Source organism: Staurois parvus, unplaced genomic scaffold (assembly GCF_062004578.1).
Source record: "Staurois parvus isolate SC_StPar_1 unplaced genomic scaffold, SC_StPar_1.0 ptg000207l, whole genome shotgun sequence".
NCBI lineage: Eukaryota > Metazoa > Chordata > Amphibia > Anura > Ranidae > Staurois > Staurois parvus.
Window position 1 is genome coordinate 6608085 of NW_028318003.1, and position 288358 is coordinate 6896442.

The 288358-nt window shown below is 42.6% G+C and overlaps 4 protein-coding genes and 3 pseudogenes across 5 annotated transcripts; 2 read left to right on the top strand and 5 right to left on the bottom strand.

The window, feature by feature from the left end:
- Positions 1-7383: 7383 nt before the first annotated feature.
- ABCG4 (ATP binding cassette subfamily G member 4) lies at positions 7384-120233 on the bottom strand. The gene is made up of 15 exons (XM_089678581.1): positions 119981-120233; positions 100668-100937; positions 99432-99549; positions 93051-93183; positions 85439-85489; positions 85207-85352; positions 73830-73953; positions 73606-73720; positions 72986-73116; positions 55399-55503; positions 51839-52007; positions 51479-51579; positions 49186-49344; positions 48881-48999; positions 7384-24368 (listed from the first exon to the last, which is right to left on the bottom strand). The coding sequence occupies exons 2-15, from the start codon at positions 100891-100893 to the stop codon at positions 24143-24145; spliced, it is 1923 nt and encodes a 640-aa protein (XP_089534707.1). The 5' UTR covers positions 100894-100937; positions 119981-120233; the 3' UTR covers positions 7384-24142.
- Positions 78744-78859, bottom strand: LOC149461249 (U2 spliceosomal RNA; annotated as a pseudogene).
- Positions 120234-140308: 20075 nt separating the features above from the next.
- Positions 140309-170694, top strand: HINFP (histone H4 transcription factor). The gene is made up of 9 exons (XM_089678585.1): positions 140309-140631; positions 148385-148611; positions 149250-149361; positions 149998-150150; positions 152500-152577; positions 153067-153187; positions 159475-159613; positions 165722-165846; positions 169943-170694. Exons 1-9 carry the CDS (start codon positions 140466-140468, stop codon positions 170160-170162), a joined length of 1341 nt encoding a protein of 446 aa, XP_089534711.1. The 5' UTR covers positions 140309-140465; the 3' UTR covers positions 170163-170694.
- An 83-nt stretch (positions 170695-170777) lies between these two features.
- Positions 170778-242223, bottom strand: C2CD2L (C2CD2 like). 2 transcript variants are annotated; one of them, XM_089678582.1, is made up of 14 exons: positions 241652-242223; positions 229622-229717; positions 207461-207580; positions 202887-202994; positions 196420-196530; positions 196243-196345; positions 193879-193999; positions 193652-193716; positions 193389-193516; positions 190029-190185; positions 185077-185175; positions 183869-184023; positions 183402-183666; positions 170778-172087 (listed from the first exon to the last, which is right to left on the bottom strand). In XM_089678582.1, the coding sequence occupies exons 1-14, from the start codon at positions 241910-241912 to the stop codon at positions 171876-171878; spliced, it is 2001 nt and encodes a 666-aa protein (XP_089534708.1). In that variant the 5' UTR covers positions 241913-242223; the 3' UTR covers positions 170778-171875. The 2 variants fall into 2 exon arrangements, with proteins under 2 accessions (XP_089534708.1, XP_089534709.1); XM_089678583.1 differs by lacking the exon at positions 241652-242223 and adding an exon at positions 239757-239852.
- Positions 189359-189473, bottom strand: LOC149461252 (U2 spliceosomal RNA; annotated as a pseudogene).
- On the bottom strand, positions 227196-227285 carry LOC149461253 (U2 spliceosomal RNA; annotated as a pseudogene).
- Positions 242224-251495: 9272 nt separating the features above from the next.
- On the top strand, positions 251496-273695 carry DPAGT1 (dolichyl-phosphate N-acetylglucosaminephosphotransferase 1). Its single transcript, XM_089678586.1, has 9 exons — positions 251496-251804; positions 254952-255072; positions 256964-257177; positions 260171-260317; positions 261113-261197; positions 263496-263684; positions 263838-263925; positions 269803-269955; positions 272994-273695. The coding sequence occupies exons 1-9, from the start codon at positions 251659-251661 to the stop codon at positions 273057-273059; spliced, it is 1209 nt and encodes a 402-aa protein (XP_089534712.1). The 5' UTR covers positions 251496-251658; the 3' UTR covers positions 273060-273695.
- Positions 273696-288358: the final 14663 nt, after the last annotated feature.

Sequence of the window (288358 nt, forward strand, 5' to 3'; positions counted from 1 at the left end):
TCCTTCCATTTACAGACCTGCATTTACTTGCAGTGCCCCAGTAACTAAACCCAAGAAGAAGCGAAAATTCTTTCCAACCAGTTCCATCCTACCAGTATCCAAACCGGTCAGCCTGCTGTCTGAGAACCCGCCTTCCGTTGTTCAGCCTGATGACCCGATCCAGCCTGATGACCCGATCCAGCCTGATGACCTGATCCAGCCAGATGACTCGGTGCCAGCTGTCGTGCCAGATGACTCGGTGCCGGCTGTCGTGCCAGATGACTCGGTGCCGGCTGTCGTGCCAGATGACTCGGTGCCGGCTGTCATGCCAGATGACCCGGCGCCCGCTGTCGTGCCAGATGACCCGGCGCCCACTGCTCCGCCTGATGGCCCGGTGCCCGCTGCTCCGCCTGATGGCCGGTGCCCGCTGCCTCGCCTGATGGCCCGGTGCCCGCTGCCCAGCCTGATGTGCCTCTGCCTGCTGCCCAGCCTGATGTGCCTCTGCCTGCTGCCCAGCCTTATGTGCCCCTGCCTGCTGCCCAGCCTTATGTGCCTCTGCCCAGCCTTATGTGCCTCTGCCCAGCCTGATGTGCCGCTGCCCAGCCTGATGTGCCTCTGTCCGCTGCCCAGCCTGATGTGCCTCTGTCCGCTGCCCAGCCTGATGTGCCTCCACCCACTGCCCAGCCTGATGTGCCAGCCCCTGATATCCAGCCAGTTACCTGACCCGGGCGGTGGAACATTTTGCCCACTAAGGACTGTTTGGAGCTTCCTGAGGCCACCCCTTGAGGGGGGGTACTGTCAGGAATGGACTCACCACTGGTGGTGGGACTCACCTGCCATGTGGGCTGCAGTACCAGGGCTGGCCAGCGGGTGCTCTCAGCAGCCAGAAGCTCACTCCTGCAATCAAGTCATCACCTGAGGCTGATTGCAGGAGGTGTATTTAAGGAGTGGCCAGGCCTGCAGTCAGTGCCTTGGTGTATGTTTCCCATGAGCCCCTGTACCTGCATCCTGTCTGCTTCCTGCCTGATCCTGTTTGTGCTTTGATCCTGACTCTGAACGAACTCCGCCTGTCCTGACCTCGGCTATTCTTGACCACTCTTCTGCCTACTCCTTTGTGTCTTGTCTGCCCGATGGTTCCTGACCCGGCCTGCCTGACCACTCCACCTCACCAGCCCTGACTGCTCTTGTCTGTGTTCATCCTGTTATCAGTTGGAGGTTTGGTTTTGTTATATTGTGCATTTTATATTTGTGTATAACCTTTTAATAAATTATATTGTTACACTATACTTGAGCCTGCATTTCCCTGTGTCAGTTCACACATCTCTGGTCTTACCGGGAGCCCTGACATTACACCAAGGCCATTCCTAACCAGAAGTGGCTGCACAGGGAAGCCATCTTGGCTTGTTGTTGTGAAGGATGCATCTGGAGGAGGTTATATACTTGTATTTGCTAGTCTTAGATGACAGAGAATATGCCTATCAGACTCTGCGGGAGTATACCAGGGATCAGCTGCTAGAGTGCATACGGGTCGCTCATTCCCTAGTAGATCAGGGCACGGAGTTCTGAGGTGCAACCATTGATTCAGGCTTGTGTTGAGTTGGCTTCATCTAATACCCCTGAAAGCAGGAATGACTTTCTTCCACCATTCAGTACAGATCAAATAGAATCACTGGTTTGGTTTTTGGAGGATGATCCGGATTGCTTCTGGGAGCATTATTCATCATGTTCACCACATGTGCTAGTGGAGTGTATAAACGCAGTGCAGTCTTTGGTCACACAGGCTATGTGTAAACTGAATTTTGTTCAACCTATACTACAGTCCTGGTCAGACTTGTTACACCCAGCCTCAGGCAGCTTGCAGCAAACCAGTCCTGCTTTTCCCTGTGTCAGTTCACACATCTCTGGTCTTACCGGGAGCCCTGACAGCTGCACCCAAATTAAATTTACGCCCTTTTTTCCCATGAATAGGGCTCTCTTTCGGTGGTATTTAATACCTCTGCGGTTTTTATTGTTTGTGCTATAAAAAAAAAGACTGACAATTTTGAGAAAAAAAAAAATATTTTTGACTTTATGCTAATAAACATGTCCAGTTAGAAAATTAAAAAAATCTAATTTTGTCATAAATTTAGGCCAAAAATGTACTGTGCTACATGTCTTTGCTAAATCGAAATCCATGTAAATGAATTGGTTTACGTGAAAGTTATAGCGATTACAATTGGCGGTATATATACTGGAATTTTTGTTTTTTTACTAGTAATGGCAGCGATCAGCAACTTATTGTGGGACTGCAGTGTGCATTCTGACACTGGGGGGAACTGACCTGGTGTCACTGACATCTCCAGTGACACCAATACAGTGATCAATGCTAATAAAAATCACTGACACTGTACTAATGGCACTGGGCAGGAAGGGGTTAACATGTGGGGTGATCAAAGGATTAACTGTGTGCTGTTTCACAGTAAGCTGTGTCTGTGCTTTCAACTGTAAGCGCACTGCTTTGTATGGCTCTGCTATGCACAGGCTTAGCTTTGATTGGGTACAACCGATCAGGTCCAGGCCAAACATCATTTCCCTGAATCTGGTGAGCGATCGGTACTGTTCTAATTCACAGCAATGCCAGGCTGGTGGGTGTGCGCACGTGCCCCCTGCCCGTAAACACAGCAGAATATGTGATTTAGCACAGGAAGTCCGCCCTGTAACAGTAAAACTGCTATAGGGCAGAGTTGAACTGGTTAAACGTTGACAAAAATCCTGGAAGCTGATTGGTTTCTATGCAGAGCTGCACCAGCTTTTCCACTCTCCAGTTATAGTTAATCAACCCATCGATGTCAGTCAGTGCCATTGTCTCCGATCACTGCCACAGTAGTACAATGCCACCAGACAAGTACAGCTAGTCACAGTGTCCCCACTCTCCACCACACCAGTCCCAGTTTCACATTTGAAAGGCAATGAGAAATATGGTGTATCACCTCTTTAACGCCTGCTTTAACCCCTTGGACTCCAGTGCAGTGCAGCCAGCAACAGTTTTCTGAATCACTGTCACACCAGTCTCAGTGTCAACAGACCAGTATATGCCAGCAACAGTGTTTCTTATCACTGTCAAACCAGTCCTAGTGTCAACCAGACCAGTCTAAGCCAGCAGCAGTGTCCATGATCACAGCCACACCAGTCCCAGTGTCACCAGACCGGTCTAAGCCAGCAGCAGTGTCCATGATCACAGCCACACCAGTCCCAGTGTCAACCAGACCAGTCTAAGCCAGCAGCAGTGTTCATGATCACAGCCACACCAGTCCCAGTGTCACCAGATCGGTCTACGCCAGCAGCAGTGTCCATGATCACAGCCACTCCAGTCCCAGTGTCACCAGACCGGTCTAAGCCAGCAGCAGTGTCCATGATCACAGCCACACCAGTCCCAGTGTCACCAGACAGGTCTACGCCAGCAGCAGTGTCCATGATCACAGCCACACCAGTCCCAGTGTCACCAGACCAGTCTACGCCAGCAACAGTGTCCATGATCACAGCCGCACCAGTCCCAGTGTCACCAGATCAGTCTACGCCAGCAGCAGTGTCCATGATCACAGCCACACCAGTCCCAGTGTCACCAGATCAGTCTACGCCAGCAGCAGTGTCCATGATCACAGCCACACCAGTCCCAGTGTCACCAGACCAGTCTACGCCAGCAGCAGTGTCCATGATCACAGCCACACCAGTCCCAGTGTCACCAGATCAGTCTACGCCAGCAGCAGTGTCCATGATCACAGCCACACCAGTCCCAGTGTCACCAGACCAGTCTAAGCCAGCAACAGTGTCCATGATCACAGCCACACCAGTCCCATTGTCACCAGATCAGTCTACGCCAGCAGCAGTGTCCATGATCACAGCCACACCAGTCCCAGTGTCACCAGACCAGTCTACGCCAGCAGCAGTGTCCATGATCACAGCCACACCAGTTTTGTTCCAGATGCTTTCCTTGCACTGATAACTTCATGTATTCATTTTTTGTTGTAGGTCTGCTCTATTTTTGGGATTCATTTAATTTCTTCAGGATTTGTTTTGTATATTCATTATATCGTGTGGATCTTCTGACAGCAGAATGTAAACAAAAAAGTGCCTGTTAAAAAAAACAAAAAAGGAAAGTGTGGGGGATTTTGTTTGGATTTTGAAGGGAGCTCCACACCAACATTTTGTAAAAAAAGGCGTGGAGTCCCTCCCCCCCCCAAAATCCACACCCTTACATGAGTATGTAGCCCAGCAAGCCAGAAAGGGGGGGGGGGGCAGCGAGCGCCCCTCTCCTGAACTATGCCAAGCCACCCCCCATGTCTATGTGTCATTTGGCGAGTGACATGGCTCGTGGAGAGGCACTCACCCACTGACAGGCATGGGAGCGGGGTCAGCCAGTGACGTCACCAGGTGACCCCACCCCATGTTTACCTAGGCAGGACACATTGTGTTCGTGCGCTGGGTTTTTGTTTTTTTTTATTTTTTGTGGGGGTTAGCATTCATCATGATTGATGTTGGATCTATTTCAGGGGACATTTTTTGTTAACTCTGTGTTTTTTATATTACTTTACACATTTTTTAGGTGAATGAGTAGTACCCTATACTCATTCACATTGAGGGTAATGGGATCTGGGGTCCCCCTTGTGAAAGAGGGCTTCCAGATTCTGATAAGCCCCCCCCATCAACAGACCCCCACAACCATCACCCAGGGCTGTGGGGAAAAGGCCCTTGTCCCCATCAACATGGAAACAAGGTGCCTTGGAGGGATGCCCCCTCCCCCGACACCCCACCCCCCCCCCATGTTGAGGGCTTATGACCTGGTATTGTTTAGGGAGGAAGTGCTCATATCCCCTCCCTTTTCTGGCCTGCCTGGCTGCATGCTCAGATAAGGATCTGACATGGATTTTGGGATGACCCCACACCACTTTGTTTTTTTTGGCATGAGGTTCCCCTCAAAATCTGAAGGGGGACAGACCCAAAGGGGGACCCCTATGCTGGTTTTTAACATTTTTAAACGGCAATTGTTTTGTTTACATTCTGCTTCAAAAATTATGTTATCCAAATGAAACTATTGAACAAAGGCATTTGTTATTTTTTCATTATAACTTTTTTTTCGAATTCGTTGCCATTCGTTTCTAAGTCCATTCAGAAATTCGGATGTATCCAAATCTATGAAAATTAAATTTTCTTCCAAAAAACAAATGGCAATGAACAGAATCGCACATGTCTAGTTCCTGAATGCTGCCCAACTAGTCTGCAGTGTCACTAGACCGCTGTAAACCTGCAACAGTTATCCTCAGCACTGCTACACAAGTCCCAGTGTAAGCCAGCAACAGTTCCTGATTGCTGTCACACCAGTTCTAGTGTTGCCAGACCAGTGTAAGGCATTTCCTATATTAACCCCTTCCTGCCGCTGCCTCCCAGCCCTCTAAGTGGATTGACGTGCCAGGAAGGTAGAGGTGGGCATTCCAGTCTGCTGTGATTGGCTCTCACAGTGGTCACATGATCGAAAGCTCTTGATCGCAAGCATGCGACAGGAACTTTCTGTGACAGTTTAATTACTGTGCTGGGAGTGTGCAGGTAGCCGGTTCTCAGCAAAGTAAACTGTTTACACATATACGGCCGCTCGGCATTAAAGCCCACCTGCCAAGAGGCCTCACATATCCATGCAGCCGGCAGGAAGAGGTTAAGATATATTCCCTTATCCCTCATACAGATTAGACCATTACAGTACACTGTATTTGATTGGTTGATTTGTGTGGTACACAAGATACAATGTCTGGTACATAATCAGTTCAAACATTGAAAAAGTCTCCCTCACCATACTCAGAGGAGCAGCAGAATGTGTTTTATTGTGTAATTCTAAGTATGCATGTGTTGTGTGTGAAAATATCTAATTAACCACTTCAAGTCCGGACACTTTCACCCCCTTCCAGTCCAAGCCAATTTTCAGCTTTCAGCGCTATCACACTTTGAATGACAATTGCGCGGTCATGCAACACTGTACCCATATGCATTTTTTAGCATTAATTCAGCAGGTACAATCTTGTGGTTCTCTGCCAGGATGGCGAGCAGAAATGACGCGGCAGTGCACCGAATCTGAATAGGAGGAGCCGGGCAGGGAGACAGGAATAGACACGGAGGACGAGATCACTGTATGGGCGTTGTACTGAATGACTGGGACGGATACAGAGAGCTGGGAACATTATCCTTTCATTATCTGACATTTGTTTACATTCATGTTACTGGTTTATTTAACACATTTGTTTATTTTTATTCTTGGGGATATTTTTATATGTTTACTTTTATCCTTAGTTTGTTTTTACCTTTTATTATTTGTTTTGTTTTTTAACCGCTTCAAGTCCAGACACTTTCACCCCCTTCCAGTCCAAGCCAATTTTCAGCTTTCAGCGCTATCACACTTTGAATGACAATTGCGCAGTCATGCAACACTGGACCCATATGATTTTTTTTTAGCATTTGTTGAGACAGATAAAACTTTATTTTGGTGGTATTTATTCACCACTGGGATTTTTATTTTTTTGCTATATAAATGAAAAAGTCCGAACATTTTGAAAAAAAAGTGTTTTTTGCAAATAAATAATCTTTCTTCATAAATCTTGGCGTAAATGCTATTTTTTAGTAAAAAAACAAAAACAAATTAGTTTATAACCAAAAATTATAATTTTTCAAAAATGTTTTTTACATTTGTATTTTATTTTTTTATATTATTATTTATGGGTTTTTTTTTTACATACTGTCATCCTAGCAGTACAGTGTCACCATGGTGACACTGTACTACTTGTGGGGGGTGATGAAGATTTTTTTTTTTTACACTGATTGCTTTTACACCCATAAATGCTGTAAAAGCAATCATTTCTCCTTCTCTCTGGCTGCATTCTTGCAGCCATTGAGAAATACTGTGAAAGCTGTGATTGGTCACAGCTTGTCACATGGTACAAGGCTGTTGTGAATGGCCTTGTACCATGTGACCTCTGATCATTCACAGATTTCACTAGTAGTAAGCAATGATGTCAGAAGTGGCATCTTGCTTATTACTATTCAAGTGATCACTGATTGGCCAATCAGTAATCGCATGATCGGGACCTCACACAGAGGTCCCGTACAGCGATATTAATAGGGCAGCCCTCTAAAAAAATAATTAAAAAACCAAAGTGAGCTAAATACATAGAAGGCTACAGAGACTGTAGGTTTATAATAAATGGATAAATGATATTGGAAACATACAGAGTGCTTAGTATCAGACAAAATGTCGGCTACTGGTGTAGACCTTAAGTGGTATCTGTAATCTGGAGGATTCTGTAGGTTCTAGGAGAGATATGCATTCCAGTGTGCTTGTGTACAAAGACGTCAGTGAGTATAAATGATACAAAAACACATAAGTATACTGTTACAGTTTAATACATGAAAAGATATTTTATAACCTTCTCAAGCAGCAACATTCGCATATGTCCTTTTAAAAAGATTATTTCTATCATAATGCATGTGCTTCAGTGCATGACACTGACCATAAAACCCGGAGATTGCAGGATGCCTTGCAACAAATGGCATATTTACAATCTAATTCCATTGATCAGTCTACTACAATTGTCATTTTGCACATCCTTCAATAGAACCCATATATCATGTCAAAATATTAACTACTTCAAGACCCAATTACAATAATATTACAAAAATCTAGTATTCTGTACAATTATAACACATTCATCTACATTTTCACTGATATTCTTAGAATGGAGTTGTGGAAACATACAGTAAACATGCCTGCCAAAAAACTTAAAGTGCATTTACGATCTGGGTAAAATGGATATATTCACAAGTAAAAAAACATTTGTTAATGCTTAATACTTGATGTTTTACCATCACCAACATTCTAATACATATGACTATGATTCAGTATTGGGGCAGTATTGCTTAGTGGAGCAGACACATTCTAAAGCAACACAAGAATGTCAGTGCATATACCAGCAGCAGTTTATATTGCAAAACTATAGAATAAAGCAGCATTTCATAGATTTGATTAAAAGGCATACAAATCTGAAAATATACACTATCTGAAAGAACACAAAACAAAACCTGAGATCATAAAAGAAACCTGTATTGAGGGAAATATCTAGGCTGCGATTGGTGACCTCCTGAAAATGCTAATTGGTTGGCTATCACTGCCTTCAATACTTTCTGAATTAATGATCCATAAAAAAAATGCAACTAGTGAAGTCAGAACACCTGGCCTGCATAGTTGCCCTAGGACTAAGAAACTATTGAAGCCACTAGCTCTGCATTACAGGCAGGTAGTTTATATTTTCAAAAAGCAAAATCAGCATTGCCAGCCCTTGTTCTTCTCTTAGCACAAGTTTCCTTTGAGGTCCTATGTCTAGGTGGGAAAAAGTGAGGTTGATTACTAAGGAAGGGGCGCACATAGAAGAGCTGTAGCCTGTGAGCTATGCCATCACTCCTTGCCCTAGTACACAGAGGTTTTTACATTAGGATTGAAATTCTGAGAAAAATGCAGCCTACCCATGATGATGTGGACATGACACAGCAATGGTGAATTAGCAGCCTTTTACTCCTATATCATTAGTTAGGAGAGACCCAACCTAGACTAGAATGGCTAAAACTAAAGCATCCTATTCTAACAGAACCTATTGAGGCTTGAGAAAGGCAATGAATCCAAGGACTATATATTTAAATATATGTGGACCAACATTTACCATGTCTGGCCCAGGTATCATTTATAAGAATAAGCCAGACCTGCTGTGAAGGTTGCACAGCTGCTGGCTGGGTGCCACAGAAGCCAAAATCACCTGCTAAAAAGAACATAAATAGAACAAAAATACTCTCACCATAGGGTCATGTATAGCTCATATACTGTAAATACATTTAAAAGGTATTACATTTAAACTTGAATGTTGGAAATAATTAAGATAATTTGATTGCATTTTGCAAAAGCATTTGATGCTGTTCTTTATATTATTCTAGTATAGATGTTGATGGTTCAAGAAATATGGGAGAATGAGTGAAAATTGTAAAGAATAGGTTAAAGGACATATGAAAATAAGGAGATTGTAAAAGCACTACATTTCAAATGGGCCAAGGTATAATAGGGATGTTCCACAGGGTCTGGAATAAGGCCCAATTTATTTATTGCTGACCTGGTAAAATAAGAAAATTCAGTAGGATAATAGCATGTGTACAGATGGATCATTTTAAAAATGGCAACACAGACAATTTAGACTCCCTTCTACCTTTACACTGCAGGAACATGAGTGTTAGCGTGTGTGTTACTGCAACACATTAAAATATGCTTATTGCCGGTTGTGATGCTGTGGTGCCATCAATTCTTAATGGCACCCCAATGTACTGTACCTTGCCAACACACAGGAATATTAGTGCACCACAATGCATGGTAATGAAATACTGTGCCTTCAGATGAGCTGTCTTTCAAGTACATGCACCTTTTATGGTGCATTTTAGCGTGCTAAGGAACCCCATTCATGTGAAAGGGCTGCCTAACACAACACACATTATTACAAATCAACAAGCTTTGTGTTAATACATTGCACAGGTGTGAACTTTAGCTTACAGCTGAACTCCAGAAATTAGACAAAATATACCTTTGCAGTCAGCCTTCCTGCACTGCAAGGGTTAAATGCTAGTTTAATCTATGGGTGCAGGGAAAAGGTTTTTTACTTACCCTATGCCTCAGTCCAGTAGGCTCCAGATCTGTTATCTTCTGCCTAAAGCTCCAAGCTCTGGGTAGCCCTTCAGGGTCATCACCTAAAGTCACTGGGTCCATTACAAGCTGATAAGTCAGTTGGCCTTAGAACAGAAGAGAACATTTAACTCCAGTAGAGCTGGGCCCTACAGAACAAATAAGCCATAAAGGACAAGTTCTCAAATGCATCTCAGTAAAGTTGAACTATACAAAGAAACAGGAGGGTGAGGTCCCAGTGTGGGCTTGACTAGGAGCTCACGGCAATAGCACAAGCACAATAACCCCTGTAGAGGAGCCAATGCTTCGAATAGTAGCCAGGATAGGCATGAGGCAAATGAGATGCAGTAGAAGCACCTATGCATTATCAGTCCCATGCATTTGCAAGATAAGGGTCCAGCGGTATTTAATTAATTGGACCTATATGTGACTGATGAGGTCAGGGGGCCTATTAACTAAAAGGACAAATCGATTGCCCTTAGAAAGGAGAAGAGAAGTTAGCTACAGTAGAGCTGGGCCCCACAGAATTAATAGGTCAAAGGGTGCATGCCTCTAAATGTGTCTTAGTAAAACTGGAACCATATAAAATAAATAAAATAGGAGTGTGGGTTCCCCGGGCAGTAATGGCATTGACTAGGAGCTCACAGCTTTTACACAAGTGCAATATCCCCTGTAGGGGAGTGAGTAATGACCAGGATGGCTGTGAAGCCACAGAGGTGTAGTAAAGGCAACTGTTGTCAGCCATGCATATGCAAGATGTCAGAACTCCATATGTGCAGCAAATTAAATGTTGATTTTTAGTGTTAATGAAAATGACAGATGCTAATATAAAAAAATGAACTTTTCAGTAAGGGCTCATTCACACCTGCGGGTAGTAAAAAATATGTGATTGAGCCATACCTTTACTCTCCCCAGTGAGGCCTGAACACATGATTAGGATGTGATGCTTTGCATGCTGCTGTGACGACGTGGTGTGGAATTTTCAGTGTTGATACAGGTGGTAAAGAGGTACTATTTTGCTTCCAACCACCGGTCAACGCCCTCTTAAAAGTGTTTTATTGTGGGATGAGGGGCAACAAGGCTGCCAGTAGAGTCAACGTGACTTAAAGTGTTACTAAACCCAGAATGGATCCTGCATTCACTATATCTGATCTCCCACAGTACACAGAACATGAAAATGCAATTATTTTAGTAAATATAAACTACTAACTACCTTTTCTCATCAGCAGTTAGAGCAGTCTTGTGATCTCTATCAGTGTCCAGTAGAGCACTGGTTAAAACATGTAGGAGGAGTTTTCATTCTCCCCTGATTGTCCTCTGAGGCTGCATAACCCTCTCTGGACAGTGCTAATTGGCCCTGTGCTGATCACATGCAACCCCCAAAGAAAAAAAAAAAACTCTCTAGCCATACATACTAAATTGAGCATGTGCAGGGCGACTCCTAGAGCTCTGTACTATCAGCAGATGGATTGGGGACAGCAGAAGACGGGGAAGATCAGAGAGGACAGGATCAAACAGCCTTTTTACACAATGCCGAGGATTAACCCCTTAGGTCCCACAGTGAGTATACCAAGCATGCTTTACTACATATACAGGCTGATTTTATTGTTGTGGGTTTAGTAACACTTTAAGGCTTTATTTTTAATAATTTTGCACATTGCAATGAACAGTCTCCATGCCCTAAACTTCTGTATATTGGACATGAGTAGTTACTGCAACAGAAAACATTTGCATATTTTATCTTCACAAAGCATTCTGAGAAACGAGCTAAATCATCTCAGTCAAAAAAAAAAACAAAAACGCCCTCCATCAAGCAGGAAAGAGACTAGAAAATAAAGATCAGTGTAGTTCTTGGAGTTAGGCTTTGTTAATAAACGTAAGGCCATGATAATAGCATTCATTTTTATATATTACATGAAATACAGTTGAAGAAAGTGGAGCGGGTGTACTCAATACCAAGCTGTAGCTACAAAAGAAAATACAATCTCGGATTGCATATAAAAGGAGATATAACATATAATTTATAACATGAATATATCATTATCCCTGTATAAATGACTTATAAGGCCACAATTTGAATATGGAGTACAGTTTTAGGCACCATGTTGTGAACATGATAGACCTGGAGAACATACAGAGGCTGCTATATTAATAAAAACATTGGGAGAGATCTTTTTACAATGTAATGCATGCAGAGGAGCATCTAACAGTCATTTTCTTTTTTCAGTAATCCAGCTGCTGTTTGATTACTCTCTGAGCTGGCAAACAGTGAAAGCAATAGATAGAACGAGAGTTTATAATAAAAACGGTCGAACAGCTGGGCTTGCTTAAGCCAGAAAGAAAGACATTTTGAAAGTGACCTATTTAGTATAGATGAATGCAGTCAAAAGTCAATGCAAAGTATATCAGTTTCACTTTTTACCGATAAGTCTTTACATGAAACGAGGAAGGATTTTACCATCGATAAAGCAAGAGGTTACATAGTTACATAGGCTTAAAATTGACACAAGTCTATCTAGTTCAACCAATAGAAAAAATAAATAGCGAACCTCCATGTACAGAACCCTATATCCACACTTGATCCAGAGGAAGGCAAAAAACCATTACACAATTTGTTCCAGCGGGGGAAATAAAATTCCTTCCTGATCCCCTGAAGACAATCGGATATTCCCTACATCAACAATTTTTGGTGTGATTACCTACAAATGTTAATATCCAGTTATATTTTGTTCATTTAGGAATGCATTCAGCTCTTTTTTTAAAACAAACTACTGTGTTGGTCAGAGCTAGTTCATGAAGGAGTCTATTCCACATTTTCACAGGTCCTTTTGTGAAGAAACTTTTTTTGAATTTGGAGATTGAATCTCTTTTCCTTCAGACATAAAGAGTACCTCGTCCTTTTGTAAAAAAAGTGAAAAACTCAACACCAAGTTCACTATATGGACCACCAAAGTATTTACAGTATGCATGGCAGTCATATCCCCCCTTAATTTCCTCTTCTCAAGAGAATAAATTCAGTTCCTCTAATCTTTCCTCATAGCTAAGCTCCTCCATGCCTCGTATCAGTTTGGTTGCCCTTCTCTGCAATTTCTCTAGTTTGTTGATATCCTTTTTGTGAAGTGGTACCCAATACTGAACTGCTTATTCTAGATGACATCATTAGAAATTGCTTTGTATAGGGGCAAAGGTCCTTTGCGTACAATGTATTCTCTAAGTGATTCAGTAGCGCAAAATATCATAAGCATAAACAACACATTTCAAAGTGAAAACTCATACAAGTGAAAAGAGTCCAAAGAAAAGTCCTTTTTTATCACAAGATGATTCAGATTCTTTAAATACAATCAACACGTGAGTAAAATATATAGTGTCCCCAGGTGTGCACTCACCACATGGATGTGTTTCCCATTTTCATGGTTGGCTTAATCGCTTAAGAGTTGTTATCCACAAGACGATCAACTTATATACTGGATGACAAACACCTCCTCCAATTCACCACAATCTCTCTTATTCCAGTATATTCAAATGACATAACATAGATATGGATAAATGGTTGGTATACCAGTGCTGATGAATGGTAAACAGACACCTTCCCTCCTCCTATGTGATCGTCTCTCAAAGGGTCATGTAAAAGACAAAAAGCAAAGGAACCCCAATGGTGCAGTATAAAACAGCTTCTTTATTGCCTCAAATAGACAGCCACTCACAAGCTAGAAATGGTAATCAAGCCCAATGATGTTGCAGGTAAGGAAACCAGCTAAGTGAAATATGCTCTCACCAATACTGAGTTCCACAAAATGGCACCAATTTCGTCACTTCTGGTTCCGATCGCGTCACTTCCGGTTGCTGCACAGTCACGCCCTGACGAGTTTCGTGATATCCGACTTACTCATAGGGGACATGATGAGAATGATATTTTGTGCTACTGAATCACTTAGAGGTTACGTTGTTTACTAAGTATTTTAGAGGTGGCAGCAATAGATTATTATATTTCATTAATTTAAATATTCCATCATGCATTTTAGCGCAGTTTTTTTGGTTATTGCTTATAAGGTTTTTTTGTGGTCAGAGTGATTATGCATGTAATGTTCTAACACAGGAGACAAAATCAATACCAGAATTTGTATGATTTTCATACATAATAATAGTATTCAAAATTATGATTACATAGGAAAGTATTGTACTATATTGATTCAGAGAGTTGTCTTGTAGTGTTAGCCAAAGTATAACTAAAGGCAGTTGTTATTGCTGTCTGTGGCCCCGTTGAGATTCAACTTCTCTATTTATCCTTTTTACCATTATCATTGAAAGTAAAAGTAAAAGAAAATCCCACATTTTGGGTTGTCCACAGAAAAGTAATAGAGGGGAAATTTTCTGATGTGAACACTATTTCTGGTGACCTGGGGGTCCCCAAGGAATTCTTTTAATTTGTGTGGATTTCTTCTCACTTCCTGTTTGGTTATAGTACAGGAAGTGAAGGGAAATCTCTGCAATGGGACACAGATGGCAAACAAAAAAAAATCTGACAGGGGTTAAACCCTCCATTGCTGTATTCAAAATGAAAAAAAAAGTTTTGCCTATAGTTCTACTCTAGGAAATGTATTTGTGACTTCAGAGATAAAACCATATTTTCACAGCCAATTTTGTTATGACTACATCTGAATCAAAACTGCTTGAGTTTGACACAGAATGAATTTGGTGGAAATTTGTTTAAAATGTTCCATTATTAATTGTAATTATTAAGCAAAAGTAATCTGAATATGCTTTTCCTTGTCAACTCTTTATACTACACATAGTCCTTGTAAATGTAAAGAAATGGTGTTGGTAACATACTTTGGTTACCAAACAGCAATGTCAATTGCATGTGCCCTTTAAGACATTTTTGGAAAACTGAGAAAAAAAGAAAGGTCTACAATATAATATTCAGTATAACCTGTTGAGATGGAGCAGGTCATACAAATTTGGTCTTGTTAACTATAGCAGTGCAAAGAGGCACTGTTTTATAAACCCACATCATTAAAAACTATCAATAAATGCTGTATTATATGCTGTTCATAGTCACTCAGTCACTATGGGACTTATTTTCTGTATTCTGCAAAAATCCTTTTTGATCCTGTTGTTTTCTGTCTCCTCCTCCTGACCATGTTCCTACTGCAGTTGGGGATTTTGTAGAGCAGCGTTGGCAGCTAGCGCACATGCTCAGTTGATTGCTATTCTAAGACGCAGCCTGTGACTTGCAGAAATGCGCCCACACATGTTATTGCTGCAGAGTAATAAAGATTTGATTTCAAATATATATTTTTATAACAATTTAAAACAGTTTATTTATATTAATTATTTATTTTTACTTTGTATCCGAAAAGTTTTTTTTTTTGTCATTTTGAACATGTGACCAGAGGCAGAGGACTAGAAGCTCCTCATGCCACTGTTTCCCTACAGACAGGCTGGGACAGAGTTGGGTCATGTGACCACTATATATCGATTAGGAAAAAAGATCCTTTTTTTTTTTTTAATAAAATAATTCCAGTGCCATCATCCACATACAGAAAGAGAAGTGAGAATGTAAATTAGGCAGTGTGTGTTTAGTACCACTTCAAGTGTTAAATGGCTTCCAAAACTAATATTTCAGATATGGATAAATGTCAAATAAGTTGACTATCAGCATTTTCAGTTATATTGAGGAATTTATCTATAGGTTTAGTCCAGGTTTTAAAGTGCTTTTGTTATTAAATGCACATGATGCTTACACAAGCAAGTAATGTCAACAGAAGTTACTTTTCCATTTTAATCTGCAACCAACTATGATTTTCTAAAACTTAAAATTTCTCCACCCTAAAGTTACAGCAACGGCGAGGCAACAAGGGAGAAGGGAGGTGCCTGAGCATGGAGAGGTGAGGTGGTGAGGAGAGAGAGCTCTGCACCTACTCTGACCATACCCGACACCCCCTGACCACGGAGCGTTGAGAGAGCTGGTGCCGCTCCAGGAGTCGGCTGGACTGTGGAGGGCTGGGCAGTCCTTCTGGAGAGGGTGGGGGATGCAGCCCAGCATGTGAAGCTCTGGGAGGCTGTGTGAGTGGAGGCGTATGAGGCCTTGGCTGAGAGCTGCAGCTGGGAGGCAGCCTGCGGAGTGCAGTGTGCAGGAGATGGCATTGGAGAGTGACAGCTGTGGATTGAGAAGGATGAGACCGTTGTCCTTGAAGATCTGAAGAGAGTAAGGAGGAGGAATACTGTGGATGAGAGACATAGAAGAGATTCCAGAAGAAAAAGTTGAAAGAAAAGAAGAGGGAACAGAGACCCTGAGGTACCCCTAATTGAGGGATTGTGGACAGGGAGAAGTCTTGCCTAGGCCACCCCATGAAGGGACACTATCTTTAGGAACGTGATAGGAGACTGCAAAAAGGATAGGTGAACACGCAGTAACGGAGCCAGCATATCGGGTTTGGATGGTGGCTGTGAGTTACCGTGAGTAACGGCATGAAGTTTTCTTTTGCTTCTGTTAATATGTTGTGGTCCCTGCCATAGGTGAAATGCATACATGGGGAATGGGTATGGGCGGGCAGAAGACTAAAGTATGAGGAATTCTCAGAGGTTAAATTGAAGGCGTCTATTCTGTATATCCTCTTAAAAAGTTGTTCGTGACTGTATCTGTACCTCTTAAGAGATAAATAATAGCGGTGTTGAACTATAAAACATACATCTAATAGATTTCCCATAGATAAGCGCAATCAATATGAGGAGTAGATCTTCTAAGGGAGGTGGGGTTAAAACACCGCAATCAAACCCAAATAAGAGTACAATCAAGAAATATATGCCAATACAGGAATAAAGCCCTGAAAAACAACAGGATGGAAGTAGGAGAATTGAGGGCGAGCAAACTAGGTTGTCACTCGGAGTGTGAGAAGGAAATTCAATGAACGAATCTATAATTATGGATAATGTAACAGAGCAAATTCTGATGGATCAACAGGGAGCAATGTCACAAATCCCGACAAAAATCAACATGGCGGAAATGTCCGTAAAATTGGAACTTTCCATGAAAAATTAACTGGCGTGATTCACAGCAATTTGGGTTGAATGTTAACAAGAGTGGAGGAAGTTGAAGGGAAGATGGAAACCCAGGCCCAGCAGATTACTAAATTAGAAATGCAGGTGGAAGAGTTGAGAAGGGAACAGAGGACTCTATCATATAAACTAGAGGATCAGGAGAATAGAGAAAGAAGAGACAACCTTAGGATAAGAGGACTGCCAGAAGTTCATGGTGAAGAAGATCTGTGGGGGAAAGTATGGAATGTATTTAAACCTTTGATTGGAAGATCAGACTCTGAAACCCTTAAATTAGAGAGAGTACACAGAATTGGACACATACGAAGAACTGTGTCAGAACTCCCAAGAGATGTAATCGTTTGCTTTCATTATCATGAAGACAGAGAAAATATGGAAAAGGATGCGAGAGGTCCCCGAAATTAAATACGGGGAGGTGCAGTTGCACGTTTTTGCGGATGTAGTCGCCGAGACTAGAAGAAGAACGTTGAGACCATTATTAGATCAGATGAGAGAGAAGAAACTGGGGGTTTCCGACTTGTCAGATTGGGTGTAAAGATGGGAAATCGGCCAGGCTAAGATTTCCAGAAGAATTAAGCGACTTCTGTGATAAATTAGATCTGCAGGTGGTGGACATGGCGAGGTGGTCGGTGGGGAATAGGGAGAGACTGGAATTAAGAAATGAGAGTTGGCAGCAAGTGAATAAAAGAGGGAAATAGTGGGGGGGGGGGGGTTCTGGGGGGCAGAGAGGGGGAGGGGTGAGATGGGGAGGAAGAAATGTGAAGTTTATAGGAAGGATATATAGGTCGGGAAATTAAGGCCTGGTGATTGTCTTGTAATATGGATTCCTATCGGTGGGTGGTTATGGTGGGGGGTTTTTTCCCTCTTTCTTCCTTCTTTCTCTCTCTCTCTAAGGTCCCTCTGCCCACGTCACTCCTAGCCCTCTCGGATGTTTTCCTACGCGGTCCCAGTTGGGATTCTAAAGTAGGGGAGCAAAGATGACCAGCTTCTGGAGGCCAATGGTGGGATCCCTCAAGATGGGAGAGAGGGAGCAGGTTAGGTGTTCATGCTCAGAGTCTTACCCTAAAATAGGAATCGCTAGTGGGGATAACCCACGTCAGATTCTTGGGCAGTATATAGGCCAGGGAGTTTTTAAGGGTGGGAGAGGGAGGAGTTTAGGGAAGGGGGGAGGGGAGTGGGTGAATGTCCACGGAAAAAAACATCTTGGGCCTGTCTATATGTAAGCAGAGGAGTGGAAGAGAAGAGAAAGGATAAAAAAAGTTTGGGTTTGATTAAGATTATGACATACAATGTGAAAAGTTTAAATTCTCTATTTAAAAGACATAAGGTTCTGAGGGAGGTATATCATTATTCTAAAGACATGGTCTTTTTACAAGAGACACATCTTTCTTATGTTACAAGCATTAGGTTATTGTTAAGCAATTATCCACACTGGAATTATGTGTATTCACCAACAAAGGTGGCTAAGAGAGTCGCAACTGGATTTTCAAAAAATATGGGTTTTAAGGTCGAGGAAAGACTGATAGATCCAGAGGGTACTTAGGCCTTATAGGAGAAATATAGGGACAAAAATATACGCTGGTTAATATTTATTACCCAAATAAGAACCCAGAGGTATTTCTTCACGTGGTGTTTGGGAAAATAATGAAATTTAAGAAAGGTAGTTTGATCATGGCAGAAGATTTTAATCTGTGTTTGGATCCTTGGTTGGATTCCTCTTCAGGTGCACTGAGAGAGGGAGGTAGAAAATTGAGGATATTAAAAAAGAAGTTATTTCAAAATGAATTAATAGATGCATGGAGGGTAAAACACCCTAGAGAAAGAGACTATACCTTCTTCTCGTCAGTGCACAGATTGTATTCATGATTGAACTATATTTTAATAGAGCACAGACAATTGGAATCTCTGATAAAATCTGAGATTGAGGTGATATCCACCTCAGACCATGCTCCTGTTACGGCGATTCTACGGGTAGGTGGTGAGCAGAACAGGAGGGCTATGTGGAGATTAAATGAGGCACTCTTACAAGACCCTGAAATAGAGAATAAGCTTATGGGGGAAATTGAGCAATTTTTTGCCACAAATGAAACGAAGGAAATATCTGTGGCTACTATCTGGGAGAACAATAAAGCGTATATAAGGGGAATCCTGATAGCTTTAGGCACACAAAAAAAAAGGAACGAGAGAAGAAAATAAAGGGATTAATGGAAGAGTTACATAAATTAGAGCAGGCACATAAAAAAAGACAGGATTTAGAGGTGCATCAGAGGTTCACTCTTAAAAGAGAAGAGCTGAGGGAATTACTGGAGCATGAGAACAGGAAAGTTTTTAATAGTGTCTTAAAGGAAAGATGCCGGTGGGGGAGTAGACCAGGAAAATATTTGATGAATAGAGTGAAGGAGAAGAAATCTAGAAATTATATAGAAAAAGTTAAAAACGAGAATGGTGAACTGGTGTTTTCCACCACCGATATCGCTAATGTGTTCCAGAGGTTTTACAGTAGACTTTATGAGGTAAATCCTGAAAGTCAGAAAGGAAACGAGGGAGAGAAAAATAGGAAGTGTCAAGGATTCCTGAAGGAGGCATAACTACCAAGAATAATTAGAGATAAATTAAAAGCGTTGGAATGGATGATTTCTCAAGATGAAATTAATGTGGCTTTGAAGAGTACAGCTGGAGGGAAAAGCCCAGGCCCAGATGGCTTTACAGTGGGATATTATAAAAAATTCAAAGAAATGATGGAGCCTAGGAGAGGGAACGGAGATGAGAGAAGGATCACTACATGCGCATATAGCAATCATCCTTAAAGAAGGGAAGGATAGTGCACAATGTGCTGGCTACAGACCCCTTTCATTATTAAATATTGATACAAAGCTATTTGCGAAAGTCCTGGCCACTAGGATGAAGAAGCTGATGCCAGAGTGGATACATTTGGATGAAGTGGGATTTGTTCCAGGGAGGGAAGGAAGAGATAATGGTTTAAGATCATTGCTACTTTTACAAAAAGCAAACAGAGAAAAGCAGTCGAAGATCATACTGTCAATGCAGAAAAAGCCTTTGACAGGGTAAATTGGGGATTTATGTTCAATACGCTTGAAGTATTGGGAATGGGGAGTAAGATGATAAGATGGATAAAGGGGCTATATAATAACCCCTCTGCATCAATTAATGTTAATGGATCCAGACTCTTTAAAATGTATATTGGTACTAGCAGGGGTGTCCATTATCACCATTGTTATTCGTTTTATCCTTGGAACCACTGCTAGCCTTGGCAAGGAAAAATGTAGATATCAGAGGAATTAAGGTGGGAGAAGTCGAGCATAAAGTAACAGGATATGCAGATGACATGCTATTTTATATTGTTAACCCTAGACTGACGCTGCCTAAATTAATGGGTTTATTAAAAAGGTATTGGGAGTTCTCAAACTTGAAAATTAATCTTTCTAAATCTGAGATCTTAAATATCAATACTCCAAAGGTAGAATCGCAAACCCTGCAAAAAGACTTCCACTTTATATGGAGGGAGAGGGAATTAAGCTACTTGGGAATAAAGTTAACCCCTTTAATAAATAACCTATATCAAGCTGACTATATACCTTTAATAAATTAAATTAAAGATGAGCTAAGATGTCTCTCAACAGGGTGGGTCTCATGGATGGGACATATTAATTTATTTAAGATGGTGATAGTTCCAGTAATTCTATATAAATTTCAGATGTTGCCAATATATTTACCAGGTTGAGACTGTGGGATGGGTTGCACAAGTCTATGGGGTGGGAATATAATTCACTGTTAATACCCTTGGTTGAGACACATTTTTTCCTGAAAGATAATATTTCTGGGAAATGGTTTAAAAATAGAAATGCACGGTTGAGGGATATAATAGGTAAGAGTAAGTTATGTAATTTTCACGAATTGAAGAGTAAAAAAGATTTATTTTTCACTATAGATGAATTTAGGTACTATCAATTGGGACATTTGTATCAGCACTCCCACAGCCTCTGAGGATGCCGGAGGACATGTTGCCATTTGAAAAAATTATGAGTTAAGAGACAGGTTTTAAACATGTAATATCTAAAATAAATAAAGTTCTTATTGAATTGATGGGGACTGGGCTTCCGCCGTTCTCAGTAAAGTGGGAGAGAGATTTGGGAACAAAAATGAACGGGCAGCAGAAAAATAAGATGTTTAAGTTGATACATGGGGTGGTGAATATGAACATAGTAGAAATGAATTACAAAGTTTAACTAGATGGTACTGTACACCGAGTGTTGCACACAAACAAAGAGAAGGAAAGTCGCCACTGTGTTGGAGAGATTGTGGTGGGAGAGGGACGATGTCTCACATATGGTGGGCATGCCCAGGAATTCAGGGGTTTTGGCAGGAAGTGATCCAACTAATACAGGAGACTCTAGGGACAACTATTCAAAAAGATCCGTGGGTGTGCCTATTCTATAGGACAGATGAACAATTAAAAAAATATAAAAATAGCCTATTATTCTATTTAATTAGCACAGCAAAAGGGCTTATACCTAAATTTTGTCAGTTAAGGGACCCCCCAAAGCTCAGAGATTTGATAAGGAGGATTGAATATGTATATACAATGGAAGAGTTGTATCATATTGATGAGGATAGAATGGAGAAACTTAAAGAATGGAGTAGCTGATATGTGTTTAAAACATCAGGAAAATATCATGAAATAATGGGTGCCCGGGTTTACAGAGTTGGACAATGAAATTGAGTAAATGGAAGTGTATGGGAGTAATAGACTGGTTAAGATAGAAGTGGTCCAAATGAGTTGGACGGGGTAATTAATGGGTGGGTGGGGAGGGGGGGAGGATAGGAGGGTTTAAGATATTTAGTGGGATTAAAGATGTTTTGAAAAATTGTATAATGTTGATTTTTGTATTAAAATAAAAATTCAATAAAAGATGATAATAATAATTAAAAAAAAATAATAAAGTTACAGCAATGGTACTAGGTAGAAGAATTGGCTCAGTGCTGTCCTTTCTAGAAGTCAGTACAAAGAATGAGCTTTTTTCTAAGCATGCTACAAGTCTACAGGGTGACTAGGTGCTCAGTAATTCTATTAAAAATGTGTTTACATTTAGAGAGCAGGTGATGGGATTTCATATAGATGTGATTCTTCTACAGTCCACCAAAGGAACAGCACCCCCAGTTCCCCAAATCTGTACTCTTTTAGCTTCGGTAGAGGGCAGGGGAGACATCAGGGATTCTAACAGACCCCTGCTCTTACATTAAAGAGAACCTTTTGGCTCTCTATGTGATAGCAATAAAGGTAAGTGTAAAAAAAAAAATAAGTCAAAAACATAAAGCAATATAAAAATGGACAAAAAAAGTCCCCCGTCCCTACTTAGTAATGGGTGCACTACGCATGAAAACAAGGGATGTCTATGGACAATTCTGGGTACCAAAATTTATCGTTTCACAGGCATGCACAATTTTAAGGCTTGACATGTTTGGTATCTATTCACTCTTCACAACCTCATCTTTTATGCCTTACAAAAAAATTGGGTGATATATTGTGTTTGTGTGCACTGAAATTAACCATAGTGTATTTATTACTGAAAATTTGCATTTGATAAACATGTGCGCTAATATCATGTGACATTAGAAATTGCAACTACCATTATTTTATTCTCCAAAGTCTTTGCTTTCAGAAAGTATATACTGTTTTGTGTTTTGTTTTTTTTTTGGGGGGGAGGGGGGTTTAACTAATTTTCATGCCTAAAATGTGCATTTTAACATATGCAAAAATGGGAACAAAATGGCTTTGGTAGAGAAGTTAATATCCACAGGACAAAGTCAGGTAAGGGACTGCAATAACATTTGATAAAAATTTTGTATTCTATATAGTATAGTTTAAAAGGTTTTTTTAAAGGAAGCAACATAATATAAAAAAATAAAATCATCAAGAGTAGAGAATACACAAAAAGCAAAAAATATTAATGGAAAGGTTTTTGGCAAAAGCAACAGCTAGAAATCTGTTGTTCTTTTATCTTCTGTGGGCATAACACTATGCCTGCCTACTACTTCAGGTTTCTATACTGACGTTCACATAACCAAAAGCCTAAGCGTTTAACCATGTGAGCTCTTTTGAAGGACAGTATTAGGGCGCAGACGGGATAATCATCCCTTCACTAAAGAATAAGTCATCAAAGACCTGGGGTTTTGCTTAAATAACCAATACTGGAGGAATCATGTAGCAGCATTTTCTCTTGGAATGGTATTCAGTCCTTCTGTTAGTATTTATCTTCCCATCCCAACAAAACTATTAACATTGCATTAGCACCATGGGCAAAACAGTTTAACTTTAATGCCCTCCTCCCCAGCTGCATGTATATACCTAACCTTCACATTGCTGTTCGCTACTGGACACAATAAAAAACAGTCCTGTTTAGGTTCCAAATGTACCCATTTCACACAGAGTTGAGGAATCCTCCAGCCCCAGGTGATACTGGGCCAATCAGCAAGCACCGACACAAGGAGTCACACAAGCTTCATACCTGGAAGTATCGGGTACTTTCTTCATTCCCTGCAACCGAATAGAGTGGTGGAGGAACAAAGTATTTTCTATTGAAAGACTCATTATTAAATCAAACCTATTGCTTTGCTTTACATGGGCAAAACACAAGCTTGTTTTAAGTCAAAAAGAAGTGTAAGTCCTCTTTATCATCTGGTAGAATTCATGAATGACACCCTATAAAGTAAAATTCTAGATAAATAATGCTACATGCAGTGGGATATAATCATGAAGATCTGGTACTATACTCTTGAAATATTTAGAAAGATAGGCAACCATATGAATTCCTCCATCAGCTGACAAGGTACTACTTCTTGCATGGAAGTCCTCCATTAGGTAACAAGATACTACTCCTTGCTTGAAAGTTCTTCATTAGGTGACAAAGTACGTCTTCTTGCTTGAAAGACCTCCATTAGCTGACAAGGTACTTCTCCTTGCATGGAAGTCCTCCAGTAGCTGACAAGATAGTACTCCTTGCTTGAAAGTCTTCCATAAGGCAAGGTAGTCCTTCTTTATGTCCTGCAGTCGTTTGCTATCTTGGTCCCTAAGTTGATTTTCATTTTGAAAGAGATTCAGTAAACATGCTTCATTACCCAAAAATTTGAACAGGAGACTTTTGTGCCACTCTCTGAAGAAACTGTGCATATTTCCATCACTTAGTTCAACTTATCATGACGGATGTTCAGAAAACAAAAATTGAGACGTGAACAGGACATTTGGATGGGGGGATCTCCTAAGATGACTTTTTTTGTGACAAGTCCGTGTCCTGCATTTCCTACTTAGAATAGAATTCTGTGTATGGAAATAAAATCCATGAACATTGCCTTCTACCGTTCAGACTTAACACGGTAACGTAACACGAGGTAAGCCAGGAGGCGGAGCCCAATAAAAAACACTCCCAGCACTAGAAAGTCCACATATAGCTTTGCATCTTCAACATCTAATTGCTGCAGGACTTGTTGGGGATTCTGGAATGTGCAAGGAGGCTCATTGCATTGAAAGTCAGCGCGATCCATTCCATAAATGGCCAGGATTACACCTTCAAATCCATATCTATAGGGAAAAGGGAAACATGATAAAAGCAGTACAGATAATCTAAATCTTCATTTGCTGCCTTGTAATCACATGCAAATCCACTGCAGTCTCTATGCACGTTTTTTGGAACTAATATGCTATTTATACAAAATAAATTATATGCAGAAAGAAGTTAGGCTTAATTGTTTAAAAGAGACAAAGCTGTTCTTTACGCTGACATATACACATAGGGGTAAGGGGGTGATTTACAAAATACAAAAATATTGTTCTTTGTAAGGGAAATTGCACTTTGCAAGGGATTTTCCCACAAAGCTTAGTAAATAAGGTGAAGCTCTGCTCAGTTACATCATCCAATCATGTGCAAGCAAATATACTGTTTTTTTATACTCTTTACACATAATTTGGTATTCTTTGCAAAGTTAAATCTCACCACATTCTCTAAGCTCTGGAGAAACTTTCCATGCAAAGTGCAACTTCCCTTGCAAAGTGAACAACCTAGTTGCCTTTAGAAAATCAACCCCATGCTGTCCAACATGTGATCCTGTATGTTTATCACTAGAGATGAGCGAATCGAAGTAGGCGAAGTGGAATTCGAGTCGAATATTGGAAAATTTTCCTAAAATGGCGGCGGACATGTGCGGCGAGGGAGCGGGGATGTCTGGGAAGGCGTGCAGACAAGGCGCGCTGATCCATAATGCATTCCTTAATGACATGTGATCGCATTAGCCAATCAGCAGCCAGGCAGCCAGCACTGTGTAATGGTCGAGCTATAAATAGCGGCCATTTTAGAATTCTTCATTTGCCTCCAGTCATTCAAGAGAGGCAGACCGCTCTGTATTAGGGACAGAGTTAGGGCCACAGAAACGTTACTTGGGGACAGAGAAACGTTACTAAGGGACAGAGAAGCATTACTCAGGGACACAGAATTGTTAATGAGGGCCACAGAATCGTTACTTAGGGCCAAAGAAACGCTAGTTAGGGCCACAGAATTGTTACTCAGGGACAGACAGAATTGTTACTGAGTGCCAGAGAATTGTTACTTAGGGCCACAGAAACGTTAGTTAGGGCCACAGAATTGTTACTCAGGGACAGACACAGAATTGTTACTGAGGGCCACAGAACTGTTACTTAGGGCCACAGAAACGTTATTAGGGCCACAGAATTGTTACTCAGGGACAGACAGAATTGTTACTGAGTGCCAGAGAATTGTTACTTAGGGCCACAGAAACGTTAGTTAGGGCCACAGAATTGTTACTCAGGGACAGACACAGAATTGTTACTGAGGGCCACAGAACTGTTACTTAGGGCCACAGAAACGTTAGTTAGGGCCACAGAATTGTTACTCAGGGACAGACAGAATTGTTACTGAGTGCCAGAGAATTGTTACTTAGGGCCACAGAAACGTTAGTTAGGGCCACAGAATTGTTACTCAGGGACAGACACAGAATTGTTACTGAGGGCCACAGAATTGTTACTTAGGGCCACAGAAACGTCACTCAGGGACACAGAATTGTTACTGAGGGCCACAGAACTGTTACTTAGGGCCACAGAAACGTTAGTTAGGGCCACAGAATTGTTACTCGGACAGACACAGAATTGTTACTGAGGGCCACAGAATTGTTACTGAGGGCCACAGAACCGTTACTTAGGGCCACAGAATTGTTACTCAGGGACACAGAATTGTTACTGAGGGCCACAGAACCGTTACTTGGGGCCACAGAATTGTTACTCAGGGACAGACACAGAATTGTTACTCAGGGACACAGAATTGTTACTGAGGGCCACAGAACCGTTACTTAGGGCCACAGAATTGTTACTCAGGGACAGACACAGAATTGTTACTCAGGGACACAGAATTGTTACTGAGGGCCACAGAACCGTTACTTAGGGCCACAGAATTGTTACTCAGGGACACAGAATTGTTACTGAGGGCCACAGAACCGTTACTTAGGGCCACAGAATTGTTACTCAGGGACACAGAATTGTTACTTAGGGCCACAGAAACGTTACTCAGGGACACAGAATTGTTACTGAGGGCCACAGAACTGTTACTTAGGGCCACAGAAACGTTACTCAGGGACACAGAATTGTTACTGAGGGCCACAGAACCGTTACTTAGGGCCTCAGAATTGTTACTCAGGGACACAGAATTGTTACTCAGGGACACAGAATTGTTACTGAGGGCCACAGAACCGTTACTTAGGGCCACAGAAACGTTACTCAGGGACACAGAATTGTTACTGAGGGCCACAGAACCGTTACTTAGGGCCACAGAATTGTTACTCAGGGACAGACACAGAATTGTTACTGAGGGACACAGAATTGTTACTGAGGGCCACAGAACCGTTACTTAGGGCTACAGAAACGTTAATCAGGGACACAGAATTGTTACTGAGGGCCACAGAACCGTTACTTAGGTCCACATAAACGTTATTCAGGGACACAGAATTGTTACTGAGGGCCACAGAACTGTTACTTAGGGCCACAGAAACGTTAGTTAGGGCCACAGAATTGTTACTCAGGGACAGACACAGAATTGTTACTGAGGGACACAGAATTGTTACTGAGGGACACAGAACTGTTACTTAGGGCCACATAATTGTTACTCAGGGACACAGAATTGTTACTGAGGGACAGACACAGAATTGTTACTGAGGGCCACAGAATTGTTACTTAGGGCCACAGAAACGTTACTCAGGGACACAGAATTGTTACTGAGGGCCACAGAACTGTTACTTAGGTCCACAGAATTGTTACTCAGGGACAGACACAGAATTGTTACTGAGGGACACAGAATTGTTACTGAGGGCCACAGAACCGTTACTTAGGGCCACAGAATTGTTACTCAGGGACAGACACAGAATTGTTACTCAGGGACACAGAATTGTTACTGAGGGCCACAGAACCGTTACTTAGGGCCACAGAAACGTTACTCAGGGACACAGAATTGTTACTGAGGGCCACAGAACCGTTACTTAGGGCCACAGAATTGTTACTCAGGGACAGACACAGAATTGTTACTGAGGGACACAGAATTGTTACTGAGGGCCACAGAACCGTTACTTAGGGCCACAGAAACGTTACTCAGGGACACAGAATTGTTACTGAGGGCCACAGAACCGTTACTTAGGGCCACAGAATTGTTACTCAGGGACAGACACAGAATTGTTACTCAGGGACACAGAATTGTTACTGAGGGCCACAGAACCGTTACTTAGGGCCACAGAATTGTTACTCAGGGACAGACACATAATTGTTACTCAGGGACACAGAATTGTTACTGAGGGCCACAGAACCGTTACTTAGGGCCACAGAATTGTTACTCAGGGACACAGAACTGTTACTGAGGGACACAGAACCGTTACTTAGGGCCACAGAATTGTTACTCAGGGACAGACACAGAATTGTTACTCAGGGACACAGAATTGTTACTGAGGGCCACAGAACCGTTACTTAGGGACACAGAAACTTTACTCAGGGACAGACACAGAATTCTTACTCAGGGACAGACACAGAATTGTTACTCAGGGACACAGAATTGTTACTGAGGGACACAGAATTGTTACTGAGGGCCACAGAATTGTTACTCAGGGACACAGAATTGTTACTGAGGGACACAGAATTGTTACTGAGGGACACAGAATTGTTACTCAGGGACAGACACAGAATTGTTACTGAGGGCCACAGAACTGTTACATAGGGCCACAGAACTGTTACTCAGGGACACAGAATTGTTACTCAGGGACACAGAATTGTTACTCAGGGACACAGAATTGTTACTGAGGGACACAGAATTGTTACTGAGGGACACAGAATTGTTACTCAGGGACAGACACAGAATTGTTACTGAGGGCCACAGAACTGTTACTTAGGGCCACAGAACTGTTACTTAGGGCCACAGAAACGTTACTCAGGGACACAGAATTGTTACTCAGGGACACAGAATCGTTTAATTAAAGAGTATGTCAGACAACATGCAGAGGAGTGGCAGAGGAGGCAATGTTTTAGGAGCGAGCAGACGTGGCAGCAGAGGAAGGGGTCGAGGCAGCACTATTCGCAGCCAGAGGCTAGTGCTCCCGGTGTCATCCAGTACAGTGAGGAAGAGCTAACAGAGGGCGGTCAGGAACGGGGGGAGACATCCGCCTCTTCAGCAGCCAGGCGAAGAAGTAGTGGCGAGGAGAGTGGCTCGGTAGCCGGTGTAGAGACAGGTCTGTCTCCTGACCCACACGCAGCCGAGGGGGCTAGTAGTGAGGCGGAGACCCTAATTGATGATGATGAGGCTGATCGCACTTGGCAGCCTCGTCGTCATCAGGCTATTGCTTCCGCATCATCAGGAGAAGAGGGTGGCAGCTTGGCAGCGAGCAAAACAGTCGGTGGGTTGTCTCCATCGCCACACTCTGCCATGTGCCACTTTCAGATCTCCTCACACACTGCTGGTGTGTTGAATTTTTTGACATAGGGTGCTGGCAGATTACGGGCCTCCTATAGCTGCTGCCAGGCCCCTAATCTGCCATGGGCCCCTATATACCGCCTCCTCATGCTGCTGCCAAGTCCAGAGTCTGTCATGGGTCCCTGTACGGCCTCCCATTGCTGCTGTCTCCATCGCCACACTCTGCCATGTGCCACTTTCAGGTCTCCTCACACACTGCTGGTGTGTTGAATTTTTTGACATAGGGTGCTGGCAGATTACGGGCCTCCTATAGCTGCTGCCAGGCCCCTAATCTGCCATAGGCCCCTATATACCGCCTCCTCATGCTGCTGCCAGGTCCAGAGTCTCTCACGGGTCCCTGTACGGCCTCCCATTGCTGCTGTCTCCATCGCCACACTCTGCCATGTGCCACTTTCAGGTCTCCTCACACACTGCTGGTGTGTTGAATTTTTTCACATAGGGTGCTGGCAGATTACGGGCCTCCCATAGCTGCTGCCAGGCCCCTAATCTGCCATGGGCCCCTATACCGCCTCCTCATGCTGCTGCCAGGTCCAGGCGAACGTAGTCACACAGGGGAGGAACTTCTCAGTGTAATGAACAGAGAAATCGACAGATGGCTGTCTCTGCGCAAACTGAAAATCGGAACCATGTTGACCGACAACGGAAAGAACGTGGTGTCTGCTCTGCGTCAAGTAAGGTTGTGCCATGCGCCATGCATGGCTCACGTGTTCAATCTGGTTGTCAAGCGGTTCCTAAAATCCACCATCCCACTGCAAGACATCCTTAAAATGTCACGTAAACTTTGCATGCATTTCAGCCATTCCTACACCGCAAAGCACACCCTCCTTGAGCTGCAGCGGCAGAACGGAATTGCACAGCATCGCCTGATCTGCGACGTTGCAACAAGGTGGAATTCAACCCTACACATGTTAGACCGCCTTTACGAACAGCGAAAGGCCATCACCGATTTCCTGATGTTACAAGCGGATAAAGGTACTCCCCTGTGTAACTTCGATGTCAGCCATTGGCAGCTCATGCGTGACACCTACCGCTTGCTCAGGCCCTTTGAGGAGGCCACGCTATTCGTGAGTCGGCAGGACTATGGGATGAACGACGTCATTCCTCTGTTGCACGTCCTGGAACAAATGCTGTTAACAATGGCTGGTCAGGGTGCGGTAGACGTGGCGCACAGATCTCAACGCCACATGACCCCTGTGGGGGCAGGACAGGAAGAAGAGGAGGAGGTAGAGGAGGACATTGGTGCTCAGGAATTATTGAGTGAAATGGGTGGTTTTTCCACTCAGCGGACAGGAGTGGAGGAGCAGGAGCATCTGGTAGAGGAGGAGGAGGAGGAGACAGAGGACCCAGACGCACCGTGGCAGTATGCTGTGGAGATGGAGGCAGGGAGTCCCTCGCATTCCTTGGCACAAATGGCCCATAGCATGCTCGGTTGCTTGCGTAGCGACAGCCGAATAATAACCATCAGACAGAGGGATGACTTTTGGCTGTCCACCTTGTTGGACCCTCGCTGCCGTTCAAAAATGGTGGCCTTTTTCACACCTGCTGAGAGGGAGGCCAAAATAACGTACTATAAAAACCACCTATGTAGTCAGTTGGTCTCTGCCTTTCTGCGCCAATGTCCATCCTCAGACACTGTGGGCCCTGTGCGCTCGCGTTCCGCTGCCATGGCAGCAGGGGAGGGGTGGGGTGGTAGGAGCAGTGGCAGCTCCACCAGCAGCGGCTGCCTCAGTCTGCAGTCGATGATGAGTAGCTTTCTTCACCAGCGCAGTGAGGAAACTAATAACCAGCCGCAGCAGCAGCAGCATCAGGTGGACCTGGAGCAGGAGCTCAAACAACAGGCTTGGGCCTACTTGGACAGCACCCTGCCAACCGAGGTAGACAATCCCCTTGACTACTGGCAACGAAACTTGACCTTTGGCCCCAACTAGCTGAATTTGCCCTTGAAAGGCTGTCATGCCCGGCCAGTAGCGTGGCATCGGAGCACGTGTTTAGTGCGGCAGGAGGTATTGTAACTCCGCGGAGGACACGACTGTCCACCCAAAGTGTGGAGAGACTCACGTTTGTGAAAATGAATCAGGCGTGGATTAGTCTGGATTTCAAACCACCAGTTCCTGACACAACTGACTAAATCCGCCATGAATCATGCCCCAAACATGTGCCACTTTCCGGTCTCCTCACACTGCTGGTGTGTTGAATTTTTTGACATAGGGTGCTGGCAGATTACGGGCCTCCTATAGCTGCTGCCAGGCCCCTAATCTGCCATAGGCCCCTATATACCGCCTCCTCATGCTGCTGCCAGGTCCAGAGTCTCTCATGGGTCCCTGTACGGCCTCCCATTGCTGCTGTCTCCATCGCCACACTCTGCCATGTGCCACTTTCAGGTCTTCTCACACACTGCTGGTGTGTTGAATTTTTTGACATAGGGTGCTGGCAGATTACGGGCCTCCCATAGCTGCTGCCAGGCCCCTAATCTGCCATGGGCTCCTATATACCGCCTCCTCATGCTGCTGCCAAGTCCAGAGTCTGTCATGGGTCCCTGTACGGCCTCCCATTGCTGCTGTCTCCATCGCCACACTCTGCCATGTGCCACTTTCAGGTCTCCTCACACTGCTGGTGTGTTGAATTTTTTGACATAGGGTGCTGGCAGATTACGGGCCTCCTATAGCCGCTGCCAGGCCCCTAATCTGCCATAGGTCCCTATATACCGCCTCCTCATGCTGCTGCCAGGTCCAGAGTCTCTCATGGGTCCCTGTACGGCCTCCCATTGCTGCTGTCTCCATCGCCACACTCTGCCATGTGCCACTTTCAGGTCTCCTCACACACTGCTGGTGTGTTGAATTTTTTGACATAGGGTGCTGGCAGATTACGGGCCTCCCATTGCTGCTGCCAGGCCCCTAATCTGCCATGGGCCCCCGTACCGCCTCCTCATGCTGCTGCCAGGTCCAGAGTCTCTCATGGGTCCCTGTACGGCCTCCCATTGCTGCTGTCTCCATCGCCACACTCTGCTATGTGCCACTTTCAGGTCTCCTCACACTGCTGGTGTGTTCCATTTTTTGTCATAGGGTGCTGGCAGATTACGGGCCTCCCATTGCTGCTGCCAGGCCCGTAATCTGCCATGGGCCCCTGTACCGCCTCTTCATGCTGCTGCCAGGTCCAGAGTGTGTCATGGGTCCCTGTACGGCCTCCCATTGCTGCTGCCAGGAGGCAGCAGGGTCGCAGCAGTGTCAGTGGAGGCAAACGGCCACGGAGTAGAGCACCAGCTCCACTGCAGCCTACCACCACGGCCAGTAGTGGTGCCGGTGTGCACGGAGGAAGTAGCAGTCAGCCAGTGAGGAGTAGCGAGGGCAAAGTTTCCTACTCGGCGGTGTGGCAATTTTTCGTCAAGCCGCCCGAGGAAGTAAACGTAGCCGTATGTCGACTATGTGGCCAGAAAGTCAAGCGTGGCCAGGGGGCCCATGTTGGGACTACAGCGTTGCGTCAGCATATGCAGCGTCGCCATTCGGTGGCCTGGGAAAACCGTGATAAAGATACGGCGGTTCTGCCTGCCCCAGCCCAGGGTTCCATTTTGTCATAGGGTGCTGGCAGATTACGGGCATCCCATTGCTGCTGCCAGGCCTTAATCTGCCATGGGCCCCTGTACCACCTCCTCATGCTGCTGCCAGGTCCAGAGTCTGTCATGGGTCCCTGTACGGCCTCCCATTGCTGCTGTCTCCATCGCCACACTCTGCCATGTGCCACTTTCAGGTCTCCTCACACACTGCTGGTGTGTTGAATTTTTTGACATAGGGTGCTGGCAGATTACGGGCCTCCCATAGCTGCTGCCAGGCCCCTAATCTGCCATGGGCCCCTATACCGCCTCCTCATGCTGCTGCCAGGTCCACAGTCTCTCATGCCATGTGCCACTTTCAGGTCTCCTCACACTGCTGGTGTGTTGAATTTTTTGACATAGGGTGCTGGCAGATTACGGGCCTCCCATAGCTGCTGCCAGGCCCCTAATCTGCCATGGGCCCCTATACCGCCTCCTCATGCTGCTGCCAAGTCCAGAGTCTGTCATGGGTCCCTGTACGGCCTCCCATTGCTGCTGTCTCCATCGCCACACTCTGCCATGTGCCACATTCAGGTCTCTTCACACTGCTGGTGTGTTGAATTTTTTGACATAGGGTGCTGGCAGATTACGGGCCTCCCATAGCTGCTGCCAGGCCCCTAATCTGCCATGGGCCCCTATATACCGCCTCCTCATGCTGCTGCCAAGTCCAGAGTCTCTCATGGGTCCCTGTACGGCCTCCCATTGCTGCTGTCTCCATCGCCACACTCTGCCATGTGCCACTTTCAGGTCTCCTCACACTGCTGGTGTGTTGAATTTTTTGACATAGGGTGCTGGCAGATTACGGGCCTCCTATAGCTGCTGCCAGGCCCCTAATCTGCCATAGGCCCCTATATACCGCCTCCTCATGCTGCTGCCAGGTCCAGAGTCTCTCATGGGTCCCTGTACGGCCTCCCATTGCTGCTGTCTCCATCGCCACACTCTGCCATGTGCCACTTTCAGGTCTCCTCACACACTGCTGGTGTGTTGAATTTTTTGACATAGGGTGCTGGCAGATTACGGGCCTCTCATAGCTGCTGCCAGGCCCCTAATCTGCCATGGGCCCCTATATACCGCCTCCTCATGCTGCTGCCAAGTCCAGAGTCTGTCATGGGTCCCTGTACGGCCTCCCATTGCTGCTGTCTCCATCGCCACACTCTGCCATGTGCCACTTTCAGGTCTCCTCACACTGCTGGTGTGTTGAATTTTTTGACATAGGGTGCTGGCAGATTACGGGCCTCCTATAGCTGCTGCCAGGCCCCTAATCTGCCATAGGCCCCTATATACCGCCTCCTCATGCTGCTGCCAGGTCCAGAGTCTCTCATGGGTCCCTGTACGGCCTCCCATTGCTGCTGTCTCCATCGCCACACTCTGCCATGTGCCACTTTCAGGTCTCCTCACACACGGCTGGTGTGTTGAATTTTTTGACATAGGGTGCTGGCAGATTACGGGCCTCCCATAGCTGCTGCCAGGCCCCTAATCTGCCATGGGCCCCTATACCGCCTCCCCATGCTGCTGCCAAGTCCAGAGTCTGTCATGGGTCCCTGTACGGCCTCCCATTGCTGCTGTCTCCATCGCCACACTCTGCCATGTGCCACATTCAGGTCTCTTCACACTGCTGGTGTGTTGAATTTTTTGACATAGGGTGCTGGCAGATTACGGGCCTCCCATAGCTGCTGCCAGGCCCCTAATCTGCCATGGGCCCCTATACCGCCTCCTCATGCTGCTGCCAGGTCCACAGTCTCTCATGCCATGTGCCACTTTCAGGTCTCCTCACACTGCTGGTGTGTTGAATTTTTTGACATAGGGTGCTGGCAGATTACGGGCCTCCCATAGCTGCTGCCAGGCCCCTAATCTGCCATGGGCCCCTATACCGCCTCCTCATGCTGCTGCCAAGTCCAGAGTCTGTCATGGGTCCCTGTACGGCCTCCCATTGCTGCTGTCTCCATCGCCACACTCTGCCATGTGCCACATTCAGGTCTCTTCACACTGCTGGTGTGTTGAATTTTTTGACATAGGGTGCTGGCAGATTACGGGCCTCCCATAGCTGCTGCCAGGCCCCTAATCTGCCATGGGCCCCTATATACCGCCTCCTCATGCTGCTGCCAAGTCCAGAGTCTCTCATGGGTCCCTGTACGGCCTCCCATTGCTGCTGTCTCCATCGCCACACTCTGCCATGTGCCACTTTCAGGTCTCCTCACACTGCTGGTGTGTTGAATTTTTTGACATAGGGTGCTGGCAGATTACGGGCCTCCTATAGCTGCTGCCAGGCCCCTAATCTGCCATAGGCCCCTATATACCGCCTCCTCATGCTGCTGCCAGGTCCAGAGTCTCTCATGGGTCCCTGTACGGCCTCCCATTGCTGCTGTCTCCATCGCCACACTCTGCCATGTGCCACTTTCAGGTCTCCTCACACACTGCTGGTGTGTTGAATTTTTTGACATAGGGTGCTGGCAGATTACGGGCCTCTCATAGCTGCTGCCAGGCCCCTAATCTGCCATGGGCCCCTATATACCGCCTCCTCATGCTGCTGCCAAGTCCAGAGTCTGTCATGGGTCCCTGTACGGCCTCCCATTGCTGCTGTCTCCATCGCCACACTCTGCCATGTGCCACTTTCAGGTCTCCTCACACTGCTGGTGTGTTGAATTTTTTGACATAGGGTGCTGGCAGATTACGGGCCTCCTATAGCTGCTGCCAGGCCCCTAATCTGCCATAGGCCCCTATATACCGCCTCCTCATGCTGCTGCCAGGTCCAGAGTCTCTCATGGGTCCCTGTACGGCCTCCCATTGCTGCTGTCTCCATCGCCACACTCTGCCATGTGCCACTTTCAGGTCTCCTCACACACGGCTGGTGTGTTGAATTTTTTGACATAGGGTGCTGGCAGATTACGGGCCTCCCATAGCTGCTGCCAGGCCCCTAATCTGCCATGGGCCCCTATACCGCCTCCCCATGCTGCTGCCAAGTCCAGAGTCTGTCATGGGTCCCTGTACGGCCTCCCATTGCTGCTGTCTCCATCGCCACACTCTGCCATGTGCCACATTCAGGTCTCTTCACACTGCTGGTGTGTTGAATTTTTTGACATAGGGTGCTGGCAGATTACGGGCCTCCCATAGCTGCTGCCAGGCCCCTAATCTGCCATGGGCCCCTGTACCGCCTCCTCATGCTGCTGCCAGGTCCACAGTGTCTCATGCCATGTGCCACATTCAGGTCTCTTCACACTGCTGGTGTGTTGAATTTTTTGACATAGGGTGCTGGCAGATTACGGGCCTCCCATAGCTGCTGCCAGGCCCCTAATCTGCCATGGGCCCCTATACCGCCTCCTCATGCTGCTGCCAAGTCCAGAGTCTGTCATGGGTTCCTGTACGGCCTCCCATTGCTGCTGTCTCCATCGCCACACTCTGCCATGTGCCACATTCAGGTCTCTTCACACTGCTGGTGTGTTGAATTTTTTGACATAGGGTGCTGGCAGATTACGGGCCTCCCATAGCTGCTGCCAGGCCCCTAATCTGCCATGGGCCCCTGTACCGCCTCCTCATGCTGCTGCCAGGTCCACAGTGTCTCATGCCATGTGCCACTTTCAGGTCTCCTCACACTGCTGGTGTGTTGAATTTTTTGACATAGGGTGCTGGCAGATTACGGGCCTCCTATAGCTGCTGCCAGGCCCCTAATCTGCCATAGGCCCCTATATACCGCCTCCTCATGCTGCTGCCAGGTCCAGAGTCTCTCATGGGTCCCTGTACGGCCTCCCATTGCTGCTGTCTCCATCGCCACACTCTGCCATGTGCCACTTTCAGGTCTCCTCACACACTGCTGGTGTGTTGAATTTTTTGACATAGGGTGCTGGCAGATTACGGGCCTCTCATAGCTGCTGCCAGGCCCCTAATCTGCCATGGGCCCCTATATACCGCCTCCTCATGCTGCTGCCAAGTCCAGAGTCTGTCATGGGTCCCTGTACGGCCTCCCATTGCTGCTGTCTCCATCGCCACACTCTGCCATGTGCCACTTTCAGGTCTCCTCACACTGCTGGTGTGTTGAATTTTTTGACATAGGGTGCTGGCAGATTACGGGCCTCCTATAGCTGCTGCCAGGCCCCTAATCTGCCATAGGCCCCTATATACCGCCTCCTCATGCTGCTGCCAGGTCCAGAGTCTCTCATGGGTCCCTGTACGGCCTCCCATTGCTGCTGTCTCCATCGCCACACTCTGCCATGTGCCACTTTCAGGTCTCCTCACACACGGCTGGTGTGTTGAATTTTTTGACATAGGGTGCTGGCAGATTACGGGCCTCCCATAGCTGCTGCCAGGCCCCTAATCTGCCATGGGCCCCTATACCGCCTCCCCATGCTGCTGCCAAGTCCAGAGTCTGTCATGGGTCCCTGTACGGCCTCCCATTGCTGCTGTCTCCATCGCCACACTCTGCCATGTGCCACATTCAGGTCTCTTCACACTGCTGGTGTGTTGAATTTTTTGACATAGGGTGCTGGCAGATTACGGGCCTCCCATAGCTGCTGCCAGGCCCCTAATCTGCCATGGGCCCCTGTACCGCCTCCTCATGCTGCTGCCAGGTCCACAGTGTCTCATGCCATGTGCCACATTCAGGTCTCTTCACACTGCTGGTGTGTTGAATTTTTTGACATAGGGTGCTGGCAGATTACGGGCCTCCCATAGCTGCTGCCAGGCCCCTAATCTGCCATGGGCCCCTATACCGCCTCCTCATGCTGCTGCCAAGTCCAGAGTCTGTCATGGGTTCCTGTACGGCCTCCCATTGCTGCTGTCTCCATCGCCACACTCTGCCATGTGCCACATTCAGGTCTCTTCACACTGCTGGTGTGTTGAATTTTTTGACATAGGGTGCTGGCAGATTACGGGCCTCCCATAGCTGCTGCCAGGCCCCTAATCTGCCATGGGCCCCTGTACCGCCTCCTCATGCTGCTGCCAGGTCCACAGTGTCTCATGCCATGTGCCACTTTCAGGTCTCCTCACACTGCTGGTGTGTTGAATTTTTTGACATAGGGTGCTGGCAGATTACGGGCCTCCTATAGCTGCTGCCAGGCCCCTAATCTGCCATGGGCCCCTATACCGCCTCCTCATGCTGCTGCCAGGTCCAGAGTCTCTCATGGGTCCCTGTACGGCCTCCCATTGCTGCTGTCTCCATCGCCACACTCTGCCATGTGCCACTTTCAGGTCTCCTCACACACTGCTGGTGTGTTGAATTTTTTGACATAGGGTGCTGGCAGATTACGGGCCTCCCATAGCTGCTGCCAGGCCCCTAATCTGCCATGGGCCCCTATACCGCCTCCTCATGCTGCTGCCAAGTCCAGAGTCTGTCATGGGTCCCTGTACGGCCTCCCATTGCTGCTGTCTCCATCGCCACACTCTGCCATGTGCCACATTCAGGTCTCTTCACACTGTTGGTGTGTTGAATTTTTTGACATAGGGTGCTGGCAGATTACGGGCCTCCCATAGCTGCTGCCAGGCCCCTAATCTGCCATGGGCCCCTATACCGCCTCCTCATGCTGCTGCCAAGTCCAGAGTCTGTCATGGGTCCCTGTACGGCCTCCCATTGCTGCTGTCTCCATCGCCACACTCTGCCATGTGCCACATTCAGGTCTCTTCACACTGCTGGTGTGTTGAATTTTTTGACATAGGGTGCTGGCAGATTACGGGCCTCCCATAGCTGCTGCCAGGCCCCTAATCTGCCATGGGCCCCTGTACCGCCTCCTCATGCTGCTGCCAGGTCCACAGTGTCTCATGCCATGTGCCACATTCAGGTCTCTTCACACTGCTGGTGTGTTGAATTTTTTGACATAGGGTGCTGGCAGATTACGGGCCTCCCATAGCTGCTGCCAGGCCCCTAATCTGCCATGGGCCCCTATACCGCCTCCTCATGCTGCTGCCAAGTCCAGAGTCTGTCATGGGTCCCTGTACGGCCTCCCATTGCTGCTGTCTCCATCGCCACACTCTGCCATGTGCCACATTCAGGTCTCTTCACACTGCTGGTGTGTTGAATTTTTTGACATAGGGTGCTGGCAGATTACGGGCCTCCCATAGCTGCTGCCAGGCCCCTAATCTGCCATGGGCCCCTGTACCGCCTCCTCATGCTGCTGCCAGGTCCACAGTGTCTCATGCCATGTGCCACTTTCAGGTCTCCTCACACTGCTGGTGTGTTGAATTTTTTGACATAGGGTGCTGGCAGATTACGGGCCTCCTATAGCTGCTGCCAGGCCCCTAATCTGCCATGGGCCCCTATACCGCCTCCTCATGCTGCTGCCAGGTCCAGAGTCTCTCATGGGTCCCTGTACGGCCTCCCATTGCTGCTGTCTCCATCGCCACACTCTGCCATGTGCCACTTTCAGGTCTCCTCACACACTGCTGGTGTGTTGAATTTTTTGACATAGGGTGCTGGCAGATTAAGGGCCTCCCATTGCTGCTGCCAGGCCCGTAATCTGCCATGGGCCCCCGTACCGACTCCTCATGCTGTGACGTTGCAACAAGGTGGAATTCAACCCTACATATGTTAGACCGCCTTTACGAACAGCAAAAGGCCATCACAGATTTCCTGATGTTAAAAGCGGATAAAGGTACTCCCTGTGTAACTTAGATGTCAGCCATTGGCAGCTCATGCGTGATACCTGCGCTTGCTCAGGCCCTTTGAGGAGGCCACGCTATTCGTGAGTCGGCAGGACTATGGGATGAACGACGTCATTCCTCTGTTGCACGTCCTGGAACAAATGCTGTTAATAATGGCTGGTCAGGGTGCGGTAGACGTGGCGCACAGATCTCAACGCCACATGACCCATGTGGGGGCAGGACAGGAAGAAGAGGAGGAGGTAGAGGAGGACATTGGTGCTCAGGAATTATTGAGTGAAATGGGTGGTTTTTCCACTCAGCGGACAGGAGTGGAGGAGCAGGAGCATCTGGTAGAGGAGGAGGAAGAGGAGACAGAGGACCCAGACGCACCGTGGCAGTATGCTGTGGAGATGGAGGCAGGGAGTCCCTCGCATTCCTTGGCACAAATGGCCCATAGCATGCTCGGTTGCTTGCGTAGCGACAGCCGAATAATAACCATCAGACAGAGGGATGACTTTTGGCTGTCCACCTTGTTGGACCCTCGCTACCGTTCCAAAATGGTGGCCTTTTTCACACCTGCTGAGAGGGAGGCCAAAATAACGTACTATAAAAACCACCTATGTAGTCAGCTGGTCTCTGCCTGTCTGCGCCAACGTCCATCCTCAGACACTGTGGGCCCTGTGCGCTCGCGTTACGCTGCCATGGCAGCAGGGGAGGGGTGGGGTGGTAGGAGCAGTGGCAGCTCCACCAGCAGCAGCTGCCTCAGTCTGCAGTCGATGATGAGTAGCTTTCTTCACCAGCGCAGTGAGGAAACTAATAACCAGCCGCAGCAGCAGCAGCAGCAGCATCAGGTGGACCTGGAGCAGGACCTCAAACAACAGGCTTAGGCCTACTTGGACAGCACCCTGCCAACCGAGGTAGACAATCCCCTTGACTACTGGGCAACGAAACTTGACCTTTGGCCCCAACTAGATGAATTTGCCCTTGAAAGGCTGTCATGCCCGGCCAGTAGCTTGGCATCGGAGCGCGTGTTTAGTGCGGCAGGAGGTATTGCAACTCCGCGGAGGACACGACTGTCCACCCAAAGTGTGGAGAGACTCACGTTTGTGAAAATGAATCAGGCGTGGATTAGTCTGGATTTCAAACCACCAGTTCCTGACACAACTGACTAAATCCGCCATGAATCATGCCCCAAACATGTGCCACTTTCAGGTCTCCTCACACTGCTGGTGTGTTCCATTTTTGGTCATAGGGTGCTGGCAGATTACGGGCCTCCCATAGCTGCTGCCAGGCCCCTAATCTGCCATGGGCCCCTATACCGCCTCCTCATGCTGCTGCCAAGTCCAGAGTCTGTCATGGGTCCCTGTACGGCCTCCCATTGCTGCTGTCTCCATCGCCACACTCTGCCATGTGCCACTTTCAGGTCTCCTCACACTGCTGGTGTGTTGAATTTTTTGACATAGGGTGCTGGCAGATTACGGGCCTCCCATAGCTGCTGCCAGGCCCCTAATCTGCCATGGGCCCCTATACCGCCTCCTCATGCTGCTGCCAAGTCCAAAGTCTGTCATGGGTCCCTGTACGGCCTCCCATTGCTGCTGTCTCCATCGCCACACTCTGCCATGTGCCACTTTCAGGTCTCCTCACACTGCTGGTGTGTTGAATTTTTTGACATAGGGTGCTGGCAGATTACGGGCCTCCTATAGCTGCTGCCAGGCCCCTAATCTGCCATGGGCTCCTATACCGCCTCCTCATGCTGCTGCCAGGTCCAGAGTCTCTCATGGGTCCCTGTACGGCCTCCCATTGCTGCTGTCTCCATCGCCACACTCTGCCATGTGCCACTTTCAGGTCTCCTCACACACTGCTGGTGTGTTCCATTTTTTGTCATAGGGTGCTGACAGATTACGGGCCTCCCATTGCTGCTGCCAGGACTGTAATCTGCCATGGGCCTCCGTACCGCCTGGTCACGCTGCTGCTGAGTCCACAGTGTGACATGGGTCCCTGTACCGCCTCCCATTGCTCCCACTCTGCCATGTGCCACTTTGAGGTCTCCTCACACTCCTGCTGTTTTCCATTTTGTCATAGGTTGCTGGCAGATTACAGACCTCCCATAGGTGCTGCCAGGCCCCAAATCTGCCATGGGCCCCCGTACCGCCTCGTCACGCTGCTGCTGGGTCCACAGTGTGACATGGGTCCCTGTACCACCTCCCATTGCTCCCACTCTGCCATGTGCCACTTTGAGGTCTCCTCACACTCCTGCTGGTTTCCATTTTGTCATAGGTTGCTGTATGGCCTCCCATTGCTGCTGCCTCCACCGCCACACTGTGGCTCCAAACACTGGTTTTGGCCCCGTGACTGGCCAAATGAGTGAAGTGTGCGGTGATTCTAAGATCGACGGCACTCATCTGCATGTCATACTGACTGACAGTATTATTTCTCTTCCCCAGCAGACTCCAAGGGCATTTAAATTAAAGGTACAGTGTTCTGCACTAATATTAAGTCTCTCTGAAGCCTAGAAACACCCTTTTTTAAGTTAAATTCACAGCGAATATATTCGACTCGAATCGAATATTGTCCACGAATTCGCCGAATCAGTCAAATCGAATTTTTGAATACTTCGCTCATCTCTATTTATCACCCATGATTGCTACTTACAGCCTTACTGAAGCCAAACTGAAAATAGGGCAGAAGCACTGGCAACTTTGGGTTTGGGTTACGTATTGTATGATGCATGTTTGTTGCACTCTCTGTGAGAATAGCTGGGTCCATACAGCAGTTCGATATGTCAGAACTACAGTGTACCAATTAGCATAACTGCACAGAGATCAGCAGTACCTGCATGCAGCATGTATCCTGGATTATGCACAGTGTTCATAAAAACAACAGTAATTAAGGCAGTGAGTAATAATACAGGGCGACTGAAGCCTGTAGAAGCTTGTGCTCCATTTTCAAGATTCAAAGCAGTATGTTTACTCTAATACAATATAGCGCAAAGTTGACTTAGTTGCTATAATACTTATATATAGCATAATGGAGAAAAAGTCATGAGTGTATGGCTAATCCATGTCCCAGATACAAAATGGAGTTATATAAAGAAATATTTTTTTATAAAAACAAAACAAAAAAGCATATATATATATAAATGGTAAGTATAAAACAAATAACAATTTGAACACAATACAGTAAGACACATACACTAAAGCGACAGATTTTACAGTGGTTATTAAGGCTGAAGGTTTTTTTTATCTTAACACATACTTACCATTAAGGCAAAAAAACCTTTCTGTATGCAGCTCTGTCCCCAGCCCCCCTTATCCAAACTTGACTTAGTGCTATGCAGAAGAGCAGCGACTTTCTTGGCTCTCTCCTTCCTCAAAGGCTCAATCACTCAGTGTGTCAATGGACACACAGAACTGGCCCGGCAGCAAGCCCGCATGAGTGCCCCCATAGCAAGTGGCTTGCTATGGTGGGCACTCATCGAGGGGGAGGGGCAAGAAATGCAGATGGGGGACCTCAAAAGGAGGAGGATTGGGGACACTCTTTCCAAAACCATTGCACAGAGCAGGTAAATAAAAGACGTTTTTTTGTTTTTGTTTTTCATAAAAAGAGCCTTTAAAATAACTTTAAGCGTGTTAAGATTAAGACACTGAAACTGCAGACTTCCGGGGGGCGGAGCCCGAACATGGCGGCACAGGAGAGCGGAGCATAGGAACTCTCCGATAGCCTCCCCCACCTATCCTCCCTAATTTGTCCCGAGAGACTGACTAGCTGAGTCGGAGGGCGGCTGGAGACTGACCTGAGGAGAGGGGAGATCCCGGCGGTGATGCGGCTGTTGACCGGGGAGTGGAGAGGGAGCGTGTCCTTCCCCTGTGAACTCTGCAAGCGGTGATCCTGGGGAGAGAGTGTGAGGTTGCCAGGAGACAAGGAGGAGTGGCGATACCACGTGGGCTGCCGAGGTGTACAGCTGGGAGAGAAAGAGACCGGCCGGCGTCTTAGGAGGCAGGGGAAGAGCCGACATACACAGCAGAGCTGTCTCCAGGGATATCTCGGGGTATATGCAGAGGAGGATAAAGAGACCCAAGGGAATTCCCTGGAAGAGGAGGACAAGGCAGCAGGAGAAAGGGCATCCCAGGACTGCAACTCGGAAGCTACTCCAGAAGGGTGAGTGAGAGCTGTGGGTCTCCCCCAAGTGTTAGTGTTAGTTTTTCAAGCTGTGCTACTGACCAACTGACATCCAACATAAAGAATAAGAAGGGAATTCCCAGAGAGGGTCTGAAGAAAGCAGTGACAGTTTTAAGTATATACCCCAGAATCTTGAAAAAGCTCTAATAATCTTATATGCGACATGAAAGGGAAAAATAGTAAAGGAAATATGCCTAAGAACTCCCAAACTGGAACAATAAAAAAATACACGTCGCAGGGAAAACTAACTCCAGTAAAAATCCAGGAAATAAGTGATAGAAGTGAACTGGAAATAAGCTTAGACAATAGCTTAAGATCTTCCCTGGGACCAGCTAACAATAGCCAACAAACACTGGAAAGTATGGAGTTGGGAGAAACTGAAAGAGAACTGCAAGTGCCAAATAAAAAGGAAATGGCGGAGATGTTTGGAAATTTAGAAAAATCTATAAAGCAAGAGATGGGGATAATTCGGAAAGAAATGGGACAGTTGCTATCTAGAGTGGAAGAAACGGAGGAAACAGTTAAATCCCATACCCAAATTATCCCAAAATTAGAAAAACTGATATTAGATACTCGGAAGGAACAAAAAAGACTGCTTTATATGATGGAGGATCAAGAAAATAGGGACAGGAGAAATAACATTAGAATAAGAGGAGTCCCAGAGCTGCAACAGGGGGAAGACCTAAAGGAGATCACAGGAAAAATTTTGAATGCCATAATGGACAGACCTGGTGCGGAAATGTATAAATTAGACGGTGTATACAGGATAGGAAAGCTTCAACAAGAAAAAGGCCCAGAAAAATCAAGAGATATAATCGTTCGGTTCCATAATTATAGAGATAAGGACGAGATATGGAGGAAGATTAAAGGAAGAACGAATATCAATTATGGAGGGAAAAATATTCAAATTTTTGCAGACATAGCAGCCGAGACATTGAGAAGAAAGAGATCGTTGAAACCATTATTGGAACTGTTGAAGAATCAGAATGTGCAATATAGATGGGGTCGATCAGCATGCTTAATTGGATGGAAAGATGGAGTCACAGCTTTTTTGCGATCCTCTGAAGATATGAAGGACTTCTGTAATAAATTTGAACTGCAGAGAATAGAGATACCGGGATGGGAAGAGGAGGAGAGAGAGCTATTTATGTTGGGAAAAGAAGAATGGCAGCTAGTTAGAAGAGAAAACAGAGAACAAATAGATAGAGGGACAACGGGGAGGAGGGGGGGAAGGTGAGCGGCACATGGACGGAGCTGAGCCCCCAGATAGGGATCAAAAGTGGGACTCTTTCCACAGATGATCTATAGGCAAATAAAAAACCTATTAGGGGGGAGGGGGAGGGGGGGAGGGGTTCGTGGTGTTGGTGGGAGGGGGGGGAGAGGGAGGTGGGGGGGATGGAGGGGGGGGGAGAAGGGGAGGGAGAGAAGAGGGAGGGGATTGGGGATAGGGAGTTTCAAAACTGACATCTGGTACGAGAGAAGAGGTATAGGGAAGGGAAAGAGGAAAGGAAATGGTAAAATAGGAAGAAGGAAAATAAAATATGGAGGAAATACGCTTCGTGACCCATAATGTAAATGGATTAAACTGCCCAGGTAAAAGATTTCGACTATATAGAGAACTACAACATAGAGAGGCCTCAGTTGTTTTTTTGCAGGAAACACATCTAGAGTTAAAAAAAAATATTAAGTTATACTCTAGACAACACCCGACATGGTATTATGCAGATTCCCCAGATAAGAGAACTAAGGGAGTAGCTATAGGATTTGCAAAAAACATCAGGTTTGAACTGGAAGAGAGAAAGACAGACCCGGAGGGGAGGTATTTGTTTTTGAAGGGTAAATTATATGACATAGAATGTACGCTTGTTAACATATATTGCCCTAATAAGAAGCCAGAGATGTTTTTGAAAGGGGTTATGAGAAGATTGATGGATTTTGGAAAGGGATATCTAATAGTGGCAGGTGACTTTAATATATGTATGGATCCACAAATAGATACAACATCTGGAGTACAGAGAGGGGGAAATAGGTCCATGGGACCATTGAAAAGGGTGATGAAAGAGTGCCAACTGGTGGATAGCTGGAGAATTGTCCACATGAGAGAGAGAGATTACACTTTCTTCTCTAGTGTACATAGGACATACTCTAGATTGGACTATATTTTGCTGGACCATCGACTTGTTGAGGATTTGGTTAAAGCAGAAATAGAAGCAAAAACTATCTCGGACCATGCACCTGTAGTAATGGAATTAAAATGGGGAGGGAAAAGGTCAGGTGGTTTATCATGGAGGTTGAATGAGACACTCCTCACAGATCCAGATACTGACCAGAAGATCAGGGAGGAGATAGAGAGGTTCTTTGAGGAAAATGAAACAGAGGATGTATCACTAGCTACAGTGTGGGAGGCACATAAAGCATATGTAAGAGGAATCCTTATTGCGATTGGGGCAAAGAAAAAAAGGGAAAGACGCGAGAAGATCAGTGGGCTTTTGAAGGAAATAGCTGAGATGGAACTCCTACATAAAAATAACATAAGGGGAGAGATAGAGCAAAGAGTGATAAAAAAGAGAGAAGAACTAGAGAAAGTAATGGAAGAAGAAAAAATGAGAACTTTTAATAAGATCATTGGTGAAAGATATAGATGGGGAGACAGACCAGGAAAATATCTGATGAGAGCCTTGAGGAGAAAGAAGAATAGGAATTATATAGATAAAATAAAAAACTCCAAGGGAGAGTTAGTCCATTCAACTAAAGATATTGCAAAGGTATTTAAAAATTACTACAGTAAATTATATAATATTGCCCCTAAGGATGTTATAAATAAAGATAAAATGACAAATATTGATAAAAGAAGGGATTATTTAAGAAATGCAGGATTACCAAAATTGAGTGAAGAACTATTAAACTCCTTAGAATCCGAAATCACGCAGGAAGAACTAAAAATAGCATTAAAAAGCTTTAAGACGGGAAAAAGCCCAGGCCCAGATGGATATACTGTGAGGTATTATAAAAAATACAGTGATTTACTGCTACCTAAATTAAAGAGATATATGGAGGCGTTGGGGGGAGAGATGGAAATAAGAGAGGAATCCCTTCTGGCACAGGTGGTCCTAATACATAAGGAAGGTAAAGATATCACCCATTGTGCAAGTTATAGACCGATATCGCTATTGAACGTAGATACGAAGCTGTATGCAAAAGTATTGGCGAATAGGTTAAGGGATCTGATGCCAGATTGGATTCATGGAGACCAGGTAGGCTTTGTTAGAGGAAGAGAGGGTCGAGATAATGGGTTGAGGTCCCTGATGCTTATACAGAAGAGTAAAATGGAAAAAAATCCAGTAGTGCTGCTCTCGATAGATGCGGAGAAGGCGTTCGATAGGGTTAACTGGAGTTTTATGATGGATACACTGGAGGTCCTGGGACTGGGTAGTAGGATGAGAAAGTGGATTGGAAGATTGTATGAAGGACCGTCTGCGATGGTAATGGTAAACGGAGAGAGATCAGAGACCTTTCCAATGTCAAATGGAACCAGACAGGGATGCCCACTGTCCCCACTGTTGTTTGTTTTATCACTGGAACCCCTGTTATCAACAATTAGGAAAAATATAGATATAAAGGGAATAAATGTTGGAAAGATAGAACATAAGATAGCCGCATTTGCGGACGATTTATTATTCTATGTTGGAAACCCAAGGATAACACTTCCTAACTTAATGAAAACACTGAAGGAATATGGGGAAATGTCAAATTTAAAAATTAACCCGAGTAAAACAGAGATATTAAATATAAATCTTCCAAAAAGTGAAAAAGAAAATATACAGAGAGAATCTCCCTTTATATGGAAAAATAGAGAAATAAAATACCTGGGAGTAAAACTCACTCCCTCACAGAAGAATCTTTATAAAGCTAATTATATCCCAATGTTAAATGAAATCAGAGAGGAATTGAGGAAAATGGGTGGAGGAAATCCCTCCTGGCTGGGCCGTATTAATCTGATAAAAATGGTAATTCTCCCTAAGATACTGTATAAATTCCAGATGATTCCCATTAATCTTCCAGGGGTGTATTTTAGGACAATCAAGCGAATGGTTACTAAATATATATGGAAAAATAAAAAACCTAGGATATCATATGAAGTGCTAAGCAGAAATAAAGGAAAAGGAGGGTTGGGAGTCCCGGATTTCAAAAGATACCACAGGGCAGCCATCCTAGCGAGAATTTTTGACTGGACACACAACTTAAAGAGTAAACATTGGGTCACAATAGAAAATACACTTAGTAGAAAGGATTTGGGTAGGAGCGTATGGGTGCCACCACAATTTAGAGAATTAGAGGAGAGCACGAGTGTATACACGAGGATTGTAATAAGAGAATGGGATAAAATGCACAAACAGAGGAAATGGGATTTTAATTCATTATTAATGTCACTAAGAAATTCAGACTTTTTTCCCCCAGGTAAAGAGGAAATCTCAGGTAGATGGATTATGAAGGAAGACGCTCAGTTGAGAGATGTAATGGAGGGGGTAAACTTAAGAACACTGGAGGATTTGAAAAAAGAAGAGGGAAGGATTTTCACTGGGATAGATAAATGGAGATATAATCAATTAAAACAATTTGTGGAGAAATTAACGAAGCCCCTTAGAACTAGGAAAGAATGGAATGAACTCGAGAAATATTTAGAAGATAGAGGTGATGGGAAACACAGCACTGCCAAAGCATATAAAGCTCTCACGGATTTAGATAGTAAGTTTAAATTAAAGTATATAGAAAAATGGGAAAAGGATTTAGGAGTGGAGTGGGAAGAACACACACAGAGGAAAATATATAGAATGGTACATGAAAATATTAGTATGCGTGAAGTGGAAATGAATTTTAAATGTTTGACAAGGTGGTATGTCACACCGGTGATAGAGCACAAGATGAGTGAGGAGAAGCAACCCTGGTGTTGGCGAGGATGTGGAGGGTTGGGCACGATGTATCACATTTGGTGGGAATGTCCAAAAATACACACATACTGGGAAAAAGTTACAAACCAAATCAAAATTCTCACTGGAGTGGAGATAGGATTGGATCCTGAAACCTGTCTTTTCCATAACTCAATGATATCTGGAAATAAATATAAAGAACTGGGCATACTGGGCTACCTAAACGCAGCAAAAAGTCTGATTCCTAGGTTTTGGCGTAAGGTTGAGGCACCGAGTGAAGAAGATTGGATGAATAGAGTAGATCAGATTGCTAGATTGGAGAAACTCTATTATCTACAGGAAGATAGGATGGTGATGTATTATGCGAAATGGGAGAAATGGGAGGAGTTCAAAGTAAAGGTAAAGAAAGGTACTGAGTAAGTAAGCATAAAGAAAAGGGAAAGAGAGGATAAGAAGAAACGAGGAGAAAAGAGGTGGGGAAAGGATTAGGAAAAGGGAGAGAATATAGTAATTAGCATCTCTTTCTTTCTTAGTCTTTCTCTTCGGTTCTCAAACCTAGGTTTCCAGAGAATAGGAGATACAAGCCAATCAGTCAGATGTCAGGGGTATATAGTAGCGGGGTGGGAGGTGGGCGGGTAATGGGTTAAGGGAGCTATGGGGAGAAAATGAAAATGATACGAAACCAATGATTTATGAGAAATTGTAATATTATATTTTCAATATATGGAAATATGTATTGTTTTTTAAATGAAAAATGAATAAATATTTAAATTATAAAAAAAAAGACACTGAAACTGTGTTTAATTTGATCTCTTCAGACCTGACATATGAGATGTAGGAGCTCCACTGCAGATATGTCGGGATGGTTTTAAAGCTGACAAAGAAGCCTGAGAATAATAGGACAGGTATTGCAGTTACTGGACCAACAAAGGTTGCTACCTAAAAAAAAAAAAGTTGGTAAAATTAGTATGAAATATAAATTACAAATGATTCTCATAATAAAAATAATTCTAGAAAAAGAATTTAGGTTATGAGCCAAATACTTTTAACACATGTATATGAACTATACACCTAATTTGACCCCTAGGTTTGAAGGCTATAGAGTTTGTATAGACTGGAGCTCACCTGTAAGGAGTTGGATGCTGCACCAATGAGAAGCCCCAGAGACTGGGCCACAAGGGCAGTGGATGTGGCAAGAGCAGTAAAAAGGAGAAAACGTGTAGCCTCCAGGGGCTGACCAGTCATCCAATATACAATACTACAATATGCCACAGGACACACAATCTGAAATTTAAAATAAAACATATAAAATTTGAACTATGAATCTTGAAGCTAGGAGGATGATTGGATGTCATTGCTTTTATACGATCAATAACTAAAACCTACTAAAGCCAACTGAAGTGGCATAGGAAATGCACACACTGCTTATAGGCAGTCGAAGTTTAAATCTAACTGATTCCTCATTCCATGCTAACAGCGCAAATGGACGAATCTATCCTGGCGAGCTATTGTATCCTGACTGAAGGCAGGCACTATTAACCAGACAATTTTCTGATATACTTCTTTGACAAAAGTCATTTGAAAGATCAACTTTCTCAAGAGGAGCAGTGCCAGCAGGGACATGCACTGCTCACATTTCGGACAAGCCAACAGAAATCAGAAGAAAATTGGGCAATATATGGCTATCCTAAGAAAAACAAAGCATATGATGAAAACATGTCTATGCTGAGGCTATTGTTAGTGAAAACCACATAAAAATCAGCAGACAATCCAGATATAAAGGCAGCTATGGAATGCAAATTATAACTTTCCATTATAAGCCAAGTTTGCTCCTACACGTCTTCTCATTAGTCAGTGAGGCTGTCCACCATGCAAAGGACCAGAATGAGGCCCTGGGAAATGGAGGGGAATAGCGACTAACTGAAGATTTACAGGTAATGCCAAAATTAGGTTTTAATTCCAGCTGCCAATATCTCTAGATCCACTGAACTGCTCTATGGCTTTCACTAAAGGCAATCTCTGCATATGTACTTTTCATGATGTGTTCAGTTTGAATTGTCCTGCTTTGTGACAGAAATACTGTTACATCCGGACTATACAAAAAAGCATATATACATCTATAACGGTAACAAAAAGTATCTTTACATCTATATCTGTAACAAGACAATCTCTCTTTGTTTTTTGTGTATTTTGAACACAGAAACGCAGACACCATGGGGTTCATTTACTAAAATTGGAGAGTGCAAAATCTGGTGCAGCTGTGCATGGTAGCCAATCAGCTTCTAACTTCAGCTTGTTCAGTTAAGCTTTGACACAAAAAAAAACTGGAAGCTGATTGGTTTCTATGCACCAGATTTTGCACGCTACAGTTTTAGTAAGTCAACCCCTGTGCATCCAGTATGGTCAAATATGCTTTTTGATTACAAAACTCTTCAGTAGAAATGTATTTTTAATCATCATTTGTTCACAATAGAAAAATAGATTTAGAATATCATGTCAGATGAGCTTTTGTCCAAAACTTTTAATTTGTAGAAGGGTATGTTTAATCACTGCTTCTTCACTAGACAGGGAAAGTAAAGGAATGTTTGTATGAGCCTGCCCACGATCTTTGCATGTTTCCGGCCTCTATAATGACCTTAGCAATGTTTTAGAGTAAGGACAAAGGCCATCTACAAAATACTTGCAAATGTATAGCTGAATTCTGGGTATGGAATGTTTTACATTGGTCTAGCTTGGAAGCTGGAAACCACTGTAATAAGTACTGGTACTCCAGTGATCTCCACTAGTTCCCATTGGGGTCCCATGCCAAGTAGCTGCCCTACTACTTACTGAACACAGGAGGTTGCCTGCTTGGCACAAGTAACATTTAGGAAACACTCTACATTTTCGCAATTACTGCAAAGGGTTCTCTGATTGGATGTGGCACCATCCTGCCTTTCCACCTCTTCCAATCAGAGAACTCTTTGCTATCACAGACTGAAAGGCAAGGTGTTCTTTGAAAAGTACAGAGAAGACTGCAGCCATCACTGCAGTAGCTGGGGCTACCACAGTGATTTACAGCTTCCACAGAATGCAAAGTTTTCCCTGAATGGTGCCCATGTCAAGCTAGGGACCTTCTATGTCCACAATGCAGCAGGGCAGCTTCTTGGCATGGGATTTAGAAGCGAGAGTAGTAGAAGTGCTAGGTACAGTGATTTCCGCTTCCACAGGAATCCCACAGGAATGGTTCATACATACTTACATTGATCCAAGCTGGACCAATGTAACTATGTTAATAAATCCAAATCTAAACTTCAGCTTTAATCTCTTCAATCAGTTCTTGGAATCATTCACATCAACTATGGTTTTTTTATGCAGTATTTCTCTATTAAAATAAGTTAATATTTATTCTAGGAAACCCATGAACAAAGCACATTACCTGAAAGGGGACATCTGCCATGGTCTTAGCCAGATAATAAGCTTTCAAGCTGTACCAATAGTTTAGGTGTTCTCTAAGAAACACAGACATCTCCAGAGGAACTGTGGGTACATAATCAATACTGTGATAACGAAGGACAGGGAAGACTTACTGAAAACATTGGATGAAAGAAATGAATGAGATAACATAAAGCAATTTGAAAAGCAGAAAGTGGAATACACTAATTAAATATAAAAAGAACAGAAAAATAAAATGTGAACCAGGGTGAGAATAGGGGAGGTCAAATAAAATACATAATGAAACATAAATTAGTTACAGGAAGAAGACAAATATAGAGGATTATTTCACAGTTGTTCTTACAGGTAAGTACAGTGGGCATGAGAGCTGCAAACATAAGAAAGAGCATGGAGAAGAACAGGAAGCCTGTGTTATTGAACACTTTGCTGGCATCATCCCCAATGTGCAGGTACAGTAGCCCAATCAGAACCCCGATACATAGGTGAGACATGAAACGCAGGTGAGTCAGGACCTGGGAGGGTGGGAAAGTACAACATTACACATAATGCTCTGCTACAGAGAAAATTAACTACTTGGAGCCGGAACAAACCAAGTAGCATCATTTTATACATATAAAACCATTGAGGAGGAAAGTCATAGGAATTGAATCATACATAAAAATAAGGAACGAGGTAAAAATAAAGTATATAGATTATATCCTGCATTTATTTTTCTACTAGAGTAAACAGACAAGACAGTAAAACATTCTGTTCTAGTCACATGGACTGCTCAAGGTCTTTCATTTCCATTCATGTAGGCAAATAATCTAAGATAGTTCCAGGCCCTTTGCATTTTAACAATATATATATACTTTATTTATTATGTATTATATAATATTTTATATGACTATTGAATCATCTTAATAGCCAGATTGTTTGGAGTGACCACCATTTTACAGATATTGACGTTTTATGGATACTTATGGATTCCTCTATAGATTTTATTGACTTTTATCACTGCATGAGATAATTGTAAAACAGTATGTTCTACTTTTTATTGTTTTCTATACAGTAGCTGTGAAGAAGAGGGAGGCTTTTTTCCCCTGAAATGCATTGGCTGTATTTGATGCTCTTAACCATTAAATGTTTCAAAAAGTCCTTTAATTTAAAGTGATACTCAGCAGCTTGTTTATGCACACTGTGTGCTGCTGTGCCGTGTTTTCCCAAAGGCCTGGTTCACACCGATTCGTTTTTAGTGCTTTTTGCAGAAACACACTACAGTACAGTACATTTAACATGGTTTCCTATGGGATATGTTCACATCTATGCTTTCTTGAGCTGCTGCGTTTTTGGAAGGGGTCAGGGACTCTTTTAAATGCAAAAAGCAGAGTTTTTCCTATAATAGAGTTCAATGGAGAAGCTGCTAAAATGCATGTAGTGCGTTTTTGCTGTGTTTTGCAATTTTTTGGTGCCCAGCAACAAAAAATTTCCACTTTAACAAAAAAAAAAGCCAAAAAAGCGGGAAACGTGATAAAAATGCAGCAAAAACACTGCAAAAATGCGCAAAAACGAATCAAAAGCAAACTGCATAGGTTTGAACCAAGCCTAAAGTCTTGTTTTTTGGGTTTTTTTTAATACAATCATGTTGAACTTACCTGCTCTGTGCAGTGGATCTGCACAGAGCAGCCTGGATCCTTCTCTCACAGAACCATGGCTTGGCCAGTTTGGTGTGTATTGCTAGAGAGTTTTTTGTGATCAGCACAGGGCCAATCAGCACTGTCCAGACAGAGGTCAGGGGTCCTGTATCCTCCTACAGGAGAATGAAAACTCCTCCTACAAGCTTTAACCAGTGCTCTGCTGGACACTGATGGAAGTCACAAGACTGCTGATGAGAAAAGGTATTTAGCAGTTTATATTTACTAAAAATAATTGCTTTTCCATGTTCTGTGTACTGTGGGAGACCAGATAGAGTGTAGGGTCCTGGGTTTAGAAATTCTTTAAGTTGAATTTGTATGTAAGTTTGAACAGGTACATTTTTTAAGTGTATCTCCAGCCAAAAAATTATTTTTATGTTTTGGATAGCATAAGGAAGGGTTAACTGGCCTTACAATGATGAGGGATCGCTGACAAGTAGACCAGAGAGAAGGTGGCAGTATGCAGTGAGCAGCAAGTTTTCACAGAGAAAATAAAGGCTGCATGCCAGGAGAATTTCTTAATTAAGATTCAGCTCTACCTCCTTTATAGAAAGTATAATACTCCCACACCCATTGTTGAAGATTTTGTACCCAAAAATGGTGTGTGGGCTGTGTATACCATAATGCAGCATATTCTGTGATATTACCCAGGAAGATACATGGTTCATTATTAGAGATGAACAAACTAATTTTAACTAGAATTTTATTTTGATAACTCAACTCTCTCAAAGTACTAAAAATACTGAAAACTTCAAACTTTTTGCAATTTGTTTCAAAAAACCTTTCACCATATTGGTTCTCCATGACCTGAGCAGTCTCCCCCATGTGGTCTTTCATGACCTGCCATTCTCCCTTGGGGCTGCTCATTTTCACAACACAGATCGAGAGGGGTTGGGTTACCCGACACAACCCCCTTATGAAAGCATTGCCAGAGCATGACATTCGCCATTTAGTAATTTCGCTAGTAACTGTACAGTTATTATGTGTCACAGTTACAATGTATCAGGCATTGCTATGCTCTCATTCAGTGCCATATCACAGTCGTAGATGAAGAATGTCTTAATTACTTGTGGTTATATCTTATAGCCAACAGTTATAATCACTTCTCACTCAATAGCATGCAATTCATTACAACCACAAAGAATGCTTTTAATACTTTTTACTCTGCGCTTGGTGCAGACATTGAATAATGTGAATACACTCTGTGATACCTGATCAGCTTCTGTGGAAGCTGTAAATTGCTATGGTAGCCCAAACTACCGCAATCTTCCAGATGCCATTCAGACAACACCTTGCAATCTTCTCAATGAATGGAAACCAGAGGTGGATAGGAGGGGTGGTGATGTACCAGTTTCCACCTCATCCATTCAGAGAATGCTTTGGATTCATGGAGAAAAATGCAATGCCTTTTCTAAATTGCAGCTGTACAAGACCCACTGTGGTTACTATGCAAATGGTCAGCCACTCTGCTTGGCATTTGGAAGATAGAGGCCATCACTGTAGCAGGTAGGGCTACTACAGTGATTTCCAGCTTCAACCGAGGCCAATCAGGTATTCCAAATTTTAACGTTGCTGATAGCTGACCTGATGCTTGAAAATTTTAGAAAGTGTTCCCTGAATCGCCAACAGTTGTATCATCAGCCTGCCCAGCAATTGCCCATGGTGTAGGCTAGTGTAGTCCTGGATGGTGGGCCACACAGCCCAGGGACCCTTACGGCTTACTCCTTCTCCTGGATGGTCAGCTCAGCTAGGAGAGAGGAGAGGAGGAACCTGATTGGCTGCATGGACAACTGGACTTTTAGCCCTGCCTACCTATATGTTTGATAGAGTTGCTTAGCACAGTTTTTTGTGGGTGCACAAACTGTGCCATGTTACTGAGTAGGCTCAAGTTTTAAGTCCCTCTCACTGTTAGCACAATATTTTCACACCCATAATGCTGCGGGGAGCTGAACCCAAGGCTGAACTCCCCCCCCACCCCGAAAAAAAAGAGTACCCATTACCCTGAAAGTCTGTAATGGGAAAATACAAATTGCGGCACATATTTACACCAAAATAGGAACACAGGTGGAAATTGTCAACTTCTTCCAGAGATGCAATTTGTCCAAACATTGCTGCATTATGTTGACAGTTTTTACCATTTACCCAAGGAAAGTAGGCAAGTATTTTTACTGTTCTCAGTACTTTCTATTATTGTTTAAATGTTATATTTCCCCTTGGTCCTTTAACATACCGTATCTCTCAGGATAGAAATGAATGTACGTCTGAAGAGGATGGAGAACTGGTTCATAGAGCTTGTGGCAAAGGTGTGGCTTTCGATATGGCCAGACATATCCTGCTGGGATAGAAGTCATATTCATTTATTATAACACTGAGGTATAATAATATGTCTGACTACCTAATGCTTTCACTGCATGCTCATCCTAATGCTTCTACTACATGACCATCCTAATGTTTCCATTACATGATCATCCTAATGCTTCCACTGCATGATCATCCTAATGCTTCTACTACAAGACCATCCTAATACTTCGACTACATGATCATCCTAATGCTTCCACTGCATGACCATCCTAATGCTTCTACTACATGATGATCCTAAAGCTTCCACTGCATGATCATCCTAATGCTTCCACTGCATAATCATCCTAATGCTTCTACTACATTACCATTCTAATGTTTCCACTACATGACCATCCTAATACTTCCACTATATGACCATCCTAAAGCTTCCACTGCATGATCATCCTAATGCTTCCAGTGCTTGATGATCTACCTTCAAAATACAGTAATACTGTACTTTAACATACAGTTGTGCTCAAATGTTTGCATACCCTTGGAGAATTGGTAATATACAGTTTGCACTATTTTAAAAGAAAACATGAGTGACCAGGCAAAATGCATTTATTTTATTCCTTATGGGATTCATATTCAACTGCAGGTCGTAACAGAATGGCACAATCATAAAACAAAACATGGCAACAAGTAAAAAATAAAGTGACCCCTGTTCAAATGTCTGCATACCCTTAGTTCTCAATACTGTATATTGCTCCCTTTAACATCAATGACAGTATGCAGCACTTTGTAATAGTTGTCTATGAGGCCCCGAATTCTTGCAGGTGGTATAGGGTCTTGGCAAAATGCCTCCAGGTCATGCAAAGTCTTTGGTCATCTTGCATGAACCCCATGTTTGAGATCTCCTCAGAGTGGCTCAATGATATTAAGGTCAGAAGATTGTGGTGGCCACTTGAGATCCTTAACCTTTTTCTGCTCTAACCACTGGAGTCAACTTGACCTTAGAGTACTTGTGCTTAGAGTCATTGTAATGCTGGAAAATCCAAGAACGTCCTATGTGCAGCTTCGGTGCAGAAGAATGCAAACTGTCTGCCAGTATTTTTTAATAACATGCTCCTTTAATTTTTCCATCAATTTTCACAAGATTCCCTATGCCTTTAGAGCTCACAAACCCAAAACATCAGTGAGCCACCACCATGCTGTTGACCCCTCTCCAAACATAGCACTTATGTCTGTGACCATAAAGCTCTATTATGGTCTCATTACTCCAGATTACAGTGTGCCAGAAGCTAGGAGGCATGTCAAGGTGTTTTTTGAGCATATTGTAACTAGTCTTTTTGTGGCATTGCACAAGGCTTCTTTCTGGCAACTCAACCATGCAGCTTATCTCCAGAGCAGCCTGTATATCTCCTGAGGTTACCTTTGGGATTTTCTTTGTATCCTGAACAATTCCTCTGGCAGTTGTCGCTGAAATCTTTCTTGGTCTACCTGATCCCCACTGGTGCTCCTGGTCCCTCCTCCCCTGCTGAGTGCCCCCAAAGCAAGCTGCTTGCTCTGGGGACACATGTATCTGCTAGCTCCCGAGCTGCCTCTGTGTGTCGCATGGATCAGCTCCCCCCCTGCTACCTCCTCACTGGCTGTGATTGACAGTCAATGGCTCCCGCTGCTATGTCTCAGCCAATGAGGAGACTTAGACCCGGGAGAGCTTCTGCCCCGTACACATCGCTGGATCAGGCCAAAGGGGGCCATCGCTGGATCAAGGGGGGGCTGAGGGGGAAGCTGAACACTGAAGATTTTTTTATCTTCATGAATAGAATGCATGTAGGTAAAAAAACTTCAACTTTTAGCCATTTTAAAAAGAAGACAGTTTTTTGGCATGATCAGTCATATGTTCTATGTCAATGGTAATGTCAATTCTGCCAGGGTATGCAAACTTTTGAGCACAACTGTACATAGATGCTTACTGGGTGCTATCAGTCTGCTAAACCAGCCAATCATGGTAAGATATAATCATTTCTGAATCATCTCTTATTCACCAGACATACCCATTCATTCTTACAGTCCCTATAATTTATCATAGTAACATTTATCATATAATTTATCTTGGTAACACTGTTTTATGATCCCACCAAAACAATTGGCATTTTGCAGTGATAACCAACTTAACAGGTCTGAGTGCATGACTTGCAATATTAATTATTAGGCTGTTATCTGTTTTGTACAGTGCAAAGGCTTATCCAAATGTATTAGACATATGCAGAAGGAAAAAATTAGTTTCATTTCAGATCGATTTGTTAATTTAATAATTTTGTTTAGTTGCTTCTTTTTTTGTAATTAATTTCATTTATTCGTTTTCAAATGGATTAAAATTTTTGGAAGTATTTGAATTAGAATCAAATTGAAAATATTGAATAATTCTGAATTCATTGAGACAAATAGCTGGTTGTTATTGAGCCTCCTTAACAATCATGACTCATCTGCTGACAGGGGGAATCAGCAGAATGAAATCAAACAAGGCCGACTTAAAAAAAAAAAAAAAAAAAAAATGGCGTGCCCTACCCAAAATCCATATCAGACCCTTAGGTTTGATATTTAAAAGATGGCGTGGCTCCCCCCCCAAATCCATATCAGGCGCTTATGCATCCAGGCAGGCCAGGAAAGGGCAGGATGAGCAAACGCTCTGCCCCTCATCCTGAATTATGCCAGGCCACATGCCCTAAACATGGAGGGATGCTTTGGGGCAGTGGAGGCTCCTCCCCAAAGCACTTTGTCCCCATGTTGATGGCGACAAAGGCCTCTCCCCACTACCCTGGCCTGGTGGATGTGGGGGCCTGTGAGCGAGGAGCTTATCGGAATCTGGAAGACCTCAGATTCCACCCCCCAAGTGAATAAGTATGGTGTACATAATATTATTACTCATTTATTGAAAAAAAGTGTCAAAAAGTAAATAAAAAAAACAGTTTTTGACAAGTCTTTTATTAACCGCTTGCCTACCAGCCGCAGTGTATATACTGCGGAAAGGCGGCACCGCTGTGCTAAACCACGTTTTTAAACGTCATTTAGCAAAACAGGTGCCGCCGATCATGGCCGTGGGTGTCAATCACCGGGTCCTGGCCAGTCATTACCCGCCGGGTTCCGGCGATTACCGGCAATCACTGACAGGGAGCACGGCTGTAGTGTTTACACTGTAGCTCTGCTCTCTGTCAGTTCCTAACACTCTGATCCTGAGAGAAGAGTTTATCTCTCCAGATCAGCGTGTTACCGTGAAGTACACACCCCCCACTAGTAAAACACTCCCCTCACATAGTTAACCCTTTCATTGAATAAAAAAGTTAACCCCTTCCTCCCCAGTGATTTCACTGATCACTGTATTGGTGTCACTGGGGATGTCAGTGACCCCAAGTCAGTTCCCCCCCAGTGTCAAAATGTCAGCCGCAGTCCCGCAGTCCCTCCATAAGTCGCTGATCACTGTCATAAATCGCTGATCGCAGCCATAAGTCGTTGATTGCCGCCATTATTAGTCCAAAAGTCCAAAATATAGTTTTTTTTCTCAAAATAGTCAGCCTTTTTTTTAATAGCGCGAAAAATAAAAAACGCACAGGCGATCAAATACCACTGAAAGAAAGCTCAATTCGTGAGAAAAAAAGTATGTAAATTTAATTTGGGTGCAGTATTGCATGACCGTGCAATTGTCAGTTAAAATAACGCAGTGCCGTAACACAAACCGCTTCTGTAACCGGTTTCTGACCGCCCTATAGCAGAAATACTGCTACATGGCAACACAGGTGTGCAAAATCACATATATATATATATATATATATATATATACACGATTTGCACTCCAGTGGTTTTCACACCCCTCCCAGATGGCGTCAGATTGCCCATCACTACACCAGTCATCACATTTAACCCCTTGATTGCCAGGAATATGCTCATACACAATAAACCTCCATTGCTAGTATAGTCTCTGAACGGATCAATATCTTTGATCAGGTCAGCACTATACCAGCATTCATATTAGTATAGCATCCCCAAAAATGCAGCGTTAGCGGGATCAGCCCCAGCACCTGCCAGCACCTGCGTTTAGCCCCTATGCTTACCCCCCCCCCCTTCTCCCCCAGCAAATGCAGTGTCAGTAGGTCACTGTCACTTGATACATTGCACACAAAACCGCAGTGTTGGCAGAATCAGGCCTGATCTCTGTTAGCACTTGTCGGTAAATTTTGATGACTCTCATATGCAGCAGAGTGCCAGTACTAGTGCCACGCTACCTTTTGGTGAACTGGCGAGCACCAGCGGTCTAGTACATCTTGGTCTTTCACATATCTCTTAGATTGTAAGCTCCCAGGATCTTGTATTGAACTGTATTGTTGCTGTATTGTCTCCCGTTATATTGTAGCGCTGAGCAAACTGTTGGCACCATATAAATCCTGTATAATAATAATAATACCAGCACTGCAGTAGGACTTGGTGACGTGGCGAGTCCCATAAGTCCAGTACAAGCCAGTGAGGTGACGAGCACAAGTATTGTCCTGCAACCACCAAGAATTCGCACACAGACCTAGTATCCTTCCGGATGTGCTTGCAAATCCTGAATGACAGCCCACAAATTCTGCAGCACCTGTACTTCCCCCATTCACTACCCAACCCGGAATTCAGGTGGAAATAGAAAATTTAACTACTCCCCTTGATTTTTGGAGCTGTTTTTCACAGAGTATCTGTATGCGTTGATTGTGGATCAAAGCAATTTATATGCACAACAATTTATTGCCACCAACCCAAAATTAAACCTTGCCAGACCAGTCGCATGGAAACTCATTACGGGTTTCACATTTACATTTTTTTGGGGCCTAACCCTCATCATAGGCATTACTAAATAAAATGAATTGCGGTTGCATTGGTCCATAGACCCCATTCATCATAACCAGTGTTCTCTGCTGCCATGGCCAGGCATAGATATGAGAGTATAATGTGTTTTATGCATTTCAACGACAATACATTGTGTTGTCCTTGAGGTGACCCTGAATTTGTTGGCTCTACAAAATTCAGCTCCTCGCAAATCACATTAACCAAAAATTTGCAGATGTCTATACTCCCCAGCAAAACATCTGCGTTGATGAGTCCCTGATTAATTTTTCTGGCCACCTTGCATTCAAACAATTTCTCCCCAGCAAGCGTGCCAGATATGGGGTCAAAATGTATAAGACCTGTGAGAGGACAACAGGCTATACTTATAAGTTTCGGATTTACGAGAGAAAAGATAGTCACGTGGAGCCCTCCAGATGCCCAGACTACATGGGGAGCAGTGAGAAGATAGTTTGGGACTTTGTGTCCTCCTTTTTCCATATGGAGTACCACTTATATGTGGACAATTTTTATTCAAGCGTGCCACTATTTAGACATTTGTACAATCTTGGAACTGGCACATGTGGCAAAGTATGAACTTATGTCTGCCCACCATTAGAAGTGGGTGGATGCAGGGTGGTATATTCTAATGGTGGGCATACCACACACTTTTTCTGGCAGAGATTTCTTCTCATTTTTTCATTTAGTCCACAAGCTGCATACAAAAAAAAAAGAACATAGCATATACACCCAACAAGGACCAACGTACTGGTACATTACTGGACTTTGAATGGTTATACCAGGATGATGCTTACAGCTGCAGGCATCATCATTAGAGATGAGCGAATCGAAGTAGCCGAAGTGGAATTCGAGTCGAATATCAGAAAAATTTCGATTCGCGCCGAATCCGAAAAATAGCCTAATTCGGACGCGCGAATCGAAATTTTTCCGAAAATGGCGGCTGACATGTGCGGCGACGGAGCGGGGATGTCTGGGAAGGCGCGCAGACAAGGCGCGCTGACCCATAATGCATTCCTCAACGACATGTGATCGCATCAGCCAATCAGCAGCCAGCCAGCTAGCACTGTGTAATGGTCGAGCTATAAATAGCGGCCATTTTGGAATTCTTCATTTGCCTGCAGTCATTGAACAGAGGCAGACTGCTCTGTACTAGGGACAGGGACAGAGTTAGGGCCACAGAAACGATACTTGGGGACAGAGAAACGATACTTAGGGACAGAGAACTATTACTCAGGGACACAGAATTGTTAATTAGGGCCACAGAATCGTTACTTAGGGACAAAGAAACGCTAGTTAGGGCCACAGAATTCATACTCAGGGACAGACAGAATTGTTACTGAGTGCCAGAGAATTGTTACTTAGGGCCACAGAAACGTTATTAGGGCCACAGAATTGTTACTCAGGGACAGACAGAATTGTTACTGAGTGCCAGAGAATTGTTACTTAGGGCCACAGAAACGTTATTAGGGCCACAGAATTGTTACTCAGGGACAGACAGAATTGTTACTGAGTGCCAGATAATTGTTACTTAGGGCCACAGAAACGTTATTAGGGCCACAGAATTGTTACTCAGGGACAGACAGAATTGTTACTGAGTGCCAGAGAATTGTTACTTAGGGCCACAGAAACTTTAGTTAGGGCCACAGAATTGTTACTCAGGGACAGACACAGAATTGTTACTGAGGGCCACAGAAATGTTACTTAGGGCCACAGAATTGTTACTCGCACAGACACAGAATTGTTACTCGCACAGACACAGAATTGTTACTGAGGGCCACAGAACTGTTACTTAGGGCCACAGAATTGTTACTCGCACAGACACAGAATTGTTACACAGGGACACAGAACAGTTACTGAGGGCCACAGAACCGTTACTTAGGGCCACAGAATTGTTACTCGCACAGACACAGAATTGTTACTCGCACAGACACAGAATTGTTACTCGCACAGACACAGAATTGTTACTGAGGGCCACAGAACTGTTAGTTAGGGCCACAGAATTGTTACTCGCACAGACACAGAATTGTTACTCGCACAGACACAGAATTGTTACTGAGGGCCACAGAACTGTTACTTGGGGCCACAGAAACGTTAATCAGGAACACAGAATTGTTACTGAGGGCCACAGAACTGTTACTTAGGGCCACAGAATTGTTACTCGCACAGACACAGAATTGTTACACAGGGACACAGAACTGTTACTGAGGGCCACAGAACCGTTACTTAGGGCCACAGAACTGTTACTCGCACAGACACAGAATTGTTACTCGCACAGACACAGAATTGTTACTCGCACAGACACAGAATTGTTACTCGCACAGACACAGAATTGTTACTCAGGGACACAGAACTGTTACTGAGGGCCACAGAACTGTTACTTAGGGCCACAGAATTGTTGCTCGCACAGACACAGAATTCTTACTCGCACAGACACAGAATTGTTACTCAGGGACACAGAACTGTTACTTAGGGCCACAGAACTGTTAGTTAGGGCCACAGAATTGTTACTCGCACAGACACAGAATTGTTACTCGCACAGACACAGAATTGTTACTGAGGGCCACAGAACTGTTACTTGGCGCCACAGAAACGTTAATCAGGGACACAGAATTGTTACTGAGGGCCACAGAACTGTTAGGGCCACAGAATTGTTACTCGCACAGACACAGAATTGTTACTCGCACAGACACAGAATTGTTACTGAGGGCCACAGAACTGTTACTTGGGGCCACAGAAACGTTAATCAGGGACACAGAATTGTTACTGAGGGCCACAGAACTGTTACTTAGGGCCACAGAATTGTTACTCGCACAGACACAGAATTGTTACTCGCACAGACACAGAATTGTTACTGAGGGCCACAGAACTGTTACTTAGGGCCACAGAATTGTTACTCGCACAGACACAGAATTGTTACACAGGGACACAGAACTGTTACTGAGGGCCACAGAACCGTTACTTAGGGCCACAGAATTGTTACTGAGGGCCACAGAACTGTTACTTAGGGCCACAGAATTGTTACTCGCACAGACACAGAATTGTTACTGAGGGCCACAGAACTGTTACTTGGGGCCACAGAAACGTTAATCAGGGACACAGAATTGTTACTGAGGGCCACAGAACTGTTACTTAGGGCCACAGAATTGTTACTCGCACAGACACAGAATTGTTACACAGGGACACAGAACTGTTACTGAGGGCCACAGAACCGTTACTTAGGGCCACAGAATTGTTACTCGCACAGACACAGAATTGTTACTGAGGGCCACAGAACTGTTACTTGGGGCCACAGAAACGTTAATCAGGGACACAGAATTGTTACTGAGGGCCACAGAACTGTTAGGGCCACAGAATTGTTACTCGCACAGACACAGAATTGTTACTCGCACAGACACAGAATTGTTACTGAGGGCCACAGAACTGTTACTTGGGGCCACAGAATTGTTACTCGCACAGACACAGAATTGTTACTCAGGGACACAGAACTGTTACTGAGGGCCACAGAACCGTTACTTAGGGCCACAGAATTGTTACTCAGGGACACAGAATCGTTTAATTAAAGAGTATGTCAGACAACATGCAGAGGAGTGGCAGAGGAGGCAATGTTTTAGGAGCGAGCAGACGTGGCAGCAGAGGAAGGGGTCGAGGCAGCACTATTCGCAGCCAGAGGCTAGTGCTCCCGGTGTCATCCAGTACAGTGAGGAAGAGCTAACAGAGGGCGGTCAGGAACGGGGGGAGACATCCGCCTCTTCAGCAGCCAGGCGAAGAAGTAGTGGCGAGGAGAGTGGCTCGGTAGCCGGTGTAGAGACAGGTCTGTCTCCTGACCCACACGCAGCCGAGGGGGCTAGTAGTGAGGCGGAGACCCTAATTGATGATGATGAGGCTGATCGCACTTGGCAGCCTCGTCGTCATCAGGCTATTGCTTCCGCATCATCAGGAGAAGAGGGTGGCAGCTTGGCAGCGAGCAAAACAGTCGGTGGGTTGTCTCCATCGCCACACTCTGCCATGTGCCACTTTCAGGTCTCCTCACACACTGCTGGTGTGTTGAATTTTTTGACATAGGGTGCTGGCAGATTACGGGCCTCCCATAGCTGCTGCCAGGCCCCTAATCTGCCATGGGCCCCTATACCGCCTCCTCATGCTGCTGCCAGGTCCACAGTCTCTCATGCCATGTGCCACTTTCAGGTCTCCTCACACTGCTGGTGTGTTGAATTTTTTGACATAGGGTGCTGGCAGATTACGGGCCTCCCATAGCTGCTGCCAGGCCCCTAATCTGCCATGGGCCCCTATATACCGCCTCCTCATGCTGCTGCCAAGTCCAAAGTCTCTCATGGGTCCCTGTACGGCCTCCCATTGCTGCTGTCTCCATCGCCACACTCTGCCATGTGCCACTTTCAGGTCTCCTCACACACTGCTGGTGTGTTGAATTTTTTGACATAGGGTGCTGGCAGATTATGGGCCTCCCATAGCTGCTGCCAGGCCCCTAATCTGCCATGGGCCCCTATACCGCCTCCTCATGCTGCTGCCAGGTCCACAGTCTCTCATGCCATGTGCCACTTTCAGGTCTCCTCACACTGCTGGTGTGTTGAATTTTTTGACATAGGGTGCTGGCAGATTACGGGCCTCCCATAGCTGCTGCCAGGCCCCTAATCTGCCATGGGCCCCTATATACCGCCTCCTCATGCTGCTGCCAGGTCCAGAGTCTGTCATGGGTCCCTGTTCGGCCTCCCATTGCTGCTGTCTCCATCGCCACACTCTGCCATGTGCCACTTTCAGGTCTCCTCACACACTGCTGGTGTGTTGAATTTTTTGACATAGGGTGCTGGCAGATTACGGGCCTCCCATAGCTGCTGCCAGGCCCCTAATCTGCCATGGGCCCCTATACCGCCTCCTCATGCTGCTGCCAGGTCCACAGTCTCTCATGCCATGTGCCACTTTCAGGTCTCCTCACACTGCTGGTGTGTTGAATTTTTTGACATAGGGTGCTGGCAGATTACGGGCCTCCCATAGCTGCTGCCAGGCCCCTAATCTGCCATGGGCCCCTATATACCGCCTCCTCATGCTGCTGCCAGGTCCAGAGTCTCTCATGGGTCCCTGTACGGCCTCCCATTGCTGCTGTCTCCATCGCCACACTCTGCCATGTGCTACTTTCAGGTCTCCTCACACACTGCTGGTGTGTTGAATTTTTTGACATAGGGTGCTGGCAGATTACGGGCCTCCCATAGCTGCTGCCAGGCCCCTAATCTGCCATGGGCCCCTATACCGCCTCCTCATGCTGCTGCCAGGTCCACAGTCTCTCATGCCATGTGCCACTTTCAGGTCTCCTCACACTGCTGGTGTGTTGAATTTTTTGACATAGGGTGCTGGCAGATTACGGGCCTCCTATAGCTGCTGCCAGGCCCCTAATCTGCCATGGGCCCCTATACCGCCTCCTCATGCTGCTGCCAGGTCCAGGCGAACGTAGTCATACAGGGGAGGAACTTCTGAGTGTAATGAACAGAGAAATCGACAAATGGCTGTCTCCGCGCAAACTGAAAATCGGAACCATGTTGACCGACAACGGAAAGAACATGGTGTCTGCTCTGCGTCAAGGAAGGTTGTGCCATGCGCCATGCATGGCTCACGTGTTCAATCTGGTTGTCAAGCGGTTCCTAAAATCCACCATCCCACTGCAAGACATCCTTAAAATGTCACGTAAACTTTGCATGCATTTCAGCCATTCCTACACCGCAAAGCACACCCTCCTTGAGCTGCAGCGGCAGAACGGAATTCCACATCATCGCCTGATCTGCGACGTTGCAACAAGGTGGAATTCAACCCTACACATGTTAGACCGCCTTTACGAGCAGCGAAAGGCCATCACCGATTTCCTGATGTTACAAGCGGATAAAGGTACTCCCCTGTGTAACTTCGATGTCAGCCATTGGCAGCTCATGCGTGACACCTGCCACTTGCTCAGGCCCTTTGAGGAGGCCACGCTATTCGTGAGTCGGCAGGACTATGGGATGAACGACGTCATTCCTCTGTTGCACGTCCTTGAACAAATGCTGTTAACAATGGCTGGTCAGGGTGCGGTAGACGTGGCGCACAGATCTCAACGCCACATGACCCCTGTGGGGGCAGGACAGGAAGAAGAGGAGGAGGTAGAGGAGGACATTTGTGCTCAGGAATTATTGAGTGAAATGGGTGGTTTTTCCACTCAGCGGACAGGAGTGGAGGAGCAGGAGCATCTGGTAGAGGAGGAGGAGGAGGAGACAGAGGACCCAGACGCACCGTGGCAGTATGCTGTGGAGATGGAGGCAGGGAGTCCCTCGCATTCCTTGGCACAAATGGCCCATAGCATGCTCGGTTGCTTGCGTAGCGACAGCCGAATAATAACCATCAGACAGAGGGATGACTTTTGGCTGTCCACCTTGTTGGACCCTCGCTACCGTTCAAAAATGGTGGCCTTTTTCACACCTGCTGAGAGGGAGGCCAAAATAACGTACTATAAAAACCACCTATGTAGTCAGTTGGTCTCTGCCTTTGTGCGCCAACGTCCATCCTCAGACACTGTGGGCCCTGTGCGCTCGCGTTCCGCTGCCATGGCAGCAGGGGAGGGGTGGGGTGGTAGGAGCAGTGGCAGCTCCACCAGCAGCGGCTGCCTCAGTCTGCAGTCGATGATGAGTAGCTTTCTTCACCAGCGCAGTGAGGAAACTACTAACCAGCCGCAGCAGCAGCAGCAGCAGCATCAGGTGGACCTGGAGCAGGACCTCAAACAACAGGCTTGGGCCTACTTGGACAGCACCCTGCCAACCGAGGTAGACAATCCCCTTGACTACTGGTCAACGAAACTTGACCTTTGGCCCCAACTAGCTGAATTTGCCCTTGAAAGGCTGTCATGCCCGGCCAGTAGCGTGGCATCGGAGCGCGTGTTTAGTGCGGCAGGAGGTATTGTAACTCCGCGGAGGACACGACTGTCCACCCAGAGTGTGGAGAGACTCACGTTTGTGAAAATGAATCAGGCGTGGATTAGTCTGGATTTCAAACCACCAGTTCCTGACACAACTGACTAAATCCGCCATGAATCATGCCTCAAACATGTGCCACTTTGAGGTCTCCTCACACACTGCTGGTGTGTTGAATTTTTTGACATAGGGTGCTGGCAGATTACGGGCCTCCTATAGCTGCTGCCAGGCCCCTAATCTGCCATGGGCCCCTATATACCGCCTCCTCATGCTGCTGCCAGGTCCACAGTGTCTCATGCCATGTGCCACTTTCAGGTCTCCTCACACTGCTGGTGTGTTGAATTTTTTGACATAGGGTGCTGGCAGATTATGGGCCTCTTATAGCTGCTGCCAGGCCCCTAATCTGCCATGGGCCCCTATACCGCCTCCTCATGCTGCTGCCAAGTCCAGGGTCTCTCATGGGTCCCTGTACGGCCTCCCATTGCTGCTGTCTCCATCGCCACACTCTGCCATGTGCCACTTTCAGGTCTCCTCACACACTGCTGGTGTGTAGAATTTTTTGACATAGGGTGCTGGCAGATTACGGGCCTCCCATAGCTGCTGCCAGGCCCCTAATCTGCCATAGGCCCCTATATACCGCCTCCTCATGCTGCTGCCAGGTCCAGAGTCTCTCATGGGTCCCTGTACGGCCTCCCATTGCTGCTGTCTCCATCGCCACACTCTGCCATGTGCCACTTTCAGGTCTCCTCACACTGCTGGTGTGTAGAATTTTTTGACATAGGGTGCTGGCAGATTACGGGCCTCCCATTGCTGCTGCCAGGCACGTAATCTGCCATGGGCCCCCGTACCGACTCCTCATGCTGTGACGTTGCAACAAGGTGGAATTCAACCCTACATATGTTAGACCGCCTTTACGAACAGCGAAAGGCCATCACAGATTTCCTGATGTTAAAAGCGGATAAAGGTACTCCCCTGTGTAACTTAGATGTCAGCCATTGGCAGCTCATGCGTGACACCTGCCGCTTGCTCAGGCCCTTTGAGGAGGCCACGCTATTCGTGAGTCGGCAGGACTATGGGATGAACGACGTCATTCCTCTGTTGCACGTCCTGGAACAAATGCTGTTAACAATGGCTGGTCAGGGTGCGGTAGACGTGGCGCACAGATCTCAACGCCACATGACCCCTGTGGGGGCAGGACAGGAAGAAGAGGAGGAGGTAGAGGAGGACATTGGTGCTCAGGAATTATTGAGTGAAATGGGTGGTTTTTCCACTCAGCGGACAGGAGTGGAGGAGCAGGAGCATCTGGTAGAGGAGGAGGAGGAGGAGGAGACAGAGGACCCAGACGCACCGTGGCAGTATGCTGTGGAGATGGAGGCAGGGAGTCCCTCGCATTCCTTGGCACAAATGGCCCATAGCATGCTCGGTTGCTTGCGTAGCGACAGCCGAATAATAACCATCAGACAGAGGGATGACTTTTGGCTGTCCACCTTGTTGGACCCTCGCTACCGTTCAAAAATGGTGGCCTTTTTCACACCTGCTGAGAGGGAGGCCAAAATAACGTACTATAAAAACCACCTATGTAGTCAGCTGGTCTCTGCCTGTCTGCGCCAACGTCCATCCTCAGACACTGTGGGCCCTGTGCGCTCGCGTTCCGCTGCCATGGCAGCAGGGGAGGGGTGGGGTGGTAGGAGCAGTGGCAGCTCCACCAGCAGCGGCTGCCTCAGTCTGCAGTCGATGATGAGTAGCTTTCTTCACCAGCGCAGTGAGGAAACTACTAACCAGCCGCAGCAGCAGCAGCAGCAGCAGCATCAGGTGGACCTGGAGCAGGACCTCAAACAACAGGCTTAGGCCTACTTGGACAGCACCCTGCCAACCGAGGTAGACAATCCCCTTGACTACTGGGCAACGAAACTTGACCTTTGGCCCCAACTAGCTGAATTTGCCCTTGAAAGGCTGTCATGCCCGGCCAGTAGCGTGGCATCGGAGCGCGTGTTTAGTGCGGCAGGAGGTATTGCAACTCCGCGGAGGACACGACTGTCCACCCAAAGTGTGGAGAGACTGACGTTTGTGAAAATGAATCAGGCGTGGATTAGTCTGGATTTCAAACCACCAGTTCCTGACACAACTGACTAAATCCGCCATGAATCATGCCCCAAACATGTGCCACTTTCAGGTCTCCTCACACTGCTGGTGTGTTACATTTTTTGTCATAGGGTGCTGGCAGATTACGGGCCTCCCATAGCTGCTGCCAGGCCCCTAATCTGCCATGGGCCCCTATACCGCCTCCTCATGCTGCTGCCAAGTCCAGAGTCTCTCATGGGTCCCTGTACGGCCTCCCATTGCTGCTGTCTCCATCGCCACACTCTGCCATGTGCCACTTTCAGGTCTCCTCACACTGCTGGTGTATTCCATTTTTTGTCATAGGGTGCTGGCAGATTACGGGCCTCCCATAGCTGCTGCCAGGCCCCTAATCTGCCATGGGCCCCTATACCGCCTCCTCATGCTGCTGCCAGGTCCAGAGTCTCTCATGGGTCCCTGTACGGCCTCCCATTGCTGCTGTCTCCATCGCCACACTCTGCCATGTGCCACTTTCAGGTCTCCTCACACTGCTGGTGGGTTCCATTTTTTGTCATAGGGTGCTGGCAGATTACGGGCCTCCCATAGCTGCTGCCAGGCCCCTAATCTGCCATGGGCCCCCGTACCGACTCCTCATGCTGCTGCCAGGCCCGTAATCTGTCATGGGCCCCTGTTGTCGCTTGTTGGCATATTCCGCTCGTTCAGATGCTCCTTCTCCTGCTACTCCTCTTCACGGATTCCGTCAGCAGTCTTTCTTGGAATCCGTTTCCAAGAGACAACAGTTTGCGAGCACGCACCCGACGGTGCAGAAGCTGAACGTCCTCCTGTCCAAGTTGCTGCTGCCAGGCTCGTAATCTGTCATGCGCCCCTGTACCGCCTCCTCATGCTGCTGCCAGGTCCAGAGTGTGTCATGGGCCCCCGTACCGACTCCTCATGCTGCTGCCAGGCCCGTAATCTGTCATGGGCCCCTGTACCGCCTCCCCATGCTGCTGCCAGGTCCAGAGTGTGTCATGGGTCCCTGTACGGCCTCCCATTGCTGCTGCCAGGCCCGTAATCTGCCATGGGCCCCCGTACCGACTCCTCATGCTGCTGCCAGGCCCGTAATCTGCCATGGGCCCCTGTACCGCCTCCTCATGCTGCTGCCAGGTCCAGAGTGTGTCATGGGTCCCTGTACGGCCTCCCATTGCTGCTGTCTCTATCGCCACACTCTGCCATGTGCCACTTTCAGGTCTCCTCACACTGCTGGTGGTTTCCATTTTTGTCATAGGGTGCTGTATGGCCTCCCATTGCTGCTGCCTCCACCGCCACACTGTGGCTCCACACTCTGGTTTTGGCCCCGTGACTGCCCAAATGAGTGAAGTGTGCGGTGATTCTAAGATCGACGGCACTCATCTGCATGTCATACTGACTGACAGTATTATTTCTCTTCCCCAGCAGACTCCAAGGGCATTTAAATTAAACGTACAGTGTTCAGCACTAATATTAAGTCTCTCTGAAGCCTAGAAACACCCTTTTTTAAGTTAAATTCACAGCGAATATATTCGACTCGAATCGAAATTTTTCCACGAATTCGCCGAATCAGTCGAATCGAATTTTTGAATACTTCGCTCATCTCTAATCATCATGGTATCATTTTTTTCATCCAGCAATCGGCTTTCATGTAAAAGCAATACTAGTGGCTAATTAGCTGCAGGATTGCTTTTACAAGCAGCGGGAGATGATGCCCCCCTCCCCCACTGCCTTCCACGGCCATCTCGGGCAGTCCCACACCATCGGGGATACCTAAGAATGAATGGTACAGTGTAAAAATAATAAATAAAAATAATAAATAATAAATAAAAAAAAACTCGCCCCTCCCACGTGCGCACACCTGTGTGCACAAGCATTGATCCTGTGCCGGTATGTAAACAGCGGTTGCGCCATACATGTAAGGTATCACCGTGAACGTCAGATAAAGGGCAGTAATTCTAACACTAGACCTCCTCTGTAAATCTAAAATGGTAACTTTTAAAGGCTTTTAAAGTGTTGCCTATGGATATTAAAAATGTATGCAGTTTGTTGCCATTGCACGGGGCATGCGCAGTTTTAAAGCATGTCATGTTTGGTATCTATTTACTCGGCATACCATCATCTTTTATATTTTCCCAAATAATTGGCCAATATATTGTGTTTTTGTGCATTAAAAGTAATGCACAAAAACACAATATAGTACTTTGTGTCACAAAAAATTGTAGTACCCACCATTTTATTCACTAGGGTGTCTGCTTTAAAAAAATATAGAATGTTCGGGGGTTTAAATTAATTTCCTAGCAAAAAATACTGATTTTTTTCATTTGAACAAAAAGTGTCAGAAAAGGCTTGGTCTTCAGGTGGTTAGAAGAGTGAATGATGTGTGGCATAAACTTCTAATGCTGGGCATAAAATGCCCCCACCCCCCAAAACGACCCCTTTTTGTCCTGGTATTTTAGCACCTCAAGAAATGTGATATATATATATACTTATTGGGATTTTTTTAACCAAAAACATGTAGCAGAATACATTTTGGCCTAAATTTATTGCGAAATTTGAGTTTTTTGGATATTTTTTATGACAGAAATGAGAAAATATTGTTTTTTAAATTTTCTGTCTTTCTTTGTTTACAGCGCCAAAAATAAAAAAGCACACAGGTGATCAAATACCACCAAAAGAAAGCTCTGTTTGTGTGAAAAAAGGACATAAATTTCATTTATGTACCATATTGCATGACCGTGCAATTGTCAGTTAAACTAGTGCAGCGCTGTATAGCAAAAAATGGTGTAAATTCCATTATCTATACCATAGTTTTTAGACGCTATAACTTTCACACAAAGCAATCAATATACACTGTAGAAGAATACATTTTGGCCTAAATTTATGACTAACTTTGAGTTTACTATATATTTTTTATAGCCGAAAGTAAAAAATACAGTTTTTCTTCAAAATTTTCTGTCTTTTTTTGCTTTTATCACAAAAAATAAAAAACCCATTGGTGATCAAGTACCACCAAAAGAAAGTTCTATTTGTGGGAAAAAAAGGACATAAATTTCATTTGGGTACAGCATTGCATAACCGCGCAATTACCAGTTGAAATAGCGCAGTGCTGAATAGCAAAAAAGGGCCTGTTCATTAAGGGGGTAAATCTTCCGGAGGGCAAGTGCTTAATATGTTAAAGTGATATTAAACAATATTCCTAGTCTCCAAAAATAATCACTACACATCCACTACTTAATGGCCCTATAATCTGTTTTTCATGAAATTGGATTTTATTATGGTGATCAATACACACCGATGCATTAAATGGTTGCAGTGGGGGGGATTTACTAAAACCGGAGCTCTCAGAATCTGGTGCAGCAGTGCATGGTAGTCAATTAGCTTCTAGCTCCAGCTTGTTCAATTAAGCTTTGACAATAAAACCTGGAAGCTGATTGATTTCTATGCAGACCTGCACCAGATTTTGCACTCTCTAATTTTAGTAAATAACCCCCAACATGTTCACTATAGATGTGGGGGAGTTCTATCCTTTTCAACCTTCTTGCAGCTTGCAAGGCTTTATCTTTTTTACAGCATCATGCGGCACTTGTATTGAGTAGTGTTTTGTGTGTGAGTATATATACTTACTGTGGGACCTATGTCTAGTTCTATAATAGATGGTTTACTCTTTTCCCTGTGGATCGGGCACAGTCCATCTTCCACTGCTCGGAATAACACCGGATTTAGGTCTCCATACTCCCCTGAGGCTATTTCAATAACTAGATGGTAAAAATGAACAGGCTTAGCCAGATACTAAGAGCGCACAACAATAATTATATATATAAAACTGTAAAACTTTGCATTAAGGCAGTTTAGGGTGAATGAAGTTCAGAAACCCATAGCAACCAGATTTAGGGCTCATTCACACCAGGTGTGTTGAGTTGTGTTGATCATCACAGACGTAACATAAGAACAACTGTTTTCTCTGTGCTTTGTTCACACCATACAAGTGGGTTGGTGTTGCAAAAAAATGCAATAGAGATAAATGTATTTTTTCTGGTAATGATAAATAAAAAAGCACAAAAAAAGTAAAATACTTTGCAGCACTGGTGCGCAATTCACACCAGCACGACTTTTATGCACACTATAATGTGCGCTGACTGGTGTAAATAAACCCTTAGACAATTGACCCTGTATGGGTGTTATGGGCTACTGCACTTTGCCTATTACTCTTGGCCCTATTATAGAAAAGCCTGAGTATAACTTACTGAAGTCCGCAGGGTTGTGGTAGGTTGGGCAGTGTAATCCTAATCCCTTCAGATATGGAATAAGGTGAGTTACAGACCCTCGATATATGCACTGACCCTGACTGAGAATATACAACTGAAAACACAGAAATCACAAAGATTACAAATGGAAATGAAAATCACTAACCTGACTGCAGCAGCAGCTAACACATATATAAGAAGTATGAAAGAATACAGCTACGCACCTTGTCAAACATTTCAAACAGTTTGGCACTTGGTTGATGTATGGTGCAAATGATAGTACGACCGCCTTGTGCTAAAGAGCTCAGCAGTGACACCACCTGGAAACAGGATGCACTATCCAAACCACTGCAAAAAAATGCAATAAAAGAGAAAGTGTGACTGCTAAGAATTTTAGAAATTTATGTTAGATCATTGGAAAACACTAACAGCAAAACTTGGTCTTTAGAGCTGAACTCCCAGAAAATAGAGAAAACACAATGTAATACATCTCTGGATTCATTAATCCATCAATAAAGTTTATATAAAACCTTCATTTTTCAGTTTGCTTGGCTTAATGCCTTACTCTATATTTTGTTCTTAATCAATTCATGTTTTGAAAATCTGTTGTGAAGTTTCTCACCTGGAGCTCCTGACGGTAACCACACTTCTTGTTGCAAGCTGACAAAACTAAGCAACTGCTTTGCAACGAGCAGTGTTGTCAGTTTAAGGCTGGCCACAAATTATACAAATTTGTTGAGAATTTTGCTTTAGGTTTACCAAAAACCATATAATATGAGCTCAAACCTAAACAACACTTTCAATTGAATCCAATTAGGCAGGCCCTTGTGTAGCAATCGTGCCCACAGAGATGGACTCAGTCCTCCATTTTGTTAAGAACCCTTCCATGTTGTCTCATCTCTCTCCCTCCCAAAGCAGGCTTTCTCCTCCACTCATCCCCCCTCCCTCGCTGTTGAGTGGCATGTGGCTGTGATAACAGAGGTCACAGGCAAACCAGGCACAGAAGGAGAGCTCCGAGCTATGAAACCCCCAACGGAGCTGGGGCCTAGCTGTCTCATAGCTGTGCAATCTGGGATATCGTAAAAGCGTAAAACCAAGTCCTTCACGGGAGTTCAAATACATTCCAGAAAAGGCATAAAACAAGACACCACATTCAACATCTATTTTGCCCTATGATTTCATATCTTGGAATATGAGAGACTTACATAAAAACCATGCATATCGTCAGATTGGTTAAGTTAATACAAATTGTTTGGTATATTACATTCCCTAACTGGAATATATAGGATGCTGCTGAGTATTAATATACTAGTGCCCAGGCTGCCAAATGCCCTGAGAATGAGTTATGAATCATAATAGCAGCTTTGAGAGTTTCTAGTCATAACTTAGGGCTCCACCTACACTTCCCTCCCCAAAAGGAGACGATTGGTTTACTGCTCCAGGGAGGCACCCGGTGGAGATACTAGAAAAGCTAAGCTGAGTTAAGGGAGAAAAAAGAAGGTCTCCTGTTTTTAACATCGAAACTGACAGTGAGAGACAAGAAAAATCCTTTTGGCTTATGAAACTTGAAGCTGCTTAAACCAAGGCTGACTGGCAAGTACTTTAACCCTCTAAATTCCTTTCTGTTATCTCTTTGCTGTGCTATTGTTCTCTGTATATTTATATATATATTAGCTACATCTTTTTCTGTAAATATTTTTATTGCACCCTTTTGACCTTTTAGTAATAAATCTTACTTTCTGAAAGTGTTGAACTGTTTCGTAGCTCTTTAATGCAAATTATGTATTCCTGCCGCTGAAGAGCGCTACTGTGTGTATTTAACCCTCTGTATAACCTGTCTGCAGTGACAGTGATATACAGACGATTATTTCAACCATCATAGTGTTATTGCTGATATTGCCAAGTTTCCTCTTTCTCTGTACAAAAAGGAGGTGGTGGCAGTGTGAAGGGTTAATTGCGTACTTAACCTGACCCAGTAACAATCGCGCTCAGGCTGCAGGTACATCGATTGTGGTCCATTAGCTGAAAAATCGTTGTGCAGGGTGCGGCTGGGCGTGGCATTGTTACGCACGTGACAGCGCAGTTTTAGATTGGCTAGTCCTTCGGTCACGAGTTTGGTGAGAAGGCCTGGAGTCTGACGCCACGATCGTCACACCTTGCACTACATAGGTGAAGGTAAATCTAAAGAAAATTGGGCAGAAATTGGACAGAAAATTGTATAGTGTATGGCCAGCCTAAGATACATGTTGCTTTTTTGAAACTGGGCTGCCTATCTAATAGACCTGATATGCAGCCCCATGGCCAAGTTAAAAAGTGCACACAGGAGGTTGACTAGCAAACTACAAACTGCTAGGCAGTTTTAGCATTGTCAGCCTGATGCAGGAAATGCTGTTTACTGGCATGATCCCCAGGTAAGAACATTGCAGCAGATTCACAAACAATTATTTGTTGTTGAAAAGTTTTGAGACTAGTTTTGTAACACACCAACGGATGGCAGCACAAGGCTGCATGCATAGTCACAGGGAGCACTGATCTTCATAAGTCAGTTTGCCAAAAGACATTGTTCGGTATACATTGGGAGCTGTGTAACTGGTGCTATTCTGACCATGTGCGTTACCATGCCTGCTATTTCATCAAGGACAGTAAGTTAGAACAAAAAGTAAATTTGACAGTCTGTGTGAAACCCATACACCCAAGTTTTCTCTCCGGTGATGATCCTCGATATGAAGGAGAGGTCATCCACAGCTCACTGACAGAGTTCTTGGCAGACGTCGACTTGGTGTCCCTTCTGCTCCTGGGTCAGCAGCCTGGGAACAAACTTGGCAGTAACAGGGTGCATGTTCAAATCACATGTGCTTGGACTGTTCCGTATGAAACACCGACAATGGCAGTAATGTTATGTACTGTTCTCCGATTATCATCATGCACAAGTTGTCGAATGGTCATAACATTTTCGGTGGTTGAGACCATTGAAGGTCTTCCTGATGTCTTGTCGTCTTCCAGTGGTGTTCTTGAAGTGCACACGCCACTCAAAACGTTTTGAATGACTCATTGCAGCAAAGCCTTAAACCTGCTGAATCATGTCCCATGTCTCTGTGGCAGATTTGTCCAGTTTCAAGCAGAAATCCAAGTTTGTTCTAACTTGTTGTCCATGATGATATAGCAGACATAGTAACGCACTTGGTCAGAATAGCACCAGTTGCACAGCTCCCAATGTACACAGGATGATGTCTTTTGGCACACTGACTTATGAAGGCCAGTGCTCCCTGTGACTGTGTGTGCAGCCTTGTGCTGCCATCTGTTGGCGTGTTACAAAACTAGTCTTTTTCATACCACCGTATAGTGAGACATGATGTCAAACACACTGAAAAACAGATTTAGGGTTTACATACACTTTAAATGTTTTTAAAGCAAGCAGTGTAAATACCGGACTATGGTATCAGCCTTTTGCAGTCTCCTGCACAGCAAGAGTCAGACTGGGATAGGGATAAGCAGTACAACATGTAAACCTATTGTGCTGCAGTGTCCCTGTGCTAAGGAACATGCTTATAGCAGGAGAGAGCAGAGTGACCGACAGCCTATCAGTCTGCTGCTTCTTCTTTCACTGTCCAGTCACAGGTTGGGGGAGGGACAAGACCTGTAAGTGTTATTTAACTGGAACAGAGAAAAGTCAGGTCTTCTGCCCCACCACATTGGGTTGTGCTATGTGGCAAAATTGTGTAGTCTCAGGACTGGAAGGATAGAAATACAAATCCTGTGTATTTAACTGTATGTTAGAGTTCAGCTTTAAATGTGAAAACAGTGCACAGTCCTTGTAACACATGTGGCTTTTCATAGTTTATGTTTTTTTTCTGTATTTAGCAAAGGAAAGTGACAAAAAATGATCTTAACGAAATGGGTCCGTATATATTAGTCAATTCAATACATAGATATAACACACAGGGGTAGATTTATTAAAACTGGAGCACTCAGAATCTGGTGCAGCTGTGCATGGTAGTCAATCCTTTGACAATAAAACCTGGAAGCTGATTGGTTTCTATGCACCAGATTTTGCACTCTTCTGTAAAATTTTTTAAAAATATCCCCAGCAAAAAAATTGACCTATCATATCAAATAAAAATGAATACAAAATATAACAATGAGCAACATAACTCTAAATGGCAATTACCCTAACCAGGCAATTACCCTTCCACCTCTTGATCACAATATAGCCGAAAGACCTTGCAGTCGCTACATCTGCATCCACCTCTAAAGGCTGCCTGCACATAGCTTGGGACAGGTACAGGTTTTTTTTTTTTTTTAAGTCCGCAAACGTGCAAACTACAACGAAAAAACCCGTAAGTGAATCACAAAAAAAGTGCAAGTGCAAAACACCACACGACAAAGTGCACTTAGGGGTGTGCTTGTGTCCTACCCCTAAAGGGGCTTGGACCGCTTACCCTGATCCCCCGGGGCACGAAGCTCCTGACGGGGACAAGGTTTCCCAATTGGTCCTCCTGGCCAAAAGGCCTGGTGGACCACCTTTCCTTGTGTCCAGCCGAAGCCAGACACTCAGTACTTGGTCAGGGGACTCCCCCGAAGAAGAGTCCCCTAGGGATCAGGGGAGGAAGGAACCAAAAGGCCACACATCCTCCCCCTAGACTTCAGGGTAGGCCCGAGGACCCACACCTTACCATCCAGTGAAAACACACGCATAAGCAAAGAAAAAGTGACAAATGTGGGAGGTGTTAAATTAAATAAATATAAAAAAAAAAGTGGTACCGTGCCAAATTGTGCACAGACCAGGCCCTGAGGCCCGTAGCAAAAATTGCCCTGGACTTAGCCAAAAGGCCTGGTCCTTAGGGCGCTGTGCAAAAAGAATGTAAAAACAGTGACCATGTGCCATGTTCACACAGTGGGGTCCCACACCCAGGTGTTACTAGTGGCACCCCTGAGAGCGTCTACTCAGGGGGCACCGTGTTTGCAGACTTTCTGCCTCCTCAGCCCCTGGCCAGACCGAGGTAGATCCGTTCAAATCAGGAGGTACTGGATCTTTCCAGTTTTCCCGGAGGAATTACTCCCAGGGCCCCAGCTTAACGTGTGGCGCTCCCCGGTTTCTGTCCCTCCGGTACTAGCCTTCCGGACCCCCATCATACCAGTGAGGGTACTATGCAACAGCCATCCCCGCAAAGCTAGAATGGCCGGGAGCACCCCCACTGGACACTGATAAGAACAGATACTACACTTGATCTTAGCCAAAAGGCCGAGAAGCGGTACAGGTACAGGTGCAATAAGAAATGCACAGAACGGGTATCAACACTGGACTGAATAAATCCTTATAGAACCGTCACCAACTAAAAAAAATGTAGGTAAAAGCACCACCCATCCCCCTGAGGACATCTACAAGGATGAAAAGCTTAAGGGCAGGGCTTTGGTGCTGACGCCATAGTGCAAATGTGCTCATCTGGGCAGCATGCAGAGTTGAGATTTTATGTTGTTTATTTACACCTCCCTGTAAGTAGATGTGAGCATAACAAAGAGCTGATATTTGAAGATAATGCACTATTGGTTCCTCAGTTCCTCTCTTTTTTTATGGTATACCGAGGCTTGCGCTGGGTCACTGCGTGGTTTGACAGACCCAACCGGGATAGGGTCTTTTGGAGGGCATTATGGGCTAGCCTTCTCCTTTGATTTTTGGCCATGGAGGAGATCAGGGATTTTGTCTGCTTCTCCCAGTCAGAGCATGGAGGAGAGACAGGTCCTGAAACCCTTTGACTGGTCGTGAGTATTTACCTGGATTATGGGGCCAGGAAGTCCTCAGAACAGTGATGCTTCTGCAGGACCATTGCGTCAGACAGATTGTGCAGACACACCTTCACCAGTTGGAGATATGGAACTCTTCTTGGGCATATTTCCTATTGTAGCACCCTCTAGTGCTAGATAAATTTATGTTTTATTAGAAGCTGGGTAGCAGCCTGGGATGAGTCAACCTGAAAGTGAGGTAGAGAGTTCACCTCAGGACAAGCTGGGAGGCTCTACAGGTCATGGCTTATGGAGCTCTCCCACAATTCCAGAAACTGCAAGAATGTAATGGAAGAGGAGGGGAGGAGGCCCAGATTTGCATGTTTAGGGGAACTTGGCCACCATGCCCGGTCTCCTGCCTGGGGATTGGCCAAGGACAACTTTTAAATGTGGCAGAGCCTGTGCAGCAGGGTCAGTTGCTGGAGTCAGGTGGAATATGGACTGAGAGAAGGTGCTGGAGTGAGCAGCCTGGGATGGGGCCCCCGGGAGGGGAGCCTACCTACAGGCTGGATGACCTCCACTGCCCAAAGTCTCCTAGGGAGGACAACCAACCCAGCGTAAAACCTGAAAGCAGATGCAACCCATCAAGCTAACGGGACAGAACAGTTTGAGTACTTCTACATCCCCTGTGCCAGATAAAGGAAGAGGGCAGCAAGGTGCAGGACCCAGCTAGTTCTCATCCGGGACTACTTAATTGTCAGATTTTGGAATCCCTTGCCCAGGGATACCCTTAGTGCAGCTGAGTGAAGAGAAAGGATTCATCTGGGGTCTGAGGAGGTACAGCAAGGGGACTTCAGCACTGCTTAGAGGGGCAGTGCTACATTTTTTTGCTGATCCACATTTTTTGTACAGTGTACGGGTTGCTAAGAAATGTGTACACAAGTTGCAGTTCCTAGGGCATCCCATATATCCCTAGACCAATCCAAATTGTTAACCCCTCCATAAAAACAACTAAAAAACAGCTCAAGGACTGTTTTACTGACTGTGTGTAAAGATTTGGAAAATGTGTGTTGCCTGGCCATGCAGAGCTTAGGGGGATCCAATCAAATTCAGCAGCCCCTGCAGGGGGTTGAATTACATTATCTTGCATTATCTGAGCTGGATCTGGGGTGGGACATTTAGAAAAGAGTGGTGTAATGTACTTTATGTATCTGGGGCTATGGAACTGTTTCTGGGCATCCTGGTGGACATGCCCTGGCTAATCAAGACTGATTGTGGACATGCATAGACAAGGGAGGCAGGGTGGGGAATTCCTGTGACTACTAGCCATACTGATAAGAGTTGTCTAAGTGCCTAGCTGTTAATTGGATTAATGTTTAAAGGTTGCATTGTCATGTTTCTACTGGTTACACGTCTTATCTAGGCTAATATTCTCAAGAGGGGAATGTCCTCCTGGGGGTATAAAGTATGTGTCTGGGCTTTAATAAAGATGTATTCCTTATGGTTCACTCGCTACAAGGTTGTGTGATGATTTTGGACTTTTGCACTATTTGGATTTAAGCACAGATATCACTGTATGCTGTTAACACTGTGTTATATTTTTTAAGAGTTCTAAGCAAACCGGTCACATTTGGTGCTATATGATTTAAAGGGATAGTGCAACTATTCACTGTTTATAAAAGCACAGGATGGTTGAATATTTTAAATGCTTACTTGCAGTATTTTTCCTTTGTATAAATGATTTTTTTATTCGCTTGTAGTGTACCTTGGAAATGCTAGAAAATTTGACTCTTCCAGGAGAGACGCTTTCCTAGCATAGTCTCCCCTCTTTTTGCAGTCTCAAGGCTTTAGGGTATCTACATGAGAGGGACTTTTACATTTAAATAACATGCATTATATATGGTCAGGGCAAAGGGTCTTTTTAAAGCCTAACTCCAAGAACTTTTTTTAAAACTTACATTGGTTCAGCTTGGGCATCTAATCCTTCATTGTTCACATCCAGGGGCCTCGGGGGACAGAGAAGTTCACTGCATTAGCCTGTGATACATACAGTACATTTAGCACTGGTGTCTTTCAGGTGCTGCTCCAGTGGTTTGTCTATGGAGAATGAACACAACCATTCAAAGAACTCCCTGTATTTCTTTTCAGTTAATACAATGCACTCTCTGAATGAATGAGCCAGAAATTGTGAGGACATCCACCTCTCCTCTCTGCCTTGTCCAATGAGAGAACACCTTGTGTTCATTGAAAAAAATTCAAGATGTTCTTTGAATGGCAGAGATTCTGAGAGAGTATTATTATTATTATACAGAATTTATACAGCGCCAACAGTTTGCTCAGTGCATCACAATATAACGGGAGACAATACAGCAACAATACAGTTCAATACAAGAGGGTTAGGATGGCCATGCTCCTTGGAGCTTACAATCTATTCAGTATATAGAAGGAAAGTTGCTTGAGCAGCACCCAGAAAAGGCCAGCACTAGCTGTATGTAGAACAGGCTACTGCAAAGAATTTCTGCATCCCCAGTAGCCCTCTTGATGTGAGCTATGAAGTTTAGATGGAACCACACAGGACCAATATACATTTTAAGAAAAGATCAATCCTGGAGTGCAGTTTTATATTTGATATACTGCACCACGACAGCAGAGAACGGTCATAAATAGCATGAAAAAGCAAACCTGTGCCTGTAAAAGTAAATGCAAAAAAAAGCAATCATAGGGGCCTTTATAATCCAAACGGGGGCAGACTGACCATTTGGAAACTAGGGCACTTCCCGAGGGCCCGGGGTCAGTAGGGGGCCCCATGAGATGCCCCTGGTACCTTTTTCATAGGCTTTTTTGAGTTTGGGCAAAGACACAGGGGCCCCATGATCCCCTATTGCCCAGGGGCCCCATGAGTTGTCAGTCCACCCCTGAATCCAAAGAAAATCCATTGTGGTAGAAAAGTAATTCAGTAGCAAGCACAGCCCAAACACTTCTGGCCAACCCTAAATTGAAATGTGTTATCTGAGCTGTATGGTCCACTAAGAAAAGCACTCTACTTAGCAAGATAATCCATGACACATTGCTAGACAAGTGTGACTATACACCGCAACCCAGATCTAAAGCCTGATACCATCAAAACATCCTCCAACTATGTGGTCTCAACTAGCAGGTCCTAGAAAAAAATGAACCATTATGGGGCTGATTTACTAAAAGAGTAGATCACAGTCACTTTGCTAAGTCAGTGTGCACTTAGCTTAGAGAATGAGGTAACTCACCTTCCAGAGCATACTGAAGGAAAAATAAACAGTAATTTTGCTGGCACATGATTAAATGATATATCGGTAAAGCCTCACCTCAGTCACTAAGCTAAAAAATTGTCGCTTTGAAAAGTAAACATGCTCTACTCCTTTAGTAAACCACCTCAGTGCTGTTAGATTATTCATGGCAATGATTTGTGAATTAGTCATTAAAGCTATTAATACCAATACAGGTCTGTAGATGGAAACACTCTAATTGTGTTCACTGTGAATTACATAACTAAGACAAACCATTGTGGAGTGGATTTGAAAACGTTTATTTTCAATTGGGATACTTAAAAATATAACTAAAAGCAAAACTTTTTTGTTTTAGACAGAGTGGAGAGGAATTATAACATCTACCAGGTCTGTATTGCTGACCGGGCCCCAGTTAGGAAGACTAACCCTTTCTATTTTCTTGTATACCATTATCACCATGAGTGTAAATAAAATGCCACATTTTGGGTTGTCCCTAGAACAGTAACAGAGGGGACACTAGCTCTGGTGATCCTGGTAACAACCAGGGATTCCCTACCTTTGGAGGAGTTTCCTCCTACTTCATGCTTGGATTATGGGATAGGACGTGGAGGGAACTCAACCCAATGGGACACAGATGACAAAACAACTGACATAAACTGTAACTTTATTCAAAATGTAATAAAAGATTTTGCCTTTTGTTCTTCTTTGATAAGAAAAAGAAACTATCAGACGGAAAGCATTAAAGGCCTCATTCACACAGCACTGCATTTTCTATGCAGGATCTTGCTGGCAGAAGCTGCCAACAAAGTCCAGCATTAGTGTTCTGTATACATAACCATCAGGCAACAAACTAACAATACATCCAATCAGCAGGCTCTTTTCTGTGCATAAGTGCCAGTTCGCATATATACGGATTGCATGCAGTTTGAACCACGTCCAATCCACATCACGTGAAAAAACATTGCTTCCTATGGTGCCTGTTCACATATTTCCGGTGCACTGGTGGTGCGGTTTCAGTGCGGTTTTAAAAAGAGTCATGTCCAATTTCTGAGCAGTGCAGTCCGGTTCAGGTGTGGATTACAGGCTATTGACTTCTATGGGAAGCGTATCTAAACTGCATATGTGTGAACAGGATAAGATCCTAAGAGCTAATCCTGACCTGAACCTGATGTAAACCTGACGTGAATTGCTGAACAACTACTGTATCAATTAGCTGTGAAACCTGAGCTTCAATCCGCACTGCACATGTGTGAATCAGCTCTAATAGTCAATCTTATTCAACTTTGAGGGACCATTTACATTGTTGCGTTTTAACACATGAGTTGCAACAAGCTAAAATGCACGTGTTCAACCTCCTCATACTAAAAATATTATCTGTTCCCATCTCAGAGCTACAGTGAAGTATGGTTTGGAAAATATGATGTCTTTTTTTTCTTTTTTCTTTTTGTTTCAGTGCATTGGGATGCTCATAGAAGTCAACCACAGCACATCAAAACACATATAACATGTAATAATAAGCCTTGGTCAATGGCTGTTAATCCTTTCCACTCCAAATTCTAAATTGAAAAAAATGCATTGAAAATGCTCATCAACACATGTCAAGATGCACTTCAACGCGCAAAGGAAAAATATATTGATGCAAGATAACACATTGTTACAACGCTACAAAACAATGCACCTCTTCATACATACACATAGATCTAAATTGGCCCTATAAGTGTAGGTCTAGCCAAAACATTTTTTTCCAAATAGAGTTTTACTTAGTAGAACCCTTGTCAAATATCCATTTCTACCTTCCTGGAGGGAAGATTCACCCTCTCTTGTCACAAAGACAGAAAGTGAGGAGTAAACCAAACTTTTAGAGAAATCTAAACCCTTGTTCTGGCAACAGCTCTGTGGGAGGTAATTTTGCTTACTTTGTACAGATTTCCTCTTACCTTTTCTTGCATGTTTGGGATCAGTAGTGAAGGAAACAAGGGACACAGACTGTACAAATAAATTGACAGGGATTTAACCCCTCCCTATTCTATCCAAAACTAAAGTAAACAATATTGGCAATACCTGCACTTTAAATGGTCTTCTGGTTTCCTGGGAAGCTGCTACACCTCGTGGAGACAATGAGGCTGATTTACTGAAGTTGAGAATTTGCTATCAATAAATTGTAGCTGTGTATAGATGATAAAATAAATAAACAAGAATTCTCTAATCACATGATTGGATAACCAAACTGAATCTTCTTTCATTTTATTGAGTGAAAATTCTCAACTCCTTTTGGTTAATCAGCCTCACTACATAAAGGCTTCAACTTCTATTTCACCTTGGAGCTAAGCACTACACACCAGATTCTAGGTCTTTTCCTTCTATTCAATGCAATATTTTTTAAAGCCATTTACATAAAAGAAAGGGTAAATGAAGCCACAATTTAAGCCACACATTGGGACTTTACAGCTATGTCAATGGGTACATGTTTAGAAGTTCTTACCTCTAATAAATTGTATTGTTGTTTTATTGATTGATCTTGGTTCCATTTATATAAATATGATTGCCAAAACATTTACATTGAATATCAACAGACAACTTCACATTAATACAGTACACCAGTATGTAAACATTTTACCTAGTTGGTTCATCAAAGAACATGACTGGAGGATTGTTGACTAGTTCCAGAGCTATAGCCAAACGTTTGCGCTGACCTCCTGAGATGTTTAATGTACGAGTTCCACAGCACTCAAGAAGACCCAGGGCTGTCAAAATCTCATTTACCTGCCAAAGAAGACCATTTATATATTGTATGTGTCAGTTACATGTATCTATACCTTAACCCTTACACCAAACTACCCTACACTCACCAACTTTCTTTTGACATCCATCTTCTCACTGAGTTTCAAGTTGGCAGAGACCTATTTAGGAACAGAAGACAAAAAGTACTGTAATTATATTATGTTTATGCTCAGTATTTCATTTCCCAGCCACCTTAGCATAACTATTGACCTACATCTGTCAGCTTTGTATTCTCACCCATTAGGTCATCTAGAACACTGAACCAAGCTACTAGAATGAAGATAGTTGTGCATCCACTCTGCAATTTACGTGGTATCACAATATCTGTTGGATCACCTTTTTTTTTTTAATTTCTTCTTCCTTCTACAACTATAGCAAGTACTATAATGACTAAAATGCTGTTTTCTATATTGCTTTAGGTATCTAGACCAATTTAAATGTATGTAAACCATAACAATAAAGCTATCTTATTTGGTCCCTTTTGGTCAGTTACATATACTATTGAAAGCATTTTGTTATATCTATTTAAGTGCAAAAATTACCTTTTGACCTTGCCAAAAAATGTGTAAACTGATAACTTCCTGTTCTCTCTGCCTGGACTGGACTCCTATCAGTTGCATTGTTCTGTGGACTATAGAACTCCACCCTCTATGTTATGAGGGTGGAAGAAGAGGAGAGGAGGAAATTTCTTTATTCTTGCCATGCTTCTGTTGTCCTGGTACAGTAAGCGAATGAGCGTAGAAGGCAGAAGATTGAGAACAGAAAAGAGACCAAGCTGTCCATAGCATCTGTCCCATTTTTTATTTATATACAGTATGTATAAATATATATATATATTTATATATATATACAGTCATGGCCGAAATTGTTGGCACCCTTGATATTTCTCCAGGAAATCATGTATTTCTCACGAAACGTATTGCATTAACACATGTTTTGCTATACACATGTTTATTCCCTTTGTGTGTATTGGGACAAAACAAAAAAAGGGAGGAAAGAAAGCAAATTCGACATAATGTCACACAAACCTCCAAAAATGGGCTGGACAAAAGTATTGGCACCCTTTCACAACTGCGGATAAATAAGAATGTTACAAGCATGTGATGCTCCTGTAAACTCACCTGGGGCAAGTAACAGGTGTGGGCAATATAGAAATCACACCTGAAAGCAGATAAAAAGGAGAGACGTTCACTTAACCTTTGCATTGTGTGTCTGTCTGTGCCACACTAAGCATGGACAACAGAAAGAGGAGACGAGAACTGTCTGAGGACCTGAGAACCAAAATTGTGGCAAAATATCAACAATCTCAAGGTTACAAGTCCATCTCCAGAGAACTAGATTTGCCTTTGTCCACAGTGCGCAACATTATCAAGAAGTTTGCAACCCATGGCACTGTAGCTAATCTCCCTGGTCGTGGACGGATGAGGAAAATTGATGAAAGATTGCAACGCAGAATAGTCCGGATGGTGGATAAGCAGCCCCAAACATGTTCCAAAGACATTCAAGCTGTCCTGCAGGCTCAGGGAGCATCAGTGTCAGCGCGAACTATCCGTCGACATTTAAATGAAATGAAACGCTATGGCAGGAGACCCAGGAGGACCCCACTGCTGACACAGAGACATAAAAAAGCAAGACTACAGTTTGCCAAAATGTACTTGAGTAAGCCAAAAGCCTTCTGGGAAAACGTCTTGTGGACAGATGAGACCAAGATAGAGCTTTTCGGTAAAGCACATCATTCTACTGTTTACCGAAAACGGAATGAGGCCTACAAAGAACAAAACACAGTACCTACGGTAAAATATGGTGGAGGTTCAATGATGTTTTGGGGTTGTTTTGCTGCCTCTGGCACTGGGTGCCTTGACTGTGTGCAAGGCATCATGAAATCTGAGGATTACCAAAGGATTTTGGGTCGCACTGTAGGGCCCAGTGTCAGAAAGCTGGGTTTGCGTCCAAGATCCTGGGTCTTCCAGCAGGACAATGACCCCAAACATACGTCAAAAAGCACTCAGAAATGGATGGCAAAGAAGCGCTGGAGAGTTCTGAAGTGGCCAGCAATGAGCCCAGATCTAAATCCCATTGAACACCTGTGGAGAGATCTTAAAATTGCTGTTGGGAAAAGGTGTCCTTCCAATAAGAGAGACCTGGAGCTGTTTGCAAAGGAAGAGTGGTCCAAAATTCCGGGTGAGAGGTGTCAGAAGCTTATTGATGGTTATAGGAAGCGACTGATTTCAGTTATGTTTTCCAAAGGGTGTGCAACCAAATATTAAGTTAAGGGTGCCAATACTTTTGTCCAGCCCATTTTTGGGGTTTTGTGTGACATTATGTCATATTTGCTTTTCTGCCTCTGTTTTATATTTGTTCCAATACATACAAAGGGAATAAACATGTGTATAGCAAAACATGTGTTAATGCAATACCTTTTTTGTGTGAAATACTTGATTTTCAGGAAAAATATCAAGGGTGCCAACAATTTCGGCCATGACTGTATATATATATATATACACACACACACACACACAAACAGGTCCATATATATTTGGACACAGAAAAAGTTTTCAAGTATCTACCAAAACATATTCAAGCTATAGTTATATAATGGATCTGGGCTGAAAGTGAACACACTCAGGTTTAATTTGAGGGTATGTACATCCAAATTGGAGGAAGGGTTTAGAAATTACAGCTCTTAAGAGTAGCCATCCCCCCTTTTTCAAGGGACCAAACCTAATTGTAAAATTGAATATAATCATAAATACAATGTTTATTTTTAATATTTTGTTGAGAATCCTTTACTGGCAATGACTGCCTGAAGTCTGGAACCCATGGACATTACTAAAGACTGGGTTTCCTCCTTTCTGATGCTTTGCCGGGCTCTAACTGCAGCTGTCTTCAGTTGTTCTTTGTTTGTGGCTTTCTGCCTTTAGTTTTGCCTTCAGCAAGTGGAATGCATGCTCAATTGGGTTAAGATCAGGAGACTGACTCGGCCATTGCAGAATATTCCACATCTTTTCCTTCAAAAGATCCTGGGTTGCTTTTGCAGTGTGTTTTGGATCATTGTCCATCCATACTGTGAAGCGCGTGCAATCAACTTTGCTGCTTTTGGCTGAATCTGGGCTGACAGTATATCTCTAAACACTGCTGAATTCATCTGGCTGCTTCTGTCACATCATCAATAAACACCAATTACCCAGTGCCACTGGAAGCCATGCATGCCCATGCCATCACACTGCCTGCACCATGTTTTACAGATGACATGTGCTTTGGGTCATGAGGTGTTCCAAGCCTTCTCCACACTTTTTTCTTCCCGTCATTCTGGTACAGATTAATCTTAGTTTCATCCGTTCAAAGAATGCTTTTCCGGAACTGGTCTGGCTTTTTTAGATGTTTTTTGGCAAAGTCTAATCTGGGTTTTCTATTCTTCAGGCTTATGAATGGTTTGCACCTTGTGGTGAACCCTCTGTATTTGCTCTTGTGAAGTCTTCTCTTGATTGTAGACTTTGACAATGATACACCCACCTGCTGGAGAGTGTCCATCACTTGTCTGGATGTTGTGAATGGGTTTTTATTTACCGTAGAGAGGATCCTCCGATCATCCACCACTGTTGTCTTCCGTGGATGTCCTTGCCTTTTTATGTTGCTGAGCTCACCAGTGTGTTCTTCTTTCCCCAAAATGCACCAGACTGGTGATTTGGCCAATCCTAATGTTGCTGCTATTTTTCTGATGGATTTGTGTCATTTGTGAATCCCTACAATGGCCTGTTTAACTTGCATGGACTGCTCCTTTGAATGTATGATGTAGGTTCACAGCAATAGATTCCAAATGCAAATACCACACTTAGAATCAACTCCACGCCTTTTACCTGCTTAATTGTGGAAGAAATAATGAAGGAGCAGCCCACACCTGGCCATGAAACAGCTTTTGATTCAACTGTCCAATTACTTTTGGTCCCTTGAAAAAGGGGGGATGGCTATTCTTAAGAGCTGCAATTCCTAAACCATTCCTTCAATGTGGATGTACATACCCTCAAATTAAACCTGAGTGTGTGCACTTTCAGCCCATATCCATTATATAACTATAGCTTGAATATTTTTTGGTAAATACCTGAAAAAATCTAAAATTGTGCCTGTGTCCAAATATCCAAATATATATGGACCTAACTGTATATATATTGCCAAAAGCATTGGGACACCCCTCCAAATTATTGGATTTAGATGTTCCAATCACCTTTATGGCAACAGCTGTATAAAATCAAGCACCTAGGCATGCAGACTGCTTCTACAAACATTTCTGAAAGATTGGGTCGCTCTCAGATAAGTCCATCTGTGACATTTCCTTGCTACTAAATATTCCACGGTCAACTGTTAGTGGTATTATAACAAAGTGGAAGCAACTGGGAACAACAGCAACTCAGCCACCAAGTGGTAGGCCACGTAAAATGACAGAGCAGGGTCAGCACATGCTGAAGCACACAACTGTCTGCAGGGTCAATAGCTAAAGACCTCCAAACTTCATGTGGCCTTCAGATTAGCAGAACAACAATGAGTAGAGATCTTCATTGAATGGGTTTCCATGGCCGAGCAGCTGCATCCAATCCTTACATGAACAAGAGCAATGCAAAGCGTCTGATGCAGTGGTGTAAAGCACGCCACCATGTGGAGAGCAGTGAAGACATGTTCTCTGGAGTGATGAATCACACTTCTCTGTCTGGCAATCCAATGGACGTGTCTGGGTTTGGTGGTTGCCAGGAGAACGGTTCGTGCCTGACTGCATTGTGCCAAGTGTAAAGGTTGGTGGAGAGGGGATTATGATGTGGGGTTGTTTTTCACGGGCTGGGCTTGGCCCCTTAGTTCCAATGAAGGTAACTCTTAAGACATCAGCATAGCAAGACATTTTGGACAATTTCATGCTTCCAACATTGTGGGAACAGTTTGGGGATGGCCCCTTCCTGTTCCAACATGAGTGCGCACCAATGCCCGATAGAACACCTTTGGGATGAATTAGAGCTGAAACTGTGAGCCAGGCCTTCTCATCTGACATCGGTGCCTAACCTCACAAATGCACTTCTAGAAGAATGGTCAAACATTCCCATAGACACCCTCCTAAAACTTGTGGACAGCCTTCCTAGAAGAGTTGAAGCTGTTATAGCTGCAAAGAGTGGGCCAACTCAATATTCCATTAAAGTTTATGTGTATGTAAAAGCAGCCATCCAAATACTTTTGGCAATATAGTGTATATATATAGTATATTTTTTTATCCACTTATGATTGGCTAACTCACTACCACTTCTGGAAGTCTATTGAAAGCATCAACTATTCTTTTGGGAAAATTATACTTTCTTAGAGATAGTTATGAACTTTTCTCCTGCTAGTTTGAGGTCATGTCCCCATGTTCTTGATCTTTATTACTGTTACTGGCACAAACAAATAACTTCAAATAGAAAACTATTGCAGCCACCTCATTTACAGACTGGTAACCTGCAATGTATTACATTTGGTGTTGCTATTGGGATACCAAGTGCTGGTATACAGCAGCAGCAGGTGTGACCAGACCAATGTAACTGCATTTAATAAAACTGAAACCTGACTGTGTATGATTAAAGTATGATTTATTAATAATGAAGCAACAACTCATCCATCACCAGCAAATAGAATACAAGGCAAAAGCAAAAATATATGTGAACAGTAAACCAAGTGACAGAATACATACCTAGCAACCTAACTATAAAAATATACTGTATATAAAACAAAAAGAAGAAGACAGGTAAACAGGATAAGACAGGAGATGCAAGGAATAACCAAGGAGACGGATCAGGAAGGGGGCCAGAACTGGGATCAGGATCAAGGGGAGCAGATAAGAGGTAGCAGGGTATAGGATGCAGGTCCTAGAACAGGAACAGAAACACAGTAAGAATCAGGATTAGGAATCAAGTTTAGGAGCAGAGCCTCAATAACCATGTAAGTGGCACACATGCATAAAAATGAGGTACTGAGGGAAGCTAGAGGAGGGATTATATACCTTCTTAGCAGCCAGCATTAGGACTCATTTCTGGGATCTGCTGACTACTGAGAAACACCTGCTGGTGGACACCGGAACTTCACCATTCAGCTCTGGGAACCACAGTGCCACCAGCAGGTGACCCTGGTCCTGATAAAAACACTGTAAGGCCTCATTCACACTGATCTTTTTAACCCAGTGCCCTCCACAGTCTAGCAGAAGTACTGCTACAGGGCAGCACGGCTGTGCAAAATCACGTATATATCCATGATTTGCATTTCTGGTTGGGGGTGCGCGTGCACCACCCTACACGCGCCACTATTGGCTGCTGGGGATGTCAGTCACCGGGTCTCAGCTGGTGATTCCCGGCTGGGACTCGGTGATCATCGGCAGGACTGAGAGGGCAGAGATCTGTGTGTAAACAACACAGATCTCTCTCCTGTCAGCATGGACATGCTGCTTTGTATCTCTCTGCACAGCAGAGAGATACAAAGCAGCATGTCTCCAAAGTAAAACAACACACAGCACACTGTTAACCCTTTGATCGTCCCAGATGTTAACCTTTTCCTGTCTAGTGTCATTAGTACAGTGTCAGTGCTTTTTATTAGCAGTGGCCAGGGGCGAACTGACAACTCATGGGGCCCCCAGGCAATAGGGGATCATGGGGCCCCTGTATCCTTGCCCAAACTCAAAAAAGCCTATGAAAAAGGTACCAGGGGCATCTCACGGGGTCCCCTACTGACCCCGGGCACTCAGGCAGTGCCCGAGTTTCTAAATGGTCAGTCCGCCCCTGGCAGTTGCTGTTAGTCAGTTCCCACCCAGTGTCAAAATGCCTGCCGTAGTTCCTCTATAAGTCGCTAATCGCCGCCATTACTAGTATAATAAAAATAAAAATTGCAGTATACATACTGCCATTTGTAGATGCTATAACTTTCACGCAAACCAATTAATATACACTTATTGGGATTTTTTTAGCAAAGACGTGTAGCAGAATACATTTTGGCCTATATTTATTAAGAAATTTGATTTTTTTTCCATTTTTTTTATTGGATATGTTTTATAGCAAAAATTCAAAAATATAGTTTGTTTTTTGTTTTTTTAAAAACGCATAGGTGCTCAAATACCACTGAAAGAAAGCTCTATTTGTGGTAAAAAATTGCATAAATTTAATTTATGTACAGCATTGCATGACCGTCCAATTGTCAGTTAAAGTGACACAGCGCCGTGTCGCAAAAAATGTCCTGGTCAGGAAGAGGGGTACATCCTCTGGAGGGGCACTTCTCTTTTAAAGGCATCTTGCATTTTTTTTCTGCCTCTAAACTCCCCTCTATGTTAGCCTATGTGTCCAGGCACACAGAAGCATTTACGAGTGTTTAGATGCAGGGGCATTTAGATGCCAGAAATACCTCACTGCCAGCATGTTCAGTAGCAGCAGCAATTTGGCAAAAAATACATCTGATGAGCCGAAAGGTATGTAGATGCAGCCAAATGCACTTAAACATGCCTAAATTTGTTTGCATTTTTTTTAACACTACTTTTCTCCTGCCAGGAGAAAGGCGTTTAGAAGAGCTGGGAAAATGCCCAGTACGCATGAGGTCTTAAGTGAAGATGCAGAAAACAATATGCTCTTAAACAAGGTAAATCTTCCATTTCTGATTGCTGCAGGACATTCCTGTTGATTAACTCACCATCATCGCTTCCTTGACTGTTAAATGTGGTAATAACATGTCATCTTGCATTATATAACAGGACATCTTCCTGAATGTTCGTAGCTCCCTCAGCTTTCCATTTACCAATATTTCACCAGTCATTCCACTGTCCCTGTTAAAAACATTTAAATACAGACTTTGGGTTACTCTGGTCCCTATTTATTAAACTATTTTATTAAAGTCCACAATGCTATTACTGTAGGCGCCCTACTCTACCCCCGTACCAATTCAGTTGGCTAGGATGTTGGTGTCTCAGCAGGGCTCCTGCCAGTCCAGCAAAACAGACTGGGATTATAATCAATAAAGAATCGGCTGTTCTCCAGACTTTGATGCTTCTTGTTTTATGAAAATGTCTGGATCACACACCACAAATATTCCACATTTCAAGAGACTGAAGACTCAATGAAGATAATATGAACCCAATATAAAAGGGAAAAACTAACTCACAGGTTTGAGCCCCATTAAAGTGTATGTAAACCCTAACATTGAAATCCTCCTTAACTGCTTTAATTTGATGTTTAACAACGTGAAAGTGAGAACGTTAGGTGAAAATGTTGGCACTGCTCATCAGTAGTACTTCTATAAAATTCTAGGTCTAACAAATCAATAAGTTCACAAATACTTTGCTGAGGTTTTAGATTGGAAGGTTAAAGGCAACAAGGTCAGTTTCCTAAGATTTATAAATGATTTTAGCTGCTTTAGATACTTTATCTCAGCACAAATGTATCAAAATAATTGACCCACATTAATTTTTTTGTCTGAAACAGCAAGCAACATTTTAATAAAATTATCACCAAAAGAAAAAAAGTATGAACCAATCAAGGTGAATTTGCCTGTCTGTCATAAAAATGTTGGAGACTGAATTTCTTGACTGTGGGACGATGCCAAGAATAGCTACTGCAGAATATAAGTGAATAAATTAGAATTTGTGACAAAAACTGATTTATTTGCTGACAGAAACTAAAGGACAAGGTGAAGCCTACTTTTTATACATTATTTTTTGTGGACAGGTAGATCTTTAATTAGTTTATGAAAACCTACAAAAAACCTACAAAATCTTAATGCAGCAAATTACTGGTCACAACAAATCTATTTTCTTGTTATTATGAACCATAATGCTGATTGATACTTTGTGTGAAGTGTATAGGTAGGCACAGGCCCTCAAGGGTTTAGGTGTCACTAACTTGACTAATACTATATTTTAGCAATTTATTTTATTGTTAGGAGTATAATAATCTTTTTTGAATGGTCACTTCAGCTTTGTATGTACTAGTATTTATTTTTCAAATCAGAATAATTCTTATCCATCTTTAGGTCTTTTGAGCATGTTTTGTGTTGGTAGATATGATCTTGCAGTACTTCGCTGGAACACTATATGGATCTTATCAGAGCTTACTGTAGATCAGTAGCTGTATTACAATTAAGCAACATATACAGTGCATTCATAAAGTATTCAGACCCCCTTCATTTTTTTCATTTTTTATGTTGCAGCCTGATACTACAGTTGTTTAAATTAATTTGTTTCTCATTCTCAGTACCTCATAATGACAAAGTGGAAACAGGATTTAGAAATGTCTGCAAATGTATGACTAAGGAAAAAATTAATATCATATTGGCATAAGTATTCAGACCTTTTGAAACAACAAAAGACATTTAGCTCAGGTACCTCCCATTTCTCTTGATTGTTGCTGAGATGTTTATACACCTTGATTGGAGTCCACCTGTGGTAAATTAATTGATTGGATATGGTTTGGAAAGGCACACACCTCTCTATAAAAGGCCTCACAGCAAACAATGCATACTGTATCAGAGCAAAAGCCATGAGGTCAAAGGAACTACCTGCAGAGTTCAGAGACAGGATTATTGCAAGGCACAGATCTGGGGAAGGCAACAAAAACATTTCTTCTGCATTGAAGGTTCCCAAGAGCACAGCGGCCTTCATAATTCTCGAATGGAAGAACTCTGGCACAACCGAGACTCTTCCAAGAGCTGGTTGCCCGGAGAAATTGAGAAATTGAGGGCGAAGGGCTTTAGTAAGAGAGGTAGCTTGAACTCGATGGACACTCTGACTGAGCCCCAAAGAGCCATCACTGCAGCCCTCCACTGATCTGTGCTTTTTGGCAAAGTGGGTAGATGTAAGCCTCTGTTCAGTGCAAAACACACAAAAGCCTGCTTGTAGTTTGCAAAAAAGCACCTGAAGGACTCTCAGACAGCGAGGAACAAGTTTCTTTGGTCTGATGAAACCGAAATTGAACTGTTTGGCCTCCATTCTAAACGTTAAGGAATCCAGGCACTGCTCATCACCTTCCCAATACTATCCCAACAGTGAAACATGGTGGTGGCAGCATCAGGTTCTGGGGGTGTTTTTCAGCTGCAAGGACTGGGAGACTGGTTAGGGTTGAGGGAAAGCTAAATCGAACAACGTATAGAGCTATCCTCAATGAAAACCTGTTCCACAGCGCTCAGGATCTCAGAATGTATCAAAGGTTCACCTTCCAACATGACAACGATCCTAAGCACTCAGCCAAAACAACACAGGAGTGGTTTAGGGACAAGTCTGTGAATGTCCTGGAGTGGCCCAGCCAGAGCCCTGACTTGAACCCTATTGAACATCTTTGAAGAGACCTGAAAATGGCTGTCCATCCACAGTCCCCATCCAACCTGACTGAGCTTGAGAGGATTTGCAAAGAAGAATAGCAGAAAATCCCCCAATCTGTATGTGAAAAGTTTGTTGCATCATACCCAAAAAGACTTCAGGCTGTAATTGCTGCCAAAGGTGCTTCAACAAACTGCTGAGAAAAGAGTCTGAATACTTAAGTACATGTGATAGTTCATTTTTTTTATTTTTAATAAATTCACAGACATTTCTAAAATTCTGTTTTCACTTTTTCTGTCATTATGGGGCACATATTAGGGAAAAAATGAATGTAAACAAATGTAATATTAGGCTGCAACATAACAACATTCTCATTTTGTGTTAATTCTGTGATTTCATTTTCTCATTTTGTGTTAATTCTGTGATTTCATGTTGCCTGTTTACAAATGTATTTGTATTCAATAACTATATATAGCTTCATTTCTTTTCGTGTTAATTTTAGACTTTGACTTTCGTTTGGGTGCAGGTACGTGTCCCTAAACACAGTGTGAGTTCAGGGGCATGCACACGCATGGATATCAAATTGGGAGCAGCAGCTGTGTCCGTACAGCCACTGTGTCCCAATTGACATGAGTGAGACTGCCTGCACATGGATGCATGGAACACCCGTGTATTCCGTGCTGGCAAATAGGGCCCCCACATGGATTTACACTTTAGTTTGCCTGTGTGAACAAAGCCTTACATCTCTTTGAAATGTATTGTTTGAATTACTGTATAGTGCAGCCTTTTTCAACCAGGAGTGAGTCACCAGAGAACCAAGGCTCTCATGAACATTGCTGGATCGGGATGGGGCTCACGTAAGTGTTAGGGTGGACTGGAGGGACTGCTATGCACAGAAGGTTTTTAGGTAAGAAAATATTGAGCCTTTAGAACCACATTAAAATTGTTATTTATTTTACACTTACCATTTTCATATAAATGATTTTTTTAAAATAAAAATGAATTTCTTTATATAACTCCAGTTTGTAAGAACATGGATTAGACATAAGCTCATGACTTTCCCCCCCACTGTGCTATATACAGTTGTGTTCAAAATAATAGTAGTCAGACATCACTAACCTGATCAATCACTGTTTTTAGTAGAAATTATATTTCTACATGGCAAATAATTTACTGGCAGGTGTAGCAGAGTAATAGAAATCCAACAGACCCAACAGTCATGACATGCATGCTGCTGATTCTGTGTAATTGAATCACTAATTGAAAGGGGCATGTTCAAAATAATAGCAGTGTGGAGTTCTGTTAGTAAGGTCATTCATTCTTTGAAAGATAGGTGGCAATTATTGCCCTTATTTAAGGAAGGAAGGCAGCAAATGTTGTACAGTACATTTCTCTCTGAAATTCTGAGGAAAATTCTGAGGAAAACCTGAAAGATGTGGAACAAAGTGAAAAACTACCATTCGAATAGATAGAAGAATAGCCAAAATGGCAAGGACTCAGCCATCAGCTCCAGGAAGATCAAAGAAGGTGTAAAGTTACCTGTGAGTACTGTTACAATTAGAAGACGCCTATGTGAAGCCAAGCTATCTGCAAGAAGCCCCCGCAAAGTCCCGCTGTTGAAAAAAAGACGCGCTGAAGAGGTTACAATTTGCCAAAGAGCACAATGACTGGCCTAAAGAGAAATGGTGCAACATTTTGTGGACTGATGAAAGTAGCATTGTTCTTTTTGGGTCTAGTGGCCGGAGACAGTTTGTCAGACGACCCCCAAACACTGAATTCAAGACACAGTACACTGTGAAGACAGTGAAGCATGGTTGTGCAAGCATCATGATATGGGGATGTTTCTCATACTACGGTGTTGGGCCTATTTATCGCATACCAGGGATCATGGATCAGTTTGAATACATCAGAATACTTGAAGAGGTCATGTTGCCTTATGCTGAAGTGGAAATGCCCTTGAAATGGGTGATCCAACAAGACAACAACCCCAAACACACCAGTAAACGTGCAACATCTTGGTTCCAGACCAACAAGATTGACGTTATGGAGTGGCCAGCCCAATCCCTGGATCTTAATCCAATAGAAAACTTGTGGGGTGACATCAAAAATGCAGTTTCTGAGGCAAACCCAAGAAATAGAGAAGAACTATGGAATGTAGTCCAATCATCCTGGGCTGGAATACCTGTTCACAGGTGCCAGAGGTTGGTTGACTCCATGCAACACAGATGTACAGCAGTTCTCAGAAACAGTGCTTATACAACTAAATATTCATTAAGGCTGGCCATACATTATACAATTATCTGCAGATTTTCTGCCCAATTTCCTTTAGATTTACCTTCAACTATGTAGTGCAAGGGCCTGCCTAATTGGATACAACTGAAAGTGTTGTTTAGGTTTGTCCTCCTATTATATGGTTTTTGGTAAATCTAAACCAAAAATCTGCAGATAATTGTATAATGTATGGCCAGCCTAAGTGACTCAAAGGAAAGCAAAATCTTCAAACATTTTTCAGTTTATATAGTGAATGTTTGAGTTTGTAAAGAAGAATACAAACACTGCTATTTTTTTGAACAGTCTAATATTCACTTTTCTTCAATTTTTTTAGAGGAACAACACAAATTTGATATATTTTTCTTCATGTTTTGATTTGGAATAGAATGTGTACTGTTCCCAATGCATTTGTGTATATGGAAATAATTCTATTTACATACATGTGCTATTAGAAGGATTTTGAGCTTTATTCACTATTTTCCACACACTGCTATTATTTTGAACGTAAAAGTGTACTGGGAATTATGCCTGCTTTGTGGTATCCTGAGATGTGTTGCTTGAAATTTTAAGCCTAGGTCTCCGGGAAATACAAAGAGGAGAGTATCCAATGAGCCTGAGTTTATACTTCCAGATAAACAGCTATTGCACAACTGAATTGCCAATATAGGGGCTGTTTTATTAAATTAGAAATAAATGGGAAAACATTTATGTGTAGATAGAAAAATATATACACATTTTCCCCTTTTTATAAGTGATTACATACCCTTTGTTCTCAGTTGCATAAGAGCTGGGAGAGGATAAACTGCAGTACACTGGTCTTCCCAGTGAATGGGTGTGCAGAGGAGGTGTGTCAGGACAGGAATTGGAGGAGAGTAGGCTAAATTCCCAGCACAGCTAGAGAACTGATCATGGTGTGTTCTCCTGCTTATTATGGTCAGCTTTTAATAGGAAAGCAGAGAGACTGGCAGGAACTCTGGGGATTTCACACAAAGGAAGCAATACAAAGAGAACAGGAGACTTTTTCATACAAGTACAGGGTACAGCAGGCACATATCAGGAATATGAAATGTTGGGTTTCCATTTACCTTAAACAGCGTTGTCAGTTCTGGGTCCCTTATTTTTCATTATGTGAGCTGCTTAGAGGATGTGTAATATGAGGTGAACATTATATAACTTTACTGACACTAGCATTATATATTGAAGGACGTTATTATATTTTTCCAGGGATTTATAGTTTACAGTATACATTGGAAACTGAAAAATGGCATATTATTTCTTATAGACACTAAAGATGAGCATAAGCATTTTACTGACACCAGTGGGGCAACATGGTGTGCAATACACATCTTAGGCCTCATATGCTATTGTCTTCATAGACCAGATATTTCGTACACATGGCCTTATATTTTACCTTGGAACCAGCTGTTAAATTACTAAAAGCACTGAAAGAAAGAGGTGGCTATTTTCTTTGTTTTTACATGTCAGTGGCTTACCTGTATCCAGCTAGAATATTCATTAATGTGGATTTTCCTGCACCAGAAGGTCCCATAATTCCAATAAGCTCTCTGTTGCAGAACATACCAGACAGGCACTTTAGAAGTGTCTTGTACCCTAGAAAGAGCCCACAGGTGAACACATAAGTCAAGAAACTATTATTCAGGCTAATATGAAATAAATATATCTTGATTTTTTTATTGTTTAGCCAGCAAATGGATCTCTAGGATGCTTTTTACATCTTATGCTGATTCTATTTACAGCTTGTTTGGAGGAATAATGTTGTTTACAGGCTCCATAGAATACATTTGCATACAAAAGTACTTGTGCTAGCATCATTCTAGTAACACATAGCAGTGATCCACTTTTTTATTAAATGGCTCTGTCCCAGATTCCATTTAAACAAATGGAGCTGCAAAGTATGTTCTGATGTGCTGCCTCTTTAGCTAACCCATAGTGCTCTGAGAATCCTTTGTCACGTAATAAATGTTAATTTGTATTTATAGCTAACACAGAGAGAGAGAGAAATAGATATAAAACAATGGAAAAACTAGACAAAGTCCATATAGCACTGCAATGGGCTCCTAATAGACACAACTACACACTATGGACCATAAAATAAGATTTTACGGCATATATTATAGGACATGGCTGTTTACAGTCACAAAAAGATGCAATATAAGAAACCCAAAGATTTGGATCAAATCAGACTTAACTATCATTTTCTGTCATATTTTCTGTCACAGAAAAAGAACAGGTTCTCTTTTTTAGGCATCATGCTGACACTGATACTTCTCCAGCAATTCTTTACTTCTAGTTTAAGTCTAGTTCCTGTGTAAGCTGTATGTCAGTTGGTATTGGAGCTTACACAGGGGTAAAGATCCTTTCCTCCCTGATATGACAGTGTTCAGGCTTGGCAATTGGATGCTTGGGCTAGAGCACTGCATTCTTAGACAGATGAAAGAAATAAAAATGCCCAATATGTATGACATCATTTGGTCTAGACCAGAAATCAGGCAGCAAATGAAGAAATGTAAAATCAAGTCAGGGGTGTCACATTTACAGAGCTGGAAAGATTTAACTCCTAGGCAATATTTATGTTTCTGAAATGAACATTTCAGGAGAAAAGTGTCATGCGTTTAAAAAGTGGAGGTAAAATAACTCATCTAAGTAAATAGAGCCTATGACAAAGCTCTGCCACTCCACTTATAGTCTTAAATATTCTTGCCACTTACCTCTTCTTCTCCAGCATGGTCCTTCTCTCACGGAATAGGACAACTCTTTAAACTCAATGTCTACAGATGATCTTTTTGGAAGATGGCAGAAACGCCGTGCATCAGTGATGTGGTTTTCCACCTTCTTCAGGTGGGTGGCAAGAAGAGAGGAGTCCTGTACATTTTGGCACTGGCCATCTTCAACTGTACTTGTGTCCTGAATTGCCGAAGGCACCTTTTCTGCCATATGTGAGTGAGATGACTTTCAAGCAGATCCACAATGTCAAAGATCTAGAATAAAGAAAAACCATTAACATTAATTTATAAAATACATTGTAATTTGTCCATCATGTTTATGTTTCCCATCTGTATGACAGCAACATACTATGAAACCTTTTTAATGCTTGCTAGTTTGATGGCTGTTGACCATATTCCTCCTTACCAACACCAACCATAAAACTCTACAATTGTAATACAAATGCTTCAAACATCATCAACAATCTGGCTGTGCAGGAGCTTATTTCCAGAGAATAATGAAATAAGTGGTAAAATGTTTGTGATCGCTCATCAATTGTATAATATAGTTACCTTTCTATTTGCACCTGGAGCATCAAGGTGAGGGTAACATCACAATCCATCATGAACAGGGGCGGACTGACAAATCATGGGGCCCCCGGGCAATAGGGGATCATGGGGCCCCTGTGTCCTAGCCCAAACTCAAAAAAGCCTATGAAAAAGGTACCAGGGGCATCTCATGGGGCCCCCTGCTGACCCCGGGCCCTCGGGCAGTGCCCAAGTTTCCAAATGGTCAGTCCGCCCCTGATCATGCAAGATCCTGGGGAATACTGAATAGCTCAAATCTCTGAGGATGATATGCTTCAACACAGTGCAGGAGTCTTCTAGAAAAATATGAGCTACTTAGCACTTCCTGGGATCTCGCTGCATTGATGGTGAGGTCACTGCCTGCAATACAGAAGCCCGGGGTAAAATAAGTATAATAGCGCTGAGTAAACCTTTTAGCGCTATATAAATACTGTATAATAATAATATTTGTTCTGTCCTAGCTACACGTTTCCCTGTGTGTTACTCGACAGGCAGCAAAACCCTCCCTTCTGCAATAAGCCAGATTGAATGTGATCTTGAAGCTTTATTAACAAAACAGGGTGGGGTGATATTATTGGGAAATACAAATGAGAAATACATTCAATCAATGTATGAAACATTCAAGCACAATTAAATAATTAAGCTACCGATGGTAGTAAGTCCATGCCCACCAGCGATGCAGCCTGTAGGAAATATAATTTCAGTCCACAACATGTGCAGCAGAGAATTATGGCTAGTTCCTTTCCCTCAGTTCTTAAAGTGGTTGTAAAATCACATCTATTATATTCTTTTATCTTTTCTGTTTTAGGAACATATTAAATACAGTATGTGTGTTTTTTTTTAATTATAAAGTTAAATACCTTTTTTGGCTAGCTCTGCTGTGTGGTCACATGTCCTCCCTCTGCTCTCCTTCTCAATCTAAGGAGTGCAGTGGGAGAGGCTGAGATTTCACTATGACGTATTCAAGCTAGCAGAGGGGGGACATTTGACCACACAGCAGCCCTTGGCAAATGAGGCAATTAGCTTTATAATAACAAAAAAATACACAAATTGTACTTTACATGTTCCTGAAACAGAGAGGATAACAGTATATAATAGATGTTACTTTACACTTTACCAAAGGGGAGGAGCAGCTGCAGCAGAATACTCAATCAAGGGAGAAGGAGAGGGGAGGGGCAGGGAGGAGATCGGTTTCACAGTTGTCACACTGACTATGGAAATGACAGGGAGAGAGGGAGGAGAGAGGGAGAGGGAGAGCTGAATGACAGAGGCACGTAATCTGACCATACTGTCAGAGATCAGCAGCCCTATAACCCCTCGTGTGCTGTTTGTAGTTGCTGTAATGTTTCATGTATTGTCCACCCCTCTATTGTACAGCGCTGAGCAAACCCTTTGGCGCTATATAAACTCGATGTAATAATAATAATAATAATGATAAGCATGGTCAGTATGTGCAGGGGAAGACAGGAAAGGCAGGATCAACCAGGTATTGAACAACAAATAAACTGGAAAATTGACAACTTTATTAAGGCCAAACAGTCTCTAGTTTCTGCAAAACAGTAAATTTATTTTGGGTTCCATCTATTGGCCACATTTAATATTGCAGGGAGGATGATGAATTTCCCTGCTGAAAGCAGAACAATATTTCCTAACTTTTGTTTTCCACAGTAGTTGTTATAGTATAGGCAGATCTAGGATGGGGTGTACATGAAAAGTAAGCCTGGTTACCAATCAAGAGTGAACAATTTTGCCACTGGTGATACTGCTGCTTCTTTCAGTCAGTCATGTGGCTGTGTTGTCTGAGCATTTTTCTCTGTATATGCAACCCATGTGGACAGTATGCATGTGTAGGGAAAGTTTGGATGTGTATCCGTGTACAGACCTAAAACGTAAGCTCCAATCCAAAATATGAACAGGCATCAAATTGTTTTGTGGAAGGAACAGATGGTTTGTGCTGCAAAGTCAAGGACACCATCAATCCAGATAATTATCCAGTGGAGAGAATTGTCAATTACCCTGTTATCGCTAGTAGTGGACAACTTAACAGTCACACTAAAACAACATACTTTTGCCATAGTGTGAGATGATGATCACCTGCAGTCACCATCCCGGCCATTTAATGTTCCAGCAAATAGCTGTTGACATTGATAAACTACTTCATTATTCACAAAGTACATATAACATAGCCTAATGTACCTGATCATTGTATAAAAAAACAACCTATATATGAATGTATAGTATTTTCCAGAGCAGAGAGGGGTTTTAATCTTTATACAACGTAACAATAATGTTAGCCAATGATGACTTCAGAAAGTTTGGAGTTCAGGTGATCTTCTAAGTCAGTGGTGCCCAACACAAGCCCGATGGCTGTCTCTGTGCATCCCGCTGTGTCTTGGCCTGGTTCTGCCACCTGTTGTACACTTGTCCAGTCCACTTTTCAGAGTGGCAGAAGGGTGTCAGGTGCTGAAATGCTTCCTCAATTCACCATCTGTCGCAGAAATAGACTATTGTCAGGTGGAGTTATCTCTGACAATACAGCAAGTGTAGCCCCACCCTTACTGAGCAGAGAGAACAGGAGAGGAGCAGGCTACCATGTAAATGGGCTTAAATATCACTGCCACTGCACTACTAACTTCCAGTGTGTGTGGGGGGGGGGGTTACATTTCAGAGCCACTGACTGCACTGATCACTGATGTTGAGGGGTGAAAGTATGAAGATGATGATTGGTGGTGAAACATGTTTAGCGGGGCCTAGCCCCGGTGACATCACATGTATGCTGAGAACGGGATGTTGCCATTTGTATTGCTTTTCACTCTTCTATCTGCCGATTCTGTAAGTAACTTTTTATGGTATTTATTTAACACTATTGTGGCTCCCTTGGCTTCTCTTTGGAGGGATACTTGATTGTTGAATCTGTGAGGAAAAAGTTCACTTCTTACTTGGTGTATCGTGGCTGTGAGAGGTCAGATGGCTAATGACAGCATGGCCAGTGCTGCTTAAAAGCATACAGTAGATCTAAGCGCATAGTGATCTCTGTGTTGGGATCAAGGGATCTGGTAAGAGGCTGAATATTATGGTGGAGGAATCACTGGGAAAACATTTGTTTACTGAGAGGCTTTCTCATAGGAGTCATTCCAATGTATAAACGACAGAGAACTTTTGTATTGAGCACTGTCTCGGACTTTCATAAAATCTATTTTTACATTGGATTAATTGATGCATAATACACTGAATAGATTTTTGTCTGCACAGAGCATTTTTATTGATGGTTTATATGTTGAGTAATTTTACATTTGATGAATGATTAGGGTAGCGTTCCTACATATAAGATATACTCACGGCCACTTTATTAGGTACACCTTTCTAGTACCGGGTTGGACCCCCTTTTGCCTTCAGAACTGCATTAATTCTTCAAGGCATAGATTCAACAAGGTGTTGGAAACATTCCTCAGAGATTTTGGTCCATATTGACATGATAGCATCACACAGTTGCAGGAGATTTGTCGGCTGCACATCCATGATGCAAATCTCCCGTTCCACCACATCCCAAAGGTGTTCTTTTGTATTGAGATCTGGTGACTGTGGAGGCCATTGGAGTAGAGTGAACTCATTGTCATGTTCAAAAAAACTGTTTGAGATGATTTGAGCTTTGTGACATGGTGCATTACCCTACTGGCAGTAGCCATCAGAAGATGAGTACACTGCAGACATAAAGGGATGGACATGGTCAACAACAATACTTAGGTAGACAGTGGTGTTTCAGCGATGCTCAATTGGTACTAAGGGGCCCAAAGTGTGCCAAGATAAATCCCTTACACCATTATACCACCACCAGCTTGAACTATTGATACAAGGCAGGATGGATCCATGCTTTCATGTTGTTTAAGTCAAATTCAAACCCTACCATCTGAATGCCACAGCTGAAATCGAGACTCATTAGACCAGGCGACATGTTTCCAATCTTCTATTGTCCAATTTTGGTGAGCCTGTGTGAATTGTAGTCTGTGTATCTTGTTCTTAGCTGACAGCTGGCATCTGGTATGTTATCTTGCTGCTGTAGCCCATCTACTTCAAGGTTCAGCGTGTTGTGCATTCAGAGATGGTATTCTGCATACCTTGGTTGTAACGAGTGGTTATTTGAGTTACTGTTGCCTTTCTATCATCTTGAACCAGTCTGCCCATTCTCCTCTGAACTCTGACATCAACAAGGCATTTTTGTCCACACAACTACCGCTCAGCTCACTGTACTTTCTCTTTTTTGGACCATTCTCTGTAAACACTAGAGATGGTTGTGCATAAAAATCCCAGTAGATCAGCAGTTTTTGAAATACTCAGACCAGCACGTCTGGCACCAACAATCCCCTTTCTTCCCCATTTTGATGCTCGGCTTGAACTTCAGCAAGTCGTCTTCACCACGTCTACATACCTAAATACATTGAGTTGCTGCCATATGATTGCTGATTGGCTGATAAGCAATTTTTGTTACCAAGCAATTGCACAGGTGTACCTAATAAAATGACTGGTGAGTGAACAATGAATATAAAAAGTCTACACACCCCTGTTAAAATGTCAGGTTTCTGTGATGTAAAAAAATGAGACAAAGATAAATAATTTCAGAATTTTTTCCACCTTTAACTCAGTTGAACAACAAACTGAAATATTTTACGTGGAGGGAAGTAAAAGTAAAAAACTGAAATAATATGGTTGCATAAGTGTGCACACCCTTAAACTAATACTTTGTTGAAGCACCTTTTGATTTTATTACAGCACTCAGTCTTTTTAGGTATGAATCTATCAGCATGGCACATCTTGACCTGGCAATATTTGCCCACTCTTCCTTGCAAAGATACTCCAAATCTGTCAGATTGCGGGGAATCTCCTGTGCACAGCCCTCTTCAGATCACCCCACAGATCTTTGATCGGATTCAGGTCTGGGCTCTGGCTGGGCCATTCCAAAACTTTAATCTTCTTCTGGTGAAGCCATTCCTTTGTTGATTTGGATGTATGCTTTGGGTCATTGTCATGCTGAAAGATGAAGTTCCTCTTCATGTTCAGCTTTCTAGCAGAGGCCTGAAGGTTTTGTGCCAATATTGACTGGTATTTGGAACTGTTCATAATTCCCTCTACCTTGACTAAGGCCCCAGTTCCAGCTGAAGAAAAACAGCCCCAAAGCATGATGCTGCCACCACCATGCTTCACTGTGGGTATGGCATTCTTTTGCTGATGTTCAGTGTTGTTTTTGTGCCAAACATATCTTTTGGAATCATGGTCAAAAAGTTCAACCTTGGTTTCACCAGACCATAACACATTTTCCCATATGCTTTTGGAAGACTTCAGATGTATTTTTGCAAAATTTATCCAGGCTTGGATGTTTTTCTTCATAAGAAAAGGCTTCCATCTTGCCACTCTATCCCATAGCCCAGACATATGAAGAATACGGGAGATTGTTGTCACATGTACCACACAGCCAGTACTTGCCAGATATTCCTGCAGCTCCTTTAATGTTGCTGTAGGGTTCTTGGCAGCCTCCCAGACCAGTTTTCTTCCCGTCTTTTCATCAATTCTGAAGGGACTTCCAGTTCTTGGTAATGGCACTGTTGCGCCATATTTTCTCCACTTCACTGTGTTCAATGGTATATCTAATGCCTTGGAAATTCTTTTGTACCCTTTTCCTGACTGTTACCTTTTAACAATGAGATCCCTCTGATGCTTTGGAAGCTCACTGCGGACCATGGCTTTTGCTGTAGGATGCGACTAAGGAAATATCAGGAAAGACCTACTAGAACAGCTGAACTTTATTTGGGGTTAATCAGAGGTACTTTAAATGATGGCAGGTGTGTACTGACTCCTATTTAACATGATTTTGAATTTGATTGCTTAATTCTGGACACAGCTACATCCCCAGTTATAAGAGGGTGTGCACACTTATGCAACCACATTATTTTAGTTTTTTTATGTTTATTTCTCCCCCTAAAAGATTTCAGTTTGTTTTTCAATTGAGTTGTACAGTTTATAGGTCATATTAAAGGTGGAAAAAGTTCTGAATGATTTATCTTTGTCTCATTTTTTTACATCACAGAAACCTGACATTTTAACAGGGATGTGTAGAGTTTTTATATCCACTGTATATTGTGCATGGTTTAGTATTCAAACCCAAGGTTGCTGCATATTTACTTTACAATATTTCACTAAGCACAAAATACCCCATTTTAAATTTTTAAAAAACCTATTTGTGATTCTAAAAAAAGGAGGGGGTGAGTAATATTATAGCATGCAAAAGCAGGGGGTGATAGTCGTTTTAAGATAACAAAAGAGACAGACTGTCTACTGTTCACACAGACTTTCATAAATGTGCAATTCAATATGCATGTCCATTTTAAAGTGATCTGTTAAAAAGAGACTGCTCAATTCAAAGTGCTTGAAAACATCTAATAAATACCTACAGTAAATAGACGGAATTGGCCAAACAATACCTTATGTCTCTAGGTGCCTACAGTATATTCATCTCCGTGATCAGGTAGACTGAGTCTACCAATAATCCGGCTGTGTGTAGGTTGTCTGTGGGTAGGTTACATCTATATTGCTGCATGTTTTATTTGGTGCATTTGTGTCTGTGAACAGTGCAGTATTCTTGCTATTCATTTCATCGTACTCACTGTTGTGAAGTGCAGCTTATGAATTTTTAATGTTTGAGTACTTAGCACAGTTACATTGCATGCTGCATCTATTATCAGTGTGTTTTTATAAAGACTTTAAATTTACAATGTCCATTAATAAGAGTATTCATGTGTGCATAAAAAGACACACTATCATTAGACAAACATATTTACACACAAACACATTCACTATGTGCAATTAAATGTAACACTGTGTAATAAATGCTTTCCGGTCTACAGACTTGTTTATAAAATTGTGATATTCATGAGTATCCACACTTCTTTGTTGATGTACTGGTAGTATGGAATGGTTAGGACCTCTTCAGGTCTTTTATTACCAAGTCTTTATTTAGCTGCATTCCCTTCAGCTTGCTGTCAATTAAGATGGTAAGTTCCTGGTGGGCAACCTGCAGCCCAGAGGCCGCATGCAGTACTTTGTTTATTATTTTGTGCTTCTTTAGGGTCCCAGAAATGAAAGATAAATATTCTTCAGACTGGCTTCTACTAGTTACAATTTTGGTGTAGTTTTATCACACAGTCTTATGTTTTCTGTGCTGTATATCTCTCTTTAATTTTTTTTACTCTGATCACTTAGGCCTGGTTCACACTACTGTGGCTCTGGGAGCCACGTTTTGTGAGGGCACGGCAGCCCATGCATTTGAATATTCTGTCGTGCTGCTGGAAAAAGCAGGCAAAAGGTCCCTGCATCAATTTTTAAATCGCAGCACACATGGTTGCAGTTTCCAGTGCAGGAAGTGGCTGCCATGATTTCCAGTGCGTGTGGGTGCCATTAGAATTAGTGACACCTGTACGCATCTCCTGCATTTTCTGTACAGGTGGTTGCTGCTGCAGGACGGGGTGCTGACCAGTTGTGGGAACCACCCTCACAAGTGTGATCCAAGCCTTATAATTAGAGATGAACGAATTATTCAAAAATTCGGTTCGGCTGATTCGCCGAATTCGCCGAATAAATTCGCTTCGAGCCGAATATATTCGCTGCGAATTTAACTTATAAAAAGGGTGTTTCTAGGCTTCAGAGAGCCTTTATATTAGTGCAGAACACTGTACCTTTAATTTAAATGCCCTTGGAGTCTGCTGGGGAAGAGAAATAATACTGTCAGTCAGTATGACATGCAGATGAGTGCCGTCGATCTTAGAATCACCGCACACTTCACTCATTTGGGCAGTCACGGGGCCAAAACCAGAGTGTGGAGCCACAGTGTGGCGGTGGAGGCAGCAGCAATGGTAGGCCATACAGCACCCTATGACAAAATGGAACCCACCAGCAGTGTGAGGAGACCTGAAAGTGGCACATGGCAGAGTGTGGCGATGGAGACAGCAGCAATGGGAGGCCGTACAGGGACCCATGACACACTCTGGACCTGGCAGCAGCATGAGGAGGCGGTACAGGGGCCCATGACAGATTACGGGTCTGGCAGCAGCATGAGGAGTCGGTACGGGGGCCCATGGCAGATTACGGGCCTGGCAGCAGCATGAGGAGGCGGTACAGGGGCCCATGGCAGAGTGGCGGAGCGTAAGCAGCTAAAATTGAAGGCCATACAGAGGCCTATGTTAAAAAGTCCCCCCAGCAGCAGCGTGGGGAGACGACTATCAAGAGTCCAATGGCAGAGTGGCGGAGCAGAAGCAGCTTCAATTGAAGGCCATACACAGGCCTAGGTTTAAAAGTCCCTCACAGTTAATTCCAATAACGAACTCTACTCCTCCGTGCAATCTACTTACGAGACCCTGGGCAGGTCTGGGTCCAATTTGTGGTAGAGACTGGTTTTGTTCAGCCATGCTTGAGCGAGTAATAACAGGTCTGTGCTGCCCTTTGGTGTCTGGCTTAATGCGCACAACACTGAACGTCCCAGCGTTTTCAACGATTTGCCGTTAAGTGATGCAAACCCGCTGAACCACGTTCATGAGGAGCCGGTACAGGGGGCCATGAATCAGTATGGACCTGGCAGCAGCGTGAGCAGACGACAGAGGCACATGGCGCAGGGTGGCGGTGTAGGCAGCATTATTCTGAAGCCATACACAGGCCTAGGTTAAAAAGCGGAAGCCGTCAGCAGCGTGAGCAGACGACAGAGACACATGGCGCAGGGTGGCGGTGGATGCAGCAGTATTCGGAAGCCAAACACAGGCCTCGGTTAAAAAGCGGAAGCCGTCAGCAGCGTGAGCAGACGACAGAGGCACATGGCGCAGGGTGGCGGTGGAGGCAGCAGCAATGGAAGGCCATACAGCACCCTATCACAAAATGGAACCCACCAACAGTGTAAGGAGACCTGAAAGTGGCACATGGCAGAGTCTGGCGATGAAGTCAGCAGCAATGGGAGGCCGTACAGGGACCCATGACACACTCTGGACCTGGCAGCAGCAAGAGGAGGCGGTACAGGGGCCCATGGCAGAGTGGCGAAGCGTAAGCAGCTTCAATTAAAGGCCATACAGAGGCCTATGTTAAAAAGTCCCCCCAGCAGCAGCGTGGGGAGACGACTATCAAGAGTCCAATGGCAGAGTGGCGGAGCGGAAGCAGCTTCAATTGAAGGCCATACACAGGCCTAGGTTAAAAAGTCCCCCCAGCAGCAGTGTGGGGAGACGACTATCAAGAGTCCAATGGCTGAGTGGCGATCCGGGAAGTCAGCGTTGTGATTGCAGATGCAATGCAGAGATTCTATGAGGTGATGCCGTGGGTGCGAAGAAGATCATATACCGTCGTACTTCCATCCATAAGACGGAACAACCTGCGAACCGGGAGCTTTATTGCCCTGACCCGCTGAGCAGCTTCTGGGATACCCAAGAGGCCCATGGCAGAGAGGCGGAGCGTAAGCAGCTTCAATTAAAGGCCATACAGAGGCCTATGTTAAAAAGTCCCCCCAGCAGCAGCGTGGGGAGACGACTATCAAGAGTCCAATGGCAGAGTGGCGGAGTGGAAGCAGCTTCAATTGAAGGCCATACACAGGCCTAGGTTAAAAAGTCCCCCCAGCAGCAGTGTGGGGAGACGACTATCAAGAGTCCAATGGCTGAGTGGCGATCCGGGAAGTCAGCGTTGTGATTGCAAATGCAATGCAGAAATTTTATGAGGTAATGCCGTGGGTGCGAAGAAGATCATATACCGTCGTACTTCCATCCATAAGACGGAACAACCTGCGAACCGGGAGCTTTATTGCCCTGACCCGCTGAGCAGCTTCTGGGATACCCAAGAGTTTGGCTTCTGTGGGGAATATGGTTGAAAACTGAAACTTAAAGGCATGTTGACGGAAGGGCACCAGTGTCAGTGCTCCAGAGGGAATATAGCTTCAAAGCTGACACTTAAAGGTATATCGACGGTCAGAGACCACAGGAAGTGGAGCTTGCGTCTTAAATCGACTGAATGTGGCAGACGTGAAACGTCTACGGGCCGTATATGAAAATTAGATTCGTGCATCCGAAGTTTGCTAATCTTCGGATTCGTCGCGAATAGAATTTTTCCAAATCTTCGGAACGAATTCCACTTCGTCATGTTCGATTCGCTCATCTCTACTTATAATGGATATTGCTGAGAGACAGAGATATCAAATGTAACACCAGAAACCAGGGGGCTGTAGAGGGCACAAATGTGAAAGGTTCGTTTTTAAAGTGTCTGGAATAGCAGTGATCTCTAACTGTCACATGGAATGAATCTGTAGATTATAATTGTCATCTGAAGCATGTCCCCAGTCTTCAGCAACACTTGCCGCTTGTTCAAAGTCTCTGGCCATCTGCTACAGCATGTCAGCAGTCTCTGATCATCTCCTGTAGCATGTTTAAAGTCTCTGACCCTCTCCTGTATCATTTCTGCAGTTTCAAACCCTCTCCTGTATCATGTCTGCCATCTCTGACCCTCTCATGTAGCATGTTTGCAGTCTCTGACTCTCTCATGTAGCATGTCTGCAGTCTCTGACTATCTCCTGTAGCATGTCTGCAGTTTCTGCCCATCTCCTGTATCATGTCTGCAATCTCTGACCATCTTCTTTAGAATGTGTGCATTCTCTGGCCATCTTCTGCAGCATGTGTGCAGTCTCTGGCTATCTTCTGTAGAATGTCTGCAGTCTCTTACTATCTCCTTTAGCATGTCTAGAATCTCTAGCTATCTTCTGTAACGTGTGCAGTCTCTGGCCATCTCATGTAGTATGTGTGCAGTCTCTGACCATTTTCTGTAGCATGTGTACACATCTCTTGTAGCACACCCATCTCTGACAGCAGCATTACATTTACTAAATATTATGTGCCGTCTTTTGAACAGAAACCATGGCCCGCTATTTAAATAAGTTGACCATCACCATCTTGAATTCTAAAAATGACAGAACAGATGGCACCATTAACAAACCCAGTAAATTCAGTTGACAGCTGCCAGTGTTCCAAGACATTCCAAAACAACCATCATCACTATATTTTCTTAATAAAGGGACCTGGAAAGGCCCCAGAATATTGGCATGATACTTGTGACACAATCTTTTTCACAATAGAGCAGTAAAAAAAAAGTCATGGAGTGCCGGTGACAGTCTACTAAATATCCACTCTCTCTATATGCCCTGGTAACCATTGAAATTGAAACTGACATTGAAGGAAAATCCAAAATGTGTTATCACTGGAACAGGAAGAGAGTACAAATCTTTGAATGATGACACCTGTTCTGCTAAATCTAAGAGGGGATGTCCATCACTTTTGAGTGATTTCCCCAATCAAAATGGCATTACAAATACTTTAACATTTTCATGTATGAAATAATTGGTTCTGACACACATACACTCACACATACATATATATAGATGTACAGTATATATACTGCTCAAAAAAATTAAAGGAACACTTTGAAAACACATCATATATCAATGGGGAAAAATATCATGCTGATATCTATACTGATATGGACTGGGTAATAGGAATGTAAGGATGAGGCCGGGCATTGACTTGCACCAGGAGGAACCTAGGACCCAATGCACTAGCATAGGGTCTGACAATGGGTCCAAGGATTTCATCCCGATACCTAATGGCAGTCAGGGTGCCATTGTCTAGTCTGTAGAGGTCTGTGCGTCCCTCCATGGATATGCCTCACCAGACCATCACTGACCCACCAAAACGGTTATGCTGAACATTGTTGCTGGTAGCATAACATTCTCCATGGCTTCCCCAGATGCTTTTACGTCTGTCACATGTGCTCAGGGTGAACCTGCTCTCATCTATGGAAAGCACAGGGTGCCAGTGGCAGACCTGCCAATTCTGGTGTTTAATGGCATATGCCAAACAAGCTCTATGGTGCCCAGGAGTGAGCACAGGGCCCACTAGAGGACAATGGGCCCTCAGGCCACCCGCATGAAGACTGTTTCTGATTGTTTGGTCAGAGACATTCACACCAGTGGCCTGCTGAAGGTCATTTTGTAGGGCTCTGGCAGTGCTCATCCTGCTCCTCCTTGCACAAAGGAGCAGATACCAGTCCTACTGATGGGTTATGGACCTTCTACAGCCCTGTCCAGTTCTCCTAGAGTAACTGCCTGTCTCCTGGAATCTCCTCCATGCTTTTGTGCTGGGAGGCACAGCAAACCTTCTGGCAATGGCATGTGTTGATGTGCCATCCTAGAGGAGTTGGACTGCCTGTGCAACCTCTGTAGGGTCCAGGTATCGCCTCATGCTACCAATAGTGACACTGACCCTAGTCAAATGCAAAACTAGTGAAAAACAGTCAGAAAAGATGACTAGGGGAAAAAATGTCAGTGGCCTCCACCTGTAAAACCATTCCTGTTTTTGGGTCATCTCATTGTTGCCCATCTAGTTCACCTGTTGTTAATTTAATTAACACCAAAGCAGCTGAAACTGATTAACTGACCAGATCAGTATCTGTCAGGAGCCGCTGCAACATGCGACGCAGGCGCAGGGTGCCGGTTCGCGCTGGTATACAGGCACTAGGTCCTGGCCGGCCACGGCGGAGACGGAACTCGCGCTCTGCGCTGACATGAATTGCAGTTTGGTCTCTCTGTGTTCCTGATCCTGTATTCCTCGTTATTCTGATTGTTGCTGACCCGGATTGTCCCTGACTGTGCTGTATTCTCCTGCTCTGACCCCTGGCTTGCCTGACCTCTCTCCTAGATGCCCCCTGTTAGATCTGATCTCCTGTTACTGACCTGGCATGTGACCCGACCATTCTCTGCTCGCTGCCTTGTACTGCGCTGCTCCCGCGGCTACCGACTCGGACTGTCTGACCACACTTCTGCTCATCCATCCACCTTGCTCTGGCACATCTGCCTCTTCACATCAGGCTCTCACCCTGCAGATACCTCTGACGGATCCCTCTACCACGGGTAGGTGTACTCAGGGGCCTCGACCTGGTCTCGGTGTGCTCCAAGTCCATCCCCACCATCAGGGGCCCTGGTGAACAAGCAGACCGGGACTTAGACTCCGCGCTCTGGGGAATCCTATCCGGTGGGTTATTAGAGGTACCGCCAGGCGGTTCATTACAGTACCAAACGGCCATGACAGAGTCTGGAAGAGGACCATCACCACTAGAGGACATATGCCAGCACCTGGCGGCCCTGACCCAAGCTGTCAAGATGCTGCAAGATGGATACACCCATCTGGAGAACCGCATCCAGATGTTAACTGCACCTGTCACCACTTCCCAGAGTGCGGCTTCCTCTGCCCCGTCCGGGGAATCTCCAGGACCATCTACGGGAGCTATAGCCGCACTGCCTACTCCAGAACCCCGCGTTCCACTACCAGAACGCTTCCGCGGGGACCGAGCACGCTTCAGGGCCTTCCGGTACCCATCAGCATGCCCCTTAACATAAAATGTGTCCATCAGTGTGCCCCCAACATAAAGTGTCCATCAGCATGCCGCTTAGCATAAAATAGGGGGCACACTGATGGGAATTTTATGTTAAGGGGGCACTCTGATGGGTGAATATTGTGGAAAGGGGCACTCTGATGGGCACACACAATGTAAAGGGGTACACTGATGGGGAAATATGATGGAAAGGGGAACTTTGATGGGCACAACTGATGTAAATGGGGCACACTGACGGGAATACCTGATGTAAGGTGGCACTGTGATGGGGACATCTGAAATAAAGGAGCACTCTGATGGCAATACCTTATGTAAGGGGGCACTCTGATGGGAACACCCTATGTAAGGGTTCACTGTGATTGGGGAACCTTACATAATGGGGCACTCTGATAGGGACAAATGATGTAAGGGGGCATACTGATGGGTGACACCAGAGTTTAGGGGGCGCTCTGACAGGAATACCTGATGTAAGGTGGCACTCTGATAGGAACACATTACCTAATGGGGCACTCTGATGGGGACACCTGATAAAGGTTGTTACAAATTGTACATTTCTCATTTTTTGATAGGCATACAGTGACTAAAATCTTTCTAAGTAATAGCATAAACTTGAGATTTGGACTCCAGCCAGAAGAAAATTTTAGTTACTGGAGCTCCTTGAATTTGAATTTAATACCCCTGGCCTATAGGGTACAGAGTGCATGTGCCAAGTGCAAGAAGATATCTTAGCTTTTTATGGAAACCTGATTACTGACTTACCGGCCGAGGTAGAGCAATTTCTGCATTAGAAGGTGAGTTTTTTATTCACAATTATTTGTGAGGTCTGGGAGGGAACATACAGTATTATATTTATAAGCCTAATCATTCCCTTGTCCTTTAAAATTTCAGTTCCCAGTTTCAGGTCCCTTGCACACGGACATCATACTTTACTGATATTTAAACTCAGGATCTTGTTGACAGAAAGATGCTGAGTAAAAATGTTGCATAAAGACCTTGTGTAAGCTTGTGAAAAGGCATGTCAATGTGTGTATGCATATACACCAGTAAAATCCTCTTCTAGCTCCCAGAATGTTCTGTTTTGTGTATTTTATAATATTTAAATCAATATAATCTTGGCACCTTTTTCCTTGCATATTGCTGTTTTTGAAAGTGTTCTTGACAGAGGTGTATTTCATCTTTTTATCCCTTTTTTACCTCTTTTCTTTTACCCCTTGGTAGTAATTGACAGTTGGTGGTACCGACAATGACCACCAAGAGGGATGCAGACACTGACCACCAAGGGAGACATAGACACTGATCAACAAGGGGGTGCAAAAACACTGACCACCAAGGGGAAGCACAGGCACTGACCACCAAGGAGGGGGGGGGCTCAGACACCACCAAGGGGGGCATTGCCGCTCTCATCTCTTTCCACACGTCACCAGTGTCCTCATAGCCTTCTCCTCTGGAAGCAGGTCCCGTGACCCACAATGCCAATAGTTAGGACGGCTTTTTTTTTTTTATTTCTTTACATTTTTTCTTAATGGGGGACGGTTGGGGTTGGGGAAATGTCAGGGGTCTAAACAGACCCCTGTTGTCTCATTTTTGAGACAGAGAAAGTGATTGAGGACACATTCATCTGCACATTATGACACATTTCTCAGCCTCAGCTGCACTACAGAATGAATGAACAGGAGGTGCTCTGTACAGAGGCTTCCTGTTCATTCATAAACTGAAGTGTAGTAAACACAGGAGCAATCAGTATCCATCACTTTATTCAGGAAATAAAGGGGTCAGTACTGGTGGGAGGGAGAGAAGGAGAAGCTGGCAGCACACAGGGAGATCAGAGCTGTGGGATGGTGGAATGGGGGGTCAGATTGTCGAGGGCAGATGAACGGAGCAGAGGAGAGAGGGAATGCAATTATTGGACCCAATCCACCCTGCAGCAGCTGAAAGCAATTGCGGGAGTCCCAGCCATGGCACAGTGCTCTGAGGGAATGGCACATGTATGCCGTTCTTTCAGAGCGCATGCGCCAGCTATCAAAAAGAGCTAATATCTCCTAAACAGTGCATGTTTAGGAGATATTCATTTTACCTACAGGTAAAGTATTAAAGAAGAGTTTACTACCACTGTAACCACTTGCCAACTGCACTACAGCCGAATGACAGCTACAGCGCAGTTGTCCAGTTTTGGGAGGGCATCATACAGTATGATGTCCTCCCAGAACGCATCCTTCTGCGTGCCCTGCGGTGCTGCTCACAAGTGCCCAGCAGTGCCAACCACCTGTGCCCATCAGTGCCACCCACCTGTGGCCATCACTGGCTAGTAGTGCCACCCACCAGTGCCACCCACCAGTTCCCAGCAGTGCCCCCTATCAGTGCTGCCCAGCGGTGCCACCCATCAGTGCTGCCCAGCAGTGCCACCCATCAGTGCTGCCCAGTAGTGCCACCAGTCAGTACCGTTAGTCAGTGCTACCCATCAGTGCCCATAATTGTTGCATATCAGTGCAGCAGCATCAGTGCCACCTCATCAGTGCCACCTATCAGTGCTGCCTATCAGTGATGTCAATCAGTGCCCATCAGTGCTGCCTATCCTTGCCACCTCATCAGTGCTGCCTATCAGTGCCCATCAGTGCTGCCTATCAGTGCAGCCTCATCAATGCACATCAGTGAAGGAGAAAAATTACCTGTTTGCAAACTTTTATAATAGAAACTTTTTTTTCAAATTTTTTACTCTTTTTTTTGTTTATAGCGCAAAAAATAAAACATGCAGCGACGAGTAAATGCCACCAAAAGAAAGCTATGTTTGTGTGAAACAAATGACAAAAATGTCATATGGGTACAGTGTTGCATGACTACGAATTGTCATTCAAAATGCGACAGCGCTGAAAGCTGAAAATTGGCCTGGTCAGGAGGGGGTATAAGTGCCAGTACACAAGGGGTTAAGTAACCATGACACTAGGTAGATAAAACGTTTTCAACTTAGGAGAGAAAGGAGGACCTTAATTCCGATCACTGACAACACTAAAGGGCTGCACATAATGTTCAGTATATGTAATGCAGATGTACTGGAAGAAATGATGGTCAGAGACTGTGGACATGCTACAGGTTTGGTTTGGTTAGTGTAAGACTGTGAACATGTAAAGCTGGGTATACATTAGTAGAAATTAGAACAAACGTTTTCAAGGAAATTCGTATAAAAATCCTCAGAACATTCAATTGTTCTTCGAACTCCTTTACAACTCAATGCTCCCATTACAACTGCAGACTGCTGGAGTACCAACATCTCACAACAAATACCAAAAGGCCACATGTGGCCCCTGGGCTGCAGGTTGGCACCGGGGATCTAGATACAATATAATTTCCACAATGTTTTTAGAGGCCAGCTGAGATGTCACCTTTTGCCATAACTTACATGTGCTTCAGAGTCAGATTTAGGGCTTGTTTACACACATGTCACTCTGTGAAAAGCGAACTGCAGTGGATCACTTTTCAGAGAGCAGTGGAGGCACAGTTGACAGGCATTTAGGAGGTCATACTGCTGCCTCCTAAACCCACTTTTTGTGACAGCCGAACAGGCTGCTTGAATGGGAATACTGCGCCACAAACACAAGTCCAGCATTTGGCTCCTGGTTATGGCACAGTCCAATTCGCTTGAATGTGTATTGTTTGGCAGTGGTGCTGATCACTGAATGTGAGAGAGACGATAATTTTTGTTGTGCTGCAATGCAAAGCATCACAGCATTGGCATGTTTATACCTCTGTTCTGCTGCCTTTGCAATGGTGGGAGGTGGCTGGGGGGGCGGTGGTATAAATTTGGCTTAAATGGGCAGCACAGTGGCTAAATGGTTAGCAATTCCACCTGGCAGAACTAGGGTCATTGGTTTGAATCCCAACCACGGCACCACCTGCTTGGAGTTTGTATGTTCTCCCTCTGCCTGCGTGGGTTTCCTCCGGGTACTCCAGTTTCCTCCCACACTCCAAAGACATGCTGGTAGGTGAACTGGCACCTGTCTAAATTGGCCCTAGTATGTGTATGTATGAATGTAAGTTAGGGACCTTAGATTGTACACCCCTTGAGGGTTAGGGACTGATGTGAATGTACAATATATATATATGTAAAGTGCTGCGTAAATTAACGGTGCTATATAAGTACCTGAAATAAATAAATAAATGCCTGTTTTTAACTCTCCCCATCTGAAAACATAAACTAAACCTAAAACAGTTATATAACTTTGCAAGTCAACGTTACACTGATAATGTGATACTGAATATATGTTTATAAACATGAGAACAGTGAAAGTATCATTTTTCAAAATAGCTTGGAGAATGGGTCAAGGTTTAATTTCTGGTTTGGGAGTCGTTTAACTAAATGATTTATCATGCAAGGATATTATGGGGTCCCATGCCTATATGAGTAAGGAAAAGACCACCAACAAGCAGCTCTCCCAATGACATCTGTGTCCCATCTTCCCTAGAAGACAACACCAGGCCTGTTTTTCACAACCAGAAATCAAAGCTATAAATAGCAGTAATACAATACAAAAATAACCTGTTTAATCTCCTAGAAAAAGCTTGTAGTCATTAGAGGACAGGAGAGGAAATGGCAGATTACACAGACTGCTGACTGGTACAAGCTCTAGGTCAGCCACACTAGTCGGGGAGTCAATGATCTACAACAAGCATGCGGTTCAGTTGTTTCCAACCGCCCATAACCCCATGCAGCCAGGTTCCCGGTCAGCCACTTAACAAGTAGAGTAGTGAAGATAATCCTCATAACCCCTGAGCTGGCACTTTAAATCAGCAATGGCAACTCCCATATTTAATCCTGATGAGTCCCCTTTAAGGGAATAAAAATTAGGCCAACCTGTTTTGATCATTGATACCTGTAAGATGAATTTGATTTCCTTGGATTTCACCTTGTTTGGTACAAACATCATGCAGACTTTTTTTCCTCCTGGCTTCTATGAGTTACCTCCTATATATTCTGCAGAGTAGGCTGTTTGCATCCATCTATAGCATCTTCCTCTGGTTGGGATTTATTTATTTTACACCCCCCTCCTGGTCCCACCCATGTTGTATTTCTGATTACATTAAAAAAACCCATCAGATTCTTAGACCATTAGAGGAATGCACTAGATTTGATTGTTTTCAGTAAATGACAATCATCTCCCCATCAATCAGACCCACCACTCCTTAGACTCCCAACCCTTTCCCCATCCTCAGTAACCAGGATCCTGCAGGCTCCCCTCTTCCCATTCACACACACAGATGGATGTCATCATTGCGGAGGGTCTTACCTTGGAAATTTGGAGGAGGTGGCAGCTGGCCCCCTCTTGTCTTCTTCCTCCAGCTGCTGTTCTATGAAGCCAGCCCTGAGAATTAGGAGAAGGGGAGGGTTCAGGACTGACAAGTACAAGCAAAGGAAGGCACAGCACAGCCATCACCTTGTGTCTGCCCAGCCATGGCCATCCGCTTCAGTCCTGGTGCTGCTGCCGATGTTCAGCTAGACAAGGCTGGTCCTGATGCAGAGCCATGATCTGACAGGCAGCACTCAGCTCTTCTTAAAGGCACAGCACACATTTACAATCAGACATCATCATTAGGCAGAAATCAATTCATCTGATTCATCTGATTCATCTGATTCGTGCAGCGCTACCACAATTCTAGAATGTATGTTATTTAAATGAATAAATATGCAAAATCATAAGAGCACTCAGATGCTGCATACCAACACATGCAGTGGGCTTGATGTACTACAGGATTACTACAGGTGTATTAGCAGCACATAGACTGCACATACAAGCAAATTGTATGATCCTTGAATTTACTATGCAATCACAAGGTACGGCAATGTATATATGTTACCGTCATAGGGGTGATTTACAAAAACTGCAGCACACAGAATGTGGTGCAACTGTGTATAGTAGCCAATCAGCTTCCAGGTTTAAGCCACTGGTGTGACTTGTCATGCGATTTGACAGTTCCAAATTGCATGACAAGTTGCACCCCACTGCTGGCAATGGAACCATTCATATCACCACCAGTGATTCTGAAAAAGGTTTCTGCACTAATTACAACTTGAATAGACTTTTGTTATATGAAGTCGCAAGCTGCAATGACATTGGCAGTGCAAATTGCACTGATATGTGGCTTTGAAATCACGCTGAAGTAGCGCAGTTTCAACACCGCACCAGTGTGAATTGTGGCTTAACCTCCATTCACATCAAGACTGAAATCGTTCGTCTTACAGTGAAGTCGCACAATTTAAAAGTCGGGGGACCTGCTGATTTCATGTGCGATTTGCAAGACATCTGATACAGATGTCTATGCAAATCGCACCAAAAGTAGTGCATGTACTACTTTTGAAATCAGTGTGGATCTGACCAAGTCAGGAGTGCACTGATATGACCACTTCAATTGCAGACAATCGGGTGAGACTTGGCATGCAATTTGCAAGTCGCAGGGCATGCAAATCGCATGGCAAGTCGCATCCAATGTGAACCAGGGCTTACTGTCAAAGCTTAATTGAACAAGCTGAAGTTAGAAGCTGACTTACTATGCACAGCTGCACAAGAATCTGTGCGCACCAGTTTTAGTAAATCCCCCCCATGTGCGAAATTTAAAAAGCTGAAAAAAGCAAAAATTCTGTAACAATGAATCAAAAATGCACGTGCAAGAACGCAAAGCACAATGCAAAAAAAATTATAAAACAGATCAAAATGCAAAAAGCATAGGTGCAAACCAAGCCGTATGTCTAAAAATGTTGCATTTTTAGGCACCAGTGTGCAAGAGGCCTTAAAGTGTGCATAACGGCTGTCAGCTGGTGGGTGTTGTGCCCATGGAGTGTGTTGAAGAGCACATTGCTGTGCTTGTTTTTTTTAAAGTATACAGACACTTCCACCTACAGTGATATGACCACTAGATTCCTCACCAGCCACTGACATCTTCCCTCCCTTCTTCTTTTAGGTGTCAGGTCCTCACCCTTTTGTTTGCCCAGTAGGTGATGACATGAATCATCAATTACACACAAGATTCATTCATTTCAGTGTGTTTAGATTGCCAACTAAGCTGTGCATGCGAAGCTCAGTGTACATCCAGTACAGTACCATCCAGAAAGCTGTGAACAGGCAGGTAAGTTTGTTACAGCATGTCTCTTCTGTAGTTAAAGTATAACTAAAGGCAAAACTTTTTTTTTTTTTACTTTTGGATAGAGTGCAGAGGGATTAGAACATCTGTTTTTATTGCAGTCTGTGTGGGTTGTCCCCAGAAAAGTAACAGGGGACATTTTCCAATGGGGGCATGAGTTCTGTTGACCTGGGAGTTCCCAAGGAATCCCCTTAAAATATAACTAAAGGCAAAACTTGTTTTAGTGTTGGATAGAGTGAAGAGGGATTAGAACCCCTGTCAGTTTGTATTGCTGTCTGTGCCCGTTAAGGAGATTCACCCTATTTGTCCTGTTTACCATTATTATTGAAAGTAAAGTAAAAACCCACATTTTGGGTTGTCCCAGAGACAAAATAGGGGGGGGGGAATCTTCCAATGGGGATACTAGGTCTGATGACCTAGGAATCCCCAAGAAATTCCCTTAATTTGCTGAGTTCCTCTCACTTTCTGTTTAGCTATGGGAAAGGAAGTGAAGGGGAATCTCAGCAATGGGACACAGATGGTGAAAAAAACTCTGACAGGGGTTATAGCCCTCCCTTAATCTATACAAACTGGAAAAAAAAGTTTTTCCTATATCTCTTTTTTTAATTTTCAGAGATTTCCTTACTTCCATTTTTGGTTATGGGACAGGAAATGAAGGTAAATCTCTCCAATGAGACACAGATGGCAAAAAATAAACTAACAGGTGTTTTAACCCTCCCTTACACTATCCAAACTGAAAAAAAGTCTTCTCACAATTTTTTTTATTGTATGTCTCCTTTCACCTTAACTTTTTTTAACTTGACATTCATCTAAAGCTTGTTGAGTACCACTCCCAGGGCCTACAAGTGTAAAAATGTTAAATGATCTCCTGCAGTGTGTCTTTACCCACAGTGCAAGGGTTAACAGATCATTTTACCTAAGAGAGAGGAGAAACTTACTTGATCCTACTCTCCCCCAGCAGATGGTGCTCCCCCACACTCCAGCAGTGGACTGTCTCTTGGCATTATCATGCCCAATGTATGCCTATGGACCCTGCTTTGGTCTTGAAGACAACAGGACCTTAGACCACAGGATCACGGAGGAGAAGAAGCTGCGAGGAGCAGTATAAGGGGAAGAGCGTAGTATCGGGTAAGTAAATCTTTTTTGGCCCCCCAGACCAAAATTATGAATTAAGGCTTGCAGTGAAGGCACAGCCCCACTTTAAGGGATATTATTTTTAAGTACGCCCCTTGAGGGTTAGGGACTGATGTGAATGTACTATATATGTAAAGTGCTGTGTAAATTGACAGCGCTATGTAAGTACCTGTAATAAATAAATAATAAGTTACTCTAGGATCTAACTCTACGTGCAGCAATCTGTCCAGCGCCCACATATACAACACGTTGGTGTAAACTGAAAGAATAGGGCATAAGTCAAACTGCCTTGTCTATGACTCAGGACTGGGTTGGGCAACACTGCCCAGCTCAGCTTGGAGGGGCTGGTGTAAACATGTGTCTAGCAATGCATATGCAATGCAGGTGCCCAGAAATATACAAACTCTAATTGGTACAAAATCTCAGTAAACTATACACAGAGAGGTATTTTGCTACACATGCACAAACACTATACACCTACACTATATTGCCAAAAGTATTGGGACACCTGCCTTTACACACACATGAACTTTAATAGCATCCCAGTTTTAGCCTGTAGGGTTCAATATTGTTTTGGCCCACCCTTTGCAGCTATAACAGCTTCAACTCTTCTGGGAAGGCCATCCACAAGGTTTAGGAGTGTGTCTAGGGGACCATTCTTCCAGAAGCGCATTTGTGAGGTCAGGCACTGATGTCAGACGAGAAGGCCTGGCTCGCAGTCTCCGCTTTATTCATCCCAAAGGTGTTCTATCGGGTTGAGTTCAGGAATCAAGCCAGTCAAGTTCCTCCTCCCCAGACTCACTCATCCATGTCTTTATGGACCTTGCTTTGTGCACTGGTGTGCAGTCATGTTGGAACAGGAAGGGGCCATCCCCAAACTGTTCCCACAAAGTTGGGAGCATGAAATTGTCCAAAATGTCTTGGTATATTGACGCCTTAAGAGTTCCCTTCACTGGAACTAAGGGGCCAAGAACAACCCCTGAAAATAACCCCACACCATAATCCCCCCTCCACCAAACATTACACTTGGCACAATGCAGTCAGACAAGTACCATTTTCCTGGCATCCGCCAAATCCAGACATGTCCATCGGGTTGCCAGACAGAGAAGCATGATTTGTCACTCCAGAGAACATGTCTCCACTGCTCTCCACATGGCAGCATGCTTTACCCCACTGCATCTGGTGTTTTGCATTGCATTTGTTGATGTAAGGCTTGGATGCAGCTGCTCGGCCATGGAAACCCATTCCATGAACCTCTCTGCGCACTGTTGTGCTAATTTGAAGGCCTCACGAAGTTTGGAGGTCTTTAGCTATTGACTCTGCAGACAGTTGGCGACTTCCACCCTTCAGCATGTGCTGACCCCATGTTGTCATTTTACGTGGTCTACCACTTCGTGGCTGAGTTGCTGTTGTTCCCAGTTGCTTCCACTTTGTTACAATACCACTAACAGTTGACCGTGGAATATTTAGTAGCAAGGAAATTGACTTATTGCACAGGTGGCAACCTATCATGGTACCATGCTTGAATTCACTGAACTCCTGAGAGCGACCCAGATGTGCAAGTACCAGCTGACACATAAGATTCTATATGCTACAGCTTGTATTAGAAATTCCACTGATATACCCATATACTTATTCTTCCTGTGACAACATAGCTTGAGGGTTGTTTTATTTTAATATGCTGTTTAGTTTGCCGTTTGGATATTTCAAAGTTTAGGAGTTAGCCAATTTTTTCAGGTTTAATTAAAACGCTGACTCTCACATTCTGTAGTACACCTTATAGGAGCAGAACAGAGCCGGATTAAGACCAAATAGAACCCTAACCAGGGTTCTAGCTTTTGACCTCTAATCAAAAGCCACCTTCCATTTTCCTACCCTGTTCACCATCATCTCACAATAGTATAAAAAAATAAAATACAAATGTGTTCACTTCGAAGTAAAGTTATAGTATTACTTTATTCTCTGGTGGACTGCAAACAATTTCACGTTGTTTATTCTTCCTCCTTCCATATGTAGTGCTACCTCGAGAGTCAATCGTATTGGGTCCCCCATATTTCTTGCACAACCAGGCAACATGCATTTTCCAACTTCCATTCAGAGTTAGTAACCAGTCCATGGGCTTGTTTTTGCTGTTTTATTTAGGGGTAAACAACTTGGATAAGGTCTAGGGATATATGGGATGCCCAACTTGACTTGAAACAACTCCCTAAATTCTGTACAAAAATAATTAATCCTGGACTTTCTACTCCCTCTGGAATGGCATCAGTTTCTTGATGGATCAGTAATATAGCCCCTGTAAGGAGCACTTTGTACCTTCTAAGTGAATCTCTTCAGACCCCAGCTAGAAACTGCCCATTCACCTGACTGTCTTTGAAGAGGATCCCGGAGCAAGAGTTTCTAGAACAGACTTTTAGCCCTGTCCCAGGGAGAACTTGTTCGGTATGGCACCTTGCAGCCCTCTCTCTTGTAGGCTCCGGGGGTGGTACTCGCACTGTCCTTGTGTCCTGTAGCTTTTGGTAAACTGCTTTCAGGCATTTCACTGGAATAGTTTCTTTCCAAGCATGCAGGCTGTCCTTCCTCAGTGGAATGAAGGGCAGTGGAGCTTCCTCTGGCAACTTCCTTCTCCCATCCTTCTGATATATATATATATATGCAGATCAGCACCTTCTGGCCTCCACCTACTAGCTTCTAGAAATTTCTCCAAGCTTCTGAAACCAGGGGGAGGCCTGACCTATAGCGCAGTTTTTTCAACCTTTTTCCAGTCAGGGCGCCCTTGAAATGTATATTAAGTCTCAAGGCACCCCAGTCGAATCCTTGGTTCAGTACTGCCAGGAACATGTGCAAAATTGCATGTGTTCCAGACATGCAAACACACTGCTCTTTAGCAGATCACAGGGAGGCCATTAATTCTTGATAGAACCCCCATGCATTGGCAAATGCCATGCATTTTTAGTGCAGCATGACCTTAAAAAAAGGGCATCTTATTGAAATGAATGGGCTGCCCTACACACAGCATGCAGCTGCACAATTGTGCCTCAACCCTGGCATGGTGCAATCCACTGCTGGAAAGACACTGAGCCCTGTGTTCACAGAATATAAATACCAGCTCCCAGCATGCAATGGGGCCACCCTTCCCTGTAATTGTCCAGAGCTGTATCCATATTCATGCTGTTCATTTGCTTAGTTCCCACCTAGGTTCTGGATAGCTCTTGTGGCTTCCAGAAGGCAGGAGGAGCTCAAGGCAAACTCAAACAGCACCAGAGCATCATGAGCAGTCCTGACTAATAAACTGCAGCACTCTGTTAAGCAGGATGCCAACTAAATTTACCGAACAGTCTTTCTGTTCAGCAGAGAAATACAGCTATACTATCCTAACTCTACAAATCATTGCACCTATCTAGGAGGGTGATACAATTTAAAAAGACAAGGTTTAGAATCACTTTAAAGCTGAACTCTGGCATAATGAATTATTGTCTAAATGCAAGTGTTGTGTGCATTCCTACTTAAATCTTGGTATGTTTTGTATATTTCTTCTGATCTGTGCAGTAATCCAGTGTGAAATTTTTCTTCTCTGCAGGACCTTCACTGGTGCTTTCTCTCTCCTTGTGCAGGATGACTGGTCTGGTATTCATGTCCTCCCTGTAGATTCTGCAGGCAACCTGCAGAAATGGTTGGCCTGCTGGGTCCCTCCTACTGCTCCACTCTCTACACAGTTATGGTGTCATTGCTACGTTTCCATGTAGCTGGATTTTCAAAGGCATTTGGTACACACAAAGTGGATTTATATCCTTTGTGTCTCTTAGGGGAATTATATGCAAATTAAAGGTTTTGTGCCTGGAGTTCAGCTTTAAAGTGGCTGTAAATCTCTCACATGAAATATGAAAAAAGCATCTCCCTCTCATCCAATCCTCGTCAACTCTTCTCTACCCTTAATTCCTTACTCCACCCCCCACTGCCTCCACCCACCAACTTACTTACTGCACAGGAGATTGCCAGTCACTTCAAGAAGATCGACACAGTTCGTGATGAGATCTCCAGTGTCAAGCTTCCTCCTCAATATACCAGCCCCAACAACAAACTCTACACTCTCCTCCTTTGATCCTGTTACCACCAAGGAAGTTATCGATCTCCTTTCTAAGGCCCACTTCACCACCTGTCCCCTTGATCCTGTCCTCCTTCCTGCTCTATCCTAAACTCTCTAACCCACATCTTCAACCTCTCACTCTCCATGGGCACCTTTCCCTCCCCACTCAAACATGCACTGGTTACCCCCATTCTCAGAAAACCCTCTCTGGACCCCACCTGTTTGAATAACTTAAGACCCATCTCCCTGCTCCCGTTTGCCTCCAAGCTTCTCGAGCGCCTTGTTCACAACCGTATGAACTGCTACCTCACCGACAACAACCTTCTTGATCCCCGACAGTCTGGCTTCCGCCCACAACATTCCACAGAAACTGCCCTACTAAAACTCACTAATGACCTACTAACTGCTAAAACCAACGACCATTACTCCATACTCCTACTCCTTGACCTTTCCACTGCCTTTGACACAGTCGACCACCCGCTCCTCCTCAGTAAACTCCACTCCATTGGCCTCCGTGACTCTGCTCTCTCCTGATTCTCCTCTTACCTTTCTCAGCACACTTTCAGTGTCACATACAACTACTCCTCCTCCGCTCCTCTTCCCCTTTCTATTGGGGTACCCCAAGGTTCTGTTCTTGGGCCCCTCCTTTTCTCTCTCTATACCTCCTCCCTGGGCCAACTGATAACCTCCCATGGCTTCCAATACCACCTGTATGCTGATGACACCTAGATCTATCTCTCCACTCCCCAGCTCACCCCCTCAATCTCCTCACGTATCACAAATCTACTAAGCGACATATCAGCATGGATGTCACATCACTACCTCAAACTCAACCTTTAAAAACTAAGCTTGTAATATTTCCTCCTCCCCGATCCCCCACTCACAACTTTACCATTAAGATCAACAGCACAACCATTGGTCCTTCCCCTCACGCCAAGGTGCTAGGCGTAATCCTAGACTCTGACCTCTCCTTTGGGCCCCACATCCAATCACTGGCTAAATCCTGCCGCCTCAGCCTCCGGAACATTTCCAAAATCCACCCCTTCCTGACCAATGACACCGCAAAACAACTTATCCACGCCTTGGTTATATCCCGCCTTGATTACTGCAACTCCCTCCTCACTGGTCTACCGTTACACAGGCTATCCCCCCTTTAGTCATTTATGAATGCTGCTGCTAGACTCATGCACCTTACCAACCGATCAGCGACTGCTGCCCCTCTCTGCCAATCCCTCCACTGGCTTCCACTAACCCAACGTATAAAATTAAAAATACTAACCACAGCTTACAAAGCCATCCACAACACTGCCCCTAGCTACATCGCCAACCTCATCCACAGATACCGCCCAAATCGCCCACTCCGCTCCTCCCATGATAACTTCCTCTCTAGCTCCCTCATCACCTCCTCCCACGCTCGCCTCCAGGACTTCTCCAGAGCCTCTCCCATCCTCTGGAACTTCCTACCACAGCATGTCCGGTCAGCCCCCACCTGTCTGACTTTAGGCGATCTTTGAAAACACACTTCTTCAGGGAAGCCTACCCCACCTCCACATAAGAACTGTACTTGAATCACCTCCACCAGATCATCCCCCGCAGCTATCACCTTTTGTATCATCTCCCTCTTCTTTTAGATTGTAAGCTCCACGAGCAGGGCCCTCCTATTCCTTCTGTACTGAAAGTATTGTAATTGTACTGTCTCCCTTATATTGTAAAGCGCTGCGCAAACTGTTGGCACTGTATAAATTCTGTATTATAATAATAATAATAATGTGTTTTTGTCTCATTTCAGAACACTAAATGCCATTTCTGTCTGCTGCCTCATTCCTCTGCTATCTGCATGGGTCACTTTTGACAAGTTTTCCTGACACCAAGAGTTAAAAAGATAACAGGAGGGGAAGCTCCATCACACAGCCTGTGACTGACAGCCTCAGCTCTGTTCCTGTGTTCTGCATAAAGGGGGATGTGTCCCTGTCCTCCAATCAGCATTCACTGAGCTCTGCAGAGTGTAACTTCAGCTCTCCCCTGCCTGTTTTCTGAAAGCTCAGACAAGCTGTAGAAATTCTACACTTTGAATGGTGGTAGAGAAGATTGCAGATAAACAGGTACAATTTATGTAGGATTTGTTTCATCTCCATGTATCACCTCAGTCCAGTCACTTCACTTGTATGTAAGGGATTACAAACACCTTAAAGTAGAGGCAAAATGTTTTACATTTTGGCTAGAGTAAGGAAAGGTTATAACCCTTGTCAGTTTTGCTTGCTATCTGTGTTCATTGGGGAGATTTCCTATCATTTCCAGACTCATTGTCAAAACAGAAAATGAGAGAAAATCTCTCCAAAGTTCTGGAATTCTGGCTGTCACCCAATAGAAGATTTCCCCTCTGCCTGTTCTGAGGACAACCCAAAATTTGGGATTTTCTTTCACTTTCACTTTCGTTGATAAGTGTAAACAGGTAAATAAAGAGGGTGAATATCCCTAACAGGGTCACAGACAGCAATACAAACTGACAGTTGTTCTAATCCTTCTTCATTCTATCCAAAACTAAAAAAAAAGATTTTGCCTTTAATTATAGTATAAGCCTTTGGTACGCTACCATTTACTATAATAGATTGTGAGATCTTCCACTTTCTATATAATCCCTTAATAATAGATTGAAAACTCTTCCACCAACTGGATTCTCCCCTATTCATTAACCTTTTCACTGCCAGTTGTTTTTACATGTTTTTGCACACGTTTAAAAAAAAAAATTTTAGACCTGAATATTAAAAAACACAAAACATTATATAGTAAGCTCCAAAGAGCAGGGCCCTCCTATCCCTCTTGTATTGAACAGTATTGTTGCTGTATTGTGTCCCGTTATATTGTAAAGCGCTGAGCAAACTGTTGACGCTGTATAAATCCTGTATAATAATAATATTTTCTGAAAGCAGAGGCCCTAGATATGATATTAACAAAACAGTTCATAAAGGGCTATTTTTCAGTAAAATATACACTTAAAGTGATACTAAACCCAGGACCCTGAATTCACTGTATCTGGTCTCCCAGAGTACACACAACATGGAAATGCAATTATTTTAGTAAATATAAATGGCTAAATATCTTATCTTAGCAGTCTTGTGACTTCCATCAGTGTCCAGCAGAGCACTGGTTAAAGTTTGTAGAAATAGTTCTCCTCTGATTGTCCTATGAGGCTACATAACCCGTGACCCTCTGTCTGAACAGTGCTGATTGGCCCTGTGCTGATTGCATGCACTCTCCCAAGAAAAAGAACTCTCTAACAATGCACACCAAACTGAGCATGTGCAGCTTGCCCCCAAGGCTCTGTTCTATCAGTAGACAGATTGGAGACAGTAGAAGAAGGGGAAGTTCAGAGAAGACAGGATCAAACAGCCTTTTTACACAATGCGGTGGATAAACCCCTTAGGTTCCATGGTGAGTATAACAAGCATCCTTTACTGCATACACAGACTGATTTTACTGTTGTGGGTTTAGTAACACTTTAAGATAATTTTAGGGCACACAAACACATAATACTAATCATTTTTGTTTGTTAAATATAAAAGATGAGGTTGCCCTGATGAAATAGCACCAAACATGTCAAACCTTAAAATTGCACGTGACCGTGAAATGACAATGAAATTCAGTACTCAAGTTTTTCCATAGGCATGCTTTAAAAGGTTATACAGTTCAATAGGTTATCAGTTTAGAGTTAACAGTGAATGCTGGCCATAGATTTATTGCTTCACGCTCATGCCGGAGTGTGTGGCAATATGTAACATGTATAATAAAATTGACGTTTTCATAGATAGGCATCCCTGATGCATATGTTTACATTCGTAGGTATTAAGTGCTTGAGAATAAGGTTGATTTTTTACACTTTTTTTCACTTAACTTTATTTTTATCACATATTTATTCTCTTTAATGAGACACTGGGGTCTATTTGAGCCCTGATGTCTCACCTGCTTTCCACTGAAGCTAATGGAGTGCAGAACATATTCCATGCACTTCTTCCCCGGCCTTTGTGGCAGACTGCTTAGGTTCTGAGCAGGGGCGGACTGACAACTCATGGGTCCCCCGGGCAATAGGGGATCATGGGGCCCCTGTGTCCTTGCCCACACCCAAAAAAGCCTATGAAAAAGACAATGAAAGGTACCAGAGGCATCTCATGGGGCCCCCTACTGACCCCGGGCCCTCGGGCAGTGCCTGAGTGCTCAAATGGTCAGTCCGCCCCTGATTCTGAGCATTTGACCCTGACTGCATACTGCCCTACACATAACTACAGCTAAGTGCACTGTCCAGCCCCACCCAGCTGCAGCAGCTGTCAATCTCTTATAGAGCAACCTGTGCCCTCCACCAGCAGCTAGTTGCAGAAGTCTCATACACTGGGGTTAATGAGACCTAGTGTATCCAGGTAGCATAGTCCAAACTGTACAGAAACAGACAGGGAAGCCATGTTTTCTACAATAATATTACAGTGTAGTATATCAAACATATTTGAAAAAAATAATTAAGGAGGAAGGGGAGGAGAAGGTGGAGGAGAGGGAGGAGGAGGAAGAGGCAGTGTGGGGGAGGGGATACAGGTGACTACCCTCTCACTATTAGACAGGACACTAGGTGGTACTGCCAGCTCCATTGGTGTGTCTCATCCTGTATCCTTCCCTGACACCAGAAGATTGAGCCAGTGCTTCGTGATGAATATGTAGCATCCCTGCCCATGCCTACTGGACCACATGTCCATAATCATGTCTCCTCTGCCACTGGCAGGGACACAGCATGTTATATTCCACATGCTGGTGGATTGCGGGGATAGCTTTTTGGCCAATATAATGGCAAGGTACCTGCCATTGTGGTATAGGACAGGCCAGGCAGTGGAGAAAAATGTCTTTAGTCTGTTTCTGAGCAGCACAAAAAGAAGGAAAGACACTATCCTGAAGAAGGTGGATAGCAAACATCACCTTCAGGTCCTTGTACAACACACAGAAAGGATCCTTACAGGATAGGGCTGCTAACTCAGAGACTTTCCTTGCAGAGGTGATAGCGACTAGAAAGGCTGCCTTATGGCTAAGGTCAGACAAGAGAATATCACTAATAGGTTTAAAAGGTGGCTTCTGAAGAGTCGAGAGAACCAGACTGAGATCCCAAGGAGACACGGGATGAACAGGGGAGAAATATAAGTTACTCTCTGAACAAAGGCCTTAAAGTAGGAGAACCAAAGGTCTTGTACCTTAATGGTACTCAACGCCAATTATATTGATCTATCTGCAAAGAAACAAGACAAGAGCGCACTGGCCTAGCGCATTATCCCAAAATATGTTTATTAAAATGAAAATTATATATATGTAAAGCGCTGAGCAAACTGTTGGCGCTATACAGTATAAATCCTGTTTAATAATAATAATAATAATAATAATAAATATATATATATATATATACACTGTATATATACTCACAAACGTGATGAAAAAACACATATCAAATGGCAGTCACTGTCAGCACCTCCCGTATGAACCAGTGGACCTGGATGCTAAGATAGTGCCATCCAAGGGCTAAAGTAAGGCTGGCACGTTTTAAGAGCAACCCTCTTCCACAGAGCCAAGGGAACCACCACCCTCCCTCACCATATATCTCCTATGGTCTTTGGCATGTGATCCATATCCCCACCCCACAACTGGGGGAGGGGCCAAATGCATCCATTGAGCCAATGAAAAAATATGGATGATTTGGCCCCTCCCCTGATTGGGGGGTGGGTATATGGGTCACATGCCAAAGATCATAGTAGATATATGGTGAGAGAGGGTGGTAGTTCCCTTGGCTCGGAGGAAGAGGTTTGCCCTCAAAACGCATCAGCCTTACTTTTGGCTCTTGGGTGGCACTATCTTGGCATCTGGGTCCACTGGTTTCATCGGGAGGTGCTTACAGTGACTTTCATTTGATATGTGTCTTTTCATCACATGTGTGTGAGTATATATATATATATATATATATATACAGTCAGGTCCATAAATATTGGGACATCGACACAATTCTAACATTTTTGGCTCTTTACACCACCACAATGGATTTGAAATGAAACGAACATGATGTGCTTTAACTGCAGACTGTCAGCTTTAATTTGAGGGTATTTACATCCAAATCAGGTGAACGGTGTAGGAATTACAACAGTTTGCATATGTGCCTTCCACTTGTTAAGGGACCAAAAGTAATGGGACATAATAATAATCATAAATCAAACTTTCACTTTTTAATACTTGGTTGCAAATCCTTTGCAGTCAATTACAGCCTGAAGTCTGGAAGGCATAGACATCACCAGACGCTGGGTTTCATCCCTGGTGATGCTCTGCCAGGCCTCTACTGCAACTGTCTTCAGTTCCTGCTTGTTCTTGGGGCATTTTCCCTTCAGTTTTGTCTTCAGCAAGTGAAATGCATGCTCAATCGGATTCAGGTCAGGTGATTGACTTGGCCATTGCATAACATTCCACTTCTTTCCCTTAAAAAACTCTTCGGTTGCTTTTACAGTATGCTTTGGGTCATTGTCCATCTGCACTGTGAAGCGGCGTCCAATGAGTTCTGAAGCATTTGGCTGCATATGAGCAGATAATATTGCCCGAAACACTTCAGAATCCATCCTGCTGCTTTTGTCAGCAGTCACATCATCAATAAATACAAGAGAACCAGTTCCATTGGCAGCCATACATGCCCACGCCATGACACTACCACCACCATGCTTCACTGATGAGGTGGTATGCTTAGGATCATGAGCAGTTCCTTTCCTTCTCCATACTCTTCTCTTCCCATCACTCTGGTACAAGTTGATCTTGGTCTCATCTGTCCATAGGATGTTGTTCCAGAACTGTGAAGGCTTTTTTAGATGTCGTTTGGCAAACTCTAATCTGGCCTTCCTGTTTTTGAGGCTCACCAATGGTTTACATCTTGTGGTGAACCCTCTGTATTCATTCTGGTGAAGTCTTCTCTTGATTGTTGACTTTGACACACACACACCTACCTCCTGGAGAGTGTTCTTGATCTGGCCAACTATTGTGAAGGGTGTTTTCTTCACCAGGGAAAGAATTCTTCGGTCATCCACCACAGTTGTTTTCCGTGGTCTTCCGGGTCTTTTGGTGTTGCTGAGCTCAGCGGTGCGTTCCTTCTTTTTAAGAATGTTCCAAACAGTTGTTTTGGCCATGCCTAATTTTTTTTCTATCTCTCTGATGGGTTTGTTTTGTTTTTTCAGCCTAATGATGGCTTGCTTCACTGATAGTGACAGCTCTTTGGATCTCATCTTGAGAGTTGACAGCAACAGATTCCAAATGCAAGTAGCACACTTGAAATGAACTCTGGACCTTTTATCTGCTCATTGTAATTGGGATAATGAGGGAATAACACACACCTGGCCATGGAACAGCTGAGAAGCCAATTGTCCTATTACTTTTGGTCCCTTAACAAGTGGGAGGCACATATGCAAACTGTTGTAATTCCTACACCGTTCACCTGATTTGGATGTAAATACCCTCAAATTAAAGCTGACAGTCTGCAGTTAAAGCACATCTTGTTTGTTTCATTTCAAATCTATTGTGGTGGTGTATAGAGCCAAACATGTTAGAATTGTGTCGATGTCCCAATATTTATGGACCTGACTGTATATAATTTTCATTTTAATATTTTGGGATAATGCCCTGGGCTAGTACGCTCGTCTTATTTCTTTGCAGTTGTGTCTGGACTTCCCAGGTCATTTGCGAGCAGGGGCGGACTGACCATTTGGAAACTCGGGCACTGCCCGAGAGCCCGGGGTCAGTAGGGGGCCCTATGAGATGCCCCTGGTACCTTTTTCATAGGCTTTTTTGAGTTTGGGCAAGGACGCAGGGGCTCCATGATCCCCTATTGCCCAGGGGCCCCATGAGTTGTCAGTCCGCCCCTGTTTGCGAGAGCAGTAAAGCCTGGCGTATCAGTTGGCACATCCCCAAACATTGAAGGTCCACATCTTTGTGTCCAGTACCCCACACTTTTGTGCAGGAGTTATCGACAATTATTGATCTAGACCAGACTGTAGACAGGTCAGAGTATGTCCCATGGAGCACTTTTATTTCACTTTATTTTTATTGAAAATGAAGACAAAACAACACTTATACATTGCATACAGTATGATACAAAACTTAAAACACCAATTTTGTCCAGTTTTCCAAAAGGCCAGATTAAGAAACAGCACCTAGTGTCATGTGCTCTTGCAAAGTCGATGGCTATGGAGAACAAACTGATCAACCATCCTAGAAAACATAAATCTAAACCAACCAACAAGGGGAAGGAGAAGAAAGAAAACCATTACATCTAGTATGGCAAAGATTACCCATTTCAGGACTAGGAGACTGATGAAGGTAAGTCCAAGAAAAAACTCTTGTGCTAAAGCCTATGCACTCGTGAGCCCCTGGAGGGTTTACAAAGAGAGGCTTTTATGGTTTGTTCCACCAACAGATTTTCTATAAGATGTAAAGAAAAATAAAAAAAAAAGAGAAGGGAGGGTTCAGTGTTCATTAATGGAGAGAGTGGTGAAAGAAAAAATCTGGAGTAGGGAAAACTGGAGGAGAGAAAGGAGAGGATGTAGTGGGAAATAAAATAAATAGAAGAAGGTAGAAAAGGGAGGGAAACAGAAGGGGGGGGGGGGGTCAGAAGAAAATAGAAAAGGAGGGGAGAGAAAGACTTACAGAATACTTTCTAACATGAAACTTCCTCCAAGCAAAGTAGGCCTTCCAGGTGCAAAGGTAGACTTTACAGGAAAGCAACATTCTATCCTTCAAGAGGGTAGGAATGACTGAATCTGAATCTGAAACCACCATGCTGTTAAAGCCAGCAACCGAGCAGCAGGACAGAGCACTGGCCATTTGGACAGGAGGTCTAGACAATCTGGAAGGGCCCATGGAGGGTTTGCCATAAGCTGAAGTATGTTTGAATATAATGTCTTTCTGGACCAATAAGGATCACTGGAATGCCCTATTTCATTGATCCTGGAATAGGCTAGGAAGAATCTGGAGAGATGGAAAGGTGCTGATCAAGTTGAACTGATCCCATGGCATCACCAGAACATCAACTGTATCCAAGGATCCCTGGACTTGGTGACAAACCTGTCCAGTGTGTTGCTGAATTTGAATGCCAGGAGGTATATGTCCGGCATCCGCCACCTCTTTCAAAGGGCTTGAAAAATCTCCAGATGGAAAGTCTATTACTTCGGATCCAGTTGAGAAAGTCCACCTGCCAATTTTCAATGCCTGGGATGCGGACGGAGGACAGTTCTGCCAAGAGATGTTCAAGTGAAGTTCTGCCCTCTGATTGCTATAGTCTATGGCCATGGCATTGTAGAAGCGGATCCTCGTCAGACATCCCCACCAAAGAGGAATTCATCATTGAAGGGACAGATGAATGACTCTGAGTTACAGAGTGTTGACTGGAAGGCAAATTTCCTCCTATAACCAAGTCCCTTGTAAAGGGGACTGGCCCTATAATTGAAAATTGTCCAGATACTCTTGATAATGGGCAGAGCCAAGACTGGGGCAAGCAACTTCGTGAACACCCAGGAAGCCGTGGACAGGCCAAAAGTAAAGGCAACGACAAATTAGTAATGCTGATTGCCAACTGCAAAATGCAGATAGCATTGATGAGGTGGAAAATGGGAATGTGCAGATAGGCATCCTGGATATTTACAAAGGCCAGAATATCCCTTGAAAGGAGGGTGGCAATTACTGACACTTTTGAACCCATAGGAACAAGTTGAGAATTTTTCAATCCAGAATGTGCAGTGCTACTTCATTCAGTTTTGGAAACAAAAAAAGTTTCGAGTAGCCCTGAAAGTACTCTCCTGTTGGTAAAAGGGTAATGAGCCCTTGATTCAAGAGTTGTTTGACAGCAGCAAGCAGATCCAACCAGGATCAAGCAGGAGACAAGTTGTAGAACGTGAAGTTGGGAGAAAGCAGGCTGTGAAACCTCAGTTTGTAGCCCCTGGAAATGACACTCTGTACCCAGGTGTCTGAGATTTTCTGGGACCAGAAGGCTGACATATGCTCCCCCACTTTGATAAATGGGGAAGCCCCATCAATGTGAGGAGGCCATGGCACAAGCCTAGACTGGTTTGGAAGGACATGTCTTCTTATGAAAGTATGTTCCTGTCTTAAACTTAGCTTTGGAAGGCTGAAAGGGAAGAAATGAACCCTTTCTAACCTCAGCAGAAGACCTAATGTTAGAGGTGATCTTCTTTATATACTTATCCAAGTAGGGACCAAACAGGTATTAATGTTCAAAGGGGAACCCCTCAAGGCATTTTTTGCAGAGGAGTTCTGCTGGCCAACATTTAAGACAGAAAGTTCTGCAAAAGTGAATAAAAAGAAGGGTATGACAGTGGGCAGCAAAGGGAGGTGAGGAGTGTGGAGGGTATGACAGAAGACAGTAGGTGCAGGGGAGGAGTAAAGAGGATATTCCAGTTGGTATTATGAGTAGGTGAGGAGTGTGGAAGGTATAATAGCAGTGAATATGAACAGGTGAGAAGTGCTGAGAATGTGACAGCAGGCCATATGCAGAACAGGAGCATGAAAAATATGACAGTGGCCATTATGAACAGAAGAGGAGTGTAATAGGTATGATATTGGAGAATATGCGCAAGAGGGCAGAGGGTATGATGATGGACAGTACGTGCAGGAGAAGATTGGTGGAGAGTATGATTGTGGGCAGTATGTACAGGACAGGATTGCGAAGGGTATGACAGCGGGCTGTATTTGCAGGAGAGAAGTGGTGGCTATTTAGGTAGGAGAAGCATTGGAAGGGTTTGACATAGGGCAGCATGTGCAAAAGAGGAGTGACAGAGCAGAAAGATAGTCTCTAGCAGCCTTTCTCAACCTTTGTACCCAATGAGACCCCTTAAAATATTTTTCAGATCTATGGGAACCCCTGTTAAAACCAAGTACCTGGTGGTCAGAGGAACCCTGGCTGAGAATGGCTGGTCTAAGTATATATGCCCCTTATCATCATGAATGTATTAAATCTTAAAGTGGTAGTAAACCCACTTTATTTTTACATACAGATAAGCTTATAATACAGCTTACCTGTAGTCAAAATGATTATCTCCTAAACGTACATGTTTAGGAAATATCCCATTTTTTTTCTTTTTAACTGGCGCATACGCTATGAAGGAAAAGCAGAGAACTCTGGCATGGCTCATGACTTCCACACGCATGAGTGAGATTGACGTAATCGCGGCTCAGCCAGTCAGATGGCCAGAGCTTGAGAACCCAGAAAGAAGACCAGGTGAAGATGAAAGCCTTTACAGTGGTGACAGCGCGCCAGTGGAAGGCTTTGTTGTAAGGGCACAACTGTACACAGTACAGAGTAAAGCCCTGTACACATGATGAGATTATCGGATGAACGATCGCCCGTTTTTTTTTCGCCTGCTAGTCTCACATTGAAAGTGAAAAGGTTACTAAAGATATGAAAATTCTCCTACGAAAGAAAAGAATTTCGAAAGTGATGTCATGTATTGTATTTGTATAGTATTTTTGGACGACTACTGTACTGATTAAATGAAAATCGTACGATCTGGTATCGTACAAGAAACATTTTTGCGCTAGTCCCTTCGGATATTGTTGCATGACTTGTCGTGATTGGCTCTAAAAAACTGTGTACTAACGATCTGATTATCGGACGATCGGTCCTCGTACAAAAATTTTCGTACAATTTTCTTATAGTGTGTACAGGGCATAAAACAGTCCCAGCTACCCCTACTCTGATAAAAATAGATAATCTGATCATTGATATCCATTGAAAAGCATCTTCCTGATGAGGCTTTACATTTAAGTGTTTTTAGCTAGTACAAATAGGGATGAGCGAAACTGAGAGTTCTTATTTCCCCCACATCCCCCCCATTTAGGTGAAACTCAAGAGATTTCTGTGAAATTTCACTATTTTGGTGCAATGCATCGGAGTCGATAGGGAAGGTGAAATTAATATTGTTTTCAGAGGTGCAACAGGCTTTAAAGTAGAACTATAGGCAAAACTTTTTTTTTTCCATTTTGGATAGAATAAGGGAAGGTCATAACCCCTGTCAGTTTAGTTTTTAACATCTGTGTCCTATTGGGGAGATTTAACCTCACATCCTGTGTCACTTCCAAAACAGGAAGTGAGAACTAACCCCCACAAATTAAGGGAATCCCCCCCCCCCCCCTCGGTCACCAGAACTAGTTTCCCCATTGGAAGAATTCCCTTCCATTATTTTTCTGGGGATAACTCAAAATATGGGATTTTCTTTACCTTCAATGATAATGGTAAACAGGACAAATAGAGAGGGTGAATTTCCCTGAAGGGTACACAGAAAGCAATAAAACCTGATTGGAGTACTAATCCCTCTCCACTCCATCCAAAACGAAAAAAAAAAAAAATTGTCTTGAGTTATACTTTAAATAACTGCTAAGGGTTCCAGTAGCTTCTTTCAACTGGACCTGTTTTTGTTCAGTGGCTAAATGGTTAGCACTTCCACCTGGCAGCACTAGGGTCTTTGGTTCAAACCCCAGCCATGGCACCACCTGCCTGAAGTTTGCAGTTGTGCCTGTGTGGGTTTCCTCTGGTTATTCCAGTTTCCTCCCACACTCCAAAGACACGCTGGTAGGTTAATTGGATCCTGTCTAAATTGGCCCTAGTATGTGTATGTATGAATGTGAGTTAGGGAGCTTAGATTGTACGCCCCTTGAGGGTTAGGGACTGATGTGAATGTACAATATATATATGTAAAGCACTGCGTAAATTAACAGCAAAAGTACCTGAAATAAATAATAAAATGGCCCATATCCAAGTGTGTTGTATAGCTGTGGCCCCCTCTGAATGCTGTGCTTCCTTCCACCAGCAGGCCACTGTAGCGACATAAAAGCCTACAGAAGGGACCCCAGCAGCCACCTAGGACATGTTATTCGACACACCTGGAGCAAAGAGCGAACATTCCTCAGTCATTTACCTGGAAAGGTGAGTATGAAACCTGATCCTTTACAGGGTTGCTATTATTTTATTTTTTATGGTGACAGGGTCTCTTTACCACCTCCAGAAGACCTGCTATGGATGTATCTCACTTCAGAGAAAGAAGTGGTCATTGAAAATAGAGTATTTCTCACTTTCCAAAATGTTACTCGGAACTGATCTCCCGCTGACTGTGTTCCGCGGACACTTTAGGGTGTCGTACTGCTACCTTGGTGAGGCGCACATACTTCCTTGTTATTGCTGTGAGAAAGGCGCTGATTGGCTCATTCAGTACAGGAGGCTTGACGGCTGTTATGATCGGTGTCATAGGTGGGGAAGCGGTTTTCAAGTGAGGGGGGATCGGTGGATGTCAGGGCTGTGACCCCGGAGGAGGGAAGCGGGTCCCCGAGGTGTCACCTGACCCCAGGTGAGCACTGCCATGGCAGGAAAGGGGGTGAAGCGCGCTAACTGCTTGCTTCTTCTTCAGTGTGAATGGGACTCGTGTAGCTATGTGTGTTCCCGGATGGAGGAGCTGTGTTCTCATGTGTCTGATCACCTCCGGGTCCAGCAGATGGCCAATACAGAGGAACATGGCACCTGTGAAGGTGAGGACTCTCCTTCCCTACCTTGTCTCTTATCATCTCTCCCCTCACACTTCCATTCTCACAATGAATGTTCCCTGTGTACTACTTTACAATGGTTTAAAAAGAATTTTCAGATGCTGTGCTAGGGGAGCACATATGTGGGTGTGCTCCCGATCCGGGCTGTGTGCATCCATAGACAACCACAGCATTGGCAAACTGCTCCCTCCTCACAGGAGTTTGACTGACAGCAGTAGGAGCCAATGGCTTCACTGCCCTCAGAGAGTCCTATGAGGGGAGCACTGAAAGGAGTCAGGTAACTGTTTAGGGAGGGGAACAGGGAATGGAGTGTTTTATTTTTTCCATAAAAATGATTGTAGAGGCTTAGTTTTTTAGGAATACACTGATATTGGTACCAGTGCCGATACTGAGTATTATTTATTTCAGGTACTTGTATTGTGTCGTCAATTTACACAGTGCTTTACATATATATTGTACATTCACATCAGTCCCTAACCCTCAAGGGGCGTACAATCTAAGGTCCCTAACCTACATTCATACATACATACATATACTAGGGCCACTTTAGAGAGGAGCCAATTCACCTACCAGCATGCCTTTGAAGTGTGGGAGGAAACCGGAGTACCCGGAGGAAACCCACACAGGCAAAGGGAGAACATGCAAACTCCAGGCAGGTGGTGCCGTGGTTGGGATTCAAACCCACAACTGCCAGGCGGCAGTGCTAACCATTTAGCCAGTGTGCTACCCATATTCTCACAAGTACTCGTAAAAAAAAGCTCCTGATACCCAAACCAATGCTTGCGGTGTCATTTGCATTCATAAAAATATATGGATGCAAATGGAATGCGATTTGAACAGAAATGCGATTCCTTTCCAAATCACATGCGGGAGTGGGAGAGAAGGGCGTGTGGGGATGTATGCACTGGTGTCGGTTATCAGGCAGAGGATGGAGGAAGATGCTCCGGATTCTTGGCTGTAGGAGAGAAAGCTGTAAGAATTTGAAATCCCCTCTGCTTTTTCTCCTCTCCTTGCAGAGATGACAGTACAGGCTAAACGACTTGTGATTGGTCAGCACCATCACGGCCATTGCCTTGTCATAGCCTAAGCTCACACAGGAGCAGTGAAGAACCACATGCGATTTGGACAGAAATCACATTCCTGTTCAAGTCGCATGCTATTCTTTGCTGTGCAATTTGCGTCCATACATTTTGTATTGACACAAATCACACCGCAAAGTATCGGTACTCGGTATTGGCGAGTACTTGACCGAATATATTGGTATTCGCCGATCAAAAAATGGTATTGGTGCATCCCTATATTTTTTTTTTTCATTATTATTAAAATAATAAAACATGTCCTACTTACCTGCTCTGTGCAGTGGTTTCACACAGAGAGGACCAATTCTCGTCTTCTGGGGTTCCCCTGCAGGCTCTCCTGGCTCCTCCTCCCCCTGAGTGCACCATAGCAAGCCGCTTGCTTTATGAGCTCTCGTGCAGGCTCGAACCCAAGCCAGGCTGTGTGCCATTCCCTCCTCACAGGTTTTGACTGACAGCAGAAGGAGCCAATGGTTCCCGCTGATACTGCTCAGGTAAGTATTTTGGGGAGGAGCTGAACATAAAAGGTTTTTTTTTACCTTAATGCATGAACCACTGTTCAGGTTTACACATACGCAGGTCAGGGAATGCATTCTAATTGCACGTGTTCCCCAACCTGCAGACCTCCTGGTCTTTTGCAGTCTTGCAGGAATGCTATTCATTCTTAATGGCACTTCAACACATCTGAAAAGGCAGCACGTTTTTGGGTGTGTGAAACCGCATGGTGTTCCATTTTTTTTTTTCTTTAACGACTTTCCTGCTGCCCTACAGCTGATATACTGCTACAGGGCGGCAGGGGTGCACAAAATCACATGTGTATATATACGTGATTTTACAGTTCTGGGTAGGGGGCGTATGCGTGAGGCCTCGGCTGTCAATCACTGGGTTCCAGCCGGTGATTACTCGCCAGCACCCAGTGATCGCCGAGCATTACTGATGGAGGGAGAGAACTGTATGTAAACAATACAGATCTCTCCCCTGTCAGCTCCTGCACACTGCTTTGTGTGGCTCTACATAGCAGAGCCATACAAAGCAGTGTGCTTACAGTTGAAAGCACACACACAGCTTACAGTAAAACGGCACACAGTTAACCCTTTGATCGCCCCACGTTATCCCCTTCCTGCCCAGTGCCATTAGTACAGTGTCAGTGCTTTTTATTAGCACTGATCACTGTATTGGTGTTACTGGGGATGTCAGTGACACCAAGTCAGTCCTCCCCCCTCCCCCCAGTGTCAGAATACACGCCACAGTCCTGCTTTAAGTCTCTGATTGCCGCCAATACTAGTACAAAAAAACAAAAATCCCAGTATATATACCGCCATTTGTAAATGCTTTAACTTTCACGTAAACCAATTAATTTACAAGTACTGGGATTTTTTTTTAGCAAAGACAATATATTTTGGCCTAAATTTATGATGAAATTAGATTTTTAAATTTTTTTTTACTGAACATGTTTAATAGCATACCACCAAGAGGAAGCTCTGTTTGTGGAAAAAAAGAACATACATTTCATTTGGGTGGCGTGTTGCATGACCGCACAATTGTCAGTTAAGGTAACGCAGCGCCGGAATGCAAATAAATGGCCTGGTCAGGAAGGGGTTTAAATCCTCTGGAGGGCAAGTGGTTAAAAGGGTCAGGGCTGCTGTGTCCGTGCAAACACAGCACGCAGGATCTGCATATGTGTGTGAACCTAGCCTAAAGATGAGCACAGGTTTGGACTGAAGCCAGAAACTGTCACTCCCACCCAATCAGCTGTGGCCAGAATATTCCCCACCTTTCATCTGCACGTACACAAAGGGGCAATGCTCATGACTTCATTCACCTAATATGGCACCAGCGAGGGACCCAAGAAGAGGATTGGGGCTGTTCTGCAAAACCATTGCACAGAGCAGGAAGTATGACATAAAACAAATGAAGCTTTCTAATCATTTAGTCGTGTTGATATAACTATGGTGCACTTTTTACATGGTATGAGATTGAATTGAATGAACAAAAAGGTATCCAATCCCAAGTACCTAAATAAGAAAGGATTTTGTTTATAATATTTCTTTTGTCTAATATTGTTTTTGGATGACCTAACAGCACTAAATGTAAAACATTTCCAGCAATAAATGAACCCCTTTCTGCCTGTAGTCCTTCTTTTAATGTTTCTTAACACAATGACTCATGTTGAGGGTATAGTAATTAAAGTTCTGCCTTTGAGACATAGCAGCTGACGCGTTGCGTGACTGGTATGTCTCAGATCTGACTGTCACTGACAGCTCAGGTCCTCCCTAACAAATGGAAACCAAACAGACTGGTTCCCAATTACATAGTGATTACATTCAAGCTGGAGGCTTTACTGACAAAATAACACTTGCACCTGAATTTGGCACTGTAAATGCCAATGCAGCCTAAAGGTGGCAGTCTTCATCTATGATGAATAAAACTGTAATTATCAGGTTCAATTACAGTTTTAGAAAAAAAAAGCTAATCTATAAAGTAGAATTTTCTTTTTTTTTTTCTTAATTTTTGTACACTTGTCAGCCTTTAATAAAAATAAAGCAGATCGGGGTTGTCATTTAAACAGTTAATCAAATAAAAGCCCTATATGTTCTTTACAAATATGTAATGACTAAGGTATGCAAATTAACCAGATTATCTGTCAAGTTAACAGACGTATACTAGTGTTGCTAGATTTGTCCTAGGCATCCGTGATCTTGGGTCACAAAAGGGTTATGACGTAGTTATATGCACATCTATCTTTGTCTGCAATCTGTCACACTGCATATTGTGTGTTATTATTATTCTATTTTTTATACACTTTGGTTAACTGTCCATCTACAAGTTAACATTTAGACCTCGTTCACAGAGAGATAAGTACGCCTTTGGAACATGTTACATGTTCCACTCATTTTCTTTATTGTACAACATGGGACACGGAGCAGGCTATTCATGATGTGGGTTATATGCTACCTATCGGTGAATGGACACTGGCAGATCAATCAAATAGGAAGTCCTCCCCTATATAACCCATCCTACACAGGAAATACTTCAGTTTTTTTGCCAGTGTCTGTCACGGATGTGCTGCATGTGCTCTTGGAGCATATTTGGAGGTCTGGAATGGTTCTGCTGAGAATCAAGGACTTCAGTCAGATCCATTTGAAAAGCTGTTAGCCAAACTTAATGGCATTCGAGCCTCTTTGGTTAAGAGAGAAAACTCCTCAGGGTTTGCCTGTAATGCTGCCTTACAGTTCTGGACCCTGCATAATGGAATCCTGCGCAGTGTTTGTTCCGACCAAGGTGTTTTCCATCAGGGTGCTATACAGGTCCAAGCGGTGGACCCCAGATGTAAGGGGTGCTGAGTCCCTGAAGGCCTTTTATGACAGAGCTCTCTGTGATGGGTGAAGGTTAGACTTTTTTTTTTTTTTTTTTTTATTCAGAGTCCTGCAGCGGGAATGGTAAGTTTACATTTGCAGTGATTCTTTGAAAATCCGACTGTCTGGTCATTCTCCAAGTGACCACTGGGGCAGTGTGGTGTTTGGTCTGGTCATGCTTTGTGGGTCTCTGAAGGAGTATTGGGCTGCAGCTTTCTCCTCCAGCCACTAGGGCCTGTGGGACCTCTCTCTATAGCCTACTCTTGTGCAGTGGAGGGAGGAAGTAGAGGAATGGCCATTTTGGCTTATGTTTGAAGTCACATTTGGGCTGAAGGATTAGTGAGGCTCATGAGAGATAGCAGGGACATGGAGCAGTCCATGGCTGGATGATGTGTGAGTATTACCTGTAGGGGAGCTGCATGACCAGACAGGACACAATTGTACACTGTATTAGCCTGCATAGTCCTTAATGACACATATCTTCGTGTACCAGTTTTTTCAGGCTCATCAAGGGTTTCTGCAATTTGCAGTAAAGAATCTCCATTTTTTTTGTTTTGGGGCACTGCCCTTTGGGCTGGCCACAGCCCCCCGAGTGTTCACAAAGCTTCGGTGATGGACGTGCTGAGGACACGGGGGTGTCAATTTTATAATACCTTAATGTTCCTTTTGCTCAGGGAGCACAGTTCCAAGTTTGTTCAGAATCTGGAGAAGGGTAATTTTTCCGTCCAGGCATATAGAAGATAGTAACCACTGATGCCAGTCTCTCCGGTTTTGGGGCTGCTTTGGACATGGCTACAGTTCAGGAGACTTTGTCTCCACACGAGAGAATACTGCCCATCAATATCTTGAAACTTCAGGCAGTACACTTTGGTCTGGATTATTAGACGAACCAGTTGCACAGGTTTGTGGTCAGGGTTCGGTCTGACAATACCATGACAGTGGCATATATCAACCACCAGGGCAGCATCAGGAGTCGTGCGGTTCAGTAAAAGGTGAACCACATTCTGTCTGGGGCAGAACAACATGTGCTATTTCTGTCAGCAGTACATATTCAAGGGATAGAAAGCTAGCAGAGTTTTTTTTCTTTCTTCAAAGGTCAACAGTTGATATCGGGAGAGTGGTCTTGGATCCCGAGATGTTCTTGGCAATCTGCCAGCGTTGGGAAACTCTGGATATGGATCTACTGATTTCCTGATCTGTCTACAGCAAGTTAAACAGACAGTGTCCAAGATGAGAGTCCCACTGACATTAGGGGTAGATGCACTGGTAACGTCTTAGGTATCGGTTCCCCCTAATCTATGCCTTCCCTTGATTCAACTATTGTTGTGTCTTTTGCGCAGGATCTGGGAGGAGGTAACACTGGTAATAGTGATAGCCCGGCCTAACCTTGGAGGGCTTGGTACTTAGACATAGTGCAGGGGATGCTCCTTGGACACTTCTGGTCCACCCAGACCTATTGTCTTGGGTCCAATAATGTATCCTGCTTTACTATCACTAGGATTGAAGGCTTTGCTATTGAAGCCTAGGTCTGAAAAGATCAGGGGGTCTTGGGTCCTGTTTTCTCTGCACTGTGGAGCACCAGGAAGCTGGCTTCAGGGAACTTCCATTGGCCTGGAACTATTATTTGCACGGTGTGAAGCCAGGAAGTGGCACCCCCCGAAATGTGTGATCGAAATGTTTTTATCCTTTTTCCAATCAAGAGGGGAAATTAAATTGACCTTAAATACCATTAAGGGTCAGATTTTGTCTCTATCCATTTTTTTCCTAGAGAACGTTGTTTTTCACTTCTTGATTCATACTTCATGCAGGGTGTAATGGAGACAGTCCCGTCTGTCAGGCCGCTCTTGTGTCCTTGAGACTTGAACTTGGTCTTGGCTGCCTTTGCAGAAGCCACTTTTCGAACCAATTAAATAAACTTTAATCCTTTGACTTGGTAGGGGCTTCTTTGATTACTATCACTTGGTAGGAAGGGTGTCAGAACTGGCAGCTCTTTCATGTAAAGAGCCTTTCTTGGTCTTGCATTATGATAAGGTGATGTTGCGTCCTCCTCTATCTTCTTGCCTAGAGTGGTTTCTAGTTTTATCTTCAATCGGGACAGCGTCTTGCCTTTATTTTTTTCTAGTTCAGTCGGTGGGAAAGATCAGTGCATACTCTGAATTTAGTTTGGGTGGTCAGGATTTACTTGAGTTTGCAGCAGGAATCCTGGTTTGTGCTGCCAGAAGGGCCCGGGAAGGGCAGGCGGCATCCAGGCCAACTATTTCTCATTGGATCTGCCAGTTTATTATTCAAGCTTATGGTTTGAAGGATATGGCCCACCATTTCCGGTGAGAGTGCACTCTACCAGGATTGTAGGGGCAACTTGGGCTATCCGCCATCAGGTGTTCATGGCTCAGGTTTGCAAGGCCTCTACATGGTCTTCTGTTCATACATTCACAAGGTTTTACCAGGTTGATGTCAGAGTTATGGAAGATTCTGCCTTAGGCTGCAGCTTGTCACGTAGGGCTTAGTGGGACCTTTTAGGATTGATGGTGGTGGTTATTGTGGTGTCACCCACCTCTCAGATATTTACATTTTTTTTTTTTTTCTTTGCTTAGGACATCCCATATAGTCATGAACAGCCTGCTCTATGTCCCTTGATGTACAATAAAGAACATTGGATTCTTTTTTCTACACATTTATCTGTAGAATCCATTTCTTGAAGTATATCACGGGACATAGAGGTCCCTTCCCTCTTTCTGCATTTTCATTGCTTGCTACAAAAACAGAAGTACTTCCTGTTTAGGGGGAGGACTTCCTGTTTGTTTAAGCTGCCAGTGTCCATTCACCTATAGCTGGCATATAACCCACATAGTTATGACTAGCCTGCTCTGTGTCCCATGATGTACTTAAAGAAATGAATTTTACAGGTAAGTATGTAGAAAAGAGATCCAATTTTTAGGGTGGAACATGTAACCTGTTTCAGCTCCTTCTGCTGTGCGGCTTGTAGTTCTCAATGAACTGCGAGGGTACTGGTGAACACTCATGTAGTTCATTGATTCCTTCTTCCAATGCTTCCAATTTTTTTTTTTTTTTTTTTCTTTTTACAAAAGGTGAACTTGGCCTTTAAGCATACACCCGTGTGAGGGCCGTGTTTTCCTGCCTGGGTGTTCTGTACAGTCCCATTCATTTCAATTGGGGCGCAGGCTAAAAATGGCCCTCACACAGGTGTACACTTAGGTATGCTTTTCAGAATGGGGCCTTATCACCTAATTTAGAACAAAATCCTGTTTTCTTTATCTTTGTCAAACTTAACTGTTTGTTTTTCAGATGAGTTTTGTTGTTTATGGCAAGGCTGTGGATTTTTTTCCTTGGATAGCCCAGCAGAGCTTGACCGTCATGTTTATTTTCACTGTTACCACACCAAGCTGAAGCAAATGGGACTCCAGGCGCTACAGAATCAGCCAGATCTCAGTCCCTGCCAGCTAGATACTCAGAGTCGAAACATGATTCCAGAACTCCAAGACAGCTTTGTATGTATGTGGGAGCAGTGTGAGGTGAGAATGAGGAGTCCTAACATCCTCTTTTTCTTAATATGTCCACACTAAGTTCAATGATGGATAATAAATGCAGGCTCGATTTTAAAATCATTCCTCCAGCATATGCAGTTAGATACTTTTCATGAGCAGAGTATCCAATGGATTGTTCTTCCTGTCTCCTAGATTTCTGAACTGCAAGCGTACAGTATTATTATTATTATACAGGATTTATATAGCGCCAACAGTTTGCTCAGCGCTTTACAGTATATTATGTTAGCACATGTCTTTATCTAAGGATCTCATTGTATACTAGTAACACTGTATTGAATATAATGACTCTTAAAATGTCAAAAACCAAACCTATACACTTCCAATTTGTATGCAACCAGGCATGCCCTTGCACTACCAAAGTTAAGGGTAAATCTAAAGGAAATGGAATACGAAAATTATATAATATATGACCAGCCTAAGTTTGCTTATGGATTTTTTTTTTCTTTTTAAACAAAATTTTAGGGAATAAAAAACTCCCTGTGATTTACCTTTGAAGATTTCCTTTATGTTGGGGATATGTGCTTTTTTTTAAAATAAATGTAGTTCTTTTTAAATGTTTGATAGACTTTCTTTAACTTGTAGTTTTTTTCCATTTTGTTCTGTAGACCTCCTTTGACAATGCTGAGTGGTATTACAGACATGTTGATGCTCATGGCCTGAGTGCTGAATATGAAATGGCTGGTAAAGAAAACCGGGTTTTGATGTGTAGCTGGAAAGGTGAGCCTCCTTCTATCCTGAATGTGATAAAAAGCTGTATTCATTTCAGTGGTTAAAGTACAACTGAAATCAAAATTTTTTGTTTTTGCTTTGGATGGAGTGGAGAGTAACCCCTATCAGTTTATTTTTGCCATCTGTGTCCAACTGGGGAGATTTCCCTTCATCTCCTGTCTCAAAGCTAAAACAGAAAGTTAGAAGAAATTCCTCCAAAGTAAGGGAATCCCTGGTTACCACAGAATCCCCAGAAGTATTGTACAAATTGGAAATTTTCCCCCTATTCATCTTCTGGTGATAAACCTAAATTGCATTTTTTCTTTCACGTTCAGTGACAATATTTAAGAGGACAAATGAAGACAGTGAATCTCCCTAATTGGAGCACAGACCGCAGTAAAAAACCTAGCAGGTGTTCTGTTCGCTCTCCACTCTATCCAAAACTAAAAAAAAAGGTTTTGTCTTTAGTTCTGCTTTAAGACTGATTGTTTTTTTGTTTGTTTTGGGCAGTGGCTGTAGTTTTAATTCACTTTTTTTGTACTTTATCCACTATGTATTGTTTTCCCCTTAATTTGTATTTTTCAGTTGTATCATGCCTTTTCGGCTTCTCAATCACCATTTTCTCTCCTGTTCAAATCTTTTCAGACTGTGATTGTTCCTGTAAAAGTAGATGCAAGCTCCGAGAGCATTTGCGCAGTCACACTCAAGAAAAAGTGGTCTCCTGCCCCAATTGTGGGGGAATGTTTTCCAACAACACAAAATTCTATGACCATCTCCGGCGACAGACATCTTTAGATCGTAAGTAAGGCGATGTGTGATGGTAAAGAACAGGTTTGTTTTGAAGGAAAACGTTTATATTGAGTTTCTACTTTTCCTCTGTACTAATTTTATGAAAACGCATACATGCCTATAAGTCCTATAAGATTCTAACTTCAAGTTTTATATTGGACTAGGTTTGAAAGAATCTGAAATGTCCTCTAGTCTATTTCGGGATTTGAAGAAGACTGTTCCATAATTTTGCCTTTGTTTGTTAATTTTAAACAATGTAGCTTGGTGATTTTAAAAGGATAAATTCACCCAATTCTGACATTTTAGTGTATGTAGTGTTTGGTGTATTTTTTTTTTTTTTTTAATTTGGGTTTTTGATTGTTGCATCAGAAACCATTGGTTTCTGCAGTGCCCAGTTCTGAACTTCTTGTACCATATGTCCCAGCCAACCTGAGTCTGCTGAAGATCAGCGCAATAGTGTTTTTTGTATGGACTATGCTTCAGAAAGCAGGCTGGGGTGCAGCAGTGGATGGGCTACAGATGCAGGCTGGGAGAGTATTGGTAGCTCAAGAAGGTATAGACAATATGCTTGAGTGGTGACAGCATGTCCCACTCGATATTCAATAGAGGAAATTGTCATGTGATGCAGCCTGGAACCTTGAAGCGGCTGCTAGAGGTGGGAGAGGCACCACCTCCGATGCTGAAGTGTGAGAAGTAAGGAACCATGACACCAGAGATTCTCTAGCTGTGCTGCCATCCAATCCACCAGCATGGCTTGCAGCACATATGCCAGCCCATGTCAATGGTGTCTTAGACAGGTATCGTTCATTGTGGGAATCTGGTGTCAAGATAAATAAATGTATATATCTTGCATACACTGCTCAAAAAAAAATTAAAGGGACACTTTTTAATCAGAGTATAGCATCAAGTCAATTAAACTCCTGGGATATTGATCTGGTCAGTTAAGTAGCAGAGGGGGTTGGTAATCAGTTTCAGCTGCTTTGGTGCTAATGAAATTAACAACAGGTGCACTAGATGGGCAACAATGAGACAAAATATCACACTGCAATGCACAGCAACGTGTAAACACGTCAAAATGCAACACTAGGTCAGAGGAAACATGCTTTTGAAAAACAATATATGCAGAAAAGAGGCACATGGAAGTACGCCAAAAGGCATTGCTCTACTCCACGTTTTTTTTTTAATGTGCATTGTAGTGTGAATGGGCCTTACTTGCAGTTGAGCACCACAAACTGAAAACCCTATTTAATGTATTTTTAATATTCAAGGCATAATCGCCTATCTGTCCATGTCTAGCCACGGCCATCTTGAGTGAGGGCAGATGATTTATGTAGCATTAACTTCCTGGAATCCTGAAATCCATTTGCCCTTAACTCAAGCATGGAGGCATGCTTAGCTGAGAAAGCCCTCTCCTCTTATCTTCCCGATGAAACAAAAAAAATGCCTGTGAAGATTACTAGGAAGTATGACATCACGGTGGCCTAGGCTTGAAACCAGGAAGCAAAAAAAGAAATGTAAAATAAAATGATTTAAAATGAGTCAATATAATATACTTTTTTTATTTGCAAATAGAAGCAAAAGAGGCACTGCATTAAGCACTTTTATTAATATGTCTGCATATTTACTGATGCTAGCAGCATGAGGATTAAAGTGGTACTAAACCCAAAAGAAAACTGTTGTGTGTGCTGTTTTTTTTTTTTTTTTACATTTTGGGTTTTAGCTGGTATTAAACATAAAAGCAAACACTTATTATATTGCAGATTACCAGTTCTTAGATGTGATGGCTGCATTAGTCTTCTTTTTTAAGCTTTCTTTACTTTTTCCCCTGGTGATCAGGGCAGTAAGTCTGTCAAATCCAACGAAACAAGCTCTCCTACAAATGTACCAGGTAAGAGTGTTGAAACAAACCGTTTACCACTGACAGAGGCGCTTATAATGTTTAACTTTTTTTCATGTAAAGAATGTATTCCTCCCCCCCCAAAAAAAACAAAAAACAGTTGCTATAACTTCCATGGAGCTCTGCTTCAATTTTTTAGTGTGTCTAAATCTAGTTCATCTAACACTCTCCTCCTCCAGGCTGACAATGCTAATGTCTGCTGTGCCACCATGCTCCTTCATCCAGAGTGTAGGCAGTCTCATACAGGAAGTGTGTTACTGGCCAGATCATCTGGTAAAAAAAAGCTTAAAAAAGAAAATTGATAAAGCCACCACATCTAATGATTGGTAAGCTGCAATATATTACATATTTGGGATTATTACCGCTTTAATAATGCTTTGGAAATAGGCAGTGTTGATTAAGTGTTACGTTCCACTTTTAGGATGTAACTTCCTTCTGTGTGTTTTGTGTCACCTGTACAGAACATAGATTCCAGTGTACACATTGTTCAAAGAGATTTGCAACAGAAAGGCTGCTGCGAGATCACATGCGTAATCATGGTACGTTCTTGCGATTTTTCTGCCATTTTTACATTGTGTGCTGATTATTGCACTTCAGTTTATCCTTTTTTTATGAGGTCATTAAAACCTGCCCAGGCTGGATTTAATAGCATCAGGTGAGACTAACCCTGACGATCTTTCCTATCTCAATCATTTTTATATTGTTTTTATAGAAGACTGCTGTTTAATATATACTCATTATAAGCTCAAATAGGCAAAAAGACTAACTGTAAAAATACTTGTTTTAAATGTTTTTAATCAATTATTTGCTTTAAAAACTTTGAATTGTATTTTCTTGCTGTATTGCCCTGCCTCGTGTGGTTTTCAGTAATGGTTGTAATGTTAATTACATGATTGACAACAACATTAATTGGTCCCATGTGTAAATGCACATATTGTAGTCCTGACAATCTTTTTACCTACAGTTTTTTTTAATGTATATCTTCAGTCATTTTTACAGTGTTTTGTTATATTTTCCCTGTGTTACAGTAAACCATTATAAGTGCCCTTTGTGTGATATGACATGCCCACTGCCATCCACCCTACGGACTCACATTCGATTCAGGCACAGTGATGAGCGGCCGTTTAAATGTGAGCATTGTGACTACAGGTGAATTAAGACATTTTCTTCTTATTTATGCTTTAAGTCGTCCATATCATCTTAATGGGATGCGTAGCATACAAAAAGAGCTGCTTAGATGGCATTCCCACTCAGAATCAATGGTTTGTCATACTTACTTGCAATCTTTTGATCAATCTACTTTAACCACTTGACCTCCAGAGGATTTACCCCCCCTTAATGACCAGGCCTCTTTTTGCTACTCGGCGCTGCAGTAATTCCACTGATAATTGCGCGGCCATGCAATGCTGCACCCAAACGAAATTTACGTCCTTTTTTTCACACAAATAGAGCTTTCTTTCGGTGGTATTTGATCACCTGTGCGCTTTTTATTTTTCACGCTATAAACAAAAAAAGGCCAAAATTTTTTAAGAAAAACGATATTTTTTACTTTCAGCTATAAAAAATATATAGTAAACTCAAAGTTAGTTATAAATTTAGGCCAAAATGTATTCTGCTACATGTTTTTGGTAAAAAAAATCCCAATAAGTGTATATTGATGGCTTTGTGTGAAAGTTATAGCGTCTACAAACTATGGTATAGATACTGCAATTTACGCCATTTTTTTGCTATACAGCGCTGCGCTAGTTTAACGGACAATTGCGAGGTCAAATGAAATTTACATCCTTTTTTTTTTTTTCCCCACAAATTGAGCTTTCTTTCGGTGGTATTTGATCGCCTGTGCCGTTTTTATTTTTTGCGCTATTAAAAAAAAGGCTGACAATTTTGAGGAAAAAAACAATATTTTGAACTTTTTGCTATAAAACATGTCCAGTAAAAAAAAATGTAAAAATCAAATTTAGTCATAAATTTCTGCCAAAATACATCTTTGCTAAAAAAAAAAAAACAATACGTGTAATTTAATTGGTTTACGTGAAAGTTATAGCATTTACAAATGGCGGGAAAGATACTGGGATTTTTAGATTTTTTTTTTTTTTTATACTAATGTGGCGATCAGCGACTTATGGTGACGATCAGCGACTTATGGCGGGACTGCGGCGGACATTCTGACATTGAGGGGTACTGACTTGGGGTCACTGACATCCCCAGTGACACCAATACAGTGATCAGTGCAAAAAAAAAAAAACACTGACACTGTACTAATGGCACTGGGGAGGAAGGGGTTAACTTTTATTAGGTAATGAAAGGGTTAACTGTGTGAAGGGAGTGTTTTACTAGGGGGCGGGGGTGTGTAATGCAGGGAACACCGCTGATTGGGAGAGAGACACTCTTCTGTCCCGATCAGCGTGTCCTGGAGCTGTCAGGGAACTGACAGAAAGCACAGCTACTGTCAGCGATTGCCGGGACATAGCCGGTAACGACCGGCTGTGACCCGGCGACTGACATCCGCAGCTGTGATCGGCGGGACAGGTAGAGCGGCGGCGCGCCTCACGTGCGCCCCCTACCTGTTTTAAAAACACACGTTTTGAAACGTGGTTTTGCCCAGCCGTGCCGCCCTGCCGCCGTATTTCTACAGTGGCTGGGCGGCATGTGGTTAAAATCATACATCCTATATTTAACCCCTTCACATATATTCTCTCTCCTCCCTCTTCCCCGAACCATTGCTATAAGGCAGGATGGATCCATGCTTTCATTTTCTTTACGGCAAATTCTGACCCTACCATCTGAATGTCGCAGCAACCAGTCTGCCCATTCTCCTCTGATATCAACAAGGCATGTTCATCCACACAGTTGCCACTCACTTGATATTTTCTCTGTTTTGGACTATTTTCTGTAAAACCTAGAGATGGTTGTGTGTGGAAATTTCAGTAGATCAGCAGGTTTTGAATTACTCAGCCCAGCCCTTCTGACACCAACAACCATGCCACCTTCAAAGTCACTTACATCCCCTTTCTTCCCCATTCTGATGCTCAGTTTGAACTTCAGCAAGTTGTCTTCACCACGGCTACATGCCTAAATGCATTGAGTTGCTGCCATGTGATTGGCTGATTAACAATTTGTGTTACCAAGCAGTTGAACAGGTGTGCTGGTAAGTGTGGATGGATAGATGGAGATTCTCTCTCTCATTCTCCCTCTCTCCCTCTCTCCCTCCCTCCCTCTCCCCCTCCCTCCCTCTCCCCCTCCCTCCCTCTCCCCCTCCCTCCCTCTCCCCCTCCCTCCCTCTCCCCCTCCCTCCCTCTCTCCCTCTCCCTCTCTCTCCCTCTCTCTCCCTCTCCCTCCCTCTCCCTCTCTCCCTCTCCCTCCCTCTCCCTCTCTCCCTCCCTCCCTCTCCCCCTCCCTCCCTCTCCCCCTCCCTCCCTCTCCCTCTCCCTCTCCCTCTCCCTCTCCCTCCCTCCCTCCAGAATGGATTAAACTCATTTCTTTTCCTCAACACTCTACAAACAATACCCCATAATGACAACATGAAAGAAGTTTGTTTTGAAATCTTTGCAATTTATTAAAAATAAAAAATGAAAAAAAACCCCACATGTACAGAAGTATTTACAGCCATGACACTCAAAATTGAGCTCTGGTACATCCTGTTCCCACTGATCATCCTTGAGATGTTTCCACAACTTGATTGGAGTCCACCTGTGGGAAATTCAGTTGATTGGACATGATTAGGAAAGGCATAAACCTGTCTATATAAGGTCCCACAGTTAACAGTGCATGTCAGAGAATAAACCAATCCATGAAGACCTCCGAGACAGGATTGTATCAAGACACAGATCTGGGGAAGGGTACAGAAAAATGTCTGCAGCATTGAAGGTCCCAATGAGCACAGTGGCCTCCATCATCCGTAAATGGAAGAAGTTTGGAACTACCAGGAATCTTCCTAGAGTGGGCCGCCTGGCCAAAATGAGCGATCGAGGGAGAAGGGCCTTAGCCAGGGAGGTAACCAAGCACACAATGGTCACTCTGAAAGAGCTCCAGCGTTTCTCTATGGAGAGAGGAGAACCTTCCAGAAGAACAACCATCTCTGCAGCACTCCACCAATCAGGCCTGTATGGTAGAGTGGCCAAACAGAAGCCACTCCTCAGTAAAAGGCAAATGGCAGACCGCCTGGAGTTTGCCAAAAGGCACCTGAGGGACTCTCAGACTATGAGAAACAAAACTTTCTGGTCTGATGAAACGAAAGATTGAACTCTTTGGCTTGAATGCCAAGCGTCATGTCTGGAGGAAAGCCGGCACCGCTCACCACCTGGCCAATACCATCCCTACAGTGAAGCATGGTGGTGGCAGCATCATGGTGTGGGGATGTTTTTCAGCGGCAGGAACTGGGAGACTAGTCAGGATTGAAGGAAAGATGAATGCAGCAATGTACAGAGACAACCTTGATGAACACCTGTTCCAGAGTACTCTGGACCTTAGACTAGGGCAACGGTTCATCTTTCAACAGGACAACAACCCTAAGCACACAGCCCACATAACAAAGGAGTGGCTACGGGCCTACTGTGTGAATGTCCTGGAGTGGCCCAGCCAGAGCCCAGACTTGAACCTGATTGAACATCTCTGGAGAGATCTGAAAATGGCTGTGCACCGCCATTCCCCATCCATCCTGAGGGAGCTTGAGAGATACTGCAAAGAAGAATGGGAGAAATTGCCCAAAAATAGGTGTGCCAAGCTTGTAGCATCATACTCAAAATGACTTGAGGCTGTAATTGGTGCTAAAGATGCTACAATAAAGTATGGAGCAAAGGCTGTGAATACTTGTGTTTTTTTTTGTTTTTTAATAAATTGCAAAGATTTCAAAACGTAACTCTTTCATGTTGTAATTATGGGGTATTGTTTGTAGAATGTTGAAGAAAAAATGAATTTAATCCATTTTTGTATAAGGCTGTAACATAAAATGTGGCAAAAGTTAAGCGCTGTAAATACTTTCTGGATGCTGTATGTGTGTGTGTTCCATATATACAGTATATTTGGACGCAGGCACAATTTTCATACTTTTGGCTCTGTACACCACTAGAATTAAAAACACTGAATTATAATCAACTGGCCGCTGGACACCTGTTTAATGAATAATTAGACTCACCTGAAGTTGAATTCTTGTTAAGTAGGATTTTGTTCTCTAAAATTTAGCTTTGCTCCTGAGACTTTATTTGGGAAGTATTCATTTTTTGCAACATGGTCTTGAATGAATTTGTTAGGAAAATAATTTTTTTTGTGTGTGCAAATTAACAAATCTTGTTTGCAATCAATGGCCCGCATTTGTTGGAGTATTTTGTAGTATAGTATTTTTTCCCATGAATTGAGCTTTCTTTCAGTGGTATTTGATCGCCTGTGCGGTTTTTATTTTTTTGTGCTATGAAAAAAAAATAGACCGACAATTTTGAGACAAAAAGCAATATTTTTGACTTTTTGCTATTAAACCTGTCTAGTGCAAAAATTTAGAAAATCAAATTTCGTCATATTTTCGCCAAAATGTATTTTACTACATGTCTTTGCTAAAAAAAAAAAAAAAAATCCCAATATGTGTAAATTAATTGGTTTACGTGAAAGTTATAGCTTTTACAAATGGCGGTATAGATATTGGAATTCTTTTTTTTTTTTTTTTTTTTTCAACTAGTATTGATGGCGATCAGCGACTTATAGCAGGACTGCGGCAGACATTCTAATACTGGGGGGAACTGACTTGGTGTCACTGACATCCCCAGTGACACCAATACAGTGATTGGTGCTAAAACATAGCACTGACACTGTACTAATTTCCCTGGGCAGGAAGGGGTTAACATGAGGGGCGATTAAAGGGTTAACTGTGTGGAGTGTTTTACTGGGGGGCAGTGTGTTAGTGCTTCACTGTAAGCACACTGCTCTGGATAGCTGTGCTGTACACAGCCATCCAAAGCAGTGGGCCCGAGTCGACAGGGAGGAGGATGGCAGCGTGGGTAGGGCGCATGCGCGCCCCCTACCCGGTGATGCAAAATCACGTGTGTGTGTGTATATATATATATATAATGTGATTTTGTGCACCCGTGCTGCCCTGTACCAGTATTTCTGCTATAGGGCGGCCGGGAAGCGGTTAATTAGGATTTTGTTGTCTAAAATTTTAGCTTTGCTCCTAAGACTTTTATTGGGGTGAATTCATTTTAGCAACATGGTCTTGAATGAATTTGTTAGGAAAAATACTTTTAGTGTGTGCAAATTAACAAATGTTGTTTGCAATCAATGGCTCGCATTTGTGAGAGTATTTTGTAGTATAGGGACCCATAGAAAATATTGATTCTGAAAGGAAAGTAAAGGTTTTCTGACAAATCTGTTGTGGTGTGCTCATTCATGCTGAGTACTGTAGGTTTCTACGCATTACTGTTGACAGAACTGATCCAAAAAGGCAGAAACTACTCAAAATTGCCTATTATATTTTTACACTTCTTAAATACCGCATGCCTGGACCACTACTTATTTACCGCATACATCTAATTATTTACTTCCTTCTGTCAATTGACTTTAACACCTTTTACATGCAGTATTTACCCCAAAACGGTATAGTGAATTGGCAGTTTCAATATCACATGTGGTATTTAGGGAAAATGTGTGTGGACAACTAAATACTGCATGGGAGTTCCGTTTGTTAATGGAGCCCAGTATTATAATAGCACAAGTAGTGCTAACACACCAAAAGACACTAAATATGCCTCATGCTTCTCTGTTAATTGAAAAAGTTTGATAGCTATACTGTGGGCATACCTTTTGTATATGTCTGTGGCTTTAGATCTGGGTATTCAGTTCTTTTTGATATAAAATATGTAATCCAGCAGGGACATGAAGACTGCATATACTGGCCACAGCATTAAAAAGACCTCAGAATTCAGCTGTAAAGACTGCCACAGTAAGAAGCTAGTTTGTGTATAAACTTACTAGCTGCTTACAAAAGGTCAGTTATTGGCTTTGGATGAACTAATATTGGAAGAATGGTGGCATAAATCTGGGCAGAGGGGAGGAATATTATTTGAACATGTACTTGTATGTATACAAATTTGAGCTGTACTGTTCTCCACCTATGTTTAACATCTGCAGTATTCTAGCTCCATTTCTGTGGTTAGCATGATTTTGTATAGTTCACATTTTCTTTTATGAACATTTAAATACAGTTTTTTTCCTTATCTAGGACATCACCTCAGAATACATAGCCTCTTAATCTGATTTCTGGTGCACAGGGTTTTATAGAATGGTTATAAAAAAATTTAAGATGCTGCACTAGGAAGAAGAGAAATTTTAATTTTTATATATACATTTTTTTTTATCACATATTTTATATATGACCGTTCTTTAATATCAACATGCACATCACTTTCTATTCTTATGGGTAGTATGTCTGACTATTTTATATTTTTTAGTTGTAAGAACCTGGTAGACCTGAGAAAACATCTGGACACACACAGCAAGCTGCCCGCATATTGTTGTGAATACGAAGACTGTAGCTTCACTGCTCGTTCTCTGTGTTCTGTCAAAGCTCACTACAGAAAGGTGCATGAGGTAAGAGTAATGATGATGGTTCTACTGTATTTACATGTACACTTTTTTTTTTTTTTTTATCAGTATGCAGGTTTTCATCCCAATTATAAATGTATTCAGCATTTTACGTTTGGTCTTTTATACAATTCTGGACTGGAATTTAAATTTGGCTGTAGTGCCAAGGCTTGCCCAAGCGTCATTGAAGATAGTGATAGAGATATAATATATTTATATACACACACACAGGTGAAACTCGAAAAATTACATGCAAAGCAAGATAGTTCAAGCCGTGATTTGTCATAATTGTGATGATTATGGCTTACAGCTCATGAAAACCCCAAATCCACAATCTCAGAAAATTAGAATATTACATGCAATCAATAAAACAAGGATTGTACATAGAACAATATCGGACCTCTGAAAAGTATAAGCATGCATATGTACTCAGTACTTGGTTTGGGTCCCTTTTGCAGCAATATTGCCTCAATGCGGCATGGCATGGAAGCTATCAGCCTGTAGCACTGCTGAGGTGTTATTGAAGACCAGGATGCTTCAATAGCGGCCTTCAGCTCTTCTGCAGTGTTTGGTCTCATGTCTCTCATCTTTCTCTTGGCAATGCCCCATAGATTCTCTGTGGGGTTCAGGTTAGGTGAGTTTGCTGGCCAATCAAGCACAGTAATCCCACGGTCATTGAACCAGGTTTTGGTGCTTTTGGCAGTGTGGGCAGGTGCCAAGTCCTGCTGGAAAATGAAGTCAGCATCCCTATAAAGCTCGTCTGCGGAAGGAAGCAGGAAGTGCTCCAAAATTTCCTGGTAGATGGCTGCGTTGACCCTAGACCTAATGAAGCACAGTGGACCAACACCAGCAGATGACATGGCTCCCTAAATCAACACAGACTGTGGAAACTTCACACTGGACTTCAAGCATCTTGCAGTGTGTGCCTCTCCATTCTTCCTCCATACTCTGGGTCCTTGGTTTCCAAATGAGATGCAAAAGTTGATCTCATCAGAAAAGAGGACTTTGGACCACTGAGCAACAGACCAAGTCTGTTTTTCTTTAGCCCAGGTAAGACGCTTTTGACGTTGCTTGTTGTTCAGGAGCAGCTTGACAAGAGGAATACAACATTTAAAGCCCATGTCCAGGATCCGTCTGTGTGTGGTGGCTCTTGATGCACTGACTCCAGCCTCAGTCCACTCCTTGTGAAAGTCCCCAACACTTTTGAATGGCCTTTTCCTGACAATCCTCTCCAGGCTGCTGTCATCCCTGCTGCTTGTGCACCTTTTTCTTTCACACTTTTCCCTTCCACATAACTTTCTATTACTGTGCTTTGATGCAGCACTTTGGGAACATCCAACTTCTTTTGCACTTTACCTTTTTGAGGCTTTCCATCTTTATGGAGGGTGTCAATGATGGTTTTCTGCACAACTGTCAGGTCAGCAGTCTTTCCCATGATTGTGATTCCTACTGAACCAGACTGAGAGACCATTTAAAGCTGATTAGAGTGGGACACTTTGAGCCTAGAATATTGCACCTTTTCACAATATTCAAATTTTTTGAGATTGTGGATTTGGGGTTTTCATGAGCTGTAAGCCATAATCATCACAATTATTACATGCAAAGCAAGATAGTTCAAGCTGTGATTTGTCATGAGTCTATCTCATATATTAGTTTCACCTTTTAAGTTGCATTACTGAAATAAATGAACTTTTGCACAATATTCTAATTTTTCTAGTTTCACCTGTGTGTGTATATATATCACTATCTATTATACAATGCCTTGAAAAAGTATTCATCCCCCATGAAATGTTCCACATTTTGTCATGTTACAACAAAAAATGTAAATGTATTTAATTGGGATTTTATGTGGTAGACCAACACAAAGTGGCATATAATTGTAAAGTGGAAGGAAAATGATAAATGGTTTTCAGGATTTTTCACAAATATCTGAAAATCATGGCTTGCATTTATATTCTGCCCCCCTGAGTCAATACTTTGTAGAACCACCTTTCGCTGCAATTACAGCTGCAAGTCTTTTTGGGGATGTCTCTACCAGCATTGCACATCTAGAGAGGGACATTTCTGCCCATTCTTCTTTGCAAAATAGCTCAAGCTCTGTCAGATTGGATGGAGACATCTGAACAGCAATTTTCAAGTCTTGCCACAGATTCTCAATTGGATTTAGGTCTGGACTTTGACTGGGCCATTCGAACACATGAATATGCTTTGATCTAAAACATTCTATTGTAGCTCTGGCTGTATGTTTAGGGTCATTGTCCTGCTGGAAGGTGAACCTCCACCCCAGTCTCAAGTCTTTTGCAGACTCTTAACAGGTTTTCTTCTAAGGTTGCCCTATATTTGGCTCCATCTATCTTCCCATCAACTCTGACCAGCTTCCCTGTTCTTGCTGAAGAAAAGCATCCCCCCCAACATGATACTGCCACCACCAGGTTTCACGGAGTGGATGGTGTGTTTAGGGTGATGTGCAGTGTTAGTTTTCCACCACCCTTAGTGTTTTGCTTCACTAATGGCTTTCTTCTTGCCACTGTTCCATAAAGGCCAGATTTGTGGAATGCACTACTAATAGTTGTCCTGGGGCCAGATTCTCCCACCTGAGCTGTGGATCTCTGCAGCTCCTCCAGAGTTACTGATTCTCTGATTAATGCTCTCCTTGCCCAGCCTGTCAGTTTAGGTGGACGGCCATGTCTTGGTAGGTTTGCAGTTGTGCCATACTCTTTCCATTTTCAGATGATAGATTGAACAGTGCTCTGTGAGTTGTTCAAAACTTGGGATATTTATTTATAACCTAACCCTGCTTCAAACGTCTCCACAACTTTATCCCTTACCTGTCTGGTGTGTTCCTTGGCCTTCATGAAGCTGTTTGTTCACTAATGTTCTCTAACAAACCTCTGAGGACTTCACAGAACAGCTGTATTCATACTGAGATTAAATTTACACACAGGTGGACTCTATTTACTAATTAGGTGACTTCTGAAGGCAATTGGTTCCACTGGATTTAGTTAGGGGTATCAGAGTAAAGGGGGCTGAATATAAATACACACCGCACTTTTCAGATCTACATTTATAAAATATTTTGAAAATAATTTATTTTCCACCTCACAACTATGTGCCACTTTGTGTTGGTCTCTCACATAAAATCCCAATAAAATACATTTACGTTTTTGGTTGTAACATGAGAAAATGTGGAAAATTTCAATGGTATGAATACTTTACTATATATATGAGTTTTTTTTAACTGTAAAAACACTAACGCTGGAAAACGCGGCAAACTGGCGTTTTTGGAAGTTTTTTAAGGAAAAAACATTTTTCCAGGTAAAAAACGCTAAAAACCACCAATGCGGATAAACGCAAAAACACATCACATTTTTAACGTGACTTTACACAGCTAACATTACCAATGCTATTAAAACGCCCAGTGTGCCTAGAGCCTTATACTCATACACACATTTTTTTGTCCTTTTTGAAAGGTGTGCAGTCATAGACAATGATGATAAAATAGATACCTCCAAGTGTAGTCTTAGGAGGTCTGGATTGAAATTTAGTTGCAAACAATGTTTTTTTGGTCTGACAGATTTACCTGCTTATTTAAAAACTGTGAGTTGCTTTAAAGCAGAACTTCAGGTTTTAGCGAACTTTAGATTGTGTGGAACAATCTGGTCCAAACCAATTATTAACTTCACTAACAAATGCAGTGGCTGTGAGCACTGTATAAACTGTATGTAGGCACAGCAGCACTAAGTCAAGCTTGATTTTGTTCAGGGAACACGAGAAGTCTCTGTCCCACTTCCAGAACACTGTGATGTATACTATATGTAGCTGAGGCTACATACAGTTTATACAGCTTATGCCAAACAAACTATTTTAAATTCAGTAAAACCTAGAGATCATCTTTAAGTGTGGCCAATTTTAAAGTGTTACTAAACCCAGGACCCTGCATTCACTCTATCTGGTCTCACACAGTACACACAACATGGAAATGCTATTTTCTTTAGTAAATGTAAACTGCTAAATACCTTTTCTCATCAGCAGGTAGAGCAGTCTTGTAACTTCTATCAGTGTTCAGCAGAGCACTGGTTAAAGCTTGTAGGATGAGTTTTCTTACTGCTCTGGAGGATTCAGGACCCCTGACCCTCTGTTTGGACAGTGCTGATTTTGCCCTGAGCTGAACACATGCACTCTTCCCCCCCCCCCCCAAAAAAAAAAAAACCTCTCTAGCAATACACACCAAACTGAGCATGTGCAGAGTGTCTCCACACAATATGTCTTATCAGGAGATGAGGGGGGCACTGGAAGAAGGGGGACTCAGAGAAGTCAGGATGAAACAGAATTTTTACACAATGCAGAGGATTAACCCCTTAGGTTCCACATTGAGTATGTCAAGCATGCTTTACTGCATATACAGACTGATTTTACTGTTGTGGGTTTATTAACACTTTAATGATGATAGTAAAAACAAATCTCTGGTTTATGACATTTTATATAATTTATAGTGTGCATATGTACAGTATATAGTGTGTGTATTGGATGCTGGGAGCAGGCAAGCTCCAATGTGTCGCTGCTAAACCATTCCATTGAGCCACCACACTCCCAAACTTTTCTTTCTCAATAGTTTTCTTTATTTGTAGTAAACATCTTCTGATTCTCATTTTTAATGCATATTGTCTCCAAGCTGTATAAACTTGAATGCTTATTGAATTTAAACATATCAGGTGATGTGTATTTGTGTAAAGAGGGAGGGTGAGGCCTAGAGATCAACACCCTATATCAAGGTGTGCATCATTATTAGGCAGCTTCTCTTCCTCAGGCAACATGGGCCAAAAAAAGAGATTTAACTGACTCTGAAAGACTTTTTACAATTTTTGCAAGAAACCTGTTGAGAAAAAAAGATGCAAAGATTTGAAAAGAATCATAAGTGAAGCTACCAGAAACCCATTCTCCTCCAGTGCTGTCATATTCCAGAACTGCAACCTACCTGGGGTGGCCAGAAGTACAAGTTGTTCAGTGCTTAGAGACATGGCCAAGGTAAGGAGGGCTGAAACCCGACCACCATTGAACGAAACATCAAGACTGGGCTAAGAAGTATCTGAAGACAGATTTTTCAAACATTTTATGGACGGATGAGATGAAAATGACTCTTGATGGACCAGATGGTTGGGCCTGTGCCTGGATAAGTAACAGGCACAGAGCTCCACTTTGACTCAGACACCAGCAAGGTGGAGATGGGGTGTAGGTATAGGCTGATATTTTTATGATGACTAGTTGGACCTTTTCGGGTTGAAGATGGACTCAAAACCTTCTGCCAGTTTTTAGAAGACACATTCTTTTCAAGCAGTGGTACAGGAAAAAGTCTGCATCTTTCAAGAAGAACATGATATTTATGCAGGATTGAAGTACTGCTCTGCAAGGCTAGCCAGTAAAGGCCAGAAAGGGTGACATGGCCCCTTTCTCACCTGACCTAAACTCTTTTCAGAACTTGTGGGCCCTTCTTAAATGGGAGATTTATGGTGAAAGAAAACGTACACCTCTCTGAACAGTGTCTGGGAGGCTGTGGTTGCTGCTGCACAAAAAGTTGATTGTCAACAGATCAAGAAACTGACAGACTCCATGAATGGAAGGCTTATGACTGTTATTGAAAAGAAGGGTGACTATACTGGTCACTGATTTTTTTTTTTTTTTTTTTAATGTTTTACTTGTAAATTTTGAATTCTTTGTTTTATTATTCTCACTTTAACTGATGAAAATAAACAAGTGAGAAAAGTTTTGTTTTGCATTTAGTTACATAATTCTGCACACTAATAGTTGCCCAATAATTGTACACACTTAGATATTCACCTAAGCCAAAACCTCACTTTTACTTTCTTAAATTTCAGATTTGAGGTTTATTATCATTTTGGATTGACCAAGAGCACTGTAATTGTTCAATAATGAAATGAATCCTCAAAAATACAACTTGCCTAATAATTGTGCACACAGTAGTAGTTTGGTTGTGAGCTGACTGCTTGTTATGTTGGACAGTTGGATTGCTACAGGGTTTTTTTTAAATTGCACTTAATTTTTGATTATATAGTTCATTATAAGCTGTAATGACTGACCTCTTTATTTCATTATTAGGGGGACTCAGCTCCCAGGTACAAATGTCATGTTTGTGAGAAGTGCTTCACTCGGGGAAACAACCTCACTGTACACCTACGAAAAAAACATCAGTTCAAATGGCCATCTGGACACCCAAGATTTAGGTATTGCCTATTATTTCCATAGTACACAGATTTTCTATGTGGGCCACAATTTAAAAAAAAAGTCTCCCTGGAAGCTTTCCAGTAGATGGTTTCATCATTAGATCCTATAAACTAAGGCACAATATGCTTCCCCAGTCAGTATTGAGGGATTATAATGAATGGGGAGGGTGGGTGGTTGGTCCCAACTTAATTAAAAATACAGTTTTCTCTTTAAAAAGACGTGTTGCCAATCAAATTTTATAAGCAGAAAGGCCAACAGTGTACGTAGCATATTAGTTTTTTTTTTTTTTTTTTTAAACCCCCAAAAAATTTATCTCACATATGCATAGCATGTGAATCAGCGACTCTTGATTCTTTTAAGCAAAATTCAGCAAGTGTTCTCTTCTCTAAAAAGTAAATACACATGCTGAACCCATGTGCAAACATTTCCCTACTGACCTACCAGCAGCCCTTGATCTGAAACTGAACCATGTGCTTCTGCTGTGCATGAGAAGCATCCAGCTTCATAGAAATATGTAAAAGGTCAGAGTACACTTTATGTTGCTGGAAAAAGTACAGCTACTATACTTATGGGTGGAAGGCATATGGTTCAGGAGATCTATTCACATTTATATTATCTATCTGGTTTTGGACCTTACTGTATAAAAGTGAAATGATTTTGCATTTCTGGGTGGGGAGTGCACTCAGATGTCAATCACCGGGTCCCGGCTGGTAATTACCTGCCGGCACCCGATGATTACCAACAAACACCGACGTGGAAGACTACTGTTTTGTTTACAGTAGTCTTCCTCCCTGTCAGCTTGAGCACACTGTGCACAGCACAGCCATCCTGATCAGTGTGCTTACAGTAAAGCACACACCTCCCCGCCCCCTAGTAAAACACTCCCAGCACATAGTTAACCCTTTGCCCCTCACATTAACCCCTTCCTGTCCAGTGCCATTAGTACAGTGTCAGTGCTTTTTTTTTTTCTTTCTAGCACTGATCACTGTATTGGTGTCACTGGAGATGTCAGTGACACCAATTTAGTCCCATCCAGTGTCAGAATGTCCACTGCAGACCTGCTATCAGTCACCAATCGCCACCATTACTAGGAAAGGAAAAAAAATCCAAGTATCTATACCGCCACGCTATAACTTTCCCGTAAACCAATTAATTTACACGTACTGGGATTTTTTTTTTTTTTTTTAGCAAAGACATGTAGAAGATTACATTTTGGCCTAAATTTGACAAAATTAGATTTTTTTTTTTTTTTTTTTTTTTTAAATTTTACTGGACGTTTAATAGCAAAAAGTCCAAAATATAGTTGTTTTTTTCTTAAAATTGTCACTTTTTTTCTTATAGCGCAAAAAATTAAAGACGTACAGCCAATCAAATACCACTAAAAGAAAGCTCAATTTGTGGGGGAAAAAAAAGTACATAAATTTCATTTGGGTACAGCATTGCATGACCACGCAATTGTCAAAGTAATGTAGCGCCGTAATGCAAAAAATGGCCTGGTCAGGAAGGGGGGTAAATCCTCTGGAGGGCATGTGGCTAAAATATAACTAAAGGTGAAACTTGTTTTGGACAGAGTGGTGATGGATTAGAACACCTATTAGGTTGTATTTATTGCTGTCTGTGCCCCCATTAGGGAGATTCACCCACTATTTGTCCTGTTTACCATTGTTAGGCTACGTTCACACTAGCCTTGTGTGCAGGCGGCAGAGAGGCATTTGGGAAGCGTTTTTACCGCTTCCCAAACGCCTCTGCCAATTCTGCACATTACAGCACATGGTGCTGTTCTAACGGGAGCGTTTGCGTCGCGGCAAAACGGACGCCTCTGGACGAGTCAGGAGGCTTTGAAGCCTCCTATTCTCGTCTATGGTGCCGCTCCGCAAACGCCCGGCCGGCGTTTGCGGTGCGGTTGCGGATCGGTAACACCACTCAAACTGCATTATAGGCGTTTGTGGGGCGTTATTAACGCTCGGCAAACGCCTAGCAACCGCCGCTAAACCGCGCATGCGGCGTTTGCGGAGCGTTTGCCGAATGTTAAAAAACGCTCCGCAAACGCCGGACCAACGCTTGCCAAACGCTATAGGGGCGTTTGGCAAGCGTTGGCAAAACAGCCTAGTGTGAACGAGCCCTCAAGGCGTCAGCATACCAAGCTACTTTGGACAATTTCATGCTCCCAACTTTGTGGGAAGTTTGGGGATGGCCCCTTCCTGTCCCAACATGACTGCACAAAGCAAGGTCCATAAAGACATGGTTGAGCAAGTCTGGGGTGAAGGAACCTGACTGGCCTGCACAGAGTCATGACCTCAACCTGATAGAACACCTTTGGTATGAATTAGAGTGGAGACTGCGTCTGACATCAGTGCCTGACCTCATAAGTGCACTTCTGGAAGAACGGTCAAACATTCCCATAAACACACTCCTAAACCTTGTGGACAACCTTCCCAGAAGAGTGGAAGCTGTTATAGCTACAAAGGGTGGGCCAACTCAATATTGAACCCTAGGGCCTGAGAATGAGATGCCATTAAAGTTCATGTGTGTGTAAAGGCAGGTGTAGTGTGTTACGTTTAATCTTGACCCCTTATTCCTGTCCTTTCAGAACTGTTTTTTTTAGGACTTGTTCATAATAGCAGCAAGGACTGCTTCTCTTCTGCAAAGCAATCCATGCTCAGATTGCTTTTCAGAGACATTTTGACAGGCGGTAAACAGGCAATATGTTGCCTCCTCGCCACCTGTTTTGAACCTGTAAAAAGCAGCATCACCACAACCGAGTGCAATGCGCACACAGTTTCGGGGTGGTTGTAGTTCAACCCCATTCACCTGGAGGGGGAGCAGTTGGGGGTGGTAAAAGCAGCTCAGTAGCTTGGTTTTAACGCCATCCAACCTCACAGGTGAAAAAGCCCTTGGTTCATTGGTTAACATCTGTGTGGCCCAATGGGCTGCCCTACCCACAGAAATGCAGGAAAAGTCATCCCTTACCCCCCCCCCCCCCCCCCCTCTCTTTTTTTTTTTTTCTCCTCTCTCTCTCCACCACACCAAAAACACCCTGCATTTGCCAATGTATGGGGGTACCCTTAAAGAGCAGAGCATTTGTCTGTGTCAGGAATGAGCGTGATTTTTGTGTGCGTTACGCTACAAATAGTAACATGAACCAAGCCTTGGACAGGAGTGCTTTGTGATTGAAAATACGTTTCAAGAGTGCCCAGACTAAAAAAAGGTTGAGAAACACTGTTCTAGAAAGCTGTAGCTGTACTGCACCCACAGATCAGTGTGAAAGCAGCCTAATAGTTAACCCTTTTATAGGTGCTAATATGCCCATTGCAATGTGCAGTGGATGTGTTGATTACGCTGACCTTCTTTTCTGCTGGCATCACTATACGTCTCCAGACTGTTAAAAAGGTCCCAGGTGAAGTGCACGGGGTATCCCTTTGCTTGAGACAGGAGCCATCCCTACAGAGAAAGCATCGGCTTATGCGGCCGCCTGCTTTCTCTGCTGCTGGTGACGGCTCAATGCGCTCTGATGCTCTGGGATGGTGGGTTAGCAAGCCCGGATTGTGATCAATGGGTTGCCGACCCCAGGCATGCACTTCCTTGGTTTGAGGATGCGAGCACCCCTGCACTGAATTGTGCTCTCACCAGATTCATTCATACGTCCCATATTAGCTCATCTCAAATGAAATGTTAACTCATTTTACACAATTAAAAGGTATTTTTTAGAATAGATCTGCCTTTTTTTTTTTTTTGCTGTCCCACTAAAAATATAACCAAAGCACTTTAGCCAGTTGAGACCCTTGGGAGGTGTGTTACTGGCCAGTTCACCACGTGCAACATAGGGGGGGGGAAAAAAAAGAGAACTAATGCAGCCACCACATCTAAGGATTGATAAGATGCAATATTTTACATACTTTGGTTTGATACCTCTAATAGCTGAATATGTTTCTGGCAGATTACTGGGTATTTTTTGTACTTGCAGGGGATCTGGAGAGATAAATATAAGAAATGTGCATGCTTTATCATTTTGCCTTGAGCTGTTTTTTTAACTTTTGCTAGCTGTAGTGTAAGGTTTGTTTATATATATATTTAATTTTTTTTTTCTTTTCACAGGTATAAGGAGCATGATGATGGGTTTTTGCGCTTGCAGCTAGTCAGATATGAAAGCGTGGAACTGACAGAACAACTGATGAAAGAACGTGAGAAGCAGGGTGCTGCATTGGATGAAACCTCTGCATGTCTGGTGCTAAACCAAGGTGCTAGTGCTGGTTCTGAATCAGCAGATTTGGAGAGGACTGGGATACAGAAGGACTACAGATACTTGTCACAATGACAATTTTACAGAATACTCCCCACTGGAAAAACCTACATTGTGTCATTAGGGGGGGCATTCTTAAAATCTAGCATCGGCTGAAAACGCAGGCATTTTCTGCCCTTTACTACAACAGAGTTACAGAATGGCCTCAATTTACATTCACACGTGAATAAGCCCTGTGCTCCAGGTACTGTGCTGAATCTACCATGCATACAGATAAGACTCTGGCTGTTCTAAACATGACTTTATTCAGCATACCTTTCCTGAAAAAATACTGTTTTACTTATTTATATTTCAAAAAGTGCACCATTGTGGACTGTAGACTAATAAGCACTTTATCTGCAGAGTTTTGAAAGCTGCCCAGTTTCTAGCCTGGATTTGTTTTTAAAGTAGACTATGGCTGTTAATAATTCTTCGGCCTCATCTCTGAGTGTCAAGTGCTGTCACCAGGTCTTCAACTGACAGCTGTATCATTATGTTGAGCTCCCCATCTGAATCTGCTTAGACGGTCCAGATTATTAATATCTTGAATAAAAGTGTTCTGATACTAGCTGGAGTGGAAAGTTTATAGTGTGTGTTGATTTGTATAAGAGTTTTAATCAGATGGTCATGCTTGAACAAGAACCTTCATAGCAAGAGCACCGGGTACTATTTTAATGAAAGCTGTAGATTTAAAAGGAGTAAAAATGACTTTTAAAATTTACATATGAGAGATCTTATATGTTGTGTTTCGATCTAACATATTGCAGGGCTTAAAAGTAGCCCTACTGGAATATAAATATAAAAACTCTGATCACTTGTGAGAATAACACACAAACCAGAAAACAGCAAATTATGAATATAAGAGCTCAGCTCTCTTAGTTTGCAACCAATTTCAGTTTTTCATTGTAAAAATCATCTTTTATTCATGTTATTGCTTCTCAATAATGAAATAATCTGTTTCCTTAAAAGGATAAATTACTTTGTGTGCCTGCAATATCTAAAGTATATATTCTAAAACAGCATAACTTTTTTTTTTGTACAAAACATTGTGTATTGCTGCTTGGCCTATAGTGTTTACATGCTCATCTGACCAGGGCATTGTGATGCACATTCCACTTTATTATTTATTTAGAGGAAAATGTTTTTTTTCTTTTTTTTTTTAACCAACAAAGGTAAAATATGTTACATAAGCCATTTTGCGCTTTAATATTAAAAGTACCCTTTCAAATTTCAATCTGCAGCTAACTAGGATCTTCTTAACATGCCAAAAATGAAATATCACTGTTTTGCACTTTTTGGAGTGTTCTATACAGTTTTTGAAGGCATCATCCCTGGAAATTTGATGCCCTGCTTTGTTTGATCAGGGCATTGCTTACAGAAGTCTTCACATAGCTTGAAAATAGAGAAGCAGCATGAGGCTGCACTTATTTTTCTCAAATGGTAATGGAAGCAAATGCTCCATTCTCAGTCCCAGAAGGATATGGTAAGGCAAACTTTTTTCAATGTACAGAGAAAGGTACAATTTTTGGTAAATGTCCCAAAATCTTTGCCATGTACAGTATATTGTTCAGTAGATGTGGATTGCCTTTCTCAACAAAACTGGAGTTTATCATAAGCCATATGCATTTAAAATGGCCCATACATACATAAGGGCTGAAAGGGAAAATATATTCACAACGTGGCAGCTATGCAGGGACATGCAGTACTGAAACAGAGGTAGAAGTGTTCTAAAACGCAGCATCTATTCCATCACTTATCTCCACCCTGAGCACTCCCATTAACACTGGGCTTAGACTTTGTCTTTAGAGAAAAGTGCTTTAACAGACGCCGTGGAAGACTGCCAATCTTCTTATGAGAGTTAGCAGCAGCAGCATCAGACAAATCATCATGTGACTGGCTCAGACCTGCATTCTGACGATGCCGACTGAAGGGAAGCCTAGTGCCACTGCGGAGAAATCCAACTGCAAAACAAATTAGTAAAAGAAAGAGAAGACAGTAAAGATCACACACTGATAAGTAATTCAAGTATGACACACAAAATACAAGAGCTAAAAATATTGACAGAAGTGTGGGATTTACAAAAAAAAAAAAACATACATACTCACCCACCCATGTGGTTGCAGTATCAATACAATGCTGCAGCTGTCCCCCTCCAGCTCTAAGACCAAGAACAGAGTGTTCACATGACTGCCGATTGCTTATTTCCCGGTCTTCATTGAGCAGTGACTGTCAGGTCACCAACTCGCTGCTCTGCCCCTCCAGCGCTCACTGGAGCACCGGGCTGTGTAGTGAGTGGGAGCGGCTGGCTCAGGCTCTCAGTGGTGGTCTGAGAGGCTGAGTCAGTTGCCGGTCAAGCATCTGGGTGTATCCCAACATTATTTTCAGGATCCCTGCAGAGCATTGAGCAACTCTGTGACATCAGCTGACAGAGGGTTTTAGCCCAATGTTAAAAACTCTATTGCCAAAAGTATTGGGACACCCCTCTAAATCATTGGATTCAGGTGTATAAGAGAAAGCACCTAGGCATGCATACTGCTTCTACAAACATTTGTGAAAGAATGGGTCGCTCAAAGGAGCTCAGTGAATTCAAGCGTGGTACCGTGATAGGTTTCCATGTGTACAATAAGTGCATCTGTGACATTTCCTTGCTAATAAATATTCCACGGTTAACTGTTAGTGATATTATAAAAATGTGGAAGCAACTGGGAACAGCAGCAGCTTAGCCACAAAGTGGTAAGCCACATAAAATGACAGAGCGGGGTCAGAGCACAGTGCGCAGAAGTAGTCAACTGTCTACAGAGGCAATAGCTAAAGACCGCCAAACTTTGTGTGGCCTTCAGATTAGCATGACAACAGTGCATAGAGAGCTTCATGGAATGGGTTTCCATGGCAGAGCAGCTGCATCCAAGCCTTACATCACCAAGTGCAATGCAAATGCCACCACTAGACTCTGGAGCAGCGGAGATGTCTTCTCTGGAGTGACTAATCACGTTTCTCTGTCTGGCAATCCAATGGACGTGTCTGGGTTGGGCAGTTGCCAGGAGAACGGTACGTGCCTTACTGCACTGTGCCAAATGTAAAGTTTGGTGGAGGGGGGATTATGGTGTGGGGTTGTTTTTCAGGGGTTGGGCTTGGCCCCTTAGTTCCAGTGAAGGGAACTCTTAAGGCGTCAACATACCAAGACATTTTGGACAATTTCATTCTCCCAACTTTGTGGGAAGAGTTTGTTCCAACATGACTGAGCACCAGTACACAAAGCAAGGTCCATAAAGACATAGAAGAGCAAGTCTGGGGTGGAGGAACTTGACTGGTCTGCACAGAGTCCTGACATCAAATTGATAGAACACTTTGGGATGAATTAGAGCGGAAACTGTGAGACAAGCCTTCTCATCCAATGTCAGTGCCTGACCTCACAAATGCGCTTCTGGAAGAATGGTCAAACATTCCCATAGACACACTCCTAAACCTTGTGAACAGCCTTCCCAGAAGAATTGAAGCTGTTATAGCTGCAATGGGTGGGCCAACTCAACATTGAACCCTTTGGACCAATACTGGGATGCCATTAAAGTTTATGTGCGTGTAAAGGCAGGTGTCCCAATAAATTTGGCAATATAGTGTTGCTGAATCTTGCACAGCAGTGCAGAACTAACTGCACTCTTGTTACCCACATGAGAAGCATTGCATTGCTTTACCCATACTTCAGAGGCAAAAAAAAAAAAAAAAAAGCAGAGGGCAAAGGACTGGTCACCAGTATTGCCTGTGGTCTACCTACAGCTGATCTTTTCCCCAGTATGAACCTCTTGTTCTGCACTGTTCTCTGTGTGGAGGCAGCCATTTTGGGAGAGGCAGGGCATTGCTTCCTCATGCCAGAGCCTCCAGCAAGAAGATGAGTGAGCAGAACAACAGTGACTAACAGTTACAGGCAGCAGTGCTTTAAAAGAGAGGTCCAGGAATCCCCGCCCAAAAACAATACTCATTAAGATGGCTGTAGCATCGGTCTGATGCTGCAACTGTCATTTGCTGCCTTTAGACGAAGAAGTGAGCGATCAAAGACCATTAATTACTCAATTCTCAGTCTTCAGTGAGCAAGGCTCTGCCCCTCCAACTCTCACTGGAGCACTGGGCTGTGGAGGGGGTAGGAGCAGCTGGTTTAGGCTCTAAGTGGCATGCTGAGAGGCTGAGTCAGCTGCTGGTTAGGCATCTGGGCGGATCCCGACATTGCTAGAATCCCTGCAGAGCCTGAGCCAGCTCAATGATGCCGAATTTGGGTGCAGAACGAAGTCCACTCCTGTCATCCACAGGAGAAGTATGGCCAAATGAGCTTTGGCCATACTTCTTTATATGACCTCACACTGCAGACCTACAGCTATGAAGAACAAAACCTTTTTGTTTTCACTGCACTTAGTGATGAACATAAAAAAATTAACAGATGCACTCAAAAACATCCACCATGTACCAAGACTAAAAAAAAAACCAATATGGTGTGCTGTGTGCCAAATCAAACAATTTAAAAATGCCAATGTGTTCTATTAAAATGACTAAGCAAATAACGTGAGAAATAAAAAAGTCCATTATTAACTGCTTCCTGCCCGCCCGCAATGTACTGCGGCAGAGCGGCAGCTGCAGGCAAAGTGATGTACCCGTATGTTGCTCTGGCTGTACTAACACGGGGGCACTCCCCCCTCGCGACTGCTGTGTCCAGCAGAATGAAGATCCCGGTGAACGGGACCCGGTGATCACATGATCACAATGTAAGCAAAGCTGTTATGAATCAATCTAGTTCATAATAGCTCTGCTTCTCTATCTAGTGAGCTGTGATTGGCCCACAACTGTCACATGATACATGCAGTCAATCACAACACCCTGTACCATGTGACCAGCTCCAGCCAATCACAGATCACTATCCTGAGCTGTCAAAATTTAACTCATTCTGACAGCAAGTTTTGCATTTCAGGAGAAATGATCTTTATTTCTCTTGCAAAGCAAAGTGTAAAAAAAAAAAAATCCCTGATCCCCACCCCAGAGTAGTGCAATGTTACTATAGTAACATTATACTATTCTGATAAAAGTATTAAGAAAAAAAAAAAAATGCTAAAACAAAAAACCATATTGAGAATTTAAAATTTTTTTTTCCCAAGAGTTTCTTTTTTTTTAACTACTTGCCAACCACTTACCCGCATTTTGCGGGCTAGCAGCAGCTCTTGGTAAAGCAACGAAATCTTGTATCACTTCATATTTTGGGGTGTGAACCCACCTGTGCTCCCCACTGCCCCCCCACGTCCATCCAGGGAGAGGAGTGAGAACACCGCAGCGAGTAAAAGCACTACATTTTACACACACACGTTAGATTAGCACATTTAATCCTTCGCCGCTATTAACCCTTTGATCACCCCGTCACCCAGCCAGTACCATTAGTACAGTGTCAGTATATAGGATTTTTCACTGATCACTGTATTACTGCAACTAGCGACATCAGATAATGTCAGGGTTAGTTAGCGCCCCTCACATCCAGGGTCAGCTAGCGTTAGATTACCTGCACACTATCGCACTCAGGCTATAGGTCACTGATCACCCCCATTACTAGTTTATTGTTTGTATGGATCAAGATATTGATCACGTACAGAACTATACTAGTGCCTCCTTTGTATAGTGTCCCCAAAAACACAGCGTTAGCAGGATCGGCCCCGTTCGCTACCAGCACTAGCGTTTAGCCCCTCCGCTGTTTTTCACTGAAGATTTGTACCAATTGATTGTGGGCCAAGGCAATTTATACGCACAACAATACCTGGCCACCAACCCAAATTCAGCTCTTTCCAGACAATGCATGGAAACCTATCATGGTTTCTTAATTTAAAACTCTTTTGGCCTAACCCTCAACATGGGCATTACAGAAAACAATGAATTGTGGTCATGTTGATCTACAGAGCCAATTCATCGTATGCTGTTACATATACTGTATGCCCAACATGGACCAGCAATGTACTGGTACGTTGCTGGATTTTGGTTATACTGGGATGATGCCTGCAGCTACAGGCATCATTTTGGTACTGTTTTTTTCAGCTGGTAGTCGGCTTTCATGTAACAGCAATCCTAGTGGCCAATTAGCTGCTGAATTGTTTTTACAAGCAGCGGGAAGGGACATCCCCCTCCTGCTGCCTTCCACAGTTTTCTTGGGCTTTCCTGACCCACGGGAATCCGAGAATGCAGCCGGCAGTTCCGCTGGCTAACCATAGAGCTGATCAGAGACCAGAATGGCTCCAATCATCTCTATAGTCTAAGTGACTGTAAGCTATGAGCATTTCATCATTTCAGTTTTGCAGGATATAAACAGTGCCATTTGTAAATTGGGAAAGCATCTGATCACAACGATTTTGATAAGATTAGATAATGTAAGGGCAGAGGAGATATATAGAGTCTAATAGACTCCAGATTTCTCAAAAAAAGAATATATGACAATGCCTATTGAAGTTATAGGGGATATTTGCATTCCCTAGGATAGCATTAAAAGTGGTATAAATAAAGAAAAGGGACAGTGTAAATATATTTAAAAAAAAAGCACCCTCCCTGCGCGCGCAAGCGTTGACCCCGTGCCGGTATGTAAACAGTGGTTGTACCATGCATGTGAGGTATCGCTGCGAATGTCAGTTCGAGGGCAGTAATTCTAGCACTAGATCTTCTGTGTAGATATAAATTGGTGACCTGTAAAGGCTTAAAGTGTCACCTATGAATAATAAAAAGGTATGTACTTTGTTGCCATTGCACGAGCATGTGCAATTTTAAAGCATGTCATGTTTGGTATCTATTTACTCCGCATAACATCATCGTTTGTATTTTATCAAACAATTTGGCAATATATTGTGTTTTTGTGCATTAAAATTCTAAAAAGTGTATTTTTCCCAAAAGATATGAGTTTGAAAAATCGCTATACAAATACAGTGTGATGTAAAACATTTCAACACCCACCATTTCATTCTCTAGGACCTCTGCTTTAAAATAAATATGTAATGTTTGGGTGTTCGAAGTAATTTTATAGCATAAAAACTGTTTTTTATGTGAACAAAAAGTGTCAGAAAAGGCTTGGTCTTCAAGAGTGTGTGATGTGTGGCATAAGCTTCTAATGTTGGCCCTGAAATGCCAGGATAGTAGAAGCAACTCCTTCATATGACCCCTTTTTGGAAAATAAACCCTCCAAGGTATTTGCTAAGAGGCATGGTGAGTGTTTTGCAGATCTCATTTGTTGCCACATTTTTGGAATACCAAGAAAGAAAACTAAAATTTTCTTTTTTTTCTTTTTCAAAACCCTGTGACAAAAATGATATCTGTCAAATACTCATCATGCCTCTTATCAAATTATTGGGGTGTCTTTCCAAAAAGGGGTCATTTGAGGGGGGGTGTTTGTACTATGCTGGCATTTTAGAGCCTCCGAAACTGTGATATGTAGTGGGGAAGTAATATGAGAAAATATGCCCTTTGAAAGCTTGGAGGTGGTCATTGGATTTTGGGGGCTTGTATCTAGCTAGGCTGCCAAAAAAGTCTCTCATATGTGGTATCCCCATACTCAGAAGAAGTAGGAGAATGTGTTTTGGGGTGTTACTCCACATATACCCATGGCTTGCATGAGCAATATATCAATAAAGTCTGCTTTCCAAAAAGGGGATCTATCAAGATAGATGTGATAGGCAGTCAGAAAGTGAAAGCTACGTAAATTCCAATATATTTTTTTACCAAAGACATGTAGCAGAATACATTTTAGCCTAAATGTATGACTAACTGAGTTTATTGGATCTTTTTTATAACCAAAAGTGAAAAATTTTTTTCAAACTTTGTGGTCTTTTTTTGTTTATAGCGTAAAAATTAAAAACCGCAGAGGTGCTCAAATACCACCAAAAGAAAGCTATATTTGTGTGAAAAAAGGACATAAATTTAATTTGGGCACAGCATTGCACGACCGTGCAATTACCAGTTGAAATAGTGCAGTGCCAAAAAGCAAAAACTGGCCTGGTCAGGAAGGGAGGTAAATCCTCAGGAGGGCGAGTGGTTAAATTGATTCTCCCATGAAAAAAAGTGTCCATATTTAACAAAATCCTGTGAATAGTGTATCCATCACTACCATAGGCGGCCTTTTACTGAATCCCTAGACCCCAATCTATAGGTGGTCTATAAGGCATGAAGCGGTTTAGAATACCGGTGATGTGGTTGATCATTTGTACAAATATTTCTGGAATAAACAAGGATTTTGAATATGTTTTGAGTTTGGATAGGAATACTTTATTATTAAATGTATCCAAATAAAATGGTGACAAATTTGATTGGACTTATTCTACAAGTTTTTCAACTCAATACTACATGATTAATAAATTATTAAATAAACATTGGGCTATACTAAAAAGTGATAAAGTTCTGGGGAGTATAATTCCAGAAATACCTCCTATTATACATAAAAAGGCTCCTAATTTAAGACATTATATTGCTCCAAATGTGGTAGATAGACCATTGAAAACCTTTATGTTCAGTGATTTTAAGGGGATTTTTCCTTGCAGGAGGTGCAAAATGTGTAGAATTGTAGGGAATAATTGTCACAAAACCAAAACCTTTGTCTCTGAAATAGCCAATAAGATATATCACAACTCCTAACATGTTTCACCACATACAGTGGATATAAAAAGTCTACACACCCCTGTTAAAATGTCAGGTTTCTGTGATGCAAAAAAATGAGACAAAGAAAAATTGCAGAACTTTTTCCATCTTTAACTAACCTATAAACTGTACAACTCAGTTGGACAACAAACTGAAATCTTTTAGGTGGAGGGAAGTAAAAATTCCCAAGTCAAGATGTGCCATGCTGATAGACTCATACCCAAAAAGACTGAGTTGCTGGAATCAAATCAAAAGGTGCTTCAACAAAGCATTAGTTTACGGGTGTGCACACTTATGCAACCATATTACTATTTTAGTTTAGGTTTACTCCTCCCCCATAGAGATTTCAGTTTGTTTTTCAATTAAGTTGTACAGTTTATAGGTCAAAGTTCTGAAATGACTTATCTTGGTCTCATTTTTTCACATCACAGAACCTGACATTTTAACAGGGGCGTGTAGACTTTTTATATCCACTGTATGTTGTTTATTTGCTAACTTGCCCATGCAAGAAGCAATATGTGGGAAGGACTTAGCAAGCCCTACAAACTAGAATTGAGGAACATATAGATAATATTAGGAAAGGTTGTCCCAATCATAGTTTATCAAAACACTATTCAGTGAAGCGTAACAAAGATCCATCTAGCCTACAGGTGGTGGGCATAGATAGATACAGTATGTGATTCATTGGAGAGGAGGTAATAATATAAGAGGCATTTCCCAGCTTGAAACAAGATGGATTTTTAATTTAAAATCCTATACCCCCCCATGGCCATAATATAGAATAGGATTTAAATAGTTTTCTTAGTAGCTAGGTAAAATATATGTATCTCTGCCTTTTTCTGAACAAAATTGATTTGTTTTTTAATTATGTTGAATAATGTATTTTTTTATGTTTTAATAAATAAAAACATTTTTATTGATGAATATGAAGAATTTTCTCTCCAGAAATATTCAAAATAAAAATATTAAGATTTAAAAAGAATTAATCTTTAGATAAAAATGCATAATATAATGACTTTTATTAGGGAGTATTAATCTTCGTTATAAATTACTAATTATAATGATATCCCTTAGGGGGGCATCATGCCTCTGTGTTTGTGATATTCTTCATATGAAATATACTTAGTATTGTTTGTATGTGGATATAGTAATTATAGATATACGATATCCCGTTTTTTAGCATCATAGAATAAACTTTAGAAATTTTGTAGAGAAGATTTTCTGCCGTTCGGCAAGCGTCTCTATAAAATGTAATATTACGTCAGCAGGTTTAGACTGTCCCCGTGACAAAGTCCTTTCGGATGAAACGTACGTCAGGGTAGGAGGAGTCCGTGCTGACATTTTCCTCGATAGCTGGAGCTGGCACCAGCAGCATTTTGTACATGTGTTTTTTATCAATTCAATTTTGTGAGTGAAATCTTTGCTCTTATAACAGTAAATTCTTTACGGTACATCACTATCTGGAATTTCTTTTTTATGTGAGTCCGTGGGGCTAAAACAAAGGATGATATCGTTGCATCAGAACATCTTGTATGGTGATCAATCACAACAAAGGGATCTAAACAGCGTCATGCTTTATAGACCACCTATAATTTGGGGTCCAGGGATCTGTTAAGATCTGCTTATGGTAGTGGTGGATACACGATTCACAGGATTTTGTTAAATATGAACACTTTTTTCAGGGGATAAAAATGACAAATGGTTTTCAAAATTTTTTACAAATAAATATCTGAAAAGTGTGGCATGCATTTGTATTCAGCCCCCTGGAATCAGTACTTTGTAAAACCACCTTTCACTGCAATACAGCTGTAAGTCTTTTTGGGGATGTCTCTACCAGCTTTGCACATCTAGAGTGAAATATGTACCCATTCTTCTCGGAAAAATAGCTCAAGCTCTGTCAGATTGGATGGGGAGCGTCTGCGAACAGCAATTTTCAAGTCTTGCCACAGATTGTCAATTGGATTTAGGTCTGGACTTTGACTGGGCCATTCTAACACATAAATATACTTCACTCTAAACCATTCCATTGTACCTCTGGCTGTATGTTTAGGGTCGTTCTCCTGCTGGAAGGTGAACCTTCGCCCCAGTCTCAAGTGTTTGCAGATTCTAAAAGGTTTTCTTCTAAGATTGCTCTGTATTTTGGCTCGATCCATCTTCCCATCAACTCTGACCAGCTTCCCTGCTGAAGAAAAGCATCCCCACAACATGATGCTGCCACCACCATGTTTCACGGTGGGGATGGTATGTTCAGGGTGATGTGAAGTGTTAGCTTTCCACCATACATAGCGTTTTGTTTTAGGCTAAAAAGTTAAATTTTGGTCTCATCTGACCAGAGCACCTTCTTCCACGTTTGCTGTGTCCCCCACTACAAAACGGGACTTCTTATGGCTTTCTTTCAACAATGGGTTTCTTCTTGCTTCCATAAAGGCCAGATTTGTGAGGTGCACAACTAATAGTTCCTCCAGAGGCCATGGGCCTCTTGGCTGCTTCTCTGATAAATGCTCTCCTTAGCTGGCCTGTCAGTTTAGGTGGACCGCCATGTCTTGGTAGGTTTGCAGTTGGGCCATACTCTTTCCATTTTCAGATGATGGATTGAACAGTGCTCCTTGGGATGTTCAAAGCTTGGAATATTTTTTTTTATAGCCTAACCCTGTTTTAAATTTCTCCACAATTTAATCCCTGACCTATCTGGTGTTTTCCTTGGCCTTCATAATGCTGTTTGTTCACTAATGTTCTCCAACAAACCTCTGAGGGCTTCACAGCTGTATTTATACTGAGCTTAAATTACACACATGTGGACTCTATTTACTAATTAGGGGACTTCTGAAGGCAATTGGTTCCACTAGATTTTAGTTAGGGGTATCACAGTAAAGGGGGCCAAATACAAATGCACACCACACTTTTCAGATATTTGTAAAAAAAATTTGAAAACCATTTATCATTTTCCTTCCACTTCACAATTATGTGCCACTTTGTGCTGGTCTATCACATAAAATCCCAATAAAATACATTTACATTTTTGGTTGTAACATGACAAAATGTGGAAAGATTCAAGAGGTATGAATACTTTTTCAAGGCACTGTATGAAGCTCTAAGCAACCTCACATACTAGACGCATGCTGCAATTTTTCAGGAAGTCCAGCCAATTGGATACATTTTAGTTCAGTTTAGGCACAAACAACATTAACAGCAAATCTTCACTTTTTCAGTTCAGGTCCACTTTAAAGTAGAGTTAAACTCCATCACTCACATAAACTTGCTACTGTCATTTCAAAACTAATTTTCTGTGTTCATTAAAACAACAATACATAGCAATCCTGCCAGGTATTTCCTATAATAGGGTGACAATCCTCTGTCTCCCGGTTCTACATTGCCACCTTTGCTGCATGCCCTTTCAGTAGAGGCTAAGCAGCAGTGCTGACACTCACTGCACAAGCATGTTCACCATCATGGAAGCTGGCCTAGAGCAATGACCTGCAGCTGGTGATTGACTGCATAAAAAAATTTGGCATCACTTTGTTTTATTTTGCTTTGTTTAGCCATCTGTAATGCGGACTCCTGGAAATTGGCAGCTTAGAAGTATATTCTATAAGAATAACAAGAATTACCTAATTTGCATGTTACAAAGGGATGATGTTGAAGGGAATTCATCAGACAGACTTGCATTGGAATGCAAAACCCATGTGAATGAAAATCCTACTTGAAACTACAATTCAAATGCTTTAGTAAATTAATTCTCAGAAGTATTTCAAACTGATGTTAAACTAATACCATTGACACACGTCCAAACCTAAAGGGCCAAAAGACAAATAACTGCCATAAAAATTAGACATTTCAAAGAACACTTTTGTTGCAGGCTATGTATACATGATCTTTTAGTAAGGACCATGTCTTTGGGTGTCACTTGCAGTGATGTTCTGGGGAAACTAAAGAAAGAACAAGCTACTGAGAGGAAAAAAGGGAAGAAAAACTTCAAACTTCAGTCATAATTCTTTCAAAACCTAACATAGTTACATAGTTAGTCTGGCTGAAAAAAAACAAAAGTCGATCCAGTTCAACCATTTAAAAAAAAAAAAAAAAAAAGTTTCAATCCTATACCTACAGTTGATCCAGACGAAGTAAAAAAAAACCCCCAGCAAAGCAGGATCCAATTTGCTCCTGCTGGGAAAAAAAAATCCTTCCTGATCCCTCGAAAGGCAATTGGATATTCCCTGGATCAACTTTACCTATAAATGTTAGTATCCAGTTATAGTCTGTATCTAGGAAAGAATCCAGGCCTTTTTTTAAAGCAATCCACTGAGCTGGCCAGAACCAACTCTTGAGGGAGTCTATTCCACATTTTCACAGCTCTCTCTCACTGTGAAGAAACCTTTCCGTGTTTGGAGATTAAATTTTGAACATCCTAGCACTGCCATGGCAGCAATCAGCTACTGCAGAGAATCAGAAGATTTCCATAGGAAAGAATTCCATAGGAATCTTCTTTACAGTATTATATTTACTAATAATGTACAGGTGGATTACTTATCTGAACAAATGGTACAGCTGTTCTAATTCAGTCTGGACCAGATAATCTCTTCTCTGTTTGGTGTTTGGTTTGTGAATTGTAATTGCTTTACTCTCTTTTTTCAGATAAGTCACCTTTGTGATCTTTTAGGCTCCGTGTCTCCAAGGCCCGAATTGATCCTGTTTCAGAATCTACATCATCCAATGATGGCCAGCCAGAAATATCTGATTTTGTGGTGTCACATGTATCCTGGCCCAAAGAAAGTGCCATCTCAGAAAGAAATTGTGAAGAAGCTTCAATTAATGAATCCTGAACAGTATTAGAAGGACTCTGTAATGAGGCATCCATAGAAGCTGCATATCCAAGTGAATGCGCCATCTCATCTTCTCCAACAGCAACCTGCAGTAAAAGATGAATCAGAAATACAGTCCAGAAACAATTTTCCACAATTACCAATTAGTTTGGAAATAAATAACATGAAACCATCCAGGCTACTAGCCATTGTGCCTAGTTTCACCTGTAAAACCTCTAGATCCTAACTGATCTAGCTTTGCTAGTAAAAATAAATATATACAGATTGAAGAGAAACATTAATATTTACCTTCGACACCCCCGAAATAATTAAAGTGCTACGTTTGGTGGGAGTCCTCTTGGATGGCTTGTTCATTGGCTCTGTCAGTTGTCTAATTGCAGTTTCTGCCACTGGATCCAATTTGATGGAGACTGGCGATCCATCTAGCAACTGCATGAAGCCATCTGTTGGTCAACAACATACTCAGCCTGTGTTTAGCATAATATTAATGACCTAGCTACAAATAAATAGAATTAATCAACATAAAATCTATGGCTCAGTTTCCTAGTTGGTCTATTGGTTCTGGCAATTAAGAAAAGTACTGCAATAACAACTATAACAAACTATAAGCTGTGAATCTAGTAACCTGTACAATGAATCTAGTACAGTGTTATATGCCGCAATGCTGGCCTCCAACATTCTGTTTTTTACGTCACTCAGCAGTATATACATGTCCCCCAGACTGATAGAAAAATACATTAGTTGGTGACATTGCTTCATTGGGTGTTCATATTACAGAGAAAATTAAGGCACATCCAATGACTTACTCAAATGTAAAAACGCTAAATATATATTTTAGCGGATGATTATGAAAAAAAATGTTTTTATCTGGGATCATGAAGTTCACATTTAAATTCCAAGTAGTCCATCCTGTACGCATCAAAATATATCAGATAAATCAGTCCTTATGTCCACCTAGCAAGCTACAGTTGATTTCACAGACAGTCAGCAGAAACAAACAAAGGGCACAGATACCAGATAAACACCTCAGCACTTGGCTACACCCACGCAATGAACATGGATGGATGTGGATAAAGTATGGTGGCAGTCCTAAGGTGGTTGGGTTTGAATTTGATATATTCCACCGGACTCTGGATATCATACATGTTCAGGTCATCCTTTGTCACACCAAGGTTAGTGCTTTTATTCAAGAGGCAAAGAACAAACATGGTTTTAAAGAGGAACTTCTTTAATGCACTATAGGTGAAGAAAATAGTAATTAGATCCATGATGCTACATATTGTTTTTCCATGGCATAGGTAAGCATAAGCTGTAGGGCTTTACGTATTAATTTCTTGTGTTCTGAAATCTACAACTCTGAGGTGTTTGGTGTATTATTTTTTACATACTACCAGTTGTGTTTGATTTTAATTATCCCAATATATAATTATTTCCCATTAAAAAGGCTGGTTCTAAGAAGCCAAACATTCTAATCACAAGTAGTCGATATTAATTACCGCTTCCACTTGGAAAGGAGCCAGAAGAGTAGGTGTGAGGCAACACCACTGGTTTGTTCTCAGACACTTCTACTTTTGTTGGAGACCTTACAGCAGAATCTGCAAACCAAACCATATTGGAAAAATAAGTTTATGGACTTGTTATACTAGTCTTAGAGGGTTTAGGAGTATTACAGCATATCTAAACCCCTAAAACAAAACATAATATATTACAGCTTAATACAAGATGTAGTAGCTGCATTAGTTTTTAATTTTTCAGGCTAAGAAGATTGATCCTGCCTGTCAATTCCAGTGAAATGAACTGAAATCACAGACTAAGTTGTTATCTTCCTTCAAAGCTAGATTCCCCAGCCCCCATGTAATGGGATGAAAAATAAAAGGGGGAGGTAGACACGTTGTAGTCTATATCAGGAGAGTGGCATAGCACAATCATAGATACAGTAGAGTGAGCATAGCCACCCAGGAACAGGAATTATGTTATTTGCAGGTAAAAATAAAGGGGGGGGGGGGGGGATGGGAGTGTTTAAAAAAAAAAGGGAAAAACAATTTAGCCACCACATCCCTGGTAAGCTGCCATATGTAACTTTTTGTTTTGGAGTTTACAGTAAATGTGGTTTAAAGTGATATTAAAGTAATTTTTTGTGTAGGCATGGAAAATTCAACAGTCTCCAAGCAGATCATAACCTCTTTGTGAAAATAACGAGGTAACACTTGATACTACAGGGAAGGCCCAAAGAACTGCAAATACAGTAGATGTTCTCCAGTCAAATTATCCTAAACAATGATCCCAATAAAAAGACATAAAACCAAACCAAAAAGATAAAAGGGAACCCAAATGTAATAATATGATTTTATGCACTCTCGGTTAAATCTTTTTCTCTGCTTTCATTGGAGTACACAGCTCTGCTTTAGGTCATCACCTCCTGAGTATAGGGCTACCATATATTTTATATATATATATATATATATATATATATATATATATATATCTATATCAGGACACCCCCCTGCTGATGGCCAAAATTCCTCATAATATGGAACAAGCTCACTTACACAGCAAAATTTACAGCAAACAAACAGAATATTTAAAAGACATGAGCAGCAGCAAAGCCAGAGGAGAGGGTGCTGTGTCCTCCAATGAACACAGAAAAGGGTATTTTGGGGTGAATACAAAAAATATTTTTATTCCACTGGAGGACATAGCACTGCTTCAGATGATCACCTATTATTATTATTATACAGTGTTTATATAGTGCCAAAGGGTTTGCTCAGCGCTGTACATTAGCGTGGGGGACAGAACATGAGACAAAACAGTACCTGCTCTTTCAAGCTTACAATCTAGGAGGGAGGGGATAGTGGTACAGGAGGAAGTGGCTGTGGGCGATGGAGTGATAGGAGGAGTGGAGGAGATCGGTTGTTAGGCGAGGGTGGGGTAGGCTTCCCTGAAGAGATGGGTTTTTAGGGTGCGCCTGTGAAGGTGAGGAGGGTAGGTGACAGTCTGATGGATTGGGGTAGGGAGTTCCAGAGGATGGGGGAAGTCCCGGAGAAGTCCTGCAGTCGTGCGTGGGAGGAGGAGACTAGGGAGCTGGAGAGTAGGAGGTCCTGTGAGGAGTGAAGGGCACGGGTAGGGTGGTATTTGGGTATCAGGTCAGTTAAGTAGTTTGGGGCAGTGTTGTGAATGGCTTTGTATGTCAGAGTTAGTAGTTTAAATTTAATGCATTGGGCAATCGGGAGCCAGTGAAGGGATTGGCAGAGGGGGGTGGCAGAGGTGGAGCGGTTGGTGAGGTGGATGAGTCTAGCCGCTGAGTTCAGGATAGACTGGAGTGGGGATAGCATTTGTTTGGGTAGGCCAGTGAGAAGGGAGTTGCAGTAGTCCAGGCATGAGATAATGAGGGAGTGTATGAATTGTTTAGTAGTGTCTGGGGTGAGGAACGTACGTATCTTGAAGATGTTGCGAAGATGAAGCCTGCATGACTTTGATAGTGATTGGACATGAGGTTGGAAGGAAAGGTTTGAGTCCAGGGTGCCACCCAGGACTTTGGCGTGTGGGGTGGGATTGATGGTGGCGTTGCTAGTCTTGATGGAGAGGATGGTGGGGGGGGGCGCGGGCTGGGGGGAAAACTAGGAGCTTGGTTTTGGATAGGTTTAACTTGAGGAAATGGAGCAACATCCAGTCTGATATGTCGTTCAGGAGGTGGGCGATGCGGGCGGAGAGTGAGGGGGTGAGTTGAGGGGTGGAGAGGTAAATTTGTGTGTTGTCGGCATAGAGGTGATAGTTGAAGCCGTGGGAATGTATCAGTTTGCCAAGGGAGGAGGTGTAGATAGAGAAGAGGAGGGGTCCGAGGACAGAGCCTTGGGGGACACCGACAGAGAGGGGGAGGTGGCAGCGTTATAGGTAACGCTGAAGGAGCGTTGGGATAGGTAGGAGGAGAACCAGGAGAGAGCAGCGTCCCTGATGCCAAAGGAGTGCAGTTTAGTAAGGAGGAGGGGGTGGTTGACTGTGTCGAAGGCCACGGAGAGGTCGAGGAGCAGGAGGACTGAGTAGTGGCCATTAGTTTTGGCGGTTAGCAGGTCGTTAGTGATTTTAAGTAGGGCGGTTTCGGTGGAGTGTAGGGGACGGAAGCCACACTGACCTATTGGAATGTTCCGAAAACAGTGTCACAACAGAGTGGACAAACTACAACAGAACCAACAGTCTTAAAAGAAAACTATACAGGCCCACCAAACTGCTGCCCATAAAACGTTTGTTCCAAAACTGGTCTCAGCTGGTGCTGCCACATCCAACTTGTAAACACTTGGTGAATGTATGAACTGATGATCTAGTGGCTGTCATTCAAACCTGAGAAATTGATGCTTGATAGTGGAATTCCCAGGATGCACGTACTGCTCTCATAGAAAGTTCTGTTACTGGGAATGTTGGTTCATGGTACCATATGCCTGAACAATAGTTTGCCAGATCCATCGTGAGATAATAACAGCCGACGCTGCAAGGCCCATACGTGGGCCCTCTACAACCATGAACAAGAAATTGTAACTTACGAAACCCAGACATGGTATACAAATACTCCCTACTCACCCTGATTACATCAAATAATGTACATCAGTTTCTTAGGGTGGACTGGCTTTCATCATTCAAGTGGAAAGAAGATACCACATTAGGCAGTAAATAGTCTTGGGCACAGAAAACCCTTTTTCTTATTAAGAACCACTCTACATGCTGAAGTAATGTCACTTTTCTGAGAGATTATTAGCAGCAGGATCTCCAGAATATTCTCAAAAGGTGTTTTTTTTGCAATATCAGGTTAAGATCCTATGGTGACAACAGTGGCCTGACTGGAGGAGTGATGTACGTAATAAAGGTGCAGGCAAGAGGGCATTAAAAAAAAAACAAAAAAAAACACCACTGTTTGCACCAGACTTGTTTTTTTTTTTTTTTTTTTTTTTTTTTTAAGTCCGCAAACGTGGAACTGTAACGAAAAAACCCGTAAGTGTCCGCAAAAAAGTGCAAGTGCAGAAACACACACACGAAAAACGTGCACTTAGGGGTGTGTTTGTCCTACCCCCGAAAGGGTTGGACCGTTCACCCGATCCCCCGGGGCACGAAGCTCCTGACAGGGACAAGGTTCCCATTTGGTCCTCCTGGCCAAAAGGCCTGGTGGACCACCGTTCCTTATGCCCAGCCGAAGCCGGACATCCAGTACTAGGCAAGGGGGTTCTCCCAAAGAGAAAACCCCCTAGGGATCAGGGGAGGAAGGAACCGTATGGCCACACATCCTCCCCCTAGACTTCAGGTAAGGCCCGAGGACCCACACCCTCCATCCGTGAAAAACACACACATAAGAACAGAAAAAGTGACAAAACGTGGGAGTGGTTTAAATAAATAGAATAAAATAAAAAAGTGGTACCGTGCCTAATAGTGCACAGACCAGGCCCTGAGGCCTGTAGCAAAAATTGCCCTGGACTTAGCCAAAAGACCTGGTCCTTAGGGCGCTGTGCAAAAAGAGGTGAAAAACAGTGGCCATGTGTCATCTTCACACCGTGGGGTCCCACACCCAAGTGTTACTAGTGACACCCCTGAGAGCGTCTTCCCCAGGGGGCACTGAGTTTGCGGACTTTTTGCGTCCCCGACCCCAGGCCAGACCAAGGTAGCCTGCTCAAACCAGGAGGAACTGGGTCTTTCCGGTCTCCCCAGAGGAATTACTCCCAAGGCCCCAGAACGAATCATGGCGCTCCCTGGTTTCTGTCCCTCCGGTACTAGCCTTCCGGACCCCCATCATACCAGTGAGGGTACTGTACAACAACCATCCCCGTAAACTAGAATGGTCGGTAGCACCCCCACTGGACACTGATAAGAACAGATACTACACTTGATCTTAGCCAAAAGGCCGAGAAGCGATTAAAAGCTACAAATACTATAGTTGCTGGCTTTTAATTTGCACCAGACTTGTTAATATGCTTAAGGCCATCTGCTGCTCCACTCCAAGCTGGAGAAATCCAGAGGATGGGAAACGGAGGAGTAAATGTGTACTTCTAGAAGCTCACAGCACGCAAAATATATCTTCCAAGTACAGTAATAAATCTTACGAGTTCTGGCCTAAGTATGGTGTGTAGGACCACATCTGATAACCCTGTCCTTCAGCACTTGGCTCAAGAATTTAACAAATGCTTTTGGATAAATGAAGGTACACCATCATGTCTGATGCATGTGGATAAACAGTCCAACCATATTGAAGTCATTATCTTTTTTTTCATTCACTCAATTAGAAGAGTATAAAATTATTCCATAATTGACCATAAGCAGCAACATGACTTGTTGAGTTCTGGAAACCTGAAATATCTTAAAAGCAGTATAATTAGATAAAAAATGTAGAATATATAATTCTATGTAAAATATAGAATTCTAGATGAGGAAATATAATCATTCAGAGCAAAGCACATGAAAAAAAGCTTACCCATCTTCCCATCAAACTTGGGTCGGGACTGAATGGTAGTTACAGTAGTTATTAGGGTACCATCTGGCATTACAGTGCGATCCATCTCCACCTTCTTAGTAGGTGTGATACTTAGTCTCTCAGTTGGTGTTCCCAGAGCAGCATAAATAAGGTTAACCTATGGTATATGGAATTGTGAATGGAGATCAGAACTGGAAGCTAGATGAAATCTACAAGATCAATTGTATTTAAAGTCAAACAGATACAGTGCAAGGTCTAAAGGTTCTTTCACATGGGAGTTCAGGTTTTTTTCCCATCAGTTCAGTTTTCAAAGAAAAAAAACGGATGGAGTTTTTCATCAGTTTACATCAGTTTTTTACATCCACTACCAATGCATAAAATGGACCGTTTGTTCGTTTACATCCGTTTCTTTGTCCGTTTCGTTTTTTTAACGGAACAAAAATAGGCTTTTGATCCGTTCCAAAAAACGGATGCGTACATAAACAGACGATCACTCGTTTACATCCATTTTTCCATTGAGATGCACTAATGTCCGTTTTTTCATCCAGCAACGGATGGATGAAACATGGACAAACAGAAAGCGGTCTTCTAGTTCACAAAAAAATTATTAACTAAAAACAGAACCCAAACAATTTTTTTTAGCTAGCTTTCAAAAACAGTTACAGTCTCCAGTGTAAAAATCCTCAGTGATAGACAACGATGCTCAAATATCAACTGGCTGTAATCCTCTTTGTAAATACAGGTACTTCAGTGGTAATAAACTAACCTGTTGAGCTTTTGCTCTTTTTCATATTCACCTTAATTTGTTTTTTTTACAATGGTGTAGTTTTTAAGCAGCCACTTAAGCTCCCAATGTACTGTTAGGTCCATATATATTTGGACACAGGCACAATTTTAGTTTTTTTTCCAGGTATTTACCAAAACATATTCAAGCTATAGTTATATAATGGATATGGGCTGAAAGTACACACTCAGGTTTAATTTAAGAGTATGTACATCCAAATTGGAGGAAGGGTTTAGGAATTACAGCTCATAAGAGTAGCCATCCCCCCTTTTTCAAGGGAAACAAAAGTAATTGGGCAATTGAATCAAAAGCGGTTTCATGGCCATTATTTCTTCATCAATTAAGCAAGTAAAAGGTCTAGAGTTGATTCTAAGTGTGGTATTTGCATTTGGAATCTATTGCTGTGAACCTACACCATGCGTTCAAAGGAGCTGCCCATGCAAGTGAAACAGGCCATTGTAAGGCTTCAAAAACTACACAAATCCATCAGAGAGATAACAGCAACATTAGGAGTGGCCAAATCAACAGTTTGGTACATTCTGAAGAAAGAAAAATGTACTGGTGAGCTCAGCAACATAAAAAGGAATAGACCTCCACGAAAGACAACAGTGGTGGATGATCGCAGGATTCTCTCTATGGTAAAGAAAAGCCCATTCACAATATCCAGACAAGTGAAGGACACTCTCCAGAAGGTGGGCATATCATTGTCAAAGTCTACAATCAGGAGAAGACTTCACCAGAGCAAATACAGAGGGTTCAGCACAAGGTGCAAACCATTCAAAAGCCTGAAGAATAGAAAACCCAGATTAGACTTTGCCAAAAAAATCTAAAAAAGCCAGACCAGTTCTGGAAAAGCATTATTTGGACGGATGAATCTAAGATTAATCTGTACCAGAATGACAGGAAGAAATACAGTGTGGAGAAGGCTTGGAAGAGCTCATGATCCAAAGCACACAATGTCATCTATAAAACATGGTGGAGGCAGTGTGATGGCATGGGCATGCATGACTTCCAGTGGCACTGGGTCATTGGTGTTTATTGATGATGTGACAGAAGCAGCCGGATGAATTCTGCAGTGTTGAGAGATACTGTCAGCCCAGATTCAGCCAAATGCAGCAAAGTTGATTGGACGGCACTTCACAGTACAAATGGACAATGATCCACAACACACTGCAAAAGCAACCCAGGAGCTTTTGAAGGAAAAGAAGTGGAATATTCTGCAATGGTTCAGTCAATCACCTGATCTCAACCCCATTGAGCATGCATTTCACTTGCTAAAGGCAAAAATAAAGGCAGAAAGACCCACAAAGAACAACTGAAGACAACTGCAGTTAGAGCCTGGCAAAGCATCAGAGGAGGAAACCCAGTCGTTGGTAATGTCCATGGGTTCCAGACTTCAGGCAGTCATTGCCAGTAAAGGATTCTAAACAAAATATTAAAAATGAACATTTTATTTATGATTATATTTGTCCAATTACATTTGAGCCCCTGAAAATGGACGGACTGTGTATAAAAATGGTTGCAGTTCCTAAAATTTGTACTTGATATTTATGTTCAACCCCTTGAATTAAAGCTGAAAGTCTGCACTTCATATTCATTTGGATTGTTTCATTATAACTTATTCTGGTGGCATACAGAGCCAAAAGTATGAAAATTGTGCCTGTGTCCAAATATATATGGATCTAACTGTATATACTGTATCACTAATTTTGCAAGAACTATTAATAGATGCTTCAACATAACAGGGGATTGCAAAGATTGTTGCCAAAATACCGGAGTAATCTACCATGTTATAAAGACGGCTGTGCTACCATCATTACCATGTATCTAAAGCCAAAGCTTTTTTTTTTTTTTTTTTTTTTTTTTTTTTAAGGTTTTGGATACGGTGGGGAGAATTATCCTCTTCATTGGTTGTGGTAACCATTACAACAACTGTTGTTAAATACAACACTTGTTTTAACAAGAACAGGTATAGAACAGGAAAGCTTTCATACTTGTTGCAGTGAAAAGAGTTTACGAGAGGATTTCCCCAAGTTTGAAGAGGTTTCCTCTTGCTTCTCATTGTGACTACGGGACAGGAAGTGAAGAGAAATCTCTCCAATGGAGCACAGATCACAAAAAAAAGAAAAAAAAAAAAAACAAAAAAAACTTGACAGCTCCTATCTGCAGCAGACTGATGGCAATCTCCCAATCTCTCCTCCCGAGCCTAGACATAACTCACTTTATATGTGTCGGGAAATGCTTTCTAATGGTAAAAGTTATAGATTTCATGCAGGTTTGAAGAGTTTCAAATAGATCGGCTTTAACTAGCTGATAACAGTTGCCCAAACTTCATGAATCTTAAGTAGAACCAAGCCCAATTCCAAATCAGATGGCAGTACTACTGTACTGCAACTCAGTCCATGAGAAAGCATTTGAAATGAGACCACCTCTTCGCACCAACAGGAGGACATTTGAAAGCTAGGCAGAACACAGCCCAGATGTGCAAAGGCAGTGTATGCTCTTCTGCATCCAGTTCCTATGTACATATATACAGTATATACATGCTAGAATGTCTATTGTTTAGCATTTCTCACCTCCACAGAGATGGCTTGCATTGTTGTTTTAGGCAACACTGGACTTGGAGTCAGAGGGTATACATGCCTTCGACTCATTTCTCTACCCGGTGAACACAGAGCCACTAAGGTGTTCCCCAAAAGGACATCTGCTCAGAAAAAAAGGGTAGCACAGATGGTTGAATGGAAGTATGTACATATTTTATCAAGATCATCAATTAACATTCATTTATCAACAATTAACAATGATTTCACCCATCAGTAAAACTCAAATTAATACGTACTGTCTGTTCCCTTGGACAGCTGATATACCTTCAAAGAAAGTCCCTTACTCTGATGGGTAAGGTCACTGTACAAGAAAAACAACAGTTATCCTCAGTTCTTCAAAATCAAAAGAATATTATCTTGCAGGGCACCTAAAGCAAATCAAAAACTTTCAGTCATCCAGCCCTATAAAAAGCTCTTTTATACTGAACATTGACACACTTCATTTCCCATTACACCTGCTCACAATGTCATTTCCTCAGTCCATGAGACACTGCAGACCTCCCCTTTGTTCTGCAATCTGATAACTCGGGTCTGTTTTCTTTGGAAAGGATTGTCCAACTCCGCTTCACACATCAATTGAACATCTAAAAGAAGAACATCAAAATTACATGAGACAGAAAATGAAGAAGCGTTAATACAAGAGCAACGTCCAATACTGTGATAATGCAAATCTAAGTGAAAAACACATATTTACAGTATTCTGAAGCCCATTTTCTCATTATCCATACATAAAGTTAAAATAAAACAAATCCAACAAACAGATGGCAATGGAAGTGACAAGCTATTGTTCAATATTCTATACAGCAAAGTTTCATTGCAGTATTCATCCTAGCCACCACTCCACTGATAGTCAGCTTCCTGTCAAGGTCCTACCTTTTCCCTGAGGTTATGTTACTCCATGTGCTGGCGTCCATCTTGGATTTCTGCTGAGCATGGTGGGAATCCTTTATGCCTTCAGGTATCTGAGGTCCATCCCCCAGAGGGGTGTGGCTGATGACATATAAGCCTGTGGTCCGCACATGCTCTTTGCACTTGTGTCTTTGTGTTGCTATTACTCTGTTCTGACTCTCGTGACTCTCCTGGAATCTGACTCGGCTTGTGACTCGACTATTCTTTGTGTTCTCCTTTGATCTGACCCTCTGTTGCTGAACCCGGCTTGTGACCAGTGATTCTCGTCTGCTGTCCTGTACCGTTTTGTCCCGTTGTTGTTTACCCGGCCTGCCTGACTACTCTTTTGTCTTTTCCACCAGCTACACGCCATTGGCGGCGGCCATTACCGCAACTGAGGTGTCTCGGGGGCCGCGACCTGGTTCCTGGCTGCGTCAAGTCCATCCCCATCAGGGGCCCTGGTGAAGGGCAGCCTGGGACTTAGACTCCGCGCCCTGAGGGACTTCGGTCTGTGGGTGGTGGTTGTCGTCAGCCAGTGCGTTACATTGTTAGGCCTGCCTGTCCATTCCTCAGCTCCTGCCCTGACACTTCCATGAGGAAATATCCTATAAACATACCAGCAAAACAGACAGCCTTTACTTTGATCATTCTCTTGCAGTGAGGTGATCCTGTTGCATGCATACTGTTATAATCAGGGTCAGAACTGAATGCGACACTAAACATTTTTCATGCACTGATGTTATTCTGATATCCTGTTGATTACGTAAAGCCAAGTCCTTCTAGGCAATATGAGATCTGCAAATGAGGCTGTCCTACTTTTTTGAAGCCACTACTGGTGTACTTTTAGGTGTGGTAATGTGCAGGCTATCTGCCGTGCAGTTTAATCAAACTGTTCCTACCATTAGAAACACTGATCTGTGAGTTGTTCACTGCTTGGGATCATTTTGAAGGTTGTCACCCTTGTGTCCCAGGCCAACAGTGGTGGGATTATGAATTGTGAAAAAGATTTACAATGAACAAATACAAACATTCGGATAACAATCAGTTATGAGCTAAACTAGATGCTGATCAGAACTGTGCAGAGAAAACCACTGGAAGAAATACAACTAAAGGTTCCACTACCTCCTAGTCCCTATACTTGGTTTCAATCTCAAGCAGGTCAAGGCGGTATTTATGTTCCCCAAAAACGTGGAAAACTCTTTTGATTGTCCCCCTGACCCTTATTGGAATAAAGTTGTATCCGACCCTTCCAGCAGTGGTGTGGCACTTCAACTCACATTTTTTTTCCATTCCACTACAAGCCAAGGAGACTGTGTAGATCCTCTGGGGTGTAGAAGCTGCCTGCCCAGAAACCAGAACACTTACATCAACCTCATTACATTACAATAGCAACTCCAATAAGATACCCTTACAAATTCAGCACTATTCTTCCATGTTCCTTAATTGTGTCATGAAGGTCAGGTATTACTTATTAGTACATTGTTGTGTATTCCTGTTTAGATCAGTAATGAAATATCTGCTTATATAGTGGTAAAGTGTAGACATTAGTACTCTCTGCTTGTCATAATGCCAATGGTTGTGGCTACTCTCTCTGCTCAGACACTGTAAAAAGGTGCCATATCTATGTTTTCTGTTCAGTAATGTATCTACTGCTGCCAACTCCACTCCCAGTACAGAATACAACCAAGTGCCAAGACACAGTTTTCAAAACTGTAAATAAGATTTGAAATATAAAAAAGTCCATTATAGTGAGATTATTTATGACACTTTCTATGCACCCATTTGTAAAATATGATCATTTGGATGTAGAAAGGACACTGGAGTATGTCTACTATGGGAAACCACACCTGTGGCCTACATGAGATTTTTAGATTGGTAGGCTCACCTATAAAAAATAAACCCATTCCACAGACAACAGTATAAGAAAACAAGGACTTACCAGCTTCTAGCAGCATTACGTTGTGTAGACGCAGCTGTTGAACAATTAGTCTGAAAGGCTCCGTTTTTGAGGAGGATTCTGTTAGCAGTTTGTCACAAATACCCTGTGCAGCACAGAAAATGTTATGAGAAAAAGAGAACATAAAAGGCAAATAAAGAAGCAGAAATAGGGACTCACCGTATCACCAATATTAGCATTCAGAGTGAACATCATGGCAGGTTCCGCTGAGAACAGAGCATTCTGTATTAGATCTTTTAATGTGCAAAGATCTGCACTCCTCTCTGTGCTCTGTGTGTGAAAAAAAACATTCTAAGACAGATTTGCTCTGGATGGGTAGCTGGACTTTTAAATTAAGTTAAAGGCTGAAATATTTAAAGGGTATACGGCAAAATGGTCCATTCATAACAATACTTCTCAAAAGTAAAATATGGATCAAAACAAAACATGAAATTCAGAATTAGGAATTAGGAAGACCATACATGATTCATGAATAAATGAACCAATTCCCCCATCCACAGTTTTGGTGTGGATGGGGGAATCACCCCCACTGTGCTATTGTATTCTCCCTGCTGGTGGAATACAATGATCAGTGCTGTCTGCTATAGCCAGCGGCACTGATCATTTTGGAAAAACCCGACAGGCTGGTTGTACATAACCAGATAGCCCATACATAGATCAAACGTCTGCTGGTCCCTGTTGGAACTGGACAAATTTCAATCTATGTATGACCGGCTTTTTAATGAAGGATCGTCAAACTTCAATGCTTCGCCTTCTTCATGCTTTGCTTGATGCAAACAACATTTATGAGTTACATGAAATTCAGGATTGTGGATGTAGGCAGGTGCAATCTGTTTACTCCACTCCATGGGGGCTCAAATGAGTGCTACCACAGCCTGGAGAAAAGGTCAGGGCTACACTGCATCCATGTGACATCTGGCAGCCATCTTGGGTCAGCAGGGTTTTTATAAGTCCCTGCCCCTGGGTTTTGGCATGTTTTTGTGATGTGGGCAGGGTAGAAAGAGAAACCCTGACAGGGAACATGACTAGTGGCAGGAAAAGGTTGCTGATGAGGCTAGGGATTCGCCATCTTCAAGTAAGCCTCCCCTTTTTGGGACCGAATTGGCCAGATCGCACTCCACCCTCTGAAAAAAGACGGTGTTGGTGCATCTCTCCCCAATACATCTATGCCTCTGACTGAACTGTGAGTGTTTTCCCCAAGCAGCGTTCTCCCACTGGGGTGTTTGCATTTGGCACTTGCTTCAAGACAAGTTCCAAGTTTTATTGCAACCAGGCTCTGGCTTTACTGCTGCCACACCACATGGAGAATTCAGTGTACAGGAATGCTGAGATTTAAGCAGCCCATACACTGATCAAAATTCAGCTGGTTCAGCAGGGACTGTCTTAGTCTCGATCAGTGTCGAAAGGACATGTTGCAAAATGTTTCTCGATCAGCAGCTGCAGCCACTGATCAGAATATTCTGCCAGTGACAAGTCCCGCTGTCATACAATACTAGGTCCTGGTAGGGGTGAATTTCTCCATCTCTGGCTGAACGAAAATAAACCAACACTAATTTACTGGTGAATGTTATTGGAATGCATATAAAAGAAAACATTCCAGTACACAAAACAGTACAGATGTTCCAAGATATGATCTGGTAGACAAAGTAATGTACAAAATCAGAAAAGTGTGTTGAATAGAAATTATAGTATTTAATACTGTATTTACAAAGTTGGAGATATGGGTTTAATTGTGATTTGATGCATGAAGGACAATCAAAAAAAGCACACAGCAAAAAGAAGACAGAACAAAAAGGTGCATCAAAGAGAACGGTTTCTTACCAAACTATAAGGGCAAATACACTATATTGACACACAGATCAACTTTAATGCCATCTGTATCTTAGTCTTAGGGTTCAATATTGAGTTGTCCCACCCTTTGCAGCTCTAACAACTTCAACTCTTCTGGGAAGGCTGTCCACAGGGTATAGAAGTGTGTCTATGGGAATGTTTGACCATTCTTCCAGAAGCACATGTGAGGTCAGGCACTTATGTCGGACGAGAAGGCCTGGCTCACAGTCTCCACTCTAACTCATCCCAAAGGTGTTCTATAGGGTTGAGGTCAGGACAGGCCAGTCAAGTTCCTCCACCCCAAACTCGCTCATTTATGCCTTGGTGCACAGTCATTTTAGAACAGGAAGGGGCCATCCCCAAACTGTTTCCACAAAGTTGGGAGCATGAAATTGCCCAAAAATGTTTTGGTATGTCAAAGCCTTAAGAGTTCCCTTCAATGGAACTAAGGGGCCAAGCCTAACCCCTGAAAAACAACCCCACACCATAATTTCCCCTCCACCAAACTTTACACTTGGCACAATGCAATCAGGCAAGTACTGTTCAGGCAACTTCCAAACCCAGACGCATCCAATCGGATTGCCAGAAAGAGAAGTGTGATTCATCGCTCCAGAAAACAAGTCTCCGCTTCTCTAGCATCCAGTGGCGGCGTGCTTTACACTACTGCATCCGACAATTTGCATTGCACTTGATGATGTAAGGCTTGAATGCAGTTGTTTGGCAATGGAAACCCATTCCATGAAGCTTTCTATGCAAAGTTGTGCTAAACCGAAGGCCATACAAAGTTTGGAGGCCTTTAGCTATTGACTCTGCAGACAGTTAGCGACTTCTACACACTGTGCGCTTCAGCATGGGCTGACCCCGCTCTGTCATTTTACTTGGCCTACCATTTCATGGCTGAGTTGCTGTTGTTCCCAGTTGCTTCCACTTTGCTATAATACCATTGACAGTCGACTGTGGAATATTTAGTAGCAAGAACATGTCACGGATGGACTTATTGCACAGGTGACAACCTATCACGGTACCACGCTTGAATTCACTGAGCTCCTGAGAGCGACCCAATCTTTCACAAAAGTTTGTAGAAGCAGTCTACATGCCTAGGTCCTTGATTTTATACACCTGCGGTCATGGAGGTGATTGAAACACCTGATGCCAATGATTTGGAAGGATGTCCAAGTACTTTTGGCAATATAGTGTATATTATTACCTCGTGAACCAAGGCATAATCCCTTTCCTAAAGCAAATAAATTACCTTAGAAATGTAGGGAAGGTATTGCACAAATAGGGAATATAAAGGTTCCCTTTTTGCAGATGCAGATAAACGAAGTATGGTGGTGGCTCTCTCTTATCCCCACCAATTCTATGGTCTCATGACATTACCGTCTGAGCTCAGTATTGGGCAAGGCAACATTTCATTGAAGATATGTATTCTTTTATTCATCTTTGCAACCCCTTGTACTTTGTTGTATGTTTATAGCTTACTGATCTGCATATGAGAGAACTTTGGAATCTTGCATTTTTCCATGAAACTTTCAATAAAAATGAGTGGAAATGAAAAGTGCAGGGAAGGTTTAAAGTTCCCCAGTGGAGGAAACAGATCAAATCCTAGCAAAGGGGGATTTAAGGCTGAAAATATTTATTTGTGATTAATGTGTGCAGAAAGGAGTGCACGGTATCTATACAGTGCCTTGAAAAAGTATTTATACTCTTGACATTTTCCACATTTTGTCATGTTACAACCAAAAATGTAAATGTACTTTATTGGGATTTTATGTGATACACCAACACAAAGTGGCACATAATTTTGAAGTAGAAGGAAAATGATAAATGGTTTTCAAACTTTTTTACTTGAGGTGATTGTTAGTACTGCTTGAAGAAGGGGACATACCTCGAAAGCTTGTCCTCAAAATTGTATGTTAGTGCAAATAAAAAAAGTATCACGGACAGTACTCAAACTTTTTTACAAATAAATATCTGAAAAGTATAGCTTGCATTTGTATTCAGCCCCCCTGAGTCAATATTTTGTAATACCACTTTTTGCTGAAATTACAACTGCAAATCTTTTTTTGGTTATGTCTCTACCAGCTTTGCACATCTAGAGTGTCATTTTTTCTCCTTCTTTGCAAAATAGCTCAAGCTCTGTCAGACTGGATGGAAAGTGTCTAAGAAAAGCAATTTTTAAGTCTTGCCATAGATTCTCAATTGGATTCAAGTCTGGACTTTGACTGGGCCATTCTAACACATGAATAAGCTTTAATCTGAACCATTCCATTGTAGCTCTGGCTGTATGTTTAGGGTCATTGTCCTGCTGAAAGATGAACCTCCACCCCAGTCAAGTCTTTTGCAGACTCTGACCCATATTTGGCTCCATCCATCTTCCCATCAACTGGGACCAGCTTCCCTGTTCCTGCTGAAGAAAAGCATCCCCACAACATGATACTGCCACCTTCAAGTTTCACGGTGGGTATGGTGTGTTCAGGGTTATGTGCAGTGTTTGTTTTCTGCCACACATAGCGTTTTTCTTTTTGGCCAAAAAGTAACATTTTGGTCTCATCTGACCAGAGCACCTTCTTCCACATGTTTTCCGTGTCCCCCACATGGCTTCTTCTAAACTGCAAAACAGGACTTCTTATGGCTTTCTTCAACAATGGTTTCTTCTTGCCACTCTTCCATAAAGGCCAGATTTGTGGAGTGCACGACTAATAGTTGTCCTGTGGACAGATTCTCCCACCTGAGCTGTGGATCTCTGCAGCTCCTCCAGAGTTACCATGGGCCTCTTGGCTGCTTCTCTGATTAATGCTCTCCTTGCCCGGCCTGTCAGTTTAGGTGGACAGTCATGTCTTGGTAGGTTTGCAGTTGTGCCATACTCTTTCAATTTTCAAATGATGGATTGACCAGTGCTCCATGAGATGTTCAAAGCTTGGGATATTTTTTTTATAACCTAACCCTGCTTTAAACTAATCCCAACTTTATCCCTGACCTGTCTGGTGTGTTCCTTGGCCATCATGATGCTGTTTGTTCACTAATGTTCTCTAACAAACCTCTGAGGGCTTCACAGAACAGCTGTATTTATACTGAGAATAAATTACACACAAGTGGACTCTATTTACTAATTAGGTGACTTGTGAAGGCAATTGGTTCCACAAGAATTTAGTTAGGGGTATCAGAGTAAAGGAGGATAAATACAAATGCATGACACACTTTTCAGATATTTATTTGTAAAAAATGTTGAAAACCATTTATCATTTTCCTGCCACTTCACAATTATGTGCTACTTTGTGTTGGTCTATCACATAAAATCCAAACAAAATACATATACGTTTTTGGTTGTAACATGACAAAATTTCAAGGGGTATGAATACTTTTTCAAAGCACTGTACATCATAGAAAGTAATAGGAAATTGGTAAAATCAATTATTTACTATCACTAAACATCAAATATCACGAGAAAGCTTCTTGTAGCATTTTTTTATGCGAGAACTAATTTAGCAATGATAAAAACAACTGAGAATTGCAATGTACAATTTGTTAATATAGTTTGAAAATAAACTAGAATGGCAGTCGGTCAAACAAATGGCAGGTGGAGATGGAAGGGGGAGGCCTCAAATCATGGGTTTTAAAGCATACACTAACTGGCCACTTTATTATGTACAGCTTGCTAGTATCGGGTTGGACCCCCTTCTACCTTGAGAACTGCCTTAATTCTTTGTGACATTGATTCAACAAGGTGTTAGAAACATTCCTCAGAAATTTTTGTCCATATTAACAGGAGCTACTGTTGCCTTTCTATCATCTCGAATCAGTCTGCCCATTCTCCTCTGACATCAACAAGGCATTTTCGTCCACACAACTGCCGCTCACTGGATATTTTCTCTTTTTCGGACCATTCTCTGTAAACCCTAGAGATGTTTGTGCATGAAAGTCCACGTAGATTAGCAGTTTTCTTAAATACTCAGACCAGTCCATCTGGCACCAACAACCATGCCACGTTCAAAGTCACTTAATTCCCCTTTTTTCCCCATTCTGATGCTCAGTTTGAAATTCAGCAAGTCGTCTTCACCACATCTAGATATCTAAGTTGAGTTCCTGCAATTTGCTGTGATTGGTTGATTAGCAATTGAACAGGTGTAGCTAATAAAATGGCTGGTGAGTGCATTTCAAGTTAAGTGGAGGATAAAAGATCATTTGGGGGGTCATTGGTTAGCAGTCAGTTTGGTGCCTTTGGGTATATTGGAAACATTGCACTATAGATTGTTGGGTGCCTGCAGGCAGGGTTTGGATAAAGGATTAGTTGTTGTAGCATTTACTATTATAAATATGGTGAATATTACCAAGACCTCAGTTACCCTTTGGGGAATAGGAAATCGAAATGTGTGGTAAAATGACAGAAGTTGGTGAATGAGCAGGTGGTGAATGTGCTTTATAACAAAGGTACAATACCCAATCGCTTACAACAATGAAGAAAACGTGCTGATTTACAACCAAACACTAACAAAATGTTACTCATTTAGGGTTCATATAAATTCTGATGCTAACTCTCATCTTTTCCCTTCCTTCTGAAGAAATGTTGTTTTCACCTGTCCTACTCATTGAATACATTGTTTTAATCATGCTTTGCAGCTGACCCAGACATTAGATCAACAAAAGATGAACAGGTCAGCTTGGTCAGGAATTTTAAATCTGGGGAAAGGTTACCATAACATGTTTAATATTTACTTGCCTTGATTTGAAGTGATTCCTCAAGCTAGACGTATAAATCAGGAACCAAAATTATTGAACCATTTTAGCTTGTTTACCTGATGTGATCGGGTAGGAATAATCTCAAGCAACATATTAGGTCGGTCCTTGAAACTCCAGGACACCAGCAGCCCTTCTAGTACCTGTTCCTGTAGTTTAACTTCTACCTGGACACATAAAAGAAATAAATCATTTTTTTTTCTTTGGTTGGCAAGAGAAAAGAAATTCTGCAACAGTGGTAGAAAAACGATTGCCAAACTCAGTAGTCACTTCGGTCAGGGATCTAGCAAGTCCCATTTAATACATTTTGTTGTGGGGGAAAAAAACAACTTTCTATGCCAGCAATTTAGACTGCATAGAGTTAAAGCATTTCACGTAGTGATACATGTGTAGCACCCTCATAGGTAGGTTGCTAAGATGTATATAGTCTAGTTCAGGGGTGGACTGACAACTCATGGGGCCCCTGGGCAATAGGGGATCATGGGGACCCTGTGTCCTTGCCCAAACTCAAATAAGCCTATGAAAACGGGCCCCCTACTGACCCCGGGCAGTGCCTGAGTTTCCAAATGGTCAGTCCGCCCCTGGTCTAGTTAGGTATAGGGTTTCTCCTGCTTAACCGGAGACTGATAGGCAAAAGATGGCACATTGTCTGCTTAACAGATAAGCTACAATTTGTTTAGCGAGGATATCATGTGTGGCTCACAGTGCTGCTGCTGTGATTGGCTCCTCTGTATCCAGAAGACCTTGGAAGGTTCTGGGTGAACAGGAGTGACCCATGCAGATCAGCAGCAGGAATATGGATGCAGTTCCAGCCAAGTACAGGGAGTGGTGTCCTTGAGCATTCTGGGTACTAGTATTTCTATTCAGCGAGCACATGGGATCTGGGTTCTTCTTCCTTTGAGAATGGAGTTCCAGCCAGGGAAGAGGCTGCCTCCCCTGCCTCATACTGCCAAGAGGCCTCACGTGGGTGAATGCTGAAACCCAGGGTGCTTCTGAGAGCTGACTGAGGGGAGGTCTACAGATCATGTCTGCTATCACGGAAGAAGGTGACCTTCAGCAAGGACCTTGTGAGTACAGACTGTTCTACAGGAATGCTGGGACTTGTGCTGTTAAACCCCCTCCGGACCTATATAGTCCACTATTGGGTGTAAGCTAGAGGGGACACCAGTTGGTGTCCAGAAGAGCACCTGTCCACTAAGCTCTGCTTTTCTACAGAGTGACTTTTCTCCATTCTTTGTAAAGCTTGCTGCACAGATCTACTTATAGAAAGCTGTCCTAAATAGTGCACAGTTCAATTCTGAGTATCCCAATATATCCCTTCCCTATCCCAGTTTTAAAACAAAATAAAAACAACAAAAACTACAACCCCTAGACTGATCATTGGAGTAACAAACAGAAGTTGTGTGCACCTGGCTAAAGGGAATACTGTGTGCTTGGCTGTGGGTGAAGATCTAGGGGGAAACCTGGGCAAGATACAAGCATCTCCTATGGAGGTAGCGCTACATATGGTTTGACATATGTGAAAAAATATAAAGCATTAACATTGTGGTTCATAACGCAGCATTAGAATGATTGTAAATATCTTTTAAACTTTCTGTATCTTGGTCATGTGATCTTTATCCAGTTCCTCTTCTGGTCCATGGGCAATGTGTGGGCGGAGCTCATTCCCAGATTGTGACATGTCCTGCACGTCACTGCAAGACATTTGCCTGGGACTATGCAGAGCCAACTGGTTCTCAGCCGGTCAAATGTATATTTGTGAAATAACAAAAAACATCTAAATAGCAATATTTTTTAGTTAAAAAAGCCCTTATAAGTTATCATTACCAAGTTTCATAAACCTTGTTTACATTAAATCTAAGTTCTTCTATACTCTTCTCAGTGGTGCCCCATGGGACTCTCCTACAGTCTTGTCTGGTGGCATTATGGAAGTGATTGACAGCGCAGTACCTCCAATTCTCTCCTCCTTTCTTCTGGCACATGACATCTCTGAATGTGGACCCCATAAAACAGAAGTACTGTACTGTCAATTACAGCTCTAGCGCCACCCCACCAGGTTGTAGGGGTAACCCCTGAGACGTCACTGAGAAGAGTACAGAAAAACAGATTGAATGTAAACAAGGTTTATGAAACTTGGCAATCATAACTTATAAGGGCATTTTTAAACCAAAGCTGGTGGTATTTAGAAGGATTTATTTTTCAAAAGTCATGTGGCAGCTGTAGAAAAATCCCACTGTCAATCATTATGCTGTAGCCCTCCCATTTGACGTTCAGGTTTGTCACACGGGATGGCTAGTGGCAACACAGAACACGGTTAGGGCTCATGTACACTGCAGCTGATAAACTCACGTTTAGGAGCTGTTCAGCATTTGTTTCAGCAGCCCCTGAACTCTCCCTAATGTTTTCCTATGTGTCCATGTACACATCTTCGTTTACAGTCGTTTACAGGCAGTTGAGTTTACAGTCGTTTTCTTGACAACAAACGTGCGTTCAGACGTTGATTTTATCAGTGTTTCAAATGCAAAATGCTTGTAAATGTGGCAAATCACGTTATAAGCGTTTGAATTTTTCTTTTTTTAACTCTTCCAGTTCCCAATGCTGTCCAGAGCCTTTTTTCATCATGAAAAATGCATGCAAAGAGTTTTCAAGGTTCTTAGATGGACAAAACACTGAACACAGGATGTTCCTACCAAGCTTGTCACACATTGTAATGACCAATTGACACCTCAGACCTCTCCCACCCTTGGAAACAAAAGAGATATTAATGACCATTCACACCTCAAATTCCTCATGAAGACCCCCTGGCAGGTGACCTTAATGACTCCCTCCACCAGACACCTTTCCCACCCTTGGAAACAAAAGAAATGTTAATGAGCAACTCACGCCTAATTATCTCAACACATACTGCTGTCTCTGCTTCTACTCTCTGTATTTCTCCGACAGTCTGAAATAGTTAATAATTTACCACTTTTCAGTGCATTCGGGAGGTTCTCCTGTGCGTATCTTTAAAAAACACTTCTAAAACGCAAACGCACATAAACGTGTTATGCAAACGCGGCTAAACAGGCGTTTTTTAACCTACGTTTTCCAACAGTCAGTTTCCATCGTTCAGAAACGTCCTGTGTACATGGGGCCTTAATTGCTCAGCATACTGTTGCCACACTGAACATGGAAGTAATATGCACTGAGAGGATCAACAGGTATTTACTCTCTTTTGAAACAAATGCTCACCACACAGTTAGGAAAAATGTTTTGGAGTGAAAGGGGAAACATTTTTGCCTTTAAAAGACACTTTAAGAAATGTTCTTTAGCATTCTTACCTGCTTACAAAAATATGTAACTGCACTAAGGGATAGCTTACACATGCAATAGCCTGCTGAAGAGCAATCAGAGGTGGATCACGTTTCAGAGGTGGTTAAGTCACCTTCTAACTTCCTGTTTAACTCCTAAAAACCTGCACCACCACACTACAACCACATTCATTGCACTTGAATGGGCCACATTCAACAGGCAGTACAGCCTGCAAAATGTACAGGAGAGTTTCATTCTTGTAGCTGCAAAGCAAAGTATCGCCCCTTCCACTGCCTTTGCAGTCTAAAGAGAAGCAGTAAAACAGGAACTGCAAGTGTAAATGAGCCTTAATAGTGTTGATGCATAGACTTCAATCAGAATCTTCTTTGTTGTGTCTCAATATGTGTGGTACAATTTCCTTTCAACAAACTTTCCAAAGTATTGAATGGAGATTGTGGTCCACAGGTGAGATCTGAGCAGACTGAGGACAGTGAGCTGAACCTAAGACGTGGGGAAGAGGCATCATGACCTTCTCAGCATGCCACCAGTTTATAAATAGGATGAATATGACTCTCAAATGTCTGCTAATGAGCAAGGCATGCTAGCAAATGTTCCAGGGAATGCTTTGTTGATTACGCTGCCTACCCAAAAAACAGGATAAAAAAAAAAAAAAAGTATAAAAACCAAAAACCTGTTACAAAAATGCACAAGGTTTGCCTACTGCAGATGTGTTTTGGAGCTTTATAGTGTAAAATGATTAAACTTTGCTTCTAATCTTTCGGTCCCCAGGAACTCAGCACAAGACAGCTGTACACATTCATCAGTATGCTTTCTACAGTTATCTGGCAGGTTTTTGTCTTCTAGAACAGGGGTCTCCAAACTTAATAAACAAAGGGCAAGTTTACTGTCCTTGAAACTTTAGGGGGACCGAACTGTGGCCAGTGGATGAAGAAAATGTCCTGCCATCAGTGGGAGGGACAGTGCCCCATCGTTGAAGTCAGTGGGAGGGACAGTGCCCCATCGTTGAAGTCAGTGGGAGGGACAGTGCCCCATCGTTGAAGTCAGTGGGAGGGACAGTGCCCCATCGTTGAAGTCAGTGGGAGGAATAGTGACCCATTGTCAGTGTCATTGGCAGGAACTATGCTCCACTATTGCTGACAGTGGGGAAATAGTGGCCCAAGGGCTGGATAAAAGCAAGAAAAGGGGCGCATCCACCCCCCGAGCCGCAGTTTGGAGTCCACTGTTCTAGAACAAATGTCTAACATCAATGTGCTTGTTATCAAAATAACTTATTTTAAAGGTAATGTGTTCTAAATGAGATGTATCGTAGGAAAAATCTTACCTGTGCCTGTTGTATAGTTAGGGATACCTGGTAAGTTTCACAGGATACAGCAGCAAGAGACTCTTGGGTAACAAAGACTGGAAATTTGACAGCGTCTGCAGAAATGCTGCAGAGGAATACCTGAAGAAGAAATTGGAACATTGGAACCCCGGCGTTTGACTGATATGCGCTCTGTTTTCTTTTTTTTATGTGAATATATGTCGCTTTTTAAATAAACTTTTTTTGTGCAATATAACACTATTGCGGTTCCTCTTCTATCTTTCAACCTGAGGGACGCTGTGTCTGCTTTGGTGGAGATCTCTCCCATTTGGTGTGGACGAGATAAGATCTGGCAGATATATATGTGGTGTGGTCGGTGCTGCCCAAAGAGCACACAGGCGTGTATTGACCTCAAACTAATGAGATCAATGCTACTGTTAAGAGGCTAATTGTTTCTTTGGTGGTGGAAGCACTGAAGGTTCACTTTGAAGCTTGGCTTTATGATCACCTTTTCAACTGGATATGGACAGAGCACTTCTATCTATTAGATTGCACTTACATATATTTGGACTCTGCGATGTTTTTATTTTAATTTTATATTCATGTGTTGTTATTTCACTTATATGATAGTGGGTAGCGCACCAGGTGAAATGTATATGTGTCAACTATTGCCGACAATTCAGTGAGTGCTCTCCCATTCTCAACGCATGCTCATCTATAGTTATATCAACATAGGACTCTTTCACACTGATGCATTTTTGCAGCGCATTTACCATGTTAAAAGTGCAAGAAAATTGCAATAAAATATTTCCTTTAAATCCTGTGGAACGCTTCATACCAGTGTGCTGGGGGTGCGGTGTGCTTTGAAAAGTCCTGCATGCTGAATCTTTGGTGCCCTATTTAAAAGGTGCAGCAACAATGCACTTCCCATTTAAATAAATGGAACATGCATAAAAATGCACCATGGTTGTGCTTTTTGAGTCACATGTCCATGTTTCACAGGTGCATGGCAACCAGAAAAACACACCAAAAACTAAAAATGTTTAAAAAAAAATGCATATGCATTTTTACCATATTTTAATTGGGGCAGTGAGAAAGGGCCCATACTGTTCCTTTATTTACATTCCTGAAACATTATAATGAATTGCAATATCTGCATGTATTAGCCATGTAGATCTGCTGGGTTTGGTAGTCCACATTAAATTCCAGTGTACTTGTGGGATATCAGTTAGGTAATGGGTTTGGGAAGAAAAAAAAGCAATGCTGTAAAATACAGGGTCACAGCCTCTGAGTCACTGGTGAAGCACAGTATGTATATTCATAAAGTATTCAGACCCCATTCACTTTTTTCAGTTTTGTTATATTGCAGCCTGATACTACAGTTGTTTAAATTCATTTTTTCCTCATTAATCTACACTCAGTACCCCATAATGACAAAGTGAAAACCCAATTTTAGAAATGTTTGCAAATGTAAGAAAAAAGGAAACACTGAAATATCACATTGCCATAAAGTATTCAAACTCTTTGCGCCATCATTTAAAATTTAGCTCAGGTGCTTCCCATTTCTTTTAATTGTTGAGATGTCTCTACACCTTGATTGGAGTCCACCTGTAGCCACCAAAATTCTTAAGCAGAAGTTTGGCACAACCAGGACTCTTTCAAGAGCTGTAAAATATATAGACACAGCGCCAATAAATTATATATAAAGCTGCAAACCTAACCAAAAGAAAAGGTAAGTGACAAAAAATATATAAAGGAATGCGCTAAATACCAAATCACATGAAAATGCAGATAAATACATAAATAAAATAAAAAAAATACATTTATAAATGTCCGTAATTCATATAGAAGTCCAAACACCAATATAAGTGATTAAAAAATCTCTTAAACAAGAAAAAAACACTTCGATAAATAAAAAAGGGGGGTGTAACGAGCGCTGGATGTTAATAGAGCAAATTATAAAGCAGCTGGCATGAAAGGTAAGCCTCCAAAACGCCTTGTGGTATACAGTCAAAAACAGAAAACATGCAGCGCTAGGGTATATAGGTCTATCTCATGATGAAATATGACCATATGAACAAGTATAAACGCAGCTAGCACAATGGTCTTATACAACCCATACTATGACATAATTATCATCAAGAAGGTGCAATTAGTGGTATAGGTGTCAAAGTCAATATATCATAGGAGTGACGTAAATCTGTGACATCTGTGGTAGGAAGTGTGGCTGTAGAATGCACTAACCAGATAGCGCAGATATTAGCGCATTGGAGTAAAATGACCTACTCCTGGTCGATGGATCAGGAAACCTGCCGGAGTGGTGGTCGTCTCTGCTGTGGTCACTAGAATCATCTGCGTCCTCTCCAATTATGGAATTTCCGGGTGTCCAGTGGGGTAAACGCTCATCCGGTATGTTTTGGAATCCTTATGTCAGCGACCTCCAGGGGTGCGGTGTGCGCTCCAGAAACAGGAAACACCTTCAGGGCTCAGAAATAAACCCAAAAGAGAGGCTTCCGATAGTGTAATATCTTTTATTAAGGTGTAAATAAACAAATGAAGCACTTACATGGTGCAATGCACAATTTCCAAAGATGGCCGCCCGTGTCAAGGTGTGGACCATGTGGGTAGTAGTTGTAGATCAAATAGCATCTCCCTAACGCGTTTCGTGGCAACTGCACGTTATCAAAGGGAGTGAGCTACTGTTGGAGGCCACCTATTTATAGTGTAGTGCCTCAAAATCATCAAGGACGCTAATCGCGGTAAATTACCGCTACTGCGCATGCGCGGATCGGGAGACTCGCGCATGCGCAGTACGACGCTATCGCGTCATCGCTAATCCTCCGCGCATGCGCAGATCGCGCTCGGCGGCCATTTTCCTGAAGTACCAGTCTATAGGTACTGACACTGAGGACAGAGCTAACAGATAGACGGAAGGAAACACAATCTATGGTTGCTGTCTGTGATGACAGATCAACCCAGGGGGAAATATTCAATACAATCTAGAGGGCTGATGTTAGTAGTAACCACCCGAATCTTTGGTATACTCAGGGAATGGAAAAAATTGAAGCACAACCACTATGGATATCTAAAGCATCATCCTGTGATGAAATTAGTGGGACTACAAGTCTCAGGACAAGTATACAGCTAGTTGGAAGTATGTTAGAAAAGGTAGATTATATACAGCTACACATATAAACATGGATGAAATTAGTGGGACTACAAGTCCCAGGACAGGTATCTGGCAAATAGGTCATTGTGGGAAATATGTTGGAATGGGCAGATATATACAGCTACACATATATACATGGAAATAGCATCATCTAGAGACAGATACATTGATCAAAGTAAATTAATAAAAATTGATAAAAGTAAATTAATAAGAAATGTATAATATATTAAAATTACGCAATCCATATCTATAGGAATATGGGCGTCACCTGGCATTCATATATAAATTCCAGAGAATCGGTCCTTATTATGTTGAGAAACCAATCTCAATAAGTATTTATGATGTCACCCCGTATAGTTCATATGCAGGTGACACCACGTGTAGATCTTATTACAGGTGACCATATAGGAATGTATACACATATAAATATCAAAATATGAGCTTATGTAAAAATACATAAAATAACCTCTCGTGCATGGAATGTAAATGCAATTAAAAATGTATAAAATATAAATGACGATGCTGGTGTGAATACACAGAAAATGAGGCCGAAGGGTGGCAGTAACAATAGACCCTCAAAGTACACCAAACAATGTAAGAGAGGTTAGGTAAATAAAATATGAAGTAAAGTACTTCAATCGGGACCTTGGGTAACTGATATTCATGCTGGGCCCCGTGGATTGCTCACGCACGGATACCATTGAGATTTGATGAAGTCCACAAACAAAGACTAAAATGCCATAAAATCACTCAATAAATGGCCATTAACTCGTGTCTAAAAAGCAGTTAAGATCCAAGTCCACATTTAACCCTAATGGGGCAAATGTTTTAAGTAAAAAAATCCATTTGGTTTCTGTCTTTGAGACAGCCCTACGTTTGTGTGTTCCTCTCCAATGTCTTTGAACCATGTCAATTCCTATGAATTTCAGGGAGTGTGGATTATTATTATGCGTTTGGCGGAAATGCATGGAGAGTGAGTGTTCTCTGAATCCCTTTTTTATATTTTTTAAGTGCTCCCGTAATCTATCACGAAGCCTTCTGGTCGTTCTACCGACATATTGTTTGCCGCATGCGCATTCTAGGAGATATACAACATGCGTACTGTTGCAGGTTATGGTGGATTGAATATCATATGTTCTCCCGGTGGTGTTGGAACGGAAAGTTTTGATTGGGTTTTTATGAATGCCGTTGTGAGTACATAACATGCACCTATTACAAGGGAAAAACCCTTTCCGATCAAAAAAGAAAGAAGGCTGCTTAGGTGGGTTGACTATATTGGGCGCCAGCCTATTTCTCAGAGGTGGTGCCTTGCGATAAGTGATATCGGGGATTTCAGGTAAGTGTTTCCCTATAATGGGGTCATTCTTGAGAATAGACCAGTTTCTCTTAAAGATCTTAGCTATATCCCTATATTGGGTGGAAAAGTTGGTAATGAAAGAGCAAAATTTCTCAGTCTGGATCTTTGGCCTGGTGGTAAGTAAATTGGCTCTGTTACTGTCTCCCACTGCAAGTCTTTCATCATCAAGGGTATTAGCATTATAGCCCTTATCGATAAATCTCTGTTTGAGGATTTCAGATTGAACGAAATAATCCTCTTTCTTGTCACAGTTTCTAAAGATGCGAAGAAATTGTCCCCTTGGGATATTACTTAGCCATTTTGGATGATGGCAGCTATCTTTAGGGATAAAACTATTACGGTCAGTGCCTTTGAAATAACTTTTAGATAAAATACTTGGGCCATCACAGTATAAAGTAAGGTCTAAAAAGTTAATATCTTGCTGGCTGTGCTGAAAAGTGAGCTTAATATTGATATTATTAAAATTGAGAGTGGTAAAAAAGTTGTCTAGTGTGAACTCATCCCCTTCCCATAGCAGTAAAATATCGTCTATGTATCTACGATAAAACAACAGTTGTGGCCAATCTCTTGAATATATAAGGTCCTCCTCCCAGCGTGCCATAAAAAGATTAGCTAGACTTGGTGCAAACTTTGCGCCCATGGCAACGCCGGTGGTTTGCAAATAATATTTGTTATTAAACCAAAAAAAGTTATGATTCATAGCGAATGTCAGAAGTTCCAAAATAAAGTTTTTTTGTAAGTCTGGTATATCGTTTGCTGTGTTTAAATAATATTCAGCAGCCGCAAAGCCATCCTCATGTTTGATGTTACTGTATAGGGCAGCGACGTCCGCTGTAACGAGAAAGGTAGGCTGTTTCAGAGTGATTTGCTTAATATCTACTAGCACTTGTTTTGTGTCTTTAAGAAAGGATGGAGTTTCACAAACAAGAGGCTGAAGGAAGAAATCAATATATTCCCCCACTCGGGAGCACAGAGAGCCTATTCCACTTATAATGGGACGGCCAGGTGGATTGAGAGGATCTTTGTGTACCTTCGGTAAACAGTAGATCACTGGTAATTTAGGGACAGTGGGGCAGAGATAATCCTTTTCTTTTTTATTAAGGATCCCCAATTTGAAACCTTTATTGAGTATTAATTTTAGTGCTTTTTTATAAGGGATCAGAGGGTTGTTGGGTAATTCTGTATATGTATTGGTATCATTAAGGATATTTTGCACTAGTGAAAGGTAATGGCTTTTGTCCATGACGACGACTCCTCCACCCTTATCAGCTGGCCGTATTACCAGATCCTTATTTTCTAGTAGGTTCTTAATCATGCCATCTGTCTGTCTCTTGTTGTGGTACTGGTAGGTCGGGGTCTTAATTCTCAGCTTGTCCAGATCATTAATGACCATGTTTTTAAAGATATTAATGTGGGAATGTGCCGGGGGGTTAAAAAGAGAAGCGTTTCTTAAATTTGAGGTCTTAAAAGTGTTATTAACCAAATTAGGGTTCATAGTGTTGGGGGGTTTATTTAAAAAATATCTCTTGAGGGATAATTTTCTGGTGAACCTATGTATGTCTATATAGGTATTAAATTTATTAAGTTTGGATGGTGGGGCATATTTCAAACCTTTGTTGAGTAACTTCAGCTCGCTATCTGTTAATATAGCGCTGCTTAAGTTGAAAATGCCCGCCTTACTTATATCCTCCTTCTTTTGTCTACTGACTCGTCTTCCGGCTCGTCTTCCTCTTGTCTTATATTGCGTTTTTTTCCCGTTCCTCTTCCTAAAAAAGAGTTGGGATTTTCTTGCTGTTGGGGTCTGGGCGGGTAGTTATAATCATAGTGGTCTCCATAATCCTGTGGGTAAGGGCCCTGTGGATATCTATTGTCCTGCTGTGTCCCCCTGTGTTGTGTATTGTTATTATACCCGTATCCAGGGGGTGTTTGGTAATAGTGTCTATACCCAGTGTTATGGGGACGATTATCTGGTTGTTGGTCGGGAAAATAATTCCTTTCATCAGGACCATACTCCCTTCCTTTTCTGGACTGGGGTCTCTGGTTGTGGTCATTTTTTCCCGATTTGTGTTGATTGTGCCTCCGTGGTGTGTTCTTATTGTGGGGATATTCATAATTGGATGGAGGATAATAATTAGTCTCTCCCCTTTGGGGCCCATGTCCATGGTTAAACGCCTCAAATCTATTGTATGTAGGGATATTATAATCCCGTTTAGGTGTGGCATAAGAGAGTCTCCTCAATCTGTCCATTGGGGTGTGTAAAAGCGGCTGCACTTTCTTAGGGAAGGCTCCTTTCACCCCATTATGTGGTATTGGATGTGTAAGGTTAGTTTCTGTATTGGTAGTGTTAATAAATTCATATTTCTTAGCTTCCCATTTAAAGACAGACTTATCTTTATAGTCATTACTATCTCTGATGTATTTCTTCCTCTTTTTGTTTCTCTGTTCCCTTTCGGTTTTATCTACAAGTAATCGTAATTTATCTGATTCCTGTTTGTATTCTTCTTGGTCCATAAATGGAGTGAGTATTTCCTTGGTTTTGTTAATTTCTTTATCTAGGTGGGAAAGTTTGAGTCTTTTCCTCAGGATAAGGAAATTAAGTAACTCTAGACCTTTGTTATTGAAAAATAAATACCAATCAGCCTCACTGTTGGTATCATCTGTTTCAGGGGGTACTTCCCACCTCAGGGACCTAGGTACCATACCTTCTTTGATGTATTTCTCCAGGAAAGAGATATCCCATAAGGTGCGGATTTCGGCCGTGATGTGATTCGATAAATGGACAAAGAGGCCATGCAAATTATTCTGTTCTCTTTCATGGGTGAATACATCCTCAGTAATAGCAGATCTCTTGGATCTGTATTCAAAAATATCCATATTGATATGAGATATCGTGTTCTTCACTGAAAATGCTGGACGTCAATTCCAAACAACATATAAGTGATCCTGCTGCTCAGTTGTAAAGAGGTACTTCGATAAATAAAAAAGGGGGGTGTAACGAGCGCTGGATGTTAATAGAGCAAATTATAAAGCAGCTGGCATGAAAGGTAAGCCTCCAAAACGCCTTGTGGTATACAGTCAAAAACAGAAAACATGCAGCGCTAGGGTATATAGGTCTATCTCATGATGAAATATGACCATATGAACAAGTATAAACGCAGCTAGCACAATGGTCTTATACAACCCATACTATGACATAATTATCATCAAGAAGGTGCAATTAGTGGTATAGGTGTCAAAGTCAATATATCATAGGAGTGACGTAAATCTGTGACATCTGTGGTAGGAAGTGTGGCTGTAGAATGCACTAACCAGATAGCGCAGATATTAGCGCATTGGAGTAAAATGACCTACTCCTGGTCGATGGATCAGGAAACCTGCCGGAGTGGTGGTCGTCTCTGCTGTGGTCACTAGAATCATCTGCGTCCTCTCCAATTATGGAATTTCCGGGTGTCCAGTGGGGTAAACGCTCATCCGGTATGTTTTGGAATCCTTATGTCAGCGACCTCCAGGGGTGCGGTGTGCGCTCCAGAAACAGGAAACACCTTCAGGGCTCAGAAATAAACCCAAAAGAGAGGCTTCCGATAGTGTAATATCTTTTATTAAGGTGTAAATAAACAAATGAAGCACTTACATGGTGCAATGCACAATTTCCAAAGATGGCCGCCCGTGTCAAGGTGTGGACCATGTGGGTAGTAGTTGTAGATCAAATAGCATCTCCCTAACGCGTTTCGTGGCAACTGCACGTTATCAAAGGGAGTGAGCTACTGTTGGAGGCCACCTATTTATAGTGTAGTGCCTCAAAATCATCAAGGACGCTAATCGCGGTAAATTACCGCTACTGCGCATGCGCGGATCGGGAGACTCGCGCATGCGCAGTACGACGCTATCGCGTCATCGCTAATCCTCCGCGCATGCGCAGATCGCGCTCGGCGGCCATTTTCCTGAAGTACCAGTCTATAGGTACTGACACTGAGGACAGAGCTAACAGATAGACGGAAGGAAACACAATCTATGGTTGCTGTCTGTGATGACAGATCAACCCAGGGGGAAATATTCAATACAATCTAGAGGGCTGATGTTAGTAGTAACCACCCGAATCTTTGGTATACTCAGGGAATGGAAAAAATTGAAGCACAACCACTATGGATATCTAAAGCATCATCCTGTGATGAAATTAGTGGGACTACAAGTCTCAGGACAAGTATACAGCTAGTTGGAAGTATGTTAGAAAAGGTAGATTATATACAGCTACACATATAAACATGGATGAAATTAGTGGGACTACAAGTCCCAGGACAGGTATCTGGCAAATAGGTCATTGTGGGAAATATGTTGGAATGGGCAGATATATACAGCTACACATATATACATGGAAATAGCATCATCTAGAGACAGATACATTGATCAAAGTAAATTAATAAAAATTGATAAAAGTAAATTAATAAGAAATGTATAATATATTAAAATTACGCAATCCATATCTATAGGAATATGGGCGTCACCTGGCATTCATATATAAATTCCAGAGAATCGGTCCTTATTATGTTGAGAAACCAATCTCAATAAGTATTTATGATGTCACCCCGTATAGTTCATATGCAGGTGACACCACGTGTAGATCTTATTACAGGTGACCATATAGGAATGTATACACATATAAATATCAAAATATGAGCTTATGTAAAAATACATAAAATAACCTCTCGTGCATGGAATGTAAATGCAATTAAAAATGTATAAAATATAAATGACGATGCTGGTGTGAATACACAGAAAATGAGGCCGAAGGGTGGCAGTAACAATAGACCCTCAAAGTACACCAAACAATGTAAGAGAGGTTAGGTAAATAAAATATGAAGTAAAGTACTTCAATCGGGACCTTGGGTAACTGATATTCATGCTGGGCCCCGTGGATTGCTCACGCACGGATACCATTGAGATTTGATGAAGTCCACAAACAAAGACTAAAATGCCATAAAATCACTCAATAAATGGCCATTAACTCGTGTCTAAAAAGCAGTTAAGATCCAAGTCCACATTTAACCCTAATGGGGCAAATGTTTTAAGTAAAAAAATCCATTTGGTTTCTGTCTTTGAGACAGCCCTACGTTTGTGTGTTCCTCTCCAATGTCTTTGAACCATGTCAATTCCTATGAATTTCAGGGAGTGTGGATTATTATTATGCGTTTGGCGGAAATGCATGGAGAGTGAGTGTTCTCTGAATCCCTTTTTTATATTTTTTAAGTGCTCCCGTAATCTATCACGAAGCCTTCTGGTCGTTCTACCGACATATTGTTTGCCGCATGCGCATTCTAGGAGATATACAACATGCGTACTGTTGCAGGTTATGGTGGATTGAATATCATATGTTCTCCCGGTGGTGTTGGAACGGAAAGTTTTGATTGGGTTTTTATGAATGCCGTTGTGAGTACATAACATGCACCTATTACAAGGGAAAAACCCTTTCCGATCAAAAAAGAAAGAAGGCTGCTTAGGTGGGTTGACTATATTGGGCGCCAGCCTATTTCTCAGAGGTGGTGCCTTGCGATAAGTGATATCGGGGATTTCAGGTAAGTGTTTCCCTATAATGGGGTCATTCTTGAGAATAGACCAGTTTCTCTTAAAGATCTTAGCTATATCCCTATATTGGGTGGAAAAGTTGGTAATGAAAGAGCAAAATTTCTCAGTCTGGATCTTTGGCCTGGTGGTAAGTAAATTGGCTCTGTTACTGTCTCCCACTGCAAGTCTTTCATCATCAAGGGTATTAGCATTATAGCCCTTATCGATAAATCTCTGTTTGAGGATTTCAGATTGAACGAAATAATCCTCTTTCTTGTCACAGTTTCTAAAGATGCGAAGAAATTGTCCCCTTGGGATATTACTTAGCCATTTTGGATGATGGCAGCTATCTTTAGGGATAAAACTATTACGGTCAGTGCCTTTGAAATAACTTTTAGATAAAATACTTGGGCCATCACAGTATAAAGTAAGGTCTAAAAAGTTAATATCTTGCTGGCTGTGCTGAAAAGTGAGCTTAATATTGATATTATTAAAATTGAGAGTGGTAAAAAAGTTGTCTAGTGTGAACTCATCCCCTTCCCATAGCAGTAAAATATCGTCTATGTATCTACGATAAAACAACAGTTGTGGCCAATCTCTTGAATATATAAGGTCCTCCTCCCAGCGTGCCATAAAAAGATTAGCTAGACTTGGTGCAAACTTTGCGCCCATGGCAACGCCGGTGGTTTGCAAATAATATTTGTTATTAAACCAAAAAAAGTTATGATTCATAGCGAATGTCAGAAGTTCCAAAATAAAGTTTTTTTGTAAGTCTGGTATATCGTTTGCTGTGTTTAAATAATATTCAGCAGCCGCAAAGCCATCCTCATGTTTGATGTTACTGTATAGGGCAGCGACGTCCGCTGTAACGAGAAAGGTAGGCTGTTTCAGAGTGATTTGCTTAATATCTACTAGCACTTATATATAAGTAAGGCGGGCATTTTCAACTTAAGCAGCGCTATATTAACAGATAGCGAGCTGAAGTTACTCAACAAAGGTTTGAAATATGCCCCACCATCCAAACTTAATAAATTTAATACCTATATAGACATACATAGGTTCACCAGAAAATTATCCCTCAAGAGATATTTTTTAAATAAACCCCCCAACACTATGAACCCTAATTTGGTTAATAACACTTTTAAGACCTCAAATTTAAGAAACGCTTCTCTTTTTAACCCCCCGGCACATTCCCACATTAATATCTTTAAAAACATGGTCATTAATGATCTGGACAAGCTGAGAATTAAGACCCCGACCTACCAGTACCACAACAAGAGACAGACAGATGGCATGATTAAGAACCTACTAGAAAATAAGGATCTGGTAATACGGCCAGCTGATAAGGGTGGAGGAGTCGTCGTCATGGACAAAAGCCATTACCTTTCACTAGTGCAAAATATCCTTAATGATACCAATACATATACAGAATTACCCAACAACCCTCTGATCCCTTATAAAAAAGCACTAAAATTAATACTCAATAAAGGTTTCAAATTGGGGATCCTTAATAAAAAAGAAAAGGATTATCTCTGCCCCACTGTCCCTAAATTACCAGTGATCTACTGTTTACCGAAGGTACACAAAGATCCTCTCAATCCACCTGGCCGTCCCATTATAAGTGGAATAGGCTCTCTGTGCTCCCGAGTGGGGGAATATATTGATTTCTTCCTTCAGCCTCTTGTTTGTGAAACTCCATCCTTTCTTAAAGACACAAAACAAGTGCTAGTAGATATTAAGCAAATCACTCTGAAACAGCCTACCTTTCTCGTTACAGCGGACGTCGCTGCCCTATACAGTAACATCAAACATGAGGATGGCTTTGCGGCTGCTGAATATTATTTAAACACAGCAAACGATATACCAGACTTACAAAAAAACTTTATTTTGGAACTTCTGACATTCGCTATGAATCATAACTTTTTTTGGTTTAATAACAAATATTATTTGCAAACCACCGGCGTTGCCATGGGCGCAAAGTTTGCACCAAGTCTAGCTAATCTTTTTATGGCACGCTGGGAGGAGGACCTTATATATTCAAGAGATTGGCCACAACTGTTGTTTTATCGTAGATACATAGACGATATTTTACTGCTATGGGAAGGGGATGAGTTCACACTAGACAACTTTTTTACCACTCTCAATTTTAATAATATCAATATTAAGCTCACTTTTCAGCACAGCCAGCAAGATATTAACTTTTTAGACCTTACTTTATACTGTGATGGCCCAAGTATTTTATCTAAAAGTTATTTCAAAGGCACTGACCGTAATAGTTTTATCCCTAAAGATAGCTGCCATCATCCAAAATGGCTAAGTAATATCCCAAGGGGACAATTTCTTCGCATCTTTAGAAACTGTGACAAGAAAGAGGATTATTTCGTTCAATCTGAAATCCTCAAACAGAGATTTATCGATAAGGGCTATAATGCTAATACCCTTGATGATGAAAGACTTGCAGTGGGAGACAGTAACAGAGCCAATTTACTTACCACCAGGCCAAAGATCCAGACTGAGAAATTTTGCTCTTTCATTACCAACTTTTCCACCCAATATAGGGATATAGCTAAGATCTTTAAGAGAAACTGGTCTATTCTCAAGAATGACCCCATTATAGGGAAACACTTACCTGAAATCCCCGATATCACTTATCGCAAGGCACCACCTCTGAGAAATAGGCTGGCGCCCAATATAGTCAACCCACCTAAGCAGCCTTCTTTCTTTTTTGATCGGAAAGGGTTTTTCCCTTGTAATAGGTGCATGTTATGTACTCACAACGGCATTCATAAAAACCCAATCAAAACTTTCCGTTCCAACACCACCGGGAGAACATATGATATTCAATCCACCATAACCTGCAACAGTACGCATGTTGTATATCTCCTAGAATGCGCATGCGGCAAACAATATGTCGGTAGAACGACCAGAAGGCTTCGTGATAGATTACGGGAGCACTTAAAAAATATAAAAAAGGGATTCAGAGAACACTCACTCTCCATGCATTTCCGCCAAACGCATAATAATAATCCACACTCCCTGAAATTCATAGGAATTGACATGGTTCAAAGACATTGGAGAGGAACACACAAACGTAGGGCTGTCTCAAAGACAGAAACCAAATGGATTTTTTTACTTAAAACATTTGCCCCATTAGGGTTAAATGTGGACTTGGATCTTAACTGCTTTTTAGACACGAGTTAATGGCCATTTATTGAGTGATTTTATGGCATTTTAGTCTTTGTTTGTGGACTTCATCAAATCTCAATGGTATCCGTGCGTGAGCAATCCACGGGGCCCAGCATGAATATCAGTTACCCAAGGTCCCGATTGAAGTACTTTACTTCATATTTTATTTACCTAACCTCTCTTACATTGTTTGGTGTACTTTGAGGGTCTATTGTTACTGCCACCCTTCGGCCTCATTTTCTGTGTATTCACACCAGCATCGTCATTTATATTTTATACATTTTTAATTGCATTTACATTCCATGCACGAGAGGTTATTTTATGTATTTTTACATAAGCTCATATTTTGATATTTATATGTGTATACATTCCTATATGGTCACCTGTAATAAGATCTACACGTGGTGTCACCTGCATATGAACTATACGGGGTGACATCATAAATACTTATTGAGATTGGTTTCTCAACATAATAAGGACCGATTCTCTGGAATTTATATATGAATGCCAGGTGACGCCCATATTCCTATAGATATGGATTGCGTAATTTTAATATATTATACATTTCTTATTAATTTACTTTTATCAATTTTTATTAATTTACTTTGATCAATGTATCTGTCTCTAGATGATGCTATTTCCATGTATATATGTGTAGCTGTATATATCTGCCCATTCCAACATATTTCCCACAATGACCTATTTGCCAGATACCTGTCCTGGGACTTGTAGTCCCACTAATTTCATCCATGTTTATATGTGTAGCTGTATATAATCTACCTTTTCTAACATACTTCCAACTAGCTGTATACTTGTCCTGAGACTTGTAGTCCCACTAATTTCATCACAGGATGATGCTTTAGATATCCATAGTGGTTGTGCTTCAATTTTTTCCATTCCCTGAGTATACCAAAGATTCGGGTGGTTACTACTAACATCAGCCCTCTAGATTGTATTGAATATTTCCCCCTGGGTTGATCTGTCATCACAGACAGCAACCATAGATTGTGTTTCCTTCCGTCTATCTGTTAGCTCTGTCCTCAGTGTCAGTACCTATAGACTGGTACTTCAGGAAAATGGCCGCCGAGCGCGATCTGCGCATGCGCGGAGGATTAGCGATGACGCGATAGCGTCGTACTGCGCATGCGCGAGTCTCCCGATCCGCGCATGCGCAGTAGCGGTAATTTACCGCGATTAGCGTCCTTGATGATTTTGAGGCACTACACTATAAATAGGTGGCCTCCAACAGTAGCTCACTCCCTTTGATAACGTGCAGTTGCCACGAAACGCGTTAGGGAGATGCTATTTGATCTACAACTACTACCCACATGGTCCACACCTTGACACGGGCGGCCATCTTTGGAAATTGTGCATTGCACCATGTAAGTGCTTCATTTGTTTATTTACACCTTAATAAAAGATATTACACTATCGGAAGCCTCTCTTTTGGGTTTATTTCTGAGCCCTGAAGGTGTTTCCTGTTTCTGGAGCGCACACCGCACCCCTGGAGGTCGCTGACATAAGGATTCCAAAACATACCGGATGAGCGTTTACCCCACTGGACACCCGGAAATTCCATAATTGGAGAGGACGCAGATGATTCTAGTGACCACAGCAGAGACGACCACCACTCCGGCAGGTTTCCTGATCCATCGACCAGGAGTAGGTCATTTTACTCCAATGCGCTAATATCTGCGCTATCTGGTTAGTGCATTCTACAGCCACACTTCCTACCACAGATGTCACAGATTTACGTCACTCCTATGATATATTGACTTTGACACCTATACCACTAATTGCACCTTCTTGATGATAATTATGTCATAGTATGGGTTGTATAAGACCATTGTGCTAGCTGCGTTTATACTTGTTCATATGGTCATATTTCATCATGAGATAGACCTATATACCCTAGCGCTGCATGTTTTCTGTTTTTGACAAGAAAAAAACACTGTGTAGCAAAATCCACCACCGAATGAAATGGGTAAACTCACCAGAGTTATTTGCGGATCAATTATAAATCAGCAAAAATAGCAATTGCTCTGGGAGCGATGATCTGTTGGAGTATCCAGGAGCAATAGACTGCAATCAGCCAAATCAGCACACATGGAACAGCCTTAACTGCAAGTGGTCATCATGCCTTCATAACTTTGGAAATGCTCGGGGAATCAAAGAAGAGTATCATGGTGCAGTATATTAAAACGAAGATAATTTTTATTGCAGCCTTAAATATGCACTCACAAGAAAGGTGTCCAACCGACACCAGCAATATCAGTCTCAAAAAGCTAAAGCAGGGACGAGCCTCGCTCACCGCGATCACAGCCGACAGTCTCGAGGAGCGTCCTGACGTAGCATCCACTAAGCCCCGCCCTATGCGTTTCGTCATCCGACATCTTCAAGGGGCGGCATTTTCTTGTTTAAGAGATTTTTTAATCACTTATATTGGTGTTTGGACTTATATATGAATTACGGACATTTATAAACATGTTTTTTTCAATTTTATTTATGTATTTATCTGCATTTTCATGTGATTTGGTATTTAGCGCATTCCTTTATATATTTTTTTGTCTCTTTCAAGAGCTGGTCGACTGGCCAAACTGAGCAATAAGAAAAAGCAAGAGAGGTGACCAAGAACCCGATGGTCACTCTGACTGAGCGCCAGAGATCCTGTGTGGAGATGGGACAAAGTTCCAGAAGGACAACCATCACTGCATCCCTCCACCAATCTGGGTTTTATGGCAAGAGTGACTAGATGGAAGCAAAAACACATGAAAGCCTGCTTGAAGTTTGCAAAAAAGCACCTGAAGGACTCTCAGACAGGTGAGGAACAAGATTCTCTGGTCTGATGAAACCAAGATTGAACTTTTTGGGCTCAATTATAAACATTATGTCTAGAGGAAACCAGGCACCATTCATCACTTGCCCAATACTATTCCAACAGTGAAGCACGGTGGTGGCAGCATCATGCTGTAGGGGTGTTTTTCAGCAGCAGGGACTGAGAAACTGGTCAGGTTGAGGGAAAGCTGAACGGAGCAAAGTACATGGATATCCTCAATGAAAACCTGTTCCACCGGGCTCGAGACCTCAGACTGAGCCGAAGGCTCACCTTCACACATGACAACGATCCTAAGCACACAGCCAAGACAACACATGAGTGGCTTAGGGACAACTCTGTGAATGTCCCGGAGTAGCCCAGCCAGAGCCCTGACTTGAACCCTACTGAACATCTCTGGAGAGACCTGATAATGGCTGTCCACCGATGGTCTTCAACCAACGTTACTGAGCTTGAGAGGATTTGCAAAGAAAAATGGCAGAAAATACCCCAATCCAGGTATGCATAGCTTTTTGCGGCATACACAAAAAGACAAAGTAAAGGCTCCTAGTACATAACCAGTTTCCGCCCGGCCTATGGCCGAATGGCGGCCGGCAAAAACACTCACCTTTCCGGGTGGACGCCATATGGCGTCCTTTCACACATGCGCAGTTTGCGCGCCTGCAGAGCCATGCAGCGGCGCGATCTGTCACTGGCCGTGTACCTCAGACACAGCCGATGACAGATCTGAGTACCAGCCCCGTTGCCGGTAACATGTGACCTGCTGTGACCAATCACCTGTCACAGCAGGTCACATGACAGTTATATACAATGGATGGCTTCATTCATGCCATCCATTGTATACTAGTGTGCCTAGCTGTGAATGGTCACAGCGATCACATGCACAAGCTGGGCCAATCACAGCCCAGCTGTGTCATGTGATTAGCGGTGGCCAAATCACAGCTAAAGCACAAAAAAAAAGAAAAACAACCCTGAATGAATCGATGTCATTCAGGTAAATGCTTGCTTATAGCAAAGTAATTCTTTGCTATAAGCAAATTGTATAAAAAAAAAATACTGATCACTTCCCCAAAGTAGTACAATGTTACTATGTTAACATTGTACTACTTTGGTCATAGTGAAATATGAAAAAAAAAAAATCTTAAAAAAAAAAGAAAAAAATGTAATAAAAAAATTAAATATATATATATATATATATTTTTTTTTTTTTAATCATATTTTTTTTCCATACTGTCACTAGTCAGTGTCCCTTATCACTGCCATGCCAGTTATATGATGATGCTGTACTGCACTGGGACAGTATTCAAAAAAAAATAGTGAAAATAATTTTTTTAATATTTTAATTTTCCGAAAAAATTTTGACAAAAAAAAATACACCTTCAAAAAAACTCACCATGCCTCTTATGAAGTATGTCGGACTGTCTACTTTGCAAAAAGGGGTCATTTGGGGGATATCTGTACTGTTCTGACATTCTTGGACCTCAAGAAATAAGATTGGCCGTCAGAACTTCACAAACTATGGGATATATCTGAATATTGATCAATCCTGAACTCTATAACTTTCCTACAAACTAAAAAATACATCCTAATTTGGGTTATTTTCACCAAAGACATGTAGCAGAATACATCTTGGCTTAAATTTATAAACAACAATTATTTGCAAACTTTTATAATAGAAAGAAAAATGTGGGTTTTTTTTTCTAAATTTTCTGTCTTTTTTTGGTAATTTAGCAAAAAATAAAACCCCAGTGGTGATTAAATATCACCAAAAGAAAGCTCTAGTTGTGTGAAGAAAATTATAAAATTTTACTTGGAGTACAATATTGTATGACCGCGCAATTGTCATTCAAAGCGTGAAAGAAATGAAACATGAAAAATGGCCTGGGCAGGAAGGGGGTAAAAGTGCCCGGTATTGAAGCAGTTAAGTACATGTGAAATTTCAGTTTTTTCTTTTTAATAAATTCACAGACATTTCTAAAATTCTGTTTTCACTTTGTCATTATGGGGTACTGAGTTTAGATTTATGAAAAAAAAAATGAATTTAAACAACTGTAGTATCAGGCTGCAACATAACACAATTGAAAAAATGAAGGGGGTCTGAATACTTTATGAATGCACTGTAAGTACTGCCATTACAGAAAAAAAGGACTGTTCTCATCTGGCGACATCACTAGACCCTAAACTGATGCGTTTCAATTGGGATATGCCAGTCTTTTTCAAGGAAGGGCTTCCTACAGGTGGGGAGTTTCTTATATGCACTTCACATTCCGAATACTAAACCCTTGACCCTCCAGACTTCAATGGATGGTTTTTAACAGTGACTTGGAAGAGCTATGGGCAGAAGGTTTGTGCCCAGTTTTACCAATCTGTATATAGCAGATTGGGAATCCAATTTTATCTGGTTTATGGGAAACTTGGTGCAGGCCTAGTTGTCTGGAAAAAAATTATAGACTATATAATTTGCATACTGGAAGGCTCTAGGGATTAACAATGTATTCCTGAAAAATGTGAATTCATATAACCTTCACTTCACTCCCCATGTGAGTTCAGTTGGAACTTCTTAGATCTAGGCATTTTCATTGAGGACAAGGTTTGTTTAACAAAGGCCTTTAGAAAACCAGTAGATTGTAATAACTATACTCTTATTTAAGAGATTTCTAGTTTGTATTGTGACCAAAAACTGGAAACATACCCTCCTAAGGTGCACCTATGCACAGACTATGGATAATAACATTTATATATGCTTAGCAAGCACTAAAATAGCTTCAAAATAAGTCAACCCTGAGCTCTCTAACTGCATGTTTTTTTGTTTTTTTTTAAGTCCGCAAACGTGCAGCTAAACGAAAAACCCGTAAGTGCAAAACACCACACGAAAAAGTGCACTTAGGGGTGTGCTTTGTCCTACCCCCGAAGGGGTTGGACCACTACCCTGATCCCCCGGGGCACGAAGCTCCTGACAGGGACAAGGTTCCCATTTGGTCCTCCTGGTCAAAAGGCCTGGTGGACCACCGTTCCTTGTGTCCAGCCGAAGCCAGACACCCAGTACTTGGTCATGGGGCTCTCCCGAAGAGAAAACCCCCTAGGGACAGGGGAGGAAGGAACCAAAAGGCCACACATCCTCCCCCTAGACTTCAGGGCAGGCCCGAGGACCCACACCCTCCATCCTGTGAGAAAAACACACACATAAGTAAGAAAAAGTGACAAAAACGTGGAGGTGAAATAAATTAAATAAATAAAAAATAAAAAAGTGGTCGTGCCAAATAGTGCACAGACCAGGCCCTGAGGCCTGTAGCAAAAATTGCCCTGGTCCTAGCCAAAAGGCCTGGTTCTAAGGGCGCTGTGCAGGAAAAGTGGAAACGCAGTGACCATGTGCCATCTTCACACTGTGGGGTCCCACACCCAGGTGTTACTAGTGGCACCCCTGAGGCGACTACTCAGGGGGCACTGGTTTGCGGACTTTCTGCCTTCCCGACCCCTAGCCAGACAAGGTAGATCCGTCCAAATCAGGAGGAACTGGGTCCTTCCTGTCTCCTCGGGAGAATTACTCATGGGCCCCAGCTACTCGTGGGCACCACGCTTTCTGTCCCCCCCCGGTACTAGCCGTCCAGACCCCCATCATTCCAGCAGGGGTACTGTACAAACAGCCATCCCCATGAGGTTAGGATGACCGTGGAGCACCCCTACTGGACACTACTAAGAACAGATACTACACTTGATCTTAGCCAAAAGGCCGAGAAGCGTGTGCTGTGAAATAATGAATGAGGTGGAGGTGGGGATTGTCTTCTCTACCCCTACCCGCCCAAACCTCTCCCCTTTGCCCAATCAGAGAACTTATTGTATATAATGAAAAATATACAAGGTGTTCTATGAATGGCGACGGTGCCAAGAAAGGGACCCCCTGTGGTCAGTGTGTATTGCAAACTACTACAGCATTGTGACATCCCTACCGTTACATCCCACCTTCCCAGATACCAAAAATGCATACTTTCAGCCAAGCTGGCCAAATGTAAGTATGCAAAAAATTCCTGGACACAAACATGTCAAATGGGTGAACCCAAATTCTAAACTTGCCTTTCAATTTATATCAGCTTTTCCTTCTTTTGGCATTATATTACATTGTATTGCAATAGGCGAACATAAACCATCTGTGAAACACTAATCAGCAAAATTAAGTCAGGTTTCTGCAGACAGAATTGGTGTTGGGGCCCTGTTTTGAAGGAATGCCATCTTGTAACTACTGAATGAGATCACATGCACTCATGTGAGCATTTGACAGTCCAAAGCAATCATGCAATTTGTTTGTCCTGCAGGTAAAACATGGGTTTGGGACTTGTATTTACTAAATGAGAAGAGCATTTCTACTTTCAATGAGGTGAGTGAATGAAAATTCGGTTTTCAAAAGCGAAGTGACAATTCTCTTTGGAAACTAAATTTTCTTCTGGCTTAGTGAATGAGGTGGAGTTATGCTGACTTCAATCATCCAATCATGTACAAGCAAGATCCTGGTGTTTTTTTTTTTCTTGCAAATGATTTGGTATTTTTTTTACATTAAATCCCAATATACCATTTTCTTGTAATCTATATAGAGCTTAAAGTGGTAGTGAACTTCTTTTTTGGACTTTTACCTACAGGTAAACATTTAGTTAGGCTTGCCTGTAGGTACAGTGAATATCTCCTGAACTTGTGGCTTCTGTGCATGCGCCCTGAAGAAAGGGCATAGCTGTGCTGTTCCTTCAGAGCTGTGTGCCATGCCCATCACTCTTGTGCGCATGCACAGGAGTGATGTCATCGTGGCTCAGCCAATTAGGCAGCCGGACCACATGAACCTGGAAAGAAGATCGGGTGAAGATGGAAGCCCTGTTAGCCGTGACAGCACGCCGCTGGAGGGCTTCATTCTAAGGTAAGTATTTCTTGATGTGCTAGTTTGCCATGCATATTAGCACATTATGCTTTTGCCTTGCAGGGTTTTTTTTTTTTTTTAAACAAGCCCAAGTTTACTACCACTTTAACCACTTTCCATCCGGCCCATGTACATAAAACAGCCAGACGGGAGCACTGCAGGAGCGGGTGGCCGTTTATAAACGTCCTCCCGCATTCCCTGCCTGTGCGTGCTCCCTGTGCGCGCACGGCACCGCGATCTGGTGCCTGATGTGTCCTCCGGACACAGTGGAACACCGATCGCTGTACCTGTGTACAGTGCCTTGTGTGAGGTCCCGATTCATGTGATCACTGATTGGCCAATCAGTGATCACATGAATAGTAGTAAGCAAGATGTCACTTGCTGAGATCTTTGCTTACTACTTGTGAAATCTGTGAATGATCACAGAGGTCACATGGTACAAGGCTATTCACAGCTGCCTTGTACCATGTGACAAGCTGTGACCAATCACAGCTCACACAGTATTTCTCAATGGCTGCCAGAGAGAAGGAGAAATGATTGCTTTTACAGCCTTTATGGGCGTAAAAGCAATCAGTGTAAAAAAAAAAAAAATCTTCATCACCCCCCACAAGTAGGACAGTGTCACTATGGTGACACTGTACTGCTAGGGTGACAGTATGTTTAAAAAACCCCATAAATAATATAAACAAATAAAATAAAAATGTAAAAAAAAAATTTTGAAAAATTATAATTTTTGGTTCTAAAGTAATTTGGCTTTTTTTTTTTTTTACTAAAAAGATAACTGAATAAATTGTGGCCAAGATTTATAAAGAAAGATTATTTATTTGCAAAATTGTATAAGAAAAACACTTTTTAAAAAAATGTTTGGACTGTTTGATTTATATAGCAACAAAATAAAAATCCCAGTGGTGAATAAATACCACCAAAATAAAGTTTTATCTGTCTCAAAAAAGTCTAAAAAATTCATATGGGTGCAGTTTTTGCATGACCGCACAATTGTCATTCAAAGTGTGACAGCATTGAAAGCTGAAAATTGGCCTGGGTAGGAAGGGGGTGAAAGTGTCTGGACTTGAAGTGGTTAAATAAACCAAGGTTAAAAGAAATAAAAAAATTAAAAGTGACGTTTGTTTGTTTTTTCACCACTAACCATTGATGTGATCTGCTAGCAATGTTCTCACCATGCAGTTGTCGAAATGCTTTGTACAGGTAAGGTCACTGATCCGCACATTTTGCTGAAGGTGGAAATTCTCTTCAAACTGCATCTTTAAGGAGCTCTAAATGAGAGACGGATAAGTTATCACATTGCAAATAACACTTTTGTTGAAATTATAAAAGGTAAGGATTACATATCGCCCTGTCATTTTTGTGCTTACTTTGGACTTAACAATTCCTGGCAGAAAAGTGCGTGTATAAATTGAGTGACAAAGGTAAAAAGGATGTGCGCTGTATTAGGACACCCCCTTCCCTAGTCATTCACAGAAATATGACAACCAATACTATATTTATATAATGTTGGTTCTGTATACACTGGACCAATCCGTTACAAAGAAAAACCCTAAAAAAGTGAATTTTCTCAAAGAAGCAAACTTTTACAAAAAGTTAGAGGGTGTCAGTGAAGGATCAAACACCACATCCCAGTAGAAAATTGGTTTAACTGGTGTGTATCACCAAAAAAAAAAAAAAAAAAACACATATACAAACACAATTCAAATAAAAGCAAATATTTTATTTATCCACATATATGGAAGATTTGTAATTGTGTGTGTATAAAATCACATTTTAATATACACACAGTGGTGTATTTATCCCTTGTGCTGCAGTAGGCAACATAAAATCGGGCACCCCTCACCAGCATCCGCAGTCCCCACCCCCCGGCCGCTACCACAACCATCCACCAACAACACCCCCCACCCTCATCTGCCACTGCTGCCCACCAACAACCCCACCCGCTATGGGATCTCTTGTGCTTGCGTGCTATCTGGGCTCTGGGTGGGGACAAGTGAATTGGCCCAGAGTGCAGGGCCAGGAGTGGGGAACCTGCAGGAGAGCCGGCAGGGGAAGCAGGGAGCTCGGATGAGCTTGTTGGCTAACAGCTGTTTTATAACAGCAGGGGGTGGCGCCACCCCAGGCAAACGCCTTGTTTGCCTTGCGGCAAATACGCTGCTGTATACACCCCCATAGAGATCAATGCCCCCTTAGGCCTATTCATAGTGTAACTGATAGGACCCACTGGGAAATATTTATTGTACCTGCCCCAAATATCCAGTATAGGGGCACAGATCATATATATATCATCAGGTTGAGAATTGGTAATGGATAAGGCCCCTTTTTGAACACGTTTCTCTTATTGCTTCTTCAGGGGTGGGGTACACAGGATGTTAAGAAAAAAAAGCAACCTGGTGACATATGGGGGGCACCTCAGCCCCAAGATGAAGAGCCAGGACACCCTGGCCCATTTCAAACAAGGAACCTTCAAAAAGTACTTAGGCATTCAGAGTACTCTAGGAGGGGGCTACCATAACACCAAAAAGGAGGGACCCCAGAATATTTACTGTGATCCACACAAAGTTACTCTCACAGCCATACAGAGAAAAAAAAAGTATGTTGGCATGTTCCCCACAAAAATCAGATCAGGTCAGTTTTTTTTGGGGGGATGACATCAACACACTTTTTTCTCTGCAAGGCTACAGGGAGGATCATCTAACATAGATGTGGATTATTAAAATATTGTGATTTTAATTGTATATGTTGTTTTGATAGATACAGACCTAAAAAAATTTACTTTGTTAAAAAAAATATTAAATTTACCTAAATTAAATTGCAAGTTATTTAGAATTAATTTGCATATCCAAATCAATATCTGTTCATGCAGTATTGCAATAACATGTATTTTTTTGTAGCATCCATAAATCTGTGTACTCGAATATATATCAAATTAAAACGTAAAGTGGTGGTGAAGTGTGGGGGGAAAAAAATTCCCCCTTGCAAGTTAAGGGTATAATGTGCTGATATGCATTGTATACTAGCACATTATGAAAGACTGAAAGCCCTCCAGTGGCACCCTGTCACCACTGACAGGGTTTCCATCTTTACCTGGTTTTCCTTCTTGGTTGCAGTAGTTTGAATGGACCAGCAGCAATGATATCGGTTCTGTGCATGCGCGCAAGAGCCGCGATTGCGGCACAGCATTTTGAAGGGATGACACACTCAGTACGCCGTCCTTTCAGAGCGCATGTGTGATATTTCTGCAGAAATAGGGAATATCTCCTAAATGGTGCACGTTTAGGAACTATTCCTTGAACCTACAGGTAAGTCACCAAGGGGGTGTTTACCACTTTAAGATGGCATTGGAATTAAAATATTTATTTAAGCTTTTCTATTGTATACAAAAATAACATATGTCATAATAAACTGAAATAATACTACTGGAAAAATGTATGGGAAAAAAAACAAAACCACAAAAAGTTTTTATTTCAAATCAAACCACTGTTAGGCTTTTTAAACAAAATGTAAACATAAATTATAATTTAATATAAAAATATAAACTGTTGCCAAGCAAGACATGTGTGCACAGTAGATGCACACAAATATTTACATCCACAGATTTGCTACATAAAACTATATTTGTGTACAGCAGACAAATATTTATATACACAGACTTTCGTTACATAAATTAAACCATTGTGGAAATAGTGAAAGGAGGAATAAAAAGAACTAGAAAATTGAGTTAGATGCCATCAGATTTTTTCTCCAACAACCGTACGTTCAGGGAAGATCCATCGCTGGATGGTGGAGTGTCAATGTGAAGAGACAATATGGAAGAAATATGGGAAGTTGCCTTTTCTCATCTATTAAACTGCCTGTTGCCTTGCTGTCGTATGGATACTTTGTCTATTTGAACCAAAATGACCACCAAACACACACACCTTGTAGTAAAAATAAAGATCTATTACAACAGATGCAAGAGCTGATCTTTTTTTCCCCATTCTTTATTCAAATGCCAACATTTGGAACACAGTATCATGGATTTACTGGTCCACATAATACAACATCATATTAGTTACAACCAGGGGTGGACTGACAACTCATTGGGCCACCGACCAATAGGGGATCATGGGGCCCCTGTGTCCTTGCCCAAACTCAAAAAAGCCTATGAAAAAGCTACCAGGGGCATCTCATGGGGCCCCCTACTGACCCCAGGCCCTCGGGCAGTGCCCGAGTTTCCAAATGGTCAGTCCGCCCCTGGTTACAACCGTGTCTTGGCACCCCCAGCATCCAATGGAAAGTCAAAAACCAATATGTACATTGAAATTGGATTTGGGGAGGGTCATCCATGATCCACTCATCTACTGCACTTCTTCCATATTTGTATTCCGTTTATGAACGGGTAGTTATTTGAAGAGTACACAATGCAAGCATGATTTGTAGTTGAGGAGATGTGAGGAGCAACAAACAAGAAGCTCTCCAGTACAATAAAGGTATGTGGGTAAAAAAGGAGGGGTGTGAAAAGGGGAAGGGAACGGCTGTAATACAGAAGAAAGAAAGGGGCAGATGGGTAGCTGAAAACAGCAGTTAGCTTGAAGTCACAGGAAAGTGAATGGGTAAAGCAGCCCATCCCACCCAACATCCCAATCTTCAGTCACTCAAGTCACCAAGCCAAATGGTGTCAGATTTAAGTGGTGAGAACCAATTAAAGCAAGGCTAGACATCAGGCGTTTATATAGTTAGGTGTGAGTGAAGTGTTTCCAGAAATACCACAAAGTAGTAGTATTAGTAAAACATAAATTCCTCTATCTCACAGCTATGTGTTACCTGAGCTATCCATTCCATCACTGAGGGGTCCGGGCTGACCTCCAATGCTTCAGAATTACTGCATACGCTGTATTTACCAATGCAGGGATTTTATAGAAGACGAGACATTTTGCTTTTTGTGCATGTAGAAGATATGGCTCTGATGTCAATAAAATGCCTTCAATACCGACCGTCAGTTTGTATTGTTTATGCCAATGTTGAAGCGCAGAGCAAAACCAAAAGATATGGGCGAGTATACCAATCCCTTTATAACATCTCCAGCATGTTTGATTTAATTGGGGGTATACCTTGTGTAAAAGAACCGGGGTCCTAGATCAGTAAAGCAAATGAAAGCATGGACAGAGATATATTGTTGTTTATTAAACAAAGCTATTTTAAAATGGCCCAAACATATTTGTTGGTACCCCTAGAAAAAAATAAATGTGATTGGAGAATAGTTATATTTCCAACTAACTGTTTTCTGTAACTAGTATTACACATGTAATCAATCTTGTAATAGGTTACTCAGCCAATTTAAATTGGAAAAACTACACTGTAGTCACTGTTCTGTTTAGTATCATAGTGTACATCACATTGGACATGGATAGAAAACAAAGGGGAGCTGCCCCAGGAGATAGGCCATCACATCCAAGACAAAGGCTATAAGATCACGTCTAAGCAGCTGTAAGTTCGGAAAATTATTAAGAATTCTAAGGTTCATAAGAGTGCAGCCAACTGACATTGATGTGGCAGCAAGAAGTAAATCAAACCCAAATAAAATAGAAGAATAGTATGAATGGTAGACAAAGAGCCAAAGAAATCCTCCAAAGAGATACAAGCTGAACTCCAGAGTTAAAGGTACATCAGTGCCTGATCACACCATATGTCGCTTTTTGAGCAGAGGGCTCAAAGAAAGAAGACCCAGGAGGACTCCATTGTTGAAAAATAAACAAAAAAGCCAGACTGGAATTTGCTAAAATGCTTATCGACAAGCCGCAGTGCTTCTGGAAAGACATCCTTTAGACAGAGGAGACAAAACTGAGCTATTATGGCAAGTCACACTAGTTCAATGTTCACAGATGAAAAGAATAAAGCTTTCAAGAAATGAACACTGTACCTACTGTGAAACATGGAGGAGGCTTGGTTATATTTTGGGCTTGCTTTGCTGCATCTGCCATGGGGTGCCTTGAATCTGTGCAAGGCACAAATAAATCTTGACACTGCCAGGGTATTTTGAAGTGAAACATACTGCCCAGTGTCAATCACAAACGATGTGTCCTCCAACAGGATAATGGGACAAAACACACAGCAAAAAGCATCCAAGAATGGCTAAGATCAAAATATTGGACTATTCTGAAGTGGCTTTTTCATAAGCCTTGATCTGAATCGTACAAAACATCTATGGAAAGTGCCAAAATATGCAACAGGGAGAAGACACCCTTCAAATTAGCAACAGATAGATCTGTTTGCTGAAAAAGAGTGGGCCAAACTACCTGTTGGCAGGTGCAGAAGTGTCATTGAAAGCTACAGAAATGGTATGTTTGTAGTGATTGCCTCTATAGCTCGTGCAACAATATATGGGTATAGGTTAAGGCACCCATCATTTTTGTCCGTGCCATTTTAATTTGTTTTATTTAAAAAAAAAAAAAAAAAAAAAAAAAAAAAAAAGAGTCAGATCTTTATTAAAGTGTTACTAAACCCATAACAGTATAATCTGTATATGCAGTAAAGCATGCTTGTTATACTCACTGTGGACCCTACAGGGTCAATTCTTGGCACTCTGTAAAAAAGTTTGTTTGATCCAGTCTTCTCTGATCCTCCCCTTCCTCCACAGTCCCCAATCCAATTGCTGATAGTACAGTCCCCTAGGAGACACACTGTACATGCTCAGTTTGGTGTGTATTGCTAGAGTGTTTTTTATATTTTTTGGAGGGCGAGTATGATCAGCACAGGACCAATCAACACTGTCTACACAAAGGGTCAGGGATCATGCAGCCTCATAGGACAGTCGTCGGAGAATGAAAACTCCTAAGATTAACCAGTGGTCAGCCGGAAACTGATGGTCACAAGATTGCTATACACTGCTGATGTGAAAAGGTATTTAATAGTTTATATTTACTAAAATAATTTTATTTCCATGTTCCGTGTATGGTGGGAGGCCAGATATAGTGAATGCAGGGTCCTGGGTTTAGTAACACTTTAAACATGGAATAAACAATATTGGATTCCAGTTAATTTGGTCAGTTTTAAGTTATTTCAGATAAATTTTTGGGTTCTTTTTTCATCGAAGGATACCAACACCTTGTCTGCTTCTGTAACAAATGCCTCCCAGCTTCTGTATAACATACTCAAAATAGTTTTGTCCAGGATGTCCTTAACCTGCACCTCAAAAAAAAAATAAAAAAAAGAGTTAGTGTGAGGAAGGTGGGGCCTGAGGGCATGCTTTAGGACATAAGTACCACCAATTAAATGAATGGCATTTTCCTGTAACGTAAATTGAAAGCTTTTCATTAACCTTTCATTTCACTTGAATCAAAAGGGTGGATTTTATGGACTAGGAAACACCAGACCTGACTGGCGTTCTTTGAAGACCTAATGACTTCATGATCATGAGTAGTAAGTACATGCTTTTCATTCACCTCCCTAGTAGTAGACCACGTTGCAACTTACATTTAGATTTTTTTTTTTCCCTCTTGAATATATGCATTTTATTTTTGTAATATTATTCTTTCCCCTAAGGAGGGTGTGCTGTTTTTTTGGATTTTTTTTTAGAATTTCCCGCAGAGGTGGATGACTATTAAACTCTTTCTTCAATCTCTTACCCTTGCCTGAAAAACTCTATAATGAACTTGAGAAAAATACATGATACATGGTTACTCTTCCCTCTATCTAAAATTTGAAAAACAAATCTATGAAATTGGACTTTAACTGTAAAATACAGCACTCTGAGGGAGAAGCCTATATTGCAATACAAATGGCGTAGAGGGCCCATCTGTCGGGTAGGGTGGGATGAGTCAAGCAATATGGAGCCGAGTTGGTGATGTACAGTTGAGGCAGGATAATCCAGTTCTGCCCACTCCATTGTGCTTCCTTTCCAAGTCATATCATGTATCTCCCTGTACACCGCAGACTTTTGGAGATAGAATGATATGTAAAACACTTGTCATAACCATAGTCAAAGCAGGTGTTTTGGAAAAACAGAGGAACCCAAAATAGCAAACATATTTGTTTAATAAAAGCAAATCCATTCAGGTGAAAAGAGACAAGAGGTGAACAGTTAAAGGAATTTAAGGAAACTAAAGGAAAAAAAAAAAAACACAAACATACTGATTTTAATGCAGGTATATTTTATATATGGACATACAGTATATGCTATAATACCTAGGTCAGAACTATATACTCTTTACACACCATCATGTCACTTTTTAAAATAGTTTAATAAGACTGTAGTAAGCCTTGCAAGCCCTCCAACACAAGACAAGAGAATCCAACTCTATACATTTTTTTTTTTTTAGATTTGTTCAGTTTCAGACAGAGTATAGAAGGTTTAAGGCTGGATTCCCACTGTTGCACTGCATTACCATGTGTGTTTGCAGTGTTTTCCTTTCCATTAAATATGTTTTATTCACTTGCAAGGAACATGCTAGAAAAATTGTGTAGTCGGTCCCAGGTAAGACCCCCCTACCTCCTTGAACATTATAGCCCTCGGCTCTCATCTTCTAGCAGTGTCTAAGTACGTCTTTAATAATGCACAAATGTAAGGACACTCACATATTATTATTATTATTATACAGTATTTATAAAGTGCCAATAGTTCGCTCAGCGCTGTACATTACAATGGGGGACAGAACAATAACAATACAATGCAAAACATGAGGGGATTGAATAAGTCAACAGCAGGGGCGGACTGACAACTCATGGGGCCCCCGGGCAATAGGGGATCATGGGGCCCCTATGTCCTTGCCCAAACTCAAAAAAGCCTATGAAAAAGGTACCAGGGGCATCTCATGGGGCCCCCTACTGACCCTGGGCCCTTGGGCAGTGCCAGAGTTTCCAAATGGTCAGTCCGCCCCTGGTCAACAGGCATGTGTGTGATAGGTATCCAGTAAGGAACGGCTGTGTGCAGGTGTCTGCCATCCGTGTCTGCGCTTCAAACAAGTGTGGTGACAGGAGGAAGACGGAAGAGAAAGCTGGCCGGCATGCAAGTTCTTCTCAAGATGGTGTCTGTAACGCATGCTGAGGCACGACATCGGCGTGATGACGTCAGGGAACAGCATTCATTGCGACGTGTTTTGGAGCATGCGCTGGCCTCTATTGGCGGAAGCGCGCTCCTTTGTAAAGCTTGACATCCAGGGTCTTTTAGACCTTGGATGTCTCAATAAAGGGAACCTGTCACCAAAAAATCATCACTGTCCCCTATGTGATGAAAAAAAATTAAGTAAATATATATTTTTTTAAATTGTAAAAAATTAAAGTTACACCCAAGCACATAACATCCCCCCCACATATACACACACAAGCGTAAAAGCACACACTGGGGCACCTACACATGAAATAGTCGATTGCGATACACATTATATATATTGCCGCGCTCGCCAGAATGAGAGCAATAATTATAGCACCAGATCCTCTCCGTAACGCTAAACTGATGACCTAGAAGGTGCTTTAAAAGCGTTACCTATAGAAAATATAGGGTACCGTCACCATTTCACGAGCGCACGCAAATTTAAGATTTGACAAGTATATATCTATTTACTCGCTGCAACCTCATTTTTTATATTTTACAAAAAAATAGGATAATTTATTGCTTTCTTTTGTGCCCTAAAATTTACTAACTTGTATTTTTACTGAACTTTTATGTTAATATCACACAACATAAAAAATTGGAACTACCACTATTTTATTCTCTAGGGTCTCTGATTTCAGAAAATATATGTTTGGGGGTTTTGTGTAATCTTCGGGCCTAAAATGATTTTTTTTTAATCAACTAAAGGGATAAAGGATTAGCCCGACACTCCCCTTTCCTGACAAGCACCCAATCAGTGCTCATTACACTGCAAGGTCTCTCTGCTCCCTGCTAGTCCCCGGGTGCGGTGCTGGAGACAGGTGGGGAGTGGAGGAGGAGATAAACAGCGCCATGTTAAAAATATTACACGTTTAAGTCACCATAAAACTCCTTTTGTTTTTAAAACATTCCTAATATCACCTCTGATTTAAAAACGGTTGTGGTTAAAAAATGTTTTGTTTTTATCTGGACAAGTAGATTGTCATGAGGGACAAGTAGATTGGGACACCGATTTAGTCCCTTGGACAAGCAGTTTTTTCAAAAATTTCCACACCCCTGGGTGTCATTACAAATTAAAGGCAACCCTGCGCGTCCGCTAAAGAGCAAGGCATTTTACCTGCAGGTCAGGAATGCACACAATTTTGCAAGCGTTCCCAACCGGCACAAATGTGAATCTAGCCTTAGGCAGATTCACCTTCTCTATTTGTCCTATTTAGGGTTATCTCTGAGAATGAAAGTAAGAATAGACCAAATTTCGGGTTGTCCCTAGAGCAGGAATAGAAGGGAAATCTTTCACTGAGACACTAGTTCTGGTGAGGAAAAAAAGGATTTCCCTATTTGGAAGGGTTTCCACTCACCTCACCTCCAGGCGCATGCTGCCGTGGAGGTGGGGAAAGCCTCAGGCGCATGCTGCCGTGGAGGTGGGGAAAGCCTCAGGCGCATGCTGCCGTGGAGGTGGGGAAAGCCTCAGGCGCATGCTGCCGTGGAGGTGGGGAAAGCCTCAGGCGCATGCTGCCGTGGAGGTGGGGAAAGCCTCAGGCGCATGCTGCCGTGGAGGTGGGGAAAGCCTCAGGCGCCTATAACTGGCAGTCCACAGTGACAGCTTCCTGGCAGGATAACTCAGATGACTTCAGACTAGTATCCAAACATCCTATCCAGCTCATCCTTAATCCTGAGCAATTCTGGATTCAATGTAGCACTAGATGCCAAGGGAGGAGAGCAGAAACTGTGTGGCCCTTGTCAGCATTTTTGGGTCTAAGGGATCTACTAAGACCTCCAGATGTCTCCTTAAAAGAACACTTCTGTACAAAACTTGATCCTTTGTTGTGGATAGAGTGTCGTTTTTTGTGTTGGATAGAGTAAATAAGAGGTAAAAGCCCCTTATTGTGGTCTATATCCCACCTGGGAAATCCACTCAATTTGTTCTGGTGGCTAAAGTCACTGTGACTAAAAGTGATGGTAAATATAAAATCGTATAGTTGTCACCATAAGAGCAAGTGGGAAGAAAACACTTCCTGTTGTGTCCCAGACTTGAAAGTAGAACAAATCTCCCAAAAACAGACAAAATATGGGAGTTAAAACACAGTCCCCACTCTACGAAAAAAAAAATGTTCTGGCCTCAGTGCACAGAACGAAGAAGTGAAAACAAAAAATCTATCTTCTCTCTTAAAGTGTTATTAAACCCACAACAGTAAAATCAGTCTGTATATGCAGTAAAGCATGCTGGGTATACTCACTGTGGAACCTAAGGGGTTAATCCTCCACATTGTGTAAAAAGACTGTTTGATCCTGACTTCTCTGATCCTCCCCTTCTACTGTCCCCAATCCATCTGCTGATAGAACAGTCTTGGGGGCAAGCTGCACATGCTCAGTTTGGTGTATATTATTAGAGAGTTTTCTCTTTTTCTCGGGAGTGTGCATGTGATCAGCACAGGGCCAATCAGCACTGTCCAGACAGGGGTCAGGGATCATGCAGCCGCATAGGACAATCAGGAGATTGTCCTATGTTCGGGCAGACACTGATAGAAGTCACAAGACTGCTATATACTGCTGAGGAGAAATGTTATTTAGCAATTTATATTTACTAAAATAATAGCACTTCCATGTTCTGTGTACTGTGGAAGAAAAGATATAGGGAATGCAGGGTCCTGGGTTTAGTAACACTTTAAGCCAGCTATAGACAAATCAGAATTTGTCAGGTTCAGTAGAGACCACCCAAATGTTGACACATGCATGGCCGTCTTGGTTTGAAAGAAGTCGATCTAATAATTGATTTCTGTTGAAAAGGAATGCTGGAAAATTTCATGCAATTGGCGATTGATTAGTGTATTCTGACAGTGAAGGAGTCCCGCTGTCAGAATACAATGTCCTGGAGGGGAGGATTCCTCCATCCACATCGCTTGTGTGGGTGGAGTCACTCATTTGTTTTTTTTATTTCAATAAGCCTGCTGGCTGATTGACACAAAAAAACAGTAATCTATGACCAGCTTTAGGACCCCCTTAGAGTTTGTTCACATACACAATGCAGTGGCTGGTATTTTTCCAAACTGGTTAATTGTCTTTGGAGTGTGGGAGGAAACTGGAGAACCCGGAGGAAACCCATGCAGGCACAGGGAGAACATGCAAACTCCAGGCAGGTGGTGCCGTGGTTGGGATTAGAACCAACGTCCCTAGTACTGCCAGGCGGAAGTGCTAACCATTTAGGCACTGTGCTGCCCACCTGGCCCATAACTGTGGAAGGGGAGAATGTTTGTAGTAGCTGCTGCTGGGACCGTGATCTTTCGTGCCAAGTGCCTGCATAGTGGGGGTCATTCAGAAAATGCTTTGTATTTCTCTCAAAGAATACAAGATGTGTTCTGATTGGATAAGGTTGAGATTGTAGTATCACAATGCTGCCTATCCACCTCATCCAATCAGAGAATGCTTTGTATTTCTCTCAAAGAATACAAGATGTGTTCTGATTGGATAAGGTTGAGATTGTGATATCACAATGCTGCCTATCCACCTCATCCAATCAGAGAATGCTTTGCACTTGCTGATAAACATACAAGGTGTTGTCTAAATGGGCTCTCTGAGTGACCCCCGTGTTCTCTAAGAAGCAGGGCAGACACCCAGCATTGGACGTGGAAGACAGTGAGGATCACACCAGGTGTAGCGGGAACATGCATTCCTGACCTTTCTGGAGGGACACACAGGGTAACCCGTTAACTTGAATCTATGACGCACACGCCAAACAAATTCCTGCACCTTTTCCTCTAGGGAGCGTTGTGTCTGTTGAGTTTGGGGTACAATTAAGGATTAATAACACCACCATAAAATCATGACACGTTATTCACATGTTCCGGGAAGTGCAGGTGTGAATGGCGCCTCGACTGCAGTAGCAGTGATTTCATGGGGATTGGCCGGCTATGGCTCATACATATGTACATTGGTCCAAACTGGATCAATATATCCATGCAATAAAATCCAACACCTGGAGTTCAGCTTTAAGGTTCGAAAATGAAAGCTAGAAGCTGATTGGCTGCCATGTACAAGGCTCCAGACTGTGTAAATCCCTGGTATGTATCCGCAGATGTAACATGTCAGGTATGAGCACACAGGCTCAGTGCTCGGGGGTGGGGAGGTCACTTGCCTGGCTCCTCCGGGTCTCCAGGTTCAGGGCCTGAGCCCAGGCTGCGCTCCACATCTCTCCTATGGAAGGGAAGCGGTACAGAGCACACAGCAGGGTCCGGGCACCGGCGGCTGGGGAGCGCCGAGACCTCCGAGTCATCTGCACCAACCAGGCCAGCACTGTCAGCACCGACACCGCGAAGATCAGCAGCTGGGTGACGAAGCCCAGTGTCACCCCATCGGGGACCGGAGAGCCGGGCGGAGGGGGCTGATCACTCTCCATCCCTCACCTCAGGGGGAAGGCCGGCCTAGGTGACCGAGGAGACCACCGTACACGGAGCTCCGTCCGCTGCACCTGTCTGTGCCCTGATCTGTTCACATGTGTTCAGGATTGACGTCCTCACACAACCCTCCCCCCTCATGATGAGGATGATGTACAACCACTGATTTCCATCCGGTCCTACCGGGACCTGCCCAACACTGGACCTGTCCTATATCCTCCTCCTCAGTATTATGCCTTCATCCTCAGTACTATGGCCTCATCATCATCCTCTGTCCTATATCCTCCTCCTCAGTATTATGCCTTCATCCTCAGTACTATGGCCTCATCATCAGAATTGTCCTCATCATCATCCTCTGTCCTATATCCTCCTCCTCCTCAGTATTATGCCTTTATCCTCAGTACTATGGCCTCATCATCTTCAGAATTATGTCCTCATCATCCTCTGACCTATATCCTCATCCTCTGACCTATATCCTCATCCTCTGACCTATATCCTCATCCTCTGTCCTATATCCTCATCCTCTGTCCTATATCCTCTTTCTCAGTATTATGCCTTCATTCTCAGTACTATGGCCTAATCATCCTCAGAATTATGTCCTCATCATCATCTTTAAAATTATGTCATCATCCTCTGTCCTATATCCTCCTCCTCAGTATTATGCCTTCATCCTCAGTACTATGGCCTCATCATCATCCTCTGTCCTATATCCTCCTCCTCAGAATTATGTCATCAAAATTATGTCATCATCCTCTGTCCTATATCCTCATCTTCCTCCTCAGAATTCCTCCTCATCCTCTGTGCTATATCCTCCTCCTCAATATTATGCCATCATCCTCAGAATTATGTCCTCATCATCCTCTGTCCTATATCCTCCTCCTCAGTATTATGCCTTCATCCTCAGTACTGTGGCCTCATCATCCTCAGAATTATGTCCTCATCATCCTCTGTCCTATGCCCTCCTCATTATCTTCAGTACTCTGTCCTCATCATCATCCTCAGAATTATGCCCTCATCATCCTCAGTACTCTGTCATCATCATCCTCAGTACTATTTCCTCATCATCCTCAGTATTATGTCCTCGTCATCCTCAGTAATATGTCCTCATTATCCTCAAAACTATGTCCTCATCATCCTCCTCAGTACTATGTCCACATAATCATCCCCAGTATTATGTCCTCCTCTTTATCCTCAGTATTATGTCCTTATCATCATCCTTAAAACTATGTCCTAATCATCATCCTCAGCAATATATTCTTATTATCATTCTCAGTATTATGTCCTTAACGTCATCCTCAGTATTGTGTCATCATCCTCAGAATTACAGTATATCCTCATCATCATCCTCAGTACTATGCCCTCCTCCTCAATAGTATACAATCATCATGAGTATTATGTTCTCATCATAATCCTCAGTACTATGTTATGATCATCATTGTCAGTATTTGGTCCCAAACATGAGGTCCTCATTCTCAGAATATATCCTTATCATCATCTTCAGTATTATGTCATCCTTAGTAATATGCTGTCATCCTCATCACCAGTTTTATGTTCTTATCATCATTCTCAAAAATGTGTCCTTCAACAACTGCTAAAGAATTAGCAGAACAAGACAAGAATGACAGGGAAAAGCTGTGCAATGTGGTATACATCATATTAACACAAATGGTGACCCCATTCCAATAAATTCCATCATCTACAGTCTACACCAACACACCTTCCTTATCTATAATTATTTGGAATATTTGGTAGTCACAAGGGATGGAGTTTGGGCTGAGCATCAGTTCTGCTTCCTAGGGACAGTCCCTGGTTTCTAGAGTTTGTCTCCAGCACACATTCACCCTTGGTGATTCTGTGGAAGTGGCTAAAAGGGTGTTGTCAATGTTAGTGTCTCTAGATTTCATTTTGGAAATCTGGTAAACTTAAGCCTAGTACACACCAATGAGAAAATTGGACAACCAATCGTCTCATTTTTCATGAAAGTGCAAATCATGTAGTCGGAATGGTACTGACTTGAAAGAAAATGTCACGTACCTGATGGGAGACTGAAATGATGAGGTCGGCCTCACTTGTGTCACTAGCCCTGACCCCACTGGAGTTGGAACAGAGGGAGACTAGGACCCAGGGGAACAAGAGCGCCAGTAGTTGTTGTTTGCAGCTCTTGCAGATGATGACCTTGGAAGACTGATGATCCTCTGATTCAGGCACAGTAGTAACAAGCGGAGCAGGTCTTGTAGATTGCCGGGCGTGCACCAGAGCAAGGCAGGTTGTGAGGGTAAGAAACAGGAGCACTGTCATGGGAATAGCCAGGGTCATCAACAGTGGGGCAGCACGGTACAGAATCAGAAGGAAAGCCATGGTCAGGAGCAGAGCCGAAGTCAGGAACCAGTATCAATCAGGAGAGCAATCAGAGTCAGGTGAGGAACAAGCTGGGTGAGCAACAAAGGAATCACACAGGAACAAGCAGGACACAGGGGAGCTGAAGACCAGTCAGCACTCAACATGGGCAGAGACACTCTTTAAATAGGCCGTCTGGTGCCAATCTTCGCCGTGCGTGATCGCGCATTTCTGCGCGCATGTGCACAACCGGTACTTCTTTTCCGGGAATTCCTATGCGCATTTCTGATCGCAATTCATCTTGCCGGAAATCCCTTACAGAAAATTCTTGGCCAACAAAGACAAACATAGGCAAACATAGCTACATACTAGTGTAATAGAAGAAGTGTAGGATCGTTCTATGCTTATGTGTGTTTTTTCTGTTCGATTATTTCCATATGATATCTGTACACATTAAACAATAAATCAGAAATTGTGTTCACATACAATAAAAAAAAATTCTAGCTTGCACCCTCTGTTTTTGTCATCCGAAAAGTCAGAAGCGGCTGTTACTAGCACTATACTATCAATCAGAAATTTATTTTATCGTGTGTATGGCCCATTAGCTTGTGTTTAAGGGGAATTCAACTTATTCATGAAAATGGTGAACACATGTGGCGTGTGTTAGGCTTGTTTCACATGAGTTTAAGCTTGTATAAGGGCAGTGTGAACAGCAAGCTTTTATGATATTTTCAGCAAGCATTTGTAAAGCTTTCGGCAATATTTAAGCAGCTTTCTCTAACCCTTTAAAGCACCCTTCAGCTCCTTTTGAAAATGTTAAACATAAATCTTAATGGTGCTGCTGATTGCAACTTCAAACAAGCTGCTAGCATGCTTTCAACAAGCTTCAGGTGCTGTTGAAGCCTGCTAGCAGCTTGTCTAAAGTGGTAATCAGAACTCCCATTAGGATCTGTGTTCAGCATTTACAAACTGTAGCTGAATGGTACTTTAAAAGCTTCAACAAAACCTACAGAAAGCTCTGCAAATGCCTAGTAAAAGCTTGCTGTTCACACTGCTGTTATACAAGCTGAAGCCTGTGTGAAAAGGCTTCACTTAAGGTACTCTGCCATCTCATTTAAAAGGAATGGGCTGCCTTAGCACAGTGTGTTTTGATGCTTGATAATGTGTTGTATTAGTGTAATGAATAGTGTGAATGGGTCCAGAACATTTGCCATCATATGTAAAAAAAGCTTCAAAAATAGGGAGGGAATACGGCATAATTTTTTTCTTATAAGATAATTATCGCATGTTGGGAATGGGTGCAATGAAGCAAGAGAAACATGCTGCTCTTTCGCATATGCACAAGGGTGGCATTCATTCTTATGCACATGAAGCCACATGTGAAGCCACACATGAAACCACGTGGTGCCACGTCCCCATGGGAGTCTGTGTGGTGTACTTTTCATAAGGGGTCCTGGATGTCTATGAAATGAATGGGCTGCCCCACTCACAGAATGCAGGTTGCACAAATCTGAACAGAGCCTTAGCTCATGCAACAAATCTCTACATAAACATAAACAAGAAAGGAATGAATAGAACTCCAGTCTCAAATAGTATTACAAAGTATACAAAATGTTACTTTATTCAGCTAAATAGAAAATGTTTGTATCATTTTAATTTATACAGAGAACATCTAAATGTAAACACACTGCTCAATATTAAAACTATCTGTTTTTTTTTTTAAATACACCATTTGTAGAATAAATAGTGGTTTAGGATTAATTGCACCTATACTATTATTCAGTAACTTCTGCTGTTGTTATTTAGCCTATCTGAAATGTTGTCTTAGGGCGGGTTCACACTGCCCTAGTGCTTTGCCCAGTGCAGTGCTTTGGACAAAGTGCAGCTAATCTGTGGTTTTTGTGCGGTCCCGCTGCACTTTCCCATAGACATCTATGATGTTCTACTGTAGATGCAGCAGTTTTGGTGCACTGTCTGAAACCACACCATATCCACAGGACCTCACAGAAGTCTATGAGAAAGGATTAGCTGCACTTTAGCAAAAGCGCAGCGGGACAGTGTGAAGCTGCCCTTATTGTATTTACATGCTTAATGTCTCAGGGCAGTAACAGAATATCAGTTTATAGAATATAGGTGTCCGTTTGTGAACCAGAGGTAATAGATCGCTGCTCAGTTCTCCGGCATTCTCGGAGAACAAAGTTCTCCTGTGAATGCAGTTTATGAAGCAGTTCTCCGAACGAAGGGAGAACGGCTTCCAAACGCTGGATAACGGTCTACAAACTCTGAAAAACGGCTCATTTTACTATAATCTCTCCAGATTATAGTAAAAGACCAGTTTACTAAGCAGAGGTAAATTATCTCTGCTTAGTTTTCGGTCCCTCTGATTCTCCAGCTCTGGGCTGGAGAATCTGGACAGAGAACACAGATCTCCAGAGAAGGGCTGACAGGATCTCCTAAGTGTTATAAACTGTGAATGACCAGAGAATAGCTGAGATCTGTTGAATCGCAGCTATTCTCTGTGTCATAAAAGGACACCATAATATGGGTGGCCACTTTTAGGTCATTACATACAATGCAGGACCATCAGCCATGTCACATTCTAATTACATTGCCGCTAATCCTGCATTGTACATTAAACACTAGGATGTCCACAAAACATTCATCTGGTTCAAGAGAGAAGCCGTTTGTGGGTCTGTTCCAGTTGAACAAATCTGTTGACACTGTATGGCAGGGGCAGACTGACAACTCATGGGGCCCCAGGGCAATAGGGGATCATGGGGCCCCTGTGTCCTTGCCCAAACTCAAAAAAGCCTATGTAAAAGGTACCAGAGGCATCTCATGGGGCCTCCTACTGACCCTGGGCCCTCAAGCAGTGCCCAAGTTTCCAAATGGTCAGTCCGCCCCTGCTGTATGGTCTATTCAACATAAAAAGGGAGCTGTACCAGGATTCTACCTCTGACTTCGGTATGTCTGCCCCACTGGAGGTATTGACCATTGATTTTCTTACACTTGACAAGACAAATTCCATCATATTCTAGTTATGGCGGAATGCTTTACAAAGTGTACAGTGGCAGTCCTGACCTGCCACTAGACCATCACCCAGTTGATGTGGAAGCACTTCTGACTTCCTTATAGAAGATACAATCTGACCAGGGATCCTGTTTCTAAAGCAAATTCTTCCAAAACAGTTCCAGGCACTATGCATTAAAAAGTCACACACTTCCCTGTACCATCCCCAGGGTTCACTCACTTGGCTTGTGAGAAATAAAGGAAGTGGACCATTTACTTTCTGAAGTGGCCTGGAAATACAACCATAGATTGCATTCCATGGGAAGCCACTCACCCTACCATACTATTTTTTGCTGTACTCTTGAGTGGCCAACAGACCTTTGGCTCACAGTTCTCACAGAACTGGAGCACGTCCCTATTTCCTGAATTCTGTAATGGAAATGGCACCTGGTTGAAGTCCAACAGTTCATTGAAGACCATTCATGGTCGAAGTGATGGGAGTCAGAAGAATCAGGCTTTAACCTTCAACTTTGGGACGGAGCACTAGTCTATGGCAAAGGTGCATACCAGCAAGGAAAATTGCAAACAACATGGAGAGGAGTCTCTGGAGTACTCCTACAACAGACTATTCCAACTGTACCTGTCTATGATATCCAAGAACCACAGACAGTTCTATGAAGGGTTTGGAAGAACCTGTCTGAGATTGTGAGCCACAAACAGCTACCAGAGCTTTAATGGTGGCTACCTCCTGCTCTTCCACCATTATCTCCCAGTCCCCCAGTAGAAATCATGGATCTGGACACTGTTACACAGCCCACTGGTCACCCAGCTCAGGTCTATACTGATGTACAGCCCTCTATCCAATGATGCGTCTGAACCCCTGGTTCACACCTGTGTGGGTTTGCAGCCCATGTTTGCGCTGTCATGGCAGGATGTTCAATTGAATGGGCTGCAGTGTCTGTGTTTCCCACAAAAAAAAAAGCGCTTGAATCTTTTTAAAACGCTGCCACAGAGAAATTTCTATACAACACTATGCCTATGATGTGTCCATAGTCCTGTAGTCAGATTCACCTGCTGCTCTTTAATAAACTTCATCTTACACTTACCCCCTGTCTACTAATTTGGCCGATTGTGCGTCCGGTTACACCTTCTTGCTACTTTCTGTCCAGCGTACATTTCTATAGGCCCATCATTACAATAAGCTGCCTTGCAGACCAATAGAAATATTTTTCTATGGACAACTAACTGTATTAATATACCAGTCTGTTTTAGGTCATTGCATGAGAGATACTGTTACTATCTGAAGGTGCAAACTCAGTCTGCAAAACATGTCAAAGTTTATCCATATGTATCTTTTCCTGATAGAAACACTGTTATTTCTATACTCAAACAGCAAGTATTATTATCCTATTATTACTCTAACACTGTTTGATGGCTGAACATTTAGCTTTTTGCTAAAGGACATATGCATTGGCAAATATGAAATGAATTTTAAAAGTACCACTACCAAGAGCAATAGTTATATACATGAAGAAGGACATTTTGAGGGTATCTTTTTGCAGGTATTACAAAACAAAAACATGCTGGCCAGACTGTTTGACTGACAGGACTCTGTGAAAGGACCTTGAAAATCTATATGTTCACCTTGATAAGTGGTTTTTACACTCCATACAGTATATAAGGATAATTGTATACTACTACTAATGGTTGGGGGTTATCCCATAAGGTAGGCTGTAACACTGAGACAGGGAACAAAATGTTGTTCATCTGGGCAATGTGTTTGATCCTACACATGTGCAGTGCACATTGTACTCTATTTACACAATGGGAATTAGATGCAGGCATAATGTTATTTCAGTGCACATGCATAGGAGTTATCAGTGGCCACCCAGTGACCAAATAAGAAAGATATTGGTCCTGAAGAAAAGCATAGACCTATCATTGCTGGAAGAAAGCATAGACCTATCATTGCTGGAAGAATGCATAGACCTATCATTGCTGGAAGAATGCATAGACCTATCATTGCTGGAAGAATGCATAGACCCATCATTGCTGAAGGAGAGCATAGACCTATCATTGCTGGAAGAATGCATAGACCCATCATTACTGGAGGAAAGCATACACCCATCATTGCTGGAAGAAAGAATAGACCCATCATTGCTGGAGGAGAGCATAGACTCATCATTGCTGGAAGAAAGCATAGACCCATCATTGCTGGAAGAAAGCATAGACCCATCATTGCTGGAGGAAAGCATAGACCCATCATTGCCGGAGGAAAACATAGACCCATCATTGCTGGAAGAAAGCATAGACCCATCATTGCTGAAGGACAGCATAGGCCCATCATTGCTGGAGGAGAGCATAGACCCATCATTGCTGGAGGAAAGCACAGACCCATCATTGCTGGAAGAAAGCATAGACCCATCATTGCTGAAGGAGAGCATAGACCCATCATTGCTGGAAGAAAGCATAGACCCATCATTGCTGAAGGAGAGCATAGGCCCATCATTGCTGGAGGAGAGCATAGACCCATCATTGCTGGAGGAAAGCACAGACCCATCATTGCTGGAAGAAAGCATAGACCCATCATTGCTGAAGGAGAGCGTAGACCCATCATTGCTGGAAGAAAGCATAGACCCATCATTGCTGAAGGAGAGCATAGACCCATCATTGCTGGAAGAAAGCATAGACCCATCATTGCTGGAAGAAAGCATAGACCCATCATTGCTGGAAGAAAGCATAGACCCATCATTGCTGAAGGAGAGCATAGACCCATCATTGCTGGAAGAAAGCATAGACCCATCATTGCTGAAGGAGAGCATAGGCCCATCATTGCTGGAGGAAAGCATAGACCCATCTTTGCTGGAGGAAAGCACATACCCATCATTGCTGGAAGAAAGCATAGACCCATCATTGCTGGAGGAAAGCATAAACCCATCATTGCTGGAAGAGGAAAAACTGGGAAGTAAGAAACATTCTTGCACATTATGAAGAAGATAGATCACCAACTTTTAAACTTCCATGTTACCTTCTAACCTCCAACCTTCAAGGGTAGACCAGGGATATTGAATTAAAATTCAAGGAGGTCCGGTCACTAAAACTTTCTTCTGGCCTGGGTCCAAATCTCAGGTTTGGACTATGACATCAGAGTGCCCCCTTACATCAGATGTCCCCATTAGAGTGCTCCATTACATAAGGTTCCCAATCACAGTGACACCTTATATTAGGTTCAACATCACAGTGACACCTTACATAGGGTGTGCCCATCAGAGTGCCCCCTAACATTACGTGTATACACACTCCTTTGATACGTTGCAACTGTGGGGGAAAGAATGCCTTGACCACCTATGATTGGTTCAGTATAGTGATAGCTTTCTGGCAGGATGGCTCAGGTGGGTTTGGATCCAAACATGCCTGAGCTTATGACTTGTCACTGCGGTCTATGTGTTGGACAATGTTACTCAATGGGCCTGATGTGAACAAGTAGTTTGGCTCAGACCTTTGTGACCTGTGTAGGCAGCCTATTCATTCCAATGGGCTCCCTTACCAGCAGAAACCTGGGGAAAAGTCCCTGACCCTCTTTTTTTAAGGCTACATTCACACTTAGCAGGCATTTTTTTAAGGTGTTTTTGAGTGGGTTTTTTTAAGCAGATTTAAAAATATTATAGGCCTTTTTTTCAGGTGTTTCTCAATTAAAAGGTGTGGAGTGCTGCTGAAAACAGGGTGGAGAGCTGCTGTTTGAGCAAAAAATTGTGCAAACAAGATGCTTCAAAAATCGCTCATGTCACATTTTTGAAGGGGTTTCCATTCAAGTCTATGGGGACAAGAATGCTCAAATCTGCCTAAAAAGTAACTCATACAATTTTTTGAGCAACAGGCATTTTGCTACAGACGGCAGAACGCTAAAATGTGAATAGGGGTCATTGAAATGAATAAGATTTTGCTTGCTGAGTGTTTCTGAGCGTCAAAATAAAAAACAATCAAGTGTGAACGGGGTTTAGATTGCGTTGCACTGATTCTACGTGCGTTCCCACTCTGCAGTAATGTGAACCTGGCCTAACTACAGGCGGCACTGGGGAAAACCAAGTGTAACACGTTAGACTCAGCTCACTGATCTTAGTGGGTTGTTCAGTCATGGCCGGGGCTCTTTAAATGTCATTCTAGGAGTCAGGTGCAGAAACAGGCGCACACAGCGCATGCGCATGTAAACACAGGGAAGCGCACGGGAACGAGCACGCATGTCGGGGGTTCCTTCAGTCGTCATGTACGCAAACCCGGCCAGGAACACGTGTGCGCTGACGGCGCTGGAAGCTGAGGAGAGGGCGGAAGTAGGAAGAGAATGATGTGATGTGTACATACAGAGTGAGAGCAGGAAGAGCCGTGTGTTGTGTGGCTTCTCACCATGGCTATAGTGCCGCTGCTTGTCAATGTGGCCGGCTCTGTACTGGGCGGCCTGGCCACCGCCGTCCTCATCCCCGCCTTCAAGGAGCACTTCATCTCCGCTAAACTGTATGGGGTGGACATGAACAAGTCCAGCAGAGAGCCGGTGTAAGTCTATGGGACCCCCGTGTACACTGACAGCCAGCACTGCCAAGAGTCATCCGTGCGCTGTACTGGAGCCAGCAATACACAGGCACTCTGCAGTCCATCTCTGTATTCCAGCCGGACATACATGTTGGTTTACAGCACAATTTCTAAAAACATTTTAATTCATGATTGGTTCATATTACAGCGCTAATTACACTCATGGTATTTAACCCCTTGCCTACCGGGCATTTTTACCCCCTTCCTGCCCAGGCCAATTTTCAGCTTTCTGTGCTGCCGCACTTTGACAATTGCGCGGTCATGCAACACTGTACCCATATGAGATTTTTATCATTTTTTCACACAAATAGAGCTTTCTTTTGGTGACCTGTAATCCCTGCTGTGTTTTTTATATTTTGCACTATAGATGAAAAAGGACTGAAAATGTAAAAAAAAAAAAAAAAAGATTTTCTTTTGTTTTTATTATAAAATTTTGCAAATTGGTAATTTTTCTCTTTCACCGATGTGCACTGATGAGGAGGAACTGTGACAGCGTGAGAAAAGTATTGCTGATAACCGGCAAGTGTATTTACATGGTGATCAGCTGTGATTGGACACAGTTGATCACGTGATAAAAGGATGCTGTGATTGGCCTTTTACTGAGTCATGTGATCAGCTGTGTCCAAAGGACAGGCAATCAGACAGCTCTGGGTTCATGCCACTGAGGGCGCATTCTGGGAGGACGTCACATGACATCCAGAACTGGACAACCGCACTGTAGCTGTCAGTCGGCTATAGCGCGGTCAAGAAGATGTTAAAGTGGATCTTTAGTCAGAAAAATTAAGTCCTGCTAGATCACTTCAGGCTGGCCCACTTTGCAGGTATAGCTATGTAAAACATTAAAAATGCCTACACTGTTTAAAATCTAGTAATACACTCTTACCTTGCTCTGCACATGCTCAGTTGCTTCCCATTTTTAGGCACAGACATATTTAGATTGTAAGCTCCAAGGAGCAGGGCCCTCCTAACCCTCTTGTATTGAACTGTATTGTCTCCCTTTTTATTGTAAAGTGCTAAGCAAACTGTTGGCGCGATATAAATCCTGTATAATAATCATAATTTATAGAGGCTGATCTGCATAGAGCCTTAAAGCAGAATTAAACCCTCCTATCCTTTACAGCCAAGGATGCTGCTTCTGTTTGATCTGCAGCTGCCATGATGCTGCACATGTGATCAGTTATGACACTAGACATTTGATGGTTTGCCTGAGGAGACAGCACATGTGACAGCAATCCCAGCATTCCAAGAATGTAAATATTGTTTTAAACTTAGATCGATGGGTTTAGTTCCGGTTTATGACCTACTGCTGCTCAGGAGCTCTGGGCCTCAGAGAAATGACCGCCTCCAGCAAGAAGCAGGAAAAATGCTGGCGGCAATTTAAGTCACACACTAATATTAGTAGCAGAATTATTAATGTGGAGTGTATGTTCTTTTTAACATTATTTTTTATCACGTTGTCATAGGTAAAGTTCCGCTGTAACCCCTTCATGACAGAATGTAAATAAATCCTAATGCTTGCAACTTTTCACCTGTGTTAGTAAAACAGTACATATTGCAATCACTTGGTGTATCTAGGTGGATTATACAGTTTTTTGGGGTTCTTTTGTTTTTCAGGACAAATTGGGATTTCCTTTGTTGGTAAATGGTAATAGATATTTCCTGACTTTGTTTTTTAAAAAAGAAAACTGGCACAAAATAGCAAATCACTTTTTTTTTTTTCTAATTGTGAAATTTAGCTGTATATTTTTGCTATTACCATAATCTACCAATAAAGAACTAAAAAGAAAAAAAAAATTTTCCAGCTCCTGGTGATCACAGCGATACCACATATATTATTTGTTGTTTGTACTCATAAGGCCTAGAATAAATGGTGCGCAATTTGCTTTAATGGCCGCTGTCAGTGTTGCGATCAGCTACATACGGTATACAGTGCTGCATTCCGGCAGTGGTATGGGGACTTCCCATCCTCGCATAAAATCAAGTCAAGCTAGGTGCTGCTCAGCCATGTACAGGAAGCCTTGTATTTTTATGAATTAATACAAGGCTTCAACTGATTACCTGAAGTGAAGAGGCAGGCAGATGTCATGTTTTTAACCTCAGCCAATCGGAGATAATGGCTCCAGCTGTTGTGTCTGAGCTAATGAGGAGTGAGAGACCCAGGAGAGCTTCTGCTTTCGAGCACATTGCTGGATCAGGATTGGGCTCAGGTAAGTATTGGGGGGGGGAGCTGCGTACTGAAGATTTTTTTTTACCTTCATGCATAGAATACATGAAGGTAAAAATCCTTCAGCCTTTAGATCCACTTGAAGCTTTCCTGATTGACTCACTCCTTGGTTGTGTCGTTGGACCCCACCTGGAAGAAGGGGGGCAAGCCTGTAAAGTTACTTTAGGTGCATACTGTAATAAGAAGTGTTAGTCGCAGGGTGTTGTCCAGGACTGTGGTCCATCTGCGAGTGAAACCTTGACCCCAAAGACCCCTTACAGTTGTATTTTTTTTTTTTTTTATCAGGTATTAGTAGATGAAGTCTACATATTATGTTACAGTAGAATTAAATGTTCATTAAGAAAAAACAAAAACTCCTCCAGCTCTGCTTGAATCATTTATGTACTGTAGTAATATTACACCAGTTTGCTCCGAACATGTACGTTAGCAGTACCTGGATGTGTTATTGTGTCTTTGCTGCACTTCTTCACATTTTGATCTGCGAGTGCACACTTTTTAACAGTCATGTTGCTGGCCCAGGAGTGTTGTCAGAACAGAGCTGCTGTCAATCACTGCCATTGAGGGTGGAGCAGAGGATGGCTTGGTGCTCAGGTTTTGGTGCTGCCAGTGCATGAGCTCAGCTGGGTGTTCATGTAAGGGGGCTACACTGGGGCTTCAGGGAGACCTTGAATGGCAGCTTAGCCACACTATAGGAGGAAGTACAGAAGGCATCAGTTTGGATAGAAGATTCTGCTAAAAAGAGGTTGCATCAGCAATGTGAAAAGTATGGGAATTATGCTGTGTTTTTTTTTTTTTTTTTGACGTTTTAATGATACTTTAAGTAACTTTTTCATTGTTTTGTATCCACTGCAATAAACTAATGTGTATGTTTGTTTTTGTTTCTATAGCCCAGAGTCTCAAGGAGTAATCAGCGGGGCAGTGTTTCTTCTTATCCTTTTTTTCTTCATTCCTGTTCCCTTCTTGAGCTGTTTCCTTGAAGAACAGTGTAGAGAATTCCCACACCATGAGGTAGTTGTTTTATTCCACCTTCATATACAAATTGCTTTTCTGTATGTTAAAGGGGATGTGTAGCTGAAAGCAACCAATCAAAATTAATCAGGGTGGATAAAAATGAATGATTTAAAAAAAAAAAAAAATCTGATTTTTTTTATTTAAATCGGATTTATTTTATTTAAATCGGATTTTTTAAATAAAATGCTTTTTGAGGAAAATATATTACCATCCAAAGGTTATTCCATCATGAAATAAAGATTAGTTTTTTAATTATGTAGAATAAGGCTGTATATGTTTAATTTTTTTGGTAAATAAATTCCATGAATCCATTCACATGGTCATGCTCTTCCAGAGGTTTTTGTAAGATTATTGGGCAGTTTCTCTGCCTACAAGATATTATCACAGATGCTTGCTTTACTTTTGCAGTTCTCAAAACTGAATTTGACTCAGCGGAGATCACATGCCTCTTCTTCACAGCAAAAATGTTATAACATGAACAGAGTTAAGAAAAAGACCTTAATCCTAACTTCTACAAACCTATAAATACAGAATCAACCCCTTCAGTGCTAAGTTTCAAGAAGTTCAGTGAATAGAATAGAAACAATATTTTTCTGATTGTTTGGAGTGGAATAGATCTGCACAAGAAGAAAGTGAAACTAAGTGTGAGGAGGAAGGGGCTGACAGTCTAAGTTTCTTAAAATATATATATTTTGTTTAGCCAAATTAGTTATCAAACATGGATGTTTGTTTAAGCAAATACCATATGCTGGAATGTTATTGTTTCAGTTGAATAAATCTATTTAAATTGTTATTAAGGTAACGATTATTTTTCTCCTTCCTAAGTACAACAGAAAAGTTGCCCAAATATGAATGATTAACCTATTAAACTGGGGATAAAAAACCTAATATGAAAAGTTATTCTAAAAATCTTTATCTACTTGCATATTAAAGTTATATCAGCAAGAATTAGTCTATGTAGAAAACTAGGATTTAAATCAAGCCTTACTGACTAGTGATTTAAATCATGATTTTAAATCAGTTTGATTTAAATCAAATCCACCCTGGAATTATTTATTGTGGCTCACAGCAAATTTCAGTTTGTTTGCTGTCACTGACTACACATAGTAATGCTTTATTGAATCAACCTGTATGTGTGGGTTGATCTTCTCCCCGCACCCACTGTCAAAATTTGAGAAGATCGAGGCCATTCGGGGCTTCGCCCACACGACTGCATCATTCATTCACAGAGTTATGTGAATGGATAGACTACAAGTACTGACAGCCTTTGCAGGTGACAGCTTGTAATTCTCAATGATCTACAAAGGCGCTGGTGAGCATCCTCGTAGTTCATTGATTCTTCCTGGACTAAAGTAACTTCCTGCCCATGTCAGAGGTACGGGCATACAGCTACACTGACAGTCTGCAGTAGCCTGACAATGCACCTACGATCTGTTGATTGTGGGTGCAATGCTTTCCAGGTTCCTAATTAAAAAAAATAGTAAATGCATATATTTTTACCTGCACAAAATGTGCATTTTTTTTAAGGTGAACTTGTACTTTAACCACTTAAAGTTTAAGCAATGTTGGATGTAAAGTACCTGAGGATGCAGTGAAACATGCATTTGTAAAAGTCTTATTGTTATGTGATATGTATTTGAGATGTAGAGATGGATCTCAGCTTTGTGCTAGAACAGTGGATGCTCACTCTCACTAAGTTGCAGGTAGAGCTCTATAAACAGCAAGTTTGTGGTCCCTAATGATTGAGCTCTAGCTGTGACTCTGCAGTGGTAGTGTGACAGACACTACAAATATGACAGAGTAGCCTCTAATGTGAGTGTTCTATATTTAGATTTTATTTCCCGCATAACTTCACCTTTTTCTATTTAAATTTTTTTTTTACTTCTAGTTTGTTGCTCTTATTGGCTCATTACTTGCCATTTGCTGTATGATCTTTCTGGGTTTTGCGGATGATGTCTTGAACTTGCGCTGGCGACACAAGTTGCTGCTGCCCACTGCAGCCTCGCTGCCACTTCTCATGGTCTACTTTATCACATTCGGCAATACTACCATAGTGGTACCCAAGCCATTCAGACCTCTTCTGGGGCTTCATGTGGATCTTGGTGAGTAGACTTTTTACTGTTGAAGTGTAGTAGTGCTCTGGCAATAAAAGAAATAGCATGCATAGAGAACACCAAGAATAGTATAGTGTACTGATCCTGACAGTCTCCTGAACATCTAGTTTTTGGATTTAAAGCTAGTGCGTGTGAGGCCACTGAATATACTTTTTTTTTTTTTTTTGGGAAAATTCCATGTATGAATCACCCCCACAAACATTGGATTACTGTATCACAAACCAAAAAAAATATAAGAACTGCATTTGCTCAAAACTACCACCTATGCTGGTGGGGTGGGTTTCCCCAAACATTTATAGTAATCCCAAAAATAAGAGTAATATATTTGAAAATGTATCTAATACATTTTACTAATATTAAATATCCTAATAGAAATATCTGTGTATTTTCCCTCCCCATGACCTGCAATTTTAAAATGGACAATTGTCATAATTCTCCTGGGAGACTTGCATCAGTGGTCTGTTTACCCCTTATACACTCACTGGCCTCTTTATTAGGTACACCTGTTCAATTGTTTGGTAACACAGATTGCAAATCGGCCAATCACATGGCAGAAACATAATGCATTTAGGCATGTAGATGTGGTGAAGACAACTTTCTGAAGTTAAAACCGAGCATCAGGATGGGGAAGAAAGGGGATTTAACTGACTGTGAACTTGGCATGGTTGTTGGTGCCAGACGGGCTGGTCTGAGTATTTCAAAAACTGCTGATCTACTGAGATTTTCACACACAACCATCTCAAGGGTTTACAGAGAGTGGTTCAAAAAAGAGAAAATATCCAGTGAGCCGCAGTTGTGTGGATGGAAATGCCTTGCTGATGTCAAAGGATAATGGGAAGACAGGTTTGAGATGATAGGCAACAATAACGCAAATAACCACTCATTACAACCAGGGTATGCAGAATACCATCTCTGAACGCACAACACGTTGAACCTTGAAGCAGATGGGCTACAGCAGCAGAAGACCAATCTGGGTGCCACGCCTCTCAGCTAAGAACAGGAAACTGAGGCTACAATTTGCACAGGCTCACCAAAATTGGACAATAGAAGATTGGAAAAACGTCACCTAGCCTGATAAGTCTTGATTTCAGCTGCGACATTCAGATGGTAGGGTCAGAATGTGGCGTAAACAACATTAAAGCATGGATCAATCCTGCCTTGTAATAATGGTTCTGGCTGGTGGTGTAATGGTGTGGGGATTATTTTCTTGGCACACTTTGGCCCCCTTTAGTACCAATGGATCATCATTTAAACGCCATGGCCTACTTGAGTATTGTTGTTGACCATGTCCATCCCTTTATGATTACAGTGTACCTATACTCTGATGGCCACTTCCAGCAGGATAATGCACCAAATCATCTCAAACTGGTTTCTTGAACATGACCATGAGTTCATGGTATTCCAATGGCCTCCACAGTCAACAGATCTCAATCCAATAGAGCACCTTTGGGATATGGTGGAATGGGAGATTCGCAGTATGGATGTGCAGCCGACAAATCTGCAGCAACTGCCTGATGCTATCATGTCCATATGGACCAAAGTCTCTGAGGAATGTTTCCAACACCTTGTTGAATCTATGCAAAGAATTAAGACCGTTCTGAAACCAACTAGCAAGGTGTACCTAATAATGAAGTGGCCGGTGAGTGTAGATATCGGGATAGCTGTATAAATCTCACCAGGACCTGATTGGTTAACTTTGGATCCTTCACTATCTAGATCTATATATTTACTCCAGGTATCTATTTTTAAACTTTATTTAAAGGATAAATTCACCTTTCGTAACCTGTTACATCCATATTCAGAATGTAACATGTTACGAACGGATCGCACTGCACCCCCCCCCCCCCCCCAATCCCGATCGCCATTGTGACAACTAGCAGGGAGATCTCCTCCCTGCTAGCTGTCACAATTTTAAAAAAAATGCTGTCATGCGGGGCTCCGCCTGCCCAGCCACATCACTCATTCACGGTATGCTCTGAATGAGAAAACTATGGCTGTCAAGCACTGTCGGCTTGTAGTTTTCAATGAACTACCATGGTGCTACACAGCGCTGTAGTAGCTCATTGAGCCTTCCTGTCAGTATCTACTTGCTTATACGGGATGTACGAGTAAGCAGATACACTGACAGGTCAGAGGGAGACCTGCATGGCATCAGTGATCTGCTGATCGCTGTTTCAATGCTTTAGAGGCTCCAGAAATAAAAAATAATAAATGCACATTTTTTTGTTACCTGCATAAAAAAGTATTTATTATTTTTTGTTAAAAAGGTGAACTTATCCTTTAAGCCAGTGTGTCCAGAATAACAGGCAGCTATCATTTTCATAGGGTCAGAAATGGTAGCGTATGTATTTAAGTTAGATAAATGTTGACAACTACTAGTTTAAACTGGATAACTGTTTTTGCATTGAAACTTCTCTAAAAGTAAGGCTTAACACCTTTTGTGTTGCATTGCTACAACGATACTGCACCATGATGCATTAGTTGCAGTGTCATTTATTTTGAGTAGCACCTCATGCATGAAAGCAACACTAGTTGATGGTACTACCAACAATGACCTGAATAGTGCAAGTAATTAGAAATTAAAAGATCACCCGTTGCCTTATGATCACAGCTAACATCCCCCAAGTGTATGGCACAGATGACTCTAGAATAATGCAAGATCTGGTTCAGACAGGTTGGTTTGAATAGCAGAAAGCTATCATTGAAGGAAAGGACATGGCAAAAGGGTTAGCTGGCAACAAGATTCTGCCACATTGTGAGACCGCTCTGTAATGAAAGAAATTTGCTTTAGGGGGTGCCCTATTTATACAAAATTTGGAACCACATAGAGAAAATTATTTTAGAATACAGTTATGTTTTTATTATGGGATTGTATAATGTCAAATCATTTACAAAGATATTTTAGGTTTGGCTCTGTATTAAATCTTCTTCTTCTTCATCTTCTTCATCTTCTTCTTCTTTTTTTTTTTTTTTTCTTTCAGGGATTCTTTATTATGTTTACATGGGTATGCTAGCTGTCTTCTGTACCAATGCAATCAACATTCTGGCAGGAATCAATGGTCTTGAAGCTGGCCAATCTTTAATCATAGCTGGCTCTATCATTGTTTTTAACATTGCAGAGCTTAATGGTGAGTCAGTGTGAGAATATAAAATCTATATATTTGATGTATGAACTTGTTCCCCCTTGCTGTTCAAAGACTGAAATTCTATTTTTTTTTGCTTGGTGTTTAAAAGTAATAAATATCAATCTGCAATCACACCAGGTTGCAAGCTAGCACTTGAAAGTGATAACTCTCCGCCTCCAATATGTACCAATAACATATTACTACATATTTTGTTATTGGTGTTTAAACATATCTAACATGTTTTATTTTCCATGATCTAACAACAAGTCAAATATTACTTGTACACGTAAAGGTAACTGAGGTGGTTATAACTGCAGCTTTGGCGTAGCTATGAACTAGGGTCTAAGGACACCTTTTTTAACTATATGGGAAAAGCATTTTTTGGAAGGGGGGAATAGAGTGGAGATGGATTAGAACACTTGTCAGTTTTTATTGTTCTGTTTCCCTGTTAGGGAGCTTCACCCTCTCTGTTTGTCCTGTTTACCATTATCAGTGAAAGTAAAAGAAAATGTCAAATTTTGGGTTGTCTCCAGAAAAGTAATAGAAGGGAAATCTTCCAGTGGGGACATAGATGGCAAAAAAAAAACTGATAGGCGTTATAACCCCTCTTTACTCATTCCAAAATGGGGGAAAAAAAAGTTTTTGCCTATCGTTCTACTTTAGGGTTCTCACAACTTCAGTCATTTGAAACGAATGCAGCATTTAATCAACCCATTTTGCTTTTCTGTGTTGCATTTTATTCAGAGATTTTTGAAGGCTTTAAAATTTCTTACACATGTTTGATCTTGTCTCTAATAGGTGACTGCCATGACGATCATCTCTTTTCACTTTACTTTCTTATTCCATTTTTCTTCACCACTCTGGGATTACTGTACCATAATTGGTAAGATCTAGTTCTGAAACTGCACTGCATATCATGCATTGGTAGTAGTAGCTGGGCTGTAATGTCATAATAGCTAGGAAAGACTGAAATAGTTTGCTACAGGAGAATGATTTATATTGCATGTGCTCTAATGGACTTGGGTTTGATTAGATTTTTGTCATTGGTAATGTTTTTCAGTCTTGCTATAATTTACATTAATCCATTTTCACATGTACTGTATATCTAAAAATATAAATCTTTAAAATAATTCAACCACCGCAGGCAATGCATGATAGTTCAGGCACGTCCAGTGTCTACTTGCATGGATTTGCTGTAAATCACGCTACTTATCTTAAATTGGCTCTGCAATGCACAAAAGTGTGAGGGATGCCATTTTGGCCCTCTTTTGAATATAACAGGTGCCTGTAGGTGTCAATACTTTGAATCACAGGCCTGGAACAAGCATACTGTAAGGTAGGGTTCACACTACCCACAGTGAAAAACATTCAGTTTTCCTTCTCTGCGGATAGCAATCGCAGCTGAGGATTGGTGCTTTGTGTTTTACAATGCAAAGTACTGTTCTACCCCGGTAGGGGGTGTGCAGCCATTCACGACCGTGGCTGTCAATCACTGGGACTCTGCCTGTGATTGCTGAGCATCTCCGACAGGGAAGAGAACTGTTTGTAAACAAAACAGTTTCTCCTCCCTGTCAGCTCGTGCACACTGCTTTGGATGGCTGTGCTCGTTTTTCAGGTGACACACACAGAGCAGCCCATTGATTTCAATGGGCTGCGCTGCACGTGGCAAAGTATCTCATGGGACATTTTGGCATTATGCTAGTTGCATGTTTTTCACTGCACGTTGTGCTGCATTTGTCACCTGGTTTTTCATGTGGCAGAAGAAAGAGATCTATTGTGTTCCCCCCTCCATGTTTAACCACTTGCCTACCAGGCACTTATACCCCCTTCCTTACCAGGCCAATTTTCAGCTTTCAGCGCTGCCGCACTTTGATTGACAATTGCGCGGTCATGCAACATTGTACCCATATGAAATTTTGATCATTTTTTTCTCACAAATAGAGCTTTCTTTTGGTGGTATTTAATCGCCACTGGGCGCTTTACTTTTTGCGCTAAAGATTAAAAAAAGTGCAAAAAATTTGAAAAAAAAAAAAAAGTTTATTTGTTTCTTTTATAAAATTTTTCAAACAGGTATTTTTTCTCCTTCACTGATTTGCGTTGATGAGGCGGCACTGATGGGCACTGATAGGCGGCACTGATGGGCACTGATAGGCAGCACTAAAGGGCACTGATAGGCAGTACTAATGAGGTGGCACGGATAGGCGGCACTGATAGACAGCACTAATTAGGGGTCACGGATAGGCGGCACTGATAGGTGACACTGATGATGGGTACTGATAGACGGCACTGACTGGCATCACTTCTGGGCACTGACTGGCACAACCCCTGGGCACTGACTGGCAGCACTGGTGGGCAGCACTGGTGGGCGGCACTGGTGGGCAGCACTGGTGGGTGGGCACAGGTGGGTGGCACTGGTGGGTGGGCACTGGTGGGTGGCACTGCTGGGCACATGTAGGTGGCACTTCTGGGCACAGGTAGGTGGCACTGCAGAGTGGCACAGGTGGGGGCACTGCTGGGCACAGGTGGGGGCACTGCTGGGAACGGGTGGGCGGGGCTAGTGGGCGCACTGCTGGGCGGAACTTGCGGGTGTCACTGCTGGGCACCGATCATCAGGGCACTGATCATCAGTGCCCTGATGATCGGTGCCAATCCCCGCTCTGACAACTGCCGGTTCTCGGCAGTACTTTCCTCACGATCTGACAGCGTGAGGAAAGTGCAGCCGAGAACCGGCACTTGCATTTCCCTGTGATCAGCGTGTCATTGGACACCGCTGATCACGTGGTAAAAGGCCGGTGGGATCGGCCTTTCACCACATCACGTGATCAGCTGTGTCCGTAGGACACGGCGATCACGGAGATCGCCGGGTGCGCGCCCCCTGGGGCGCGCAGGAGAGCGCGTTCTGGGAGGACGTCATATGACGTCCACTCAGAACTGGCCGGCCGCGGTGAAGCCGTCATTCGGCTATGCGCGGTCGGCAAGAAGTTAAGGTAAACAGGTTGCTTTGCCACAAAACATTCCATGTATTATCATGCAGCCAGATGTTATCTGTTGTAACAGCCACAGGTTGTTTTTTTTACATGTTGAGATAAAATCTTTTGCTAATTTTGGGAGGTTTAAGAGGCTTTTAGAATCTGTTCTTACAACAGTTATCCATTATTTTTTGTTTTGTTCTTTGTCATAGGTACCCTTCCAGAGTTTTTGTTGGTGATACATTTTGTTATTTTGCTGGTATGACCTTTGCTGTTGTTGGCATCGTTGGACACTTCAGTAAAACTATGTTGCTTTTCTTTATTCCGCAAGTCCTTAATTTCCTCTATTCTGTGCCTCAGTTACTGCACATAATCCCATGTCCACGTCATCGGCTTCCAAGGTAATTGCATATCTTCTTATGTGGCTTCATCACTGATTTCTGCTTAATAATGTCTGTTTTGGCACATCACAAAGCCAACATTACACTGTTCTAATCATGTTTATTACAAATTGGCACTAACTGGCCTGTTCATTATTTTTTTTTTTTTTGCAGGTTTGATCCTCGCACTGGAAAGCTTACTATGAGTTATTCGAAATTCAAATCAAAAGATTTATCAGCAATTGGAGCATTAGTTGTAAAGGTGATCTAAAATTTATAAATGTTATAACTTTATCCAGGGCATTTACTTATATTTTAGTATACGAACAACAAGCTTACAGATTAGTTTTTACTTCACTGACTGCATAGATTTTCTAGGTTTGTGACTGACTTTGGATTCAAAGACTTTAAAGGAACTAGCATTTTCAGAAAGAATTCAGCAGTGGCAGCCGGTATGTTTACATGCAAAATCATGCATGATGTGTTAATGTAAGTGGGTTTTTTTAAAGAGATTTGTTTACCTGGGAAAACCTTTAAGAAATGGGGGTATATCCTAAGACATGGGGTCCAACAACTGTTTACATTTTAGCATGCATGTCACTATAGTAACAACTGCAGCAGCATGTATTGGTACAGATACAGAACTGGCTCCTCTTTGCCAAAATTGGAACCTGTTGGGAGGAAGGAAAGAAATACATTCATTGTTAGTTGCTATGGCTCATAAAAAGCAGCAAACCTAAATAATAAAAAAAAACAAACAAACCATTTATTACTGAAGTAGATACTAAGTTACAAGCGTTGGATATCCATGTTGTTGTAGGACATGTGTCCTAAACATTATGGGGGAGATTTACTAAAACTGGTGCATGGTGGCCAATCAGCTTCTAACTTCAGCTTGTTCAATCAGGCATTGAAAATAAAACCTGGCAGCTGATTGGTTTCTATGCAGAGCTGCACCAGATTTTTCACCATGCAGTTTTAGTAAACAACCTTTTTGTGCCTCATACGTTTTACAGGCGCAAACAGAATTTAAACATGATTTAATGGAAGCAAGAAATGAATTAGTTAACCAAAACCTTACACCAAGGTTTGTTTGGCAAGCGCTGCATTCTTTTAGGGCACTTGCTTCACGCTTTTCTAGTCCCTGTCATAGTCCACACAAGATGCCACAAAAAAAAATATTTTTTACACACACACTATATTAAATTGTGTAGGTAATGGCTAAAACCCGTAAGGTTTTCTTTACATTTTTGTCACCTGTGTCCCATTCAAATATTCCGTCCACTTCCCCTCTTGTAAGAGCAAGAGCAAGTGAGGCAAATCCCCCCTTAGATACTTTTCACCAGATCTAGTGTCTTCATTGGGGTAGTTCCACTTTATCCATGCTCTATATCCTGTGTCACAACATGCTACATGACATTAAGGAATGATGAATGACATGGCTACCATTAACGTTGCTGTAAAGTCCACTGTGAAAGAAATGCCATTATTTCAACCCAAGAGAAGACTTGACATCATTCATCCTTAGGGCAGCTCTAGGAACTCCTGTTTGTTCTTCTAAAGATAAGCTTTTCCTTAAAAGAAGCCTCTACTGAGATATATATGTAAGCTGCTGTTGTTGAACTCTCCTTCTGAAAATGCCAGTCTAATGGCTTCAGTACTTACAGAATCATTGATGTACTGTAGCAAGAATGCTGGCTGCAGAGCAATAACAGTAAAAGGTCATTGATCAGGTTTAAGGAATTGCTTTGGATGGAAACAGAGATCATCTTAAATTGCAGTTAGCATTGCTCACCAGGTTGCACCTGGAATGAATGGTCTTCTGTCTCATTTTAAATTGTATTTACTTCACAGTGGCTTTTACAATGGTAGCAAATGTGTGCTATCTGCTGAATGGTTGTATTGCAGAGCTGTTTTTTTCCTATGTGAAGACATAATGTATTTGCCTATTAGACTGTATCTCTAGGCAGAGGATAGAGTGGGGAAGGGATGGACCCTCTGTAACCCTTGAGGGATAAACCACTCTGCTTGGCATGACTATGTCACCACAACAGAAAGTGAGTGGACATCCAAAATTTTAGTCGTGTCCAAGCAAAAAAAAAAAAAAAAAAATGGTTTTAGGTAAACATACACGCTAATTAATCTCTTACCTGCAACTATAGGCAAGCAGACAAAGTAAAACTTTCCTTCACTGTAGCAGAAAAAAAAGTCTGCCTAACCATCTCCAGGGTGCACATTACTTCTTCTGTCATTCAGATAAGCTTTCATAGTTTCCCTCACTGAGACTACATTACAGTGCTTTGAAAATGTATTCATACCTCTTAAATTTTCCACATTTTATGTTACAACCAAATACTTAACTGTATTTTATTGGGATTTTATGTGATAGACCACCACAAAGTGGCAGATAATTGTAAAGTGGAAGGAAAATGAGAAATGGTTTTCCAAATTTTTTGCAAATAAATATCTGAAAAGTGTGGCATGCATTTGTATTCAGCCCCCTTTACTCTGATACTCCTAACTAAAATCTAGTGGAACCAATTGCCTTCAGAAGTCGCCTAATTAGTAAATGGAGCCCACCTGTGTGTAATTTAATCTCAGTGTAAATTCTGTGAAGCCCTCAGAGGCCAAGGAACACACCAGACAGGTCAGGAATAAAGTTGTGGAGAAGTTGTAAAGCAGGGCTAGGTTATTATTATAATAATAATAATAATTTATTAATAATAATAATTAAAAAAATATCCCAAGCTTTGAACATCTCACGGAGCACTGTTCAATCTATCAGCTGAAAATGTAAAGAGTATGGCACAACTGCAAACCTACCAAGGTATGGTCATCCACCGAAACTGATAGGCCAGGCAAGGAGAGCATTAATCAGAGAAGCAGCCAAGAGGCCCATGGTAATTCTGGAGGAGCTGAAAAGATCCACAGCTTAGGTGGGAGAATCTGTCCACATGACCACTGTTAGTTGTGCACTACACAAATCTGGCCTTTATGGAAGAGTGGCAAGAAGAAAGCCATTTGCAGTTTGCGAGAAGCCATGTGGGGGACACAGCAAACATGTGGCAGAAGGCGCTCTGGTCAAATGAGACCAAAATGTAACTTTTTGCCTAAAAGCAGAATGCTATGTGTGGCAGAAAACTATTCTGCACATCACCCTGAACACACCATCCCCACCGTGAAACATGGTGGTGGCAGCATCATGTTTTGGGATACTTTTTCTTCAGCAGGGACAGGGAAGCTGGTCAGAGATGATGGGAAGATGGATGGAGCCAAATATAGGGCAATCATAGAATAAAACCTATTAAAGTCTGCAAAAGAATTGAGACTACGGTGGCGGTTCACCTTCCAGTCGATGTCCAGACCTAAATCCAATTGAGAATCTGTGGCAAGACTTGAAAATTGCTGTTCAGATGCTATCCATCAAATCTGACAGAGCTTCAGCTATATTGCAAAGAAGAATGGGCACAAATTTAACTCTCTAGATGTGCAAAGCTGGTAGAGATATCCACAAAAAGTCTTGCAGCTGTAATTGCAGCGAAAGGTGGTTCTACAAAGTATTGACTCGGGGCTGAATACAAATGTACGCTACACTTTTCAGATATTTATTTGTAAAAGATTTTGAAAGCCATTTATCATTTTCCTTCCACTTCACACTGTGCCACTTTGTGTTGGTCTATCACATAAAATACCAATAAAATACATTTACGTTTTTGGTTATAACATGACAAAATGTGGAAAATTTCAAGGGGTATGAATACTTTTTCATGGCACTAACTCCACTCTGGAGGTTTCCACTGTTCAACTCTGGCCCCCTGTTCAAGAAAAAGTGTACCTTACTCTTGGGTAAGATCCTCCTCTTGGACAAGTGGCCAGGGTTTAATGCTCTGGATGGGACTTATGCCCAGATTTAGAGTATAGGCTTCTATAAGCAACTGAAATAACAATTAGGCAGCAGTTGTTGCTTTGAAGAGTTTGATAAGGAGTGATGCTGGAGGACTGAGGGAGGTGTGTGTAATGCCTATTGCACCAAAGTAATGCAGAAAACTTTTCCAAAATTGCACTGCAGAGAGGTGCATTATTTAGAATGGGCTCCATTTAAAATATTGTGTTTTCCCTTTGAACCTAAACCAACTTTCACGGTCACCGCTCCGGCATCTATGTCCCCCAGTTGGTATATTCCACTGAAGGTGCATGTACAGTATCTCACAAAAATGAGTACGCCCCTCACAGTTTTGTAAATATTTTATTATATCTTTTCGTGTGATGACACTTTGCTACAATGTAAAGTAGTGAGTGTACAGCTTGTATAACATGTAAATTTGCTGTCCCCTCAAAATAACTCAACACACAGCCATTAATGTCTAAACCACTGGCAACAAAAGTGAGTACACCCCTAAGAGAAAATGTCCAAATTGGGCACAAAGTGTCAATATTTTGTGTGGCCACCATTATTTTCCAGCACGGCCTTAACCCTCTTGGGCATGGAGTTCACCCGAGCTTCACAGGTTGCCACTGGAGTCCTCTTCCACTCCTCCATGACGACATCACAGAGCTGGTAGATGTTGGAGACCTTGCGCTCCTCCACCTTCCGTTTTGAGGATGCCCCACAGATGCTCAATAGGGTTTAGGTCTGGAGACATGCTTGGCCAGTCCATCACCTTTACCCTCAGCTTCTTTAGCATGGCAGTGGTCGCCTTGGAGGTGTGTTTCGTTATGTTGGAATACTGTCCTGCGGCCCAGTCTCCGAAGGAAGAGGATCATGCTCTGCTTCAGTATGCCATAGTACATGTTGGCATTCATGGTTCCCTCAATGAACTGTAGCTCCCCAGTGCCGGCAGCACTCATGCAGCCCCAGACCATGACACTCCCACCACCATGCTTGACTGTAGGCAAGACACACTTGTCTTTGTACTCCTCACCTGGTTGCCGCCACACACGCTTGACATCATCTGAACCAAATAAGTTTATCTTGGTCTCCTCAGACCACAGGACATGGTTCCAGTAATCCATGTTCTTAGTCTGCTTGTCTTCAGCAAACTGTTTGCGGGCTTTCTTGTGTATCATCTTTAGAAGAGGCTTGCTTCTGGGACGACAACCATGCAGACCAATTTGATGCAGTGTGTGGCGTATGCTCTGAGCACTGACAGGCTGAGCCCCCCCCCCCCCCCCACCCCCCCACCCTTTCAACCTCTGCAGCAATGCTGGCAGCACTCGTGTCTATTTCCCAAAGACAACCTCTGGATATGACCCTGAGCACCTGCACTCAACTTCTTTGGTCGACCATGGCGAGGCTTCTTCTGAGTGGAACCTGTCCTGTTAAACCGCTGTATGGTCTTGGTCACCGTGCTGCAGCTCAGTTTCAGGATCTTGGCAATCTTCTTATAGCCTAGGCCATCTTTATGTAGAGCAACAATTCTTTTTTTCAGATCCCCAGTGAGTTCTTTGCCATGAGGTACCATGTTCCAGTGACCAGTATGAGAGAGTGAGAGTGATAACACCAGATTTAACACACCTGCTCCCCATTCACACCTGAGACCTTGTAACACTAACAAGTCACATAACACTGGGGAGGGAAAATGGCTAATTGGGCCCAATCTGGACATTTTCACTTAGGGGTGTACTCGCTTTTGTTGCCAGTGGTTTAGACATTAATGGCTGTGTGTTGAATTATTTTGAGGGGACAGCAAATTAACATGTTATACAAGCTGTACACTCACTACTTTACATTGTAGCAAAGTGTCATTTCTTCAGTGTTGTCACATGAAAAGATATATTTACAAAAATGTGAGGGGTGTAATCACTTCTGTGAGATACTATATAGATGATGGCAGCCTAATTCCATGCAGTCCACGCCCATGGGGCTTAGTCATGGAGGTGATTGCTTTTGTCATGTACCAGTCACACCAATGTGAACCAGCACTAAGTGTTCAGTAACCTGGGAGACTTCCTGAGTACCCACCCATGGTAACAGACAGCTTCACCTCCCACCCTTTCCATAAGCGTGCAGTCTCTCCAAAGTTTTAGTTCCTCCCCCCAGGTGCCTAGGAAGTAATTCAAAAATCTTAAAATAAAAATATCAGGGATTATTAATGGGTTATTTTGAGATTCATTTCTTTTCTGTTATGTCACCGTTTAGGTTGCTGAAGCTTTTCATGTGATTGATGTCAAACGACCTAAAAGTGATGACGAATTTATGGAAATAAATAACATGACCCTGATAAATTTTGTGCTGAAACTGATTGGACCAACTAATGAGAAGAGCCTAACAATGGTTTTACTGTTCATACAGGTAATGCATACATAAAACTGTTATAGCAGAGCTCCTCAACCAGAAACCCAGAAGTTGCATGTTTCTTGGCTTCCTTGGTGGTGGAGGTTCTTGGTAATACCAGTGGACTGCATATTTTATTTGGTCCTCATGCACACTGGATGTTTTTACAGCTGTTGTGTTTGGCTTTTGGTGGTTTTTTTTTTTGTATAACCAGTAAACTCCCCGGCATGTTACCCTACGTGTCCATGCACACAGACTGTAATTAGCGGTTTTTGGCTGAAAAACGTGGCAAACCAGCATTTTTGTAAGTGTTTGGGTTTTTTTTGTTTTTTTGAAAAATTTTTATTTTGGTGAAAAAAAGACGTAAACGCGAAATGCAAAAACGCTGAAAAACTCCCTTTTTTAACGTGACTTTACACAGCTAACATTACCAGCATTATTAAAATGCCCAGTGTGCATGGAGCCTTATAATCGAAAGCTGCTCAACAGATAACAGAAATTCTATATTTTAAAAGCCTTATGTGCAACATGTTTTCATTTCTTTACGGCTTTTAATGTAGGGGCCCTTTCTCTCCAACTTGCTGTGAATGTAAGACTACTGATTTGCACTGGGTGGAACAATACTGTTATGTCATTCCTGGTACTTCACACTGTTTGTTTTTTGTTTTTTTTCTTTCATAGAACTTTTGTTGAAATGTTATTGAAATTGTCTAAATTACGTTTCATTCAATTGTATTCACTGCAGTGGCATTGGGATGTGGTAGTTTGTGTTGCAACATGCTGCATTGAAAAACAATTTAGCTCATGCAGTTGCGTGTGTTTTTGTGCACACTAACACAACTGAAACCATAGTAAACAAGGCATTTTCTTGCATTGGGACTGCGCTGGGAAAGGCTGATTAAATTTTGACACCCCTTTTTCCCCCCCATCAGCATGCCAATTACATTTTTAACCACTTGCCCTCTGCCCTAGAGTAGAAGTACTGCTACAGGGCTGCACAAAACCACGTGTGTGTGTGTATATATATGTGATTTGCATAAACAGGTAGGGAGCGCTCTGCTCTTCCTGCGCCAGTATTGGCAGCTAGGGGTGGCAATCACCAGATCCTGGTCGGCACTCGGTGATAGTCGGGGAAAGCAGACAGGGGAGAGACCTGTGTGTAAACAGTCAGCATGGACGTCCTGTTTTGTATCTCTCTGCACAGCAACAGCAGATTTACTTTTTACACAATGTAAGATAGAACTGCTGTACAGCCATATTAAACCTTCGACCAAAGATATAGAAATCTTCTGTCCTTGGGTTTTTGTGCCTGTTGCCCTGAAGTGGGGAATCTGCATCAGAAAAGAAGCATCCCTAAAATAAAAAATGATTAGGGGTAGGAATAGTTTTATTATATTATGAAAGTAAACTCTTTACTGGCCCTGGTAGCTTACAGCATCAGTGCTGAACATTGTCTCATCCTACTGCTTTGTTGGCTGAGGATTTGGGAGAAAACCTATATCTTCATAGAATTTGACTAGTTTTCTTTGTTTTAGAAATGAGCAGTTATGCTATATGTATTGCTCTTTATTTAGTCTTTAGATTTCCAGTACCAACTAAATGAAATACACTCATCACATTGAATAAGCTAACACTGATTTCCTCCCAGAGGGTTTGCCTTGGGCGGAGATCTCGCCTTCCTAATCCACCATGATTTTTGGTCACCCATTAATAGGAACAACAGTCTCAATACTGCACAAGCTATTAAATAATTGCAGGTTGTTACTGACCCCCAGCACGTTGATACCAATTTTTGGTACTCCACAATTCCCTCACGGTGAGACTGACTTTCAGTTCCAAATTCTTAATACACGTGATCAGGGGTGGACTGACCATTTGGAAACTCGGGCACTGCGCGGAGTCAGTAGGGGGGGGGGGGGGGGGGGCAGTAGTCGCCTTGGAGGTGTGTTTCCGGTCGTTATGTTGGAATACTGTCCTGCGGCCCAGTCTCCGAAGGGAGGGGATCATGCTCTGCTTCAGTATATCACAATACATGTTGGCATTCAAGGTTCCCTCCATGAATTGTAGCTCGCCAGTGCCGGCAGCACTCATGCAGCCCCAGACCATGACACTCCCACCACCATGCTTGACTGTAGGCAAGACACACTTTTCTTTGTACTCCTCACCTGGTTGCCACCACACACGCCTGACACCATCTGAACCAAATCAGTTTATCTTGGTCTCATCAGACCACAGGACATGGTTCCAGTAATCCATGCCCTTAGTCTGCTTGTCTTCAGCAAACTGTCTGTGAGCTTTCTTGTGCATCATCTTTAGAAGAGGCTCCCTTCTGGGACAACAGCCATGCAGACCAATGTGATGCAGTGTTCAACGTATGGTCTGAGCACTGGCAGGCTAACCCCCCCTTCAACCTCTGCAGCATTGCTGGCAGCACTCATACGTCTATTTTCAGTGTTGTTGCATGAAAAGATATAACATATTTACAAAATGTGCGGGGTGTACTCACTTCTAGGAGATACTATGTCTTTTGCCCAAATTAGGAATTCAGATAAGTGTAAATAGCCCAGAGCATTTGAACTCTCTCTATACTTGCAGTGGAAGGTGTTCACCCTGCATGTTGTTCAGTAATGTTTTTTAAGGTAACCATTTGCTCGGATCTACTGGAGTTTGAAAATAATTTATAAAAAAAAAAACAAAACTCCTCATTAGCAATATAAAACAAAGCTTTGAGTGTTGTCACCACATTTAGAGAATCTGGCCTTATCACTGTTTTGTCACAGGTGTCTGTATACCCCATTTTTAATTGGAATCATCAAATTTGGATGGTCAGTGCTAAATGTTTGTCTTTGGAATCTCCCTGTTTTAAGTCAAATGAGGGCCCTCCAGCACTAAGCACTAGTTTTATATATGGGAAGGTGGTCTCCTAGATATAGATATATATAATCTCTATAGCAGTTTAGTGTTAGTCTTGATGGCTAGTGGAGACCTGTATTTTGCACTTCATTACATAATAATACTTTTTGGAAATAACATCTTAACTTTACTTGCTGTTTTAGGTCCTAGGAAGTTGTTGTGCCTTTCTGATCAGATATCAGTTGGTTCGCCTTTTCTACGATGTCTGACCTTCACCTTGCACTGAATTTTACTGGTTCTGCTGTGAAGTGTTTTAACCACCCTGAACACCACCATTATGATCAACTTGCTGATACAAGTTCATCACGAATAACGATGTGATAAGAGCATGTCTGTCTGAGGAAATTCCAAAAGTGCAAATGTTGTGAACTGAGACTTGCCTATTTCTGTACTGATGCTCTAAAGTGTGAAAACTATAAGACGATCAGTGGTTGGAAGGGGTACTGCTGCTGAGATCCATCTGTATTGAAGGAAGAAAAAAAGGACGAAAATGAAGTTTATTTCTGAAGAAATATGCAAATTGTATTTTTTTTTTTTTTTTACATTGTTTTGTTTTACATACCGGTGCTGGTCTGGTACAGTTTCTTTTATCATTAAAGAAACCTATTGTTCGTTACATTAGCACATATTTTGATATATTTTTTAATGATAATATTTAAGCTGATTCAATTTTTTTGCATACATTGATATAAAGTTTTCATTTGGAAACAACCACTGTTATGCTGTACTTCTAAGCAGGAAGAATATCCTGTATATATTTGGAAAATAGGTATGGCATGTATACATATACAGTATATAATTACAAAATACTTGAATGCATATTTATAAAATCATTTTCAACTAAACTTGTTCATATCTGTATGTATCTAAAATTATTGAACTTTGATGCGAAGTTCAGGAGCATAGACTACATTTCTACAAACAAACTAAAAAATCCCAGCGCCAATCAAAGAAAGTATACAATTATGCAGCTGTGCACCAGTGAAAACCACCAATAATGAATAACACAAAAAACAGCGCAAAAATAAGGACACTCACATGTTTCAATAAAATAACAGGCCTTGTTTAATAGCCTCAAAGGAACAATTTTCCAAATTGTAAATATAGGGATCTCACGCTTTAAGGATCACTGTAGAAGATGACCAGCTTTCCACCTCTAAAATGAACGCTTGAACCGCAAAAGTCGGCGTGCGTTCCAAATACCGGAAGTGACGTAGGCCAAGATGACGGCAGACCGGAAGTGCGTCAACACGTTTCGCCCCACCCACAGGGCGTTCTCAAGACACCACCTTCAGTCTCCAGCCGTCTTTTATACTCCTTAGGGAGAGCTCTCATCCATCTCCTATGCAAATTGATAGAAACTACCTCCCACTACCACACCTGATCATTAAACCATTATAATTACCATACAAAGTACCCACCCTCTGACCTTACCTCATCCTCTATATACTCAGCGTGAGAACCCTTCACAACTTAAATACAAGACAATGATCCACAATTAAACAAAATTCCTCATAAATGCAAATCACCATATATTCCAATTATCTTTAATACTCTCTGGAAAATAATGAAAAAATAAAAATGTATTATGAATAAAAAATCAAATAAAAAAAATATAAAATAAAATATAATATTAAATAAAAATAAAAAATATATACTAAAATTAAACAAAACATGAAAATAAATGAAATTAAAAATAATAATATATAATAAAAATAAATAAATAAAAAAATATAAAGAAAATATAAATAAAAAAATGAAAAAAAAAAAAACCAACAACAGAAAAACAAAACAAAAATAAACAAAACAAATGTACATATGTAAATCAAAATTCCTTAAAAATCTATGAAATATTTTGAAGCTATAGCACCACAAAACTCTCTTGGATACAACCATTAACTTTCCACTAAGTAGAGTGTCTGAAACCACCCACAACTACACTATTAATGGTCTCAGTCAATCCACTCACCTATTGGATAAGAAACAATGTCAATCTCTGCATTTAAACCTTTGGGGGCCAATGTCCCCATATTATAAACATTCTATTACATTTCTACAGCCTTCATTTCTTTTATAAACCGAAGGCTTTTCTTCCTGGTTACTAGATGCAGAATTACAAATACATGGTCTCAGATTAACCAAAGAACATTCATAGTGTGTTGTGTTTGAAGCTGTTCTGAAAGCCGGGTATCACTAAATATCTTTAGCATTAATATTTGCCATTTGTCCACCCTCTCTGGGTTTGAGTGAAAAACATTGCTGATAATCCTTTTATCTCAACATGTTGAGGACCTTTTGGCACAATCCTGCGAACACTGATGATCCAGCAATGTACAAGAGCTTTGTCTTGTTAGGTGTGGGCTCATTAGTGACTCCTGGAATTAGCATTCATTATTCTGGAGTTTTGTATCCTCTTTTTATGGCAAATCTCAAAGAAAATCAGAAAATGTTTTTTTTTTAACTGATACGGTCCTAAAACAACTATTGCTGAAATGAAAATATTAAAGCAAGCTGCTCCTGTAAAAAGAATTTATATTTTCCTGTCCTGGGTCCATTTGTAGAATCTCTGGTCTGTGCAGATGAAAGCCACCCTAAATGCCTTTACATTTGACATTCTTATGGGAGTGTCTGATACTTGACTACACCACTCTTCTTTGTGAATCCATTGGCCACCCCCCTACATCATTTCTGATGGCAACAAACACCTGATAGAGGTTATAATTCTTCCCACTCTAGCCAAAAAAGAAACTTTGACTGGGGTTGGGCTTTAAAGGGTAGAGAACACAACCACAGCATGTACTGATCTAGGGATGCGGAACATAAAGGCAGTTCATCTATCACATGAATTCAGTGTAGTTGCTTCTCATATTGAACTAGGTGCATTGACTAGGGCGTAAAATTAAAGTGTTACTAAACCCAGGACCCTGCATTCACTATATCTGGTCTCCCACAATACACACAACATGGAAATGCAATTATTTTAGTAAATATAAACTGCTAAATACCTTTCCTCATCAGCAGTTAGAGCAGTCTTGTGACTTCAGCAGAGCACTGGTTAAAGCTTGTAGGAGGAGTTTTCTTGCTCTAGGATGATGCAAAACCCCTGACCCTCTGTTTGGACAGTGCTGATTGGTCCTGTGCTGATCACATACACACTCCCAAGAAAAAAAATAAATCTGGGTATTTTTAAAGAGATTTCCTGTCCAGTAGATTACACTAGAAGTGAAAATGGATATCTTTCCCTTGCAAGGAAATTGCCCTTAGACAGCTGTTAAGTAGACTAGTGTACTTGGAAGATTTCTGTTCTACTCCTGCTCAGGTGGCAATTCAGAATTTTGCATTTGCCCTCACATTCACTCCCAGTGACACTGATGTTTAGGACAATTAAAGTGCTAGCAGGGGCGGACTGACAACTCATGGGGCCCCCGGGCAATAGGGGATCATGGGGCCCCTGTGTCCTTGCCCAAACTCAAAAAAGCCTATGAAAAAGGTACCAGGGGCATCTCATGGGGCCCCCTAATGACCCCGGGCCCTAGGCAGTGCCTGAGTTTCCAAATGGCCAGTCTGCCCCTGAGTGCTAGTAAAGTTTTTGTTAAAAATCTGCTGCCAGGGTAGGGTTTTTATAACAGAAAAGACCCTAGTGGTCCCTCCTCCCTGCCTGGCAGCGAGTAGCGTGATCTGAGCCACTCATGTGCAACTCAAATCACATTTGTGGCGTGCTCTGTGTGCTGCTGTGATGTGTCTCCTGTACGCATACACGGGACTGACCTCACCGCAGTCCGACCATTCAAGCAGGCGAAAAGTATGAAACCCAGAAGGAAGCGCTGAGGGAGTCATGACAGAGCTGTGCTGGAGAGCTCCATTTGCAAGTAAGTCTGTCATAATGTTCTAGTATACAATGTTTATTAGTACAATATGACTTAAACCTGGGGGGACGGGGGGACCAGCTTTTTTGTTTTATATTGATGACTTTAATACCACTTTAAAGAGAGAATAGGGACATAGACAGTAATAAAAACCTTACTGTGGTTCTAACCCACTCTATCCAAATAAAAATTTCTGCTTTTATTTATAACTTTAACAAGTTTCATGCAAGAAATTCCCTCACAATCTTCACATGTGAACATGTCACCCAGACTTCCTAGCATGTGCTTTACTAAAGATTACTGCAACAACGTTGAGATACTTCTAGAAACAGGTCTATCTACTATTTTATTTTCATAGCCTATAGATGTAAATCATCATTGAGCACATGAGCAGTAGCTTCTCTGTCCTTTAAAGTTCATTCCACCCATTGCTGCAGAGCAGGCTTCCCCAATGGATGCTATGATCCCCTACTTTTTCCACATGCGATGAGGTACAAAAGTGAGTATGACAGCATATTCTCTATCATATCTGCCAATGCGCTGGGTAACTTCAGACTCTATCAATCTCTCCAGGAAGAGGTGACTTTGCAGTAGGCTCTCCACCCTCAAACAGTGCCTTGAAAAACTATTCATACCCCTTGAAATTTTCCACATTTTGTTATGTTACAACCAAAAACGTAAGTGTATTTTATTGGGTTTTTATGTGATAGCCCAACACAAAGTGGCACATAATTTTGAAGTGGAAGGAAAATGAGAAATGGTTTTCAAATTTGTTTACAAATATGTGAAAAGTGTGGTGTGCATTTGTATCCAGCCCCCGAGTCAATACTTTGTAGGACCCCCTTTCTCTGCAATTTCAGCTGAAAGTCTTTTTGGGGATGTTTCTGCCAGCTTTGCACATCTAGAGAGGAACATTTTTGCTCATTCTTTGCACAATAGCTCAAGCTTTGTCAGATTGGATGAAGAGCATCTGGGAACAGTAATTTTCAAGTCTTGCCACAGATTCTCCATTGGATTTAGGTCTGGACTTTGACTGGGCCATTCTAACACATGAATATGCTTTGATCTAAACCATTCCATTGTAGCTCTGGCTGTATGTTTAGGATCAAGCTGGAAGGTGAACCTCCACCCCAGTCTCAAGTATTTTGCAGACTCTTAACAGATTTTCTTCTAAGATTGCCCTGTATTTGGCTCCATCCATCTTCCCATCAACTCTGACCAGCTTCCCTGTCCCTGCTGAAGAAAAGCATCCCCACAACCTGATGCTGCCACCACCATATTTCACGGTGGGGATGGTGTGTTCAGGGTGATGTGTGGTGTTAATTTTCTGCCATACATAGCGTATTGCTTTTAGGCCAGATTTTGATCTCATCTGACCAGAGCACCTTCTTCCACATTTGCTGTGTCCCCCACATGGCTTTTCGCAAATTGCAAACAGGAATTCATATGGCTTTCTTTCAACAATGGCTTTCGTCTTGCCACTCTTCCATAAAGGCCAGATTTGTGTAATGCACGACTAATAGTTGTCCTGTGGACAGATTCTCCCACCTGAGCTGTGGATCTCTATAGCTCCTCCATAGTTACCATGGGCCTCTGACTGCTTCTCTGATTCTCTCCTTGTCAGGCCTGTCAATTTAGGTGGACAGCCATGTCTTGGTAGGTTTGCAGTTGTGCCATACTCTTTCTATTTTCGGATGATGGATTGAACAGTGCTCCATGAGATGTTCAAAGCTTGGGATATTTTTTTTTGTAACCTAACCCTTTAAACTTCTCTACAAGTTTATCCCTGACCTGTCTGGTGTGTTCCTTTGGCCTTCATGATGCTGTTTGTTCACTAATGTTCTCTAACAAACCTCTGAGGGCTTCACAGAACAGCTGTATTTATACTGAGATTAAATTACACACAAGTGGACTCTATTTACTAATTAGGTGACTTCTGAAGGCAATTGGTTCCATTAGATTTTAGTTAGCGGTGTCAGAGTAAAGGGGGCTGAATACAAATGCAAGCCACACTTTTCAGATATTTGTTTGTAAAAGGGATATGTGTCTTTTTGTAATAGACAGGTTGGGACTGGCGACAGAAGTGCTGGGCTATTAGCATTGTGTTATGGAGGTTGGTTGCTGCATTGATTTTATCTCCTTACAAAATGTTGGGTTCTTACTTGGAGAAACTACAATGTGTTTCCTGACATTACTTTTTTATGCTGATCAAATTTTAAGTGACATACAGAATATAAATATATATAGTTCATTTTGCAAATAATACCCAAGCACAATCATGAAAAACAAAACCATATTTATGCTTGCAAGAGAGTAAATGATGGAAGTGAGCAAGGCTTCACCTCCATTAAGGCCCTTGCAAAGTGAGCAACCTCTTTGCCTTTATTAAATCAATTAATTGATATTTATTGAGGCAAATACTTTATAGGCTAAAACAGGTGGCATCCAGTGAATCATTTTGAGGCTAAGATGACCCATAGAATTGCAATGAAATAAGATGTGTGACTGCTCAAATGTGTAACACTGTTGCTTTAACACTCCCCAGCTGCAACAGGTCTTGACTAGTATTTGCACCACTACCTTCCACCAGCTAGTATGTCCACTTGTGATGAGCAAAACCACTGTGAATGGTAGGAGGGAGCAGAAAAGTGATGGCAATAAAAAAAAACCAAGTGGTCCATCAAGTCTGCATGTGTTTTTTTTTGGTCTGATTATAGATCTACAGTATTTCACAGAAGTGAGTACACCCCTCACATTTTTGTCACTATTTTATTCTATCTTTTCATGTGACAACACTGAAGAAATGACACTTTGCTACAATGTAAAGTAGTGAGTGTACAGCTTGCATAACAGTGTAAATTTGCTGTCCCCTCAAAATAACTCAACACACAGCCATTAATGTCTAAACCGCTGGCAACAAAAGTGAGTCCACCCCTAAGTGAAAATGTCCACATTGGGCCCAAAGTGTCAATATTTTGTGTGGCCACCATTATTTTCCAGCACTGCCTTAACCCTCTTGGGCATGGAGTTCACCAAAGCTTCACAGGTTGCCACTGGAGTCCTCTTCCACTCCTCCATGATGACATCACGGAGCTGGTGGATATTAGAGATATTGCGGTCCTCCACCTTCTGTTTGAGGATGCTCAATAGGGTTTAGGTCTGGAGACATGCTTGGCCAGTCCATCACCTTTACCCTCAGCTTCTTTAGCAAGGCAGTGGTCGTCTTGGAGGTGTGTTTGGATTCGTTATCATGTTGGAATACTGCCCTGCGTCTGAGTCTCCGAAGGGAGGGGATCATGCTCTGCTTCATTATGTCACAGTACATGTTGGCATTCATGGTTCCCTCAATGAACTGTAGCTCCCCAGTGCCGGCAGCACTCCTGCAGCCCCGGAACATGACACTCCCATCACCATGCTTGACTGTAGGCAAGACACATAGGGGTTTATTTACTAAAGCTGGAGAGTCCAAAATCAGACTCCCTTCTGCATAGAAACCAATCAACTTCCAGGTTTCATTGCCAAAGCTTCATTGAACAAGCTGAGGTTAGAAGCTGATTGGTTTCTATGCAGAAGGGAGTCTGATTTTGGACTCTCCAGCTTTAGTAAATAAACCCAATAGTCTTTGTACTCCTCACCTGGTTGCCGCCACACACGCTTGACACCATCTGAACCAAAATACGTTTATCTTGGTCTCATCAGACCACAGTACATGGTTCCAGTAATCCATGTCTTTCACGTACCTGATGGGAGACTGAATTGACGAGTTCGGCCTCACTTGTGTCACTAGCCCTGACCCCACTGAAGTTGGAACAGAGGGAGTATAGGGACCAGGGGGAAAAGAGCGCCAGTGGTTGTTGTTTGCAGCTCTTGCACATGATGACCTTGGAAGGCTGATGATCCTTTGATTTGGGCACTGTAGTAGTAGGCAGAGCAGATTTTGTAGATTGCCAGGCGTGCAGCAGAGCAAGGCAGGTAGTGAGGACAAGAGACAGGAGCAGAGTCATGGAATAGCCAGGGTCATCAAAAGTCGGGCAGCACGGTACAGAATCAGAAGGAAAAGCCAAGGTCAGGAGCAGAGCTGAAGTCAGGAACCAGTATCAGGAGAGTAATCGAAGTTGGGTCAGGAACAAGCTGGGTCGGTAACGGAGGAATCGTACAGGAACAAGCAGGACATACAATTCCTCCCTTCATGCTGCCAAACAAGTGTACTTTGTCACTCTTATTAATACCTTCTCATCCAGTCCTCGTCGTCTCTTCTCTACTTTTAACTGTCTGCTTTCTTCACCTCCACCCAGTTCCTCACTCACTGCTCACGAGATTGCAAATCATTTCAAAAACAAGATTGACGCAATTCGTAGGGGCATCGCCACTGCACAGACATCCATCCTGCTTAGCATACCTTATACTAAACCTCCCTTATCACTTTCCTCTTTTGACCTTGCTACTACCAAAGAGGTCACTAAGGTTTTCTCAGAAGCCCGTCTCACTGCCTGCCCCCTGGATCCTGTCCTCTCACAACTACTACGGTCACCCTCTTCTTCCGTCCTATGCTCCCTCACTCACATCTTCAATCTTTTCCTCTCTACTGGTGCCTTCCCCTCCCCTCTAAAGCATGCGCACATCGCTCCCATACTTAAAGAGCCCTCCCTGGACCCCACCAACCTGAACAACTTAAGACCCATCTCCCTGCAGCCATTTACCTCTAAACTCCTAGAACGCTTAGTCTACAATCGCCTAAGCTCCCTCCTCACCGACAACAACCTTCTTGACCCTTTACAGTATGGCTTTCGCTCTCTATACTCCACTGAAACTGCCCTACTAAAACTCACTAATGATCTACTAACTGCTAAAACCAATGGCCACTACTCCGTACTCTTACTACTTGACCTCTCTGCGGCTTTTGATATGGTTGACCATCCCCTCCTCCTCAAAAAACTCTCTTGGCCTCAGAGACTCCGCTCTCTCCTGGTTCTCCTCCTACCTATCGCAGCGCTCCTTCAGTGTTACCTATAATGCTGCATCCTCCTCTTCACTCCCTCTTTCTGTAGGGGTCCCTCAAGGTTCTGTCCTTGGACCCCTTCTCTTCTCCATCTACACCTCCTCCCTTGGTCACTTGATAAACTCCCACGGCTTTAAGTATCATCTCTATGCTGATGACACACAAATCTATCTTTCAACCCCTCACCTCACCCCTTCAGTCTCCACTCGCATTACTAACCTACTAAGTGACATATCGGCATGGATGTCACTCCACTTCCTCAAACTCAATCTTTCCAAAACTGAGCTCTTAGTATTCCCCCCAGCCCTTGCCCCCTCCCCTGACTTCTCCATCAAGATCAATAACACAATCATCATTCCCTCCCCTCATGCCAGGGTACTAGGTGTAATCCTAGACTCCCACCTGTCCTTTTAGCCCCAAATCCAATCACTGTCCTAATCTTGCAGACTTCACCTCCGCAACATCTCCAAGATATGACCGTTCCTAACCTCAGAAACCACTAAGCAACTTATTCACTCCCTGGTTATATCTCGCCTTGACTATTGTAACTCCCTCCTTATTGGCCGACCTCATCGCAGGCTATCCCCTCTTCAGTCTATCATGAATGCTGCTGCCAGACTCCTCCACCTTACTAACCATTCTGTATCTGCCACCCCTCTCTGCGAATCCCTCCACTGGCTTCCCGTTGCCCAACGGATAAAATTCAAAACACTAACAATAACGTATAAAGCCATTTATAACACTGCCCCAAATGACATCACCGATCTTGTCTCTAAATATCACCCAAACCGTACTCTCCGCTCCTTGCAAGACCTCCTACTCTCTAGCTCCCTTGTCTCCTTCTCCCATGCTCGTCTCCAGGACTTCTCTAGAGCTTCCCCCATCCTCTGGAACTCTCTACCCCAATTTAGCAGACTATCGCCTACTCTGCTCACTTTTAGGCGATCTCTGAAAACCTCTCTCTTCAGGGAAGCCTATCCTGCCCTCAGCTAATACTGGAATCTTCTGCTCTTCCAACCAGTCCATCCCCCACAGTTACTACATTTTGTACCACTAGCCCCTGCCTCCTAGATTGTAAGCTCCAGGGAACAGGGCCCTCAAATCCCTCTTGTACTGTTAATGTATTGTCTCCCATTATATTGTAAAGCGCTGAGCAAATTGTTGGCGCTATATAAATCCTGTATAATAATAATACTTATACCATGTTTGGCTGCACCCAAGAAGGAAGCATATATATAGGTGCACTGATCATTTTCCTAACTATAATGAATACATTTTATAATCGGTGTATTACAGATTGATGTAGGTTTCACATTGCTTCCAAGCATGACTTGTCTACTGAGAAATCAAGATTTGAATTTTAACCTTCTGTTATTAAAAGTGTTATTACAAGCAAATATGTAAAATAAATGAAATTCAATTATGTATTTAAACTGTATTATTATATACCGTTGGTATATGTAATTGAATTAGTTTTAATATGGCCCTGCCCAGCAGGAATTTGGGCTGAGCTTACAAGGGTGCTGTTCACATCACATAAATGAAGCAACTGCCCATTAATTAGGTGAACCAGCCTTTCTTCCTAAAGAAATGCACTAAGGATAGAGAATGTCATTGTTCACCTCCCCTGCTGGTAATACTAGTTCTCTGGTTGTCATGCTTATCCAATGGCTTCTGTATTTTAGTCACAAACATATAACTAGCGCAGCTCCTGTGATTTCTCTGAATGCTTGGTCTGGGTTTCATAAAGTAAGCCAGGCACCCTAGCATTGTGAGGCTCAATAAAAATCTGATTAACTCTGCATGATGCTTGTGTTTTTTATAATTTTTTTTTTCACTGTATACGTACCCATTTGGCCTTAACCTCTTCACGCCAACCACACGCAAATGTGCGGCCTCCTGGCGTCTGGACCTAGATGCCGAGCGGCCGCACATTTGCGCTCTATTAAAAAAAGGACATATGTGCCAGGAGTGCGCGCCCTGCGCGCTCCCCAACACATGTCCGGTACTCACGGAAAGGTCCCGATCTCTTTCGATTGGGAACTTTCCCAATCATGTGACCGCTGTAACAGCGCGTCACAGTGGTCACATGTCCCTAAACCCGCCCCGCCTCCCGGCTTCTAAAATTCTTAAAGGGCCGGGAGGCGTCGGCGTGAAGGGGTTAATATGGGAAAATCATATTGTTTTACATAGTTCTGCAATAGAGGATTATAGAGAAAAGTCACATACCTAAAGTAAATATATTTGTTTCACTGAACGGGCATATAGTGTACTTTCACCATTTATTTATTTTTTTAAACAAAAAAATTGGTCCATGGATCAGCAAGATATCTTCGTAAAACAAATGAAAGCATGTGGTGGTGCAGTGGTTTGGAAGACATTTTCTGTAAGATCACTGCCTTTCTCCACTAAGTGAATGAAGAGTTGTCTATCCTTTTATCAGGGTCTAGAAACCTTCAAAGTGACACAATGGGAAATTAGGAAAAAAATGTGCACTAAGAGGATGGATGCTGTGAGCGTTGTTAAACATTACACTTCCATCTACATGGTCATAAACAGTTAATATGGTACAATCTTTAAGGCTGACATCTGGTTAGGGTAGAGCTTAACCCCTTTGCGCCGGCGCCTTCTTGCCCTTTAAGCATTTCAGAAGCTGGGAGGCGGGGCGGAGTTTAAGGGTCTTGTGACCGCCGTGATTTGCCATCACATGATTGGAAAAGGTCCCGATCGCAAGGGGAGATCGGGACCTTTCCGTGAGTCACGTACATATGTGCTGGGAGCACACAGGGCGCGCGCTCTCAGCACATATGTATTTTCAAATGGTACGCAAATATGCGGCCACTCAGCGTCAAGGCCCAGGCGCCGAGAGGCTGCATATTTGCATGCGCTTGGCGTCTAGGAGTTAAATAGCTGAACCTGGCTGGAAGATAATCCTATTCAGAAATAATGGAACAAGGCTAGGATACATTAAAAGAGAAATATGGGATTTCAAAATATACATACTCGCCTAGGTGGATGCAGCATTTATCCGATGTTGCATCTGTCCCCCACCGGCCCTGCCCTGATAACTGAGTGATCAAACACCGCTGATCTCTCAGTTCTCCCCTCCACTCTGAGCAGACAACTGGGACTGTCAGTTTCGACTCTGCTCTGCCCCTCCTGTGCTCATTGGATCTCCAGGCTGTGGAGGAGGTGGGAAAAATGCATTCAGACTCTCAGCAGTGTGCTAAGGCTCCATTTACACTTGTACGATTCCAAAGTCGCACAACTTTGGATGGATGTGACTTGTTTTCAATCTGCAAAGTTGCATGCACTGTTGCATGTAAAACATTCAGGTACGACTTTCATGCAACTTTTGAGGGTTAACAGTGAAGTTTGCGACCCTCAAGTTGCATAAAAGTCAGACCAAAGTATTGCATGAACTACTCTGAAGTCTACAATGTGTTGGTGTACATGGTATTACAGTGTGCAATGTGTTGCTGGATTCTGCATGACAGTGGACAGCGTATCACAGTGTGCAATGTGTAGCTCCAGCCTGCATGACAGTGTACAGTGCATTACAGTCTACAATGTGTGGGTGTACACGGTATTACATTGCACAGTGTATTACAGTGTGCAATGCGTTGTACACTGCAGTGTGCACTAAAGCATTTTACACTCATGCACTGTACACACTAACGCATTTTACACTCATGCACTGTACACACTAACGCATTTGACATTTCTAGTGTGCAATGCGTTAGTGTGCAATGCCTTGGACAGTACAATGCATTTGCAGTATTGGTGTATGTTTATTAAGCACAGATAATTCATCTGATTTTAGTTATCAAGGAGAAGTCTTCTCTGTCCCCCTGTTTATGAGGTGGAGGACAATTGTTTTCCGAAGAAGAGAGGAGACATTTTTTCAAGGAGATCTGTATAGATTTCCAGAGATATGTGTAGATGGTTGAGGGGCTGCATGTGATCTCCGGAGATAATTGTGATTAACGATCACCTGAGTTAAACCAGTGAATGAAAAGTGTAAAAAAACATGGATTGAAAATAATCTGCACTGACCACTGTGCTTTGTCAAGCCACATATTGGCACATTCTGGTGTCACACAGATGCGATGTGAAATTTGCAGTGTTTTCTGTGCAAGCGCTGCACCGCATCACAACCGCAACCCCTTCATGCCACCTGCTGCGGCTTTCTAGGTGAAGTTACCAACACACCAATATTGGTACACAAAGCGTATTGCGATTTGCCAAATTGGATGGCATGCCTATTCACACCCATGTGCATACCCTGAAAAAGGGTCCTGCACATTTTTGGCCCGGATGCGGTGCAATTTGAGGTGTGCAAAATGTTTGTCTCTAATTGCAACGCACACAAATTGCATGTGATTTGCCCAGGAGTGCGGTGTTAGACCACAATGCATGTATGTGAAGCCAGAATAAAAGGATGTGGATTTTGTCTATTTTTACTTGCGCATGTTAACATTATGTAAGTGCATTTTTCTTCTGTTTAACATGCTATAGAAATGCAACATGCATTTGGATGTAGTGTTTTTGTATGTGCATTTTGGAAGTATTCTAAACACACATTGACCCTAGGGCCACACCATATCTTATGCAGGCCATAGATGGGTCGAAAATCGGCCGATTTTTCGGCCGAAAATAAAATCGGCCGATTTTCGGATCGTTAGTGGGCTATTTGTTCGGCCGTTTTTCGGTATTTTGGCAGATTTTTTTTCCGGTAAAGTTGGAAAAAAAACGGCCGAATTTGCCGATCGGCCAATTTTCGCGGCAATGATGGGCAAATCGGCCGATTTTTTACTGATGAAAAATCTGCACATGAGCAGTGACCTGCAAGAGGAAGACAAAAAGAAGAAAAAGAAGAAGAGGATGAAGAAGATGATGAAGAAGATGATGAGGATGATGATGATGATGAAGAAGAAGATGATGAAGAGGAAGAAGAGGATGATGATGATGAAGAAGAAGAAGAGGATGATGAAGATGATGAAGAAGAAGAGGATGATGATGAAGAAGAAGAGGATGATGATGAAGAAGAAGTAGAAGAGGATGATGATGAAGAAGAAGAAGAAGAGGAAGAAGAAGGATGAAAAATGAGAGGAATTCCAGTATGGCAAAAAGTGTCCCTGCAGAGAGCTCCGCTATTTCTTCGACAGTTCCTTGACATTTACAGCGGTTGCAACATTGTATCTATTTGTTTCCGAATAAAAACATCTGTATCCGAAATGGATACAAATACATTGTTGCAACCGCTATAAATGTCAAAGAACTGTCAAAGAAATAGCGGAGCTCTCTGCAGGGACACTTTTTGCCGGTTGTAGACGGGATGAAAATCGGCCGATTTTTTTTTTTACCATTGCTAGTAACATCGGCCGCTTGAACAACCGATTTTTCATTTTTTAAAAGAAAAATCGGCTGTTTTTCTCCCCGTCTATGGCCTGCATAAGCATTAGTGTGCCTGGGGGAGGGGGGGACCTTTGGCCTTTCCAAACACAGTAGATGCTCCAAGAATGTTTCCTTGAACTCTTGAAATGGTTAAAAAGGAAAGACACTCTAGATAGCCTGCACTGAGAATTGACTGTCATGATGACGTGTCAATGATTATTTGCTCTCATTTTTCAGGAGTGGTACTGCTTGCGGTTGAAGCTGGTAGAAATCCACCTTCACGTCCTCCACTCACCTTCACTTGTGGCCAGTGGATATTTTGTGGCCGCAGGCAAGAACTGGCATCGAGGACCTGCATAATGACCCTGGCATGCCAGAGGTAGTTTGGAAGCAGCACAGCAATTTGACCATCCCTTTCCTCTATGTTGGTTTTAGGGGTGCAGAATTGCTTCTCGTTCGTGAACGGACTGTCGCCGGATATCAGAGTCCCCATATTTTCAAGATATGTTTTAGCCATGTTGGCTTATTTTTATGTTATTTTCCAAGTGTGTCGCACCTAACCGCACAGTAGTGTGGTGCCATGCGTATTTGTGGCTGTGAATGGGGCTGTTTTTAATAGACGTGTGTAGGTGCAACAACGTTTTTATCATGGTACCTGCGCACATCTACATAGGGCATTGCATTTCTTTGCTGTGCTGGAAAATGTGTGTTCTTGCATGCGTTTCTGCACCACCAATGGTGTGAACAAGTCCTAAGGGATGGTTCACACTATAGAAACAGTCTAGATGTGTCCCTGATGGGTTTTTTTCATGCCCTTTTGGCATGCATGTTTAGTGTGTTCCAGTACATTTTGGATGCGTTTTGGACATGTTTACATTGCATTTTTGTATCCCTTCCACTTATTTTTTCTATTTTCTTTGTATTCAATGTAGTTAGGGACATGTGCGTTTTAGTACATTCAAGGACGTTTCAATGTGTCCCAGTACAGTTCTGTGCAGAAACAATGCAGCGTGGTCAACTTTGTTTACAGCACCTGCAATGCATTGAAAATGCAAGCGCTGATGTGAACTATGACATTGACAACCATATAACCTTCTTTCTGTGCGTTTGTGATGCTGAAAAAGCAACTGAAACACATGTAGTGTGAACTGGCCCTAAAGGTTATTAGAGGTCAGGGAACAGGACTGACCAGCAATTGTGAATTCAATCAGACTAGTGGTGAGATACAATCAGCAATTGTATAATA

What these genes read in the sequence shown, in the direction of transcription:
- C2CD2L (XM_089678582.1), bottom strand. Translation starts at nt 241,912, where the DNA reads ATGGAGAGTGATCAGCCCCCTCCGCCCGGCTCTCCGGTCCCCGATGGG. An exon ending in GCTGTCCAAGGGAACAGACA is followed by an intron (nt 193,517 to 193,651) that starts GTACGTATTAAT and finishes TTTTCTGAGCAG; the next exon opens with ATGTCCTTTTGGGGAACACC. An exon ending in TTATTTCGGGGGTGTCGAAG is followed by an intron (nt 183,667 to 183,868) that starts GTAAATATTAAT and finishes CTTTTACTGCAG; the next exon opens with GTTGCTGTTGGAGAAGATGA.
- ABCG4 (XM_089678581.1), bottom strand. Translation starts at nt 100,893, where the DNA reads ATGGCAGAAAAGGTGCCTTCGGCAATTCAGGACACAAGTACAGTTGAA. An exon ending in TTTCTATCCTGAGAGATACG is followed by an intron (nt 52,008 to 55,398) that starts GTATGTTAAAGG and finishes CCACCCTCCCAG; the next exon opens with GTCCTGACTCACCTGCGTTT. An exon ending in CAGCATCCAACTCCTTACAG is followed by an intron (nt 49,000 to 49,185) that starts GTGAGCTCCAGT and finishes TTTTTTTTTTAG; the next exon opens with GTAGCAACCTTTGTTGGTCC.
- HINFP (XM_089678585.1), top strand. Translation starts at nt 140,466, where the DNA reads ATGGCAGGAAAGGGGGTGAAGCGCGCTAACTGCTTGCTTCTTCTTCAG. An exon ending in AGATCACATGCGTAATCATG is followed by an intron (nt 152,578 to 153,066) that starts GTACGTTCTTGC and finishes CCTGTGTTACAG; the next exon opens with TAAACCATTATAAGTGCCCT. An exon ending in TCTGGACACCCAAGATTTAG is followed by an intron (nt 165,847 to 169,942) that starts GTATTGCCTATT and finishes TTCTTTTCACAG; the next exon opens with GTATAAGGAGCATGATGATG.
- DPAGT1 (XM_089678586.1), top strand. Translation starts at nt 251,659, where the DNA reads ATGGCTATAGTGCCGCTGCTTGTCAATGTGGCCGGCTCTGTACTGGGC. An exon ending in GGGGCTTCATGTGGATCTTG is followed by an intron (nt 257,178 to 260,170) that starts GTGAGTAGACTT and finishes TTTTTCTTTCAG; the next exon opens with GGATTCTTTATTATGTTTAC. An exon ending in TGGTTTTACTGTTCATACAG is followed by an intron (nt 269,956 to 272,993) that starts GTAATGCATACA and finishes TTGCTGTTTTAG; the next exon opens with GTCCTAGGAAGTTGTTGTGC.